The following is a 288,358-nucleotide window of genomic DNA, read 5'->3' as shown; positions in this document are numbered from 1 at the left end:
CTGGCTTTGGGAAAATACTGTGCAGTCAGTGTTCAGATTAGAGGGACAGCGTGACCTCTGATAAGTTCAACAAACAAGACTATTTTTCTTTAAAATATGAAGAATGCTGAGAACGTAAGGAAGACTCGTGAAACTAAAACAACCGTCCCTCATTACACTCTCTCATTTATGCTTTACTTCTATCTAACGTGAAATTTTACTGGCGATTTTCTTGCCTGCGGTCACCTGAGTCAACCCGCTCGGGTTAATCTCTCAATAAATATGATGATCTGAGACAATCACAGTGTCATCATCCACTTCCACTCCCAGTAGAGGACAAAGGCTGCTCTGTATCGCTGTGTAATGCGGCTTGTTTCACATTGAACCCTCTGTTTTTGAAGCCTGAGGCTTGTGACAGTCATATTAAAGAAACAGTTCATCCAAAAATGAAAACTCAGTCATTATCTACACAGCCCCATGCTGATGGAAAGTCAGGTGAAGTTTTTTAGTCCACAAAACATTTCTGGAGCTTGACAGCAGGTCAGTGCTGCAGCACTCTCCTAAACAACTGAAGTAGATGGGGACTTGTTCAGTGTGATCCAAGTCGATTTGAAAAGACGTTATTTACACCCTCGATGTGCGGTCGAGCTCGTGAACCGACCACAGATGAGGTCTGCGCTAACGCTTTTAGTTTAGCAGCTACAGTGAAGATTTCAGCTTAGAAAGGGGACGAGATGTATGGAGACATTTTATGTTTTTTATTCTGTTGTTTGTTTTTACCCCAGCTACTTCAGTTGTTTAGGAGAATGCTGCAACACCGTTTTACCGTGAAGCTCCAGAGATGTTGTTTGGACTTTGAAACTTCACCTGACTTTCCATTAGCATTGGGGTGGATAGATAATGACTGAATTTTCATTTTTGGATCCCTTTAACACAACTGAAGAGCAACCAGAACCAGAACCAGATACAATAAGACTTCTGAGAGACGAACGCTTTTCATTTGCAGGTTTACTACTTGAGCCATTAAAACTGTTGGCGCTGTTAATCTGTTAATACAAATCTTCCCTTCTGAATCTACTACGTCTTGAGCGATTAACCACAGTACATCTGTGTCAGCTTAAAATAACTGTAATTTGAGTTGCTTTGTCAGTTAATCTGCAAAATACCCAAAAAAGCACCAAATTTCAAACCATAAGATCAAACATTTGCACTAAAACTGTGGTTGCTGTGAATTTCCACCGTGTGTTGAGTCAGTCGTCACCACAAGCCTAAAATAAGCCGCATGAATTTAAGATTTCGTCAATCAATTGTAGCTTCTTCATTTCTTTGTGGCTTTGGTTTCACTTCAAAGGGAATTTCAAGTGGATTCAGTCTGCTACAGAAGACGGATCATAAAAACTAACGATAAAGAATTAATAGTTTGGCAAATACCCAAACTACAAACTGCACAACACGAGTCCAATTAATGTGAGATGTCTGTGGCATGTCTGACATCTCACATCGGGTGTTTGCATTTCTTCTAATAATGCGCTTGAGGCTCACCAGTAGAGTTTGGATCTCTCCACCAGAGCGTATGTGTCTCCATCCCCGATGAACGCCCTGCAGTTCAGACAGGTGAAGCATTCTGGGTGATATTTCTGTTCCCCTGCGACCTGTTAAGAGACAAAAAAAGGACACGGTCAAATGAAAATCTGCCTCCTGTGTGCTGTTAAAATCTGATGCACGTGGATGTCAAAGGGATTGTTCTCTGATCTCTCGCTCAGGGGCAGAAATTCTCGGCAGTGTTTTTGATGTGACCGGAGCAACAGGCAACACGAGGCTTTAATAACCGGTCCGAGAAGTAGGGCGAGGTCTGGTCACTGAGAGAGCTGGGGAGATTGGATTTGCTGCTGCCAGATCCCCCCATCCAGAGCTTAGGGCAGTTTTGCAAACAAGAGAGGGAATTGAGTTATGGCCAAAAAAACAGAGCAGGCAATGAGGCAGATTAATCACACTGGCAGATCTGAGGAGGATGCTGCCGCTGGAGGTTTCCACTCTGGGTGTTCGGGAGAAAACCAAACACTTCAAACGATCAAATGAATCACAGAAAAATGAAACCTCACAACCTTCCCCTTTATACTGCTGCTCATTAAACCTGTTTGCTTGTTGCCGCTCTGATCGACTGAGAAATCGATAAAAGTGGCCCACGCCTCTACATATCAACATCGACCCCTTTTAACTCCTTCAGGTAATTTAGCGCCTATCGACGCAAATGACCCTCCCACCCACACACCTAACGACTTTTATGATTAAACATGAGCCACCATGTTAAGCACTAAAGGTCGAGTCCACCGGAGCCGTTCGCTCCCCCGAGGCTCTGCCTGTGGTTGCATTTTGTGCTTTGAGTGGCATAAAAATTTGGAGGGAGTGGGCCCCCTGACAGCACTTTTCAACTGCAGTGATCTGCAATGCTAATTCAGTGTACGAGCAGCGAGGAGGGGCGATGCGTGGAGGTGAGCTGAACAAAGAGTAATCAATTACATGCAAAGGAAAACCAGGGAAATTGAAGAATTTTGTTAATTAAAGAGAAAGATATTTGCATAATGTTTCTTTGAAAAGACACATTTAGAAGATTAACAATACATAATTCAGAGATTTCTGGGTCATAAAAGTTCACAAAATGGTATTTGTAAAATCAGGTTTCATATATCAAACAAAGATCACCAGAGGGCGAATAAGGAGCTCGTGGATGCAGCCACGACGCTGAGATGCTGCTTCAAAATTAACCAGAAAACTACTTATCCCCCAGAGAGGAATGAAAGTGAAACTGAGACAAAAAGGAAGAAAATGTGAAGATCAAAGAATCAATAAAATCAATGCGTAGAGCCATATGTCTGCTGCCCCACCCTCCTCAGAGAGCAGCAGTGAACCACGAGCGCACACAAACAGATAAACACATGCTGACGGCCCTCGGGCTGCAGGGAGAAAGACACTGTACAAGTACATTAATTATCTGCTTTTTAACTAATTCATCCGAGAAGCTGCTTCCAGCTACATACGTGGAAAACATGCCACCACTTAGCTTTGATACATCCTGACTTTAACGTATTTTTCTGAAGAAGTGGGTTTCTATTCTGTTGTTTAGTGGTCACGTTGACGACAAAACATCAGTGGAGAGACAGAGAGAGAGCAAGAGGAGAAAACAGAGATATAATGGCTTTGTAATGGACAAGGGAAGGAGGCAGCCGTAGGGGCCTATTACACCAAGTTAATTTATTTAGTTGTCCTCCATGCACCCTCATAAAAAGGAGATATAGACAATTACTGTCTGACATCGATGGTGAGTGTAAACACAACGCAGCAAAAAACAAAAGTATGAAAGAGAGATGAGTACAGAGAACCTAAGAGATGTCATTTTACGGTTTAACGACACATTTATCATAATGATTAGCATCACATTTGTCTGCGGATAGCTGTGAATTTTCTCTCTTTATGTGTGAGTGTGTGTGTGTTTGTGTGTGTGTGCCACTTAGGTGCAGCCCACCAATGGGAAAGACAGGAACAAGAGGACAGCTGGACGGAGATGAAAAGGGTGTGTGGCTCTGCACAACCTGACACTGTGGCTGCCATTTGCTTGTCATGCAGGCATGACACACACACACAAACACACACACACACACACACACACACACACACACACAGAAACACACCCATATGCGCACGCCCTCTCTAAAACCACATCAGACTGGCGACAGCTGCTGCCCTCACATTTAGGACATGCTTCCTCTCCAAAGCGTGAATATAAAGACAGACAGGAAAAAGGGAATTTTTTAAGAAATGTGATGTCAAACCGTGTGACTGCTTGACGATCAGACGGATTAAAGAAACATCACATGTATTAACACATCACTGGTTCCACTTTTTATCTTCCCTTGACACACACGCTGTGTGTACGTGCGTCTTCAAGCCTCTCAGAGTGTTACAGTATGTATTATTTGTGCATTAGCTCATCGTTCCTGTGAGTGTGTGACTGTGCTGGTCATGAAGCCTCGCGGCCTCTTCTGGTGACCACAAACTAAACCGTGTGCAAATGTCTCCCTGGGGGAAGGGTGAGGGGTGGCTCGAGTTGCAGTAATGTTCAGTTACCATGTGTGACGGGGACCTCGGTCACATAGTTAACATGACTTCAGAAACAGTTCACTGTGTGTACGTTATGGGATAACTGATAACATTTTTGGTAGGCTAATTCAGTGTCACGTTATTGGCATAGCTTTTGTAATTTGTGGTATTTTGGGTTATTTTTCTGCAATCTGATTTAAAATCATCCCAGTTTACATCATTAATCATGTGTCAGATTAAATGTGTCAGTATTTCATAGCATGTCTTTCACGCTTCCCTCTAAAAAGGTCATATTAGCAAGCTAACGTTTGGGTTGTCAGTAAGCTTGCTAGCATGCTAAGTTCGGTCAGCTACGCAGCAGTTAACCTACGCCTGGCAGTGACAGGGTGTTGATATAATCTGAACTGTTTTCTTGTGTTTCAACTCATTTTTATTTAGCTAGTAAAGACTTGGTAATGTGAAAATCGGTCAACAATCAGCTATAAACAGTTAAACAGTTAACAAAAAAAGGTCCAAACAATATTGAACTTAACTGTCAATCCTTTGAAAATGCAAGCATATATTTTATTATTATTTATGAATACATGTTTCAAATATATCAGATTATGCTAACCAAACTCACATTTTTGGTAGGCTAATTCAATGTCATGTTACTGGCTTAGCATTTTGCAATGTGGGTTCACTGACTTAAAATCATCCCAGTTTACATCATTAAACACATGTTGGGCCAGACATTTCAACATTTGATGTAACGTCTTTTACTCTTCCCTCTAAATCAGTCACATTAGTGAGCTAACATTTGAATTGTCAGTTAGTTAGCTAGGTTAGCTACGTAGCAGTTACATCTGGCAGTTACTGGATGTTGATATTAAGAAAGGGTTCCCAACTAAAAGGTAAGTTAGCCTCGTCTTAGTCTTCTATTTGGAGATTGAGTGATAACACTGATGGCCGTCACTCCCCAAGCACAGGATGCATAATTACACTTTGGCCTGGTGCTGTCTCTGGCTGTTGCTTCTGGATAAGAAGGCAAGGGGAGAAAATGAGCTAAATTGAGTTAGAAGGCTCCTTCTGACAAATTGCCTGCGACACATTCATGCTAAATAATGCCTTGCTCAATGCAGACTTGGTCAAGCAAGGAGTTATCACTGCAGGGAAAAACTGCAGGCGACGGTCAGCCATAGAAACTGTCAGCTCGGTGTGTAAGCTTTATTTGCTTTTAATGATTTACATGTGTGACCTTAAGTCGGCTGAGGAATGTGAACACACCTTTTTTAGCCATTTGGAGGAATTTATGACGCTCTAATGCTCTCAGCGACACTAAACAGCTAAGGACCATGTTGACAGTCAGTCAGGGATATTTAACAACTCCTTCAGGCCGTCAGTCACCCGTGTTGACTTTTCCAGAGCTGAGGTCAGGGTTATCACTTCTCTGGAGCAGTTAGTTTGCTATCTACGTCACATTTAATGTGAAATGTTTAGATTTGAGAAGTCTACCAGATGACTCAAAAGAAAACTTGGAGGTCAACAATTTAAATAGAATAATTGATACAATATCTCACTTCTACTTTTTAGTTGCTATTTTTATTTTGTCATGTTTCAAAATCAGTTATTAGTTCCTTGTTACGCCCGCATGACAGTGTCTAGACATTTCAGATTTTCCCCTGAATTTCCTCACATCATTTCATCCTTGTTGATTGTATTTGGTCATGAAGTCAAACCTCTCAATCTCATCCATAAAAGTAACAAGGAATGTTCAAGATGTTAAGTTTTTAAGATTTCTAAAACCCATTTCACTTCTTTTATATTAAAATTATCCATGTTTAAGTCAAAGTGCAATGCTTCCAGCCTGTAAAATGTAAATCTTGCTTGGTTTTCTTAACCCTCCATTCTGTATCTCTGGGTTTTGGACTGTTTTCACAATTTTGTGACACTTTGTAGACAAATTTTCTATTCTAAAATCTAAAACTAGTACAGTTTAAGGTCTTGTTTAACACAGGGGATGGAGGTAGGCCTGCAACTAACTATTACTTTCATTATTGCTTATTCTCCTGATTACTTTCATGACTAATAGTCCAAAAACCCCAAAGAAAAGCAGCAAATCCCCACATTTAAGAAGCTGGAACCAGAAAATGTTTGACATTTCAGCTCGATTTTAGCATTTTTATGCGATTCATTTTCTTTCAATCGTCTAATCAATTGATCGTCTCATCATTGCCGCTGTAGTTAAAGGTGAAAGGGAACAATATTTATCAGGAATGACTTAAGATCTAAAAGTACATGTGTGTTAGTTAGCGCAAGTGTTTATCTGAAGGAGGACCTCATCATGAACCTCTACAAGTCCCACATAAACACCAGTTGGACCCTCTGACTTCACTCGGCTCCGGCTAAATGTAGATCGATGACCTCATCACAACACTAAGCTGAAGGTGCTCCTGACCGCCCTCACCAAATTATGGGGGATCTGGCTCTGCTTAACCTCATGTTTGATGTAATGAACTTTTACTCCAAACTCAACAGCACAGTCCATATGTGAGCGAGCTCCCAGAATGAACAAATGACAGAAGACGTGTTTATAAAGTGACCTCACGCGGATGTTTGGAGGAAATACTAGAAACGACACGTGCACGAGGGATCTGATACTCCCCACGGAGAGCGAGAGTAAGAAAGGGGGTCAGCTCACAGAAATGTGTCATCGAAGAAACACAAAATATGATCAAGATGTTTCACACGGCTGCTGGAGTGGAAACAAAGTCAAAGGAAGACATGATCCTGATTCCCCTTTAGACTCTCTACAGTTGACATCATTTAAGCAAACACAATTAGACTGAAAGCCTGAGAGAGAGGACAGAAGCCCACATTGATGCCCTCTGAATGGAAACCCCCCCTTCAGCTACAAACAGTACAGTACCACAGTAGACACACAGGCCTCGGCTTTAGAAACGCTCTTAATGTTTTCAGCTTCTTCCCTCTTCTATGTGAGTCTCACATCCACTGTGGTTCACACACAGTGTGGCCGGCATGTAGGTGGTAAATAAAAATAACCCGGTGCAGCGACACAGTTATTAGACAGGACAACTGTTGTCCAGCTCTGAATGCGAGCACACTTTTAAATCCCACTTTTATCAGAGGATGAACGCTCTCTAAAAATAGCTCACGTGCCATGGCTCATCAGTTTTTCATGACTTGTATAAAAAAAAAAAAAAAAAGCCTGAGCGCCGCACAGGAAAAATGGAGCAGATCTGTAATTACAAGGCAATAACACTGACCCAGTTTACAACAAACAGCAGCGTACAGTATCATGCTTCAGCTTCAGTTTTAAAATGAAAAAAGACGAAGATGGAAAGAGTATGTAGAAGCAACCGGCAAACCATCTCAACCAGCCACTTGAGACTGTCTGCCTCCCTGCCTCCTCGCCGGCTCCTGTCCAACTGCACATCACCCATCAGACCCAGTAACCCTGAGCAGCCGCCTCACCTTCTTATCTCTTTTCCACAGCCTGAGACAGCAGAAGCTCCAGAAAAACAGGTCTCCCACCATGTCAGCGAGAGCTGGCGTCTCTCCTCGCCGGTCTAGTTCATTCTACTACCCTGGCAGGCGATTCCCCCCACTGTCACAACACAACACTGGCAGCGGCCAAGCCGGCCGGAGAGAGACGGAGCTACAGGGGGAGGGAGGAGGGAGCAGCCCACGCCTCTGCAGCTGAGCTCATCTCTGAATCAATGTCACTCCTCCTGGCTCTCCCCCCCCTCCCACCCTTGCCTTCCTCTTTGCTATGACCTCATCGTTTCCTGTTTGGCTCCGCCCACCCCCTTGCACACGCGCCACCCGGCTGTTTCAGCCACACACACACCCCTCCATCCCCCACCCCCTGGTGTCTTCAGTAAATTCCTCTTCTTCTTCTTCTTCTCTGCTCTCACGCTGCCCCCATTCCTGCAATCACATTTCGAAAACCAGTGAAAACCAGCAGAGTGACAGTTACAGGCTCGGCTTCATGGGGGGGAATAATGTTCCTCATTCGCTCATTTGTTTATGTTACGTGTTGAATTTCATGTGCTGTTTTATGTTAAGTAAACAATTGTTTTGAGTATTTAGATGATAAAATAATATAGCTACACTGTAGCAAATGGCTATGTTTAGAGTCAAGTGTGTGTGCTCGTCATTACTCTGATTAGTCTAATTTGTTTGTCCCTTATTAGAGCTGCAAAATAATGATTTTCAGTATCGGTTAGTCTGTCAATTATTTTTGCAATTAACTGATTGTTAGGTCAATAAAAATGTCTGCGAGCCCATAGTGATGTCTGAACTTCTGTCTCATTACATCTTCTTTTAAAACACATTTAAAAAAGTGTGTCACAAAGGGGCAGTTCACCCCAAAATCAAAAATAGATATATAGACGATGCTGTTGAGATTTTTTGGGCGCTTTGAGCACCACAAGCCATCTAGCACCATTATATTTAAGAGAGGTCAGATGTCTATACGGCTGATACCTCCAAAACTATGTGTTTTTGATTTTGAAATGTGTCTATTTAAAACTGCTTGGCTGACCAACTTCCTCGTTTGAAATGTGGTTGACCGCCTGACTTCAACCAAGACACAGTCCTTTAGTCACATGTAGAATAAAGGTGATGTTATTGTCTTTCTTTAAATGAAGCGAACAGATCACATCACACAGCACTGAGCATAAATTAAGACATAATATATGCTTGTGTGATCTTTATTAAAAGCATTCAGCCGACCTATTCTCCCTGTCCTTCCTCTCCACCTTTTCTCCTTCTCGGCCTCGTATAATCTCTCTTCAGGGGTTTATCTTTGCTGCTGCGTCACTCATTCTCCCACCCTCCTCTTTCTGTGGCTCCATATCTCACTTTGTTCGTGTCCCTGACATGTCCTGCATGCCAAGTGTCGCTCCCTCCCCTCGCTACAAGCCAGCGCTAGAGGGACATCTGAGTGGGCAGATATTAATAGAGGGCCAGATGCCCTCTCCTCTGCCTGTTCTTATGTTAAAGCAGTAAAGAGAGGTGGCTGCTCCAGAGGAAAATACACCATCATGAACTTTATACCTCTAAACAACATCTGTCTGGTGTTCAGTGAGTTCCTGCATTACCCAAGATGTTTTACGTGCTGAAACACAGTTCATGTAAAGGGTAAGAGCAGAGCAATTCTTGCTTCACAAGAATGGGAATAAGCTTCAACTGTGCCTTTTGCTTGGAGCTAATATATGAACTCTCGCTGTATAATTGATGAAAACGGTGAAAAAAAGCAGTCCCAAAATAGTCTGAAAATACATGTCTTCATCTGTAATCCTGAGTCTGTCTCTAGGCAGCTGATCATTTGTACAGTAGGTGCCATTATAAATTGAAATCATCTACGTCTCTCTCAGTCGTCTATACAAGCTGGTGGAGTACTAATAATTCTTCATTCATTCCCACAAGTAAGACCTTTTATATATAAGTAATCATGATATATTCTCAATATAAACATACAGTATTTACCACAGCCGCTTTAACATTATCTCGTAATCGTTTCTTTAGGCCTTCGTATGTTATTCTGGTACCAGCGGTGACTTCATGTTCAGCGATATTAGTCAAACCTGCCCGCACTCAGCTGAAAGTGAAACCCAGCAGCACACAGTCGTGCCATGGGGGGGGGGAGTTTCCTGTCTGGAAGGGGAAATGCTAAACACATTTTAAAAAAGATCAACTTCTTTCAGCTACACCTTTCTGTATTTGACCTTCCTGAGGTGTTTTCATGGAAAGAAAACCGTCCTTCATAGTAAATATAATGCAAATCAAGTTTCTACAGAGCGACAGAGCTGCGCTCAGCGTCACTGGTGAGATCACCCTGTTGCTAAGATCACAATGTCCCAACCTGAACAGCAACAACATCTGAACAGATAATGTTTCCCAACACTTATTACACATGTGTCTGTCTTCACTTAGAGGCAAAATAATCATCAGGCATTTTACAGAAACAACTAGCAGATTCCTGCTCAACCACAGAGCTACCTCACAACAGTGGGAGTTGATAAAGTCACTGTAGATCTGGGACTTTCCACTGGACCGGTCGCCAACACAAAGTCTCTCCATTTCACAATACTAACCACATACGTAGTACGTAGGTGGTATACGTTGGAGACCCCTACAATGATTTCCATGATGGTGTTTGTCTCATTGCCCCTTTTGTTTTTCATGTATCAACTGTAAGAACATATTTTGTTTTGTGCTTGAAGAAAAGATCTAAGTGCATCTATCACACTGAAACAGAAAACAAGTTATCAAGATGGTGCGAGGGGAGAGACACAGCGCAAGATGTAACATGCAGAACATGTGATTTGAATTTCATAAGGGTCGATATGATGCCAATGAAAAACCCCCAAAAGACTCTGAAGCACTTGTGGTTTCAGGGAAACTTCTTGGATTTCACCTTCAAAAGTGTGAGTATATGTTGCAATCCCAGAAACAAAGAAAGAGAAAAGAAACAAAGAAAGCCCCTGAGATAAAGATTGCCTGTAAATACTAACATGATGAAAATAAACAGAACACTGAATTGATGAATAATAGGACCTGATGGAGTAACAGCCAGAGGTTTACACCACAAAATCACTGACATGTGGAACAAACAGAATAAGACTGATTCATCGTTTACAGTTCATGAGAAGAACTTGTTACTTTAATTTGTAATCGAAAGTGGAAACACTCATGTTCAACCAACACTAATGCTGCTTTAGTGCTTGTGCTTTCTTTCCTTTTCAGCAAGCTAACTTAATGCCAGGGCTCGCTGTACCAATAAAACTCAATACTCACGACTAAATTAAACACTCAGATTTTTCAAGTCCACTCCTAAACCATGTCTAAATTAAAGGTCTGACCCCCTGCCCTGGTAATCTTGTTGGTATATATCAAACTTGTGTCCACAGAGCGATGTGGCAAAGATAACGCAATGACGGCGAGAAACTGTGAAACCAGAAGCTTCTCCCAAGATCTAAGGGACCCAGGTCGATGCCTGGCCGCGCTCCCATCAGCTGGCTGTGAGCCCTGAGTTGTCTGCAGAAAGGCTGATTGACTCTAGACCGGACGAGGAGACGACTGAGATCACTGCACATTCATCTGTCAGAGGATGTCGGGTGGTTAGAGAGAAAGAGGGCTGGTGGGAGAGAAGATTGGTTATGTCAGATAACTCAGCATTCAGCACATACATCAGTCTCAGTGAGGGTAGTAAATAACTGAGTAACTTCCTCTGGCTGAATTACTGCTTGTTGAGTCAAGGCTGAGGGTGCTGACAGGAGCAGAAGCTGAAGCTGCAGATACACACCTGTTCGCACCTAAACACACACATACCCGGCACGCTCACACTGTACGAACACAGAAAGTACCCACAATATAATATCATAGTCTGGGTTAGATCCAATTCAATTAAGACAATGGCCCTTCCTCAACAAATCCATTCAAAAGACATTTTATAGATGTTCACTGAAAAGCAACCAAGTTGTCTTGAGTTTTGGGCTCAGAACCAGCAGTCGACTGAACAAACGCTTGTGCTGGAGAGTTCACCGGCTCAACAACTGAGCCAACATGGACGAGAACTTGTGCTCTATCAGACAAAACAATCAGCTGGTAATACACATAACCTCCGTGGTAAAAAGGCTATTGTCAAAGTGCAAACTTGAAGCATGTACGGTGGGCATCACTGTTCGGAGTGATGAAATCCAATGAAAGGCAAACACGGCTCGGTATTGTTTCTGTCTGGCTGACCATCAGTTTAATCTTCCGTCTGCAGACTCTGACTCATCGCTGCATCATGGAGCTCGATATGTTTTCACTGACTGTGACAGCAGCTTTTTTAAGGTGCGCTGGCATCAGTGAATTTTAAAAATAGGACTGTGTTTTCTGCTAATCTGCACAGAGTGACTGTGCATGACTGGAGTACAGTCTTCTCCAGCTTCCTGGGTGTGGCACAGATGTAGGGAGCCGACCTCGGTCTGCACGGTAATACAATTTCTCCGGCCATCTTGGCAACTAAAGCCTCTCAAATTTGCTAAAGTGTAACTCCAGAGACAGTCAATCAGAGGCTTTGCACTGTAAGAGGAGCAATAAACCAGAGAAGGAGAAAGAAGAGGAGAGACCTAATTCACTTTAGAGTCTCCTACATGCTTCATTACTGAGATTGCACTGCAAAGAGCAGGCTGTCTGGAGGCATGATAAAATACACACACACACACACACACACACACACACACACACTCAGGGATGCATAGAGCAGTCGAGCCATGAATGATTTCTGTTCACCGTGGCCGTGACACATGACCTGCCAGAAGCTGCTGGCTGCTGAATCTGACCTGGAGGCAAATGTGTCAGAGAGGATACTTTATGTGCAACGAATGAACTCAGCTTTTTATTCCAACCGGCCAACAACAGCCAATAATTAATGGTTTCGTCAATAATCTGGGTTTTTAGGTGGCTTTAGAGGCAGTTTATCGCCTCAAATGGAAACTAAATACAAACACGTTTTTCTTCATGGGAAATTTAAATACTATAATGATATTTAGTCTTTAAATCCCACTTCAAAAAGCAGCTGCTAATGACGCGTTTTGAAATGCAGGTGATTATTTAGTGTTTTGTCGTATAAGCCTCATGCTAAGTAGACAGGCGGTAGTTTTCCAGAATAAGAGCGTCACATATTTGCACACACATAGTTTTCATATCTCCTGCTGCCGGCGCTGATAATTCTAATTTTACCTCGCTGAGTGAACACAACGAGGATTACCACAAGCAACTCTGCAAAGTTTACCAGTGATGACTGAGCAGGGAGGACAATGTACCTCATGAATCCTGCTGTTGTTGAACACCGAACCTGTACACACTGTAGCTGTGTGGCACAATCTTATTTTTTATGTTTTTAATATCTATTTATCTATATTCTTTTGTTGGTTTTTCTTTGTATGTGTTTGTTTGTGTTGAAGTATTTCTGATGCGAGCTGCATGCCGGGAAGTGCAAAACGCTGACAGTGTTTGACGGGGATGTGATCCCCACTATCAAGTCTCAGACTTGTTTGTATATCAGATAATTCAACACCGACCACATTTCTAAATACACCCACCAGTTTATGCAAAAGTTTTCCTTTATCAGGTAGTGAAACTGTATGTAAAGTATGTATGTAGCTGTATGTCCAGCTCCTCTGTCGAACGTAAAAAGGGGCAGGACACCTGATAAATGCCTCAGAACGTCACAGTACACGTTGTGGGAGAAGGGCTGCAGCTAGTTAAGGGTTATTTTAATCATGAGTGAATCTGCTGATTATCCTCCCAGTTAACTGATCAATTCACGTCTTCAGTTGTCTAGTTTTGTTGATCTTATCACACAAGACAAAGAAAAGGCACATATCTTGTGAAGAATCTTGGAAAATGAGAAGCTGAAATGTGAGAAAAATGGCTTAAATATTCAACTGATTATCAAAACAGTTGCAGATTAACTAAATTTATTGAGTGTCCAGCTAATCATGTCAGCTGTATTGATAAAATGCAGCTGAATTGCATCAATACTTAACAAAACTATTTCATGTTGCATATTTAAGTGTTTCCTGTTTTATTTTGTAGGTTTTATCCTCATGTGACTTACACTTCCTGTCTTTCTCCTTTTTCCTATTCAACTGTGTTTCATTAGTTAATAAGTCCTTGTGTATTTAGTCCATGTGTTCCTTCACTGTTCTGGTCCTTGTGTTAGTCCTGCGTTCTCCTCGTCAGTTCCCTAGTCCTTTGTTTTTGCCGGTGTTTGTACTCACTCTTGCTTTGCACCTGCATTTGTGCTGCTGCTGGCTTTGCTACGGCAGGAAAATAAGACATATAAAAGCCACATATTTTATTACACCGACATACAGTATTAATCAGTTTCTTGAAGCTTTGAATGTGTGTGATCACATCACCAATCAACAAATAGACACTGCTCTCCTTTGATGCCGTTATCTTGTCTTTTCCATAATGCAGCAGCACTTATCTGCAGAGGTCCAGTCTATTTATCTGCTTTCCGGAGCTGTGACCACATCTATTCTGCACATGAACCTCTCTGCTCTCCTGTGTCACAACAACAGCTCCAACTTTCACTGGTGGTCTGTAAAACAATCTGACAGAGCGACCAGAGGCTTCAGGGTCAGTTACAGGTCTGGCACTGATCCTACGTGCATGTTCGTATGTTGGCTGTAAATGTATGGACTCAGGTGTGTGTGTTTTTATCCTCTTGTATGTATGTGCGTGTCACAGCTCCAAGCTGTAACTCTATCAGCAAACAAAGCACCAGGGGGTTGATGAGAGATGAGACTCAGTGGATGGATCCTCTTACCATGATGAGGCCGGTGGTGATGGGGTCGTTGCAGCCGTGGCAGAGCTCTCCGAACTTGGCCCAGTAGTCCTTCTTGCAGAAGAGCCGTCCATCTTTTTCATAATACCAGTGTGACAGCGAGGCGCTGCACTCACAACACCTGATAGAGGAAGAGACGGAAATAGATTCATGAGCAGTGGAGCAATTAATTAACACTTTTTAATGAAGCATTTGAAGATTAAATAATTTCCTTTGGATGGAAGTAAACATGAGCGACATACAAATCCAGACATGCCAGCAGAAACAAGAGAGAACGTCGGAAATATGCTAATTATGCATGATTTGTCATGATCTACACATGCCATCAATCACTGATTCTCTTGACTGTCAACACAGTGAACACCTATAAGGGATATTCAATTAGAAAATCAATGTAGAATAATACAATAATGAAAGCAACCCCCACCATCCTCAGCTGCAACCTGAAACCTGCCTTACAAACAATTTAAAACAATAATTGATAAAGAAAACGGGTCTTTCTTTCAACAATCCCTTTTAGATTCATATTAACTAATATTAACTATTATTTTCAGCACATATCAGCGAGCAGAAAAAGCAGAAAAATAGTGCCAAACGTCATCAGTACGTCACTGAATCAGCAGGCTAGACCTCCAGGTGAATGAAGTTGTTTTTGTGTTGACAGAACATTACGTTTTACTGCACTCTGTAAAAGTACTTTAACCCTCCTAATGACACCCTACAGGGCCCCAAATGATAGTTGTCATGGTGGTAATAAGTCCCTTTGTGGATCTATCACTCACCACCCCAACCTTAGGTGGAACAGACACATGAGATCACGCCAAAACACAAAACTATGACTGGGCCTGAGACAACACAGTATCATTGCAGTCAACTACAACAACATGCTTGTCAGTGCAGAGTGCACATGTTTACTAGGTCAACCTCATAGATACCATATAAACATTTCATGAGGAAATCTGTATCTGCTGCTATGAAGTCTCAAAATCTCCCTTAGAGGTTCAATATGTAAGATTTTAGCAGAAAAGATGCAACAATTAACTATCAACAGTGTGAAGAAAGCAGTTTTGATATTATGTCTGTGTATTGTGTTGCAGAGATATCTACTAAAGTTAGCATGCTTATATGCTAGCCCCTGCCTGTTCCGATCCAAAGCTCCTGTGCGAGTGTTGTAAACACACTCCCCTGGTTCTGCATGGCTAACTGAGCTAACTAGCTAGCGGCAGTTGCGTCTAGCAATAGTTAGCGGTTACACCAGCAACAGTACAGAGCTACAATCATCGTGGGAGGTGGTACTTAGTGACATTATATCTGAAACACTCTTCATCTAACAACATTGAGCAATATCAGGGGTCGAACTTAGACTAAAATAAATTTTGGCTAGGAAATCAGTAGATATGTTCTTGCTGTTTTTTTTTTTGTTTTACTTTGATTTGGCATTGCAAAGTGTACAGAAAAGTATTAAGTGCTGAGGCTACATGACTAGCATACCTCTTGTTGTGAGCTCGCTAGCAACCCATCTTTAAATAATGTGGGACAAACACAGCACTGTGTCTATGACTCAGCAGGTGTTGAAATGCCGTTAATAAAAAACAATGTCTAGCACTAGTGCGGTATCTGTGCTAATATTAGCAAGTTAGGCTAACTATCTTCCATTTTCCTAGTGAGAGCTCTAGCTTGCTAGCTTCACTTTCAGACTTGAATACAAACTTGCCATATATAAATATTCATTATCAATATGAAAGATACACAGCCACACATATTATATCAACTTCAGTAGGCTGTAATTGTAGGTTAAGCTTAAGTGTACATTAGTATTCAACTAATCTTTGTTAATACCACGCTTTAATTGCTGAATTGGCTGCACTACTCTTCGTAGGCCCACAGACAGACAGACTGCTATTGACATGTTGATCTCTACAGCTCTGGTCCCTCCATCTGTCACCAGAGTTCAATACCAAGCTGCTCTTAAAGTCCAGAGTGACTGATAGACATCGGATCGGATGCTGACAGAGTGACGGGCGGATGATGAAGAGTCGTAGACAGACGGAGGTGATAGTACGGTAACAACGAGCGTGTGTGGAGATTACAAGTTCAATGCAAATAACCACACAGACTACTGCACATGCTGGTTTGGTATTCAAAATAATGATAAAAAACAGGTGAGTACAGGTTATTTCCCGGTGAGCGATGACACACGATAAGACGGATTTCAGAAGAAAAGCGGATGTTAACAATCTGATGTGACTCAGGCTGAACCTGTTCAACTCACCAGGTACATCATTGATCTTCCTATTGATTAAACAAATGTATCATGTGTTGATGTTGGTAAGTGGGCACATTTGCTCTGGATGTGGCTATAAATCAAAATGTGTGCTAATCCCTTCTCTTATGGTAAAAGCGTTTCTGTATGTGCGTGCTTGCAGGCTTGCATGTGCATGTTTGTAATCTGTATAAATCTGTGTGTCTAACAGCCATGACTAAGTGAGCGTCTCCTCTCCTTCCCAGCGGAGCTTCCCTCCCATCAGCCAGCCGTCTGGCCTCGTCCCTGCTCAGGGCGGCAGCTTAAATCCAGGTCTGTTTGCTCTCAAAATATTAAACAGCCCGCACGGCTTCAAAGGCTGGAGCAGAACAATTCACTTTGTCCCTCGTCTCATTACAATTTCCTGCTATTGATGTCTACACAGAATTGGACATTTTCTTCATTTTAGTGACATTGGAGAGTTCTCAGCGTCAGGCCCTGATCTAATGTGACAACTATAAATGTGCTGGTTGCTGCTCATTCTGGCAAAAACCTGCTGTGATGTCTTGTAGATTTGGCTCATTTCAGGATTTCATGTTCTCAATCAATATTTTATGAACATCCCCCCAAACATATCTCATACATTCCTCATCCAAGTTCAAACTTAAAAACTTAAAACATTAAATTAGAGGCCGATGGATAGAGACAGGTCAATGCCAATACCGATTTTAGGGAGTAACAAAATCAGATATCAATATATCGGCAGATATACACATATTTTTGCAATGATTTGAAGAAATCAGTGCATTGAAACTGGGAATATAATCATAATCTACTCCAAGCATCTTTTACTGCATTATAACCTCGAAAAAAAGGTTTTTTTTTAGGGGGAAGCCACATATTCTCTAACATATATGCCGATTATACAGTATCTGTGATAGGCTAATATCAGCCGATGACATCGGTCAACCAATAAATGCTACGTTACTACTAAAAGTAATATTTTCACCATTACATGGACTCGCAATAATATATTGATCACAGTGCATACTGTCACTTCACTTTGTCCACATAGCTAGTGCCGAAACAACAGAAAATCAATCAGCAACTATTTTGATAATCAATTAATTGGACTTTTCAAGAAAAAAGAAAAATATTTCCTGCTTCTAGCTTCTCATTTGTAATGATTTGGTGCTTTGAAACATTCAAAGATGTCACCTTGAGAAAATGATCGGCAGAATAGTCACTTAATCTTAAACTGGAGTCTCACACTCACCACTCTGACGTAGATTTCTTTCTGTGGGGGCTTAAACCTGACTTGAATCTGTGCACTTCATTCTCTGGTCTTCATCACATGAAGACAAGACGACACTTTGCTGAACACGTTTGCAGCTTGTTGGTAAAGTAACAACTAGTGAAGGTCTCATTAATAAATTCAGCAGAATCAGCAACTCTCCATGACTTTGCCCGAGGTCTTGCACCTCCTGCAAGCCCGCACATACACACACAGATACACAACTTGCAGCACAGACACACACATACAATTTATTTATTAGACAGACAGACACACCCACTCTTCCCGGCATCTGCATGCAGAGCTCCACTGCAGCTCAGCAGATTGTAGCAGAGCTGCTTCAGTATGCAGCATGTTTGGGTGAGCAGGGGGGGGAAGGAGGAGACCTGGAAGTGGGTCAAGGCTTTCAGGAGACGGAGCTACTCAGCTGTCTTGGCTCTCCACCGCTCAATAACTGCGTGCACACACACATGCTGAAAACCCCCACTGTGGCAAAGTCATACCTGAGGAGGGTACACATGCTCTGAGGCGCAGTGCCTTCATAGTAAAACCTCTCTGAGCTGCAGAGCTGGGAGTGGCAGCAGAGTATTAAAGATATGAGTGAATACATTAGTGACTCCCAGATGGAAACGCCAAATTTCTGCCTCCAGGACAAGAATCTTATCTCAGAGGTGGAGGAGACAGGCAGTAACGCTTAGTTACAACTCAAGACTCACACGAATATAAAAAAATACTCATCATATTAAAAATATCAAATGCTTTTTTCAGCTAGTGTGTCAATGTGTGCTCACATTTGGGCTTTTTTTGTGCGACTGTATTTGCGTGTGCATCGGCACGGACGAGTAAGAGGATTATCAGTGTGAAAGACTTAGAGAGAGTCTTTGCCCACTCTGCCATGATGCCCCCAAAAATCCCCAAATCTAGCTGGATGAGAAGCTTAGCGTCCGCTCTCACCTTAAATGTGGAGAAAATACAAATTACAATTACATGCCCTTTAGCAGAGAGATCAGTAATGAAGCTCAAGGTCAGAGAAGAAAATGAGTGCGAAAATCCTTGAGAGAGTAAATGAAAAGACTAATATCAGACAAAATGACAATAATACCATGGATGTTTGATTGATTTGAGACACAGAGGACATAGAGAAGACAAAGAAAAGGTTGCGTAGGACACTCAGCCATAAATATCTCCTGTGAACAAGTGAGAGGGAAGAGAGCAGATTTCAGACACCATGAAACCCAGCTGGATACCCCGAGGGTCAGGAAACAGCCAATGACAGAGAAGATGAGAACGAGGGAGTCGGGTGAGTAAATCTGCAACTGTCCCCCCACCACGCTATAATCCCTGATGGCATTATACACATGTCTGGGAGAGCAGTAAATTCCTTTTCCAGGTCAAAAGGAGGCAGACTTTTCCTTGGCCTCTCACCTTCGCCTGTCTGTGTTTTTCAGAGTCTGTAATCTGCGAAGGCTAGTTATCAAACTCTGAGAGAAAACCTGTCGTCTTTTAGCTCAGTGGTTCTCAACCTGGGGGCTGGGATCCCCCTAAGGGTCCACAAGATACTGTCAGTCTGAGGAGACTGAGATCATTTACGGTCGGTTCAGTGCAATTAAGCAATTAAGCAACAACAGTGGAGCAGAGGTGCTGCTCAGCTGAGAGCTGGTGGCAGCCGGGGGCAGAGCTGTACCTTCTGGAGGAATCAACACCTGGAGGCAGATACTGCTCTGATCCAGAGATTAAGGAGAGCTCACAGTTTACTTTCCAAACTTTTGGGATTAATAAGTGGATTCCTCTTTACTCTTGCGTATCAACCAGTGTGCTGGCTAGCTTATGGCTAATGCACAGTAAAGTATTTTGATTGTTTGGGTGAATGAACATTTTTTCTCACAACTTGTTTTATCAGGTGACAAAGGGTCAAAAGACAATACATTAAAATCAGTATTACGGTTACATATTTAAAGTGGACATATAAATGGGAAATGAATGTGTAAGTGTGTTTGTGCATGTGTAGGATTAGATATTGTTATATAAATTACGGTACACCAGATGAATGATCCATGTGCTGCTCTGCTGTAATTCACATTTATTATTCCCAATGTGATTATCTCATTGGACAGTTTCATGATGTAATATGTTTTTGAATGACTGTGCTTCTATTTATCATGCTGGCAGTCTGACCTGGGTCAATACCTAACATGATTAATTTGTCCCCGGTTGATATGAATGAGCTGAAGGAGAATGAGAAAAACATCAGGCCTGAACGAATGAATGGAATAAGATTCCCAGAGGGACGAAGAGCTGAAGAGGATGAAAATGTAAATATGCTGAACGAGAAATGATGACTCACAGGTGCCTGAATGAAGTCTCATCTGCATTAACATACTGTATGTAGCCATTCAGCATATACAATAGATACATAAACACACAGAGAAACACTACAGTATATCATTACTTTTTATTTATATGGGTTTAAACTATTTTCATAATCGATTAGTGGTTTCCAGTCATATTTAAAGCATCTTCTTAACTTGCAAACTAAAGATTTGCTGCTTTTCTTTGTCTTATATGACATAAAAATTAAATATCTTTGATTTCAGACTGTTAGTCAGACAAAACAAAACATCTAAAGACGTCAACTTTAGGTTCAAGATTGACATAAAGCAGAAAAAAATCCAAAATAATCGATATGAGGGGATCTACAACAGTTGACTGCCTATCAAAATGAATTACAGGTTACACATAGGGAAATGGCAGCCATGCAAATAGACAATTAATTATTAATGAGGGCAAAATGTTTCCATTAGATCAGTTGTGTGTTGTGTTGAAGCTGAACTGACATGCAGAGCGCTGTGGTTTTACATGTCAGCTGTGTCTCAAATATGAATCTGCCCTGCAGCTGCTCGGCTAAAATGCTCCTGAGATGATGCACTGTCTGTATTTTCTGCCACATGTATCCATGCTATAGTGCACATCAGAAGTAGGGCTGCAACTCACAATCATTTTAAAGCAATATATTTTTGGGATTTAGACCAACGATTCATCGACTGAAAGAAAATTAGTTGCCATCTACTTCGATAAATAATTAATCTTTTCAGTCATTTTTCAAGCATTGATCTCATTTGGTGCTTTTCTTTGTTATCTATGATAGTAAAATAAGAGTCTTCGGGTTTTTTAATAATAATAATAATAATAATAATAATTATTATACAAATAATAATAACTGTATTTATATAGCACTTATCAAAGACAAAAACAGGAAAAACTACAGATAAATGATAAACAACAGTAAAATTCGATAACATAACAAGTGACGCAAGAATTACTCAAACATTAAAAACAAAATAAAAAAAGAAAGTGAGCAATTTAGGAGAAAGCCATTCTTAAAAAAATGTGTTTTTAAGAGTGATTTACAAGAAGAAACGGAGCGAGCCTGTCTGATCCCCTCCGGCAGCTTGTTCCAGAGTCGAGGGGCCCTGAGTCCAAAAGCTCGGTCTCCTTTTGTTTTTAGCCTCGACCCAGGAATCACTAGGTCCTCTGCCGGAGGATCTCATGCTGCATTCAGGCTCATGAGGGGTTATTAAACATTACAATCTGGGGCCAACCCCACAACATTTACATTGTTGGTTGGACAAAAGAAACAATTTAAAGACGTCACTCTGGGCTCTGGGAAACTATGATGAGCATTTTTCTGTGATATCATATGGATAAAAGATTCAGCAATTACAGTAATAAAGAAAATAATCAGCAAATGAATCAATAATTAAAATAATCATTGGTTGAATTAATCCACTGATTGAAATGTCCAAAAAAAAAAGAAGAAAGAAAAGCATCAAATCCTCACATTTGGGAAGCTGGAAAGAAAGAATATTAATTTATTAATTTATATTAACCTATCAATTAATCGACTTATCTAAATGAAGTAGTATGTGTGTCGCTGCAACAATCAATAACGTGCAGCTCTTGTATTTGTGTGACTCTCTTTAAGATGAGCCCTTGAACGCCTCGCAGTGAGAAAAACAAAGCCAAATGAGAATTTGCTCTGACTCCCACACAAACCCTGCAGACCATCCAGCTCTGGTCAGCATCTTGTGTGTGTGTGTGTGTGTGTGTGCGTGTGTGTGTGTGGGCGTGTGTGTGTGTACATGTAGCCACAGGTCATTAAATGACGCGTGGGCTGACACTGCTACAGGAAGCAGGAGCAGTCAAAAGGAAACAGCCTGTGTGTGTTCTGGTGGAGGTGTGAGCAGGTTTATTACTAACTGACAGATGCAAAGCTGAAAGATTTACGAGGAGCCACACCTCTGAAACACACACACACACAAGCATGCACACTCACATGCACGTGTGTGTCCTCATTAATTATTAACTCTTCCATCATTTGTGTCAAACTCAGACGGACATTCATCTCCTCTCTATCTGCAAAGACAGCAGAAACGCTTTCGAGTGCTTCCGATCAATAAACGGACAGACCGGTCTGCTCGGCCCTGAAGTAAAATCTGAAAAACTGGACAATAAACGCCGAGCGTATCGAGTCTGAAACAAATGTGTCTCCCGCAGGACAAAAAAAGTGCTCAGCTGTTGTTAGTGTACTTGCAGGCTAAGCTGAAATCCTCACAGACAAAGAAAAAATACTACCTCTGGGAAAGAGATGAGGGGGCACACACACACACACACACACACACACACACACACACACACACACACACACACACACACACACACACACACACACACACAGTGAAAGTCGAGCTGAGGAAATGGCAGACATGTCTGGGGGAGACCCCTCTCTTCCCCCCTCACAGGAGACATAAATAGAGGGAGATTCCTGGTCCAGTGCCAGGATTTCCACAGCTGAATTTTCCAGAAAACAGAAGGATTTCCCACACGGCTTCAGGGATTAGTGTACCTGTGTGACTAACAAACATCTAATTAATCCACCGATTGCTTCGATCGATTCGGCTGAATCAGTCTGGTTTGATTCATTAAACGCTCACACATTAACACTCACGTTCAAGGACACGTTCATCCCATTCCCACGCGCCCCCTTTTTGTTCCCCCCGTCCTACCATCTCCCCGTCCCCTCCCTCCTCCTTCACCATGGCAACACAGAATGCCACAGCGATGATGTCACCCTCTCTCATACAAACACAAGCATTACCTCATCACCTCATGCTAAGCCCCTCTTCAGTCCCTCTCTCTCTCTCTCTCTATCTGTCCCCGTCACCTTGACAAACACAGGCTCAGCACCCTCCACCACTTGTTTGTTGCTACAGTTAAAAGAGCTAAAACACGGCAGAGGGAAGCAGCTGGTGCATTTTAAACAGTTGCTATAATGGCGCCCTCTATAGCCTCGGCTCTGCACTGGCTGCTGAACAAATGTTTCAGACTGTGGGAGACAATCTCTTTATTTGAGGCCCGGTGGTCTATTCAGCTGGTAAACAGGAGCCCTGGCAGCCTGCGAGTGAACGATGTGCACGGCAGCAGTTTCCTTTGTGACCGTTAAGCCGCCCTGACCGACTGATAGTCAGTCTGGGGCCGTCTCACTTGTTCCACTGCGGGGAAGTGATAAAAGGTTTCGGCGAGCTCTGGGAACCGTAATGAGTTTTGTTCAGCAGGATTCAGGAGCGACAGCAGAGCTCATATTCATTATCAGGAGTCTTTAACTGAAGAAGTCTGTTTCTCCAACCGCTCAGACACAAACAGAGGAAACTGATACAGGAAGTGAACCTGGTGGTGGAAAAAGCTGCACCAGAGATTCAGTTCAGGTGGCAGGATACTTGTTTTAACATCCACGGAGGACACCGGTATTAACAAACCTATCTGTTATCATCAATCGGAGCATTCACAAATAACCAACCATAATCAACAGGGGAGGCGACGTCTGTTTACAGTTTTTAGGAAGGCAGGATCAGGCACAAATTAAGCCCATTCACACTGTTTTCTTTAATGATATATTCTAATTATTACATATATATATACTATATATATACTACTTAACATTAGTCAGGGATTTTGGGATGTGGGTGCATATATGCACGTGCATGGATATGCAATAAAAGTCAAATTAAATGTGTGTTTAGGGCCAAAAAATATTCACGAAACACAAAATAAAAATTCAGATATGTCACAGAATAAACAATCAAGAACCTATGTTTGTATGATGTCAGAGCAAGTCAGGACAAAAATCTGACTGCCCTCCATCGTGCACCAATCGTCGGTGATCGATGCAGGCCTGGCTAATATAAAACCATATATATATATATATATATATATATATATATATATGTATATATATATATACATCCAAAACACAGGATTTTATGGTTATCACAGCAGTAACTATTTTGTTCTTCATCACGATGATTTCAAGGTTAACAGTAGAAATACAGCGTTCACTTTTCAAAGTTATAATAATAATCATCTACCAGGAATTAACCCTGTGCTGTTAGACAGAAATCCTACAGGTGTCACATGATTTCTAGTTCTACCTCTAATCGGGTGAGTTTAATCTATTGTAACATATTGTAAAGAAAGTGATGTTATGTAATCAAACAGCCACCTAATAATGAAAAGTGTCAGGATCAGCATCCACACTTTAATTATGCACTAATACAATTAAACAACAGAATGCAGCATGTTTTTCGGTGATACAGTATTTTACTGTCTGAACGCTGACAATAAACGTTTATGAAATCATCAAGGTTAAATACAAAAGTGACAGGCCTCACAAAGTAGTGAGAGAAAACGAGGGTGTTAATCTTCCTCTCTTTAATCACATGTAGGGTTTAAGTCTGGAGGCTATCGGCTCCGAACGCGACAGAATTGAATTTTCAAAGTGTGATTAAAGTATTGTAGTGAGAGCCAAAGGTTGGAGCTCGGGAACAGGTGATTAATCAAAACCCACCAACACACAGGACGACTTTCCTTTCACCTCTCTGCAAATGTTATCAGCAGGTTTGAAGTCTGGGACGTTACAGTGAGGACGAGGAAGAGGAGTCCTTTGTGCAGATACAGAGCAAAGTGTCACAAGGAAAAAATAATATGCTTCAGTCAAAAGTCGAACAGGTTAAATAAAGATAACTTTAATGCAAATAATGACGGACAATGACAAAGGTTTTGTGACACATTATGTGTCATATCTCATTAAGTTTAGTATTTCTCATTAAATTCATGTATTTTGATTGTATACTTCTATGAAATATCATATTAATACCTGAAACCTAGCAGGACAGTTTCAAGTGTTTCAGGTGGATTTGGGAAAAAGAAGACGCCTTTTCCATCTTTTATAGAGACGAACAGACCACAAAAATCTGATTATAAACTATTTAACACAGGCGAAAACTGAAATGTAGCTGTTTGTGTTTATTGCACAGTTTTATAAGATGTGCATCAACTCTGTTTTTGATCAATGCTGAAAAAAGACTGAACACAATCTCATAATATTGAGCATGAATGCTGTCTTCTTAATAAATATGCACACATCCAAGTGTGTATGGCCAATTTCCTTTACATGTTAACATTTACACACATGTGCATGTTATTTCTGGCTTCTTTGGAATAAAAAAAAGCAAACTAGACATCCACTGAGATGAACAAATGAGTTTTCCCCTTTGACAGCCTGGTTGTGCTGGATAACATGCTTATCTGCTTTCACACACACACACTGCATCCTGAGATACAACATCAAAAAACTAAAATTACTCTCTCGCGGTTGTATGCCTCTGCGCACCAGTCAAGTTACTGTTCCTGAGCTGTGGTGTTGAATACTGATCATAATTCATGAACATAACATAACATAATATAACATAATCATGAAGTAGTGACGTTGACCTTTGACCTTGTGGATCTAAACTGTCGCAAATTGATGATTTTACCCTTCTAGCTTTCTGCATTATCATATGAATTGTTGAGTAATTGCCAAAAATGTGTTTTGTGAGGTCGGGGCAGTGGCTGACTCCGGATGTTTGAGGGGCAGGGGGGGAAAAAAAGCTAAAAAGGGCACCAGCTGTATGCTGTGGGGCAGCAGCACGTAGAAAGTTGTAACAAATCTCTGGTAAAGAGAGGGCACTCTGCTATATTTTGTCCACTGGAAGGGCATCCAAGAGGGCTTTCACCGTGGGATGCCCACCAGTGGGTCACAGTGACCTTGACCTTTGACCTTTTACCTCCAAGTGGATGTTTGTGCCAAAGAATTTCCCTCAAGGTTTTCTTGAGTTATTGTGTTCGCAAGAATGGTCAGGACAGACGAACAAACCAACGGACGGACGCCGCGGAGGCATAAAAAACCACTGCACACTCTTTTCTACAGCCGAGTCATCCTTCAGTAAACAGAAACATAAAGCTGATGATGTAAGCTGAATGATACTAACGGGACAGAAATGCTCAGTTATAATAATAATAATAATAAAGTGTGACACATGTAGGACAGCAGGGTTTGATTCATTGAAGAAGAGGGAAGTCACTAACAGACAAGAGTTTGTGGATCCACAAACACAGAAGCGAGCGGTGTCATTAGGGAAGTGAGAGACGACTAAACCAGACTTACAGTACTGTAAATCATCTAAACACACACAGTGGGTCACTACAGAGTCTGAATATTACCAGATATTGTAGATCTGAATGTAGACAGCCAGAGTAATTTCTGCATTTCAAACAATGAATGATGAAGTTACTTTACATTTCTGTCGGCTGAAGAGCTTCTGTGTGAAAACAAGGGAAGTGAAAGACACCTGATCCACCTGACTGACCACACAACAACAGAGCAGATCCTCTGGGTTCATATAAAGGGCTGAAACTATATCGGTGAACAAACATAACTGTGATCTAGTTTCTCAGCTGGGATGATTTGTTGCTTTTCTTTGTTTTATGTGATTACATAATCAATATTTTGGACCGTTGGTCAGAACAAATTGAAGAAATTTACAAATGAGAGTTTCCAATATGGGAGGCCGGGCTCCAAATAGCTTCAGGGGAGGCTCAGGAAAATATATTTCAGTAGTTGTTACATTAAATATTAAAAGGAAATCACACAGAATAGACCAAATGTGCGTGATCTGGTTAAAGACATACAGCAGTTTTAGGGAAATTTTAAGTTTGTCTCACTTTGTAAGAGTCAGGAACAAATAATTGTCTTAGGACAGACATATTTTATGTATGTGGTGTAGTCTATAGTTATGTCAAACAGCATTATTAGGCTGTCTTGGCTCAATTGTTGAACATAACATAACCGAGATCCTGTTGCCATTAAGAGATTAGGTTAAATTAAGCAGGGGTGAGGGGGGGAGTCTCAGACTTTGAAAACTCTTTTACTATGGTACAAACGAATTATTAACGCATCAAGAAAGTATTTGGCAAATGAATCAATAATGAAAATAATCGTCTGTTGCAACTTCTATATTGGGAAACAAGAAAATACCTAAAACTTGTATAAACTAAAAATGTATTCATATCGAAAGTGTATGAAAGAATTTTATGATCTTGTTTTTCTTTGTTCATTTGACACAACTGTGGCAAAATTTGCTATAATCTCACTTTAATCTGTATTCCCTGTTAACTGAACAGCAGAGCTTCAACTATTAGTCAGTTAATTGATTAGTTGAGCAAAATAAAAAAGTAATCTGCAACTATTCTGATAATCAATTAATCACTTAAGCAATTTCTTTAAGCAAAAAAAAACAAAAAACACCAAAGATCTGATGGTTCACGGATGTGAGACTTACAGTCACATACAGTAGCTCATCACATCATTTGGACTGCTAGGGTAAATTATCACCAATTTCTTGTGTTTTAAAGACCAAATAATTTCTGAGACGATCAAGAAAATAGTCGGGCACATTAATCAATAATAAACAGAATCATTACCCGTCGGCCTGTTCAACAAAATGCAAAATTGACAAAGTGAAATAAATTCAAACAACAGGGACAAAATGTCCTTGAAGCGCTCAGAATACTGGAATGTTTGAACATCTCTGACTCCATGAGGACAAAGCAAACTCCATCCAGTGAGTAAGACCATGTGATGTGGCCAAAAACCCCAGAACGAGCTACAGAGTTGAGTTTCCCTGGTACACTTACTTTCTGTGTGGCTTCTTGCTGCGTCGGCTCTTTGCTGACATGTCGCCCATGGGAGCGTCGGCCTTGTTTTGACAGACAGAAGACAGACTCATGTCAGCAGCTCCACCAGCCTCGCTGTCACGACCATCAGTGTCTCCGTCTCTCCCTTCCTCTACTTCCTCTCTCACTGCAGCTGCACACAGGGGTCACGCTTCTCCATCAACTATTTCCTGTCCTCTAACCCCACCTTCCTCATGGCTGCTCATTTCTTCTTTTTTGACCTTGTGAAGACTCTGCACAGACTCCACCCCTGTAATGCGAACTGCCCGTTTCCTGCACTCTTCAGTACAGTTAAAGATTCTGGTGGCTCAAATCAAATTGTCCAATTATCCGTCGTCTATTAAAGCTCGTCCACCTCCTCTAAACTCATCTGACTTCCTCACTGGAGCCCAGAGGTTTTCTGGGGACGAGAGCAGAAACAAGACAACCAGCCGAGCGAGATCGTCTACACTTCTATCAGCTTCATCGACCCGAGTCGTGCTTGGATTGATCCAAATCATCTCGAGCCGAGCACATACAGGAGCAGGCTTATTGCTAAGACATAAAGTAGCTCATCGATGTATATGTCGATAACAATACAGATAAAACAATGCAGTAAAATGTCAAATATATGTTGGAAGTAGTTTAGAAACAGTGTTCGTCACATAGTTTGTTTATGTGTTGTCTGAAAATAACTGGTAAGGTTGCTATGCTGAAAATGCTTTAGTAAAGATGAGTGAAGATAAAGATAGAAATAAAATGTGACCTTTCCACCAAAGGCACATCTCTAAATCTCAATAAAGGGTAAAATTATTGAATAATTCACAGAAGATACAACAAACGTTGGACCATTAATCATCCTGCAACCCCTCAGATTTATCTTGTGACTCTTTGTAGGGGCCCAACCTTTAGGTTGGTAACCACCAGAACAATGTAAATGTTATATTTACTTCATAATGATATGTTGAAGCGGGAAACTTGACTATTTGAGTATGAGTACATACACACTTATGTATCGGCGCTTACTGGTGATACTTGAGTTACAGTGAGTTTTAGAGTGTCGAGGGGAAAAAGTCTGGAAATGACGGGGGTGGACTCCCAAATAGATGTTTCAGCCACACGTCACCATAGCAACAATCTCTAAAGACTTACATATACATACACATGGCATCAGGCTGCACAAACACCTTCAAGTGTCAAGTTTTACTTCAACATGAAGACTGAAAATCACACAATCTGCTTTAAAATCTAAAACAATTATTCACATTTCTGTCTTCACTCAGGACCCTGACATGTGCTCAGTTAAAATGAGATCATTTACATTATATTATTATTTCCAAATACCTGTTTATTTTCTTTCTGCCAATCCGAGGTGGAAACAAAATGCTAATTTTAGTTCCTGCTAGCGTTGACATCACTTTACGCTCTGTGTTGTATTTGATACATCAGCAACTCAACACTAGTTCTGCAACTGAGAATCAATTCCTTGGACGGTTATGATTTTAATTAATCCATTAACTGCTTTATCTATAAAATATCGGAAAACAGTGAAAAAAATGCTTGATTTAAATAAATAAAAACAATATTTCAGTTTAATATCATATATGACAAAGAAAAGCATCAAATCTTCACATTCGAGAAGCTGGAACAGGCAAATATTTGGCATTATCGCTCAAAAAATGACCAGAATTATTAATAATAATCAATTATCATACTAGTCAATTAATCGTCTAATTGCTGCAGCTCTACTGAACATCACTCAAACTCAAAGCAGCTCAGGTCAACAAACAAAGCTTTGTGTATCAGCACTCCTCTGTTGTGATTATTTATAACACCTCTGTGCTCATTAGCATCTATAATAACTTCAGACGAGCTGTTTTCACGGTCTCACCTCATTAACGTCGCTAAACCATCAACACTGTGGGAGTTCAGCGTCGAGGCCACACGTTAAGATTTATCTTCTGACTCAGTAAACAATCCGACACGCCGTGAATCATCCATCCTCTCAGTCCTGCAGCCTCTGTTGCCAGGCAGACTTCATCTGCAGGTAGAAACAGCTGAGTCACTGCAGCCCTTCATGCTGTCTGTCTCTGAGAGACTGTACCACAGAGCTGGAAGATGAGATTTCGCTTCCACATCTGCTGGTGTTCAATCTTTTGTTTTGACTCTCTGTTTTATCAGAAGCATTTTTTCTCGATGGTGGTGATAGTGTTGTTCCTGCAGACGTGAGTCAGGGTGTAGAGGGACAGACGGAGACAAAATTGTGTCCTGCAGCAAAGGCTTTGTGACAGCTCGTCCTTGAGAAAGAGCAACCTTTCTCAAACTAAATATTTCATTACAGCTGTGTATTCGTTAGTGTGACTGCAGAATATCTGAGCACACGAGTGTGAATCCATCAGCGACATTAGATTCTTTGCTCCACACGTCATCAGTAGATGCACCGTGGATGTAAAAAAAGGAGGTGGTTAGCTAAAGTGCTAACAAAGCACAAGCCTCTGTCGTCCTTTGGGATGAGTGTCGAGCAGAAATAGTTTTATCTGGAGCAGGACGGTGCTGCGCTGAGCTGCAGAGACACTGCAGCATGACACGAGTTTTCACAGTGAAAAACAAACAAGATGATGCTTTTCTGAAGCTGTTTAATTGTTAATGGAAAAGAAAATGAGCAAATTCATTTGTAATAATGTGATCAAGATACATACAATTTAGATAATGACTAATGTAGAAAATAAAATGTAAAATCCAAACATGGATTAAAAGTGGGAAGCTGATAAGCGCAAAACTATGAATCCTCTGATTCTTCATTCCCAAGAGGCAACCTGAGGTTGGTCTGACTCCAGAGTGCTGTCATAACGATGCTACACACCTTCTTACTACATCTGCTGTCTTTTCTCAGATGTCAAGAGCTACTTTAACTTAATCCCCTCAAATCCACAGTGAAGGCACTAACACTTACTGAGAAGCATCAAGAGAGCCTCTAACCTGAGTCCTCACGGGCTTCTCAGGAACAATGAGCGGGTAAATAATTAACATAATGAAACACTGTGTGATGCAAAGGAGAAGCGAGGTTGCAGTCACACTGCAGAACAGTCAGGAAGATAAAAATAGGAAAACAAAATGACAACTGTTATTAATATAAACCTTTTCCACAGAAGACAGTTTGACGCGTCACAGTAGGAAAATCTCAGCTGTAAATCATAAAATTAATTCCATGAAGCTGCGTCAGTTTCATGTTCCTGGTGTTATATCACACTGTCATGACTTACTGGGAAACTGAATCATTAAATGATATTATTAGTAACACCTGTACTTGTCTGTTGTGTAAAAGGTCAAATCTAGTTTGATAAAGAGGATAATTGATAAAGGATAATTACAATTTATAATAATTTAACAATGTAACTATTCATTTCAGTTAAATCAGATTATCTTAATCCTGGGACTTCAATGGAGCATCCTGGGGATCTGGGATTTACTGTGGGGGGGCCGCAAAATTATTGTTTGATGATATGAAATGTGTCTAAATAGACACACATAAAAGCTAGACATCAATATAATACAAATCTTTTTATTACCAAAGATAAATTTGAAGAAAAATCATCACATTGATGATAGTCTACCCAGGATGCTCAACATCTGGTGGTGGAGCGTAAAACAGGACGACATTTGGGATGCTGTCTATTAAGGACGTTTTATTACTGGACACAGTGTTGGAGGTGGATGACAGATACTAAAGGGTGCAGTGTCTACTTTCTATTTGTTTCGTAGCAGTGGTAGCAGCGGGTAATTCTTGGTATTTGTCCCACATCCATCTTTGTTTTGATAATTTCCGATGTTATCTACTCGTTAGTCAACGTGATGATCTGGGATGAGAACGTGTGACGATACCTATTATTAAAACATATTGGTAAGTTAGCTACACATTACTGTTATTCAAGTTTATTATGACATATACTTTTAAACAATTTATGTTGCAGGGGGTCCCTGCTCTGTATCTCTGTATCTGAGAAACGTTGAAGACCCCTGATCTAAATCTGGAGGCAAAACCAAAAGTGTCGGTAAATTACCTCACTGCAAAGGAAAAGTATGAGTCAGTCTGGAAACTGTGTTTGTTTACGACTGATAGTCTGGGAAATCATTCTAACGTTCGGCTGTGTTGGGTTTGTTTACAGTAACGTCTGGCTGAATAATGTGGTGAGTACGTGGTGAAATGTTATCCTCGCAGGAACAAGGGCCACACAGAGTTCTGATAAAAGATAATTTTCCTTTCAGAGAATCTGGGGGCTTTTCCTTGATATTTACGTTATTTTGCCAGCATCTGTGGTGTCACTCCAATCTGTGTCATGTTTTTTCAAAACCACTGGGATATATTTGTTTGCTGTTCGGTTCTTCTTCTATTTATTATAAACAAACAACTGCTGCAGTCTGTTTTATTGTCCTAGAGAATTTTTTCCCAGGAACGCGCACATCAACACAGGCAACATGTTGTCAAAACTAAGATGTATTTACAGAAAAATGTCACTCTAAAACCAAGAAAAAACTGTGCGTCACTCATCAACTGTTAAACTACAAAGTCTAATCGTTACGTGATGCATCAGATCAACATAGACCAAGCTGGTTGTTTAGTGTTGCATGGCTTCATTTCCCATGAAGGCTGCAGCATGTACAGAGAGCTGCTGCTATTTTCTGAGATGTTGTTCTCTGCACCCCTGGGACTCCCTACAGTCTCCAAATAACACTCTGGGCACTTTAATTTTACATTCCCCTCCTCTCTTGTCTTATCATCCGCACTTCCTTTCTCACTGGAGTAACGCTGCGTCGGCTCTGCTCCATTTCCACGAGTCGGTTTTCCACAAAAGTCTTGACGGAGTAGAGAAGCCATCTTAAATCCTCCTTTTCTGTGACAATCCAGCTCTCCCTCAGGATTTGGATCTGGGTCAAAAATGTATTCCTTCTCATTTCTAGACATGGTGAAGTACGCAGAGGATGATTTCTAGAAGGGCGCAACACTTTTTCCAGCTTTAATTACTGACATGGCTTCGGTCCTGTTAATTCAACAGCTCTGCTGTGTGTTGTGTCACTATGTGGTGGGCAGAAGGGCTGATATCCGACACCTCTAAAGGAGCGAGAGGGAGCTGGCTCACGTCTGAATCAGCTACACAAGACTGATGTGATGGTGCGGTTACAAAGAGATGCAAAAGTAAAGTGCATAAATACATCGACAAACAAAGGTGTGAAACCGGTTCACACACTCAGAAGAGAGAAATGAAAATGCAAACGTTTCAAAATAAGACACCCCGCTGAGGCCGACTCTGAGGCAGCCAGATGTAACTCCCTATCTGTACTCTCTCATCACACACACACCACAAAACCATTGTGGACACACCAGATATCCTCCTCCTCAGATTTCCCATTCAGACATCCGGCTATCCGGGGGAAATCATTAATGACACAGCGAGCGGTGAGTTTTCCACACAGCCGATCTGTCCACCAGCTCACATTAACACAGAGAAAGGACGATTGACGTGCATCAAAGTCTGTTCACAGGTGTTCAAGAGTAACACTGCGCGTGTGGACGGAGTTTTATGAAGCCTTTTGTGGCTCCGGAGAGAGCTGCATGAAATCTGATCAACTGGGTCTGAAGACTAAGAGTTTCAGAATCGAGAAAATCTGTGGCTGTGGAGTAAAACAGAAGTGAGAGTACCAGACCTCTGCAGTCTGCTCCTCATCTCTGCTGTAGGCTAACATCCAAAGGCAACATAGCAGCTACTAGCATAAAACACATAAACTTGGAATTTCTCCTACTAGAAAAAGAAAAGGGAACGTCACTCAAAGTCGAAATTCCTCCTTGTAAACTCGTCGTCTTTCTGACTTCATGAGGGAACAGCTGTCCGACGGCACACAGTATTGGCAGCGACCGTGGAAAGGGAGTACAGCAGGAAGTATTTGTAGACGACAGTATTTTTATTAGGCTACAGGATGAAATATTTAGATATTCAGATATAAAAGTGCTGTAAAACAAATGTGTTATGGTTGTACTTGCCAACCTTGAGACCTTGATGATTTCAAGACCAGAGCTGATTCAGGGACTGTGTTTCCTGCATTCTGGTGACATTTAAAGCAGTAATTTAAAGCAAAATAACAGAATAAGTGAAATGCAACGGCATTTTTATGTCTAGCTCGAGCATTAACTTGCATAAATCTGTGGCAGTAAGTAATATTTATCACTTTTCATTCATTCATTAATCATTTTTTGGCCCTTAAGAGAGTCCGTACACGTCACTGCCCTGTTTGTCAGCCTCCTGATGAGGATTAGCTTGGCAGATTTTACAGCCCCTTTCCTTTAAAGCTCTACGTAAGAAATGGGAATACTTCTCTCTCTTCAAATATTCTTTCTCCTCTTCATTTCTCTGTCTGTCTCTCACTCACTGAGGAGGACGAGGCACAACAATACAGCAGACTACACACTGTACAGTGCCAGAAACAGGTTGTGAGAAATAAAAAGGGGAAAAAGTATGAAAATGTGTCATAAATTGGTGGAAATGTGGGAGTCTCCTGGGAAAAAGAGACGTCATTTTGTCACGGTCAGCCAAGGTTTTTGTTGACTCTTGTTGTTGACTGAACTGACGGGGGTGAAGTTGTGTTGTGGGTAATGTAGGCACCGGGTTTTGATAAGGAGGAAGAATGTGCAGATGATAAAAAAGCCGCCCTGTTAATGTATAACAGTCTACTTGTACAAGGAGACTAATATATAACAGACTGCACCTTTAAATTATAGCCGTTTCTTTTCAGAGGGTAAAGGTAAACAACGACTTCAGTTACAACTCCTCAATGAGAGGTTGTTTTTAATCTCCCGCTCATCAGATACAAGGTTAGCTCGGTGAAAGACGTGAGAGACGGAGAGAAAAGCGATATTACATAAGATCATCAGAAACAAAAGCTGCTGCGGCAACAACAACAACAACATCTGGGTCCTATTAATAGAACTGGCCTGTGAAACCTGCCCCACTTTCAAAGTAAATAACTTCTCCTCAAGTTAACGAGTCTATCAGCACTAATTACCTGTCATGGCGCTGACTAATATTTATGCTGCAGTGTCATGGCATCGATTAAAAGCAACACTGAGCGTGACAGTACATAGGGGTTGTTTATGTGGGAGAAATTAATCAAAAACACAAACAAACAAACACAACAGCGTTATGTCTTGTCATTTATGAGTTACGGAGGGCTATGTAAGATAATAATAAATATTTGCTTTCGTTTAATAAAGGGGAAATCCACTTTAAAAACTGTTCGCTTGAGTCCAAATGCTATCTAAGAATCTAACAGCTCGTAAAAGGACCCGACGCCGCCCTCGACTGGAGCTGCAGGCGGAAGTCTCAGATTCCAGTTTAGTAATCGATGGCTATTAGTGAGTCTCAACCATCTGTGAGTCTCTTTTTTATTCTTGTGCTCAGATGCCGCGTGTCATCCGACCTGAGCTGACGATATTGATCTGAAGGTTTAGTGATGCCTGAACTTTAATTCTAAACTAAATTGTAACCTGTGTGTTTAAATGCCTGGATCTTTTTTGCACAAATCCATCATTATGACTGATTTAAATGGACTATAACCTGCTCCACTCTCCATTACTCTTAATTTAAAGCCAACGTGGATGAAATATCCTTCACGTGTTTAAGTAAATGGAAATTTGATCATCTGCAATTCTGTAATAATTGTGCAAACTTCATCTCGTTTGGAAGACGGTGCCACTGAAAGCTCCAGAACAGCTACTCACTGGACTGAAAATTCATTCTTGAAGGGCAGCGGTTTTATAATAATAACGAATCAATCATAAATGTAATTCATGGTTTTGCATTCTCTTAAAATTGATCTGTTTTGTGCTCAGTGTTAAACCTCAAGATATGGGTTAAAATTTTAAAATGTGAATAGATTTCTTTCACACAGAGACACATGAGATCTCACTGCCCACACACACAACGTGCTGCAGTTTAATGCTTCAGTTTCGACGTGTCAGATCTGCAGACTTACGATCGCGGCACCTCGTGTGGAGAGAAACCTGCCGGAGACTGAAACACAAACCTGCCTATTCTTCTCCTCCAAACAAAACCCTTGGAAAGTAAAACCAAACACACCAGCCGCTGCTGTGGAAATGATCACCATGGAGGCAGCTGGAGCTCCACATAATAGAAACTACATTTCTTAATGATTTATTAGGAGAGAAAAATCAAAGTAAACGATCGATAATGCCTCTCGATCCGTGTGGTAAAGATGTGTGTGTGATGTTTATAGGTGAAGAAGGTGAGTCACAGAGTTTGGTAATAACACAGAGTGATGTCAGAGGTTTGATGTTCACATGTTCGAGCAGCACGTAGGCTGGAAACCACCTGAACTGAAACCTTTTGTTGGCTCAGACCTGACAAAAGACTGAATTTAACAAAAAAGCTCTCATGTTAGAAATCTGTTAACAGTTTCCGAATAATGTGATCAACTCAAACACAAGAAAACCCAGAAGAAAAATCACTAAAGCTCAAACAAAGCCTGGCGACAAACAGCAAAGACTCCTTCTTCTACTCATGTTACCACGAGAGATGTGAACTCATGACCCTTCTGTGTTAACATGTCGTTCGTGTTGATCATACCTGAAGCAGACGGTGTGCCAGTCAGTGTTGAGGGCCTGGAGGTACTGCTCATCGTAGATCCTCTGTTTGCATCCCGCACAGACGGGCAAACTTCCTCCAGCTGGAACAACAACAACACGAGGTCAAAGGATGCTCTGATATCCACCATTTTACAACTCAATGTGCATAAGATCAATAACAGCTCTTTGATGAGATGTAATAAGTGCTGATATGTTTGCATGTTCAATGCAAATCATCACCACTGGTCAAAAATAATCCTCACTGAAGCTCCAGATATCAAACACGCAACGCGCACTGATGTCGGCAGACAGGAGGTTTTAATGAGAGTATAACTCAGCAGGGTGCGACGACTGACTAATGAAAAGTCAGCAGTGTTTGGTATCACATCATAACATTAAGTGAAGCGATGGAAACGCGACTTTTTGCCTCCAATTATAGAATAACATTTAAACATTAATAAACTTTACTTCCTGTATTTAGCAGAGTTTTGGCTAATTGTTGAGATCAAGAATTAAACATTATTCCTATTAGTTACTCCAAGAAATTCTTGTCAAAATAAGATGTAATAGTAATTTTTAGTTTGCTATATCACAGAACCACATAATGTTTAGCTAAGTGTAATATTTTTTAACAGTTTTTAGGCCTTTAAAGACATTTTGATATCACTGCAACTAGAAAACTCAAGTCTGGGGGGAACTGGGAGATACACACACTCTGCTGTTGTTTAAACTATCAACACAAAATACATAATGTGTTACTTCTTGTGGAAAACACAGAAACACGTGTTTCCAACGGATACGTTTCTCCTTTGACTTGAACACGGTTTGATAAGAACTGCTTCCACGAGATGATCCCTCCTCTCTAATGAGGAAAAAGTTCATTATGATTAGAGTTTCAGGAAGAAGCAATTTCGCAGAGTCGGAACAAGTGATGCTGTAATGCATTAAAGTGAGAGCACCAGTGTGCGTCTGTGTGTGTGTGTTTAGTGCTGATATAAATCTGTCCATTGGAAAGGACGAGCTGACAGCAGCAGATAGCAGATGTTTCAGCAGATATTACTGGAACTCATTTGCCTGAGAACTGAGCAACTGCAGGAGGTGGTGAGGCATCGATACACTGAGAGGCAAAGTAACGAGAGTTATAAACATGGCCGCCGGTTAATGATCCTTTTTCTGTTTTCAAATGTGTGTCTGATGTGAGCAGGACTAAAATCTGTGAGAGGAAGAAGCCCAGGATGAACACTGTGACTTCCTCCTGTTATTCCTGCACTATTAGACTTGTATTAGCATCACATCACTCCTCACTCCTTTAAATGTCTACATTTCAAATACTGTCTGAGATCCTAACACCTGGAATGTCATTCAAAAGCCAAAAATGGATGTTGTCATCTTTTCAACATAAAAGCATGAACTATTTGTTTTTTTTAGGTTGAAACTATAAGTTTGAGACTTGATTTGAAACTAAAACGAACCCCAACAACAATCGATTCATACATCACACGCAACGTCTGGATATCTGGATGCATCAAAAGACGAGGCATCTTCGCAGACTTTCATCCGTCCATCTATTAAAAAGCTTTGCTGGCCGAGGTTTTGTGCAGTCAGCTCGTTACCAGCTCGGTGAGCGGCCCTGCTGTAGTAGTTTTATTGATCTGGCTCCGTAGGCAGGTCTGCTTTGTGCTGATGCCTCTCCTCTCCCCTCACCTCTTTATTCATTAATATTCTTCACCTCATCGCTTTATTATGGAGCATTTCTCTGCCTGATAATAGCGTCCTCTTGAACTGTCTGGTCTCAGAGAGGACCTCAGTAAAGACACACAAACACACACTGTATAACCTGTGCAGGTATGGGACAGGGCGCCTCCCCCCCTCCTTGCTTATCGCTCAGAGAAAACTTGCAGCAGTTCCTCTTTCAGATGAGCTAAACTCGCTGTAATGCAAAGTGAGTCATCACATAAAAGGTCTATTGTGAAGCTCAGTGAACCTGACTGACAGCTACAGCACACAGAGAGGGCAGTATCTCTAAATGTACACACAGTAACATCGATTATAATGCAGAAACTGAACAGGAATTCACAGGGAAAGAAAGTTTATTATCTGCATGTAGTGTTTCTGAGCTGATTGTTCATTACTTTAAAGGGGCTCTATGTGAAGAAGAAATAAGAAATTCAAACTCTAATATCAATAAATTAACAATGTTAATGAGGTAATGATCTCTCTTTCCATAACTGAATAAACAAGCTGTTTCTCAGAGGGAAATAAGGCCGCAAGAAAAATGTTTGACGCTAGAAAGGTGGCAGGGTCCGCCACATATAAACAAAGTAAAACAGTATGAAATTGTGTTGTCCTTTCAGGTCAGTCTGTTCATTCAGTTTATTCAGTCATGAAAACAAAGAGAGTTTGTTTATTTTGTTTGTTTAGGCATAACAAATTCAGTCAATGAAGATCTTTCTCTTCTGATTAAAATGTCTTCCCCAAAACTACACAGTGCTCCTTTAAAGACCCGATGAAGTAAAAATAATTCTAAAAACTACAATTATAAAGTGATTCATCTATAAAGAAACTCTCATTATCTGTCAATCCCCCCAAATTTTAATTTTCAATATGAATCCCAGGTCGGGAACAACTGTTCTGGAAAGACCTCTCCTCTTAAAGGTGCACTACGTAGTTTTGAAAAGGAAATTCAAACTCAGGACGGTGATATAACGAGGTACCAACACAAACTCAGACATATTTATTTGATATATTTTCATAAACTAATAAACAAGCTGTCCCCAGAGGAGAATAAGGTCCCCAGAGGACTGAAAGGTACCTACTTAGAAGGTAAACAAAGTGAAACTGTGTTGTCTTTTGAGGACAGTTTATTTTTTCAGTTTTCTCTACTGATTAAAGGTGCATTATGTAGTTTTGGGGAGGAAATTTAAACCAGAAGAGAAAGATCTTCATTGACTGTTTTCAAACACTTTTCATGACTGAATAAACAAACTGACCTTAAAGGACAACACAACCTCATACTGTTTTAGTTTGTTTATATGTGGCGGACCCTGCCACCTCTCTAGCTTCAAACAGTGTTCTGGGGACTTCATTTTCCTCTGAGAACAGCTTGTTTCTTAAGTTATGGAAAAAAAAATCAATATTTCTGAGTATTTTCTTCTCTTCTTCTGTTTAACAAAACTATGATGACATATAAAGCACCTCCTGGTGCCATTATTAAATCTATACCAGTCAGATTTTAATCTTTGACCTGTAAAATGTGCAGCTCCACATCAGTAAAATGCTCCTAATATGTTTTTAATGTAAATCAAACTTTACATGACCTTTAGATTGTGCCATAACTCCAAGCTGCAGCTTATAAAATGCTGTAATTCCGCACTATAGACTCCTTATATTATCCTAACAATGTAACAGCCAGTTTATAAGCAGAATATATGTGGCTGTTTTTTAAAGGATAGCTTACAAATGAGCCCTGTCCATGGCCGGAGGGTGAAGCACTGCATCCAAACATGACGGGTGCATCAACATGGCTTCAGCTGCAGCACAACACGCCTGGCGCTCCCTGCAGAAACACCACAGCTCAATGCGGAGTGAGTGTGACTGACAGGAAAAACGACACCCAAAGTAGAAAAACAGTAAGAAGCTTCATGTTTGCTGCCAGTTTCGGTGGAGCACCGCACCACACCGCACCGCACCGGTGTCCCCGCATCTCCCGCCCCGCCACGGCCGCCGCATGCACCCCCAGCGGCTCCCTCCACCCAGCGGCTCCTCACCTTCCTCCTCTCCCATGCGTTCGTCCTTCCAGGTGCAGCAGAGCAGCATCAACCTCATTCACTCTCCGACACCGAGCTCCGGGAGAGAGCCAGCCGCCTCTGGTCGACAGATAACCGGTGTCCGACCACCACCGCAGCCCGCCCGGCGGTCGTGTTGCTGTGCGTCGGTTCTCTCCCTGCGGCGCCCCCCTCCCCTCCTCACACACACACACACACACACACACACACACACACACACACACAAACACACTCTCTCTCTCTCTCTCACACACACACACACACACACACACACACACAGCTTCTTCCTCCAGCACGTTTCTGCAGCGCTTCATTCAAGAGAGCTGCTGACCAATGAAGCTGCAGAGCCGGGGAGAGGAAGACACGGGCCGGCCAACCAGGAACACTCCCCGGCTAATGAATGCATGTGTTCAGGGGCGGGAGGAGGGGTCAGCAGGGAGGCAGTGCAGCCATGGAGGAGTTAGTGGCTACAGAATAAATACTGACATGTCACAAGTTAACGCATTTATTTTGCCAATTTCAATAAGAAAGGCAACTTTGTCTGTCACTTAAAGGTGCAATATGTAAGAATTGGTCACCTGTTCTGTTCAATGCACGCTCAAATCAAAAAGGCGGGCAGCATCTTACCAGTGAGTGAATTGCTGCTAAATGTAGCTGCCGTTAGCCAGTTAGCTCGGTTAGCCATGCAGCTAGAAGTCCAGACAGAGAGCTTGGACTACCGGGGGGAGTGCTGGTGTTAGGTTAGCATGCTAACCTCAGTGGATTTCTCTTCGACGTCATACAAAAACTCCTTCACATCCTCCTGATCATTTTAGTTAAAGTTACGATGAAGTTGGTTCTAGTGGCCCCAAAAAAGATCTTTGCTTTGTTTTGGAAGTGAGTGACAGAGAGACCCAGGATGGATCGCGATGAGGTCATGTATTTATATGCGATATATGTGATCGGACATGAGCACAAGCAATAATAACTGTGTAAAAATACCCTCTTTCCGCTGATGGTCTTGTTTGCTGTTACAGGTCATTTATAATCATCAGAGGAATCACAAGACTGTTTCATAAACACTTCAAAGTTCCTCATAGTCACTTTAATTTTTGAATGTTTTTCAACTAAAATTCTTACATATTGCACCTTTAAAGGGTAAAATAAAGGCAGAATATGGGATGAAAGCAGTTGAAATGTCAGTAAGGGTGAGAGAAAATAAGTTGAAATGCTCGTTGAAGAGGAAGAGATATTAGCCGTTGAGATATTTAAAGAGTAAAAGGTAAAACCAGTTGAATTGTTAAAGACGAAAGGATTAAAAGGCAACTCCACCAATTTTCACTAGCATAAATCCTTGTGTGGCTCCAGAGGAAGCTGTACGTCATCTGATAAATTGCCTCCACTGATGTCATTCAGTGGCTCAGTTGCATTGTGGGTAAGATAGCTACCAGGTTTTGAAAACAGGCCCCGGAGGGTGCTGCTCAGCTTTGCTTCCACTCTAGCTACTCAGGGTATTGCAGTGAAAAATTCCCCTGTGGCCCAAAATAGCATTTTCCCAACAGACCTCGGTTATAAAAGAGACACAAAACTGTTGAAACTGAATCAAACTGAGCAGTTCTTTGAAGAAAATTACTCTTGAGATCAACAATCACATTAAAACTCAACACACAGTCACACGGCACGACACAACAGGATGAACATCTCCTTTGGTGTAAGCTGAAATACCTGGGATATTGGGAATTATAGTTTTATTATTAAAACCTTGTTATACTGCAGTTCTATAGTGACTCTGTGGTATTTGTGACGTGAGAGAACATTATATAAGTGATGGGACAACAGTGTAAGCTGTTTCTACAGGATCATGGGTCAGTGGTTCTCCCAGGAGACCTTCAGAGAACAGCAACAGGAGTTCATTATTTCCAGCTGGCACAACACGCACAGAGTTTAAAGTCACTGCTGTGGCAAAATATCTGTCCTTAATCTGGGTTTGTTTTCATTACAGTCAAGAGCTCGACCAAATCACACATATCAGATTTTAAAGTACACTCAATCTGATGCCTCCTGATTCGTTTTACCCCGTGGAGGAGACAGTAAAGATCTGAAGAGGTCCAGAGAGACGGGACTGAGCTCCAGATATTATTCCTGTCTGGAATGTGCTTTATAACAAACTGGTCTACCAGGACACCCTGGACCAGGTGGTTTTGATCAGCTCACAGGTCAAGCTGCTGCTGCCGCTGTGGTATGCACTTTACATAGACAAATCAAAACAAGGGAAGACACAAGATCTTTTAACGCATTTTATTTTGTTACTTAAGGAAGCAAATAAAATGCCGGGATATCCGGGAACAAGTCACATGTGTGTCGTGGAAATATAAAAAGTGCAAAACCACACTGTTCCTCCTTATAAAAACAGTTTTAAATAAAGATGAAGAGTATCCCACGGCACATAAGACAAGGTCTGACCCAGCGAGGCTCAAAGACAGTTCTTACACAGCACCGAGTGAAGGAACCAAAGCCAGCTAACATCAAATTAGTACAAAATACAGTACACAGTTACAGGAAGAGATGGGGTCACTCTGCGACAGCGCTCATTAACCTTTGGTCAGTAAGCAGCTCAAGTAAATGAAGAACAATGGGAGCTTATGCCTCACTTAATTATTCTGTATTACAGTTCTACACAGTGAATAAATGCCAAAGCAAAAGGATTGTTCTTGTTATTTGTTCACACATTCCTGATAACGATAAAGCTATGAGTCAAAGCATGGTGCAAAAAAATCTTGAATAATCACAAAGTACATGAATGTAAATAACTGCTGCATTGAGACTAAACATTCGGAGCAGAATAAGGCGCTCAATCTCAGACATTAGGGCACATAATCAAACACTCATACATACATAATGTACATGCCAGAGTAGTATCTCAATTTCAATCGGCTTGGAGCTAAAGTCAACACCGCTTTCTCATGGTTTTTAAACATCCTGTAATGAATGAATCTCTTTTTGATTGTCTTCCTCAGAGCAGAGAACGCTCTTCATACATCACAAGTTTTGGCGACACTAAAAACGCTGAGAAAACTGAACTGCATAGCAACTACAATCAGCAAAGTTACTGAGAGCAGATGGGTTGGACGGAGCCCCAGTTCCCGCTGCTTTATACCCAGCAGGTCTAAAAATAGCAGCGGAGAAGACGGGGAGCCAGAGACGATGCTGAGATTGGCCAGATTTCATCAGTCTTTGGACGAGCCACGACCAAACCCAACCTTTGTGTCGTGTCAGAGAGGTGACGAGCTCTGCACCGCCGCGTGGGCTCTGACACTGAGGACGGTTCACCTTGCTTTATCCGAAAGGGAAATCATTCGTAGGTCACATTGGCGGCCGATGGTTCAGACAGTCTTTCGCACAACAGTACAACAAAACACACACACACATTCATGCACAGGAACAACACACGGTGACACAAACACACTCTTTATATTGTAAGTATTCTGGTGCAGTACAGGGAGTTAAAGCTGATTGATTAAAGGCACGATCAATTACATACGTCACATCAGAACGTGTACAAAATTCTGGGTCGGTGGGTTTGTATAAAAACAGACGTTAAAGTCAAGTAAGTAAAATAATAAAAAATAAAAAAAAAACATCTTTACACGATATCTAATGGGGTTTTTTTTGCATATAAAATGTACATTCTAGATCATGCAGTAGCACCATGGTTTCTTGAGGTCACTCTGGGTCTCAAGAGATCCTCTACTTCCTCCTCCCACAGTATTTGCCCTGGCATCCTGCAACGCCACCTGCAGCAGAGACCAGCAGAGTCACAGTTTAGTCTTTTCACCAGAGAGAGTTCACACACACATACAGCCTATGTATTTGTTTTTGGTGTAGCAGGCGTCTGGGTGTTATACTGATGAGGTATAAGATCTGCTGTTCCCTGTTTTCCCAGCACATTTGTGATGACAAAAATCACACGCAAGAAAAAAAAGAAATAAAAGAGAAATGCCAATGTTTACATTTTTAGTAGTGCGTTTAAAAAACCTGCATATACACACTAATTTTGGTGTAAAGTGGTCTTGGTGTTTTACCTCTGTAGACACCTCCTCCTCCTGCACCACCGAGGAAACCCTGCAATGGACCGTACTTGGCTGCTTTGGCTGCGAAAACACAAGAATTGCCCATGAGAGCTGTTTACTTTCCCGAAAAAAGCTCCTCTGGTGTTCTGCTGGTATGACTTAGTGAAGTTAACGACTAGTGGACGTGTGGTGTTTCACCACAGCATCCATCCAGCTATATACCGCAATACCAGCAGCAGGTACAGAGCTACTCACATAGTGTAACTGGTTATTCAACACTGTTTGAAAGGTCAGTGATGTATGAAAGAGAGATGGCTTTTAGTATTCATTCATTCATTTGGCAGAGTGCTTTTGTTAGTTTCTATCTATGTAAGAGTTGACCATCTCTCTTTACATTTCAATGCCTCATGCTTACAGTCCATCAGTGACTCTGTGAGAGTTTAAACAAGTAAACATAGTTATCTAAGAAAGCAGACGTGCCTTCCTTGAAATAATCCAGCCTGCAGTAATCTCAGATGGTCAGGAAAATACAGATTATCGTGCGTTCATACTGCCTGTCCGTACCATCTGCACTGACAGGCACACACAGTACCATCACACACTGTTTTCCAATCTCATCCAAATAATCTGACATGTTGTAACCCTCTGCCAACGAGCAGAGAGAGAAACTGGAAAATGTGTTGAGTTGCAGCGGACACTTGCTCGACTGAAATGACTGATTGTAATCATAAGCTTGTGTGATTTTAGGTGCGTGGAGAGATGTGAGGAGGCGTTTGTTACCTTGCTGAGGAGTCAGTGGGGCTGGAACATATCCACCTAGACAAACATTAGAGACAAATGAGAAATGAGATGGAGGCATTAGCATTAATGCTAAGATGAAACCACTTTGGATCTGGTTGATAGGTGTATCCTGGCCAGGATGTGGTGAGGCCAAACTGTTGACATTACAGTAGATCACATGGGAGGCACTTAGATCTGGTGCTAAAGATATACTCAATGGATTCAAGTTACCAGACTTAAACACACAGTCATGTTATCCAGGCTGTATTTTGTAGAATGGTAATCTTACTTCAAGCCTGGTGGAAGGATATCGTTTGTAGCTCATTTAAGCTGTTACAATTTGATTAAAGTGACTTCTGACACAGACTGCACAGCCTCGTTTTTTTCCGATGATTGTCTGAAACATCAACATACATAATTTAATGCTCTAATGCGAAGTCAGCCTCCCATGTGTGTCAACAAGTTGAGTGTAAGAAATTAGAACGATAATTATTTCATGTTAAAATTGAAAAGCCCTCCACTTTGCAACCACTTTGCTAAAAGGAATCAAGTGAACATTACAACAACACAAAGTATTTTGTTTATGAACATGTGCCGTCAGAATTATCACAATGATTCAGGACTTTTCAAGTTTAATGTGAGAGATGTGAGTATTGAGGTTACAATCCCTCCCTACCAACTAGTAAAATGGTAAAAAATACAGATTTTTGCATGGGAGTTCACACAGAAACCCACGTAGTGTAAGTGTGACAAAGCTGGAGTTGCATTGAGTTTAGGTGAAAAGTGTTGGGCATGAAGGGAGAGAAGGGGCTTGTAATGAGCCTTAAATGAAAGATTTTCAACATGTGGTTTCCTTAATTGAACATAAATAATCTCAATAAATTGTGGATGGTAAATTTTCCTGTCATTCTGCAGCAGGCCTCCTCTCCCTTTTCGTTATGCCCTCAGCTCTAAAGGAGGAGGTGATGGGTCAGTTTTCCTGTCCTTTAATCAGTCCAGCTGTGTTACCTGGCGGCTGGCAGCTGTGCATTAATCCGCCCCCTGATCCGGAAACAAGGATGAAAAGTTAGAGAGTCGTCTGTTCTCTAAATCCTTGTGTTTGTGGGAGGAAGTTTGGATGCAAGCTAACTTATTTGGGTTCATGTTGGGTTCAAGGCTCCCAGCGGCAGAAACATCATCATGACAAACGATGAATGAATCAGTAACTGCAGTGATAAAAGCATGATAACAGGTACTTTAGATCATAAAACAAATCAAAACCTACATGAAAATGAATCAAAATTATGTCCTGTATGTTATGTTTAAATCACAGCTTGTGTTTCATATTTTCTCTTCCTAGAAAACTGCAGTCTAACTGCTCTACTTTACTGACCACCACACACACACCATCCTACTACTGTCTTCTTCTCTCGCCTCCACCTTTTTAAGATAAATGGCTCTATTCTGCCATCTGTCAGGTCCTTTCCACTGATTTATGACACGGTCGATGCTCTTTAAAGGTCACTACACAGAAACCTGTTTGCCACCAACACTGTCACAGACTCAGCAGAGAAAGACCTCATCAGGAAGTTCAAACATCTGCTGTGTGCAGTAGTAGTACTGTACCTGGGTAGTACTGTTGGGGGTAACCTCCTCCATAACCAGGTGCCACAGGAACCGCACCTGGTGAATTAAAAAGCAAATCCATTTACAGAAAAAGGTCATCAGTGTGTAAACTGACAATATTTATAAATAAAAATCAAGTGAAAACTTTATACAGTACAGTGAATATGAATATTTGACCTAATTTTGGAGAAGCCAATAATTATTCTCCATTTGGCAAACCTCTCTATTGGAAAAAAAAACTGTACTGGCAAATGAGGGAAGTTATTAAACCATCTGCGGAAGCGTTTCACACAGACACGTATCTGTGTGGCCATTGGGAGAAGGATTAGGGCCACGAGTTTTAACAACTAGCCTGCACAGAGTCTGTGGGGAGGTGAGAGGAGGCTGCACTGTCAGCTGTGGCTGTGTGATTACACTCATCCCTCACAGAGGAAGAGCGGGAGGAGGAGGAGGAGGACGAGGAGCAGAGGCAGGATCAGAAGCTACATGCACAAAGTGTAAAGCGTGTTGTGGACAGTTGAAAAGTGTGTGCCACATTATAACCCATGTTTTTAATCAACTAAAAAAAGAAGCTAATACAAAAAAATATTGAACAAACTCACCCGGCTGATATCCTCCAACACCTCCAAGACTGCCGTAACCTGGTCAAAGGTAAGGCAAATAGAGACGTCATGATAATGTGTGTATTCTCATGATTTTGTGAACATATTATTATTAGTATTTTCGTTTCTTTAGTTGTCATGACATGTAGCCAGCGGCTCAGCTGAGGTCAAAGTAACAACCTCATCCAGACTTCCTCTGGCAGAGTTTTGCTATTTCAGGGCAGGACTCTCCGGAGGTTTGTGTTATCTTCAAACAGTCACACTTTGATGTTGTACACAGAATTACGAACAGTAATCAGCCTCCGTTGGGAAATGTTGTGCTGTTCACTTGCTCCATTTACAAACTCCTAACGGTACCGTAACACCTCAGGGATTACTGCCTCTGGTGGAGCTGGGATTTGGAAAAAAGGCTATAAAACTGCCATTGTTAAATATACTACAAAGAACTTTTAACTTGTTATGAAACAGTGTCAGTTTTATACTAATGCGTCTATATTACCTACATAACCAAACAGGACCATCGGCGAGAAGATTGTCTATTTCTGTATAATTGTTATAGTTATTCTTAATGCTTGTCACCAGGTTGGATTACAACTTATCTGTTTCGGATAAAGAAAATCATGAAATTACAAATCGCGTGAAGAAAGAGGCTGTTCTGTAGTCTGGTGGTATTGCACCTAGCAAAGTTTACTTCCACAGAAGAATCAACAGAAAATGAAAGTTCATTGTTGTGGAGGGATGCAGGAAGTCAGCTGCAGTTGGGGGTGTTGGGAGGTCGGTCTATATAATGACGTCATTGCAAATGGTACGGGAAATTCATGTTTTTCGTATTAATTTGAATGGCGAGCACACTTATATCGAATACTTATTAACAACACTTTGAGAACATTTTGTGTTGCAAACTTAACACACACATATTACAGGTCAAAGCAGCCACATCTACTACAGTCAACAACAGCAGGAAGAGAGAGAAATTCCCCAGACTCTCTTATAAAGTCATTATTGTGAGTTGCTATGAGAAGTTGCTAATAATTTGGGCCATGATATTTTATAATGGTACTACTTTTACTTAAGTGGCTTGTCAACAGTGTGAGGCCTGTTACACTACCTGGTTTGGGTGGTTTAGCTCCAGCACCAGCACCACCTCCGAGTCCAACTGCAGAAGGATACGTCAACCCACCTGTCACAAGAGACAGAAGACAGGCTCAGATGTGGTGATGAAGACTCTGAGTCAGTTAAGCGACTGTAAAGCTGCTCAGGACCGTTGATACTGCCTCCAATAAAACACCAGTTGATTTCCTTCATCAAAGTATCCAGCTGGCTTCTCATTCCTGACACTTATCAGCATGTTGGCCAATTTCCTGTACAGGAAGTGCAATGCGATGGCATCTCCAGACCAACTGTCACTTTGAGCACTGGGCATAACATTTTCGTTTTTTTGTTTTTTTTTAAGTCAGGGGAACATTGTGTATCACTGCCTCCTCTCCTCTCATACATACCCTGACCATAACCTTGATGATATGGCCTGTATCCCCCTGAATTGTGATGACAGAAAAAAGCAGTATTATTGTCTATTGGGTCAACTTGTCCTACAGTTTGTGTAGGGGGCTGGCTCGTCCAAGAAATGGAAATGATTTGAATTATCAATAAAAGAAAAACATTTTTCATCTCGAATAAGGAAAATAAGCAGTATTTATGCTTTTCATGACTCATGTTTTTCTGACGCCTTTGTGTTCGGTGTTAGGGTTCACAAATAAACCATTATTAACGTGTTACATAAAATTTAGGCGTGCTCTGACCTTGATAACCTCCTGCTGCCAGTGGGATTCCTAGTCCACCTCCTACTCCTCCTGCTCCACCCACTGCAACACAAAACCACAACACAGCAGTGTACAGAGTATGCAAAAAGAAATCACCCTTCCGATATACTTTGGGTGGAGTGTTTTGTTCAAAGCAGAAATACATGTACACAAACACACACCTGGAGGTTTCAAAGGCTTTGCTCCAGGCAGAACTCCAGCCCCAGTTCCGGTTCCAACTCCAGGGCCGGTACCGACGCCGTAAGGAACTAAAGCACAGAAAGAATAAAAGTAACAGCCACTGCAATTTCACTTACACATGTTGAATAGAAGATACTGTTGAGACAACTTACGTCCATAGGTTCCACCGTAGGGATAGCCACCAGCACCTGGAACAAAACCTGCTCGAATGCATTCGGAGTAAAAGTGTTAGAAGATTTAACAGCAGATTCTCCATTACAAGGAGGAATAAAGTGTCTCTATGATCCATGCTGACTTCATCCTCTCCAATGACATCTAAATTATTAGATTGGCTTCTGTGAGAACTTAAAAGAAAACAAGAACACTAGTTTTCTAGTTCAACAGCCAGTCCAGTGAATTGGTTTTTAAGGTCCAGTGTGTAGGAAATCAGGGGCAAAAATCCATAATGACTGTATGTGTTCATCAGTGTATATTCACCTGAAACTAAGAATCATCTTTTCATTACCTTTGAATTAGCCTTTATATCTACAGAGGGAACAGGCCCTCCTCCACAGAGTCCACCGTGGAGGAGGACCCACTGTTGCACTGCCATGTTTCTACAGTAGCCCAGAACGACAAACCAAACACTGGCTCTTGAGAGCGCCTTTCGTGTTATTAGCGACCACCACAGGGGAGGAGGAGACGAGCAGTGTTCAGTTCAACACTAGATGCCACTTAACACACTGGTTCTTTAAGTCAAGATATCTTATTACTTGAAAATATTTAGTAAAATCAATAGATCTTTCTTCTGATGCTGCTTTGAAGAGGAAAGTAATAAAGATTTTACGATCTAGTATCATAATTACAGATTATTACATTGAGAATGTCACATTTAGTAAATCTTTCCAGCTCCGTTACACTTAACCTTGATTTACAGGTTTTAATTAAATCCATTATTAGATTACAATAATTCTTGTTACTTTAACTTAGTGTCTAACGTTTCACCATTTGTTTAATGTATGTGTTAAACACTGGAATTCAATGTGTCTCGGTCTGTTTTATTGTCTTGTAAGGATGCTCCCGCGAACAAACCAAACTTCTCTCTCTCTCTCAGGGACAATGAGATCGATCTTGATATTTGACTGATTGAGTGGGACAAAACGAAATGCAGGAGAAACACCTTGAATTTGGTCTCATGTCCATCACAGGTAAAATAGTGCACAACAGCAAAAACACCCTAAAACTGCAAAACCTGCAGGTGCACAAAACTGATGACTGTTCAGTCTGCTGAAGGAATAATTGGGCAGCGAAAGGCCTGATGCAGCTTTTCCATATATATTAACCGCTGCGTTTATCGATTCAAGTTGAATCATTACCCGTCTAAACAGAATGTGCACGGTAAGATAAACAGCCGTGTGTGAAAGCATGATATATATAACATATAATAGGATCATGCAAAGTGTATTGATGACATAAGTGGTTTGACTTTGAGATGATGAGGTTTGACAGAGCTGATTTGTGTGTTAATGTACTGTGATGTTTGAAAGAGCTTTCAAGGGCAGCAATAATCCGAAACTCTTACACTGTTTTAATATAAATAAAGGTACAAATGATATGAAAGATGTGGTTAGATGTTTGCAAACACTCTCTGTAAAGATCAGGACCTTTCTGAAAAGAGTATTTTTCATTATTTCACAGATAATCTTCAGATATACAACTGTGCTCTTTTTCTGCTACAGCTTCTAATAGATAATGGAGGTTTATTTTTATGGTAATACTGAATATTCAGTGCTGATATGGACAATTTAATAATTATTGTGTGGTAATGGAATGAGCAAGATCAACTTAATGAATAATAATAAAAGATAGGGAGGTATGTTGCACATTTTTACACATTATTACACAAATTAATCAAGATTTAACAAAATTAACATGATTTTGTTGCCTTTTGAAGGTAAATAAAAGCCACATTTACCTGGTTTAGGTGGTTTTCCGCCTGTTCCAACACCTGAAAGCAGCAGCAATGTTTTTACAATTCACAGAGTGCAGCAGAGACAAATAATAAAAGCTGCTGTGTTTGTCTTTATCTCCACCATGTGGCCAGATGGATGTATCGAATCCCATTAAGTTTCAATAACAAAATGTAGCTCGAGGGCTAATAACAACATTGACTTTTCAAATGATTAAAGAATTCATATTTGCCTACCTCCGGGTTGTTGGACTCCGGTTCCAGCTAAAAGAGAGAAGAGACCAATACATGAACCATCTTACACTCTATACTGTAAAATGTGATAACTAATTCATACAAATGAGCCAGAGGACAAAAACAGCAACACACACAACACAGGGAACCTGTTTCAAGCAGAGCTTGTCAAAAGAAAAAAAAATTATGCTGTATGCAGCCTGAAGGGAAAAAACTGCAACATAATAAACCAGTATACAAAGGCAAATACTGTTGTTTATTCAGGTTTTCTTTGAAGTATCAAAGTCACATGACCAGATAAACAATGAGGTCGTCGATGGGTGCGATATTACAGCGAAATCCTGCTGATACTCGTTACATGTAAGTGAGGGACCTCTTAGTAAGTGTACTATCTTTTCCTTTTCTTACTTTCAACAACTGAAGTGTACGGCCAGCACATATTACTGACCACATACACAAACACAGATTGTTTACATTACCTGGCTGACCTCGGCCTGTTGTACCAACTAAAACACACGTTAAACTAAAACCCGAGTTACCATCCAGCATAAAGTAATAGTAGGTTTAACAGTACAAAACACTACGTAAAGTCAGTGTAAACGTATTAGTCGCACACAATCGATACATGCACCAAAGAGAAGGAAAGCTGATCTTACCACCAGAGGGTGCTGGAACACCTGCTCCACCTGTGACACACACAAGGCACATAAAGATTTGTCATATCTCTAATGTCAAAATCTGTGCAAATTAAAAGCCTGATGAGTGTTTCATGGTATATCTCAATATCAGAGAAGTTTGACATATTTACCAACACTTGTGCCAGCTGTGAAATTAAAAACACATCATAAAGTTAAGCTATCTGCAATTTACATATTCAATATGATAGATTATAAAAACAATTTCATGCGTACAACTTACCACTAGGGTGAAGAATACCACCAGAAACTGTAAAAACAGTAAGAAATAAAAGTACATTAAAACTAGATGAGACATAAAGCAGAATTAAATCAAGTGAATGCACTTAGACTGAACCCACCGCCTGTTTCCACACATCCACCACGAGGGAACGAAGCGCAGAAAAGAAAAGAAAAAGCAAAATTAGTCAGACTGTCTTATATAATGTTGTGCTCAAGTTATTTTGTATGTTTAGTTTGGTTGAATTAATAATACTGCAATATACAGTTGCTGTAATAATGAAACTATAACACAGAACCAAATGTCATATGCTGGAGAAGGAAGGTATTTGAAAAACATACAGGGAACAAAAAGAACAAGACATAAAAGACCTTTCAAAATAATATATTTAACATGAGGAGAAAATCGTGCTAAAACAATCTACTGAAAGGTGAAATTCTATAGCAGGGGCTTCACAGTTCATATACATAGCTATATAAAAGATCAAATATCACATATCATTTGACCTGACCCTGGAAATATGACAAAAACCCTGCTGTAGAACTCAAAGTCACACACAGGAAGTGACAAGTGCAAGCATTCACACTGTCAAAAAAAATCTTTGTACACATCTGGGAACAATCAAATGTGTGAAGGAGGCATTCCAGTATCAGGACTTCTAAATGTCTTTTAAACGATTAAATAAGATCTGCTATTATCTAGAAATAAGAACTATCCAATGCATGAAAGCAATCCATCAAGCACAGCGAGCTGTTAGTAAAAAGGAAAGGAGTGCACAAGACAAGTACTGTTGAGAAAAAGGGACAATCTGTGGCCGTAACTAACACAACAACGGGGGAGCAGCAGGGACCAGACAGACTATATCAACTTCTCTGTCAACATTACATGCAGCCTGATATTTACGGATTGTGTCTGAAGCAGAGCTGTCATATGTTAATGTTCTTATATCTTACAAATTACACAATGCCTGCAGCAAAAAACACCCAAACTACTTATTAGAGATCATCAGTAATGCTGAAAGAAGTAATTGAATAGTGCCTGTCTTTACAGTCCCAAAGTGACAAAGAATACTACTGAGTTGAATCATCTTTGTGTGTTAAAGACATTTCTATCCAAACAGTATTTGAGAAGATGATGAACTTTAATTAAAGTGTAAATAAGAAAATTAATTAATTCTCATGCTGATTTCTGGCTGTATAAATTATGAGTACACCAACATATTTTATAGTAAAACATGCAGATGAAACAAAAGCAGCGGGAGCTTCAGGGAATCCAATAAAGAATTTATCCAAAACACTTCAAGAGGTTGTGGGCGACCCTTTTGTTTACATTTGGATGACAGATTTTGCTTTTAAGATCTAAATCTGTAACTATTAAGATGCTTTAAGACGTCACATGTCTGTTTTGGGAGGAGCAATCATATTCACAAATACTGTCTCATGCTACGTCAGAGTAGCATATACATTACACTTCAACTACAATTTGATATATACTAAAGACCACAGATTTCACTAGTGAAAGGTTTCATGCAAACAGCAGGTCTTACTGGGCTGTGGAACCTCTGGGGCCTGGCTAAGTTCGGCAATAGGCGTGGGCGCTGCCAAAAGACAACAGGTTCCAGTTTTCATCCATTGCACACAGGTACAGAGTGAGAGAGACTAGAAATGGTAGAAGCTGTGAAGTGAACCCTGATAGTGCCACAGCCGGGAGGCTGTAAGCTAGAGGGGGTCAATAGCTGGTAGCATTAGCAAAAAACACAACATGGACACAATGTGTGGGCAGGAAATATAGCGGAGATGAATGATGGCCTAGCATTTGCGCAGACACCTCAAGATAGAGCGCAATTGCCAAATATATAATTTGAAGCTAATCTAATATGTAATATAAGTGGAAATTGCGCTTATCTCTCATCCTCCCATATGCTGTGTATAGCTACCACAAAAGCGTGTGTGTGTGTGTGTAAATATGTATGAACAGTAAATGTCCTCAGAAATGCAGAGTATTGTCATTTCAGTGTACCTGGTTGAGGAGTTCCAGACGGACCTGCATCCTTTGCTGTTAAAGCATCAAAAAGATTATTCATGATGCAAAAGAGGTTCATCTAAGAAAATAAGAAACCATATTCAGAGCTTTACCTGGTTTTCCGGGAACACCTGTTCCACCTGGTACCAAAACAGCAGAACCATCTGGAACACCACCGACACCTGTACCTGGAGTAGCTCCTGGCAGGACAAGTCCCTCTCCAGTGACGCCTAGTGAGAGAGGCACGCATGAGGTCAGCAAACTGATGCTGCTGTTTTCAGCTACAACACAACACAGCAGCTGTAAAAGTTTGTCTCCCACTGACATGACAATGTCAACTAACAATTATGCCAATTTCGTGTGACCACTACGCTCAAAAAGCTACAGACCCACATCCTCAAGCTGACTCCAGAAAGTAGTATGAGCAGATCTGCTTTGCGTCCGTCGTGTCCACAGCTCTCAGCTATTCCAAAACCTTTATGAAACGGCAACCTCATGACACAGCTAGCTCTACCTGAAACGGGGAGACAGGACCCTCTCCTGGAGCCAGGCCAGGGAGAGGAGCCTGCTGGTGAGTGCCTGATTGCCAAGTCTATGCCCATGGGGCTCAGTCAGGCTCAGCCCAAGTTATGGACCCACCACCTCCTATGCTCCGATGTTCTGCAAGTGCAAGTTGGAGGATTGGTAGAGACAAGGAACGCCACTACTCTTGTAGAGAAGGAGCCAGAGTTGGTGTGGGAGGTGCAGCTGTACAAACTACATATACATACAGTACATATATATATATATTTATATATATATATATATATGGAAATGGCCTGGACTCTGTGTCAGGGGCTTTGAGAAATGCCCAAAAGAATAAAATCACAGATCCAGGCAGGCTACCTCACTTTAGGATGGATGGGAATGATCGGACTAAATGATTATAATAGTTACTATACTATAAAACTTCTCTTACCATATTTCGGTGGTTTCACACTGCTCGGAAATCCTGAAAAAAACATACTCTCGTCAAAATCTTCACCATGTCACTTCATCAGTTTGTATAACGTCACATAGATTCGGAAATAAATAATAGTGATGATGACAATGGTTAAATAATAGTGCTTCTACTGTCTTTAAGTACACATGCAGATGCAGTACCTCCAGCTCCAATCCCTCCTTGTGCAACTCCCGTTCCTCCTATCCCTGCTCCTCCTGGAACACCTAAATAATGGAAATATAGTAAGTTTGATAAATTGCACAATAATCTAAAACTGAGCCCTTCATGATAAAATCTTTTTACACACCAGAAAGTTGGTATGAATGGGTATCAAGTAGTACAAGATAACGTCAGTAAGAAATTAGATTTGTAATAATTGGTAATTGAGGAGATCCTATCTCAAGTTATACACTTTTGGATTTTTTAAAAATTGCCTTTTTTGTGCTTGTGTGCTTATTTATTTTACCGTATTTAGCAGCTTTTGCAGCAGCAGAGTATTGTCCACCTCCGAGCCCTTGGCCAGGAACACCTACTCCTCCTGTCCCTCCCAGTCCTCCTGCTCCTAACCCACCTCCAGCTCCTCCTAAAGCTCCTTTTCAAGGGAAAAAGAGCCAGTTGCATTATTAGACTACAGCTAATAGAATCTAACAATCAAGAGGACGTACAGTTCTTATCAGAATTAGTTCATATTATTATTGAATGTTTCTAAATGTGTTGTTTTTGTGTTTGTGCTTATTTATTTTACCGTATTTAGCAGCTTTTGCGGCAGCAGGGTATTGTCCAACTCCTAGTCCTGCACCAGGAACTCCTCCTACTCCTCCTACTCCTCCCAGTCCTCCTGCTCCTAACCCACCTCCAGCTCCTCCTAAAGCTCCTGATCAGAAAAGTTTTTAATAAATTCTTCCACTTAATAAAAACTAATAATAAACAGGATAAGATAAAGTACAGTAGAAAATAAATGTGTTATTATAGAAACAAGTCTATTTCCTATCAGAGTTGGTTTATTCACAAGAAAATGTCTTTGAATGTCTTGTACTCGTGTGCTTATTTCACCAACCATATTTAGCAGCTTTTGCGGCAGCAGGGTATTGTCCAACTCCTAGTCCTGCACCAGGAACTACTCCTGCTCCTCCTGTCCCCCCCAGCCCTCCTGGTCCTACCCCTGCTCCAGCTCCACCTGAAACACCTATTTCAGAGAAATTGAGCAAGTTACATGATGAGCTTAAAGTTAATCAAACCTAATAACAAGTAGGATGAGTTACAGTAATTATTTCAAACTGTACCCCACCAATCAGAATACAGTTATACATGATAAAATGTCTCTGAATGTGCAGTATTTATATCATTTTCATGCTTATTTCTGCTGCCCTGTCCTCCTTTACCTACACCAGGTCCTGCTACTCTTACCACACAGTCCTTGTCATACTGTAACACCTTTAACAAAATACTACATTTGCACATGCACCTAAACCACCGCTACTAAATTTAAAATTTTTCTTAACATAACAGTATCTAGCATATTCGTTTCATTTTCTCATTAGCATATGCTATACGGTCCAGAAAAGCATAAATATTACACAGAAAATTGTTAAAATTAGCTACATTTAAAAAAAAAAACAATATTGAAAACGACATCTTACCATATTTCGGTGGTTTGACTCCAGTACCGATTCCATAACCTGTCAGGAGGCAACATAACATTTATGGCTGAGAATTAATTAAATCATATTTAATTAAGGAAAATGACGAAAACAGCAGAAGCAACTCAATTGTCTTAAACCTTTTTGTTTACACCGATATATCAATTTTAACAACTTACCACCATAGCCGCCGCCAGGAAGTACCGCACCTACTCCCCCTGGAACTCCAGCTCCTCCTAGGCCTGCTCCTGGGACTCCTGTTGTGGAGTGGATGAAGAGCTCCGTTACGAATGAAAGATTACACTTTGAATTTGTAAACCCCTGTCATTAACATGTTAGCAAACCAGGCTGAATTTTCCATAGGTCGTGATTGTCTCATTGCATTTATAATAAAATGTTGTGCATAAAAAACAGTGTGTAGGCTACAGCACTACATAGGACAAAAAGGTTACACTTACTTACATTAATCATTACACTATTTCAAACGATAAGGATCACAGTCTCACCGTATTTAGGAGGTTTAGCACCGGCTGCCAAAGCTGCAACACAAAATGTCCAGGTTAGAATACAAACTGACACTAGAATTTAGTTTTTTTTTTTAATAGCTTACGTCGTGTTGGGCATGCTTACATCCATATCCTGGCAAAAATGGGACTCTTCCAGGGATTCCTCCTCCACCTACTCCACCACCTGGAACCAACCCTGTACCACCTGGACCTTTAATGCAAACATTAATCATGTAATCATGCACAGTCACTTAAAACACTGTGTAAAATGCAATGATTTTTTTTATTTTGATAGAATTTCAGTTACCATATTTAGCAGCTTTAGCAGCAGCAGAGTATCCTCCACCTCCCAGTCCTGTTCCTCCCAGTCCTGTTCCTCCCAGTCCCGTTCCTCCCAATCCTGCTGCTCCTGTGGAAGGCACATTTATACAGTTTGTACCATAAACAACCGAGGTGAGCCTTACCCTTCTCCTGTGCAAACTACATAAGCAGATGCATGAAACATCATTTATCGGAAAGCGTCATCAAGCAGGCTCTATCAAAATTGTAATGGTGGGTACCAGGGACCAGGTTTGAACAAGGTCAAGTCAGTAGAGTTTCTGGGTGTTGCAAGGCAGCAATTCTGATTCAATATCAGCAGGTCTGCATACGACTCAAGATCCACCCAAATGTACCACATAACTTGTCCGGTAATCTATAATTACCATATTTAGCAGCTTTAGCAGCAGCAGGGTAACCTCCTGCTCCTCCTAGCCCCCCTGCTCCTCCCAGTGTTCCTGCTCCTCCTAGTCCTCCTGCTCCTCCAAGTCCTCCTGCTCCTCCAAGTCCTCCCACTCCTGCGACATAGAAGTTTAATCGAGCAACTCAAATCACATTGTCATCCTTTTGCGGTCCAAAAAAAATGTCTGTAAAAACATTTTTTAGAAGAAGAATTTGATTTGACCTTAAATTGACAGAAAAAAGATTTCCACACCATATTTAGCAGCTTTAGCAGCAGCAGAGTATCCTCCTGTTCCACCCAGGCCTCCATATCCTCCTCCTAATTGTCCTCCTGCGCCTCCGAGTCCACCTGTCCCTAATTGTCCTCCTGCCCCTCCCAGTCCTTCAGTGCATATGGCCAGTCAAGGGGAAGACAAAACATAATTAAAACATCATCATCCAACATGGAGTAAGTATTGTCTCATTGTAAGGACAGTACAGGTACAAATATTAGAGCATAACATAATGTTAAGTTGAAAAAGTGCATATGATAATGCAATTATACACCATACCATATTTAGCAGCTTTGGCTGCTGGTGAATATCCTCCTCCTGGTACTCCAAGTGGTGCCCCTCCCGGTAGTCCGCCTGGTACTCCGCCTGGTACTCCTCCTGGTACCCCACCCGGTACCCCACCCGGTACCCCTCCTGGCACTCCTCCTGGTACTCCTCCTGGTACCCCACCTGTAGAACAAACAGTACAATATAAATGCGAAGTTCTTACTTACGACTTTTGAACTCACAGGATGAGTGAATAGGTAAAGTAAAAAATATGTGACAATATCATTTTAAATCTGCTTCGATGATCCAAAAAAAACAACAAGAAAAAAACATTAAAGTTCTCACCATATTTAGCAGCCTTGGACCAAGCTCCATATCCTGCTGAAAGTAAAAGTAAATGTGTTTTTTTTAAGACATGCTGGTGAGGCTCAAGGAACGGCAATGTCTTTTGGGTTTGAGTGACATATTTGCACTAATTTATTGAACAATGAAAAGTGACAATGTACAGCTGGGCCTCACACGCCATTTCAGCTATTGGTGAGGATCTAAGATTGGCAAATGTATCTTTTTATTTCCCACTATCACACAATTCTGCTTTCTGGTGTGGGATGAACTTTACAATCATGGCAATAGACTTTTAGTTTAGGTATTTTTTTCATATCCGTTGTGAGATATTATACCTCCTGGCACCTGCCCTGGGTACAGTCCACCAGTGCCGACTCCACCAACGCCAACGCCGCCTCCTGGAACCTGCCCTGGGTACAGTCCACCAGTGCCGACTCCACCAACGCCCCCGCCAACGCCGCCGACACCTCCGACACCGCCGAGACCACCGTAACCTGGAGCAGAGAGCACAGACTTCATGTTCTGTAGATGTTACACGACTTGAAACTTTTAACTTGTGAATAGGAAAGGATATTCTTGGTAATGACAGTGGTAGGATACCATATTTAGCAGCTTTAGCCTGAGCAGGTGAGATCCCCCCAGGCCCCACTCCTGCAGACATAAAAAAAAAAAAAATGTTTCCTACCTTTCCACTCTATATTCATTAACAGTACATTTGTAAAAACACGCACCAGTTCCAACAGGATAACCAGGCCTGGACCCGACGCCACCTCCGGGAAGTCCAGCACCACCATTACCAAAACCACCATAACCTGTAACATTGTAATGAAACACATCATTAAATCCTGGATTCCCACTTATGCCACAGTCAGTTACACCAAATGTTTGCAATAATGTAAACAAAAAGAAAAAGATTTGTACCATAAGGTAGTTTGCCACCTCCAGGTTTTGCTCCATAGCCGCCTGAAGAAAATAAATAAAAACAGCCCTTGAGAAGATGGCAAAGCAGACTGATTCTGCAGGTGCACGCATAATTATATGCTTGAGCACAAGTACTGAAATAACATTTCTCATTCATCTGGGTCACTGCGCAGACTTTCAAATGCAGTGTAACTGTTTTAAACACATGAAAACAGCTGTTCACAACTACATTTAATCATTAAAGAGGTAAGTGGGTCCCAGCGAGATTGAAGCCAAGTAGTTCATTGCTACAGCAAGAATTGAAATGTGCCTTTCAGTGTGTTTGTGAACCGCTGTATTTTTGGCATCATGTATTGTTTGATTTGTAGCACCTGGCGGATACAGAGAGTGATTTAATAATTTGTTCGCTTAATCATGGTTGGCCTGCACCACAGAAAAGACTATACAGTAGATAGCAGTGAAGCAGTACCATTTGCCTCCTGTCTGCAGCTTGTTTTCCTCTATCACAGAGCGCTTATCCAAAAACAACCAATTAACAAGCCATGTTTAGAGAGTAATTGTTTTATAGAAATCAACGGTAGACCAGATTCTTGAGATGTGTAGATGTACGAACGAACACATCTCATGTATTTGGAAACCCACTGGTTTAAAATGACTGAACACTGATCAGATGTCTGGTCACTCTCCCTCTCTCTCCATTTTTACCATCATTAACTTCTCTGAACCATCAAATATAATAATAAAAAAGACAGAAAATAATCTGCAACAGTATGTTTAAGGCAGAACCACCATTTCAGTGATTGTGCAGCTGTAATTTTGTGATAACGATGATAAAACTTAAAGAAAAGTAAGAAAAAAAATCACAATTCACTTGGAAATCTACATTCTACGAGGAAATACAAGTTGGCAAGCAAAGTTTAGTAGCGCAGGGAATCTCTACAAAGCAAGCAATGGAGGCAGTGTTATGCTTTTGGGGCCATCAGAAACAACAGAGTAAAAAAAGAGCCTTTCTGGGGCACCAAAGACAAACATCTCTCTTTAGGATCAACCAGTGATAAATCCGTCATAGGAAACCTTAGGGCGGTACCCACAGAAGTGCCCAATGGTTATCAGGCCATAAGGCAAGTAAGACTGTCTGTATGCTGGAGAAACAAGAACTGTAACAAGCTGTCACTGTCAACAAATGTCATGAAAATAAGAGTGTAACTTGTAAATTACACCGCAGCTGTACCTTGCAGTTTGGGTGATTTGAGGGGGTATCCGTGAAACACTCCTGGCTGCATTGGGCCACCATACCCGCGGCCTCCTGTGACGAAGGATATTAAATAAAATTCTGATCAGCAAATACCAACAATATGGACAAAATCACAAATATATCTGTTTGGAATACGACAATAATCATTAATAAAGTCACCTGGTACTTGACCCCCTTGTCCTCCAGCTCCAACTGTATAAGACAAAACACATATTTTTTAAAGACCATGTACCACTGCTGGTATGGCGTCGACACTGAAGTGTTGCCCATGTTTTATTTTTAAAATAAAGGCAGTGCACTGAAACTCACAAGAAACAAAGACTAAACCTTACTTGATTTAGGACTGAGGCCAGTGCCAGTGGCCACCCCGGGCAGAACTCCTCGTCCACCAAACCCTGCAGAAGCAACAAGCCGCATTAAATCCTTACACAGCGCTTGTTTGCAAAAGCACTGGCCTTTCACACGGTGCACTTGACAAACATTGACAAATAGTGCCTGAGATTAATTAGTGAAAGAGACAAACCATTTCCTGGCACCAGTCCACCTTGATAAAGTCCAGGCACACCCACACCTGCCACGGACAAAGAGAGGATATTACTGCACGTCTGCATCCACACTTATGTAAATGTGGGAGGGATCTGTGATGCATTAGGAGTCATAATGTTGACCTGGAAATTCATAGGCCTGTCAATCATCATGACAAAACACAACAACAAAAAGAGCGAGACAGGAAGCAGCCAAACCGGGCGTGTGCTGCTGGCACAAATTGACATTATCTGTCATCGTCTCTGATCACAAAAGAGATCATGTTCTGACACTTAAAGGAAATTGTACAAACAGAATACAGGTATTCTTGTTAGATGTCTAATTTCTTTTGTTTTATAACTATTTGCTCTTTATATCACATTGTATCAACTGTGCTGTGTTTAAAGTGCAACATGAATAAAGTTGAGTTTATTGTAGTTGCAGTACTGTTTGTAGGTGTTGTTTGGAAATCTGAGTGTTCAGATGTTGATGAAGCTTAATGAAAAGCTTCAAATCATTATTTTGCCAAAAATTAAAATACTTCCATCCACACCAAACATCTGCTACATGCAATGGAAAATGAGTTTGGTGTGGCCCCGTTGCCTCGTGAACTGCATCCTGTCTGCTTTCAGCCTCGTGAGTTTATTGTTGAGTCTACAAAACCTGGCACTTTGGCAGCTTTCTTTCCAGCACCGGCACCTGCACCAACCCCTCCTGGAAGGCCTGTCTGAGGAATAACAGGTCCTGAAAAAAAGTTTAAATGTTACTTGGCTCATCGGACAGAGCGTGAAAAAAGTATACAGTGCGAAAAACACAAGCACGTCTTTCTTATCCAAACAACTGTAACTGTGATTTTTGCCTACACAGGACTCACAACACGATTAACAGCTCTCTTTAAAAATCTTAATTTATAACATTTGGAAAATGTTTGGAGTCCAAATTGGCTCTTTATCAGAGACATCAATTCCTCAGCACCTGACAAAGAGCCATTCTGGGGTATGAAAAGTTCTACTTGTCCTAAAACATTACAGTAAAACATTTAAAGGGAATGGTTAACAGTGTTTCAAGTCCTTGGGAGGTAGAAATCACAGTGTGGCCACCATAAACAGAGCAAAATAATATAAAAAATGACAAAAATGGGCTTGAGTTTGTGTCTTGCCTCCAGCGGGCACTGACGCTCCAGTTCCAGCGCCTCCAGGACCTACACCTGATTTGAAAACAAAATATAAATATACAATTTCAAGCTTGAGGTTACACTTACATTCATTAACACATCTGCGAACATGAGAGTAAAGAAAACCCTGGAACATGAGTATTTAATTGTAGTACATCCCATAAACACTAGAGGGCCCTGTGATACTGGGAAGGACTATGAGCAGATGTGTGGTTTGTGCCAGACTTGACCTCCTCAGCAGGGAGCCAGATCCTTAGACTACCCACTGGTATTGAGAGCAGCTAATCTGACCCAACAAGTCTGTCATCGCCTTATGATCAAAAGCAGCATGGCCGACTTTTAATCTAATCAGGAGCGGCAGCCAGCATGCATGGCATTTGCCTTGCCTCATCAAATGCCTCATTTCTTTGGCTATCCCTCGTGCAGGAAATGAGCTGTCAGTTTCACTTGCATGGGAGCTTGGCAGCAGTATAAAACACATTGGTTTATTTGTTTAAAGTTTTTTTGCATTTCTTAATCTTAAATTCCCCATACAGGCCGTCCGTTGCCGGACAGACATTGCGCACTGCTTGTAAGTATGTGGCCTGGGAGATTTGGTGAGGAAAAGTCTGGCAAGGGAATGTTTTGTTTTATCTGTACTCTTTCAGAGGAATTAATGGTTATTTTGAGTGTCATGAAAAAAGCACAGACTGATTCTAGGGACTGAAGTTTTGTCATTGCCAACCAATACTTAAGAGTAGGCTCTTTGCCATAGTACAGCTCTGGTGATGATTGGGCCCCTCCTGAGTCCACGCTTAATCAGCCTTCCTAATTTAAAGCCAATCAAGTGCACATACGCAGCGCAGACTTTAAGGTCAGGCTGGGCTCTGCTGAAGTTCAAACTGGCCTACGTCTGCAGGTACGTGATAAAAATGTCCTTGTTTGCCAAACAGTGTTTTTCATGCTGAGTTACCATTAATATGAAACATTCATTTTGGCTTTCTCATAACATGCAAGCATGCAGACTTCTAAGAAGCCTTGTGTCAGTATTCAGCTCAGTTCGAGTTTGTACAATAGTCTGTCATCAGGCCAAGAATCAGCTCACCTCCATGTGGTAGCAGAGAGCCTCCTGCACCTACGATTAGGACAACCAGAAAAAGATGTTTAGCGAGGAACCCTCAAGGGATGATTGTGGTTTTTCGTGTTGTTGTCTCAGTGCCATTATAGTGACACAATAGCAACTGAATTTAATGTGGGATAATGTTCAATCCACGCATGAACCAAGCTGAATATTTGTCCAGTCTCTCATGATTGCTTCCTAAACCAGGCAGGAGACCAGATGACCACCTCAGTGTAATGATAGTGAAAGCAGTAGCATTACACTTAATACCATACCCATAACTCATGCTTCACATTTGAACTAGAGTTTGCATTAAATTTCAAAGGCTTTAACACAAGAAGAGATGATTTTCTCAATGGCACACCATCGCCATTTCACCTTCCTACAGTGATCGAGCCAAAAAGGAAACAGGAGAACCAAACTTGGCTACCTGGAATTGGAGGCATTTTTGCAAGATTGAAACTGAGAGCTGAAAGCCACATAAAATCACTGCAGCCATCAATACAAACAACTCAAAACAAGCAAGGGGAACATGATCAGTGTCTTATTCCAACAACCAATATTCCACCATCATGAGCCCCAGTTTCCATCACAGTCACTGAGCCAGTTTTTGACTCAGTGTTTAAAAGGAATGCTTGTTTAGAAAAATCGAGGAAAAAGTGCCCCGCTGCCTGTGATGCCTTCACTTGTCCTTGTGTACATTCGAAACATAAACAAAAGATGCCAGCATTAACACCTACAGTGAATAGCTGGTGCAAATGTTGTCTTCTTCAAAATTGTAGTTTTTGACATTTTACAAATAGTTTGTAACAGATATGTTTGGCAAAAGCAACTTTCCATTACACAAAGTAAGTAAGTAAGTCCAAGCAGCACAGTCTATTCAATCGGAGGGACAGTGGAAATCTGACAGACGCATCTTTGGAAGGAAAAACGATGCCATTATGCACTCTAATTTTTTAAAAGTTTACTTTACTTAAACAAAAAGTCAGGAAATTGATTACCTCAGAATTACCAAGTAAAGTAGATTATTAAATATAAGTTGTACGAGCTAAAAAGCTAATTTTGAGGTAAGTGTGGTCACTTTGTCAGATTTTACTGTGGGGGTTTAAATATAGTGTGTCAATCAATATCATTCAGTTCATGTCACCAATTAACTTGTGCCACCACTCCCTTCAGCTGTACCTCTTTTGGCCGCCTTCTGTCCACCTCCTGGGAAAAAGCCGCCAGCGCCTCCACCATATCCACCATAACCACCTAAATCAAACAAAGGAGCAAAGGTGAACGAGCGTACTTGCTTATAGAACAGGGTAAACTTTCAAGCACACTTTTCAAAGACATTTTAGACTTTTGGTGTGATGTTCAAACCTACTGTCAACTAAACGTTACACTCATGCTTGCACGCACCGCCAATTCTAGTTTCCATTCCAGGCTACAAGTACTCACCTCCTCCAAGGCCTCCACCTCCTAGATTGCCATAACCTTGACGGGACAGAAAATGAAAAGCAGGCAGTATAAAGAAAGAAAGAAAGAAAGAAAGAAAGAAAGAAAGAAAGAAAGAAACAGAGTGAGAATTATTGTACAAAAGGATGAAGTCAGTTTTCTTCACTGTGGGTATCATGAGTTACTGGTGATTTACTCACTCATCAAAACATTTCCCAGGACTTGCAAGTACTACATACTGTATATTTAAGAAAACATAAAGCACATGAAATATGACACAATATCATGTGTGCTTCATTAAGTTTGATTGAAAACACTCACATTTATGTTTCTAGAGCCAAGGACGGTACCTTGGGCTCGAGCTGACCCCCCACTGACGAAGAAACATAAAAAAAAAGTGATTGTCCATCTTGTTATTCTTTATCCTAAACACTGGAGGGAGCAGTCTCTTCTTTCTGAGACATAAGAAACTAATGTATGGCAAAATCAGATCCCAGCGTGGGTTTCCGCTTGCTGACAAGAACGAGTGAAAAGTAGATAAAGGAATGGAAAAGGTGAAGAAAAAGGGAAAAGGACATTAAATAAACTGCTCAACACCTGCTCATGGATTGAAAGCGACTGGAAGTAGGAGCCCAAATAGTAAAGTGGAGCCCACTGCATGGCCTAAAGTAAATACTGTTTTATGTTAGCCATAAACCTTTAAACGTGCACATCTACAGGTGCCATTAGAAGACTTAAAATTAGAAAATACTTATCAATGAAAGGCTTGCATTGCTTCAGTTTAATGGACTTGAAAAGCAAATAAGCAGTGAAAACCAACCCTGCCAATATCATGACTTAAAAGAGTTACTTTAATCCATCAGGAAAACTCCAGCTTTGAATTGTCAGACCTTTGCAAAACATTCAACCCACAATAACTCAAGTGTAATCATTTTCCATGTATGTAAAGTGTGTGGAAAAAGTGACAAGAGGCAGAATATCAAGATTCATTAAGTTGAACTTAAGTGTCTCCAGATAACTGCCACGGTGATATATTCCTATTTTCTAATGCTAACATATGAGGGTCCATGCTTTACAACATGTCAGGCACATCATTCTCCGAGTTGTATTAAAAGAAGCTGTGAGCTGAAGCAAGCTTCCCCAATCAGAGACAAACACGTTAGAGTAATGACTGTTTGAAACAAGAAGAAACTTGAATGCTGCCAGCAAGCTAGTCCACCGAGGAACTTGTTTTCATCAATACTTGAAAGCCAAAAAGTCTGGGGTGAGCAGCTAATCATGGGAAACAAGCTGAACAAGTGAGGGAGGGAACGAGAGAAACAGATCAGACTGGAGGGTGAGAGCATCGAGTCCAGCAGTCTGCAGGGTGCAGGTAATGATACCGAGGAGGAGGAGGAGGAATGTGCTGGAAAAGATAGATAGAAATGATGGAAGTGTGGAGTTTCATGACCTAGTCAAAACAAATGTGGGCACTGGCCTTGCCAAGCGTTTGGCAAACAGACTGAGCATGCGGTGCAAGCCCAGACGCTAAGCTAAGCGCCCTTGCAATAATCCATCTCCTACAAAGCTTTCAGCTTGATTCTCTCCGATTGCTCAACCATCCCAAGACACACCTCGAAGTAATAACAACAGTAATCAATTCTTGTATAAATCACACTGATCTAGGGCTTTCACTTCCCAGTGTTGTGTTGACACAAGAAATCTGTCTTATTGTGTCTCAACTTAATCAGTGAGCTCCACACGCCATAAAAATGTTAAGGAATTGACAGAACAAGATAGTTACGAGACAAATCGAACACTGCTGAAGCTTTACACCCTAAAAAATTAGTCTGGTATGAAATGTTCTTTTTAAACTGTCTGGTCTAGCCTCCAGATCACACAGGTGTATATGTATTTGTCTGTGAGTGTTGGAAATGAAGCGCACAGTCTGCACAACAGAGAGACTGTGTGTGTCACTGGAGGAGAAACATGAAGAGAGAGTGAAGACAGGCTTTTAGCCTATTCATGCATCATCTGGCCCACCTGTGCTCACATATGCATGACCCAACCTGGCTCTGACAGGCGTGCTCAGGGTCGACCAGCACCTGCCACGTTGAGCTCAATGATTTGAGGTCAGGAGACAAGATGCAGACACACAGAAGACAGAGGGTGGGTGTGTGTGGCCATGAGTGCAGGCCTTGGGCAGACATAAGGTTTAGACAAGGAAAAAAAAGGAGGCGAAACTTTATGCTCTGACATCACCAGACGCTGGGAAAATAAAACGCTCTCAAGTAAAAAATACTACCCTGGAGGTTGTGTATTTTCAGGGTGAAAGTGAGAGAACATGCTAACAAAATCTGGATCTTTGTCGGCTTGGCATCCATCTCCTGATTGTATATTTGGGAGAGGGAAGCTTTAGCACAAAAGCTCTCTGTTTAGCTGTATTTACGCCATCTTGTCAGCTCAAACAAACGTGTTTTTGTTGGACTACTATTATTACAGCACGTCAGCTCACACAAATAGTCCTGTCTTAGCTCACGCATTATTGGAAGTCTACACCAATGTTGTTTGTTGTCATGAACCACACACATGGAAAATCTGTACCACGACTCTGATACCAAATCATGGCTTTTCTTTGGTGCTGCTCCCAGCATTCACTTGATTGCTGACAAGCTGAAGGATTTCTGTGCGCTAATGTAGTGGCTAATTTTCTTAGTGACCCTCAAGGCATAATAGTTTTCCTGAGAGACCACTTGAAACCCCAGCTGCCATTGGGCCTTGGACAAAGAAACCCTACAAAAGGTCAATACTCCCAACAGAAGATGGAAGGCACCGAAACCCAATACTACACAGGAGGGATGACTGGAGGCCAAGGAAATTGGAAGGTAAGTGATGCAGGACTGCAATGCATCATAGTTTCCTCCGCTTAGATTTGAAAAAGAGAAAAGTGTGACAGAAACATGGTTTACTTGCCAGTTTCCATTCAGAAAAGACCACTGGCTTTCACAGCTGTGCAGTGACAAGTGCACCAGCAGGTTGTTGAGGTGAAACCTTGGATGGTGTGGCAGTGAATAATTGAGCATCGCCGAGCAGCGGTGATTCATCTGTGTCGGCTGGTTTCAGAATGATCTCAGTGAGGGTACACAAGTTAGTGTAAAAAGTCTAGACCTTCTCTGACAAAGAAGGAGTCTTGTTTTCAAGAGGAGTGAAAATGTGACGAAAGACAGGCTGCCATATTCATCGCCTCCTGCTGTACAATGTCATGTGCGCCGGTCTTTATTCTGAAGACTGATGCTGGAAGAAAACCAGCCAGACAGCATGGCAAGTTCTTTCAGTCACCAGTCATGTTTTCAAACGCTGGTCCAGCACAAGCGATGGATATCAGCCAGTGTGAAAAGAAATATCTGGTTTCAATCTCAAAACTCAGACGTCTTGCTCATGCTCCGTTGGGGTTAGGTAAGGTAATCCTCTGTTTCAGAACCAGAGGAATACAAGACACATTAATCAAAACATTGTCTTCGGGGCTTATACTCTTTCTCTCACCCTTGTTCTCCACGTTTCTCCATCTTTTTCCTCTTTTCTCTCCGAAAAGGTGTCGAAGAGGTTGCGCCGACCAGACGCGAGGTGTTAATAGCAGCCGGAGGAAGCCAAACGTGAGATGTGAAAGATGGATTTGCTCGCTCCTTTCAATCTTCTCCTTTTACCTCCTACTCTCCCCTTCTCTCCTCTACTTCGTGAACCAGCTGGGCCTGGTGAAGGGTTTAATTTAAGAGCGCAAAGAATTCCATGGCAAAGATCCACGGTAACTGTCGGCAGACGCGCAGAGAGCAGACTTCGGAGCTGGAGCTCTGGAATGTCCAGGAAATTTTTGGGACTTGTTTCTCACCGTATACTTTGTTTGGGCTCATATTTAATCAGGCAAGGGGTCTAGGAAGAAATATTTGTTTACTGAAAAGCCAGGGGACAAGATTACAACTCATATGCCTCTTTAATACTGTTGTCTGCAAGCCAGTTTCTGTGTGCAATAAATGATTAGAGGGTCACAGAAGAGTGATGAATTGAGTCTTGTGTTCAAGCTAAACACTGGATTTTGTGTACAAACCATCACAAACCACCAAACCACAAACATACAAAGAGGAAAGCATGGTTGATAGAGGCGTGCTATGGCAGTGCAAATGCTACAATTTTCTGTTATGTGATGGAAAATCTTCAAAATAATTTCTTCTTCAAAGGCTCTCCGGAGGTCCCCGAAGAATCCACATTTTCTCGTGATTGACAGGCAGATACTGTTCTTCGGCTGTGGTCCCATGTAAATTTTCACTTTTATAGCTAAGCCCATCATTATGTCCTTCATTGTCATGACACCAGATTTTTATCAGTATCAAATTATCACACTGTTCCACTTCCAAGTTGGTGGATAGATTGCATTCTTACGAGGTGACGCAGGACGAGCTGGATGAATGCAGGATGATGCGAAGTGCTGTAGTGATTCCAGATCGCGTGAGACAAGTGGACACACTGAAGCTCCCCTTTCTTCCTCTCCCCCTCCCTGTGTTGTGACCTCCCCCGCTCCTTGTCACTTCCAGGTTCTTTGTGCTGTCAGTCACGGGCACCGAGCTGCGAGAAGCCGGACTAGTCGCATGTTGGACTAATTAAGCATTCACACAGTCACACCACTACACACAAACTCTCTCCCTCTCTGGCTGGTGTGAGCCAGCCGACTTTGGCGGCAAGCCTTTTATTGTTTTCGCTTTCCTCTTTCCATTGAGTCATTGACACTATCAATAAGAGGTCCCAAAGCCTCAGCCTCGCTCTGTGCCAGATGACCCCAAGTGCACAACTGCCACGGCTCCTACAGACAAACAAGGAAAGGGTCTAAGGTTGCCTCATGCTCTGCCTTCTTTGCTTTCGGGGCCAGGTCAAAATCAGTGCAAGAAAACTGGACCTCCAAACTGCCACATGAGAAGTTAGTCATCATTGGTATGGGTGGTCATTTTTTAATTTTTATAGGGGCGCTTGCATCATACTGAAAAAGAGAATCTGCTCTGCTTCATTATGCGTCGATGAAGCAACTTTGGAGGGTCCCACCAACCCACGCACTTGGGCAACAGAACAAACACATCATGTCCGAGACGTTGAGCAAGTCCTTACAAATGGCTCCAAATTAACTGCAACTGTAAAAGTCACCATTACACGCCATGTCGATTACACACACTGCCACAACTAGGCTGCCTTCCCAGTGACGTCTGTGGTTGTCTGACCTCACCGGCCTCAGTCCTTGTGAGTCTCTCACCTCCACAAACACAAGCCTTAATTCAAATACTCATGTAAAAAAGACCATTACTGTTATCCCTTAATTCAAACTGTGCTCATTTGTACACTGACTTTGTGAAGTCATTGTTTGTGCTACAAGCCACACAGAGCAGAACACGCTATGGTAGAAGCTTTCAGTTCGACCAAACAGCTCTCCCCTTCGCCCTGTTCCTGTGAGATCGAGGAGCCTCTGCTTTTTCTACATTTTTATCCACCTCTACAGGAATGTCGCAGTTGCTCTGCCAACACTGAGCCCTCGAATATGTCCTAAGCATACCCCTAACCCAGTGCTCATACCATTGCCTATTTTAGCTTGGCACACACACTTCCAGCATGTACTGTACAGGCACGAGGACAAGGCAGAAAGACACTGCAAGCATTCGAGGATACAGTAGTAGGCAGAGTACATGTGCATGTTTTGAAGAACTGCTTATTTCTAATAAGTCCGCTCAAGGTCTTGAGTTCAACTGTGCAAATTATCAACGAGAGGTGAGAAAATCCGTTAACAAAAGAGCCTGTGGCCATGGTATGTAAAGTTGGCCAAGTGTGTTTCCTCTCCCAGATGGTCCACATATGCATCCAACTGCCATTCCTCCGAATACTTCTCTGACAACTCAGGGTTGAGAAAAGAGACTAGTGTTCGACAGGTCGTCTCCACTCAAAATATGCACATCGAAACACTGACGTTAGACTTATTGAGTCGACCTCAGATGCATTTTCCAAGTCCCTCTGTCATCATAAATGTTGGGATCATTGTGCAGCCATGTGAGGAATTTCACCATGACAAACATATGGGATGCTCTACAAAGGAAAACAAGTGAGACAGATAAATTGTGTCATTGACAGTGGAAAATCTGTCTGCCAAATTGTACATTACATGTGTGTGGAAGTATTCCTACATGGGCTGCGACACACCAGGATACCCGAAAGGCCTACAGGGCCGAAGCTGAAGTCATTTTACAACCATTCATCTTCACAAGTCATGTTCAGCACTGGGTCTAGACAAGTGTTGAGCAATCATCCAAACATTTCCCTGAAGTCAGATAATATCAGTGAATTAAAATTTTAAAATGACTCAAACTTTACTGGGAACTCAAAAACCAATACAAGAATAAATTACTCACTAAGGACACCTTCAGCTGTGACTGTTTAAAATGAAAAGTAAAGCAATTACGTTACATAAGTCACATTCTGCCTCTGTCCCCTTCTTCAGCCACATTCCCATTTCCTCATAACCAACCACCAGACTTCCTCATTCACCCGCTCACCTGTTCTCACCTTCCTCACCACTCACTCTCTACATACAGTACACCAGCCTAGATCCTTTGTTTGTTTTCCAGTTCATCTTAGTTTCTATGGCTGCGTTGAGACTGGCAGCCCAGATCCGCTTCTAGGCATATCCAGATTGTATCCAGACTGATTTTAGGATGTCTGGAAAGCAATAAACCACATGAAATGAATTGTTCACAAATTGGATCCAAACCACGTTTGGAGGCTGTTTGAAATGCGATTTGATTCGAATTTCTACAGATGCATCTCAGTCCGGACATTAGGAATAGATCAAATATCGGTCTGGCCAATTATCTGGGCTGATATTCAGCATTTTTCTGGTTGTCAGTATCAGTGAGTTTTATGTGAGATTGCAGATAAACAAACAAATTTATGCTACTTTGGCTCTGATGCAACATCCTCTCACACGATGTCCCGTCGACACAACTATCTGACCGGTGACACGTCATAATTAATAGCCTATAAAATAATATGAATCTACAAAGTAACTAGTAACTCATCTCATCTCAGTTTGAATGAAACTAAGTTTGATGAAGGTGAACATCAGTTCTAAATATCGGTTGTCCGTCTCTTTGATTTCTAATATTCAGCCTACTGGTTGCTTATATCAGACTTCAAGCCTCCTTTGTGTCACTTGCAGTGCAGCATACAATGGTGACATCAAATCCAGAGAGACAGAAGTGCATCGGAGCAGCTGGGTAGAAGTACGAGCAGAGCGGTATGGAAGACAACGCGGAGGAAAACAGTCTGCGGAGTCATGCTGAAAGAAACTGTCTGCTCCGCAGCTGAGCGAGATGATTGATAATGCTTCAGAGTTGGAAAGCTGCGTCACCAGCTTACGAAGTTACTGAAGCCTACGTCATTACCATAGCAACCCATGAAGATTTGTTGGTTATGTCTAGACCCGAAAATCTGATCTGATCACTTTCAAATAATCGCACGGACTCTGTGTCTTTCTGATCTGATTTGAGAAACAAATTGGATTTACTTGCTGTCTGAACATAGCCCAAGTGCCTTGTACTTTGGTTTTCGAGCAGCCTGAACTGACTCTGCTTCTTTACCTCGACTTGAACCTGAACCTGCGTGTCTGTGAACACCAGCCTGTAAGGTTACTTCTGTACGTCACCAGTCTGCCTGTTTCGTATGCATTTGGGTCCTTTTACTGCTGCCTGCTCTCCCAACTGTGCAAACATTACATTTCACGTTACTTAAGCTCAACCATAGGCTCTGTGAGAATCAAAACTGCCATGCCATGTATGTAAATACGTGACCTTCTACGCCTTGTGTTGCACATGTTGATCAGCTCCAGCTACCCAGTGTGCAACACACAATCAACTTGCATATCAAAATACCATCTGTGTAACCCTCAACTCCTCTACTAACTCAGTAAACATGGCAATACTCAGTCACAAATCCACAAAACAGACCCTCAGATCTAACAGACTAAATTACACTTCAACAAAGTCCTTCAACCGATGACCAGTCTTGATTGACTCCTAGGAAATAAGAGCAAGAAACTTCTCCATCACTACATAAACAACACTTAGGCTGTACTGCCAGATGGACAGGGATAGTGGTCCACGCTCCAGACCTGCTGGCAACCGGAGCAGGGGAGAGGCTGTGGGAGCAGGCCAAGGGATGGCTCATCACGGTGAACATGGAAGAAAAATTAGAGTGGTGGTAACATGTAGCTCACTACAGAGCAACATGACACAGAACGGGATGGTGAAAGGCTAGGGAGCTGTTACTGAGTCATAGTGAGTATCAGTATCAATTCAATTTGGGAGAAAACACAGTTAGAAACTGTAATGTGTGGTATGTGTGACTGATTAGCCACCAAGCGAAACTAATAAAGCCCTTATCTTATCTTGCTTTACGCCGATGTCATTTTGATGCTTGAGATTAATTTGTGAGATTACTGAAGATGTTAAAAACAACATCTGGTGACATGCAAGATAAATTGTTTGGGGAGCAATAGACGTTTCCAATTCGATCAAACAAGCTGTGCTGGCTGTGTGAATACTGGATGGAGGGGTATTGTGGCTCTGATGTATTTTTAAAAAAAGTCTCCCTGCAGACGGTTCATCTTCCAAGATATTAAAAACTTGACGCTGTGACTCAGTATAGAAGAAATCGAGGAAAGGAGGAAAGATGAGTGGGTAAGAATTGAGGAAAATGCCATCGTTCACACAGTTCTTGTGTCTGAATAAGCAGCACTTGATTTATGGCGTCTGCTTATGTTTGTCTCTGCGCTGGAGGAAACAGTGTCACGTCACCCCCCAACAAATGTCAGGACACGTATTCATTATTTATGTGTCTGCACATGTGCTCACACTTGTAAGTACACACATATGAGGACCATAAACATATAGACTTATGGTCATGTACATTCACATGCAGATGCTTCCAGTCTCTGACAGCTCAGAGGACAGGTCTGAGCTCCAGTAATGAAAAGCATGTGTGCTCCAGGAGACTAAACCTCCTCCAAGCTCATCTTCTTTTGGCTAAACACTTTCATCCTCACCTCAATTTATCAGTCTCCTTTCTTTCAGCGAGCTCTCTAAGCATGTGTGTTGCCCAAACGAATGTGTGTGTGTGTGTGAGCGTTGGTGTACGGGTATGACATATACAGTACACGATATGCTCCAAAGAGTTATCGGCCCTTTCCGTTCTCCTTGCTTCACCCTGTCTCTTCTCTGTCCTCCCTATATCCATTCTGTCTTTCCATGTCTCTGCCTATCCTCTCTCCTCCTGTTGTGAGGCAGACGAGTACACTTTGTGCTTCTTCAAACGGTGACCCTGATGTGAACCGTCTGAAGAAGATGGAGATGGAGCAAAAGAATCAGGTAATTTGATTACCTGTGCATTTTTAAATCACAGGAAAACGGACATAATAGTCAAACAATTATCTTGCTAACAGCACATGAGCATCATTTCTAGCAGCAGCCTTCAAGTGAGTCCCAGCTTTGAGTGTTTGTCACATGAAAACTCAAAAGCACCTACGTATTCACAAGCTGCATCTCTCTGTGGTACTGCAGGGTGGCCCGCCCTCACAGAAATCACAAGATTCATAAGATTTAAGAACTGAAAACAAAACAACTGGCAGAGACACGTTGCCGCATTGATCATTGTAATCCATCATTCTAAATTATATGGGTGTTGCCGTTTTTACAAGCAAGACTTTATCTTGAACCTAATTGTGAGGACTGTTCTCATAATTTTTCCATTAGCTCTAATTGTCATGTTTATTCAGTGGCAGTGACGAGCCAAAAGGAGTGTGATAGTGTAGGACAGATAGCAAGTGAGGACGTTACACAACAAGACTCCAGTTTGAAACTAACATCGTCTAATACAGCAGCACTGTAATAAACACTACCTTCATGGAGTCGGCTGTGGCTTGTGGTTCTGCTGAGTTGTACTGGATTATAGTGTTACAATTTCCTTTATTTTGGCTGGCTGCTGGCGGGCGGAGCTACCTCAGAGACAAGGTGTCACTTTTATTTTTATTTGTCACCTATTTCTATTGCTTTTGAACATTTTCATCACTGTTTTCTGATGAGTTTGTTACAAAGTTTGGGTATACTTGGAGCTTCTTCCCTCCGTCAAGCCCACACTGATCCATAAACTGGATCACAGGTACAAAACAGTAATAATAGTTTACAAAATGATAATATTCATAATAAAAATAAACATATTTCCACACATACCCATATGTATAAATGTGTACATACATACAGTTTAAGTAAAAATGGATACTATATAGTTAGATTATGAGGTCTTGAATCCAAAAATGCAAAAAATGAATCCTATATATTCTGAAATATATGGCTTATTTTGTTCGATTGTGTATGTAAACCTTCCAATCACTATGCAAGGTTTGTAACTTGGTCATGCATAGTAGCATTGAGGCTCAGCTCTGTTGAGCTACTGGTGGACTGACTGACTGACACCTGTTTGTCTACTTTTTTATATCTTAGAAATGTTAAAGGAACTAAAAAAAAAAATCATCTCCCATCTCTCACTCCCAATACATCAAAAACTGACGCTTTGGGATAGCGGCCGACCCGTCCTGCGACCTGAAAGAGTCAGTTTTTGACGAATTGGGAATGGGACTCAAAAATCAACTTCTCTTTCAAATAGGTCCTTTAAGCCGACCATCTTCATATTGCTTTCCTTTTGGATCAATTATGAACAACAAAACTAGTTCAGTGACTGGGCTGACTGCTCATGGGGCTTCTGCTTGAGCTAGCTGCTGGTGCCAACTCAAGGAAAGCCCCCACCGCCAGCCAACGTTCACCTTCTACTTCTGTCCTTTAGCCTTCCTGTTTTCTTTGACACGCAGCTCCCACACGCTTTATGTGCCTGGACGCTAATAGAGAGCTGACAGCTGGTCATGCTCATTCACATTGGCGACTATAATATTTCATCCACCTACTATATGAAATCTATAAGCCAGGCAGAGAAATGATAAATGACACTGCTGACATATTCTGACTGCTCATAGACTTTTTATAGCTCATGGACTGATGTAGTTTTGTGTGACCTTGCAATCGCTAACAGTTTTTAGACAGTGAGAGAAAGGTTGGACGAACAGCGTGTTGTCTGCTTTGAGTCGACTGGCGAGTAAGCAAGGACTGATGATGTAGCCATCCCCGCCCAGACACATCCTTTCTCACCCTAAAACAGACTATCCTAATGAGATAATAAAAAAACATGGCGGAAACAGTAACCTCTATGTTTCTTGTTAGCTGCATCTGCGCTGCCTGAAAGTGACAAGAAGCTAGCCTACGAAAGCCAAGTTTTGTCATTCACACCGCGAGGATTGAATCCACCTTCGCTTACGGGAACACAGGAGAGGAGACGGTGTCCAACAGCTGTTCATAAAGAGAGAGTTCCTCTTTCCAGGTTTCAGTGTATTGTCAAAGCTGGACGCTGACAGGCTTCACAATTAGTGTAACATTTACAAGGTCTTGCATGAGCTGTGCTGCAATTCACTGCAGTCACGCTACTCACATAGCCAGCTGCTGTTCTCCATTACTGGCCAGGCAAGGTGCATTTCTGCGGAATGCAATGTCACCGCTCGGCTCCAACTTACGAATGAACGGCGGCTCTCTCGATGTGTGTGCATCAAAAAATGAGTTTACTGCTCTTTGCATTTGTGTTTCTTGATTATATGAATCCTGTTTTGTACACGAAAGGTAAATATAAAGGGTCAACGATTTTTCATATGCTGGTAGCACATGATATCTTCTGGCATGTTTTCTGTGGCGCGAGCCAAACACTGACTAACTGAAGCAAATGGATTCAACCTGCCATTGAGAGAGAGGTAAAGTCATGGAAACTTCATACTCGTAAGTAGGACTCCAGGAATTGGTGAAAAAAAAAAAAAAAAAAATCATACTGCGATAATTTTGAGCTTCTTGCGATTTGGGTTACATTTCACTTAATTGTGGAGCCTTATTTTGAACCTGTCAAGGCTCCACGAAGCATTAACTGAAAACCTGATGTCTTTGGTTTCTTCAGTGAACTTACCCAAGAGAGCAATGTGCAAGTCTACCGTAAAGGCATGTAGAAAGTTGCCATATCCAGATCTGGACAGTTATTATTCTGATGGACTAATATGAAAAGTCGCCATTGATGGAGATTACTGAACACAATTACCAGCATGAGCCAGAACATATTACTGACCCTGAGCAGGTTTAAGTCTCTCCTTTCATTTAAAAGATGTGTAAAACCTTAGCTGACCCTGTTCTCTCTGTGTCAGATGTTTTCTGTTCCCATACAGAGATTAATATGAACTGTGGGTGGGAGCAACCAGACCCAAATTGCTCCAATTTTTTAGAAAAACAAGGAGCTGCGTTAACATCATTGCCTTCCGTTTTTCTCACTAATGTAATTTATGCCATGTAAGCCTGGTGAGGCGGAGGGGGAGCTTATGCATACAAAAACCAGGGCCATACTTCCCAAGTAATGCTCTGCTGATCCCAGCCAAAATCAACTTCCACTAAATACTTGATATTAGGTCATTTTGACAAAATGGCTCTCCCGCAACTCTTGTCGAAAGGGTGGGGTTGTGGCACTCCAGAGGGACCCCTCTGTAACCTGCTCCATGTGTTATCAGGACTATTAGACGATGGCTTGGTTCCTTATCTCTCTAAACACAGAGAGGTAGGTTGAGATTGTATCAGAAATTAAACGATGGCTTAACACTGCTGAAGCACAAATACGGCTCAGACTGTAACGCAGCAAAGGAAAATATTTACTGTACTGTATCAGTGAGAAGGGCCGAGGTAAATTTCAACACGGAGGTTTCCAGATATTGTAAGGGTCTAGCATTACAATAACAATAATCAGTGCTCTGGCACCATTGTTTGGCAGGCGATGATGGCTGTTTGCACTCTGCCAATCATCACCTCCAGATGCAGTAGAGGTGTAGAGGTGTAGGAGTAGTGGAAGGATCTCTGTAGGCTCCTACCCAGTCAGGACGCCCCGTACAGCTGCCAGGCCAGTGTAAACCAGCCCCGACGAAAACACAGGGTGATAAGAAAAACTTGGTGACAACCAATCAAAAGACTGTTTCTCTTTCGTTATTGCCCTGCGTCTGTGCAGGTCTCCCTTCTCTGCTGGTGTGTGAACATAATGTAGTCTATACATTAAGCTGTTTTATCCAGCCCGTAACAATACATTGTACTTCCTTCCTTTCAAGGCACTTCAACAGTTTATGTAATGCAGAGGGATTTTCCATGTTGTCAAGGAACAAAATCTGCCTCTAAGTACTGCTCTACAGATTTTACTCCACAGTGTAAACTAAAGAATAAGCTTGTGATTACTTCTTAAAAACAGCTTATGGCTGTTTGTATTCTACATAATAATTTAATTTACAGTGTAAACATACAAATTACATACATAAATGTTTCAACTTACCTGGTTTAGGGGCCTTTCCACCTTGTCCTGTTGGGTGGAAACAAGTCAAATAAATGTGTGCTTTTGCTGTATGATATCAAAACATTACATTTTTAATTCTAATTTAAATGTAGTTTTGCTTTGATTTTATAAAGTCTCAAAAGATCTATTCATGTGTTCAGTTCATCTGGTGTTCAGCTTTTCACTGTTCGTTATGTAAAATTGTTCTTTTTGTAAAGTTTTTTTACAGTCATGGTTACAAACGGTGTCTCCACCTCCCTTCACTCGTATTTTGAGTGTAATTAATTTCCAAAAAAAGAGAAAAATCAGACAGAAAACAAATTTAAGGATGAATTTGACTGATAGATTTTTAAAAATGTTCTATAGATATTGGAATATATCATCGTTATCGTGATTTGGTTTGCATATGATTATCGTATAATGAAGTTCTGACATTGTGACAGCCTGAATAAAAAAGCCTGAAAAATACAAAAAAGTGTCTGAAAGGTTGTTTTTGTTATCTTCATACCTGCTCCTGCTACTCCGATGCCATAGCCACCAGGTCCAACACCTCCTGGCACCAGACCACCTGGGCCCACACCACGCCCTACACCTCCATAACCTCCTATCGTCAGGGTTAAACAGACACAAGTGTGATTGTGTTCACTGCTGTTATTAGAGTTGTCAACATTTATCATTATCATCTGGTAATAATGTTCATGTCGTGTCATCATGTCTTTATGACCACAATTTAGGGTTTCCATTATTAATCACAATAATCATTTTTATTGACTACTGAGCTTGTATGAGAGAAGAAGGCCTTACATTTCCAAACCTCAGAATGTATTCCAGTAAACTGGCTTGACAAACACATTGTTTATTGCCATAGCATTTCCCAAGGATTTAATTAATCTTAGCCTGTGGTGGCGTGACAATAAAGTCTCACCATGTGCTTCCCCCAGATCTGACCACATTAAAGCTCTGTTAACAGGGAATTTATCTTTACAACAGCTTTATTTTTATTCTTGTGTTTGTGAACAAAGATTTTACACTGTTAGTTGTTTCAACTTGCACATGGCACTTTCAACTTTCAACTCGCAGTATAAGAATATCACATTTCAAAAGTCTCAGCTCTCTGCACTCTTGGCTTGAGTACACCCAGCTAAAAAAAAGTTGCACAGGGTCAAACTTGTCCAGCAAATGGGAGCTGAATCCATGCCAGGACACTGCCTACGGTTGGTGAACTGTTGCTAAAATGGACCATGTATGTAGAGCTGTGAGTATCTGTTATGGATGTGTAAAATGGCAAACACTAGATAGAATATCTGTGGTTGTGCATTAAGCCCAATGGCCACTTGGAAAAGAAGGTCAGAAGCCGGATAAAGCAACGCTGCTATCACGATAATTACCTCACATTTGTGTTTCATGTGGCGCGTTTACACAAACAAGCAAAGTGTATTTTACTCGTATTGACTGACATTATCTCCTGGATGTGATGTCAAGGCTCCACGTAACATCAACTTCCAGCAGCACAGTGTCTGTTCTTCAGCAGCCACATTATCAGTATAGTTTAGAGCTGATTTGCCCTTTTTCTGCATGTGTTGCACGCATAAATACAAAGCCCACTGTCAGCCCATTTAGATCAAGTCACAGATGCTTTGCGGCTGTACTTGAAAATGACAACCTTTTGTTGCTCCTAATCTTCTCTGTCATCACCTCTAAACATCAATATAGTTGATCTCACAGCACAGCTGTTGGCTGCTGCTCCACATATTATGAGCGGTGATCAAATTTCTTACTTATTTAGTTGTCCGACAACCGAAAACAGATGTTTAAAAAGTGCGTACATTCCTAAATCATGTCGATTCACACAGGACTGATATTATCACATGACCAATGAGTTTGACGAAATATGGTCGGTAATTTGCGGTGGAATTTTTACTTTACAAATTACAGACAAGGCAGATTCACACAGGAGTAAGATCACAGACGTCCTCCACAATTATTAAAAATTACTGGAAGTCCCCAGGTTATACTACTCCTGTGTGAATAGGGCTTGAGAGATTACTACATGGAAAACATTTCACGTGTGAACTTCAGCAGGTAGTTTTAGATCAGGTGATGATGAGGCGAAAAACATTTTTTCTTAAAAATGTATTGAAGTCACTACATAGAAACAAATAAGTTTGAGTTTCTTCTGCTCAGATCACTGAAAGAGTGGTGCATGCACTAGTTCATGATAACCCAGATACGATTCGTAAAAGCACATTTTATAAACGGGGGAAAAATCATAAATCAAATGTCTCTCCTACTTACCTGCAGCTTTAGCTGGTTTATAGCCTGCAGGGACTCCGCCAGCACCCCCTTGTAAAAGAATAATCATATTAAAGTACTGAATTGTGATATTCCTACGTGTAACAATGTATGAATTGGCCCAGAAATTTATCATCACGACAGCACACTTTCGCTTGACTTTCTTTTACAACACCAGGAGAGCATTTGTTACGTTCTACTATTTTTTAAATGTGACCATACAGTAAATAAAAGCAATAAGATATGTTGTTGACCATGCATGTGCATATGTATGTATGTACAGTTATATTTGTATTTGTGCTTGTTAACTTTTATAGGATACTGTCTCACCCTCCTATGTTGGTGGTTGTTGAGAAAATGCAACGTTAACAACAAGAGTGCAGCAGGATATAACTGCAAAGGGGATGAATTATGCTAATGATGCTTTCCATTCAAACATTTTGTTTCAGGAGTAGGTGTTTTTCAATATTTTCGTTCATGTTTCAGGGATCTTGATGAAAAAAGGTCTATTTAAGAGGTATCTATAAATGAGAAAATATTGGGCCTTGGCTTGTCTATGCACTCTACAAAGTGTTACTGTTTCTTCTCAATAATACTTCAGTCAAATAGTCAAGTTCACTGTTATAACTCCGCTACAGACAAACAGACTTTGTTTGTTGTGGCTACGTTCTGGATTATTTTGTTTAAACTATCCAGACAGCCATTGGAGGCTCTGTTACCTGGAAAGAATCCAGTTCCTGGTCCAGTGCCTCCTGGTCCAATCCCAGCACCAGCTGGTACGTACACACCTGGAACACACAACAGATAAAGCAAGGGGTCATCCTCTATCGCCAACACGTGTGACACTAGCTAAAACTGAGGCCAAACAGTTCTCAGCCATCAATGTTTTTTTATTTCTTTTATTACAAAGCCTGTAACAGCATTTCTAAACAATGACCCCATCAGAATAACATTCTCAAACACTTTCATCATCTGTGACCCAGACAGCAAAGCTTTAGTTTGTCCTTGGCATATACATCTGCCGTAGTTCATAGCAGTGATGGGGCGCACGATGAAACGTGAACACGGCAGCTCCAAACACAGCCAGAGTGAAAGCAAAAAAAACTTTAGAGGCTTGATTAGGAGAAAATTTCAATTGTTTTCACTCTGATGAGGTATTGCAGTTGGAGGCCTTCCTTCAGAATGCGGCTGCAGCACTGTGGACAACCTAAACCCCCACCTACATCCCCTAGCCTCGTTTCTCGCCTGATTTCTGGCTGCAGCCCAGAGTAACTCCTGAGATGGTCGTTCTGGCTCCCAGACATGGTGGCCTCATGTGTGCAAGCAACAGCTACAGAAATAAAAGGAAGGGGAGGATGAAAAAATCCTGCAGTTGTTCTGGGACGACTAACAGCTAAATCCAACGGGACCGGTGAGCTCAGGCCAAAATTACAAAGTTATATTTTTTGAGGGGAAAACCTGGTTTATATCACTGAAAACAAAACGCAATGGAGAGAATGGGCCTGCAGAGCCACAATGATTGTGTTTAATGGCTCTTACATGTGTTGGGAGGCCAATTAATTCAAACCACATGTCAAAGGCGTTCATGTGTTTATTAGCGAATACTGTGTGAACACTGTATTTGAGCTCCGTCCACTGTAGCCATTAGGGGAAGAACATTACAAGGTATTACTGTCTGATCCAGTTGAATGAAAATACATAACACATTCCACTGAAAAATGCCAAAAAGGAAATATCTATGCGGTTTATTAAGTATGATTGCAAATTGCTCCATTGCAGTGAAGGTGGCTTTGATCCTTTCACTTACAAGCTGAGACATTTAATTGGTTTTATGCCACAATCAGTTTTCTTTCTATTGTAGTGTTGAGGTTAAGAAATCGAGCAGTCAGCACCAATCTGTAAGAATCAACTGTAGATTGGTTGTGAATATGTTATAGTATATACAGGATATTAAGGATAAAGAAATGTGGAGAGACGAGCGAGAGGGTATGGCTTCATTTTGGGTAGAAAGCTACAAGAATCTGAAACTGCAGTATCTGAAAGTCTTGATATAACTGTGAGTTGTTTATGCTGAAGTGAGCTCGAGCAACGTTGTATTATTTTCTCCAAAACTGCACTTAAAATCTGAAGGGGTAAAAACATTTGTCTGTTTTAGTTTAAGAGGAAAATTCTTGTGCAGAAAGCAGAGTGCCAACAGGGGTTTACAGAGCACGGTCATGTGCAATGTAGGCGCACTTGCCATAACTTTTTAATTTTTTTTTCAGCTGCAGTACTAAACGGGAACAGTTATGGTGACAACTGTGGCTTTGGACGAAAAATGACCTCATTTATGAACAAAGAGAGATGAGAAGAACGTTGCCTTTAAACTCATCCTGACTGGGAAGATTTGGGAGCAGGATGACGGTAGAAATGATCAGATTTCTTGAGGTTTGGCCTTGTAATACTGAGAACTGACTAAAGAAAACACGAAATCCTGCAGGCTCAAATAAATAAATGTCCAGGATTCTGCATTTGATTATCAGACAGCGAAGTCGATGTGAGCAACGTGCGTGTGCATGTGTGTCTGTCAGTTTGCCCGTGCCATTGGCTACATGGCAAAGCTCTCAGGTGCAGGCACCACAAGACGGAGTGCTGTGATTGTTCTCGATTCTGCTCCTTCATTTCACAATCAAAGGGAGGATTTCCTGTCTCGGCACTGCAAGCGAGTCAAGTGGGAGTGTGTGTCTGCTCCAGTTTTCCTTTTGCTTAGAATCCCATCATGCTACTGTACTACTTTTACAGGGTGCATTCGGTTCACTGAGACCGTGCATCCAAATATGGCACACACTGACCTCTGCCAAGTGACCTGAGCTAGCTCAATAAGTTTGAAGATTTCCTCGTGATTGTATAATTATCATCATCATCATACCCGTAGATTCCTTGTGAACTCAGCCAGGTCATGGGAATGTGCTGGAACGTGTGTAAAGGACAAGATTGACTTGTGGAACACAAGGGATTAGACGAGGCAGAATTTATTTTAGAGTTGACTCCGGTCGAGTCTTTGTCCTGAGTGTTTGTGATATGATTCATGCTGGTTTATGAAAAATTCTGGGAAAGATGATTTTAAAAATGTATTACGATGTCATGACTCGGTCTTGCCAAAAATGTCTCATCTATTAAAAGTCAAGAAGGTAAGAATACCGCATTATTTACATTTAAAACATGTTAATCTGGAACAGGAAAGACAGGGTAGCATCAATAAATTACTGCCTGTTACGGGGCTCAGCAAGTAAGTAATAAAAACGTTCGCTGTCAGTTAAATACAATGATGGTTTTGACCCCAACAGCCACTTTTAATGTTGCAGTATGAGCTCAGAGTTGCTCTGAGAGCATTTAGAGGGTGATGATGTACATGCACTCACAGGAATCCTGACAGTGATTTGAATTTATCATCAGTCCTCTTGGGACTTGAATGTGGTCCAACGGCAAGCCTCACAGTTGACAGGGTGTCAGTGAGCGAGGAATGCAGCCAGTCGTCAGTAAAGTGGGAGTTAAGTCAAACTAATATGTACATGATCATGGTGAGTGAGACACTGACACTTAGGACCTATTGTAAAGGTTATTTCTCTGTGTCTGTCAAGTGCGCCATAAAGTGGGACCCATTTGGGCAGCAATCCAATATATCCAATTGATATATTGATATCTGTCTGTTAGCATGTTGGATAAACATGGGTCGCTTGAATAATCGATTCATTTTATTTAGTTTTTTCCAATGCCATCCCAACACACATATCCCAGACAACTGATTGAAGTGCTACTGCAGGGACATGATAATTCAACAGCCTCCCCTGAGCTGCTGTCACTGGGGCCAAAGTAAAGTCAGTAGGAAGATGAACAGACGCAGGATTAAAAAACTGACCTAAAAAGCTCAGCAAACCACAGACCCGTCGAAGGTTGGAATTTGCACCAAACGTGGCATATCACGATCACATTAAATACTTACAACACTCACACCAATCGATATTTTTAAAGACATCTGGGGAAATTTCCAGACGTTTGTGGAGACCAAAATCTGGTATTTTTCAAGAGAAGTCTAACCATCAGTGATCGTGGCAACTGAAATAGGACATTTTAAAGCAAAACATGCTGTTTTTTCTAACCCTAGCCAAGTTGCAACATAAAGAAACGTTCAGTTGTGGTTTTGCAGAAACAAGCAAGGCTATTAGTTTTCCTGGTGATTGGGTTGAAAAAACTAAAAAACAATAGCAGTCAACTTAGCACAAAGGTGAAGAAATAAAAGAAAAATCTACTTTTAATTTTTACTTTTGTCTGATGGTCTAAAGGGTTTTACATACTGTATGTAGGGATGGTGGACAAATGTTATGGTGCCCAGATCTCAGCCCAGAGTGACATGGTTCCTGGGTCAACACACATTTTGGACTGTTTGTTTGCACCTTTGTACCCCATTCAATGAAATCATCCATTACCTCAACAATGTTTGCATGTTAAATGCATTTCAAGATGCTTTTTTTTAGTTTAATTGTTACAATTGCCTTAAAATCGTGCAGTATTATGATGTTGTAGTAATCTTCAAAATTTCCTTCAGCAAACCCCAGAAAACATCTGAACTGCCATTAATCGTGGGGTTTTAGATGGACAGCGACAGTAATAGCCATTGCTTGATACGATTCAAGTCACACAACTTACTCATAATGTATCCTCCCGAATGTAATGCATCAAAGTCTGCGAAGCCGCGTGGAAAATCTAAACATCACAGCACATCATCCGTGGATTAAGGATAAGGAAAGTACTCCACCACAGTACTGAAGCTCTATGCACTACATCAGCAATATGTTTTGTTTTTTTACAACACAGAAGTGTTTTACGGTGAATTTTCTCAAAGCTCAAAGGCTTAAATAAAAATCAATTTCATAAACAACATATGTGCATGCAAGTGTTTTGTTTTCATAAATTCCCTTGTTTTGAATTCTGATCGAGTGACGTCGTCCACCAGACACGAGCTAACAGGTGGAATGAACCGTATCCAGCGCCTTGTATGTTTACTTTTGCATCATGTCATGTTTTGAGTGGCGGCCTGGAAAGTAGGAAGTGATTTGTTTATCGACTGTTAAGCTGGCAAGATCATTTATTTGATATTTTGACTGAACATCAAAACTGGCGATACCGCCTCGAGAAGAAAATCGTTATGATTCATGAATTTATCTCCAAATTACACTGGCTTAAAACACTTTGCTTTATGGGGGATATGGGTTATTGAGCTCACAAATAATGAGCGAATAGAAGTTAGGAAATTGTAAGTCAGACCTTGATTTGTTTAACCAATGACGAATTTTCCATAGTACCTCCCATGTTAATGACACTTTTTACAATTGCCCTTTGTGACTTGAAAGAGTTTAGTTTTACCTCATTTACAACAAGCTGGTGAGTCATGTGACATTGCCACGACCCTGTGCTGCGGTTGTATCATAATTGGCCTTTAACAAACTAATCAAATGCGTAAGAGAAAACAATTTGCATGGTAGTTAGTGTAGGCGTACAATAAACCCATGTGAGTACATACACAGCACTCACACACACAACCTCACTAAAGTTAATCGCCGCATTCCCCGTCCTTTACACAAGACTTACGGGCCCATTACCATTCATGATCACAGTGCTCCACTCCGCATAGTTGGGGAGGACTTAAAGAGACGTGTTTACACCACCTAAACCACCTGACATTTACACAATTCTGCCCCACTATTTCCATCACTTTCGATTAAATAAAAAATAAAAATGCTTTGGCAAACTAACAACTGTTTGCTGTGTTCAGATGTATCCAAAACCACAGTCCCAGTAGAGGAGGTTTGGTTCTCTCTTAATGGAAAGCGCTCATACTGCAGCCCAGAGCAACAGTGCAGTGAAGCAAACACTGTGGTTCCTGGCACCCTGACATCTCCCGTTATCAGACATGTGACAGCTGGCCTACTATCAGTCACCCCTTGCACTCGCTATTTTCCATAGCACGTTGGAGGGTGGAGGAGGAAAGTGTGAGGAGCATCAAAGACAGTAAGAAAATTAATGTTAAAATCCATCAAATTCTTGCGCTCCACATTCATTCCTTCCCCTTTCTTGGCTCAGAGAGCCTTCTCTCAGAGACACTTGAAGCAGAACATTAGTCTGAGGTGGCACAGATGCTAATATTTAATGACTAAGAAGACCCGATTCTAATGTTGTCATTGTTCATATGCTCGCCTCGGGCAAAGCCTTACCACTGGAAGCGGAGAGGAAATCATTACAAGATCAGGAAAGACATGCCTTTGAAACTAAAAAAGGGTTTGCGGCAGCTGTGAACTCTCCTGTAAAGGTTTTTCAGAGCCTACTATGACGAAAGAATAATCCATGGTTGAAGATAACCATCAGCAAGTGGAACAACAGTTCACATCATGACTTCATTCCAGAAAATGATTTATGTGCTTGTACCATAAAGTAGAAGCGACACAGTTATGGGTGCAATGTCAGAAGGACAATAAAGAGCTACATTCAGCCTGTATTGATTATTTATTTTCCACAATTTGATTCGCCATGTGTTTCTCGTACCTTTGTACGAATGATAAATGTCAGCAGAGGTGGCAAAAGTACACATATTCTTTACTCAGGTAGAAGTACAGAATACCTGTGTTAAAAAAAAAAGCTCTAGAAATACTGATTCAATTTCATTACTCAAGGAAAAGTAAGAAAGTACAGGATCTGAAAGTGTCCCTCTGAAGGACGTTTCTACTGGACATTTATGTGCAAAGCTAACTGAACCTCAAGTCACTAGTAGGAATCAGTAGGATTTGTCCGAGCTGTCCATAAATGCACCAGAAGGATAGTTGATTGCTGATTCTTACTCCCGGGATGTCAAATACCGACATTTTGGATTGTCAAAGTTTCATGGACACAGCAAAAAACTGAGGAAATAAGAAAATCCAGACAGAGGGCTGCAAAATCTCTGCAGATATGAAACACTAACGCATCTTTTCTCCCCAGTCGAGTCTTCCTCTCTGTGTCTCTTTCCATCTTGTTACATCTTTTACGTAAAAAAGGATCGATAATTCCCCTAAATTGCTTTAAAACTAAATTAATAAGCCTATTTTGAAAATGTAGGGAGTAGAAAGTACAGATACCTGAACATCTACCTCTGAATATCAGACCATATAAAATGTGCAATCTCTTTCTTTCTCCATATTTTACTATGACAAGTATTACTACACTATAGTACTAATACTAAGTTTAGGACATGAAGCAAGACTTTATGTTTTAAAACAGAAATTGTGCTTCAGAATGAACTCCCTGAAATACTCTAGGTCAACATCTGACTTGTGTGAAAGCACATGATTGAGAGCGGAACAATCAATCACATTTATGGACGAGATATTGACATTTGCTACTTTCCAAAGTTGAAAGCATGAAAGCATAAAACATATGATTTATGTGAAAGAGAACAAAATTTTAATGATCAGTCCGGTCCAGTATGCAGACATTTTATAGAGTGTATGTGGGAATTGGACATGTTCTCCAGTAGTCATGTTGTGAAAACGCTCACAGAAACGCTGTTTTGTCGGGTTTAGACCAACTTAATGATGCCAAAGACCAAAAGGTGCCGTGTGTATCTCCCGAGCAAAGTGCACTGAAAGTAATACGACACAGCACACAACAGAGGATTTCGATTACACTGACGTAAGTGTTTAATCTGATTTTCATTTTATTGCCATCTTTTTTTCATATGTTCATTATCAGTTATTGATTTTTTTATTAAAACAATATTTTTATACAGATGTCGTGCTCCTGTTGTCATGTTGTTTGTAAAGCTAGAGGAGTTTGGACATCGGTAGGCAGTGGTGGGTCGGGGTCAGGATGAAAACATTCCTGACAGGAGCCATTTCAGATTGCTGGCCCAGTGAGACTGCTCCCAGCAACTAACAGCCTGGTGAGGTCTGCTTTCAGAGTGGCTGGAATGAATCATCTGAGTTAATGTGCTTCTTTGTTGAAGACTTGGCAGAGGTTGAATGCAGACCAAACAGGGAGATTCTGGGGCTGACAGTTATCCACAGCCACAGAGAAAGAGCTAAATAAATTATTTACATTTATGTTTTTATAGCAATCACGAGGACTTGCTTACATGCTGTATTTACATATGCAAGAGTGATGCCTTTGTGAGAAACAGGCATGTTGGATCACAAATCAGTGAGTCATCCTCTTATGAAGGAACTGGACTGCATGAACAGTCCGTCAGGTTTACAAAGGTAAGACTACTGATAGTAAAAATATGCGCATGGTGCTAAGGAGTCGTACCCGAAACATTTGAATTATGTGTCTATTAAAATAACCAATCCATCCCAAACCTCTGGTCTGAACCCCGAATCACTCTCAACAGAAGTTACAGTGAAAACGGTGATAAGAAAACCTATTGGCCAAAATGTGATCACCTCTGGCAGGGAGCTGTAATGCAGAGAGTGACTTCCCAGCCAGGCAACATGCTTTGATGTAAAACTGCAATCCACTGTCGTCCAGTCTCTTCACACTTTCCCAGGACTGGTGCCAGAGTGAGACACAAGTACATGAATAACAGTTCTTTCACAATAGCAGACTGTGGTCGGTCAGTGCTTGTAACCAAAAGGCTCTTTCTCAAATGAGTACTGAATGAGGTCACCTCACTGTGAATTACAACAAACTCCTCAACATCAACAAATTGAAATGCCTTTGTGGGTCCCCGCATTAAAGAAGCTGAAAACACTGAACAAAAATGTCTCTGAAGAAAAGCCTGTGTATCTCGCTCAGACGGCACTTAAGATGGTCTATTTCTCTGATTGCAGTGTGGAGTTGTTAAGCACTGGGAAGCCTTTGTGTCACATTAATCCAGTATGGTGTGGTTGGCACTAAACCTTGCCAGAAGAGGGATTAGAGCCAGAGAGGTGTCCTCAACACACGCTCCCAATAAAGCTTGAAGCGCCACTTGTTTGGGGAGTTGAGGCAATCAGTTTGGTTATCTACCAGCAGCACTGCGATAATGCTGCAATTCATCACTGGTGCTTTGTGACAGCCAGGGCATGGCATCCAATCTGCACTGATTTCATTTAACTTCACCCAAAGCCAGGCGAGTGTCACTGATTAATGCATTAGGTTCCTCTGAAGCCTTACGGCTGAACCCGGTCAATGCCAAATGAGGCACACTGACTTCCAGCAGTGTTAAAGAAAACATCACACAACCTCTTTAATTCTGAGGAGATTGTGAAAGAGCAGAGCAGCTATTGTTCCCTCTTCATCTCCCACTGGCCTCTGCTCGAAAGAATCGTGCTATAAACTGTGTCCTTCATAAAAGCCAAGCTGATGACTTTGGCAAAAGTCCACCAGAGAGGTTGTCTGGAAGAATACAATAAGAGAAACAGAGATATGGGACACTTGATACACGGTGTAAAAGTTAATAATAAAAAACAAATTGGCACGATATGAGCTCTCCTTTTTACTAGGAAAGAGAAGAATAATCTTGATAAAATTCCTAAGTTGAGGAATCTGTTCAAAGAATTTAATCATCCGTCTCGGCCTGGGTTTGATTCAGTTATCAAACGTAGCAGCGAAAAACTGAGGCCACTGAGACCGAGCGGCGCGAGCGCAAATTTATTGTTGATAAGAATAACATCCAACTCACTGTATCCATGTGACAGATGTTGTTTGTTTGTCAAATGTAAAGTAAGTCTGCCTCTTCCATCATACAAGGGAGAACCAACAAATACATTATAGTACCTGCACAAGGTCACAGGATAACAGGACAGGGGGCATATTTATTAACAAACTCCTTCCCAGATGTTTCCTCCAGGACCATAACTCATTTACACTTGTCGATGGAAAACGTTCAGGCAGGCCTTGCGCTCCATCATGATTCAAGGGCTGAATTTTCGCAAGGATAGGAGGTATTTGCTGTGCAGAGGCGTTCGATGAGTGGTGTTAATGAGGTTCACGTTACTCACAGATAATCGACCTTTGGACCGTGCCGAGAGTGTTTTGTCTCGATGAAAATGCACACAGATGGAACTAGTTTGAGCGGCACAGAAAAGTTTGATATAGATGGATTCAACACTCGCTTGAGATCAAAGTTGCGCCGCGAAGCCAATGTGGATATTTGTTGGCTGCTTTACCTGTAATATATTTCGTCTGCATGACCCTCAAAATCTCAGCTGAAATGTGGCTGGCACAAAGAAAAAGTTATGAGACGGACAGGGGGAGGGCAGATACAGTTTTTGGATGATACAATCTATGAACTGACAGAAACAGACTAGACTTTGTCAACATGGTCGAATTGACGGAGGCAAACAAAAGATGAAGCTAGGACTTTATATGGACAAAATATTTCTTTCAGGAATCTAACAATCTGAACATAAGGCTTTTAAAGGGACACTTGGATGCTGGAAGATAAGGAACATAAACAGCCGTGACTTTTAAGCAAATAAATGCAACATAAAATTGACTGGACTCCAGCATACCCAGCCCCAGATGTTAAACATGTTTTGCAGTTGGGGACTGAATAACTCAGAGAATCTCAGCCAAAACACAGACCAAGATCCAAATCAAAGCAACGCAGAAACGGGAGAAAAAGCAACCCCACAGGTTGAATGAGAGTGGGAGGAAAGGTATGCTCAAAACTTCCCTCTCTGTCTCTCTCTGCCTGAATCAAATAAGCTGCAACTGCAAACTACAACTGAAGATTACCCTTCAAATCTGCTTGTTGCTCGGTCGTGGATTCTGGGCAGACCGGTCCTCTAACTTCAAGAGAAGACCCGGTCAAAGCTTTCAAGGTGACACTCACATATTGTACACTGTCCACCTGGGAGTCCGGCAGGGATGAATTCAAACTATGTGCTTTTGCTAAGAGGAAAGAGGGACCAGCTGGATCCTTCTCTTCCTGACATGTTAGGATAGAGTCTGCAGCCATGTAAACATCACTATGTATGCATGGATGTGTGTGTAGGATGCAATTTAACTGTGTGAAATACATTAAAAATACATATTCATGACTTGGTGATATACTGAGGCAGCATTATTATAAAGTAAAGATGAATCGGGTCGAGCACTGGACGGTACTGAGCCTCACTTCTAACTTCAATCGACATGTAATTATGAGACAACTTCCTTTCGATCTTTCCAGCAGTAGTGTGATGGGACTCAGCAAGCAGAGCCAGAATAAACTATCTTTAATTTTCATCCTATGTTATGGGGGGTTTATATTATCAATCGTATTAATTCGCCTAACCTGAAAAACACAGCAACGCAACTGCAGAGCTGGTTTGGGATTAAGCCAAAAGAAACAATCAAAGTTAGCACTGTTATTGCATGTTAATTTACAACGCAACAGATAAATAACACATGGTTTACATGATATATTATATGGAAGGATGCAATTAAAATAAGTGATAGTACTCCTTGACATTTTATAGCAGATAAGCATCAGTAGAAACATTTTAATACTAGATGTGAAATGCTGATGCATAGAGAAAAAAATGCACCTGTTCTTAGTCTGTGATTGATGCAGCAAAGATCATGGCTAAGCTCACCTGCAGCACACACTTACCTCCTTGAAGAGAGGGCTGAATCAGTGCTAAGAGGAAGAGTCCACAGAAGAGCAACAGAGTGTTTCTGTTAGCCATCTCGCTCCAAAATGCACCACCCCTCTCCCGATCAGATGGTTTTATTCTCTTCTAACTAATTACCACAAGCCAGAAGTCTATGGGAGTAGAGAAAAGGGTGAAAAAAGATATGAGACTCAAAGTCATTAAGAGAGGGCAAAGACTTCAAGTTCAATGGATCACTTTGCTTTTTTACTCCTCTGTCTGGTGTTGCTGTTTTTATTCTGGTCACTCCTGCCAACAGTACAGACGCTGCTGCCAGCGAGGAAAGAGAGAGAGAGGGAAAGAGACACACAGAGAGAAGAGAGAGAGAGAGGGGGGGAGAGAAAGAGAGAGAGAGAGAGACAACCCCCCCTCCTCCCCTCATCCAGAAGGAATTGAACTGTCTGCCAAGCATTTGCATGGACACTGAGCGTACTTATCTATAAGAGTCGAGAGAGAGAGACTGAGGAAGAGCAAACCACATACCCTGATAATTACCTGTTAGCTGTGGCTCGAATTTTCAGCTGGTTGGTTTTCAATAAAGGCAGTAACATTAGTTTTGCTGCTTCTCTTAAGGAAGTGAAACAGAAAACTTGAAAGCGAGGAGGGAAAAGAATGCAGCAACTATCAGCGTGTGTCCGCAAAATATCAGCACGTATTACAAAGTCAATGCCTGCCTGCATGAATAAGCTGGAAATAGCAGTGAACTGTGTGTGGAAGCCAGTCAAAGAGGTTCCAGCAAAGAAATGAGAAGACTGTCGGCGTCGCGCAGAGACGACAGAGCAAAGAGCAGAGAGCTTGAGAAACATCAGCCGACTAGTCTGTGCAGTCTCTCGGCCAATTCATCAGGATAATTGTCACTGTCAGTCTCGTAACAGGGATCAGAAGTCGAGTGGGGACCAACCTCGGTGCATTCTCAACTTAAGAGGGCTTTAATGACTGCTACAACTGTTACGTTTGCGAACAGGAGCAGATAGACTCGACCCCTGTCTACACAGTTTCTTCACAACCAGTCCAACCTACTGTATGTGCTTTTAACAGCAACTTCAAAGCAGAGATCATCAAATCCTGCATATGGCTTCAATATTTCTTGGTAAAGTTAGAGCTCAGCATTGTGGCGGGGGATCCTGCTCTTTCCTGAAATCACTTTGTACAGAAGCGGTCACCTACTGGATATCATCGGACCAACACAGTTGTTACACCTTTATTTCATTATGGCATATGCCTTTTAATGTACCAGTGGAAATAAAACAACTGCGAGAAAAAGCCTCACTGCAAACTTCTCATGTAGATCTGAAGACTCATCTTTATTCACCAAATATAATATCAACAAATCACTATGTTAATGCCTGATTCACTTTTTCGTATATCGTGTCGATGGGAGATTTTCCTATCGCTAACAGGACACATCCTCTCTAGACACCTGTGTCCAGATTAACCTTGGCTTAACACGTCAAGCCATTACTTAGGAGACACCTCATCGCTGACAACACTGTCACTGTCCATCTTTTCGTTCAGTACTGGGACACATTTTTGGGATTTCGAGTAGAAGAGACTGAGCAGAGGTACTTTTTACTGGCAAGTGCTGCAGCCAAAGTCATTACTCTCTCAGACACAAACCTGACAGACTGGGCTGTTGCACGCATGCTAATGGGTTCTGCTCTCCAAGAAACACAGTATCCTTCATATTAGTGACGTCCACCATTAGTGGTCGTATTCCCTCGTGCTGATTTCCTTTAAGTTAGGTCAGGCGTCCTTACAACATCAGCTGTTCGAGTTTTGATCAGACTGAAGGTAAAGCATATTTTCACTTGAATTATGAGTCGGCTTTGGATAAACTTTGCATTTTTCACTCAAGAAGAAATTTCTCTTCAAGCCCATTGTCCTTCTCTGCAGTTCATGTAACTTACATGCGTCACACTCACCTCATTTTATCCTGACATTTAGTGTTAACACGCCTATAGAGACCAATGTACATCAATAATAAATAATAATAGTAAATAATTTTCATGATGGCAGGAAATCACTTTCTACCACGTACTGAAGTACTGTAAAACTAGAATCACCACCTCACGCTTGCTTGCCTTCACCAACCACTCAAGTTGCAGTTTAAATCGATGCCTGTCTCGGCTCAATATCATCAAGAGCAACGAGCTTTTGGTCCACTGCAATGCCTCAAATGTGAATGCTGCTGCAAAGAAGCTACAAATCCTAACACATCGATCTTTACATCAGATCTCAAAGTGTGCACCCAAGGTTAGTGTCACCATTTCAGTAACCAACAAAATGTGAAATAAAGTCACGATCTCTCATTCTGTTCCTGAGTTATGGCGTTGACAAAGGTCAGAAAAGAGTTTAGCGTTATGATGTCACAGTGAAGTTGACCTTTGACCTTTCAAGTCACCTGCTTACCATTCGATTCATTTACACTTTTGTGTGAAATTCTGTCATAATCAGCAGATTAATTCTTGAGTTTGTGAAAAACGGTTTGAACAAAAGTTAAATCGGGAAGACTATCTTTAATGCTCAGTCATTCACAACTCTCTTTCTTTCTCACTCTCTTCCTCTCCACTTCTTAAATCAGCTGAATATGGGCGTTAACTCCTTTAGTTGAACCATGATTAATTCAACTGAGCATGTCTTTGCTGTCAAACTTGAAATCTGCTCTCTTCCCTGCTGTTGTCAGCTGGTCTTTAAGAGTCTACCTCATTACATCCAGATCTTCAGCGATTCTCTTTATCCCATCACCCCCACCAGTGTCAGTGTCCAAAGACTCAAGTTTCTCATCCGATGTGCACATTGCTATAAATATTTATTCATTCAAATACGAATTCTCTCCTGATTGAAATTAGTTCATCTCTGGTTCCAAGTGGACACATGTGCCTAATTTGAAGGAATTCTATCTTGGTAGTCCTGAGATAGTGCGTGACAAAATGGACGGACGTACGACCTGAAAACATAATGACTCCAGGCACGGCTGGCGCAGACGCATTAAAACAATGCCAAGCAATATTATCGAACTGACCCTTACACCTGTTGAATTCGTCCTCCAAACAAATGGGGGGCATGGGCTAACCGGTTTGCACGTTAACTCCATTACATATCACTGCAAAACAATACAAAGACTCCTTTGACATAACATCTGTTATTTCTTCACATTCTGTTGATAATTTTAGGTGATTTTTGGATGCTGGAAAGTCAATTTCTTACATTTTGCACCTTTAATCATTAATGCAAGGGTCTAATTGACTAGTGTATGTGACCTAAATGTCAGACACCATCTTAGTAAATTATTCTTGTTACTCTCAAAAAGATCAGCAACGTGTTCACATACATTACACAACTGCACATCAACAGTTGGGTCAACAAAACAAAGTGGGCCAGCAAGTAAATATCATAAGCTGCCCGAAAAGGTTTCTTTAAGCTCACTGAACATCTCATTGCACTGGTGTGCCCGACCACGACATTTATACCCAATGGCAACTCATACAGTAACTGTTTACAATGTTCCCATTACATTCATACAGAAATGAATTCAACCACTGAAACATCTGTTTTTCTCAGTAAACTCATCAGATTCATGACAAAATCCCAAACATCTGATGCTCTCAGCTCTTACGATTACGGTAAATCACGAGTTACACAATCCAAACATGAGGAGGACACTGAGCTAATGCTGTATCCTGTATGGTACTATTCTTTCCATGTTTGATTTAAGACCCAGAGCCCCAGCTGAGTAGTCTGTTTGGGAAGTGAGAGTATATTCTGGATGAGAGATGTGTTTTTCTCCATTAATTTGTGAGTCTAAATGTCTATTTTAGCTCACGTCTGGTACGCCTACTTTGGGCTGAGTTGAATGTTGTTTTTGCCAAAAAGACTGAGATTAAACATTGACTCTGGTGAAAGACGGTGGGAGGTCACACAGAGCTCGTTGTCATTACCTGTGCCATGAACTGTGGGTTTTCTATAACAGTTATGTTGCTGTGAAGGCTCAACAAACTGTAGCCAAGTGTGACGCTCGTCACCATTGGAAAATGTTTTAAATGATTTGTTTCACCTTAGTTTAATGTGATGTAATAAGTACACAGCAACATAATTTATGTCTGTGTTGGTGGTGGTATTTCATCTAAACCACAGTGTTTAGCATTAGACAAAGAAGTTAAAGTGTCTGGGCTTGCAGATCAATTAGTACAAATACAATCAAGGTTGGTCATTCACTGGTCCCAGCTCACTGGCATATCATAGCCACTGATTATGAGCCTGATAACACGGACATCAAAAGTATGATTCGCTTCATGCACCTTAACATCTATGATAGTTTAGAGCTTCTCTGTGTCTTTGTTACATGACATTGCCCAACATGCCGCAGCATGCAGCCATCCTTATTTCTCTCTTGGAGGCAACCAGGGATTACTAAAGACCCTTGCTTTAATGGCTCTGCATCTGCAGGCACAGTTGGCAGAGTATCACAATATAATCCATTTCAATCTTCCAAGTACATTTGGCTTTGGTAGAAGGGAAATTAAGTCTGTTAAGACAACTTTTGCGGTCATCGCCAGAAACGATATCATCTCACCGAGGTAGAAGTATATTAAATTCCAAGGCACTTGAGGCTTCAATTGCTAACAGACACACTAATTACTTCGCTGCCCTAAAACATAATTACTGAGTTTTAGCAGCTGAGGTTCAGCAACCAATTTATGGCAACTCAAGGCAGTTACAATATTCCAATCCAGCTATAAAACAAGGAATCTGTTTGTATGTCCTTGGCATATCTCGAGAACCCTTCATCTGATCTACTTCACACCTGGCCGGTTTGTTGCTGAGGACCCAAGGAAGTACAGTGTCAAATTTGGTGCAATTTGGATGCTCGCTATTAATAAAGTTTGAATAAACTGCGTACATTGCTCTGTGCATCAGCGGGGGGCATGGCTTTAACGTTCTGGCGTCATGGCTCTGCAGACTGAAGCTGGGCTCACACTACTGGAAAAATCCAAACTGATTTTGAAATTGGGTCGTGTCACACACTCACACAGGAGACACTCCACAGATGTACAAAGATTAAAAAAATCACGCATCACACGTTACAGACAAGGTTATCATACCAGAGGGACATGCACCGCCTCACGTGAGCCCTCTCATGTGCTCTCTTGGGGAAGCAGACTTAAACACAATAGAAATAAGTGTGGAACAACTTGCTGTAGTAATGCGATGCAGTGAGAAAAAACAAAAGCAGAAGGTTAAACGAGTCAGGATGTGGGTAGACACAGACGACAGAGGTTTTCTATTCTTTAGAGAGAATGGGAGGTGAGATTTTAAGTTTCTGTCAACAGCAGCATGCTAGCCAACATTAGCCACAAGGGCTAGAATGTTAACTGTTGCTCAGCATCAACGTCAGCTGCAGCAACATGCCTCTCACATTGGTTGCTGTGGTCCAGCTTGGAAAGTACCAATGTAATCAGCCAAATTTTTAATTCGTCATACGTTTGATATTATTGGGGTGGCCCCAATGAGTCAGTGAGTAGTTCGGGAGGCTTGAGACTCGATCTGTGACCCCGAACAATACCAGATAATCTGTGCCGAAGATCGATACCCAAATGATGTTCACACTCAATCACTGCTCGGGGATGCAACTATGTCATGGCAGGTGTATTACTCATTTCCCAAGGCAAAGTGTCATGTAATTTTGTTTGATTGAGCTTTTCTCGAAAGCTGAAAGTAGCAAAAACCACAGAACAACCGAGTGGCCCCTTTTAAGCAGCATGTTTTGAACGGGCACTGCTCTAGTAATCTAATCTCTATAACTTTTTTTGTAGGCTGATTTGGTGGTTCTGCTGAAATGAGACACAGGCGAGGGGAGTTGTGACTGAAAATAAAGTCAAAAAGAACATTCTTTCTGTGTCTGTGCTTCCTTTGTGACACCAGAAAGTAGCAGGATGTGTTGCAATATTAAGCACAGAAGGAGGTATTTCCTGTCAGTATTAGATGCCAAGCGACAATTACAAGTAAAACGGGTCTGTTTTGGTGAGGTAAATCAGATAGAGAGGGGGCGAGAGACATAGTAATGCTGAGTTGCTACAACCAATCCATTTGCATACAGGATTTAGCTGCAATGCAGCTTTATCATTATTCTATGCTTAACTAATGTGATGAAGTGCAGTGGTGATTTAACCATCTGTTGACAGGGTATAAAGACACAATGTGTATTTACATTGATTATACACTGGAATAATGGGAAAAATACTACTTTGAGCTGCCAGCACTTCTGCACAGAGAAGGCAATTTGAGTTTACAACATGTTAACACCATGCAACGCCCCTCATTTATGTGTAAATTGTGTAGATTATGGCTGCAACCCACTCACTCTGCTGGGACATGTGACAAATTCAACATCTTTTCCATGAGTAGAAACATATTCCTTCATTAGTGGCATGCAGGACGGACTGATTTGGTTGCCTGTAATGTTCTCAGGTTGGACTAGTTCGCTGATGCAGATGGGGTTGTTTTCTTGTGTATGTCGTGTAGCATGAGGGCCAATACTGTTTAACACTCCACACATGGGCTACTATCGGTACAATGAACCTTTGTTCACAGGGAAGTGTTTACATCTTGCTGTGGGGTGCTGTACTGGATCAGCTCTTAGATCGTTATCATGCAATGATCACAGAGTGACGCTGGCCAGCTGTGTTGGGTAGCTGTAGCATGCATTGCGGCATGCCAAAGAATCTTGGATCTTCTTTTGATTTAAAGCTGACACTGTACAGATTGGTTTGAGGCCCGTCTATGCTGAATTTGTTTTAAGCTACCAAAGAACATGCAAAAAGTCGACCGCAATGACCAAACCACAGATGAAGGCGTTCTTTCAGCCGATGTCTTCTGTTTTCACAGAGTGAGTGAAGAGTGCCCTGGTGCAGTGCAAACATCATTCATCGAACGGCCTGTGGTGTCACCAACGCACACGGACAAGTATACTGGCCTGCCTCCAAAGTGTGATACACATCCAGACCACACTCCAGATGTGGTTTCTCTGCAGTTAACATTGCTCCGTATACGAAGCAGGTTCCAGTGAAGATCAGATCCAAGCCCAGGCACCCGGGGAAAACTGATGAGTTCTGGTAAAGGCCAGACCAGAAAGCAGGGTGACTCACGTTTGGCATTAAAATCGTCAAGACTCCAACTTTAAGAGAGCTTTGCATGCACTCAAGTAAAACATCCAAGTCTCTACGTATCCTCCTCACTCCCTCAACCCTTGCAATGGTTTCAATGATGTGTATGTTAAATTAAGGCACAGATTAGGAATGTAGGAATGTAGGTTTTGTATATTTACTTTGAAAAAAGTAATAAGAACTGTTAAAACAAGGGAGTTAAACGACATGTTATTCTACATTTATCTGATCTATTTTCATGTGGTGTTGTGTTGAAGTTTCCCTTTGATACATGCGCCATCAATTGAACTTAACCTGCACCATTTGGTGGCATTGCAGGGAACACAAGTCCTACAGGAGGGTATTATTATTTGACTGGGGAACAGACTTCGACGCGAAGAGCGTTTGTTAGATTGCATCAGATGATCACAGATACTTCATGTTGGTCTCGTGTCATCAGAGTTGTGATTAAAAGTTAGGGTGTGCGCCAGAATATTGCGAATTGGGCTGCCAGCAAATTGATTGATCCATGTGTAGCTTCTCTGTTTCATGCAGGGCTTATGGGATAAATTAGTTAATCATCATAAAAATAAATATTAGGATTAAATCAATCTATTTATCAGACCTTCGTTAAAATGTGACTTGTGTACTTATTTTCATTATTTGGGTGGAGCACAACTATGAAAACTTTGTGTGTGTTTTTTGTTGGTTCATGTGCAATCAACCATCAACAATCTTTGTGGTGGTACAACTTCAAATATTCGGTCAACAACTCCAAAGTAGCTATAACAAATTAAAACAAGTTTATGCCATTAAAGGGTTAGGGTTTGGTAGTGACATGTGCTAATCAAGGCACTCACTTACAAAAATACCTTCACAATAGTGTATAAGAATCACAATTGAAAGACGCATGGCAAATATATCTGTTGCTAAAGGTGAGTGATGTACAGGTTTTGATGACAAAACAAATATAAGGGGCGCTCCGGTAGCTCACCTGACAGAGCGTGTACCATGTACAAGGCTGAGTCATGAGCAGCCTGTGCTCTTTGTTGCATGTCAACCCCTCTCCCTCTCTCTGTCCCCTGCCTTTCCTTTCTCTCTCCAGCAGTCACTATCTAAATAAAGTAGAAATGGAAAAAAAAACATTCTTGGAAAAAACAACTAAACCATCGTCATTATTGCATCAAATGCAATTTCTGAATCTGCAGAATGGTTTCCACCACCTCAGTCAATTACCAAAAACAGTGACTCATGTACCACCCGACAGTTCTCACTTTTGCCTCTATTCTATCTAAAAAAAAAAAAGCAGTGCTGGCAGGGTAAAGCAATGACACAATTCACAGTGACAAGTGATGCTTAAATATTTGTATAATGTTTCATTTTCAGCTTATCAGAGTGTTTCTCAGGCTTTCCTTGAGACTCGGGGGCAGGAAAGTCCAGCTATGTGCCACTAAAGAGTGAGAGAGAGAGCAGCCAACAGAATTCATGTGCAATATAAAATGCCGATGAAACAACTTTTCATCGTGTCCAGCAACAGACATGCTTAGGATATTGCAACCATTAAATGAGATGTTAACAATGTGCAGCTGTGGTTGTGCTTAAGACATGGGAAAACGACTAAGTGAAGCCAAAATTGTCGGCATTCCCATACATTTCACCAACTTTACACAACTTAAAAGGCCAACATCGAGATTATCACGGAACGACAAAACTGAAATTTCCTGCTTCTACGGATCAAATATACAAAATACCTCTAAGTGAAACTCAGTTGCAGTGAGTTTAACCCTGCTTCTCAGGACTCAATTAAGTGCAGTGACACTCATTTCCGACAGGCACACTAACACACTTCCTCGACATTGTTATAACTTCCTTATATCACCCATAACAGAGCTCCTGGGGCCAGCTTTGTGGCCAACAGAAGGGAGTTCACCTCGTGTGATAAGTACTAAGTACTTTAGTTTACTTAGTGTGTGCTCTTTGTGTGTGAACATCAATCAATGGTATTTTCATAAATACCCACGGAGGAAAGACTGTGACAAGTTGACCCAGTCCAAAGATAAGCCTGCAAGTTCTCACACCAAGTCAAAGTGGGTCACCCTCAAAGGAGACACAGTTTCACAAAAATGAACTCGTCTACCCCTAGTTCGGTTGCAATTGCTGACAAAAATTTAAGGTCTGTTTGTCTTGCTCCTGTAAATGTATCATCAAATGCTCACAACCATTTAATGCTGGTCAGATAAACTAGCTTGTGTGTCACATGAACTAATGGTCCGAGGGTAGCTGTCCATTGCATTGTTCAAGAGCCATCAAACCAAAAAAATGAGCTGAAAGCAGCTGAAAACTGCACAGAATTGCCCTCTACAATTCTTACGCTCAGTGGGATAGTAGGCTCCTTTTACATTGCAGTGAGTATTTAATGATAATATCTAAAATATTGCTTGAATAAGCTTAAACTGAATCGAAGAAAATTCAAGGATTTTAACTGCACTCACAATGCACATGAAAGGTGTTGCTCTGCACCATAATGTTTTGCTATAAATCATCAGAGTAAAAGACACACAGACAGTTCAGGCAGAAATAACTCGAACTTAATGACACTTAATGAGAGATAACAGCAGACTGAATCATGGACGCTAGATTCCAGTATCAACACAGCAAATGGTGGCCATCAACCCCAAAAAAGACATGGAGAATGGAAAAATAATATTTTGAAAAGGGAAAACAATTGACTAAAATACCACCTCCATCTATGGTATATGAAAAAATACAAAAGGGACGACCTGTCATCAAATCTGCATGTACACAAAAGGGAATTCAGCTATTTCTGAGGTCCTCCTTTTTTTTACTGTTATGTTAATGAAACATTGACAGCTGGGCAAGACAGCTGCCAAGCAAGAGACCACTGTATGAGATGCTGTAGCAACATTGAAATGTCCTTTTCCAGTCGTGTTGAGGCAACAAAAACAAATACTGTTGACCTCAGGACAATTTACAGCCGTGTTTGTGGCGACCACTGTTGTCAGAAATATTGTTATATTGATACATATTGATTCTGAACATTTGAAACTGTTCCAGTGCTCTTTTCCTGCAGAATCAATACACCAGCTGCAACTCCCCTCTCTCACTCCTCTTCGACAGCTAGTTGACACACACCACTGCAGTGCCCACATAGGCCCGCCTCTCTTCAATGCTTCTGATTATGGTCAGAAGTAAATTAACTTATGCTGTTTGACTTAACATACAGAACACAAGCCTTGCTATAGTTATCTTTTTTATATAAAAAAACATATCATTTTTATAAAACACTACAACACTAGAACCAGGTAAGCTAAAACATGATCATCTAATGATGAAAACATGATGATGTTTTTGTGCCTAAACCTAATGAGACATCAGGCACAGTGTTGTCACAACACAACATTGAAAATTGATAATTTAAATAATTGTACTCATACTGTGACATTTAGGAAAAATAATGCTGCAACAAAACCAGGAGTGTACTCTTGGAGGATGTCAAATAATTCCTGGTTAGCAGTCAGAAAATTAACATTGATAACAAACAGACAGTTCAGAGGGTTAGCCGTGCCTCGAGAAAACAAACAAACTGGCCATCACCGAAAGGCGATGGTGGAAGAGCATGTCTTTGTCTTGGCTCAAAACATCCATCCCACAATACAACATAAACACCAGCTCTGCTTAATGAGGGCTCTTTGAAACTGTCAGATGAAGCCCCACGAGACATAATATAACTGCTATAATAACTAGTGTTATTAGATAATTATGTAATTGATACATCTCTGTCTGACATGTTTTGTTCCAGCAATTGAATTCTATGACAAAGTCCCTAAACGTGGAGACTGAGTGAAAGAACGTCTGACAACATTTACAGTCCACGTAGATACAGTACAAACTTGTTTCTTAAGATAAGTTTTAAAAGTAGGTTTCTCATGAAAATATATCCTTTAAGATGTCCATATATTTGGTTATAGCCAGGTTATATATCATGGTTAAACGGTGTTGAGGAGTGCTCTTTAACAATTTACTTACATTTATAATCCACAAATTTTCCACGAGGCATACAACTGCCGGACAGTGAAAGTAGCTCAGGTGCTTAACAAAACCTTATAAAGCAAGTTTTGGTAAAACACAAATGTATAGCCACTTCAAAAGACAATGCTTTAAGGAAGGTAAAGCTCCTGAGAAGCTACAATATGGTACAAGGTTACTGCGACCTAACAATATGTTAGGTTGCAGTGACCTTTCACCTCAAAAATCTAATCAGTTCTTGGTGTAGGTTTGTGCTAAATTTTACAAAAATCCCTCAATGCATTCTTGAAATATTGTCCTCACAAGATTTGAGGTCACACGAAATTCCCCCACAGCGTTCCTGAGATATCACGTTCACCTGATGTAAGGTTCGAGTGACCTTTGACCTCCAAAATCTAATCAGTTCATCCTTGAACATTTGAAGAAAATTCCCCAAAGCGTTCTTGAGATATCGTGTTCACAAGAATGGCCCTGACAAACCTAAAACATAATGCCTCCGGCCCTGGCTATCACCGGCAAGGAGGCCTGTAAATAGTAAATAACGGTCGAGGAGAGCCTACTTTACCTTTGACCTTATGACAACAATTACGACACCTATGCTTTGATAGCAGGGACCATCTTTCATTGACAGGGTATTAAACCAATGTATTAAGGTGAAATGGAAAAATCATAAACTGTGGGGTCTTGCTACTGTACGACATCAGTGCTTGACCCTGTGCATGTTTTTGGTTAAACAAAACAAAAAGCCACTGTTTGTGCTCCATGAAGTGGGTCAGCTGTTATGAGATAGAAATCATATTGCACATATTGAGACCGACAAAACGGAAAGATGGAGTCATACAAAAGAGCACACAAGAGGTTTGGAGCAGACTGCTCGAACAAAAAAAAAAGAAACAAAATGAATAACAGGAGCAGCTGTTTTGCTTAACATACTCTGACCACACAGGTAGACAAACAATTCCAGTTCTTCAAGCACTCTTAGCAAAATGCATATCAAAGCTTTTAATCGTACTTATCAGTGCTCCATTTTTCAAAATTATGTCCTGCATGTGCTGTAATCCTGCTATAATGGAGATGATATACAAACACAACATGACCACAAATACACAGTAGAGTGGTTGCACAGTCAACAAATCAACTCTTTCAAAAACGACTTCAGGTTTTTGGTTTTTAGGTCTTCAGTACTTACATTAGGCTGGTTAATTCACACTTTTTAAAAACTTTTCCTCACCCCCTGACGCATTTTTGACAACACAAAACTGTCCATCTAAAACTGGTCATAACAGCGCATGGGCCTGCTCTGTAAGCTGTCTATGTTCTGTTGAAAAGTCATTACATTCCCTGTGCAGCTGCAAAAAGTTGCATGCCAGGTCGGATGTTTACCTAGAGTGAGATCACATCAGATAAAGTCCCAATGCTCAGTTTTGAGTATCGCTACAACAGCACAGGTGTTTAATGCACATGTGTGAGGGTATATAAATGCAGATTGTGACACAGAAGCCACCAATTGTTCACCTATGAACTTCTTGGCGATTCTGCCTTTCTTTGTCTTCTAAAGTTGGACATTTACACAACCATTCCTCAATAACTAAACATTGTGCAAAGGTCCATGTATGTTTCATCTGTATAGGCACTTTAGGTTGAGTACATACTTGTTCAAGCATTGGTGGAGCTTAAAAACAAGCTAAGATACAAACATTTCAAACGGATCCAATTTTGAGAGGATCTACTGCTTGAACAGAATTATTTTGTATCACATAAAAGTAATAGAGCGATAAAACATTTAATATTGAGTATCTGCTGACAGTAGATTGAGTCCCATTCTAATAAAATGCACAGTAGGCTTATAAATTGTTTTTCATTTTTGAAAATAACGTTTGGACTTTGAGTTACATGATTGATTTTGCATGAGGTACTGCTTAACATAAAACAGGTGCATTAGCTGAGACATTATAAAGCAACTACCAACCAGACCTCTCCTTATACAGTTGACCTATCTGAACGCCACTGTAGCGTTGTGTTACGCTATCACTTAACTGATGACTCCTCCAGATCACGTCATTGCAAGTAACCTCCCTGTGTAATGATCCCAACAGCAGACAGAGAACAGCGACTATAACAGGAAAGCCAGAAAATGACTTAAGTATGTTTTGCAATTCAAGTAATCCGTCATTTAGTTACATTTTCAAATAAGTAATCCATTCCTGAAGAATCCCTGATGCATGCATACTGTTCCTCTTTCTCTTACTTCTTGACAGGCAGTACGAAGCCACCTGTGGATGTTTAAGCGCAGTTCTGCTGTGTCAGTGCCCAGCTGCAACTCAGCTAGAGCGATGGCCAGAGCAGAGAAGACAGCCTTCACATCGTGAAACATGAGGTGCTGTCGGCTATACAAGCTCATGTTTTCTTATTTTCATAAGAGGCAGCGTCTTAAACTGAATCTCAGCTAAGTTTGTTGTTTGATCGTCAGCAGCCAAAAGGTTGCGCAGCTCCTACCTGTCAGGTATGCTCAGTTTCTGCTTATTTTTATTTACTTCAAATAATCCAACCTTTTTCACTGCAGTTGAATTGCAAAAAAATGACATGTTGTATGAACTTATTAAGATATGCAGCCCTGTACCCGCTCGATTTTATGTTTTGTAGTCAAACTTGAAAGACAAACAAAGAGCTGTAAAGGGGTATTATGCCTGTCAGTCCTGTTATTATAAGCCAGCAGAGTTACAGATCATACAGTATTCAGTGTTGGTAGAGTCAATACATTTAAAGGTAGACGTGCATCCTCTTCTCTTTCTCTTTGACTAATACCACAGCTGTTTTCAATATGATGATCACCCGTTTATCAATACACACCTAAATGACACATTGTAGGAAAATATTTTGATTTGTTTAAGTCTGTTTTAATACATTACTCACATGCCATACAGAGTATAGAGTTACTGGTCATGGTAACCTTTCACAAAGTGGGGACAAAATCCACAGTGGAAAAAAAATGCTTTCTTAAATTTGAGCCAAAACAAATACGAGGCTTCACCAGTCGGAGTTAGCCAACTCAAGTCATTCGCTCCGTTGTGGTATTTGCGTATGGGTTTATTGACATTTTTTGGCCTCCAATGTAACTTCCACAAAGTAAGGCTCAGCACTCAAATGGTGTCCAAGCAAGCAAAAACAAGTCTGTAACTTGTAACTTGGCTAACTCAGACTGCCGAGGCCTCATGCAGCAGCCCAGCCACTATAAAGAGAAGGGACGATTACAGCAACTAGTATGGGTGCATATGGCATGTGACTAAGAAAACTCTTATCCTTTCACACCCTGCAGCAGAGGAAATCAAACCTGTGGTATAAAAATTATGATCACATATTAAAACCAGTTTAATATCTAAGAATGCCACTGCTGTAATAATCATATTGTGTTGATTAATAGGCCCAAACAAAGCCAAAGCAAATGTAATATTACACCAATTACCAATAATACCTGCTCTTTAAAGTTGGAAAATTCATGGATAATGGTCAAGTCAGGAAGGAACTTATGTTTGATCATCTGCCATGATCCTCAAAGGCGCCACAAATTTCTTTCCATAGCCATCCAGTCCTGTAATAATTCCAATGTGCACAGCTTCGCATTGCGAAATATGTAGCTTAAAACTCATTCTGCAGCCCTGTTGTTAATTATGACCCCTATTCCTAAATTTCCCTGCGAGATGCTGTGCATAATTTACACCATGTCCAAGGAAAGTGTGGTGTGCATCATGTATCGTGCTTTGTGTCTGAATAGGACTCCAAAGACAACGAGCTGAGTTTTACAGTTCAGCCTCCAATAGAACATTTATTAGGCGGATTATCCGGAGCTTTCCACCAGGGCTTTGTTCTGGACTTGCAGCGGTATACAGTTTCATTGATTAAGTATTTATTTTACTTTCCCTCCAGTCTCTTTTCATAAGAGAGATGAGCTAAATGATTGTGGAGTAGATTGAACAAACCCCAATGCATAATACTTAAATACTACCAGAGCCACATTCAGAGTCCTGGGAGACCTGTTCTTCCCTGAACTCTATTCTTTAAGCGTTGATGACCCTGTTTCTTTCACTAAAGAAAGAGCTATATTGAGCTAACACGCTGCAGCTCCGACAACTAAATTACACCTATCGTTGAACCCTTTTTGGTTTATTGGTTTAAGCACAAACAAATGTGCCATATTCACTTCTATTTACTAGAATCTAACTGGACAATTTGGGGGGAGTTTACATCATTTTTTGGTCCATTACACAGCAGCCAAGTAAACTATCGACACAATTGTTTTCATGCCTAAAATGTAGCACTGTGCATGACTGAACTGGAGATAAAGCCAGGCAAGGCCTTGAGGTCCAGGTCTGGAGCCTCTGTAAGCCTCTGCTTTATGTATGCATAGTCTGATTAAGGTAAGCAAGCACTAGTATTCATATTCATGAAAACTAGAATGAAATTCAATGGCCAAGTTTATCTGTCAGTTTTAGTGGCGTCTGTGTAACTATGGGTATGTATGAATAGGAGTGAGTATAGAGTATGAGAGTTGGGTAGGGGGAAAATTACAGGTTTATAAGTGTATACAGTAGTATGTGTGAGCATGTGTTTGAGCATGTGTGTAGTATAGTTTCTTTCTCCTGTCAGTGCCCTTGGCCAAGGCACTGGCTTAGATCTGGAATTGGTCCCTGGGCGCCGTACATTGGCTGCCAACTGTCCCTCGGGGATGGGTTAAATGGCGGGAACCAGTTTCACTTCATTGTATGATTGCATGTGATAAAGACTCTTCTTCTTCCTCTTCTAAAAATGATCTCTTATGTTTTATTCACCTTTTCATTATAGTATTTAAGATGCTATGTATAATAATGTATGATGAAATCACTTTGGCTTGCCCCAGACCCATTAGCAGGCGTTGGCCAATCCTATGTTTGATCTTGCTGTCTTTACAGAACCACCCCAGACCCACAGGAGGGAGAGTATATTTATTAGGGGCTGGCAGACCGAGCAAGTTTTAAAGAGAAGTGTTTAGGGGACTCCACCAAATATATATTCCCCCTGTACCAGTCTGGTCCACCAGAGTTTCTGACAGCTGCCAGATCCAGACCTGATCATTACATGATGGAGTTGTCCAGGGGGTGTCTTTTAATATTTCCAATAACACAGCAAAACACAAAAGTTGAAGGTTACCGTTAGCTTTAGGTAGCTAAACCTAGTTGGGAAAGGCAACTACATCTATTTATTAAAGGTTAGGAAATACTTAATGGTTAAATGAGGACAACTAGCTTGAAATGAAAACGTTCCAAAGTGGTTTTCTAGTAGAAATCATCTTGATGTGTGATGGGAACAGAGCCCAGGTTATGAGACATGAAAACCACTGTTGCACCATTATAGTACAACTCTCACATTTCGCTGGACTATTTCAATGATTTACTGCTGTTTTTTATGGTGGCAAGTACTGTTTTTTCTCACCTTTTGTGCTCAAGTCACATTTTCCATTGATTTCACAAACTTTTAGGAGACTTTATTTTATTTCATTTTTAACACAGAAGCAAGCTTGTTGACTGAAACCGGACCTATGGCACCTCGTATTCAAAATGGCAGTGAAACTACAGCGCAAAAACAGTTGAGTCAGGTTTGCAATTTTTTCTAAATTAATTTCTCGTCCAAGCACACAGGTCAGCCAATACATACTGGCGATGGCTGTTTCGAGAGAGATTAGTTTTGATCGTTAGGGGTGGCAGGGAAAGAAACGGCTCAAGAGTGAACATTTCCTCATGAAACAGATGCACTATTCAACAGAACAGGCCTTTTCCTGACAATCCCTTTGGCATATTGTTGCAGTTGTCACACATTCATATAGCTATAAGCTCGCCTGTTAATTTCTGGATGTGGTTTTTGGCACGAAAATATGGATGCTTAATGGGGCAAATCCACTGCGTAATGTCTGTGATATGTCCACTGAACATGCTCAGGAAGGGTTTGGCATTATTGTTCTGTATGCAAGTTAATTAAGTAAGCACTGCCAGCTTGGTCAGAATCTAGGCTCTAGGGAAACAAAAACACCACCCCCCCATTTTCTGTGTCTCCAGTTCTCCTGAAGTGCCTCTTGTTCTCTTGTTTTGCAGCAGCTGTGCTCGCCTGGGAGGGAATGACGAAAGGAAAATGTGAACTAAGATGTGCCCAGGATGTGCCAGTTTTTTTTCTTTTTGTTTGTTGAAGTAGCTGTTGTCTGTTGTCGCCATCTTCCTCCATATTTTAAAAGGTTTACTGTATTGTTTTGTCAGTACCACCGAAGAGAGATGCAACAGGTGGCACACATTACATCGTTTCACACCTGTTTTATAGGTGCATTTGGGTGGCACTGTGGCCAAGTGATTAAAAACCTGCTCTAACCAACTTCAGTTACCAACAAACAATCTGTTTCTGATTTAAAACCAATCACTATAAACTGCCACACAAACGTTTTATGTATGTGGGACCAGTAAAATGACATAGTGACAATATTATGCAGTTGATCTTTAAAAAGACTACAAAATTCAAATAGGAGCTGCTGGTTTTAATGAGAAACAAGTTTTATACATCTCACATAAAGTCAAAATGAGATTTAATTTCAGGTTTTTAAACTAATTTGTCATTCTTAGGGCTATAATATGTTTAAACATTTAGAAATCTGTTTACATGTTTTGTATAAACTCCTAGCTTAACAGTTTTTCCAACTCTGTATACAGCGCCAAAATAGAAAGTATGATTTGCCCTCATTTAAGTGTAACTCAGTACACTGAGGTCAGATCCTCTCAGGAGCCTCAGTAAATACAGGAATGTCATCGAAAATGTTCTTTTAAAAGGCATCACAGAGATTTGTATCTTGTGGCCCCTTGCAGGTATTTTGTCAGGACTGTGTTTGCTTTTACAGCAAGTCATGTCAAAACAGCCCACAACTTCATTGCGCTCAAAGGGAATTTTTTTGTTATAAAATCTGAGCAAATGCACAATTTATTTTGGCTGAGGCTACATCAGGAACTCGTTTCTTGATCCTGGTTTGAGCCGTTTTCAACAAGAGATAAAACTTTATGCTACCCTGGACGGGCGTGATTCAGGATTTTGCGGTTCTGCAGATCCAGATTGCCACATCAGTTGAGAAAAGCTGTCTTGTTTGAAAAGTAAAATCATATTTGGATATTCTCATGCTTTACAGCTTACATCCACACGCTGACAGATAACTTATCTGAAAGCACATCACTGTCATGCAGAACAAAAGACAATGACTTCAAAATGGCAGTGCGGTAGATGAGGCACTTAACTCAGTCATTAAACAGGACCACTGCTAAATATGCTGAAGTAGCATCACGCTAACTTAAGTCATTTTCAAAATCATATCCAGGAATGCAGATGGAGGGTTTTTAGTAAAGATGTGATTATTCTTGTCATCGCAGTCTCTTTCCAGCTGGATGCTATTTCTGTCTGTGATTTTTGACGACTGGCAATAGTCCTGTTTGACATCACCCGAAGCCAATCAGGAGCAAGCTGAGAAGGCAGCAGGAATGCAATATTAATGGACACCAGCTTTTGAATGATCTATTATCAGTAGGTACACGGCTTGAACACAATTATCTGTACTTGTACAGCTTTAAACAGGCCAGAACAGCACCTCTGCAGTGGTTGCTGCTAATGCTCTCCTCATCTTATCTCATGAGCGCTGGTGGCCTGGAGCACTGTTGGGCCTGAGCTTGTGTCTGGCTATTCTCATAGGTTGTGAGCATGCAAAGAGTCAGAGTTAGGAAAAGTAGTGGCACCAACAAAAGAGTAGAATAATTATGACTTACGATTTCAATGTTTAAAAGTGACGCAGCAACTGGCTCGATTTAAGTTAATGCCCATTAGTTGTTTTTAGTAACTTCCTCACTAATTACTGCTTAAACAGAAGTCTTGGTAATTATAAAATAAAAACTAAACGTCTGTTGCTAAACTCGTAACTAAAGAGGTCTGTTAATTTTCATGTACACAAATCATTCAACATCTAGTGGAGCTTGTTTCTGGAATCTGAATTTAATTTTAGTGTGAAATATTACATATTGTTTTACTTTTTTGTTTTCCTCCCGTACTTTTCCACAAGATATTTACATTTTTTAGCATGGATTAAACAGGAAATGAGGATTGGACTTCAAATGACCCGGCACCAAGATGCTTTTTGAAGCCACACGGGGTCTAATAATTGATGTATAATCTAATAACAGAACTTTTTGCAGAGCCAAACCTGTAACAACTTCATAGGTATTACTAATTAGTAAAAGAGAACACTGCATGACTTACTGACCAAATTGAGCATGAGAAACTGCATGAGAACCCAGGAGCGCTCAGTACGCTACTCAACTACTCAGTACTTGGACCACACCCATCTTTAAACTCGGTGAACTATTGCATGTATGTGGTGCTATCACCACAAAATCTACCCACAGACAGAAACACCTGACAAAGTACTCGAAACTGCTTCTGTGGTAGTTACCAATACAATAGGTGTCTCCAGTACAAGTACCTGTTTCATGCAGCCACGACCAGTAAACATATGTACAGTTGCTGCTGATGTGAATGGACTACAGCAAGTTGAATCTGAAGGGATTCTGAAAACATCTTTGAAAATTAAAAACTAGCAGGTTTTGTTGAAATGATCTTCCGGACCTGTATTTTTCATGACGTTGCATGTCTGACAACCACAAGACATCCATGATAATGAAATCTGTTTGTAATCATTTTTGGGGGTCTGTGAATGTACTGTATGTAATTCCTGTAACATCTGTTTTGAAAGTTTTATAGATATTTTCTGGTCCGTTAGAGCGATTTTTTTCTTGATCAACACTGTCTCACATCGCCTCTACATGTTGCCTCTGGTCATAAGGAAACACTCACCTTTGTTAATAATGTGCATCCACAGGTGACAGTTCCCTGGGAACCTTATGTGATATTCACGTTGCCTGAACAGTGCCATATTTTCAAACAAGAACGTAAGTATTTTATGTCAACTTAATATTTACCAGAGGGCCAGTAAATCACTTAATAGCTTGTCTCAGAGTCACCGGTGGAACACAACTGACTCATTTTCTGGCAATGCCTGGCTCAACAAATACTGTCTGACAGGCATATTATGGATAAAATAAAATCTTCTCTGGCATGTTGTGAAATAAACCTGAAACAGAATTCACGAGACTCTCATTGCATGCAATAAAGGAATGCAACTGGAAAACTATTCAGGGAAACAATTAACTTCTAAGATACAACTATCCCAAACAAGAACAGAATGCAATTTTACAATGCGATGAGGTGACAGAACATGAGCTCATTCCCAGGGCTTCAAATACAGATGTTTTGTCACATCTCTTTGTATCTCTTAAAGACACAGAAGATTCCCTTTAGTGTCTGTATGAGATGTAGCAGGCTTCGAAACTCCAGCACAAACTGATCCGCCTCTTTATGAAACAATCAGAGCAACTCCACCTGTAGTAAACATAGCGACAAAGTCCCACGAGTGGTGGAGGTCAGGGTGACAAAATAGCATGGGATGAGAACGTGACAATAAATACACATTGGACACATTAAATTTAATATTTAATAAATCAACAGTGGGGAGAAGACGTGGGGATACCTTGAACCGGTCCACCACACTACTAACCAAAAAAGACACGTATAACAATACCTCTGGGTACTTATAAATTCCCAGTCCACCTGATATTTATGTCTTTGGACTATGGCAGGACACCAAAGAACCTGGAAATTCTCTTCACTAAATAAATTCAACTTTACAAGCATGCTGAGACTTTATTTCTCCATTTCAAGAAAAACCTAGCTAAGAAACCAAACACAAAATGGCTGATAACAAATACAAACCTATGACTTGCACTAAAACATGCAACAGTGAAATTAAACCTGAACAAATGAAAGTAATTATATTATCCCGCACAGGCTTTCAGAAGCTGTTGCGATCCACTGATATATCTTCAATGGTAGTATCCTTAATATAACGAAGCAAACAGGCACGAGTAAGTAGTTCAGCAGCATCTCAAGCACTCTAAACATGGGTCCTTCTCTATTGTTAAGGCCTACTTTGTCAGGCTCATTGACTTAATTTTTTTTGGCTTGCTCTGCTGCTCCTGCCATACTTTCTCCCATACTCACGATCTTATCACTGGGGCAGTTCGACTGCTTTTCATCTGTTCTAATCAGTGCCCTCAGCCTCTGCGGCTTGATATGTCAAGACTGCTCAGCTCTGAGAGGCCGTGGAAGCTCGAGACAGAATGAAGGATTGTTGGCTGACAGATGACTGCACATGGCGCAAACCCTTAAACAGCCTGTTGGCTCAACTGTATTTATAGCAAAAGAAAAATACAAGCTGTCGAACATAAACTGCTTGTTTGTTTCTTTTTGCTCATATGATCATAGGAAATCAATTAAAATGTCATAGACGTTAACAAAAATGAACAGGTCCTTGAGTGTCATGATATATGAGTATGTGTTGTAAAAAGCAATAACTGCTAATTAGTCATGTGGTCGGATACTAAACTAGCCTGAAAGTATAAAACATAAATGGAAAATCCAAGTCACTCTACATCATGTCTGCCACAGGGTGACAGGGTCCATTTTAAACTCATTAATCACAAGGTAAGGCACGCTAAGGCTTGCCATTCCAGCCTCGGACATGTGATAGCAAATAAATGCGTTACTAAAATAAAGCTCAATAACACATTCTGTCAAAATAGAGACAAAATCAAAACAAAAAAAAGATGAGAAGTAATTTGTCAGGTTTTATAAATCAGAGTTGAATGACTGTCTTTTTTTTTTTACAGGCAGGACAAACTGTGTTACTAGAAGAAAGCAGTAAGAGCACAGCACAGACATTTTCCACATGCCCTGCCAGGAAAATATCACAAAAATACTTTTGGTGCAATATGGTACATACCTAATGGACCCCGAGGTTAGATCAAACTGCTGGCATGCAGGTAAAAAGGTTTGATGAGACTTGACAGCCCTGAGAGCTCCTGATTCACTTTCAGGTGTCTGGTCACATTTGTAAGAATTCGACTGTATTTCTTTTCTGTGTGTGTGTGTGTGTGTGTGTGTGTGTGTGTGTGTGTGTTTGAGCGCTGGTGGATGCATTACTTTTTAACATATAAGAAGCGTTTTGGGGTTTTTGCACATAGTAGTTAAATAGAACAACAGTAGAGATAAACATGCATGACCTTTGGTTGACTGTCACAAAGCTAGCATCCCAACATTTGGTTTGGTTTAAAGAGTAAAAATAGTCAGAATGATGAAATCACAATAGCGAGAAAGAGGGTGTAAACACTGCAGCTTATTCAATCATTATTTATGACTTTGGTGATTCAGTGTAGGAACGGATGGAGAGAGGACCGAAAAGAAAACAACCTTTTTTAGTTAACAGTAGAGCAGAATTGTATGTTTTGGAGCACAAAAGCTGGTTGCTGGGGCAGTTTTTCTTCTTTCAGGTCAATTTTTGTACCACTGCTATTTGTATCTTAAAAGCAAAGTTATGTACCCCTAGTGACCAAAATGTACCTTGTACCCAAACATGTCTGAGATTTAGGAGAGAAGTTTTTTCACCTCTCACTGACTACCAACATATAAAAGTTAACAATATCCTCCAACGTCCCACTCAAAATTTATACAAAGCTATCAGTGTGATTGTGATGTTTCTAAAGAAAATATCAGAAAAACCTTGTCTGGTAATGGACATTTACAATGAAAACAGAGTTAAAAAGAAGATAAAGAACCTTCTCACTGACAAGCATGTGCAGAAAATAGGTCAGCATGTGGGATAATTTCTGTACTTTTACCAATGACAGATTAAAATAACATGGTATGATATGGTTTCAATGTGTTTAAATTGCTTTCAAACAGAAATCCTGGCAATTATAGAGAAAATCCTGAGGAAAACATGCCCCTCAGAATGCGTGTCCAAAGAACACGCCTAGATCAATGAAACATGCAGTCTCGCCCAATTTACAAATCTAACAAGCCTTGAGAAATAACCTTAAACATAAGTATTAAATACAATTTCACAAAAATGATGTAATAAACTTGCAATGTGACTAGGCAGACTGATTAAAAAGGATTGACTGGTCTGAATCTAATTGACCTGAAATCAATGAGAAAGAGGAAGATGAGGACTAAAGTGAACTCTGTTCAAATGTATCATCTAATCAAAGTACAGTACAAAGTGCTGCACTTTTTGTTTGGACAGCCTCCCAGCTGTACAGTGTTGACACACAATGGCCTGATAGCATCTGTCAAATAGGCAGGTGCTGAAATAAGGTGCCTGTACTTCCAACATGAGTGCTCCGTTAGCATTATAGCAACAGATTATAGTGCTCACCTCACTACCTTTTCTTTTCTATAAATCATAATATGTTCCTTGAAACAATCCTGCTATGCATAGAAAGTAGACGTGATGTGTGTCTATGACAGTAACATGCAGAGTAAAGTGGCAACACTGGCAGTAGTCAATGGCCCTACCTGGAAAGTACAAAGTTACTTTTTTGCAGCATTTGTGCAAATACAGCAGACTATCAGATCACCAGAGGCTGTTACACACCTGGATGAGCTGCAGGGAAAGAGCCATGAATACTCTCCAAAGATGCACCCTTCATTCTGCAATTCTTGGAGGATCTCACCAACTGCGAGCCACCTGAACTGGCTGCAGAAGCATAGATGCTGTCACAGTGCCTCAACTCCTATTTCATCCTTTGCCCTGACATCACAACACCTGTGATCATAAAAACTGCAGTTGCTTTGAATCCCCTCCAGCTGTAGGACTCGACTTGGGAGCTGCCAATACTGTTGTTTATGGTGCCCTGTTCAAAAATGAAGTCAAAAAGATAAACCACCATGGTAACGCTCAAGCAAAGACAGTGCACACTGTTGTTCCTGTAATTCCTGGGTAATTCTGAAAGTACCATATTAGCACCTCGTAGGCATTTAAATAATTTTACAGAGGAAGGCTGCATTTTACGTTTATCGATATAATGATTCAGGAACTGAATGTTTTCAAGAGATAATTGTAAGGAAGGTGGCGCGCAGGATAAAGCAATGGTGTCACTCAACTGACCTGGCAATGTGGAAGAAATGTAATGGTGCCCAACTTTTTGAGTTTCATTTATGAGATCCGAGGAGGACTAGCGACGGATCAAATTGAGTGTATATAAGTACAAAGAGTGGCAAAGTGGATTTGTCCCTCTGATTCCTTTAAAACCATTTTACATTTTCACCATTTCCTGACACTGAGCAGTCTGTTTTTCATGTTATTAGTACTTAACAGACACTAAGTCATGATTAATGCTACAAAAACACAATCTGGCTCAATACAAAATCCAGACCATCATATCAGTGTAGTCAAAAATTGTCTCGTTCACATGTTCTATCTTAATATATACTTGAGTCCAGAGCTCAAGAGAAAACATATGAAACAGCTTATTTTATATGAATAATGGGATGGCTGTCCAACTGGCAAATGTTTAGTGGTTGGCTACATTTAACTGTAAGTCAGGTATATGGCTCCAACATTAATTTAATATTTCACTGTATTGTACATTTTAATATCACACTGTGACATCAGCAGTTACGCACAGAACAAGGCCAAAGTGTAACTACAGCAATAAATGTATCGACTTGTGACCACTTCCAACTTCACATTAACTACCGATGGGCAATAAATAAAAATACTGTTAAAAAATTGTTAGATAAATGTACTAAAATAACTCAACATGGGATGCAGCCAGAAGGCATTGGGGTCCAGTAACAGTAGATGACCAAAATTTGCCAAAAGTTTGTCAAAGACAAACACAAGCAGACCGAGAACGTAATGCGGTGCTGACATACTGCTAACTCGCAGCATGAGATATTTTGTTTTTATTGTCATGCTTTCTTACCACTGACTAGACGTTTGGTTTCAAAGGGAAGCTAGTCTTGGCGAGTCATAGCATTTGGACTGCAATATGCTTTTTGTGAATAGAGATTAGTTATCTGCATGCAGATGTCTGTGTGTGTCTGTGCACGAAGAAGCTTTTGATCCACGATCCAAAATGATACTCCGGCAGCTAAGACAACTGCAACAAAACAAATCAAGGAGGCGATTGATTATTTTGACTCAAAGCAAAATCAATCAAATACCTCAAAGCAAATATTTCTGAGGTTGTGAGGTGAACAAGTGAAATCAAAGGGGAAATGAGATTTATAGAACTGCGACTGTCCCGAAAGGATTTCATGTGTCTGCTTGTAAAATCACGCCTATTGCATTTTTAGGCAGGTAAAGAAGGAATGATTTAAGGAAGTGAAAAAGTTGCCATACTTTTCTTAAAGTAGATTTTGAAAACGCAAAAAAGTAGATCTAGTACTTCGTGTAAAATATACAAGAAGTACGGTCCGTTGAACTAGATTCCTTGATGTTTACCATCGTGAGATACTCCAGGAGTGGTAGACATAATATACGTATATGTACGTTATCGTTGTCCGTTATCATTCAATGTTCATTGTTTATGATTATCATATAAAAAATATTTTTGCTTCACTATGAATGAGAAAGGACGCACAAGATGGCAGGTTGCAAATAATTTCACACGCCCTCTGGTTTAGAGGTTAATTAATCACTCTCAACAGAATTAAGCAATGCTGGGAAAGCTAATCACTGTAAAAACAAAGCGATAGGCGTTTAGCTGTGCTGCAGTGTATCCCGTCTGTCACCACGCTGGCAGAGTAGCTTACCCTTGGATTTTGTAAAATAGCACTCATGCAGACACATGGTGACTGGAGGCCTAAAGACATGTCTTCAATATAAAAGCATAAATTCAAACAAGAGGTGGGATACTTCATTGTTTGGTAAACATATTGAGGACATTATTTAGAAGAAGGGATACTGGAAACAGGATATTTGATTTGATTACAACCAGTCAAATAGAAGTGAATACGGAGGCTTAACAGCCCTGGAAAAGCATTTCCAGGACAGATACCAAGTGTTTACTGACATACATGAGTCTTATAAATTCGGATATTAAATATGACATGTTAATGTTACCCTCTGTCATTTTTACTGTCTCCTAAAATAGGGGGATTATGTATCAACAGGGTTACAGTCTCTACATGGATGATCTGATTCGGACGCATACACTCAAAGAGAGAGTGAGCGCCATATCTTCATAGTCACATTAATTTCAAGCCGTTTATGTTATTGAAAAACGACAAAAAAAGTGTCCTTTCTGTCAAACTTTCTGTGTGCACTGTAAGTGTATTGTTTCCAAGCATTCAAGGCATTGAGGCACTTTTCATTTGGGTATTAACAATGGCTTTACGACACTTGTTTGTTGCTTTCTCAATCGTCAGTGCAACGTTCAGAGGTGTTTAAATTTGCTGTTAGTATTTACAGTTACTGACAGAGATTAATAACTGTCTGTAAAAAACATTCTACCTTATTACAGATTCACCACTTGGGAGAAAATAAGTGGTCTGCTAACTTTTGTCAATCTAACGCTGCACTCTGGAAGCTAGGAAGATGATCTGTCGAAGCGCTGTCGGCATAGCGAACTAAGTGGGAACTAACAGCCCAAGTGGAAAGCCTGCGGTCTAATTTTTGCCACCTGTTTTCTGTCTTTACGTGATCAGATGGAAACCTCTCAGGTTCTGTTCATGCCTCGGCTCTTGAGTCACCATTAAACATCAGACACCAGGTCCTGGCAAGACGACAGGCACACAACACATAGTTGGAAATGTGTAAGAGGACGTCAGGGAATATTACTCAACATCAATACAATTATGGATAAAATGTGCTTTAAGGAAGAAGAATTTGTCATTTTCATTATGTCTCAATGGTAATCATGCGAATTAAACACTGCAAACTACGTGGCACGTATGTTATGTCCCGATGAAACTGTATCATGATTAGACCAGAATGGTACTCAGAGAGTGTATACCTCCACCAAAGCTCAACAGTCCTCTTAAATTCAAATGATCTTCAATATCAAACTCAATAGCCAAGGTTCATTTACTAAGAAAGTTGATTTTTGAGTCTCATTCCCGACTTGTCAAATACTGACGCTTTGGGATTGTAGGTCAGGTTGGCCGCCATCCGAAAGCATCAGTATTTGACGAGTTGGGAATGAGACTCAAAAATCAACTTTCTTACAAAGTTGACCTTTAAATGACCCATAACTGCTTAACCATAATTTAAGTTCATCAAATCTAGGATCTGCAACTAATGGAACTGACTCACAGATACCAGCCATCTAAATAAGCCTGATTTTTCATCGAGAGCCACGCTTTATGCCCTGAGAAGTTAATGAAAGTGTCAAAATCGCTATTCATTCCTTTATCCGGTTCAAATCCAAAAGTTAATGGGGTCTATTCTGGGCCGAGACCCATCCTCCATCCAAGTTTTGCGGAAATCTATTCAGTAGTTTTTCTGTAATCCTGCTAATAAACCAACCGACAAACCAACAAATGGACCCAGGTGAAAACAAAACCTCCTCGGCAGAGGAAAATAAATTCAGTTATTTATTCAAACTGAAGGCCACCTTCTACTTTCAGACAACGCATGAAAAGACAGTTGTCCAATCTTATCGTATTCAAACCGAATTTAAAATAGTGAAGGGAAACTTTTATATTTATGATAAATCTATTATAAAATAAATCACTTTAGGCGATCCCTCATTTTAAATAGATCGAACTTCACCATTCACTAAGTAGCTTAATACGTACAGATTCCACAATTTGCACTGTATATTAAAAATAACTCTTTTATACTATTATTTTACCCCCACACAGTCGCCACAGTGTTATGGTCAAAGTGATATGTTGAGTTAAGGTGAAAAGCTGTATTAACTCACCTGAGTATGTGTGGAGTGCTGAAGGTTGGGCGACCACACGTACAGTATATACTGCAGCAAGCAGCTTCATATAATGAAATAGAAAAGATTATTCCAACAGAAATGTTGGATAATTCAGCGAATGTATATTAATGAAATCCACTCTGTAATATTTCAGATGCTAACAATAACTAATGTTCACTTTTGACAAACAGAAAACCTAATGTATTTTCCTGGGACAACATTAAGGCAGCTGATGAACTAGAGAGCCAGAAATATGAGATCACATTCAAATAGACTTTCCGTGTTATATGTCACTGTCACAAATGCACAATGGGACTGTACAAAAAATGTGCTTGTTTCACTTTGTTTCTATGAATCACTATAGTTGTGTCACATTTTTATTAAAAGTTAATATCTCATTGTTTTTTTATTTTTCCCTGAATAACAGGCCTAAGAAAAATATGAGTCCACATAAAGTGTACAGGGGTCATGTAGTGCTTCAGCTACTAGTCTGCTTTGATACATGAGATGTAAAGTGCGTGTGCTTTTCTGCTTAATAAATTGATGATCCTCCCGACAGTCTGCTGAGGCCTCCAGTTGTTGGTTCAGCTGTGCTCGTGTTGTGGGAAGACTTTAAGTTTTTTGTAGCTCTTTTGTAAATGGCAAGTGTATGTTTCAATTACACAGATCATCAGCAGCTCGCCATTAATTTAAAACTCCCAGATGCATAACAAAGGTAAATGAACTCGGGTTATAGAGTCAAGAGGAATCAAGGAGGTTAGCCTATCAGAACAAGCCTAAATTGTGTTTACAGAGCGGAGATGATCACTTACTCAAAGTATTCGACAGACAAACCAAAATCCGAAGACAAAATGAAAACAAGGTGTCAGGTGAAGTGCCTGTTGATTGATGCTTCATGAGTTGGCAGAAACAAACTAACTGCATGCTATCTAGAAAATATGAAACAGTACTCATCTTTGGCTTGACATCTCAACCATGACATGGGGCTAATGTTGATTAACTACATGTATAACCATAAATAAAACAAAAGAAAAATCTAAATGTTTACAATAAATTCACGAGATGAGTTCAACTCAATGTGTTTGCTAGACAAAACAAGATGTGATGAAAATAAATGTTTATAACAACAACAACACTCGAGCTAACCTTAACAGCAGCCATCACACACACGCCCAAGAAAACATTAATCATGTTTATAGCACAACAGACAAACAAGCTCATGTCAAACTGGGTTTTCTGGTGAATACTATGGCATCGTTGACACTGCAGTGATTCACATCTGGGTAGCATCAAAATTCAAAAGACTGAATCAATGCTTAATTTCATGGTCATGTTGGCACAAAGTACACCAAATGATTACATCTGTGTTTGGCCTTTCAGATGTTGAAATTGCATTGGAGACATCAAAGCCGGGTTGGCAGAGCCTAATGCCCGATACACGGTCAAATAACATCCAGCAACAGTACTGCTAAAGAATGTTGTGTGTTGACAAACTGGACTGCAGCATTGTGCTCATGATTGCACTTATGGAAAGACTTAGATAGGATTACAGATAGATAGTATTACAGCCCAACATTAGTACACTGCCACACAACACATACCCTATTAGCAAGTGGGTCGACAAAGTATTCGGATACTTTAAGCAAAGGTACTAAAAAATACCCCAGTAAAAGTAAAAGTTCTCAGATCAAATGTGCAATACTTAAAAACTGGACACCTGTAAAATGCATATGCAAAACAAACAGGGTGCAACGTACCACCAGAGTAACTGCTGATAACTGTAGATGCCCTTAGCTAGTTAGCTCAGTTAGCTGAGCAGCTAGCGGTTTGGACAATGGAACTTGGAGACCAGATGAATTTTAGTGTTCACACTGCCATCACAGGAGCTTTTGGACCAGAGCTAGCTGACTAGCATGCTAACTTCAGTAGATATCTCTGTGGCAAAACAAGGAATAATGTCAAAACTGACATTTATTCGTTCAGTTGAGAACATGTAGTATTATATCTAAAGCAAAGATAAAGTGTATGGTAATTTTAACTATACTATTGTTGGATAGTAAAATCTGTATCGTGTCATGTTCAATAAGTCAGCATATATTTGAAGTGTTGCTGTTCTGTGAGAACAACCTATCTCTAAAACATCAACTTTTCACAAGCTCAGAAAAACCTGTTTCCAGCTCAGTGATGACGCATCTTTAAGCTAATCCAAGAGGGTTTTAAATGTATTATTTTAGGAAGTATGAAGGAACACTTAATCCTTCAGTCTATTACAACATTCACATTCAAAATCAGTACATTTGGAGACCTAAGTTTTCACTGGACAGGAAGGGCATGAAAAATTGCAATCAGAAAAGAAATAGCGACTAAAGCTCTGGACTAAAAAGCACAATGTTTTGCCCCTGAGATGTGTAGTGGAATTATAAACAAGCATAAAATTTTAAAAAGGTTAGCTCAAATTTGTACTACTGATGGGTTTGATGAGCGCTCAAGTGGCTCAGCATACATTCCCTGGCTGCTGTGAGTTGCTCACTTACATCTAATCCATTAGATTAAGGCTCAAATAGCTTTTATCTTACATAGAAGAAAGCTCTCACAGTATGTGATTCATGGACTTCTTTCAATGAAGAATGTAAGTACTTAGTCAAAATATTTTGGATCCAGGAATCAAGGTGTCAGTTAGATGAGTGTAACCGTGACTTCAGTAGATTACTATAAATGAAAACATAGCTTGGTTTTGGCCTCGTTGCATTAAGCCATGGGAATATGGACAATCCATGAAGACAAAACAGTGCTGCTAACCTTTCGGTCTAACCTTGTTTCCAACAAATTTCAATTTTGGAAACAAATATTACAAATTAAATGCAGCTTCCAGGACTAAGATCTGGAGAGATCATTTCTCTAACTTCGGCCATAAAAAAGCTTAAATCCCAGTTCGCTGATATTTTCCAAGTATTAGCTGTGTTGATTTATGGTGCAGGCCGAAAGGTGGAGTAATTTCACACATGCTGCATATCGTCATCGATGTTTGAGCTTTCACATGATGCACTAACATGGAATAACGGTTCGTAAATTGCAAAAAAATAAAGAAAAATACGGCCATAAACGTAACTCTTGAACGATAGCTTAATTCAAGATATGTTATATTAATAAAATCATCTGGAACAAATGTAAGAACAAAGATAGTGTTGTAGTATCGCTACAAGCCTACTGTGATCTTTGGCCATACAGTCTGTTCAGGACATACATAGGTTCCTGGACGTCATACACATCATATTTTATTGATTATTCTGTGGTAACAATGAGGTAAAATGTAAACACAGACTAGAGCAGTTCCAAACATCCAGTCATCCGACACTGTTTTCTGTTTCTCATGAGCTTAAGTCCAAATAAATCAGTGCAATTCATTAAGAAAGTGATGTCGTGTTATGAAGTTTGTGTACCTGCTTAAAATCAGAGGCCGTAATTTGACAGAAATCTTTCAATCTAGACTCCACCGAAAGAAAAAGAAACCATGCCTCATTTACTTTTTCGGACATTTTTTACTTTCTGGCGTTGTTGATGTTTAACATAAGCAGGAAAATCACTCTCATATGGAGGCGATGTTTGCCACGTTCTGTCAGAATATCTTTCCACGATATTGACAGCATCATCCCTTTTTGGAGGAACTTCTCATAATCTTACTGGAACACCCTGCCGGTTTGGAGATGCGTGTATCTGCATAATAAACACCAACCGCCATGAGAATATTATCGAACAAGCAAAAGCCACAGAAAAATAAACCCGACCGGATTTCCCCCTCAAGTAAAACCATCTGTTGTTATCTTCTGCGATAAATGGACCCTCTGAAAACATCCTTATATCAAATGCATTAGTGACATGTTTTGCACTCTTGCATCTGTGCACAGATACACTTGCTTAAATCAGATTGATCTCTGACATCTTTTGAAAACAACATTGTGTCAGTGTGACCTAAAGTTGAAATGACAAAACACATTTGTTAAATTCCTATTTTTTGTGTCGTCTGAATCAAATTTTGCTCTACCTCTGGTTGCGCATATATCTTGCTTCTCCTAAAAACTCAACTTAACATACGACTCCATGCCTATACATCTCAATTTCATTCATGGAAACAGCGTTTCATGATAATAAAATTCAGATGTGCAGTCTGGCTCGATGCTTTTGAACAGCCTACTGCATGTGACCTAATACTGCAAACATTTGGCAGAGTAAAAGGTAACATGGTGTCTTATAAAATGTTGATAAATGTCGATGGTACTTAAAATAAGGACCTAAGAACTTGCCATCAGGCATTTCAACATGTTTCCTGGCCCTCTACTATAAACTATCTGAAACATTCTGGGCTTATTATTGTTAAAAACAACAACACATAAACAATATGCATTACATGTGGTTCAACTGACACACTCATAAACCAGATGTCTATAGTTTTTTAAAGCTATAGCTCTAGGGTATACGTCTATCAGATCCCAACAAGCGCTAGTATAAAACACGTTTCACACGTTAAGGTGATGCACAGCTGCATATTCTGCCACACACGCCTAGTTTTACAAGGTTTTGTCCTGGGGTTCAGTCGCAGATGCAGGTTGGGTTTCTTCTTTAAATGCTAGACACTCTATGAGCTACCTGTTATTGTCATTCACAGCCACATATGGTACAAAAATGAGGACCTCTCAAGAGATGTTGATGCAATGCTATTACACGTGGAGTCCACTCAACTATTCTGCAGCTGGAATGTGACTCGAACATTAACCTCATTTTCAGTCCTTAGCTTTTTTTTTCCTCTTGGATTAAAAAACAGTCAGATGTGAATCATGAAAAAACGGCGTAAAAATAAGCAGGTCCGGTACGTCTGTTAAAAACAATAATCACATAATATAATTTTACATAGGCTGTAAGCAAAAGGTTATTGGACAGCCTCTTTCAAGCACCTGTAGCAGACATATTTGCTATATTGCCTCCTCTGGGAAGCTCAGACGGCGCCGAGTTTGAATGAGAGACTGAAGTTAAAGATATTAAAAAAGTAGCCGTTGTCAGTGGCCTCTGTGCGGTCTGAGCCAAATCAGCTGCCTGATTGATACTGTGCATGTGCAGCTCTCAACAGCATTGAGAAAGAAGTACGATGTATCACTCCTTAGCAACTTAGAAAAAGTTAGGGGTAAGAAAGCAACAGAAAGGCCTCCTGATAATATGAAAATCACCTACTTTAAGCGAGTTTACCCTCATTTAAGAAACCTGTGTATACACCCTAATTTCTGTGTGAAAGGGGTGTTAGAGACGTCAAACCTGGAAGACATCTTTCTGAAGCTGGTTTGATTCACAATGCACCACAGAAACATTATGAACTAAGTAATCTGTGGCAGACTTGCGGGTGAATCATTTCGATCCTTGGGGCCAAAATGACATATCAGTGCTCTCATCCATGTTTACCTCAATCTCCAACTCATTCCCTGACCCAAGCTCGTTCCTGGCATGAGGCTGCTTCTTGCTTTTGCAAAAACAAATAACACTGGTTTAATAACCAACAACATAATGATCTTCAAATATTTTCCAGTGCTCATAATGCCACGCACCTGGGTTTTATTGCAAAAATGAATAATTTCTAAGATTAACTCAAATTTTTAAGTGAATTGTTTTATTACAAATTACTAGTGTTCATACAGACTGTGTGCAAAAAGAGCAGTAACAATTAATTATCAACTAACATTACTAATAATAAAGTTACTTTAATTTACTATTTATGTCACACCCCTCCTTTAAAAAATTAAAGATAGCTTTTTTTTAAAAATAGCTGTCTAGACAGTTGTATGTTTTTAATAACATCCGAGAACAATACTGAAACTTACCTTTCATATCTTTATTTCTTCTTCACATAGTACTCTTCCATGAGCTTTGAGAGGTTCCTCACCTCTCGCAGTAATCCAATGCAATATCACATTAATGTGGTGCAGGATGTAGCATCTATATATGTGTGTAGGATCTCTTACCTCAACTGTAACTGCCACATTCATCCATGTGTTGAGCTCTATCTTCTATCTTCCTCCGGTTCTGCAGGTCTCAGTTGTAGTTCTGTGGTTTCTGGTGAGATGAAACGGATCATTATTGTATCGTGAAAGTTAAATGTTTGACCACTACCTTGATCTAACCTCATCTTTTAGCAGTGAGCACCAAAGCCTGTCAATTATAACCTAAAATGATCTTACAACTACACTGTAAACTGTTATTGTCTGCTGCTCGTGTTCAATGACATGATGCAACATCTATAATCTTTTTTAAAACACACACACACTGTCTCAATTGTCTGGGGCCCATATCCTTCAAAGGCTGCACTTTGCGCACTGGTGACGGTTGGATTTGTTTTTCCAAAAAGACAATTATGGTGGACACAAGGAGCGAAATAGCAGCTACATTTTTAAATGTAAGTATGGGTTGTATACGGGTATTGGTCACTTGAATGGCTAACAATACAGTTAATTTAAAAAGACAAGGGACGCCCAAACTGTCAAGGTTGCTAGTCCACATGAACAACTCAGTTCCACCTTTCTTCGAAGGATGCGGGCCCAAAATTGAGACACGGCTACAGACTCACAAGGTGAAAGTAACACTAATGCTGGTAATAAAAATTTAACAGTACATTTTTTCCAGTTTAATGCCAGTGAACTACAGGTGAGTGTAGTCATTAATGTTAGCTTGATTAGCATCTAAATTACAGTAAAACTGGGAAATATTCAGTTTCATTATCTTAGCTAACGTTAGTTTACAGAGTTAGTATAACTAACTTGCCGGGCTTTTTTCTGTTTAACTAACCGTTAGCGTTGAGTTCATTTTAACGTTAACGTTTTCAAACAGCTAGCTAGCTAACATTTCTCTACAGTTAGCAGTCAGTAAGTTAACGTAGCTATCACCATTGGAGTCACAGAACAAAGTGTTAATTTCAGAGACAAACCCACCACTGTGTTGAAGACATGTCCAACTCTCCAGACTCTTCTGTCCTGTTTATAACAATGAAATGTCTGCTGCACTATGAAAAATGTCTGAACCGGCTTCAACCCGTTAGCTCATGTTCGGACGCTGAGCCAAAAATGGCAACCAGAAGTTATCTGTCTCTCGCTCCGTCTCAGCTCATTCCCTTATATTTATTTTTTTATTTTTTTTAATTATCTGTGCGTCTACTGATATGCCACTTACATTCCTGTATTTTATATTTTCGTATTTTATGACAAATTCATATTTTTCCTGCATTGTACAAAACAAACAAGGGCATGTGTCATTTCCGGTCTTCCCCTCTTTGTTTGTTTTAATTAACAGAGTCTCAGCTTGGGAGATGAGTAAAGAATCCGTCTTATTGTCCAGTAGAAACAATATTTTTCATTCCAGCCGATTAAAAGAGTCTTCGGGGAGTCTGGGCACGTCTTCAACACAGCGGAGAATGTGGACAAAGTTACCAAAGTTTGGCTTGTATATATCTTTCAAAAAGAAAATGATGCTTAACTCTGGAAACGATTAAAGTGTTGAATTATTTTTTATATCAGGCGCAGATATTATGACAGTCCCTATTAAATGTTATTTATCTATGTATATATCTAAGATAGCTTTGGCCAAGTATAATCCCTGGGAAGAAAGGAAAATAAAAAAAATCACAATAAATATGACTGTATCCGTCACATTTAATGCTGGAAGTGGTAAGAAGAGGAATTAAATGACTGAAACCGCATTAATATCAAATGATGAGCCATCCATATGCATAACCAGCCTTTTTCCAGATAGTTATTTGTTCAGACAGATAGACCTGAACTCATCCACATGGGGATATTAGGTCATTGCAGTAATAAAGTAGTTGGCTTCAGCCCCCCTGTGACCCTGAAGTGGAGAAAAAAGATAATATGGAAAATGATTGAATGATTCTACAGATATGACAGCAGATCAATGCCACATATTTGTGAGAGGAAAGACTCCAGGATGTTCAGCTGTGAGGACTATTTTACATATCACTGTGCTCTTTTGTGATATAGTCCACCGATAATCGTTTTAGAAAGACAAACAAAGCCTTTGCATGCCTTTGTTTTGATGAGAAACATTAAAATATGCCTGAGCAGATACTAGTTCAGTTGTTCCAGTTGCAGTGGGCCAGATGATATAATGATTGATTTAATTATTGCAAACTGTCTCCCTCTACCAAGAAAATCATGAGAGAACATGTGGACCGAAATACCAGTGAATGTTTGATCAGGACGAAGGAGAGAAAATATTTCGGCCTACATCATCCATCAAATCTCAAAAGCATGCTCTCTCACACATGCCCAATGTTGAGTCGTGGGAAGGCAGCCCATGCTCTCTTCCAGGATTTTTATTAAAAAATAAAAATCAGTGAAGCGAGCTCGGTGCCTGTGATGTATGAGGAAAACACTGCTGTAATCTTCAGACACCTTTCTGCATGTTTTAAGACGTGATGTAAAGGCTAAATTGCTTCCAGACAAACATCTCCTAGGTGAAAGAAGACCTGGCTCCAGAAACCTGTTCCCGCCCTCCCTACATTTTCTTATTGTTGGCCTGGAGCACTGGCCACTTAATTTTTCATTCACACCCCTGACCTTCTGTCTAAGCATCACAGTATAGAGAAGGAGTGCAACGCTGTGGCAGCTGAGACAGAGAGGACAGAGTCCGACGTCATGAAATACCACAGTAAGTACACAGGATTCCTTCATTTCCCAACCTCATTCTGTCCATTCTCAAAGGCTGATCGAGGGAGCGTCAAAGATAAAAACACATCGCACAAGACTCAACTGTCAAACACAAAGGTTAAACCTCAGATGTTGCCTTTCATAATGGTTATGATGAATATACTGGCGATAAATCATTTAAGTGTGGTTCTCTTTTAAAAGCAGCACTGTGAGCGTTACAGGGCCGGAGACTTCTCACATCGTAAAAGGTAATTTGGCACAGATTGGTAGCTTTCAACAACTTCTTTTTTGTACAACATCACACTCTGTCACAGTAACTCATATTAGGCTGGCCCTTGTATGCCTAGCCTAAGTTTTCATTCATGTCTCCTACTCTGCCTTCATAAATAATGTCTCTGTTTAGGTTGTGTAAACAATACCATCAGTCTTTCAGTAAGTTGCATGGCAAGACAAAACATGTGTAATGTATGTATGGGAACTTATACAGTAGCTTGCCCACAGGGCAGTAGGATGGCAGCTGTAATATATTGTAGTTCATAACCAGTAGGGATGAAAAAGGGGTGAGACACAGAAGAGAGTGAAAAGATATCACTCCATCAACGGTCAGGTATTCCCTACGCCGAGGTTATGTCTTCACCCGCGTCCGTTTGTTGGTTGGTTGGTTTGTCAGCAGGATCGCACAAAAAGTACTGAACAGATTTCCACAAAACTCGGTTGGAGGATTGGTCTTGTCCCAGAGTAGACCCCATTAACTTTGGGGCGAATCTGGAAAAAGGGACAGATCCTGGAATTGTTCCTCACCTTCTTTAAAATTTTCGTTTATCCCTCAGGGAATCATTAATAGATGTTGATGAAAAAATTGTATTAAGGTGGCTGGTATCTACAATTTGACTTTTTTCACTGAATTGCGTTTACTTGACAGCTAGAGTTACCGCTTAATATTGTAGTTTAAGATATACACACGTGATTCTCTTATAAAATATGATACATATTTACAGAATAAAGTTACCAATGGTATGTTAGTATGTTAAAATGAGCTAATCCGATAATATGATACATCGTTTTTACCATAAACTCTCACTGGAAACAATTTTCCGCTGTGAGTGCTTTTACTTTTTATACTTATAATAATAATAATTATTATTATTTATAAGCGCTTTTACAAATGCTCAAAGAGACTTTACACTTTAAAAATCATAAAATATACAGTTAAAAACAGTAAAAGACAGTATAAAACACAGAAAACAGTATAAAACAAGCACATCAAGATTATATATTAAAACTTGATGCACATTTTGCCAAAGATAACAATATTCTTTCAGTTAAAGGGTAACTCCACCAATTTTACACATTAAAGTGTAATATAAGTTATATAAAGTAATATAAAGAATTTTCCAGGACTCAAGAGGAAGCTGCATGTCACTCTGAGACTATGTTGCATTGTGGGTAATGTAGGCACCAGGTTTTGAAAAGGAAGAAGAATGCATGGAATTAAAAAAAAGGTGATATCTCTTGTTCTGCTGAATTGATTTTGATCATTTGCTTTTAAACTGTCCATAATGAGTGCAATGCAGACCAGTGGACTGCTGTTCAAAACCCGGTGCCTACATTACCCACAATCCAACTACTCTCCAAGACTTGTAAACACACTTTAATGTGTAAAATTGGTGTACCCTTTAAATAACATTTTCAATGTCAGATTTGATGTATTGTTATTCTTTTCTTTAGTTAAGCATAGGATCTGAGTACTACCTGACCTACTGATACTGTTGCACAACCAGTTAGAGAGGACATTAAGAATAGGGAAAGGCACGAGAAGATTTCAGAGGAAGTGTTTTGCCAGATTTTATCATTTCAAAATGGTGAGTCACTCAATATTCATCTAAAGTGTGACTCACAATGGTTTGTCAACAATCAATGCATCACTCGAGAACACTTTAGATATACAGACTCTGGTAATTCTTGGAAACAGTAACTTTCTTATCTTTATTACAGTATTTAAATAGAAACACAGACATATCCCAAGATATTAATCAGCTCACATCAGATATTATAAATGTTTTAATGCCACTGTGTTTAATGGTGCTGCATTCACTCTCTGCAGTGCCCCAACCAGATAAGGAGTGAAAGCTATAAACAATATGTCCAACAAGTATTTTCTCACAAGTTCGACAGCATTTCTTGGAGAGCGTTTAACAGCAAGCATGTCCGTAATGAAGCCAAAGATAATAAGAGTAGGGAGAGGGAAACTGCGAAGACAGCCGGTTAGATAATTTGGTTTGGCGAGATTCAATTTGCTGAAGATCCACCCAGGACATACTGTATACGAGAGGCTGGAGTGGGGAATTCAGCTCTGTGGTTTCAAGAGAGTTAAGCAAAGAACATTTCTTTCTTTTTGTTTTTTTTACATTTCTAAACTCCCTGATAAATGGCATCCATGGTTTTCTGGTGCATTAGTGGAGGATTCATATCAGCTGTTTTTACAGCTGCTCTTCTGAAATCCTTGATTAAGATAAACTCATTGTCCTAGAAGGCAAAGTCTGAGTAGTGATTGTTGAACTTCAGGGAAGCACCAAACCAGTACAAGCAAAGACTTTTACAATTGAAATAAAGAAAGAGAGTCAAAAAATATATACTGAATGCTTTGTTAAAGGCAGAAGCCACACAGTCAAGAAATGCATGATTACAACATGTCATTTTGTACATAAAATGTACTTTAATTTAAAGATTATCAGACATTTATTATCCTATCTACTTTCCTCACTTCCAAGCAGGATGTTTCAAAGTCCGAGGGCTTGATGCCAAACTAACATTTATCTTTCCTATTTAGAGTCACTTGGACCCAAAATAAAGGGAGCACAGACAAACTGACAATTGCTTCACAAAAAAACTCAATTTCCACTTGCTGGCTGTCCTCTGAGCTTTTAGTTGTATATCATTCTGTCTGAAGTTTTCATCATGTTGTGTTAAAGTGAAATAAATAACTAATAAGTGGCCCTTGAGTAGGGATTGTTTCGTCCAAGTACAATATTCAAAGTCAGGAATGTACTGTCATGTTTCACTTTTAAGCCAACATTGACAAGAAGTCCTAAAAGTACTTTGAAATGATAATAGCTACTTAGCTTTCATGAAAACAAATTAATTTTCATGACAGCTGGGTTCATCTGCAGATGAATGTAAAACTAGTAAATGGGCGTTGAGTTAAAATTGAACTTTGCTTTCATTTAGCTCAATAAACAGTTTTATCCAACTGCATTCGTTTTAGTGACCGGTTTTTAGGTGTTCATACTGTTGGGAATAATATATTAATGATATTGTTAGGTGTTGATGGTGAGCAATGTTATTCAATGATGTTTTAACATACAAGACAAGAAAAAGATGGGCTCTTAAAACGTGCACTGTGGCATCTCATGCAGGTTGTCAAATCATGACTCTTTTGAACACCTACATCAGGATGCTGTTTCTGGATTTGACTAAGCGTTCAACACAAGCTGACACATGAAGCTGACTGGAAAACTTAACACTCTGGGCTTGAGTACAACACTCTGCAACTGTTCAAATGTTGAACTTCCTCATAAGCAGCCCCCAGACATTTTGGATTGGCAGTCACACCTCCTCTACTTTAGTGCTCAACACCGGAGCTCCCCAGGGCTGTGTGCTCAGCCCCCTCCTGTTCACACTGCACAAACATGACTGCACTCCCAGACATCAGGAGAAATCTATTGTTAAGTATGCAGACAGCACCACCATCATCGGCCGCATTATAAACAATGATGAGAGTTCATATCAGGAGGGAATTAACAATCTTGCAGAGTGGTGCACGGAGAACAATCTACTTCTCAACGTCAGCAAAACCAAGGAGCTGATTGTTGGTTTTAGACAAAAGGAGGCAAAGACACACACCCCTGTCTGCATCAGTGGAGCTGAGGTGGAGCAGGTAAACAGTTTCAAGAACATTTTCTGCAAACCACACATACCTCCAAGGTTGAAATGTGTAGCAAATGTGGCTTATTATGTTCATATTAAATGCTTGTAAGCCTCCTTCACATCAGGACGTGGAGGGGACGGCAGTGACCTTACTACAGCCAAAAATCTGTGGTTTTGCAGAGACAAACTTAGCTAACATTAGTACTGGTGATTGGGTTGGCACGGCCCAGGACAGGCATGAGTGATATTAGTGTCTGCACAGAGCCCGAGGCGTACTAAAAGACAACACCCACCCCAGCCACAGTCTGTTCACCCTGCTGCCATCTGGCAAAATATACACAAGTATCCACGGCTATACCACCAGACTACGAAGCAGCTTCTTTCCTCAGGCTGTGAGACTCCTGAACTCATACTCAACACTCAAAAAAATTGATTTAACAGTATAGCATAAAGAAACTACAACTTACATATCGTTGTACAACTCGTCGCTGTAAAATGACAATTGAATAAACCTTAAATGAAGATTTGAGCCAGTGAATTCTTTAAAATACAGGCTCTAGTTTCTACACGGGTAAGAACGGAGACATTTTCTCTGATGTAAAAAACAGGTACAAAGTGTATCAGAAGTTCACTCAACGGTGTGATAAGACCCCACAAAATACATTTTACTGTACCAGTAATGAGGTACAGTAAAGGTACAGCTGGAGCAGTGAAACTGGAGTTCTTTGTATAAAGCTGATCTCACTTCTTCCAATAATAAAATGAGCCCTTTGTGAAAGTATTCCACGTCCAACCACGTTCATTAAAAATACAGATCAGTCCATTCAGATTAATACTGACATTATAGGAACTGTACTGTGCTGATTTCCAGAGGGGAGAAGCACTGCGTGACCTTACATTTATATTGTTGTTCAAGGCTGCTGCTAAGGTGTCATTTTAATTAAATACACAGGGAAATGAAATAGGAAGTAAGTCCAACTTATCAAAATGTTGGACGCTGGTTAAGCTAGTGAAAGCATGAACTGATGTGAAAATTAAGCAAACGTTTCCTCCCCGAAATCAACCACCTTGATAAATTTTCTAACTGAAAGAGCAAAATTTCAGGGGATTTAATCATGCTTTGAATTCCCAGACATGTCTACATTTTGCCTTTTGTTACTCAAAAATGTTTCACAGAGAAAACACTCCCTTATGATTCATGTCTTTGAACTTAAAACAAATCCCTCCATAGTTTCTGAATTCCACTTGTGGTAAGCAGTCTTTCTTTTTTTACTTTCTAGAGCCAAGTAAGCTTTAGCAATATGGTCCCCGTTAGCTTCATAGTCACTCTGTCAAATAATAAATCAATCACAAATGGTTCTGAATTCCTCCATGGTTGCAACTCCATCACCCTCTCGATCATCCAGGAGCAACTGGATCGTACAGCTCTGACGTGCTCTTCCTGAAGGCCTTTCAAAAATTCAGTTCTATCATTATTTACAGCGTATCTGTATTTACGCACATCAGAACCTTATTTCCCCGCAAGAATCAGCATCTTGTCTTTTCTTTTTGTTTTTTTTGTATGAGCTTTATTTCAAAGATCACACAAATGCAACCTGCCAAACCCGATATGCGAGACTTTGGTGTTTCAGGAAGCAAGTTTGTGAAGTGAAGTAAAGTTCGGTGCCTTGCGAGACATGTAACTTTTCATAATGTGAAATATTTTGCAAAGGCATTTTAATCCACAATCTTTAATGCACAAGAGAAGGACAACTCTCACCAATCAGCATGCATGGTCCTAGATTTGAGCATGTCTAAGACTGGAGGGAGTGATGCATTGGTTTTTTGAGGATGCAATTTGAGGCCAAATACCTTTATTTTGTTTTCTGTTTGTTATAATCAGGTTTGTGAAAATCATACACATTGTTGAGTTTGATTGTCTCCATATTGTTTAAGTTAACTGGTCAGTGATCTTTGTGGTGCACTGAAATGACTGTTTATAGACTATAGATTGAATTGTAGCACCCCCACCTGTTCAACCAGCGTAGCATGTTTTGGGAAGAGTTTGACCACCATGCACACCAAGGTGCAAATCAGTGATGTTCTGCTATTGTTTTATATGTTGCCATTGTCTCTTATATTCCACTTTTTAATGTTGCAATGATTTCCACTGCTGAGATGCATCAAAGATAGTTCAGTATGTAGTCTATAAGAGCCCATCTTTATCTCCAGGGCCCCCATGTCTACCAAAGACCATCAATTTTTTTCAAGGGATGCAACCTGAGGATAATTTTACTGTTGGATATGATGCACTTCACACATTCACTGAGAGGCAACAGTGTGTGGGATCCACCACAGGAAACAATGAGCCTTTATCTCCACCACAGACACAACATCAATGTGTCATAGCAGGAAAGCCCAGGTGCGATTAATAACCTTAATGAAGGCTGGATTCGGTTAGCAGTTCTTGCTCCAGGTGCTGACTCATTAGCATCGCTTTATTTACCTAAATAAAACAGAGCCATCATTATTTTGATTGTATTTATTAATTGCACCTGTTTCTCTACTGAACACTTTTTCTTTTCTTCTCTTTTCTTTCCCCCACTCTTCCCAAATATTTAAAACATCTGTCGTCAAAAAAGTCCAGTAAAACTTTCTAGAAGTGTAATGAAGTGGACTCCAAGTACTGTCATGATGGCGACAGGCATATTTCCGAGACATGGACTGCCGTCACTATGACAATGACTGGAGTCAACTTGAGTCACTGTTCTGATGACTTGACAGAAAATAGACGAGACTTGATCTGAAACACGATGACTTGAATCACTGTTTTTAATTCATGTTTTCAGTTTAGTTTTATGCATTTTTGTTGTTGTTTTGTCATTTTAAGGATTAAAATGACCTTTTTATAAAGTTAATTGTTTGTTGTTTTATAACTTGACGTGCCCAAGAAAAAAATGACTTGCTTGAGACTTGGACCGAATGACTTGAGTCGAATGTCTGGGCCCTTTTTCACAGATGGGATTTTAACACGTTACAGAAGAAGCACAGGTGTAAATAATAAAGTAGATGATGACTGAATTCCTTTTAGCGGCCTCAGTTTCAGGGAGGTAGTGTTTTGCATGTTAAGCTCACTGAGTGAGTTTACACCCAGACAATATAAACACTCATAATTGTATCCAGGCTTCTGATCTTTTCTTGATTTCGCACCATCTCAGGCAGAAGGATCTGTGAGCGATCAGGAACCTGGATAACATCTTCACATGCCATTATCCTGGCTGTTATTTTTTTAATAACTTTAACTTTAACTTTATTTATTTTTTTGTGAATGTGAAACACCATAGTGACATATAAACCAAGGTAAACCACCAATCAAAGAAGAGGAAATAATAAAAAGGCCGAGCAACATCACTAAAGAAAAGGAAAGCCGGAGAAAATACCTAAAAACGAGGACTTTAGAGTATTTCCCAACTGTGATACTGCTACTTCCTTCTCCCTCTACTTGAAAAAACCCTGTGAGAAGTTCATACTTCACCTTTTTGGAAAGCCTTTTTTTCCTTCCTTTGATCCTTCTTTCTCTCTTTACTTAAACTAACTTGTTTATTGTATGAACTAATGATTTTCCTCCCTTCACTCACACATATCTACCTTTCTTCTCATCATACTTGCATGTTCTTCATCTCTGCTCCTTTGCTGACTGTGACCTGGTGTGCAGGAGTGAGCGCTGCCACCTGGTGGTCAGACGTGGTAACAGCGGTTGCCCTGTGTGCATTAGCACAGTCGAAGATGGCGACTGGAGTCCTTCACAGAGTCAGCGGTGGCCTGGGTCGGGCTAAAAGCACGGCCCAGTCCGCCGGACAGCTCGTCGTGTGGACCAGGTAGGGCAGTCAGCAGCGTGCACGTATAGCTGTCGTGTCTGTGGTGTTCGTGGTTTGCTGTGTTTCGTTTATATCCATTTCAGGAAGTGTCTGTAGGGGCGACGATGAGCTGTGGCAAGCTAGCCCGTTAAGTGCTAGCCAGTCCTCCTCAGTGGCCTTCAGCCTGAACTTACAGGAAAACTACACCTTTTAAAATGTTCATTCAGGGGTGTTTACGATTGAAGCTGCGTGTATTTGCAGGTGAATGGGGAAATAATGCAAGTTTCTGTCATCTTTTGTTGTTTAGCATCGCAAATGCTCAAGGTCAATATTGTAATATTTGATGCAAGTGCCTCTATCTGACAAATGTGACCTTCTGTATTGTAATGTATCAGATCACTTGACATGTGGACGTGCTAACATGTAAGGCCCAGCATGCAACAGCTGTAAACCTGAAATTAAATGTTATATCAGTGAAGCATGTGGCCTCATATCAAGATAATAAATCTGTGTGAGTGTAAATCTAAGCAGGCATCACATACAGGAGATGAGGAAGCCAAGTCTGTGTAGGTTTACGCTGGTCACTTGTTCATCATGACTCATCTGTGTTTGCAGGGGGTTTGCAACGTCAAGCAGCAGAAACAGAGAGGACAGCTGGTTTAAGTCGCTGTTTGTGAGGAAAGTCGATCCCAGGAAAGATGCACACTCCAACCTACTGACCAAAAATGAGGAAAGCAACCTGTACAAAATTCAGTGTGAGTTTACCGTAGACATAATCCATAATAAACTATTTATCCTGAAGTAAGGTGAGGTTGTTTGTAAGTGTGACTCTCTCTTTTCAGTCCATAACGTCAAGCCAGAATGCCTGGATTCATACAACAAACTCTGGTGAGTGTTTTTACACTTTATTATCAAACATGTAAAATGTTATAAACTTTTACTGAAGCAGAAGTAGTAGTGTGAGGCCTTGACACCCTACTACGCTGTTGTTCTGAGTAGTCTATTCCTGTGAGGTGATTGACGACCTGGCACGGGTTCAGACCGTCGCACACCAACTTTGCTCATACCTAAGATGACTGGAGGCCAGCTTGTAGTTAGGAGCTAATTTGGGACTTGTGACATTAGAAAGAGGACACGTGACTGGAAAACATGTGACTCTTATTTGGGCTTTTTTGGTTTAAAAGCTAATTTTGCGTTGAATGCTTTAAAAATCCACCAGTGATTTCAGTTTATTTGGTTGATTTTGGTGTTTCTCATTCATCACAGTGAGGATGTTTTGCCCTCCATCCATGCTGATAAGTACTACCCATGTGAGCTGGTGGGCACCTGGAATACCTGGTATGGAGAACAAGACCAGGCTGGTATGATTTCTAATATGAACATACAGACATCTGCAGTGTGACATATAGGCCTGTATGGTCTGCAGGCTTGTTATACAGCATGTCCACACTCATACAAGTATACCAGACCAAACCATTATTTTGAAAATAGTCAGTGATAGCCATCCAGTTTGTCTATGGCAGACTAAACATGCATGTATGTGTCCTGTCAATGTTTTTTTTCTCCTCATGCCACAGCTATAGATAGTTCATTTAATTGTTGTCCAGTAGTACAACATGAAACTGAACCAGTGGTTTGATAGTACTTGAACGAAGAGACATAAATATTAAGTCAGCTATCCAGGAGAGAATTGTGTGCTGTCAGGATGTAGTTGATTCACTTGTTAAATTTATTGGAAAAATACAACATTTTCACATTTCAGGTCCAACCCTCTCACAAAAAAATAATTATATCAAATGAGATGGGAGGAATGTATTTTTTTATGGTCCTGCTTTAAATTATTGATCTGTCTGTAGTTGTGATTTTACATCTATGATATATTTCTCTCCTTCTCAGTTCATCTGTGGCGTTACAGAGGTGGATACCCAGCTCTGACAGAAGTGATGAACAAGCTCAAGCAGAATCAGGTAAAGACCCTCTCAGACACATTTTGTTTGAATCATCCCACTTTAATGCTCTAATCACAGAGAACAGCTTTCAGTCGACGTAAGTGTATTGATTGATGTCCGTCCTCCATTGCCAGGACTTCACAGCGTACAGGAAGGAGCGGGGTAAGATGCTGATGTCTCGCAGAAACCAGCTCCTGCTGGAGTTCAGCTTCTGGAACGAGCCCGTTCCCCGAGAGGGCCCAAACATCTACGAGCTCAGGTCCTACCAGCTCAGGGTGAGCAGCACACCAGAGAGTTTGTCTCATCATTACAGATGTTTGTGATTGAGTGAGTTTAAAGTGTGAGCCGGGCCTGTAACATCTGACGTGGCCTGTACCTCTGCTGTCTGCCAAACATAATCACCACTATTACCAACAATCTAAATGTTTATTCAGCTCAAATGGGTTTTACAGCTTATGTTGAGTTAATTGCTCTTTATTTCTAAGTCAAGTTCTTCGTGTTTATATAACCCAAAATCACAAATGCCTAAAATGGCTTTACAGTCTGTACAGCACACTAGTGTTGTCATGATGCTGTTATTTCCAACTCTGATACAATACCTTGAAAAATGTTGATTTTTGATACCAGGTAAAGCGATAAAACGTAAAATTTCTGTTAACTTACTTTTATAATATGGGTAAGCGCAAGTTCTGGTTTTGATCTGGTTTGAGAACAACGCATGACTGCTGCACCTTATGCAAGAAAAACTCAAAATGGGGTGTAAAGTTGCGTGGAGAGTCAGAACAACGTAAAGCCGCATAAAAAAATAGGTCTTAAATTGCAGTCACGTTGGTCTTTTAGACATAAGAAACTTTACAACTTCATATGTTTGTACATGTTTACCACTAGGAGCTAAAAGTCAACCACATCTCACATACTCAGCAGTTGTTGCAGAAAGAAACAGCGTTTCTCTTTCCCTTTTCCTAGCTCACGTTTTCTCATTTAAACTGATGATCTGAGTCACATGCTTTCCGTCTCTGACCTCGAAATTACCTCCGCCCTCACAAAACTACTGTGAGGCATATAATGACCCTGTGTCCTCGGTATTCAAGGTGAGAGTGGTGCTTAAAAAAATCAGCATTTCCACATTTCTCCTTGTGGGCTCATAGATCAAATTGGCAGTCCAGTGGATCCTGGATTAATCAATGATTTACCAAAAGCAGTATTAGTCCTACATAATGCTCAACACACATCAGGCCAGCTCCTGCAGATTAAGTCGTTCTTTTTCTAATCTGACAGCAAAAACTGTTTCTGGATCAGAGCTTCCTGTGACACGTGATGAATGCAAGCCATTATCCCTCATCACAGACTGAGATTACATCGTAGAAACAGCGGGGCGTTTGTTGTATTAAGCCTTGGAGAATGATTGAAGAAGCTTTCGGGTGTAGTTGTTATTGGAGCTTATCTTCATCATGACAAATACCTGCGTTACGTCTTCACCATTTATTTCTGTTAATGTGTTTGGTCTGGACAGGAGACAAAGGTGTGATATCAATCTGTAGCTCTGAAAGTTTTATTGTAATAAAGAATATTGTGTTTTCTCTCTTCCAGCCAGGAACCATGATCGAGTGGGGTAATTACTGGTAAGGCGGCCTGAATTCATTTGATTCACTGAACTGTAGTTACAGGCTGGTTGCACTACATGAAACCTTCCTCATCACAGTGTCATTAATAAGAGCTATTCCACAGAGAGGCACTATCTTGAAGCGGTACTGAAAGGAAGACCTGTCATGCTCTCAGACCAAGATTCAAATTCAGAGTGGAATATTATGTTCGCTACAAATGAGCCTGGAAAGATCCCGTACTGAAGGTGACAGCTGACAGGTTTATCAGTTTGTGCAATACACTTGATTGCAATTGATTTAAAGGAAGACCTGAGCTTTTCTGCACACGCCTCAGTCTTGCATACTTTTCTGATTTCTGATTGTCCCCATAGGGAAATTTGTCCTGGACTCAAGTGCTGCTGTGTTGGTCTTTGTGCTTGTTGACCAGTTTTTTTTTGTTGTCTTTTGGGTTATATCACAACTTGTTTTGCAACTCTGTCAGTGATGGTTGGATGTAAAAGATGACTCCACTGTTGCTGAAATGTTGTTAATCTGTCAATTCTTCTGTGTCTTATTCCACTTAACGTATTTGTGGTAATTTTTGACCGTCATGTGCTTGATTTTATATGTAAATATAATGTTAAACATTTGAATATCATCCAGGATTTTCTGCTTCTTCTTATAAAGCAAACCTGGTTTAAATAACCACAGGGAAACAACACCTTTAATGAAAAGATCATGCGAGGACATTTTTCGCCTAAAGCTGCCTTTTCTTTTCTCATGTGTGCATTTATCCTAACTTTGGCCAGACTTTATTTGAATAAACCTGTGTAGTCCTTCATATTACGCCAGCAGAGCAATTGAAAGCAATTTCAATACAATTTGTGCAGTTGAAGCTGGAGGCTTAAACATCTTCTTCAAGTTAAAATAACATGAAGAACTGAAGCTCTATAGTTCTGAACCCAGACATTGATTATGATTTGAATGTTTGCTTTGGGGGAAACATGATGGATTTAAAACATTGCACTCCCAAGAATCTCACATTGACTTGGACAGTGTTAAGATCCATAAACATGTATACAGTAAGAAATGACGTCACATCTTATGGTTGGATGTGATGTTGCAGTGGATAATCGCAGCTATGGACGATGAGTGTCGTCCAGTTTACGTTAACAAAACAGACTTAATTGTGTAAACTAAAAACAGTCCAGGATAAATTCAAAGACGATGTTGAAGTCCTTGTTTGAAGACTGGTCAAATATCTTTTGTATCTTTTGTTGTTATGCCAGATGAGCTCTTGGTGTTTTTTGGCCTGCGTTGTGACTGAAGTTGTTCTTGTGTGCAGGGCCAGGGCCATCGGATACCGCCAGCACAACAGAGAAGCTGTGGGAGGGTTTTTCTCACAGATCGGCGACCTCTATATGGTTCATCACCTCTGGGGTATGGTCAGATACCAGCTTTATGCAAAATTACACACGGCCAGTGTCATTATGTAGCTCATGTTGCTGTAGTTGTCCAACAGTATATCAGAAGAAACCGTTTAAATAATTGATTAAGTAAACAAACCAAATATCCCAAAATATTTGCTGCTTTAGTTTCTAAAATGTGTTGCTGTTCTTTGTTCCGTATTGTTGTCAATAAGAGTTTTGGACAAGCCATTTGAAGGTGCCGCCTTGAGTTCTGGGAAATTTAAATGGTATTTTTCACAATCTTCTGAAATCGTACAGACTCAAAGCAGCACTTATTAATCAAATTACTATCAGGCTTTTCACACTATGTTTAACCCAGGGCTAAAAGTGTTCTCAGAACCTGCTCCAAAGTCTGCTAAACCTGACTTTGGCCTGGGGCTTGTTGGCTTAGGGTTGGCACCAAGTTTGCGAGGTTATCCCCTAAAAATCGACAGTTGCCGCATCATTGTAGTCCTTGTTCCAAAGGACATTTAAGACCGGGTTCATGGCGAGTAGACAAGCCGTGTGTATCATATAGCTCTGGACTTGGATTAACCCTGGGTTTTACACTGTGTGTGACATGGGGCTATGTTATCCACATATAAAGTATGCTGCGTTCCAGACAACATCAGATGTTAGAACAGGCCACAAGTGAATAAAAAAAAAATCTTCGACTTGTTTGACTTGTTGTTTGCAGCTTATAAAGACCTTCAGTCCAGAGAAGACACGAGGAATGGCGCCTGGCAGCAGGAGGGCTGGGACGAGGTGGTGTATTACACAGGTGAGCAAACAAAACGATCCTTTACTAAACACGAAGCTGTGTGACTGACTGTCTTGAGTAACAACATATTGAACATTTCAGTATGATCAATACCAAAAGGACTTTAAACTATAAGGACACACTATATCAGCACTAAATCTTTTCCATCTCCTCCCCAGTTCCTCTCATTCAGCATATGGATTCCAGGATTATGATCCCGACAAAGGCTTCCCCGTTGCAGTGAAATGAGATGTGAGCTGGAAGCCGAATTCAAGTGGCACCCCTTTTGAATGTTACATCCACCCGGAGCATCACTATCATGGATTCATCCCTGTCAGTGCTGCCAAATAACGTTCCTTCTCTGTTCTGGTCTTTGTTACTGAGATGTCACTAGGACAGAGAAGGAAACAATGTCTACTATGTATCTAAAATTAAAACAGTTGAAGCCACTTACAGCCCCTGACTTCCCTACACTCCTTTTTTTTTTTTTTTTATTGAGTACATTTGGCCAATTTAAACCTCCTGATGCTTGTTACGTCCGACGTCTGGTGCCACATTAAAACAGGTCCATAATGAGAGCTCACATCTAAGTTTAGGTCCATCCAAGAGTTACTTGAAAAGACGAGCAGCTGGGTTTCAGTGTGAGGACGGATGGGAAAAACTACTGCTGAAGCTCACTGTACAGTTCAGTAGCTTTTTATTTATTTAATGTAAATTTGGAATACTTATATTTGAAGCCATGCTATAGCTGAGTGAAGTGAGGAAGAGCCTCTGTATATTCATGCAAACGATACAGTGCGAGTATAAAATGTAAACCTCATCATTTTCTTTTATAAGTCAAGGTTTTTTTGTCGCAAATTCCTCCTTTCAGTTGCTTTTTGTGGGTGTTCCTTGGTTCCCTGTCATGGTAATGTTGATGTTTCATGGTGCTGTGTTTGTAACTCTGGCTTCTTATTTTTTCTTGTGACAACAGCATGCCTGGTTTTAAAAACGTTTTTTATCCAACATGTTTTAAAGGGGCATAATTATTACTTTGACGAAGTCTGAAGACAAGTTATCTGTCAGTGGCTGAGTGAATCTGGTTCTGAGTGGGCAGTCCTGCTGCTGCGTATTGTAATATCAGATTTTATTGTGAAAGGACGCATGTTTATCTAGAGGGAAGGAGGAGACACAGATTAAAGCGGTTCAAACAACATCTTTGACAACATGTTCTCATGTTTAATGCTGATGTTCTCTACACACACTGACATGTCTGGTTACAGCGCTAAGTGTCATAGTGTCATACGAAACAAAACATTTCTATCGTACAGGAGTTGTATTAGCTTACCTAAAGGTTTTGATGCAAACTGTGCAAAAAACATCTAAAATCCTCCACTTAGCCTCAATAAAGACAGTGTTTGATTATTAGTTTAGTACTTTCTAGTATAAAAATCAATAGGGCAACGTCCCCATGAAGGTAAGATTGGTTTCACTAGTGTAAACATTTTCATTCATTATAAAAATCTATAGAAGAAGAACTGTGCACTGGATAAAACCATTAAGAGGCACACCCTTAGGTGCAAATATAAAAGGTTAAAATTAGTAACTACTCTTTCAGCATCTTTAAATCTTCTCCAGTTCCTTTAGCAGCTCCCCGAAGCTCGTCACGTACCACGAAGACCGCTCCTTAACCTGCTGCCTGACGACGTTCCCTCCGAATCCAATGAAAGCACTCTGAGGGTGACAGAAAGAATAGTGTAGTCAAACTGTAGCTCCAATATATGTGACTGTTTTCAGGAATATATATTAAAGGAATAGCTCTACTGAAAATTAAAGTTGAGTCATTATCCACTCGCCCCCATCCCGATGGAAAGTCGGGTGAAGTTTAGTAGTCCGCAAAACATTTCTGGCACTTTAGAGTAAAACGATACAACATTCTCCTTAACAACAAGTAGATGGGGACTTGTCGAGGGTGTAAATAACATCTTTTCAAATCAATATCGGATCTCGGGGCTTTCAGAGACCTGGATTTTGCCAGCCGAGCTATATAGCGCCGTTTAATGTTTTCCATTAAAAGTCCCCGTGTACTTCAGTTGTTTAGGAGAATGCTGTGAAGCTCTTTTCACGGGCAAGAAGATGATTGGATTAACCACCTATCAAACGTGAAACAGAAAACTGGAAAGTTTTAAGACACAATGTGAACACTTACAGCAGGAGGGGATGCCTCAAGATCAGTAGCTCCGTCTCCGATCATCGCCACAGTCTTGAAGCCGTATTGTTCCTTCAGCATGCTGATGACCTTTCCTTTTCCACCGCTCTCAGCTGTGGGCTGACTCTCATCAAAACCAGCGTACTCTCCTGGAAAACACAAATATTGATTCATGAATTTTAGAATGATGCCCTACAAAAAGCTCACAGGAGTGTTGTGATACTTTAGATGAGGGAAGTCACCAACTCTCTGCCTCCCACTCTCACCATTGAAGTAGAACTTGAGCCGGTTGGCGTAGACGTGATGCAGAGGGATGTTTAGCTGCGTGGCCACATGTTCAACAATGCAGCGGAAGCCGCCTGAGATGAGGAACACCTTTATGTTGCGCTGGTGCAGACGGTCCACGAGCTCCCTGGAGAAAGACAAGTGGCCATTTATTAACACTTGGATGGATGCATTTTACTTACATTTTTATATAGTAGGAAGTAGTAAAATCTAACGTGAACCAATGGGCCTCATCTTTCACCCTTAGAGTTTTTTTACATTGCATACACACATTTACGCGTTGGTGTGAGTAAATAAGCACTTATGTATATGCATAACCAAGCAGGAAATGCTTGAAATGATAAATACATACATAAGATAAGATTTTCCTTTATTTGTTCCCCTTGGGAAAAATTCACAGGTAACACAGCAGTACAGAGGGAAATAAGTTGCAGCACAAGAGTAAGTCTCAAAAAATAGAGCCAATAATAAAGAGATATTGGAAAGAATAAAATAATTTTAATAAAAATATAATAACTATAGAATAAAGATAAACATACTATATACAGTAACTGTCCTTGTGCGTACATGACGTGTGCAATATAAAATAAATTTGCCTATGCAAAGGTGCAATGTGCAGGGTTCCTGAGATATTAAATAATGTGCAATGTGTCCGACTGTAAAAAATAAATCATATTGTGATTATTTTGACAGATTTAACGATTAGTCAGAATGATCCCTTTTGCATCAAAATGTTCATTTTTACTGAAAAATCTATTAAAATCACAATTATGTGATGTTTATGTGAAGTTTTGAAGGCCAGAGCATCTATGCAGCATTACAGTGCTTCATTAAAATCCTGTCTTCCCACACATTTTAACTTTATCAACAAACTGCAGCTTCTGTGATTTGGATTTTGCAATTTCGATTACATTTCCATTAACTGTGCCGCCCTAATATATAACATCAATGCTAGCTGTCTTGTATTTGGAAGACGACATCAGTCTCGTGCCTAATTAAGACATTGTATAATAAACTTACACTTTAACTGGCTGCCATGTCAAACCATTTATGGTCACTGAAATTGAATTTGGCACAATTACAGTGGATGATCATGCTGTGCTGGACGGCTTCAATTGCAAACCAATTGGTTTTTTCTTTCTTGTACAAATCACTACCAGAGATACAAATTACAATTATGTTTTAGAAATACTGCTAAGGTGTTTTCCTACAAAAAAAAATCATGTTTTATTTTCTTTCATCAAATAGCCCCAACAAGTAACATGTACTTAGTGTGGCCCTATAGAGAGGGTTATTTACCATAAATGGTCATTTTAGGTAAAATATTATCAATAATGGAATTGGTCTGTTTAAGAGGCAAGCCACTTCAGTCACAGCTATGTTTTTATTTACAGAGACATTCTTAGCAAACTTCCTATTTACATATCTTCTCTGTTAAATGTGAAAAAAAAGTCTTTGTTCTCTTGACATTTTGCAATATGTTGTTCCCAAAGTCCAAACTGAACCTGGCAAAGAAAGCGTTTGCATTTTCGGCGCACTACAAGGAAAAATCTACAGACTGAACTTAAACTTCAGGATATTGTACCACAGAACAATTTTAAAGCTAAAGTAAAATCCATCGAGTCCAGGTTGTCTGTGTGCAAATGTCTTATCTTATTATTTTAGCGTGATTCTCATTAATATACTGTTTTAACTCTGTACGGCTGCCATTCATGGTCTCCCTTGTAAAAAAAACAAACTGTTCCATCAGCTCAGTGGGACTAACCTGGTCAAATAAAGACTGAATACATGAATAAAAACAACAATTAATTTATGTTAAATCACACTGATTTTTCTCTTTTGAGTGGGGGACAAGGTCCAGTGAATGACTGACATGAAATCCTCACCTGATCCCTGGAGTCAGCTGAGGTGGGTGATCTGTAATCAGTTTGTTCACTTGTTCTCTTGAGCACCGGATGATGGAAAGACGCTCAGTCAGGGCTGTTTTAAAAGTCATGGAGCCGCCCATTGCTTTGCGAGTCCTGAAATGTCACAAGAGCATAAGGTGGTGTGAAAATTGCATAACAAGTCGAGGGATAATAAAATAAAAGTGTGCTTTTTAGTGCATGTTTTCCTGCGATGCTGACACATACATTTCAGTGACTGCATCCCCCACGCCACAAAACTTGGCAAGTTCATCTATGCCCTCTTCTTTGATGACTGTGCTGTCCACATCGAAACACACAGCGTCTGCTCTCCTGAAGAGCTCCTTTGTCTGTGAAAGTGATGCCATCGTGCTGGAAAATAGAGAAATATACAATATAGAAAAAGAGACACACAGCATTTCCAAAGGGACTAACAACTGTGGCTGCACAGATCTGAGGTCTGAGGGTCTGTGACTCTGCACAGCAGCTGCCTGTCTTCATTGTGTAACTAAGCCCTGTATGCAGTGGATGTCTTCAATCCAGTGAAGCAGCAAATACATCCATTGACTGAAATACCTATGTGCAGACGTTTCTGCATCGACGGATCTCATCTCAAATAAACACGTCCCCCCCCCCCGGCTGGTCGTGTGAGACAAAAAAAAAAAAAAAAAAAAGCGTTACATAAAGTCTGCCTAAGCAAACCATATGATGATAGGCCATCATGGACATCCTCTAGCAGGATTGCGTCACCCCCGTGCACATTACAGAGTACCGGTGGATGGCGAGCAGCACCACAAACAAACGTAAAGACGATGAAACTCGGTAAAAACGAGGTTTTGGTGTAACAATAGCTCAACGCTGCGAGTTGGCACTGAAATCTCAGATTTTCACATCACAAATGACTGTTAAGCGTCGGGGCCAGAGGATGTTACCTGTCCGTTACGGTCACTTTCGCGCCTCACACGACCTCTGTTCAACCGTTAAACATGGCGAAATAGTCACACTGCGAAGATATATTAAAAACGTACATGTTGTGCTCTGGTACTCACTCGTATAAGCAGCGTTGGTAAGGCACTAACAGCTTCAGCATTAGCCGACCCCTGAATGGACTCACCGATGAGGAAGGGAAGCGCTGAACGCTCGACCAATCAGAGCGAAGCCGGTGAGGGACCGCCCACTACCCGCTGGCTCGGTTCCATGACGTAATCAACGGGTGACCGACTACTAATTTATGCTGTGAGATGCTTTAGCACGGGAGCGTTTCACGAGTTATCTTCACGAAAACTGCATTAAAGAGGGTTTAATGTTATTAAAGCAAATGCTTAAGCTCCAGCCAATGGGCTCCAACTTATACAATCGATTCAGGTTTGTTTTGTAAAGGCTTTTACTTAAACTCTTGAGCTTTTTTCTATATTTCTTTTTATTCTTTATAGCTTTATATTTCTCTATTTTTATTTTATTTTTTAATATTTTTTTCACATATTTTTATTTTTTAAACTAGCTGACTTTTCTTTGTTGTGTTGTATATATGTTAAGTGTTGTGTAACTGCTTCACGTGCCTTGCCTTGAATTGCGCCCCGGGGACAAATAAAGTTTTTTGAATTGAATTGAATTTTAAACTCACGAGTTCCCAGCCAAGGAGCTCGTTAGCTAACAGAGTCTTGGTAGCAGTGTTGACCCTAGTCAAAAAGTCCCACTGGATTTCCAACTTTTCCTGTACATTTCTAAAAATCCTTTAGGAATCCTATAAGAAAAATGTTTGGTTCATTTAGGATTTCCTCAAATCTATTTTTATTCAACTGGTTCCAGTAAAATCCCTTAGGATTCCTATATTTTTCTTTTTTTTAAAAATCTATAAGAGTTAATATCCTCTACATCTGAAAAAATGTTTGGATCTTTAGGTTTTTCACAGTTTTTATATAGCATATATTTTACATTTCTCAACTTATTCTAAATCACACTTGTATATGATGTATTGTAGGGAAATCATGTCAACGCAGTGCACTAAAAACAGCTTGTTGAAAATGCTCTATAAAACGTTGCATGGTTCAGTGTCCTGTTCTGTGTGCCATCTAATTTCTGTTTCTGTTAATCAGAAATCCTCACCTTATGAGGGAGGAATCATCCTTTCATACGCAACTTTTTTCTTTAAAAAAATATAAACTACAACCGCAGACAGATCCTTCAACCAGTCTTCACAAAATAAACAGGAGGTCAAGTCTGTCTCACTTGTAAAGGTACAAGGCACCACTCTTCTAATAAATGTCACAACCAGGTTGCAATGAAGTATTCAAATATTAGGACAAATGAACTATCAAGGAGATACATTTTAATTTACAATAATAATACTAAAATATAGATGCATCCAAAATAGAAGGCTAGCACTTGCCATCTTGTGGTTCTTACTTTTTTGTTTGCCATTGCCTTTTGAAGCAAGGCTTTGATCAATACCTTGAACTGCACTGAAAATATTATTGTTTTGTCTTTATTAAAAAAAAACCCCGTAAAATTTTAGATTATTTTTGTATTCTTAACTCTTTTTTAAATGTTTTGTTTTTGATGTCTTTCTACTTGTTTTTAATGTCTTTTAAAAGCAATGTTATGTCCATGTAAAGCACTTTGAGTTGCCTTATGTCTGAATTGTGCTATTCAAATAAACTTGCCTTGTATCCCGCCGTCGCACAATGTCAGCTGGGATCAGCCAATCATCCCATTGAGATATTGTGTTTAAGATGCATAGATTGCAACCTCACTTGAATAATGAAAAAACTCAATGATTTTATGAGCACTGACAGGAAAGTAGGGATCCTATGAATGCTGGTGGGATTGAAAGAGGAGGAGAAGTGATTTTGGTACACAGGTTTAAATAATGATGTGGTTTTATGGCAGCTTTATCTCAGCAGGAAGCTATTTTTCGATGTAATGTCAAATTTTGTTGAGAAACACACGTTTTAAAAGCCAACCTAAAGGCAAGGGGAATCCATCAAAGACATACTGTAGTGCTCAGATTTATTGTATATGTCCTGCAGTCTACTCCCAGTCCAGAAGGTGGCGGTAGTGCACGCAGAGCTGTTTTCAAGCTGCACAAAATGGACGAAGAAGAAGAAGAAGCCGGAAACGAAGGAAATAGCTGTGCCGCCATGCTAACAGTCAAGTCTGAAGCCCATGGAGAGCAGTTCATTCAGTCTTTTCTGTGCAAAATGTCGCTGTCACTCGTCCAGGTGTGCTGTAAAACAGAGGCCGTGTTCAGATTGAAGAATTTAAACACGAAGCTCATCACAGGTAATATTCGCCAGCTAGATTCAGACTGTTTGTGGTTTTAAGTACGGACAGAGGGGAAAGCATGTGGCGCACATGGTGCACATGGTGCTGAACCGCAGCTGGAAGTCTGTTGGAAGTAGCTGTTTAATTGACCTTGAATAAGAAATTAAGAGAATGTACTTTATATCGATGTTTACATGTCTGTGTCCCTCTTCATCTGACCATTGCACAGGAAGCTTTGGAGGAGAAGACCTGACCTGACTCATCATGGAGGAGCTACCATCCTGACACACACCGACCTCCATGTGGAGGACTGGTTCACATGGAGAGTCCTCGTCTAAAGATGGGATTGTTGATCCAGAAACATGAACAGGTAACCCATGCCTCATTATAGCATGTATTTGAATGCATGGCAGAATTCTGTTTTACTCTCGAAATGGTAAAAACAGTCAGACACCATGCTAAATTATTGTTTTCACACACTGACTCAAGAACAAGGACAGAGTGCTAATTATGTGCCTCATTCTTATGTCAGAGTGAATACAGAAACATGTTAGGCTGCAACTTTTTATATTTCTTTTTTGTGTGGTCATATTATCTTTAATTTGGGTATTTCAATCAATTTACAAGGCCCACTAATTAAATGTAAAATAATCTTTATATGTGAAGCTGTGATCACCATGTGTGTGAGTTTTTACATCATAAATCACCAAAGTCTTACTCCTTTTGAAGCTGACTGATCTGTGCTATTGAGTGAGAATACACCAGCTCTAAAACATGCATTCATCTCATAGCCTATATTGTCTTTTTTTTTATTGGTTCCAGCTCTTGTTTCAATATGCATTCACGGAGATGTGCAGTAAAGCGGGCTTATGCTGCTGGTCTTCACACACAGGCCGGATGAAGCAACGTTGCAGTGACTGACCTGCAGACTGTGAAGAAAACCCTAATGACGGTATGTTTGTTCGCACTGTTACGTAATATTGTGCATCACAATAATTATCATTCTTTCCACTGAGGCATGGCCGAATTCTGTTCCAGCTTGTCTGTGGTGGATACAGTCAGACACCATGCAAAAGTCTTGTCTCATTTCTGTTTAATGACTGGATGAGTGCTTCTCTCGGCCTCATGCGACTGCACAGAGATGAGTACAATAATACACCTTGAAAGTGATCTGCTGCTCCGTCAGCATTCATGTTGGTTTCTGTATTGATTTTTTTTCTGTTTGCTTGATTTATGCAGGCTGACCGGTGTGTGTTTCTGAAGCGGGAACATGAGAAAAATAGTCTGCTCCTTCACTCGTGGTAAGAATTTGAAAATAAAAAGTCAAAATAACTATTTTAGCTCTCTGTGATCTGTTGATTAAATGCTGTTTTTGTTTTTTTCACCCACAGCACCACCAGTGAAAGCCGTGTCTTGTGCAAAGAACTAGAACCACCTTATCCGCCCGCGGATAAATGTTTATACGTCAAATGTGTCGTAGATATGAATGTACTCCACTCTTCTGTCATAATAAACTGTAACTGTCCTCAAAATGGGTGTTGTGTATTCGTTTTCTGCATTCAGCTTAAGGTTGTTGGACTAAGACAGAAAAATACAGTCAAGATAGAATTGAACGCACATTTTAATAAATAAATCCATAGCATACATTTTGAAAGTGCTACCATCTTCCCTTGAAGCTGATGATAACACAGTAAGTAGTTCAGTACAGTACATCCTGCATAAAGATCAAATATCCGAGCAGTACACAGATGGGTAAGGTCATGCCATTTCAAGTACGCAGGTTCACTGTTTTATATTCCAGTCAGCCGAATCATGTTGATCTTTCCCAGCACAAAGTTTTGCTTTGGCTGCTCAGCCAAGGCTTCACAGGTTTACAAAACAGATGTCTGTGAGGAAGGTTAATATTGTGCTTCAGGGCAGCACTTATATAACCAGAAATTCTTCAAATAAATTGACAAACATTGTACATTATACTTTGAAAATATATCCGAACTTGAACATGACATCAAAATGTGTGTTTCATACAGAAAAACATAAATGGGGATTGTTGCATGGTGTTAAACAATCTGTTTCTTTTGACATGCTGCTGGCTCCATTTCACTTAAAACAAATGTAAAAGAAAGAATAACTTAATTTGGAAACACTTTGGATTAGGGAACACATATTATATAAATCTAGTAGTTTGACACCTAACTTACACTAGTTACACTAGATTTTAAAATGTGCAACATATTTCAAAATATTTTATTTTATTCATTAAATTATCCGGTATAACTGCAAAGTTTTAGGGGTTTTATGTAACTGAATGTTATTTTTACATTACCTTACTTTTTATCAAATTACCCAACAGTTGTTTTTGTTGTTCTGACTCGATGTCATTGTAAATAAGGGTTACCCCTCAATGATCTCGCGAGTATAAATAAAGGTTGATTGACTGAACTCAGAATTTAGTCACAAATAACAGTTAACTTGTTAGTTTTGGGTTTTGTGACATAAGAATAGACCATATTTATAAATTGCTATTTACTGAGAATGACTATTCTTGTGCCACCACCTTACAAGGCCCAACCTGAGCAAAGCATTAGATGGTTATTCATGTACAACAACTTCCTTACTATCAGTAAGCAGTTCATGGGAGGTTATAGAGGGAGAACTTGATGTGGTAGTAGTTGTAGAATATGGTCATGCAGATTAAGGACTTTATAATGACAAATAAGGAGCTAATATGCATCCTTGTAAGCAAGTAGTTAATGGTTAATATGTGTTCCTTAATATAAAGTGTTACTCTAGATTTTCAGAGGATATACAGGAAGAAATTTTTACCAAATTGTCATCGTACCAGTAGATCTGTTATGCTTTCAGGCTACATTTAGGACAGAAAACCAAGTGTGGATCAGTGGCTCATGAGGTAAATGAATCTCACTGTAATAACCAATGCTGCATTTCAAAATTCCTGAGCAAAACATGCTCTCCACATTAAAGACAAAGATTTAAATGAACCTTCTCCTCTGGTACTGGGTTGTGTTTTACCAGTTCCTTTATACAAAGTGTAAAGGTAGACAAAGCCACACAGAGTAGAGGTACATCCTCGCTCCTGAAGTGCTCATCATTACCAGATGTGTTGGACCGGGTCGTCGGCCTCAGCTGTGATTGACAGCAGGATGGTTTTGGGAGTGTTCTCGAAAAGTGCTGCTCTGTTCTGAGTCTGGCCCTTCTTGACCCAGTGGCCGTAGATCTTGAAGGCACATGCGTCGATGAGCTTGCGGATGGGCTTGACTGCGTACGGGTCACTCTGGATCACCTCCTTGGTGACGGGCTTGGCTCGGCGGTAGTTGCAGTAGATTCTCATTGTAGCGAGAACAGTCATGCAAATGACCTGAAGGAGAAGGTCAGGGAGAAATTCTTACTTTCTTTCAAAGTTGAATCAAAGTCTCAAATCATTGTGTGGTATTGTAGTATTGGTATTATTTAATCTTGAGTGTTCAAGGACACTCCAGCATGTGACATTGGGGTGCCATCTCTCAAAGAGAGACTGGTATGCAGCCAAGCAAGACAATCTGAGTGAAGTCCATGTTTGCCTTGGTACGCTGTGTGTATGTGAATGTAATTGAGACTTTGAATTTCTCACCTTGAACCGTCTGTATGGAGTGAACTGTCGCACTTCATCCACCACATACTGTGAAAAGAAGGAGTGGTTGAGAACATCGGTGGCTGTGAATCTCTTACTCGGGTCCACCACCAGCATCCGAGAGATCTGAGGAAACCACAGGGAGAGTTTGATTCAGTCTTTACCGCAGCTTCAACTTTTGACGACATTAATTGGGTCACTGAATTGATTTTTACCAAATCTTTGACAGTGTCTGAGCGGTCCTCCCACTCTGGAGACGAGAAGTCGTACTGTCCAGCCAAGATCATGCGCAGCATCATCATCTGTTTCCTGTGCCAGAAGGGCGGAGAGCCTGCGAGCAACGTGTACATGATGACCCCTGAACTCCATCTGCAGGCATGAACCACAGGGACAGATTACAGATTAAATTTAGCTTATGTATCCGACATTTAAATAACTCTCCTACTGTGTTGTGTGATTTTTGTCTCTGCACACTCACATGTCCACAGCAGTGCTGTATCCTGCATGTCCTGCGTCCATGGAGCACTCGATGATCTCAGGAGCGAGGTAACCAGGGGTCCCACACACCTCTGTGTCACACACAAGCCAAACTCATGAACCTTTAATTTACTTTAAAGCAACATTAATAAAGCTCAAAAAGAATCACATAGGAGAGGATCTGTTGTCAGCATCTTCTGTATGTTAAATGTTCAAAGTTTCATACATATCATATCAACATTTCTACAATACAAGTCATGTTACCTTAAGATTACATGTATGAGCTGACATATCAGGAGGGGATGGTGATGGCCCGACACAAAACTGGATATTTTTAAGGACTTTTTCCAGCCATGTTCGTGGCGAATAAACTGGATGTTTTAGGCCAAAGCGTGATCATGTGTGTGAATGTGAAGTTTCAACACATCAGGTGTTTGCAGAAAGGTACAATACCAACATGTATTCAGGCGACTGGGTTGAAATAAACTCCTTAACCCACTCAAACACAGTAACTTGAGTACTTACAGTTACTTTCCAAATCTTCAAGTGAGCAATAACACCAATAACATCTGAGAAAATGTATTGAAATAATTCACCTCACTTTGCATTTAGACCGTAATCATGACGGCGACTTTCAGATTATGTGTTGCATGGTTACCTTGAATATATGTACACATTGTTCAGCAATAGATTTACTAATGCACTTCACATGAGCCTCATTTGACATTTGACTTGCCAGTTCCCACTGCTAGTGACCTTATGCTTTCTGATAGGTCTGTTTGAAAGGTCAGCGTCTGTGACTACAGCAAATAGATCTGTGATCCGAGTGTCCCGTTGCATGTTGTGCAACCAGAACCAGATTCTCTCTGCTGACCGCCTGCAGCTGCTGTAACTGCACTGTAGGTTGTAAACAGTAACTTTATTAGACGGGGACACTGAGAAATCCTCAGATGAATCTGTTCAGGTAGAGATTTCTTCTGTGTTTGTGTTATTAGTTAACTGTTTGGGTCACGTTTGGACCATCTAGACCTTAAATCTACCCTGAATAATAATGTGACACTGCCTTTCGCTGACCTTTAAGCGTCTGTCCCGGGTCAACCTGCACAGCAAAGCCAAAGTCGGTGAGTTTGATGTTCATCTCGTCGTCTAACAGGATGTTCTCAGGCTTCAGGTCCCGGTGGACGATGTTCTGGCTGTGGAGAAACTTAACGACCTCCAGCAGAGCGCGCATGATGTTCCTAACACCGAGACAAACCAAACTCCACTCAAGATCTTAAAAATTGAACAATTGCCAAATAGTGGATTAACACTCTCACTGACCTGGTTTCCTTCTCACTCAGAGTGACTTTCTCTGTGAGGTAGTCAAAAAGTTCTCCCCTCTCCATCCTGGGGGAAAGAAAACACAACTTTTTGAACAGCTGCTGCTCACAATCAGGTGTGAAATTGCAAGTTAAAACTCTAATAACGATACTTACAGGTCAAAAATCAGAAAGTAGAAGGCGTTGGACTCATAGCAGTCTTTGAGCTGTACTGGAGAGGAGACACATATGATGACTTTTGAGTAAAGGCCAAAACTCCCCTCAGCTGACCTCTTGAGCAGATTAGTCAGACAAGAATCTGATTGATGAATGAATGACTGTGCTTACTGATGTTGTCCTTTCCACAGACTTTCTTGAGGATGTCGATCTCCTTCACCGTCGCCTCCCTGATCTCCTCGGTCTCCTCCGATGTCATCTTGTCCGAGGGGGTGATGTCGATGATCTTCACCGCATACGCCTGAGACGTCCGCTTGTCGACGCAGCGACGCACCACACTGCTCACTCCCCTGAGGAAGAGAAAACACGATGGCCTTGTTATCTACAGATCTGATCAGGTCACTCATGTCTTCAGAGGTTTGTGTTTGCACAGCTGGACATAAAGATAACATGTTTGTGTGCTTCAGTCAGGAATCATTCTGTGATATGATGGATGTTATGTTTCTTTCATCACACGTTTTGTCGATGATTATCCTGTGAATACTCCTCTTATCTTCAAGTCAAAGATTGTGAAATGAAAATCCATTTCAGGGGACAACTAAGAGGAAACTAAATGGACTCGTCTGTGAGGCCAACCGAGCCATGTGAAGAATACTGGAGCAGCTGAGCACATTGTCCACATCCGGTGACCTTGTGACCTGTATGTGAGTGAAATTACATAATCTCAGCAGCGTGCCGTCCGATCCCTGGCAGCTCTCAACACTAAACCTTTGTCCAAAACACGCTGAAGTTAATGAATGCAGCCCCCCTCCAACACTGTGTGCTTACGTAACAGCACCACCGTCTGACAGATGGTGGGGAATGAATGAGAAAGAGAGCCGTTCTCAGGGACTTCTGGGAAACTTCAGGGAAAACATTCGGCCTGTTTTGGTACTGTCCACAACAACAGTGATAGTTGTCCAGTCTCAATGAACATTACGTACTTGTTGAGCTGTTTCATGTTGTATTGTCTTGCTGCTGGAAAAAGTTGTGAATTTCTAGACTGCAAATTGTTTTTAAAAAATGGGGGTTTTATTCACTTAACAAAGATAACTTATTGTAGGCCAGTTGTTCACAACATTTTTGGCTATAGTTCCACAATTGAGGGAAATATAATCATTCAATCATTTCTTGCCAAGAGTTGGATGAGAACACTGATTGACTTTATGTCCTTGAGCTAAATATGAAGCTCCAGCCAGCAGCCAATTAGCATAGCTTAGCGCAACGATTGGAAAAAGCTCCAAAAGAAACAACAATCCCACTTTCCTATGCCTGGAAAACTTCAGCCTTCGTACATATTAAAGTAACAAGATATAAATGTTAATTATCGGGCTTTGGAGGGCCTGGTCGGTGGATTTTGTTACCTTTCGATGGAGCTAGGCTAGCTGTTTCTAGTCTGTATGCTAAAATAAGCTAACCATGTCCTAGATATAGAGTCAAAATCAAAGGAAATGTGTAAGAGTGGTGTCAATCTTCTATGGGGACTAATTTCTGCTAGTTAAAGAGAAAAATGAAAGAAAAGAAGCTTGATGAAAAACTATTCCCCATGTAAATCATAATTAGGAAAAGTCAAAATGTTCAGATAAGGAGGTCATAAATAAGATAAAAAGTGAAAATTATGATCATATCTTTGCTTTAACAAATGTTCTCATCAAACTACTTCATGCCATTGTATAAGCACACTTCCAAAAATGTCAAACTATTCATTTGAAAAGAGTAATGTCATATTTTTGCATCTTCTGTTCAAAGGAAAAGGTCCACTGATAGTGAACGGTGATTTTTCTTGTTTTGTTTGAGTCCAAAAGAAATGAACTGTCCGATAATTCACAAGAAAAACACTAGAGCAAAGATTAGAGGGAACTCATAACTTGCAACCCGTTGTTGGGTCCTGACCCCCAGGTTGGGAACCCCCACTGCGGGCTAATTTTAAGACTTTATAAACATACCTCCCCAGAATCTCCTTGGACTCATACTTGTCGTAGAACTCCTGGGCTCCCACCGAGTCCGGGATCTCCTCCTCTTTGGTCATGATGGCTGTGGTGCCGCTACCAACTGCTCTCCTCTTACAGTTCACAACAGGTTTCCTGTCAGAGTTCAGATGTTAATGAATCATCACTGTTGAGGCATTTATTTGTGAGCAGCACTTAAATGTTGCAGTAGGTCATAGTGAAGCTGATTTTACAGCTGATCAGTTATATGATTGAATTCAATCAGTAACTATGTTGATAAGCTATTAATTGTTTGTCATATTTTAAGTAAGTATTTGCTGGTTGCAGCTTCTCACGTGAGGATTTGTTGCTCTTTGCTGTTTTATAGCGTTGCAAACTGAATTAAAGGATAAGTTCACCCAAAAATTAATATTCAGTCGTTATGTTCTCACTCCAATGCTGATGGAAAGTCAGGTGAAATGTTGTAGTCCTCAAAACATTTCTGGAGCTTCACAGCAAAACAGTTTTGCAGCATTCTCCTTAACAACTGTAGTAGACGTTAAAACGTTTCTGGAAGTTTTGTTTGTTTTTAAACAAGTTCCCACAACTTTTCACCGGCATGAGGCTGTAGATAATGACTGAATTTTCATTTGTGGGTGAACTTATCCTTTAATTGTTTATGCGCAGCTTTTCAAATGTGAGAACTGCTCCTTAGAGGGATATTTTCAGGTTTGGGGGGTGGAAAAGCAATCTGTCACTTTAGGCTCTGAGAAATTAGGATGAGCTTAATTTTGTATTATTGTTCTTTAATATTACACAGAATATAGTTATATAAAGGACAACAAATGGTAGACTAGCTGATAATGAAAACAGCTACTGACTGCATTTATTTGATATATTTCTGATTGGATTAATCTGTAACAATACATCAAGTGGAGTTAAAGAGTACAATAGTTTACTCTATGATGTAGAGGAGTAGAAGTTTAAAAGAGCATTCATTGAAAATAGGTTACTCAAGTAAAGTACAAGTATCTCATAATTGTACTCGAGTAAATGTACATAGCCTGTATCTCAACATTGTTGAGCTTTCCTGTGGTCTATGGATTATGACAGAGACTAATTTCAGACTTATTTTACTTTATTGTCAAAAAGGTTTAACATGGTTTCTAGATGTATAATAATTAATTAGACACCTTACCAGAATAGATGGCCCTAATACTTCCACAGCTTTGTGCAAAATTTTAATTATTGGCTTTGCTCCATTCATGCTGCTTGTAACAGGATCTAATAATCAGTCAGATTAGAGTCACTGTCCCAAACTTACTGTCATACCCACCATATCACTGAGTGTAGAGTAATAAAGCTGCATGCCACAGCGTGTGAACTAGCTCTCCCTCTTATCCTGTCACTATTTGACCTTTTGCAGGCTCCAATAATCTAATACATTAAAGAGAAACAGTCACTCACCGTGTCCCGTGCTGCTCAGTCCCTGTTATCCATGATTATTACTCAGTAGAGGACAAAGAGGTCCAGTCAGACCCCGGTGCTGTGCTGTGGCAGCTTCATGGGGCCAATGCCATGGCAAAGGGTGAGCTTTAATGTCAGATGCCAAAAATAAATTGTTGCTTCCACAGCAGCAGCAGCACACTGTGAACGCGTGTCCACACAAAAACCAGATCCATGAAATAACACCCCGCAGCTCCTGTCCTCCCCATGAGACATTTACAGAGACAGGGCTGCTCTACATTACCTTCATTACCAACATTACGACACATGAAACATTAACTTCTTCACTGAGAGGCTGGAGTGACATGACAGGTGCTGGACCTCAGTGAAAGAAACTGAGTGTAAAAATAGAAATGTTTCTTGAAGAGTACAATAATCTGGCAGGCGGAGGTATAAATCATCACACAAACACTCTTTTAATGATTCAAGTGCTTTATTTTTGTTGCTGAACCTTAACTTCTCGAAAACACACTATAATTTTGAAATCATTATGATCTACAAATGCAACTCATCTGGTGATATATATATATATATATATATATATATATATATATACACACACACACACACATACACATACGTATATGTATGTGTATATATATATATATACATGAGAGGAAGTTTAAATTAAAAGCATTGAAGCTAATGAAAAAAAAACTGAAATCAACTCAAAGCATGCAACACCAAAATATATAAACATTATTTATAAGACTATTATTACAAACTCTGCAGCTCTGTCCTGAGAAATGAACACAAGGATGCTGTCTGATGATGATGAGTTGTCAAAATTAAAGCATGTTTATTGATCTCTTGAGAATTACACCATCTTGGTATCCAGTAGGGTTGCTTATTTCAGTTTTTGTGCGCTTCTCACTCTCCAGGTTTTTCTCTCAGTCTCATGACATACCTGTGGAAAAAAATCAAAGTTTAATTAGATCATTTTTTCCAATCATTTGGATTGATCGTCAAGTGATTTGGCATATTTAAAAATCTACGGTGCATGAAGCACTCAGAAAGCCTTTGAAACTACTCCTCCCTGTGGTCACACTAGGTACTGCAACACATTACATCAGCACCATGGTGTGTACTGAATTAAATATTTTAAAAAAAGGTACAGCAAACAACAAGACTGCAGGGACAATGGTCTGAATGATCTGATGTAAATAATAGAGGTGATAAAACCTACATTGTCTCTTTTGCAAAACAAAAAAATTACTTTAATCTACTTTAATCTAATATTGCACAGTCTGGGTGCCAGACACGCCAATCAACAAGCTCTAAATCCTTATGTAATCTATTATTATACAAATGGATGGACTTTTCACTCACCGTTAGCAAACTTGCACTGTTTGAGCACCTCACTGAAGCCCTCACAAAGCTTGTAGTCGCTCTGGTTTTGGGCACACTCGATGAACTGTTTGAGCTCATATGAGCAGGCCTGCTGCTGCTGAGGGGCCTCCTGCTGGTACATTGATGGTGGCTGCTGCTGGTACATGGGCTGAGACTGGTACGGCTGGGCCTGGTGCGGCTCCTGAAAGACACAAGGTGGATGATGGGATCTTTCACACATCTACAATACATGTGACAGGTCATAGTAACTGTTTTTTTTTTCTGTGTAAACATCACCCGTTTGTATTAATTTTTATTATTATTATCATTATTTATTAATCTTTACATATTAGATTAAAGGTCTCTGTCACACTGCTTGCAATTTAAATTTAGTTTTAACAGAAAACCTTTATCGATGTCTTTAATGAATCTATTTCTTCTGTTTTGCCAAACAAACATCCTTTCATCCAGTTTACTTTGTTCGTATAATCGCACACACTGACCTGTGGATTACAGCGAATGTGACATTTGTTTCATCACTGCTTTGCCTCCTCCCCCAACTTCCAAAAACACACACACCTATTTTTGTTAGAGATGTCCTACCTACCAAATGCCAGACACATTAATCCGCCCTAAAGCTATTCCAGTCCCATGACCGGCTAAACCAAAGTTTATTTACCTGGTAAGTGACATCAGGCTTGGCAGGCTCCGAGTGTCCTCCACCGAAGCCACCAGTCATGGCGTGGCCGATGGTGTGCCCTACTGCAGAGCCCACCGCCACTCCAGCGGCGGTAGTCGCCATCTGGGCAAACATACCGGGCTGTCTGGGTGCTGCAGCCGGGGCACCCACGGCAGAGGGAGGAGCCTGCATTGGGGCCGGGGCATACGAGGGTGGAGGTGCAGCCCTGGCCATAGGTGGTGGTGATGGTGGTGCCCGGCTGTAAATCGACACAATCAATTACTGACAGTATGTGCATGTGCAAGTGTCTGTCTTTTGAAAATAGCTTGTATTATTTTTCCTTGTGTAAAGAGGGATAATGTATGTATTAATCAGAACGCTCAGTGTTCTCTCTTTAGACCTTCATCTGGGAAAATACTTGACATTAGGAAAACTGTGAGCTTAAAGGATAAGTTCACTCAAAAATTAAAATTCTGACATTGTCTATTCATCCACATATCGATGGAAAGTAAGATGTTTTGTAGTCCACAAAGGATTTCTGGAGCTTCACAGCAAAACAGTGTTGCAGAATTCTCCTAAACAACTGAAGTAGATGGGGACTTGTTTTAAAATGGTAAAAAAAACAACAACTAGATACTGACTGCATTTTAATTTGTCTATGAACTTATCCTTTAAACTGATGGCACTGTCGCTTAGAGTCACTTGAGGTCATGGATATGAGGTTTCCTCTGGACAGCTTGGCAGTAGAGTTGGTGATACTGACAAACTCATAGTACAAACAACTACAACTACAGTCCAAAAATTTCATTTAATATGTACAATACTCTAAATTATATGTGGCTAACATGGTCCAACATCAGACCAATACTTACTTAATAACAGGAAAATGTTTACTAATAAGTTAGAAGCATTTGCTGTTCATGAAAGGCAGAAACACTTCAGATGTTGTCCACTAAATATAGCCAAAGGTTAAAGAGAAACTGAGCCTAGCTGTCTGTAGTTTAATGTAATCCTACAGGGTTTAAAATGTTTAATTTGGCTGTTGTGCTGCCGTTACATGAACACGCACTTTGACCTTCACTTCTTAAATCATTGACTTTTCAACAAAAACCCGTTTCCTGGCACGAAGGGAAGGCTTTAGGATGTACAAATATAATCATTTTAAGTTAGTTGTAGATGCTAATTATTGGTAATATCCCTGAGAAACACTGGCTAACACATGCTACATGCGTCAACTGTACCGCTACCTAAACTAGCTAGCAGCTACATTAGCCTACACACCATCCTCACAACTTCTAACAAATGGCTTCAAACATCAAGATAAATGTCATCGTTACCTGGCCGGAGGGGCCATCCTGGATGTCCGGCTTCTGCTTCCTCTTGGCATTTTTAAGTTATTAGAGTTACAGTGAGTTTGCTGGCTGATAAAAGCAGACGCGTTACCAAGTAGTTAGATATCACACTCGTTCGCAGGTCGACCTTCGGCTAATCCGGAACTTTCCATGTGTTACATCATTTGTCTCCCGGGTATCTTCCGGTATTACAGACACACCAAGGATGCTTACATCAGTTACAGGTAAAAATATGTAATACAATTTATTGTTTATACTCCCTTAATTTACAGTAACATAAACTACATTTTGATTACTTTATCAATATGTGTATTTTATGCATTTATGTATTTTTAACTAAGTTTTCCTGCGCATTCATTGTTCCTCAAATTAAAGTAAATAATTTAAAAAGTCATGGTATTTTTTAGTGCCAAATATTAAATAATAATTTCATTGCTAGCCTGTTTTAAGCATAAAAACATCCCAAACATTGCACAAAATAACAACACATTTCTGTGTTTAATAGGTTTAATCTTGAGTAAACAAACCTATACATAAATGTGCAAAGCCAAAATTTACTTTTCTCCTCTGTTCTCTCATCAACAAAAATATCCGGTCATATACCAGTACATTATACCAATGATAAGCTTTTTTAGAAATGTACAGTCAGGTTTGTTTATGTACCATAACTGAAAATTATACACACATTACTATAAAATTATAACATATGTTGGATCCCACAGACATATTTTACTTCACAAAATTGATTTGAATAAAAAAAAAAATCAAATTATGCAGCACAGCTGAAGAGCAAGACATCACTCTCTTTTCCCTTTCTTCTTTTTATCTGAAAATCTTTGTCGTTGATGGTGTCCACCACCTCCTCGTCCTGATCGGTTTCCTTTCGCTCTTCGACCTTCCCACGCTGGCATAGGTGGCTCAATTTCCCCTGGTCGTCCTCCTCTGTCTGGCACGCTGCCCATCAACACCTAGTGAGACCAAAGACAAATTAAAAAACCATCAGCTACAAGTGTCTTCATTCAGAATCAAAGGCACGTTTTATAACTGTTTACAGTTGTACCTTGTAGACGGGGGTGCTTGTTCCAGCCTTGATTGGCTCAATGAAGGACTGATCCTCTCTGGCAGCAATCAGAAGAGACAGAGAGACTCGAGAGGAGCTGGCGAGGGATGAAAGAGGAGGCACTGAGGCCAGCACTTCACTGCGCTCCTGTAAAAAAAAAAAAAGGCTGATTAAACTGAGATGTTTGTAGTTATCATGACGCACAGTGATGCTTCAGAACTGAAAGAACTAAAATAAAGACTTAAATTAATCAGTACCTTTGGTGTGACCCTTGTTTATTATATTTAATCTTTTTATGAATCAAAAAAGATGACACTGAAGACACTGAATAATCTCAACAACCAAGTCATCTACTTTGGTACAACGCTCTTTAAATTGAGTAAGTTCTGACAGATGATTTAACATCACACCCACCTTTTGCTTTTCTCCCCACGCAAATGACTCAAGTGTGACCTGAAAGCGCTTGATCATCATCTGTCTCCGACATCGATAGTCCTCTGTCAGAAGCTGATTGATATTTTTAACTTGCGTCTGAGAAACACAAAAGGACAGGAGGTTGAAACGCTCATGTTAGAGTTAAATATGATGTAGTATGAACTGGTAACAGGCCTGGCTACGCACCCACTGCTCTGTGCTGAGGCTGGTGTTAAGAAGCGGGTTCGTCATGTCTCCACTTGGTAGACGAGAGAGTCTCGTCTCCACCTGCATAAAATACCATATTTAAAATCTTCTCAGTTTGTAGTCATGATTTACACTTCAGTTCAGTCTTTCTTGTATAAGACCTACCTCGCTTAGAACATCTGTAGATTCAGAGGAGGCGTCCATGTCGAGGGCGTGCAGCAGTAATATCCATTCTGCCTGCATCTCCGCCTTCCTTCGTTCTTTGGCAGGATCATCATCTTCATCTTCTTCAGTGAGTTCATGGCTGTGATCTTCAACCCGCTGCTCTTTCTCAGACTCCTCCTCTGTCGTCTTCTCCTCTGGATGCAATTCTTTGTTCTTGATCATGCGAGCTGCTTGTAACTCTGCTACAAGGAACTCTACAGGATTGAACACGACTTCTTAGATGATACACTCTTTGTTTGCAGGAAATGTACAAATCCATGAGGACTACAATCATCTGTTATTACCTGAAACACAACTCTACAACAGAGCCCAGTGGACTCATTTCTCACCAGTGACTTTGTTGAGGATCGACGGCCCCAGAACCTCTGAGGTCAGCGCAGTGAGGGGAGAGCGCAGGTCTGACAGTAAATTTCTCAGCTCACCCACCAGCAAGACGTTACCTGTCCTGCTTGAGTCTAAAAAAAAAAAACAAGACAAAACAATTTCATTTATATAACACACTCATCAATGTGCTTTATATTAAAACACAGAAAAGGAACAGAAAAATACCAGAAATAAAATACAACAGCCTTACTGTACAGTCCCCCCAGTGCATTGTACCAGCATTTATAATTGAAATCTCATTTTGCGCTACATGTCAATACTTGATTTATATATCTGCCAGTATTAGCTTATTGCAGATATATTGGTATTCATGTACAATACATGCTGGACAATGAAAAAAATAAATTACAGTACAGAAACAAGTTTCAAAACAGGGTCCTTCACATACCTCATCTATGAGAATACACTGGCACATTTTGTCGACTATATTTCGTCTATATTTGACACAATTTAGGGATACTTCTCCAAAACTTTTGTTTATGTTAAGTGTTGCTGTAAACAACCAGAAAAATGAATATCAGCCAATATATCATTACCAGATTCTTTTAATTTGCAAATATTGGAATTGACCTAAAAAGCTTTTTTTTTTTTTTTTTACAATGAATGTATAGATTGTATTTTAGTATTTATACTGAACACCTTGGCACGAACAGTTCTGTAAGGATGAATACAGGTCCACCTTTTTAATCTTAATAATGGAAGAAAAAACACAATAAAGAGGAGAACCACAAAAACACCCCTAGAGATAACTTCATATCATAACTTCCTTACAGTCAGAACTTTTAATCATATACTCACAAACTTCAGACTCATCCTCAACACTCCACACCATAAAACATATATTGTTTTTTCTTGTGTAGCATAAAGTAACGACAACGTTCTTTTCCATGTACAACCCTTGTCGAATGACAATTAAATTAACCTTGATATAATTTCACCCTCATTCTTCTGTCTGTCCTTTACTGCTTTTAATTTGTTAATATTTAATCTATTTATTATCCTTTATTCTTTTTATCTGCTCGACTCCTCTGATGTGATGTCGACTTATCTTATCGTCCTTTATTGACTGTAATTTTTTTTATTCATCTCTAGTTATGCATTACATTTCCTCTCTCTTTCTTTTTCTGTGATCTCGCCTGTTGTATGGCTTTGACTTGTAATGACTCATAATGTCTTTTTGTGTTTTTTACTTTTTCTGTTCCTCGTTCTTGTTCTAACTCACTTCCTCGTGTTTGGATCGACTGTTGAGTGTTTATTCTGTCATATTGTCTTCCTGAGTTTCCTGCTTTTGCTTGTTTGTCAAAGCACTTTGTAAACTGTATTTTTAAAGGTGATATATAAATAAAGTTGATCATTATTAGTAGTAAAAAAAAGAACTGACTCCACTGTAGTTTAGGAGAAACACTCTGCACGACAGAGACAGACAGAGGACTGTAATAAAAACCTTGCAGCTCTGGACAGACTGTCCTCAGCTCTGCAGACAGCCAGGTGAGCAGCGGACAGGGGAGCTCATCACATCTACACCGTGTGAGGCAGGAGCCGCCCGGGTACCTGAGCAGGAAGTGAAGACGACAGGTGAGTTTACCTGCCGCAGCAAGTATCCTGACATGCTGGAAAGGCCAGAATATTGTCACTAAATCATAAAGTAGCTGGATGCTGATAATAAAGTGCTTATAAATCACAGCTTCACTGAGTTGAACCCAATATTAGCTTTAATAGTAGCTAGGTGGCTACGCAGTAAGCAACAACGTTAGGTCAGTTAAACGTCACTTACCCTAAAGCTTTAATGGCAGAAACTGTCCCTGCGCTCCTCTCCATTGTCATTTTAGTTGTGAACAGCTCACACACACATGCATCTGTTACAGTAAGTTAGCTCTCCACGGATGAAAGTTCAGGTTCAAGCTTGTTTTCAAACTGTGCTTCCTCTTTCTACACTGTGTGACTGTGTGGTGGTCACATGCCGCCCCCTGCTGGGCGGAGGTGGTACTGACAGTGCAGTGCAGAAGTCATACATTCAAACTTTTACTTCTTATTATTATTAAAGTACATAAATGTTTCGATAAATAAATACTTTGAAATATCAAAAGTAAAATGTCACATTACAGCAAGTTCACAGCTTTGCCTCCAAACCTAAACCCCCAAGTAAATAATCTGCATATAAGATATTAAATGAATCCATGTGACAGGGGCCTAAACTCCAGCACATATGATATTATCCTAAATATCAACCCACCTACAAGTACTAAAACACAGGAAGTCTGGGAATGTGACTTGGGAGGGGTCATTTCTGGGCACTGCTTCAAAGATTGTATCTCTGCTGCACGGTTGAATTCAATTCAAGCTGTTCCCCAGAATTACTCCAACACAGATTAACTAAAATATATCCTTCTGTTAACTCTGTCCGCCCCAGGTGCTGTAACACAGTCTCCCTGTGACACATGTTCTCGTCCTGTCCCTCCCTAGTCAATTTCTGGACTCCCATATTTGAATGTCTTTCAGTTTTATGCAACACACCTAACCCACTCACCGCAGTGTAATGTCAGTGGAAACATGTGCCACAAACCTTCAGAGGAAGGCAACAGCATTCAGTGGCCTCATAGCATGCAGACTGATTCTTATGAATTGGAAATCTGACAAACAACTCTCCTCAAGAGATGGATACAGGAGGTGCTGTCATTGCTCCAATTTGAGAAAATAAGATAGACTCTGAATGGATCTTATGACAAATTCACTAAACTATGGTCTTCATTTATCAACCATGTAAGAGGATTGACTCTCTGATATCTCACTGATGATTTTCTCCTGTCTAGCCCATTCCTACTACAAGTAATACAATATGTATTGGGCCTTTTTTGTTTGTTTGTTAGGGGTGGGCACATATGGGCTTGTTTCAATGTGTACATATCTGTGTACCTTCCACTGTCTGTTTATGTATGTATGTGGTTATATAAGCAGAACAACTCTTTAAATAAAGTTGTTTAAAAATGGCAGAATAATAAAGGCTATATTATGTCACTGGATTATTATTATTGATACAATAATGTGTGCTTTTGTTTATTTTCTGAGTGGCTTTTGAATTTCCCCCTGAGGATCAATAAAATGTTATATTAACCTATAATATTACATCATGATTTATTGGTTGATTATGTTTTTCATCATGAATCTGAATCTGCAATAAATTAGTAACTAAAGGCTGTTGTTTTTTTTTTACAGGGGAAGTATCTCAAATTCAGAATTAAATACAATAACTAGGTAAATGTACTTAGTGTCCACTGAACAGAAGTGTACAGGAAATAATTCAAACAACAGCGAGCTATAAGATAAATACAAGACGAAAAATAAAACTACTTTTAATAAAGGTAAAACAAATAATTTCCACAAAATAATGCAGCATATACAAAAACAAACATGCAACAACAAAAGAAAATAGGATAGCTGTTTACATAATCTAAATCCATTTCTATATTTTGATAAGAAAACTTTAAAAATATGTGTTTCTGAAACAACATGTCTCACAGCTTCTTTACTGTCGCTTCACTCACTCAAAATCCATCCATAGTTTAGAGAAACAAATCAGTCTTGAAGAAGATAGATTTTAAATTTCTGTCCACCAGGAGCCGCTAGAGGTTTGTGATGGACTGGTACTTATTGACTCAGGTGCTGCATTTAAGTAGTATTTTGAGGTGCTTGTAATACTTGAGTATGTCCACTTCATTTGTGGCACTGCACTTGAGACGGAAAACTACACTTGAGATTTTTTTAGTGATGAGTTGGAGATTCTCTACACAAAACATATAACCAACCTGTAAGATATGATGTGTATGGTCTGTATACAATTGTGCATTGAAATGATTCAGAAATAACAATCCAAAATGCCAGATAAGAATGTAACACTTGTAATGAGCCCTTCTGCATAATGAGATCTCTAACTGTACATTGTATTGAATTAAAATCCCACCACTGCTCGTTTTAAAAGTATCTTTTAAACAGAAACTTCATGTGTTACTCTCACTCTACAGCAGCTTCCATCAGCAGGTGCGGGTGATTTGGGGTGATCTTTCCTCACTAATAAAATCATGATATATAGTGTCAGTGTCACTCACCACTTTTTGGCTCTGCTACTTTATTCTCCTCATCCTCATTACGATCAGTACCCGTAATATTTATGTGCTCTTTACTCTGAGCATCATTTCACACACTCAGCACTCTCAGTCAGCACCATCACAGGCCTTGCTGATGCAGCCAGTGCAGCTTAAGTTTGCTGTCGAGCTGCGTGCACAGAGACAGTGTTATATATACACACAGAATTATAGTTGTCAGCACTCGATTCTGTGATTTAAAGCGTCATATAGGCGTTTATGGTGGTCGGGTTTCTTCACACCTCCTGTAGAAGCTCATCCAGCACAAAACCTTGGTCTTAAGTGGTGCCATCACTCTGGCAGGTGTCATTTTTTATTGTGCTAAGTGCTGGAAGAGTCTTGCCTAACATCTTTTAACGCTGTCCCTTCCTCTGACACATGACTGTAAACGCACACATGCTCAGGCAGACAAACATGCTTCATTAGCTCTGTCTGAATGAGTTGTGGCTGACTCCTCTTGTCACAACAGGCGGTATCTTCGTCACACTTATGGCACAAGCCCCTCCGACAGCCGCCTGTAAACTGAGCAGGAACAATGAAGACAGCGGCCGTGTACATCAAGACTTTTGCTTGGTCCCTGCTGCCATATGTACAGAAGCTGAGCCCCCCCTCCTCCACCCCACCAACAACAAAAGCCTCGCCATGCGTCAGGATGCTGCGTCTTTTATTCCCCTGACACTGTCCCCCCCATCATGAAACCTGCAGGGGGGCTGAACTTTGACCTCTGGCAAGCAGCCAGACAAAGCAGGCAGGCACTCCCCTCTGCTCAGCGGTTCTGATCATGCACGGTGGACTTGTTGAGCACTTGTTGAGTGGACAGATGACTAGCAATAGAGACCCATTCAGTCATTTTCACTGCCAAACGTCCAAGACATTGTATGGTATATGTGCAGGGCAGATCATGCAAACAGTCCAAAATTTATAAAAAATATATTTTTCATGTCAGACAGTCAGTGTTATTTAGTGTATTGGAGGAATAATGGTAAAGTAGGAGTATATATCACATTATACAATATGCTATGCGGGAAATTGGGAACCTGTTGATATAATTAATTGAAATAACCAGACTGGAGTGTCTTTTTTTGATTATTCAAGCAAATTAAATAGTGACAGATTATGGCATTAATGCAAAAATCATATAAAAATCCAATATTGTCATCAAAAAGTGATACTTACTCTGACGGTAGACACATTTGTATAATCTTATTGTACATATCGTCATGTGTACGACCCCTAATGTCAAGTGGTAACAAAACCGCTGCACACCTTTAACAAGCCCATGAAGAAAAAATAGTGGAGGGCAGCAATATAATACAGCTTTTAAACTATGTCGGGAGTTCATGAGATATTGAAATATAGAGTAAAATAAAAATGCTGTGTTTTGTGGGTGAAAACGTAAAATAAGCTGCATCATAATGAGACAAGATGCTGGAAAAAGGCGAGATACATGCATGTGATAGTCATACGTGTGCATTACAAAGACACTGATATTAATGATACTATAGAAATAAGCATGAGGAATTTTCTCCATTTCCAGTGAGAATACAACTTGTTTTGCTAAATATGAATTTAAGCATGCCGTCTATGCCGTATGTAGACATGTATACATGCACATACCGTACATTCTCGCTATATATATTTTTCTCCTGTTTCTTTCACCTTTACATTATAGGTCAGGGTTTATGTTTACCCATCTTTCTTCAGTTTGTTGTCCTTGGTTCAGCTGTACGTCTATTTCTAGCAGTCCGACTGAAGAGTGTTCTTGTAACAGTGTGCAACATTGAGAGAAACAGTAAACCAGACTCAAATCCCTTGTATGCGTACACATATTTATCCAATAAAGCTGATTCTGATTTTGTTTTGCACAAATAGACGGTTATAAAGGTAATACTTAAAGCAACATGATGTAAGTTTTTTACCTTAAAATAACAGCTTCAAAATCATTTCTAAGCTTCAGTGTCTTGTAATAGGCTGAATGGTGTCTCTGTCACTTGTTTCTGCGCCATGTAACTTCAGTGAGAGGGTAGGATCACAGCGTTACCTACATGTTTACTTCAAAAAACACGTTTTAAACAGGTAACATTGAGCATGTTTACATGACCACAATAATCCGATAACAGGGATTAATCAGGTTACTTTAATAATCTGATTTGACGTGTTTACATGCACTTTAGTAACGCGCTAATGGAAAAAACGGGTTTTTGTGATTCATTCAATTAGTCGGATTTCCTTCCCAGTGTATATATATGAGTGTACATGAGAGTCCACAAACACTAACACAGGAAATTCCTGCGCTTCCCCTTTAAGGGAGCTCAGTTTCAGTACAGCTGTTTGGCTTTCTGTTTTTCTCTGACGAAAAAGCTTTCCTCTCTCCTCTCTCCCTCCAAGCACATGTTTTTACACATGCGCAGATGTAAAGGAACTAAATAAACAGTTCATAAAACAAATCACATTAAATGCCAATTTCTACATAATGTTTCTTTAAGGTTCAGACATGTAGAGATTTAAGAAGTTGTTGTAGATTTTCAGGCTCATTTACTCTAAAGATCATTCGAAACCAACGTGCAATATTAAACAGATCATGAATCCTCACTTCAAACACTTAATATAAATCACATAATCTATTCTATATATATTATATTATATTATATTATATTATATTTATCTATTCACTTTTCACCTACACTGTTTGTTTGTCTCCTCATATTATTAACTCTGATTCTGATAATCAGAGAAATGTTGAATATCAGATCTGATAACCATACTATAATATATACAATTGATTTATTTGATCAGATACTTTAAGGCTTTTACTCAAGTGCTGCTCATATGGGTGACTTTCACTTTTTCTAAGGTAATACTTGACACCATATCTTTACTTTTACTCAAGTATGACTCTTGGGTACACCACTGATGCGTATACATAATATAATATTTTATCTTCAGATGTTATCTTATTACTATTTGTCTTTTAATCTTACTGTGAGGACATTTCACTGCGCACTGAACTGTATAATCTGTGAATGTGACAAATGAAGAGCCTTAAACCTTGAATTGTATATTTTTGGATACCAGACAGGTGTGGACTCAATGCTGTGGTCGTTTCTGACGCAGTAGTTTGCGATGGAGGAGGCGACAAAGCAGAATTTATTACATTTGATCAACATCATGCATCATTTTCCACAATAAAACACAGTCATAGAGAGCGAGGCTGGGCGAGGACAGGTAGCAGTGTGGTTGTTGACAGTGGGGTGGTGACAGCGGCTCAGGTGACTGAAGGAAACTCCCCCTGGAGACAGACAGACAGACATCTGCTGCTGACAGACGGACGGAGCAGCCTGTCCTCGCTGTGGAGCTCCAACCTGCAGCTTCACCCACAGACAGCAGCAACACTCAGCCATGGATGGACAACTTCTTCACACGTGTGTCTCTGTGTCTTTGCTTTAAAAAACACACTATTTATTATATAGATCATCATTCGGGAGGCTTGAGTTAACTCGGATATGAGTATGGATCGACTGGATGAATGGGGCTTCAAGTCCAAGACTATGGACCTGGAGGAGGATTTCTACTTTGACTACGGAGCCGAGGAAATAACAGATTATCAAGACCCCAGTGAACTTGTGGCTGCTTTGAAACAAAAGGAGGAAGAGGTTATTTTGGCAGCTCAGCTGGGAAACGCGTTGCTCCTGGAAAACCGACAGCTGAAAGACCAGAGCGACAAACTTCATGAACAATACGCGGACAAGCTGGAGGTAAGACGGGTCTATAAGCTCCTTTTTAGCGGTGATATACGGTGTGAAATGAAGCTTTTACATGATGTATGTGTTGTTGAGGACGCGGTTTCTGCCAATAATTGAAGGGGGCGGTGAAAATGAGGCTAAATGAAGTTTCCTGTCGAGTAAATTCAATTAATACGCATTAAAATATCGACTTTAAAGCCACTTTGTGAACCGGAATAGATAATTTTGTAATATTTCTTCAACAACGTGTTCATTAAGATCATTGTTATTCAGAAATGTATGGTAACTATATGACTAATACACCCATTTGGCAGCTTCATTGTTGTTATACGTCCAGATGACAACTTTAGATATAATAGAGAGCAAATATTTGACTTCCTGACCATAAAGATGGAGAAAGTACACATGAATGTTGTGACAGACAATAGGTCAGCAGCCTAATGATTATTATCTTGTTTGATTAATTTAATTTTCTAACTCCCCGGAGCCCAAAGTGATGTCTTCAGATAGCTTGTCTCTGTCCAGTTACAGTCCAAAACCTAAAGGCTCTGTATTTACTATCATAAATGACGAAGAAAAGCCTCACTTTTAAAGGAGCACTACGTAGTTTTAGGGAAGACGATTTAATCAGAAGAGAAAGATCTTCACTGGCTGATTTTTACTTTTTTTTTTATGCCTGAACAAACTAAATAAACAAAGTCACTTTGTTTTCGTGACTGAATAAACAAACTGACCTTAAAGGACAACACAGTGTCATACTGTTTTACTTTGTTTATATGTGGCGGACCCTGCCACCTTTCTAGCTTCAAACAGTGTTTTGGGGACCTTATTTTCCTCTGAGAACAGCTTGTTTATTCAGTTATGGAAAAAATAAATATTTTTGAGTTGGTATTACGACCTCATTAATGTAAGAGTCTAAAATTGCCCCTTTAATCAAATGTTGGACATTTTTGTTGAAGAACTGGAGGCCGCTATGATAAATGACCGGCTTCCAGGACGACACACAAGTTCCTCAGAGCCAGTCCCTTTAACTAAAACTATCAATGAATGTGTAGGAACAACAGTTTTGACTTTCTGATGTATTTTGTGTCAAAGCATATTTAGCATGCTAACCAGCTAGCACGATCCAGGTCCAAAATACCGGTGTTAGCAGTGTAAACAACATGTTTACACTGCTGGCAGCAGTTAGCGATTACTTTGATGATATGCTGCTCCCTTTTTATTCAACAGGTAGCCAACTCTTACATATTAATTACATTGAAAATCTAATGTAAGTATATCAGATATTTATTGAAAATCTACTGTAAAGGTATATACACAAGTGCATTTCTCAACACAGGAGAAAAGGTGGGAAAACAGTGTTTTTCTTCATTTAAAGGTGCTGTTTGTAAGAAATCATCCTAAAGCGTCAGTATTTGACGAGTTGGGAGTGAGACTCAAAAATCAACTTTTCTTACAAAAAGGACCTTTAGATCACATGCAATAAGATATTGCGATAATCTCAATTGTTTAAAAAATAAACCTCTAAATCTCAGGAGCACCGATGTGATCAATGAAAATGTTTATTTGCGCTTGACAGTCACAAATAGTCGCACCCTGGAGCCCCGATTCACATTTATTAGCGAAAACAGGCAGAAGAGTTTGTTCCACATGATTTTATTGCTGCTAAAGTTTCCTCAGTGGGATCAGGGTCACTGTACTCTCTTTCTTTTGTGTTATTTGTTTGACGACAAAAGCTTTTCTAGCTTACGTCTAATGAAATGTGTCTCAGACGAGTTATCTTCACAGGTTGTGTAACAACTTGGCGACCTGCTGCTGTAGAAGCAAACCTATATGGCTCCAACTCTTTTTGAGGCATCAGCAAATTTCGTTATGTAACACAGGGTGAGAACTGCAGTTAATGTGTCTGCGTGTGACTTAGTGACGGGCCTCCAAATTTAATAAATACCTACAAAACGGCAACCTTGCAGCAGTGAAGCAAGAGGCAGCAGGTGAAATGAGGTCGTCTGCAGACTTTTACATGTTTGTCTTGGTTGTGAAGCCTCCTGCACACCTGAGCGGTTACGACAGACTAAATGATGGCCCCATTGCTGTTCTCAAGGTGAAGGCTGCTGACGTCTCCTTCAGATGTTCGGTCTTTAATCTTATCAGGTGCGACTAAATCACGGAGTCAGGACAAACTGTAGACACAGTGGTTCACTTTTCAAAGTACAATAAACATGTGGCAAAGACTTATCTGCCCAGAGACAGATCCACACGTTGATAAATATTTATACTTGTAAGGAATGTCAAGATGCAACTAACGACTGTTGTACTCATGAATAATCTGCTGATTACTTTCTCAATTAATCGATTAATCATTTAGTGAAAAAAAGTGATAGATTCCCAATTTTGATGACAGATAGTTTCGACTCTATAAAAACAGATTAGATGACATAAATACTTCAATTTTCTATGAGCCTTTTCAACTCTGAATCAGACTTTCTGGCACATGTTGTCACTCGGATTCCTTTTCAAAATAAAACATCATCACTCTAACATCCTGTTGCCAGTAAGGATCATTTCCTTGCATCATAATTTCCTTATAAGCAGCTCGTGTTGAATTACTGTAACGGATCAACATCAATCTTTCCTCCCCTGTGTAGGAGCTGGAGCAGGGCAGGCATGAGCTGCGGCAGAAGCTGGAGGGCTGCCAGTCCCAGTGGGAGAGCCAGGTGGGCGACCTGGAGAGGGATGTGAGGGAGCTGAGCGCCCAGGTGGAGCGGCTCACCCAGGCCCTCAGCGAGGCCGAGCGGGACAAGAGTCGAGCCCAGCTGGAGCACGGCGAGCACACGCAGAGGCTCCGGGAGCAGCTCAACACTGTGAGTCCCACACATTGAGATGTCGGTTGTTTGAGTTTAATGTCTGCATCACATTAACTGAAGGGTTTTTTAAGGCTATATAAAGGTCCAGTGTGTAGAATTTACATCTAGCAGTGAGGTTGCAGATTGCAGCAACAAGGCGGCGGACTCCATGGAAGAGGACCCACTCCCTCTGTAGAGTTAAACAACTTATTCTTCTTCTGCTTTTGAAGCACCTTTCAAAAAGAGAGTCTATCTATGGGTTGTGGACAAAACTAGAAAAAAAAATTCTTTTATGTGGACATGAAAAACAACAAAAACAAAACAACTAGCTAACAAAAAAACAAAAGTTGCCACGGTATCAGCCAAGGATTTCCCAATCAAACATAATAACTATAGAGCTTGGTTCAAAGAAGGCCTCTTGGCTGCGACAGGTAACTGAGCCTCTGTGAAACAAACACCTGAGCCGTGGATCCAAAGCTGCAGCTCTGAGTCAAAGCAGATAAGACGAGCTGTCACCCAATCCTGAAACTCGATGTTCTTTGCAGGTATCAGTCTGACTCAGTCTAATCTGCAGAAGGCCAAACTCTCAGGCTGTTTATAGACTCACACTTTACGGAGGAAGGCTGCGACAAAACACTTACTGGTAAAAAGTTTTTCGTCTGAGCAGGAGAGGCGTGAGTGGAGTTTGAAAAGGTCGTAGTTATGAAACAAAATCTGAGTTGTTGGTTTCAGGCAAATGATCCGTGCCACTGTGGAGCAGAATGGAAATGATATGTAAACAAGAGAGGGAGGGAAAGTAGTGCCATGATTTACATTTACATTGATGGCATTTAGCAGACGCTTTGGTCCAAAGCGACTTACAGTTCAGTATCTTGCCCAAGGACACTGACATGCAGACCAGAGGAATCAAACCAGCGACCTTCCGATAACAAGACGCTGGCTCTGCCCCTGAGGCACAGCTGCCCATGATTTGATTTTGGATGTAGGAAAGAAGGAGTTGAACGTAGAAAAGACCTGGAAGATGCATGTTTGTTGATTAAGCGGAAAAGAATTCAACACATGAGATTAGAGAGAAGATAGAAAATTAATCCGCGTCTATTTTTGTAATCATTAAGTCAGTTTTTACCAAAATTCCAAATATGTGTGACTCCAGCTTCTTCCAATGTGAGGATTTTCTGCTTTTATCTGTTTCGTATCATTGTGAACTGAATGACTTTGAGTCTTGGTCGAACAAGACAAAATATGTGAAGTCTTCACCTTGGACTTGAGAAAACTGTGACTGGCATTTTTCACTTTTTTCTACATTTTACTTTTCTCGAGACAAAAATGTGCAGATGAATCGAATATGACATACGAGCTCATTTTAATCTGTGCAACCAGATCCAGTTTACTCATTAACATGACGTTAACTTTTAACTGAGTGCGTAGATACTCGTGTGACGTAATGGACAAAAAAAAAAAAAGCTGGCAACAAAAGCTGACTCAAGTCATTATCAGACTTTTTGAATCGCATATTTATGATCTTCATAGTTGCATCTGAAGGAAACACTGGGAGGGAAATCAAACTGGTGACATAACGTATAACCTTTTATCTGTTATAACAAGGAGGAGCTGATTGAATCACACTGCTGGACAACCTTGAGTGTTTTTCCAGCCTGAGAAAGTGGGGCATGTTTCGCTGAACATGACAGTCGTGAGGTCGTTACGTTACACATGACAGATTTCTGAGCAAATTGAACAGTGAAACTGAGCTCACGAAGTTAAAAATGAATCCAGATAGCAGTGTGCTCCCTCCCATGAGTCAAGGTCCGCAGAATAAGGAACTATGTGCGTCTTTTCTCTCAGTGTCGTCAGGCTGAAGGACTTTCTGAGGCAAACAGACTCCCTAGAAGTTCAGGAAAAAGTCAATTTAGATAAAAGGTGCTATCTCTGCCTCTTACGGCTGCTGAGGGAGGAGGAAGTGGAGAAAATGTTTAATTTGGCTGCCTGGCATTAGGACATGGGCGACTCTGGACTCTGCGTGGTTGTAAAAGCCGGAGAAGAGAGCGAATGTGTGTGAAGAAGCTTCATGTCTGACGCGGTGACGGTTGCTGTCGCTTCTGTTGTGGTGAGTTGTGTGTTTGTGATCATGTGTGTTTGTACAGGCACTCCCACAGATATGAACGGAACAGAAGGCTGTGCTCTGTGTGTCCTGATCGGGCTTTGGTAGGCCGGTAATTACAGTACGTTTACTCTGTAAAATGGCTGAAATTAGTGAAAAATGCCTTTGGGTCTTTAAGTGCCTTGATTTATCTAAAAAACAGCACAAAACCCAAAGATATACATAAGAAAATCAGCAAATATCCACATATTTTGCTCGTAAACAATGTTTGAACCAGGAAAAATTGGCACTTTTGCTTCATTCAGACATTTAACTGATTTACAAAACATTTCTGGATGATCAACTAATCATTTCAGCTCTTTTCAGATTTTTGTATAGTTAATTTATGCCCTAATGTAGTCTTTTTCTGCCTCTTGTGGATTGTTAGTCTACTCATAATGAAGAGGCTGAAACTCTATATCCTAACTGTGAGAGTGTAACCAGAGCATGACAGGAATCTGGAGGAGGGTGTCGGTATCGAACCGCAGAAACCTGAACGAGAGAAAAAAATTAATCGTGTTTACCAGCAACAGAAACAGAAAAGCAAAGCAAAGCTCTGATGTGAGTGGAAAGATTTCGCTGTGACTCTCCATCCTGGTGCCTTTAAGGGAAGCGGCTACATGAAAACAATGTTGACGTGTGCCAGACGGTCACATGGTTCAGAGCTGAATGTTTGGACAGTTGCGGGAAAGGAGGTGTTAAAATATCAGGGAGTGGTGAGTGATGTCAGGATGTTTTTATTTCGATTGCATTACACGTGGTGTCGTTCCTGGAACTGAAACATAACATGAGAACTTTTAATGAGCCTGTGTTGTGTCCGATGGATTCACTGACTCAATGATCGTTTATTACTTGACTCAGTTTCTGAAGAAATACTGAAAGAAAAAGAAAAATTACATTGAGACATTTTGCTGGTTTAGTTTGACTCTTGTGCAAGAAAAGTTTCAACACATCAACATTATCAGTGTTTTAGAAATCGGCAGATAAACACTTCTGCTGGACAAGAAATGCCTAACTGGAAAAGGGAGTCTGATTATTTTAGAAGATAAGCAGGAAATGTTGATAATATTAAGTTTGTTTCTTATAAAATATGCCGAAAGGTGAGTTCAGGACATCGGTTTGGACCTGCGTCAAGTAAAAGGGAAAAAAAAGAAAAATTACATTACATTACTATGAAATTAAAGTTCACTTCAAAGTGTTTACAGGTCTTGTGCCTAAGTTGCATTGTGGGTAATGCAGGCACCACCTTTTGAAAAACACCAGTTATAATTTCCACAACTTCACAGTGACATCTTCAAATATCTTGTTTTTCGATCATCAATTTTCTACTGATTGATTAATTGACTAAATGTTGTATCTGTACTTGTTTGTTTTTTTTGACATTTCATAATAAATGTCTAAATGCAGCCCAGATTTTTGGTCCACCTCATAAACTACTTTTCTTCTCTGTTACCTCTCAACCTCCTGCTCTCCACCTTGTGTCACATGATCACCCTCCCTGGCTGTGGATCACTCTGTGTCATTGGGACGACTGTGACGAATCTCTCACTGTAGATTTCTGTTATTGTAAAAGGAAGAGGCCTGAGTTGAGGCGAGCCCCCGTGACCTCTGCTCCCTCTGCCAGCATCAGGCAGCTCACAGACAAAAACACAAAGACAATATACATCAGGCAGAGATATAAATCTTTCATTTGCTCCTTTTGATGTTGCCCCTCATACCCAAACATCCCATCATCCCAGGGGAGAGCCGTCTTTTCTGTGCGCTCCCTGAGGGGCTCGGCTGTAGCTTGGGTAGTCAGCTGTTAGATACCTCGGTGTTTGGACTGAGGCTTGTGGGGGCCGTGTGAGGGGATATCATCTTTGTGTCTCTTCCAAATGGAGCGTCCTCCATCCACTCCTGTTTTGGTGATTCTCAGTGGGTCGCTGCCTCTTTTGTGGAAGGGGGCCCGTGTTGACAAGATAATTCAGCAATAATGACGACCCCCCCCCTCCCTCATCATAGTGTGTCTGCATGCTATGTTTTGTCTTTGCCCATCAGTGCCGGCTTTACTATTGTCACACACACACACTTCCCACTAATTTTAGCCATCACCCCTGCCTCACTTCCTCTCCACGCTCCTGCAGACACGTACACACAAGCTGTCTCCTCTGCGCGACCCTCATGACGTCCAAGTTTACCCTCCGCAGCATTGTTGTCTAATGTGGCATGATGATGTCACAGACAAGACCAAGATGCCCTCCGCTCCATCTGCCGCGGCGGCCGGCCTTTCATCTTGTATTATGTGGTTGTGATGGGACCTGACAGGGGCCCGCCGAACTGCTGAGTAAGGGGAACTGAGGCTCCCAGACCAGGATGAGGGGGTGGGGTGGAGTGGATTGGGAGGCGGATTGGTCGGTGCGATCACTTGGGCTTCGAAGTGGCACCACAGCTCACCAAATAACCATGAGTTTTAGTTTTGTAAAGTTTAAAACTCATCTTGTGTTTTGAGAAACTAGCTGTATTTCTGAAGAAGTAGAACGCTGAGAGCATAAATGAGAAATCATTATTTTACACGTAATGTGACATGTGGTCTGTTTATTATTGGCTGATTTCTTCTGTGCTTTTGATGGATCGGTGATCAGGAGACATGTTGCTTCCTGTTCACTTAAAGAAGTGGTTTCCAGTGGTTTTAGTGTGTGACCTGTTAAAAATCTGTTTTTATTACTCCTTTAATCATCTTGTGGCTCCTCAGTTTTGATCTTCAGACCCTGGTGGGAGCTTGAGAAAATGTTTTAACCTTGAGCAGTTCTTCCAGCAAACCATCTCTCATCCTCCTTGTGCTGCATGGCCCGCAGCACACTGAGCACATGTTTAATTTCAGTCACCTAATCCCCACCTTTCAGGCAGGTATCACATAATGCTTCATCTCATCTGGGTCTAGATTACAGGATTTTACCGGATATATATTTTGGTTATTTTTAGATTCAAGATTGTGGTCTCAATTCTCTTAAAGCTCAGGCCCGAGGCGAGCTTTGTGCTGGAGTTGACTGATATGATTCCACTTTTCTTGGTTGGAGTTTGATTTCTGGCTGGGTGAACTTTTGTAACCCCCTCCTCATGTCTAAACCTGAACGAAATGCACCTGCAAATTCAAAAGCCACATCCCTCTTTTCTTTCACTCCACTTTTGAATCTCATGCGTTTGTGTTTTCTCTCTGATTTGTGTGTGTAGGCGATGGAGGTGGAGAGAGCCATGTCCAGTGAGCTGCAGGCTCTCAAGCAGGAGCTCCAACAGAAAGGAAGCGCCAACAGGCCGCAGGATGAGGAGCTGATCAGTGCCATGAGGGAGCAGGTAACTAACTGAACTGTGTACGCAACCAAAGCTAATCCCAAGTGTAACTGCTAAAAGGATGGTCAAGTTGACTTTTTCCAGTCTTGAGATCATCATGTACTCACACGTACAGAATGACCCGAACACACTGCACCAGCATGTTTTCTTATTATATTTCCTGTCAACAGTGTCAAGACAAAAAATCTTACGGTGAAAAGTTGAAAAGTGGTAACAGAAGAAACAATGTGGACATATAAAGGAAGCCAATCAAAATAAAATAAGACAAATCATTAAGAAAAAGTAAAAAATGCAAAGATGGGTCAGTGCATTTTCACAATAAAATACTAAAGTTTACTTCCTTCTCTGTATCTTTCTTTCTTTATGTTTAAATAATTAGACCAAACGTCACAGAATCTCCCTCAATAATTATTGTCGATTATACTGTAGATTTGGAAGATGCTATAGTCTCATTAATTTAAAGATTCATATTTTCAAAAGTGAAGTGTCCTTTTTTTTTCCATAAAGCATGTTTAGGTGTTATATAAATACTGTGAAAGTACTAAAACACTCAATCCACAGAGAAATACACACAGCCCGTAATCAGAAACTCTGCTTTTAAACAAGCCGTCAGGACTAAAGTGATACAGCCTCGCCCCTAGCATGATCGTGGTTGCAAATACATTGGCAGTGCTGATGCGGATGCATGATGGGCAGTGCCTGCTCAGGCCTGTGAGAGCTGACCAATCAGAGCAGATTGGCCCCTTAAAGAGACAGGCACTAAAACAGAGCAGTCAGACAGAGGGTGAATAGAGGTGCTGCAGCCCTGGACAGGATGAGAACAGTAATGTTTTTTTTAACATTTAAGCTTGTAAACACCAAAAATGAGCATAAAATGGGACTTTAAACCATTCAGCAAAAATCTACAACAGTTGATAAAGCCTCCCAGTGCAAGTCCAAGTTCTTGTTTGGATATACGTATACTAAACAAAGTAATATTCCCACATTGAATGACAGGAAGTACCTGCTTGATTTTTACACTTCCGACAGTTTTATTTATTTTTAGGGAAAACTTTCTGAAATATTTGCTGCACCTCTCCAAACATTGGTGGATTGATAGGCTGTGATCCAAGACAAAAGTGGGAGTAAGTCAGAGAAGACATAACTTTATTGTCATAATTAAAATGTGTGTGTGTGTGTGTGTGTGTGTTTTCAGGTGCTGCGTCTCACCCAGAAGGAGCAGGTGCTTGAGGAGCGTTTGGAGAGTGTGTGTCAAGAAAACACAGAGCTGAGGGCGAATTTGGCCTCTTTACACACACGCCTGGCTCTGCATGACCAACTCAACCAGCAGCAAAGCCAGCAGGTACATACACAAGCTCATGAAACACACACACAGACAAGGCAGCACCACACAGCTCAGTGCGGTTTGATGAATGAATGAATGAAAGAACAACAAAGGGATTTTCTGCTCCGGGTCTGACAGCCTGGGTTTCGGCGGGATTGTGGAAAGCATTGCTAAACAATCAGCTCATCCCCTTCATTGTAACCTTGACCCGCAAATCTGGATTCCACTCATGTTCGTTTGGTTTCTGGTTGGGCTGCAGGAATCTGGCACGTCAGGATTTCTCTCGCACTGAATGCAGAGTAAATAATTACACAAGTGTCTCATGACAGCTTGCACACATGGCCTTGGGTAAAATCGCTGCTATGTATTCATATTAATGTCTTGTTAAAAAAATCTTTATAATGGTGTCTAATCTTTCTCTGTGTCATATGTTGTACTTTTTTGTACCTGCAGGTTTTGTCTTTATGTTCATGTATGCCCCTCCTTGTGTTTTCAGCTCGCTGAGGCGTTGCAGGAGGTTGAGGTGGTGCGGGGACGCTCACAGCAGCTGCAGGCCCAGGTGGAGGAGCTTCAGGAGGAGGTGTCGCTGCAGGAAGCCAGGAGCCACGGAGATGCCTCCCTGCTGTCCGAGCTTGAGAGCAGCCTGGAGACGGCAGAGCTGGGAGTCAGCAGGGAAGAGGTACTAAAGCAGATGTTGAAACCTGTAGCCAAAGTCTGATAAAGCTTCTCAAAATGAGCCACATTGTTGCACTGGGTGACCTTTCCAGAAGTACTCAGTAGAGCACTAAATGTGTATGTATCCGCAACTGAAAATAGCTCCCACCAATACAAGATATGTATGCAAAACTGCCAGAAATACATTGGTCTACTTGCTTAGTGCCTTTATAATGTTCATGACTTGCTTTTAGACAATTTACACTAATTCCATTGGGTGAATGTTTTTGTTTCCAACATAGAATTAAATATATGATGAGAGAGGATTTTATCCATAACCAACCATCTTAAATGCTCTGATAGATGCCTCATGATGCAAAGTCATTATACAACACAACAGACACAACCAGCCTCAACCACAAGGCAGAGAGGCTGTGAATCAAACTCGGTACTGTAACTGACAGGAACAGCAGAACAGTTTAGTTTGGGAGCGGCTGCACTGACTTTATCTCCACGCTGTGGTTGGCAAGTGTTCGTTTTATGGTTTGTTCTATTGTTGTTCTGCCTACAGTGATTCATGTCTGTTTTGAGGGGAAATTGTTTTCCTGCGATGACTGGAAACGAGAATATTGTACAGTAGCGACACCAGAGAAACATCATCTATAGGCAACATGTATAAATGTGGTTGTAGTGAGAGGAACATGCTGACAGAACATTTTGTGCAAGTTCTCTTTGACAGTGTGACTTGTGTGTGATGTGAGGACGTACACTGCGAGGAGAAGGTGTGAACTTTCAAAGTGAAAACGCCACAAAGAAATATTAGATGAGACTTGTTGCAGGAGTTTGAATTATGTCTGAGAGGAAAAGGAAAACTGTCTTCTAATTCTCACTCTCTGCTGTTATTGTTTTGTTCCAGCAGGAAAGTGTGATGTTTGACTGCACTCATGAGTCACTCACTACATTTCCTGTTTGTCAAAGCCACATTATAGAAGAGTTTCCTTGTGTTACAGCTTTCAACACAATTACACCTGTGTCTGTGAACTTATCTCATCTGATATCACGCCTACTGTATGAAAACTAACCTTTCAGATATCTTGAGTTATCATGAGATCAGCCTCATCATGTGATTTATTTGACTCAAGGATGTTAGATAAAGTGAGGTAATGCTTATGTAAATACCTGACGAAAAAGAGACCATGTGGCTGAAATTAAATACTTTGTTTTGACCCAGCCATTTGTCATGTTTTTATCAAAACATCTGAAACATTAGCTTTTTAAATGTAGCACAGATATACAATAGCAGCCCCTAAGCTATACCAATTGTTTTGTGAGAGTAACTCAACGCTCTATGTCTCCTCTCTTGTTAGATGAAGCAAGAAATGGGCTCCATCCTTCAGTTACTGCACCCGCTGACCCAGGAACTGAGCAGCCCGGGGAGGTCGGGGGTCGTAGATCAACAGGAGGACCTGCAGGCCATGCTGCACCAGCTGAAGGGAGTGGCCCAAACTCTGGCTCAGGCATCCAGCCCTCAGGTGAGCGCTAGTCATGCAGAATGAGAAAGTGGGACAGGAGAGGAAATGCAAAACAAAGGACCGACCTTGTTCGGTGGAATCAAAGGCGCAGAGTCAACTTTAAGGTTGGGCATTCACAAGAAAACAGAGGCTTTGTTTACATGAAAATGAATAATCCAGATACCAACAGGTGCAGGGTCGTCCACCAAAACACTGGTTGTCATCTGCTTTAAAGATATTTGAAATAGTAGGAAGGACTTTATTAGTTATAATCTAGGCCACAGAGCAGGTAAAATAATGCAGAGTCATGATGAGGATGGGAAACGATCACTGACATCTGGACTGACAAGACCAGACGGGGTGCAGCTTCCGCACTGTTGCTGCTTGCAAACAGAAACAGCGTAAATTATTATTATTATTTAATCAGGTGAAAAATTATTCTTTCAAGGCAGTTTTTAAAATCATTAGATTTGTGTCATTATACGAAACATATAGATAATATTTATATCCCTACGTGCATTTTTGGATACAGCCACTAGGGATCTCAGTGAGCCGTGTGAACGAACACAAACTGCGCCATTGGTTGGGACAAAAGGAGGACAGGAAGAGTAACACTTTAGCTTCTATATCTTATCACATACGTTTAGCTATAGGGCTCTTTATCCATCTAGATTGTTTTGATGTGAGTTGAGTTTTGGAGATTTCAGCTGTGGAGATGTCATGACCTGGTTACTCAAGATATCACGGTATCATTGCACAGAGGACAGCGTGCATCTACTCATAGATGAGAGGCTAGCAACCTAACAAACACTGTCACAAGCACTTTTTTTGTCGCTTTGTGCTCCACAAGTGTCATCTTACACCAAAACAGTCTAGATGAATAAATAAATAGCACCACAGGTAAGAACTAGGATGTTGTGGTGGACTGTCCCTGTGAGAAAAGAAGACATTTTATTAGCATATGTGTTTTTTTTACTATTATCTTCACTACTGCACAAAAAGCTCACATCATGGATCCAGAGAGAAGCCTTTCATATACCACATTCATTAATTTATTCACAGTTAGTCTATCTACCCCCTAGTGGCATTTCGAGGCACATTGAACCATGCTGAAGAAGTGTGTGTCCTTGTTGAATTGTTGTAACTGAGAGCTTACATGCTTTACTAAGCCTCTATTTGCCACAAGCGAACATATATAACTGTTCAGTTGTGTCTCGTGGCGTTTGTGTTCCACTCAGATCAGTAACAGGCGTTTATCACTGTAACTTAATATTCCCGCTCGCCCCTTCCTCTCCTCGGAGCGCCATGCAAATAGGCCAACGCCACAGAAACTCCTTTTGGTGTAAACCTCTGTGAAACGCACGGACGACACCTAATCTCTCTGTTAACGTCTCTGTCCCAGGAGCTGAATCGAGCCTTTGTCGACAGGACGGTTGATCAGTGTGGGAATCCGAGTGTGGCGCAGGAGCTGAGAGATCAGGTAACGCAGTGATGAACGGACGCATCTGTCAGGAAGGAGCAGCGCCCATAGAGGCCCATTATTTGTCAGTACTGAACTTGCTGCTGTCACTGCAATCCATGTTAGTGTTACAGACAGATTCAGTGACCTTTGAGAACATTTTTACTGGAGCTACTGTATATTTTCAAGTTTGATCCTTATCGCCTCAAAATGACTGTTTGCTACCAATACAGTGCGTGACTTGGAAAGGTTTTTCAATTCATTTTAAATTCAGTACATACATACATACATTTTTTTTTTTATTGAATTAAAAATTGAGTTTCCATCTGATAAAGCTCAGGATAGACAGACACAGCCAACACAAGCTTCTCCTCCATTTTCTGGATTACCAGGGTGACGGGAGACAAGTCTGACCGATCTAATATATGATTGGTTGCCAGTGACGCCACTAGTGCCTTTCGGAAAAGTTGGGAGATTTTCACCTCAAAGCGCTCGGAGGGGATGCACAAAAAACACATTTACATCTTTGTGTCCAAAAAACCTTGAAAGACTAACAACACTGTTAAATGCCAACCAAAGATATGTTGAAACTTTACATTTCTTTAGGTTCAGTTTCATTTGATGTTGTGACAATGCTGTGCTTATGCTCTGTTTATGTTAAGGCACAAAAACCCCTTGGTTAGGGCTAGGAAAGGGTCTTGTTTTGGCTTAAAATACCTCTTTTTGTAGACTGGCAATGTCCTGACATCTTGTTAAAAGCTCCCGGTTTTGTGGCCACAAATATGGCTGGAAATTGTCTCAAGGTCACCTTAAAAATATTCAGTGGGTGTTGGGCTTAGAAATGGTGAAACACAGTCCTTACCGTTGCAAACTCCTCCACCTCCCAACATGAAAGTCAACTCAGATGGATTGTGAATGTAATAGGAAACTAATGGTAGAAATGTCAGTATGGTACACATGACACATACAAATGTCAACGTGTTGTATGGTTCGCAGAAACATTAGTTACCAACATTTTAATTTTGCGCTTGGACTGATTTTATTACGTTTCAATCTCAAGCTGTCTCTGTCAAGGAATCCAAAGACTAAAAGTAATAATATAGAATATTTCAAAGGGATAGGAATTATTGTTATTTGTCATTCGAAGGCAGAAACCAATGTCTTGTGTCTTAAAGATATATACTGTTGGTTTCACACGGTGGTTAAAGGAGTTCATTCCTTCCTCCTGCAGAACGTCCAGCTGCAGCAGGAAAACGCTGAGCTGAGGCAGAAGCTGCAGCGCGTACAGGAGCAGGCTGACGTCGCCCAACAGGCCATCAGAGACCGAGATGAAGCCATAGCCAAGTGAGAAGCAATTTTTTTTTTCAATATTCTCAGTATAAATAATAATGATATCCAATGTATTAAGATTCATCTACATGTTTGTTGTACAAGAGCAGCTATTATTGATTTTTATCTATGACAATTCTGTATATGTTTGGTTAAAAATCAAATATTTACTGTCATTTCTAACAAAGAGCCATAATTCATTGTTTTCTCGAAGAAAGCTACTTGGAGTTTGACTTTCTGGTATTTTTACTGTCATGTGACTGAAGAGATTTCATCTTTTCTTGGTAGGAAAAACCTGATGGAGGCAGAGTTGGTGAGAAGTAAAAATGACATGATGTCTCTGAACAACCAGTTATTAGAAGCCATCCAACGTAAACTGGAGCTGTCGCAGGAGCTGGAGGCCTGGCAGGTAGGATCCCACCCAGTCTACTGTGTCCTAAACCACCTTAAATCGTATCTTGTGCTGTCTCTTTCCTACAAACTGCTTTGGATCTGAAACCCCTAATCAATACATTTGATTTACACCTTTAAAATCTGCATCACAACTGATGAAAAATCACTTTTTGAGGCGTGCTGTCTGCAGTTTTAGTGATAATTTGACAAGCTGGGAAAAGGGAAGTATCTCAGTTTGGCGTCCTCAGCGGGGGGTCAGGGACAGACACAGCCGTATCTCTCTCAGCGTTGTCATTTTGGAGGGGAATGAGCACCAGGTGTCTCTTTCTCTGAGTCCTTCTGCTGCTGAGTCGCTATGCCAAGCTGAGCCATCTGCCGGAGGGTCTGATCGCTCCTGTATTAGATAATATAATGCAGACAATACTTGAACGAAAAGGATGATTAATTTTGTGGAGAAGTCACATTTGTCAGCTGATATATGGATGAAACCATAATCAGTTGTCCTGTTGTAGTTGGATTTCTAATACAGTTTCATTTTATCACAAACATTCATTTCACTGGACAAGAAGGGCATGAGCTAATGTAATCTGAAAACTGAGTAACTAAAGCTGTTTGATAAATGTAATGGAGTTGAAGTATAAAGTTACTACTTTTACTAGTTACTTTGAAATGAAAATACTAAAGTAAAATCCAAGTATGCCAAATTTGTGCCTCTTCAAATATGTACTATTTCTACCGAATTTCTGCAGTACTTATACAGTAAATGTACTTGGTTGCATTGCACCACTGTGTCATGTTGATGTGTTCTTTAATAGTTTTTGGACAAAGTTACAGTATATCAGTGATTGACTACACAGACAATACTTGTCAGTAGGAACAATTTATCGTTGGTTTGATCTTTTCGTGGGATTTGTTGTTGTTTGTTTAATGATATAAGGGCAGTGTTTATGCCTGGTCTTGCCCAACATGAGACACCAGCCTGAGTCCCTGCATCTCAGACTTCCTGCTCATTTCCTCTTCCTCCCCACCTTTCCTCAGGACGACATCCAGATCATCATCAACCAGCAGCTCAGGTCGCAGCAACAGTCGGAGCTTCCTCAGAAGAAGTCCACCTCAAACGGCATTTCCTTCTTCCGCAGACCTAGCAAGACGTCCTCCACCTGGACGCGTCAGCCCTCCACCTCGTCGTCCTCCTCCATCTGGAGTTCAGACGCTAATCAAGACAAAAACCAATCCCCCTGGAGGGACTGGTTAAGACGGGGGAAAGGAGCACAGTATGACAAATAATGGACAATGAGCACTGAGGAGAGGTTAGAGTGCAGCTTCCTGAACATCATGTAAGTTGAAAAGAAGCCATAAAGACACTTTTAACTCAGTGATGAACAACAGAGCCACGTCAGACAAAGACTTTTGAAATAGACACTTACCTGCACACATTTCACTGAGAGGCTGAGCCTTCCTAAAATTTAAACTGTGGCTACCTGGAACACTAACATTTTCACAGAATTGCATTCAAAGGTTTGCTTGAGCCTGTAAATATTGTGCCTTATTTTGTAATATTGTGAATGTCTCTGACTTAATATGGTGTATATGATAGGTGCAAAACAGTGGAGAGTATTTGTTCAGATTATTTAAAGTCACAGATCAAAGAGAAGTAAACGCTCAAACTGTTGTTTTGTAATCGTACTGAAATCAAGTTGGATGTGAGTTTCACTTTTTTACAGTCGGTTTTTCTCACAAGCTAAATATGTAAAAAAAAAAGAAAAAAACTTTGTCAAGTTGATTGTAAAAGAAACACTGAATGTTCAATTAGTAAGCTGTTATTTTGTGTAATTTCATTTGCATTTGTTTTGTTTTTTTAGTAAAAAAACAAATTTGTTCTCTGAATGAGGACTTGGTGTGCTTCATGTCACGTGCATGTGTTCTGTGACTCAGTGTTTATTATTAAAGCTGCTTAGTAAGAAAATTGTGTACGAAATACTATATTGATCCGTGAAGGGGAAATTGGGTACATTACATTTGCTCCTACTAGAACAGAAATATCCCACTATAGAGAGATTATAAGAAATTATAAATAGAAAGATCGAATAAGAGATAAGAGTAAGTAAAAACAGAATAATAAAAAAGTACTAACATGAAAAAAATAACAAAAACAAATGTGCATTTAAACTATAATATGTGAGAACTGTATTTATATACATATAGAAATAGAAATACTACTAGAAATAGAGATATAATGATATGTACCTCGTACTACACTATAACTATAACTGACTCAGCCAAACTCACTGACCACAACTGGAATGATTGCTGGTTAATTAAATAAAAACATCTGTTTGTGTTATTTTACTCGATGTAACCTAGTTATAGAAAACAAATACTGTATCACTCTTGTAACTTCTTTTCTACTCATGTCCCACTTTGTACAATTAAGATAATTTAATCATTGAAACAATACAAAGAGATCTGGAAATTGTCTTCAGCTTAGAGAGAAATGAGGGATTTTCTCATGTACAACATCAAAACACAGCTCTGGCCCCTGAGTTGTCCAAAGTCATGAGTACAAATACTGCAGATATACTTAATGTACAGAGCCTTAAGAAAGTAATCAACCTCCTTGACATTTCAGATATTTTGTGCTGTTGTATATTACAGATTTTAATTATGTTATTGAAAATAAATTGCAGAGATCTATTTTACGGGGTTTAGAGTTACATTTTAATTGCCATGAAGCGACCATCTCATATCTATAGTGGCAGACTGAAAAGGTTAAAGATCAACAGTGGTGGTACAATGATTACTTCAAATGCTTTGCAAAACCCACATACTAACCTTTAAATGAATTTTGTCACAAATTATTTTCAAGACACTTCTCAGATATCTGCTTTAGTGTATTTAACTACTTTATTCATTTCTTATAAAATTGTGACTTAAGGGGAAATGTAGGTGCCCTCTGAGTCCCAAGTACTCACTAAACAGGTGATAAAGGATAGAAGCTGTGCCTAAACATGCTTGTTTACAGAATCAGAATCTTTTTATATCAATTTGTTGTTTGTCAAGTAAGTTTTCTTTCACATAAACGAAGCAGACCAATCCCATGTGTCTTTTTTACAAGAACAACATTCCAGGGAATATTATATTTTTGTTGTAAACAAATATGGATTTTGTACTACAGGGATTACTCACAACTATTTATTATCAAGTAGTTCCTGATTAATTCTTCACCTGTTCCTCTGTTAATACTCATTTTTTGTGCATACATTATTATTAAGTGATACCAGTTTAATTGCTTGTAGTATAACTATTGTTAATGTCATTATTTTATACAATATTAATTCAGAAATGTTGTTGATTTCAATTAATATTTATTTATTTGTTTGTCATAATTCTTTCTTGCCGGCACCAGATGCATTCATCCGGCCCACATACTGCGTGAAACGATGAAGATCTAATCTGATCCCAGATCAGGCAAATGGGAGCGGACCGCCCAAGTGCCCTTATTCCACACAGTATGTGAGCCAAATTAGGGTTTCTGGTAGAGTTTTGCTATCTGGGTTCCTTATGAGGACCACTTTACCCAGATAGCAAAGTTGTTGTGTCCCACATCGGGCCCACACTAGACACATTTATCCAGTCCACATGTGGGTCGGATAAATGTGTCTACTACAATTTTGCTATCTGTGTTTGGTCCATACACAGAGAAGGTGCTGCCTATGCTGGTGGACATCGTATGAGGACCTTTTGATGTGTCTCTCTACTAAATCCTGAGTGCACGTCCATTATTGGAGCTAGTCTGCTTCAAATGTGGAGAGACTGTCAGGGGAGAGCTTTGTTTAAGGTCAGTGCCAGCACTGATGACCTGGGTATGATGCAGTCATGGCTTGGCATCTGTTTTTTTTTTAAATCGTTACGAATTGTGGGCGAACCGGGGCACCCGGAGTAAACCCTACAGGAACCCTTCCATATTTGGACATCATTTGGTTCACATTTATCCAGTCCACATGTGGGTCGGATAAATGTGTCTACTACAATTTTGCTATCTGTGTTTGGTCCATACACAGAGAAGGTGCTGCCTATGCTGGTGGACATCGTATAAGGACCTTTTGATGTGTCTCTCTACTAAATCCTGAGTGCACGTCCATAATTGGAGTGCCAGCACTGATGACCTGGGTATGATGCAGTCATGGATTGGCATCTGTTTTTTTTTTAAATCGTTACGAATTGTGGGCGAACCGGGGCACCCGGAGTAAACCCTACAGGATCCCTTTCCATATTTGGACATCATTTGCCAATGCCAATGCCAGTGACTGGAACTGATGGTCGTGGTTGTTGGACGTGGTGAGAGGGCCGCAACTTTTAATGCCTTCCCTGCCTGAAACTTGCTGAAGTCTTTGTTGTGTGGCCTGTGGTGGGCGGGGTCTCAGGTGGATGTGGCTTCAACTGGGTCTGCTGCCCTATGAGCTGAACCCCTTTCAGTGATGGGTGGTAAGCGTACATGCTTCGATGTGTGATCAGACCTGTGCTGCATGTCAGGTGATCTCTTCGCAGCATGATTGTGGTCTGTGGTAAGCCAGGTTTGAGGTGGATGTGGCTTTAAGTAGGTCGAATGTTGTGTGTATGGCTTGTATAAATGCGGTGGTATTCGGTCAGACCCTTGTCTGTCTGGCAGGCTTTCTGGTGGACATGGTATGAGGACATTGTCTTCTAATATGTTTGTCTCGAGTACACGTTCATATTTAGTACTGTCTGGAGATACTGCCAGAGCAGAGCTTTGTCCCAGATGAGTCACACGTCTCCTGCGGGACGTCTTTTGTGGAGGTTGCACATATTTACTCTTGGCCGCTTCTATGTCTTTGTCAAGTTCTGACCTAATCATTTTTGCTTCATTACATTTGGCAAATAACACACCAGTACTATATTTCTGAGGCCAAATTCTGTTAAATTCATCATAGTCTGGTATTGGTGAAATGCGTGTCTTTTGGAAATCAAATTCGCTTTCTTCCTGCTCCTCCTCGTCCGAATCCTCCTCAGGGCAGAGTTGCATATCATCTTTCCCAAAGACACCCATGCACATGCCTTTATTTGTCCATTGACGTACATTGCAGTCCAACCCTGCAGTAATTATGTTGTTACCAGCAGGGTCACATTCAACACTCACCACTGCTGTGGGGTGAGATTGCCAGGACTCTAACAGGGGAGGGGGACACAATGACACACGCCATCCACTTGTGTCCTCAAAAGGTCCATTGCCTGCCTGTCTTTCAAACCCAAATCTCTGAATGTCCCACAGACAGATCCTTCCGGTACTATCCCCAGTCAATAGTATCTGTTCGTTGACATCACTTGACATGGTTGTAATGACTGCTGCATCATCCTTCACTGCCCTGAACTTTCCTAACAAACCACCCGTGCAAACAACAGACCAGGCATGGATGTAGCCATCAGCAGAGGTCAGCAGTGTGGCTGTGTCAGCCTTGGCCTCCCTGGTCTTGAGACATATAATAAGAGGGCCGATAGTCACATCATTCCCAGTCCGAGCTGTAGATTTTATTGACTTTGTCCTAGTGCCCTTACATGTACTTTGACTGTTCTGCACAGGCAGAATCCCTCTAAGGCCTTGATCGTTTTCATCTGCCATTCGTGTTCGAGGGCTCATACTGGCATCAATCCAGCAGAGAACATTGCCATTGTCGTGATCCCAGATAATGATATTTCCACTGCTAGAGGTGGTAATGAGCCTATCTCCGTGCACATCCATTGAGGAAATGTCATTTAGGTAAGGATGTTTCAAAAATCTGTTTTCAAATCCTTCAATATCCAGGTCAAAAATGACCTCAGAGTCCCTTCCAGACACAAACACCCTATCTTTTATGCAGACAATAGCTGTTACGTACTTTTGCACGGTAACAGGGTGAACCGACAGCTCTTTTCCATTACTGAAGTTCCACCGTCTCACTTTCCCATCCTTGAAAACCGTGATGAGGCTTTGCTGCTGTCCATCAAATGACATTAATGTGCGCCCGTTAGTGTTGTCTGGAATGACTTTGAACTGCATGACAGCATTTCCAGTTAAGATATCCCACACTGTCACCACACCGTTTTGGCAACAAGAGATGACCCGTTTGAAAAAGCTGTGATAGAGAGTACAGCACAGGGGCTTTTCATGGGATGTTAACGATTCATGAAAAACATCTGTTCCTTTTCCCAGGCATTTTGTTATATCTGAGTTAGCTAGGACTAACTCATTGTTGTGTATGTTATAACACATACTAGTGATTGGGGACTGTCCAATGTTCTCAACCTGGATGCTTTGCCTGCACAGCCAGCCAATCTCAGACCAGACACGTACATTTTTGTCCTCGGACAAACTGATGACTATTTGGTCTTTAATATTGTACATAAGGTTGGTAATGGGTTTGTCATGTCCTTTTAACGTCTCTATGCATATCGTATGGTTGGGAAACCACACCCGCAATGAGCCATCTGTACCACCAGTCACCAGTTGTTTAGCTGCAGGGGCGTATTCAGCACAGGTGAAAAAATCATAAATACCCTCGCTCATGAAGATTTCTGTAAAAACTTCGGTTCCAGTTGGCTGGGGTAGAGCAATGACGACCATTCTCTTGAATGTTTTACCGCAGACGGCAACTGAGTGAAGTGACGGAAAGTATCGGATCTGATTGCAAGCATCATTAAAGATGGAGACTTTTATGCACTGGTAGTCGCTTGAGTTTTGGTTTAGCAGGGCTGAAACATAAACTGTTGGATATTTCTGCAGAGAGACTTTCTCGAATGCCTCCTTGCAGAAGAGGTCATTTTTCTTTACCTTGTGGGAGATAAACACGGTCAGAAATCCTGCTATATCACCAATGGAAAACACTGCTTTAGTGCCATTGGACCAGTAGTTCATAGCACTCACTTTGCCGTCCTCTACTACCAAAGAGTGTATCATTTCAATATGTGAAGGGAGAAAACGGCAGTTATAGAAAAACAGCTCCCTAGTGAAATTGGAGATGACCAGCTGTCGTAGTTCTCTGATGTACACCATATCAACAACATAAATTTTCTTGATGTGTGAGAAAGGAAGTGTATTTTCCCTTTCCCATAATGATATTTTGCGTGAGATCTCAAACATGTCTGTCCAGATGTTGAGGGTGCCGTTTGAGGTCAGGGAGAGGTATTGACCTTGCTTGTAGGGCCTGATGACATCTCGAAAGTCAGCACTGTAGTGTTTTTCCGTATCTTCCTTCAAGGGCAAAAATACCATACCAATGGTTGGTACCTGACAATCCTCAGGTACCCTTTGGAAAGATTTTGGAAAGGAGTGATGTATATAGTCCATAGCCTCATATGCCTCGATCTTTCTCAGCCGGAAGGATATCAGCTCGTCCAGGTTCACAGTTCCATTACAGCCTGAGTCAATCTGTGTGTGAAGCGCAGTGAGTTCGTCTTCACTCGCTGAACTGTACAGTTTCTTCATTACTTCACAAAATTCCTGCTTGTCCAAACCTTTGCCACCGTCAGCACCTGCCTCTTTAAATAATCTCACAATCTCTGGGAAATCCTTTGCAGAGAACATTTTTTCTGTCTTCTTAGGGCTGTCGTCTGCCTCCATATCTGCGTGTCTTTCCAATTTTTACCTTGCTATCACCAATTAACGTATTTACCCTTCGAGGATTAATAACGTTATCTGTCTGTCTGTCTATCGATCGATTGATCTAAGAGTAAAAATCGATTGTCTTAGGACGGAGGATGTTAGTTAACTAGTGTTGTTGTTGAAATGAGAACTCAAAACAAATTTACAGTAAAAGAACACTTTATATCAAAGAAAGCTTTGATCTTTTGACAAAGAACAAAGCTTTGACAAAGATCAAAGCAAAACCGAATGTGGACGGTCACGGCGCACTGCGCATGCGCGATTCTATCTTGCCAGTTCCTTCAGTTGTAGTCCAACAGTCTGCTTATTAGCCAGGAGCTAAACCGGAAGTTAGCCGGCTCGGACGGTGGAAGTCTCTCGTGCGCACGCTGTATGGGCCACAATACGTCTGATTCTGGTATTATTATTTTTTTAAATCAAATTTTTGTCGCCATTTTGACTTAAAACCCGTGTCCAGGTTTTAATGCAATGTCCCTGTCCCTTACCATTGCTATGGCAACCGCTTGGGATGTTTGCCGTCGCTGCTCAAAGCTCAAAGCTTCATACAGTTAAACTGTCTGTTGCATGTTTAATACTTTCACATTTCATTAATAACACTTTCAATGTAAGTTCAGACTAATGTCAAGAGGTAAACAAAATTAAAGGCATTTTTTGTGAAGAAAACGTTAAATTAAGGCACTTCCTGTCAAAGTAGTGGCACTTATGTGGACAAAATCCTCAATTAATGCTAAACCAAACGGATTATTTCCATTAAATAAAACCACAGTGGTGAAACACCCTACACTGTGCTCTTCTCTGTTTATTAGAAATGTATGAAAGGTGGTGCAGCATAAAGACACTTGCTTTGAAAAACTCAATGAATACTGAATGGAGTCCTGAACTGTCTGCACATCAGCATATCATCATTATCTCCTGACACCAGCTACAGCTATGAATCTGGATTACATGTGGAGGACTATTTTATTTGCATTGAATCTTAAATGTATTGTCATTCATTTGTCCCTTTGTGGATCTTAAAGCCTAGTTTCCACATTTCTAAGGGTGTGCTCAAGAGTAAAGATTGAGATTGATTGATTTATAGATCATAGTAATGCTGTTGTCTCTCAGGTTAACCTTAAACCTCCTTGTTAATTAATCCCTGGGACATTTTCCAGAAAGAAAAGATGCACACTTCAGTGTTTGGAGAGTATAACTGGATCAGATATTCACAATGTTCTCTTATTGTAATGGTTACATTAGCCCTTTTTTTTTAACTGCACATATAAATAAGCAAATCTAAACTCTTACTTAACTAAATGTTTGTATTTCTTTTGCTGGCATAGCTTTCTTTCTCATTTGTATGCAGTGAAAATGTAAAAATAATTAATCTAATGTGTACTTATACACTTACCAACTTAAAGGCCTTGACTGGACACAGGTGATCTCCATTTAACTACAGTATATTATATGGCTGCACCAGTGATTATTTGGGTATTAAAGGAGGTGAATATTTATGCAAACATGTTTTTTTTTTAATGTTATATTTGTAATTGGCTTTAATCATTTTTTTAAGAGATCCTTCACTTCAGCATTAAAGGGTATTTTGTGTTAATCAGTGTATAAAAGCCAGATTAAAGGGGCACTGTGTAGTTTTGGAAAATAAATTCAGAAACTCAGAAGTAATACTTACAATATTGGTAAGGTAATAATAATATAAATTCAGAAAATTATTTTTTCTTAATTGAATAAACGAGCTTTTCTCGGAGGAAAATAAGGTCCCCAGAACACCGTTTGAAGCTAGAGAGGGGCAGGGTCCGCCAAATATAAACAAAGTAAAACAGTACGAAATTGTGTTGTCCTTTAAGGTAAGTTTGTTTATTCAGTCATGAAAACAAAGAGAGTTTGTTTGTAATTATAATAAGGAAGATGTACTTAAAGGTAAATGTCCCTTATAACGGTTGAACTGTTATCTATCATGCACAGGCATGACCATGCCTTGAAAGATCATAGCTCCTTTGTTGGATGCACATGGGGAACCTGCACAATATTAACTAGGTGGTGTAAACGTGTGGCTGATCGGTGAAATTGATTGACAGAATACTAATTGGCCACTACTTTAATAACAAAGCAATCATATAAGTATATTTGTAAGGTATGTGTGTGAAGCGAGAGAGGTGTGAGGTCAGGTCTCAGTCAGTGTCCACCTCTGGAGTTATATGTTTTATTAATGTACTAAATATTGATATTGATATATGTTGACATATACTCGTTTCTTTTCACATAACCCATATCTCTAAACATTCATTAAATTTATTGAAGTCTCTGTCCAAATGCAAACTTTCTATTCCAAACTAGAACTTCATTAAGACACAGAGGAGAGGGCCACACTTCAAAACTCATGCAGATTCAGTTTCTCAGGAGAGAGCAGTCATAGATGCAGTCTGCTGCTGCCCTCTGCTGACGGTCAGCAAACATCAGAGAAAAATCACAGACCAGACAGATGTAGCTGAAATGACAACTGACTTCACACAGCTGGTTCCCACATTTAAAATACAAAAGAAAGAAATAAGACAGTAGGAAATAAACAAATAAACAAAGAAAATATGTTTCCTACATATAACACATATCGTACACACATGCTTGCAAGTCAAAGTGTTATCATCAGCTATTATTTTGTTGAAATAATTTTCACTAAATTTAGTAGTTTTTATTTTTTAACAGGCCCAGAAGATGATTCATCTGTGATAAACTACTCGACCCACTGTGCACGATGCATTTTATTTAACAAACTAAATTAAGTTTGAATCTCTCAAAATATAATTCAGATATTCTATAAAATGTACCTTCTTCCCCTGATTTACTCCATAAAATGTAAAAATATGATCAAATATTATTATTTACTTATTCTTTTTTACTCATGGCTTATACATTTTTCAGTATACAAGTATTTATTTATTTATTGTAAATCTAGTTTAAACGTAGACAATAATAATCTTTAGTTGCACAAGTTCACTATCAAAAATACTGTTATATGGTGTTTTCACGTTTTGCATAAAGTTACTCAGCAAAGAGAGACCCTCCGTCTCATTTTGATGACGTTTACAATTTCTATTTACTGAGGAACTGCCACTGGTTTCGGAGAAGCATTTTTCTTTGTCAATAACCCACATTTCCTACCGTCAAACAGGTACGACAGCCTTCTTTATCGTTTGTATACGGTATTTAGGTTGATTGTACATTAAACCCATGTAACAGTTTATAAACGCAATGCTGAAATACAGTCCAGGTGACCCCATGACAGCTTAGCTTGCTGCTCAACAAGCTAGCTAACTAGCTAGCTAACTAGCCCTGATGCAGGACGGTCACTGCTACTAGCTAACCCTGCTAGCTAGCTAGTCAGCTAACTAGCGTCACGTAGCTGTACCGCTACTAAATTGCTTAACGGGTGGCATGACACTTTCAAAATTGAATAATAGTGGTTACTGGGGAAGCTAGCTCCATAAAGTGACACAAGTTATGACTGGTGGGTGCTGAACTAAACTGATGGATAACCGTGATAACACAGTAACGTGTAACCGCCGAGCAGGTGAGCACTGAACGAGCCGATAATGACAGTCAGCCCATATGTTCACTGTCAAACTGTGAGCAGGACAACTTGTTCGTAATATATAATATAATCATTCCCATTTTCTTCACGTCATGCAAAAAAAGTTTCTAACCTCGTCAGATGGAAATAGACTGAAAACTGCCGGAACAGGCGAGAAAGTAATTTACATGTAGATTTACATCATTTAGATTCAATTTCAATTGGTATGATTAGAAATAGAGGATTGGAAAGCATCTAGCAGTTTGTTTTGACCAGTGTCAGTGGGCAGAAAGAGCAGATCATGTCCTCATAACATGCAGAAAATATGGAGATACAGAGACAGGTAATTAGTGCAGAATTGCATAGATTACGACATGTGTGGAGGTAGAGGAGAGGGCAGGAGGCGGCTGTTCAGGTTTTTTAAGACACAGCAATGCAATGTGAAGGGTGACAGATGACTTAAAAGACACCCTACTGAACCTCAAGCACCTTTTCGATACACTGTTTGCTTTAGATGACTCCCTACAGAAAAATAAGGATAGGTGCATGCATTACAGCACCTTTTGATGTAAGTTAGGAGCCTTATTTGGCAAAGAAAGTCAGACAAAGTGATATGGTGGCCTGGAGATACAATATCAAGTTAGTTTGAATGAAGTGATCATAAGAAATTATTTAGTTTAGAAGAAGAAATCCAAACACTTGTAATATTTAAAATATTAATGAGGTAACAATACAAACTCAGAAATATAAATTTATCCATAACTGATTAAAGAAGTTCTTTAAATAAGGTCCCCAGAACACAGTTTGAAGCTAGAAAGGTGTCCGCCAAATATAAACAAAGTAAAACAGTATGAAATTGTGTTGTTCTTTAAGGTAATTTGTTTATTCAGTTCATTCAGTCATGAAAACAAAGCAAGTTTGTTTATTTAGTTTGTTGAGACTAAAAAAAAACAGTCAGTGAAGGTCTTTCTCTTCTCATTCAAATTTCTTCCCCAAAATTACATAGTGCACCTTTAAATAATTGTGCGGCTCTGCATTTTACTGTTGGGGTGTGGTGATAGTAAGTGGTGATATAATAGTTGGACAATGATAAAAAAATGTCATGATATTGAAATAAGTGTTGTTAGATACTGGAATTTGTCATTTTAGTACAATACTTTGAAAAATATCAGTGTTCGATACCATATCCAACACCACGGGGGAAAGTTGCCACAACATTTAGGGCATAAAATTTCAGATTTTTATGAAAGATAAATATAACAAGGCTGGAGTACTGTCTGTTATGCAAAAAAGCATCTTAATTAATTTACTTATGGAGGATTTGGGACAATGCTTGTGTCAAAGAGAAGAGAGTAAAAAAACGCATTAACAGTAGTTGTAGTTGTACTGGAGTGTAGATACTGTGAAAGATGAGTATTGAAACCATTTGAGATATTCAGTATTGACAACAGTAGTGGAAATATACTGTACATACTCTCTAATCTCTTACTGAGACATTGTAATTTGTTAATTATGAGGTTCAGACTAAGTTGACCATCATCATGGGTATTGATCGGAATGCAGGAAATGCAGGAAACTTGGTTTATTTCCTCCAAATAACTTGGAGCACAGAAAAAAACACACACATGGGCTGTTGCATCTGTAAGAAAACAAAATAAATGATTAGAGCTTAAAGTAACGAGTCAAATAAGTCTCATGTCACTTAAATAAGAGTAAATAAAGTTATCCGTTCACCAAAAATGGATGTAGAAAAAGAGCTAAGAGTCAGAAACTTCTCTTACTAATAGTGCTGCACCATGTGAAGGTGAAAAGAGTGAATGAAAGGATGTGCAGTCTTTAAATAAGGAGTGCACAGAGTGAGGACAAGAACCAATTAGTTCTGATAAAGGAAGTGAGATAAGGGAAGAGAGGTACAGTAGATGAGGAAAGAAAGTGAAACAAATGAAAGGAAATGGAGGTATTTACCACGGAAGTCTTGTTACATTGCCACTTTGCTGTTTTGTCTGCATTGCTCCTGAAGACTGGGATCTTGGATGGAGTAAGTGTTGAGCCCCAGTGAGATGACTGACCAGGGCAACAACAACCAGAACATCTCCTGCAACCCCTTCGCTGCCCTCTTCAGCTCACTGGCTGATGCCAAGCAGTTCGCATCAGGCCAGAAACCACAACAACTGTCTGCTGAACCACCATGTGAGTAGAGTTGTCTGAGCTGCTCCTCTAATAAGATATATAGTCAGTGCCTATGTGGATTGGTCCAGGGATGTCAAGTCAAAGTGCGGTTCATAACAAAATTTGTATACATAAATACATTATGTAACATGATTTCAGTGTTAGAACACCATCAGCTTTTTTCTTGTATGTATAGGTCATACTGTATCTTGTATCACAGTGGAGGACTCAGGAGAGAGCCAGTCGGAGTCAGAAAACTCTGTGTCAGACAGCGTTGATGAAAATGACGACTCTGTGGCAGAGATCAGCCGCTCCTTCCGATCCCGGCAGGAGCTGTGTGAACAGCTCAATGTCAATCACATGATCCAGCGAATATTTCTCATCACTCTGGACAACAGTAAGTAGAAGGAAAAGTATAACCAGACTTCAATCTGTAACGTAGATCCCTTTCAGTTTCTGAATTGTTCTTTATTGTTCTCCATAGAGGAAACTTGCTTTCACCATCTGTGTACACAGACAAGACATACAGAAGCATTACAAACAACACAAGTCTACACAGTGTGCCCAGGCTATTTAAAGCCCTACAGCCGAGGGCACAAAACTCCTCCCAAAGTCTGTTTTTTTTGCAGGTTGGTTGTCTGAATCTACAGACTGAGGGAAGAAAGGTGAAGCATGGGTTGAGGGGTTGGCAGGGGTCATGTGTTATGGTCAGTATTAATGAGGGCTGACAGGTTGGCAGTATGCTTGTGATTTTCAGGAGCTTGTTTCTATTGGTCAGGGTGATCATTGTGGTGCAGTACAGGAGGATTGGTTCAGTAATACTTCTGTGTAGAAGAAACTGGAGGTGGGGTTTGAATGATAGAGCCCTGAGTTTATGGATTGGCAGAGGGTCTTTGTTGACATCGTTTATGGATGTCTGTGGTGATCAAAGCTCAATTTATTGTCCAGGATAATGCTGAGCTGCTTAAATCTCTCCACCATCTCCACTGGTGTTATAGAGTTATGGAGAGTTTATTGCAGGTGTCAAAGATGAGCTCCTTCATGTTGGAGACGTGGAGGAAGAGGTGATCTGTGCACCACTGGGTGAAGTGGGTAAAGGATTCTTGGTAGGGTGTGAATGAGTCCATGTCTGTGAGAGGGTGAGGTTGACTGTGTCATCAAATTAGCATACAGCATATGTGAGTACGGTTCAGGTTTTTGGATCATTGTAGGACCTGTTAATATGAGACAGCTGTCACAGCTTAAACACTCGTTGTTACTGTTAGCGGAGATACAGTCTAGAGTTGCAATGGTATGTGATTGTGATAGGACGATAACCATCTCAGAAAATATCACAGTTTCACAGTGTCAAAGTGTCTGTATTACACAGTTGTTGTTGTTATTATTATTATCATCAGTTACATGAGCCTTAAATGATTGAAAACAGAATGTTTTTTTGGGGGGGATGAACAAATGCTTGTTTATAATTTCATAAAATATTGTGTTTATACATAAAACCTAAAATAAGTATATATTTTATAACAGTAATACGGTAGAGTTCAGTACCGTAGATAAGCAAATGTACATTGTATGATAACTGTACATTTTTAATACCACAGTATACCTTGAAACCGGTATATCGCTCTAATCCTACTCCAGTCTGTATTGAAGCTCCAATAAACTTTACTGATAAAGCAGAGAGTTACAGTGAATTACATATATCGCATACCGCACTTATAAGACATTTTACCTGCATGGCCAAAATATTAAAAGTATATTGTAAACAGGTCCACAGCTGTACTTCCATGAGCATTGGTAAAACACTTTTGTGTTTGGACATCAGTAAAAGAAGTCACTGTGTCCTTTATTTAACACTAAAAAGTCAACGTGGTAGATGGTCAACAATGGTAAACACTAGTACTATCTAGTTAACTCATTGTAGTTATAGATAGGTGTATAGGTATAGTAGGGCTGAACGATGTACAGAAAATCATATTGCTATTATTTCGATGAATATTGCGATTTGGAAGAGTCCTGATTTTAGTGAGAATGGTAATTTCTGCATTTTCACTAATGAATTATAAATACGCGGATATGTAGCACAAAAATACATACAGTGATAAGTTGTAACACATTTTACCTTCATCAGAAAAGCAGCTACTGTAATTTGGATGTTGCACTTGGCCATATTGCGATTTTGATAAAGTTAACCAGCAGCAGTCCTGTAGTGACTCTAGGCATGAGATTGTGTTGCACAGTCAGGTCAGATAATACGTGTTGACACTTCTTACATTACCAGCAATCCATTTTTCCTTTTCTTCAAAATTACACAGACAGACAGACAGACAGACAGACAGGTGTCTGATCATGTAACTGGGTTGCACTTACATAGTAGCGTAGTCTGTTCTGTTCATCTGTGTGGTATTGTTGGCTGGTGATTGGAAATTTTAAGTTTCCAGTAAGTACTGCAACAAATGACTCACCAGCCTTTAAGACAATACAAAGACCGTACACACTGGGAAGTCTGGCTGTGAAGTCTCACTGTGAGATGGCTGGGTCTCTCCGCCACTGAGACCGCTTCATGGTGAGTCATGGTGTTCAGGAAATGCAAGCTAAAAGCCCCCCTGTTTTCACACAGAGCATCTTTAATGAATTCCTCTGCTACCTCCGTCTGAAATAAACCAGAGTAAATACATGCTGTGCATTAAATCCTCCCGGGTCTTCTTTGTTCTAACGATGTTAATGCTGTTGATTTATTTCCCAAATACAATTCATCAGGTATTCATTATTGGAGTGGTTTCAGCTTCGTGGGATATCATGTGTAAGATGATTTGAGCACACCCTATTTTTTCTTCCCACCCTCAGGTGACCCCAGTCTGAGAGGAGGTAATGGGATCCCTCCTCGCTGTGTTTACTTGGAGGAGATGGCTGCAGATCTGGATGGACAGGACTGGCTGGACATGGACAACATAGAACAGGTCGGATGTCAACAACATGTTGTGATGTCACCACTCTACTCTTCCTGTGTGTTGTTTCTCTCCTCTCATTAAACCACACAATGTTTGGTGCTGTTGGTGAAGAAATGGCAACATTAAGCAATTCAAAGAGCACTGCTCATCAGATGCAAAGAAAGTGAGACATGTAGAATTGATGTAGCATTATGTATAAGAAAGATGCAGAAAATAAAGAAGCTGCATGACACTTGGAAGATTTTATTATTTTCGGTGCTGAAGAAATGTTTGTAAGCAAATGTCTAAAATACTTTGCACAGACTGATTTATGTTTATGTTGATTTACTCTGTCCTCCAGGCTCTGTTCAACCGTCTGCTGCTGCTAGAGCCAGGAAACCACCTCATTTACATGACGTCATGCAGCGCTGTTAACCTGTCTGCTGATCGTGATGCTGGAGAGAAGAGTGCCATCCCTTACCTTTTTGCTTGCTACCAGAGGGCCAAAGAAGAGGTGCGAGTTTTCCCTGCAGGAATGTAATTGTAGCACTTTAATGCAACTGTTTTCTAGGGATTTTACTATAACTGATAAGTCCCTGCTTCTTATGGCCAGACAGATAAAATAATACGTTCATAACCTGTACTACATGTACACCTAAGGGTAAGAAAGGCTAGGAAGTAGGAAATAGTGGTAGATGGATAATTTAATATTTAAACGCTCTAATAAGATCTTTTGTATTAAAACTCATAGACTTTCTCTCTCCTCCCTAAACCCTTGTGGAAGATTTATTTCAATTTGTCATTGCATTTTCGTGTAGTGTGTATCTCTCTAGTCTACACTGAGTAGCTCTACACAGGAGCAACAGTTTGACATCAACAGTGTGCTGCGCTTGTTCTTGTGTTCTCCTCCTCCTCCTCCTGTCAGAGGTTGCCAGCTGTTCGTATTTGTAAGTGAAGTTGATTTTTGAGTCTTACTTCCAACTTCAAAAACGTCAAAAACTGATGCTTTGGGCTGGTGACCGACCCGACCTACAATCCCAAAGCGTCAGTATTTGAAGTCCAGAATGTGACAAAAACAACGTCACTTACAAATGTGACCTTTAAGAGACTATTATTAGTAATTGTAACATAAAGATATCCCTTGCTCTTCCATATTTCAGTGACTTGACTATCTGTTTACCAGGTGACAAAGGTACCAGAGAAGTTACTGTCGTTTGCTGTTCGCTGTAAGAACCTGACTGTGTCTAACACACGGACGGTCCTGCTCACCCCAGAGATCTACATCAGCCAGAATGTCTACGAACAGCTTGTGGACCTACTGCTGGAAGCCTTCAGAGGAGCACGTAGGTTCAGGATCGAGTCTGTTTTGACCTCACTGTTTCTCTTTCTTGTGTATTTGTTTTTTTCCCCACCTCTCACTTTTTTGTCTTGCTGCCTTGAGTTTTTCTCTTCTCGGTTTCTTACAAAGTCACTGTATTTCAGAGCCAGAGGAGGTGGTTGAGTTTGTGGAGGAGGTCATTGCTGGCATACTGTCTGACCAGGAGGTGCGTACCTTCGAGGAGGTGATAGTACCAGTGTTTGACATCTTCCAGGGGCGCATCAAAGACTTGGACCTGTGCCAGCCTCTCCTCTACTCCTACCTAGATGTTCTGCTCTATTTCAGCCACCATAAAGATATTGCCAAGGTCAGGAGACACACAGGGATGTTTGCAAACGTAATCCTAAATTTACCTTCATACAGCAACTGTTAATTTCACTGCTCACTACTAATCAAGTGATATACATTAATAACATAGTCACAATCAGATACATAGTAAGCATAACAATTCACAGTGTTACCTAAAACTTTCATGGTTCTTAGCATTTAATAATGTTCTTCTTTTTTTGGTATTTCCAGGTATTAGTGGAGCACATTCAGCCCAAAGATCCAGCTAATGGTTTACAGTACCAGAAGAGCCTACTGGGAGCAGTGTTCAGTATCTCCTGCTTATTAAAAACCCCAGGTGTAGTAGAGGGACATGGCTACTTCCTGAACCCCTCCCGCTCCAGTGCCCAGGAGACAAAGGTCCAGGAGGCCAACATCCACCAGGTGAACAGAGTCTCTTTAGTTTGGTCTTGCTGTTTTGTTGCATTTTTAAAAATGACCAACTGTCAAACTGCACATGTCTCAGAGCTAATGACCTTTACTCCACCTGTGTTGCAGTTTATGGGCCAGTTTCATGACAAGCTGCACCAGGTCCTGAAAAACTTGCTCCAGCGATCCGGTGAGACTCGCCACTTGTTGCTCTCTTGGTTGGGCAGCTGTCTGCATGCAAACGCCGGCCGGGCCAAGATATGGGCGAATCAGATGCCAGAGATCTTCTTCCAGATGTATGCCTCAGACGCGTTCTTCTTAAACTTGGGTGCGGCTCTGCTGAAGCTGTGCCAGCCATTCTGCAAGCCGCGCTCGCCCAAACTGCTGACCTTCAACCCTACTTACTGTGCCCTGAAAGAGCTGAGTGAAGAAGAGAGGCGTAATCGCAATGTGCACGCAACAGGTTAATATTTGTGAAAATAAAAGTCAATAACCCTTCCATTTCACCATTTTAAATACATTATTTAATATTTTTTATGTATTAATGCAGAAGCTCTGGTGTTTTTATGCTTTTGCTGGTGGGTTTATACTATATTTTTTTTTCAGCCTTTTTTTATTATCAGTAGGATTTTTACTAAGAGATCCCTCACTTCTAATTCCAGGACTTGACAAGGAAACCTGTTTGATCCCTGTGCCCCCTCAGCAGCCGGTGGAGTCCGCTCAGTCCTACAGCCTGCTAACTGAAAACCTCATCCTCACACAACTCACCCTGCATCTTGGCTTCCACAGGTAGAAACCTTCAAACAAGCACCAATATAACCTCCACAAAGAAATGAAAGAGAGTATCTGTTTCTCAGATCTCACAGAAATTTAGTGCATTGTGTATCTCATGTTAGCACCATATGTCTGCATTAACCCGTGTTGTCTTGCCTTGTTTTCGCATGCATAATGTGCATGTGCAGACTCCACGAGCAGATGGTGAAGATGAACCAGTCTCTCCACCGGCTCCAGGTGACGTGGCAGGAGGCCCAGCGAACAGGCAACCCGATGTCAGAGCAGCTCCTGGAGCAGTTTGAGCGTCTGATGATTGTTTATCTGTCAACCAAAGCTGCCACCACGCAGCCTGCCATGCTGCAATGCTGCCTTAACCTCCAAGCTTCCACCGGTGCCCTGCTGGTCCAGCTTGGTATGGGGAACCAGGGGCCTGAACATGTAGCACTCAGTTTTCCCCTGCCCTCCCTACAGAATACTATGCTGTGCTATGTACCAGGTAGGTCAAATCTTCCACTACACTACAAATACATTGGAGAGAAAAGCCCAACTGACTTTGATTGTCTTTTTACCCTCTAAATTGGTGCATGTAGAACAGAGTGTTGTGTTAATAAATGCTTCCTGCCTCCCTTGATGTTACAACACCCTGCCAGCATGTAATCAATAATATTTCAGACTATGTTATTGTCAATTGTTATTGTTATTGTAAATGTTATTATTTGCTTTTTAATTAGGTTTTAAGTGTATAAAACTCTGAACACTTAATGTATGCCACTGTTATAGACGTGGTGTGTATGTGACACGGAGATGTGCTCTACAAGCATACATTTAAATGTATTTATATTTCTTATGCAAGGTGTGCGCGGCTGGTTTTCACAAAAATGGGTCATAAAGTGTCAATATTTTCTTAAGTTTAACTACCTGTATGCAGGAAATGACTAGCTGGCTTCAACTTTGGGGTCTCAATTACCCTGTCAGCATTCAATTAGCAGCTAGTGGTTTCTTATACCCCCTTCACACTACCCAAAAAACCCAACCGCTAACATCTGGCTTTTGTGTGCAATGTAAATGTGTACATTTACCCATGTTACACAAACCCAGTGGAAAATTTTAGTGACACAAGTCCAAGGAATGAAGACAATATCCCAATAACGAAAGCTAACATCTTGTTTTGCCTGTGACTCTTGAAACAAGTGCAACTGTGCATGTAAACAAGTACTGCTTAGCCCCTATAGTACAATTATTCCTTCATGCTCAAAATTCCTTCATATGATAGTCATTACTTCTTGTAAGTGTGTCCTTTGTTTGTCAGAGTTTTTTGCAGAAAACTTAGGAGATTTTTTCATCTTCCTGCGTCGATTTGCTGACGATGTTTTGGAGACTTCTGCAGAAAGTCTGGAGCAGATTCTTAACTTCATCACTGTCTTCATGGGAAACGTAGAGAGGTAAATGAGTCAATCTGTCAAGTCAGCAGTTGTGGTCAGATCTAAGGAAGAACAGTAGAGCATGAATGATGCTGGCCATATTGGAATATTTCACATACTGCTTCAATCCCTCCTGTTCTGTATGCACATCAGGATGAAGAACCCTCATTTAAGAGCAAAGCTCGCAGAGGTCTTAGAGGCGGTGATGCCCCACATGGAGCCGGTGGCACCTGGTGCTGTTCAGCCAATCGTGTTCCAGAGAGAGAGAGTCTTCTGCTCCTACAGACACGCACCTCAGCTAGCAGAGGCCCTCATCACTGTGTTCGTAGACATTGAATTCACAGGTGAAGCAGCCATTTTCCTCACAAGTTTTGACTTGCCAAATGGAAACCGCACTGAACTGCTCAACTGTATTGAATAAACACATATTTACATCTATTGGTTGCTGAACAGGTGCTGTCACAAGTATGCACTATTGAAAAGAACCTAATTAACGACCATATTTGCTTAAAAGCATAATGTAACACTCACAATAAGAAATAAATCATTTGGGGACTTTTTCTAGTCAGGTGAAACTTGTGAGAGGTTGGACTGTGTGCACACCTGTGTGTGTTCTGCAGACCAAGATAAGGAGAGAACTTGGAAACGGAAGGTAGCAATATTTACTTTTTTCTTTTTCTTTTTAGGTGATCCGCATCAGTTTGAACAGAAGTTTAACTACAGAAGACCCATGTATCCCATCCTCAAGTACATGTGGGGCAAAGAGAACTATAGAGAGAGTATCAAGGTAACAAGAAACAAGCTTCTTTGAGATTCTTCATCCAAGTAAATCATCGTTTCAAAATTTAAGATTGTGGTATAATGGGTTTTTGTCTCATCACAGGTTTAATTATTTTACTGTGTGGGTTTGGTGTGTTTTTCATTGGATTAATGTGAGTGGGTTTGGTTGTATCTGAATCCTTTCCTAATACCTAGAAACAAACTCCTTAAATCTTTTTCTTTAAGAATATTGTCAAATAAAGATTCACTCATCACTAAGGGTTTAATAATAAGTCCATAAATGTGTCCATACCACATGCTCTTGACTACTATATAACAATGTTGGTATTCAATGGACATTGGCAGGATGGCAGTACAAGGAAAATATAAATATGGTGTTTTGTGGTGGATGTACATAAAAACCTTAATTGTTCTATGAGGTGCATTATGGAGTTCATGATCGGGAAACTACATCAATAGCAGGCATTGATTTTTGGTGACAAGAGCAGCAAATAAACTCCTCCAGAAGGCCTTCATTTTTCCTCACTCTCTCACCACAACTCAATAACAATACACTGTGGCGGCTCTGATAGCCTTGCGATGTACCAGCAAACTGTCTAGGATGTTTCATTAAACTTTAATCTAGAACTCAGGCTGGGGAAGACTTTGACCCTCAATAGCAAGAAGTGTAAAGGTAGTGAATGAATGCTTTACAACCAGGTGATTACAGATTGGGAAACTAGTTTATTGAACAGATTGATCTCAATGCATTCTTGATTTGGTTTGACATGTCTTGTTTCAGCATCTGGCGCACTATGCATCTGAGAACCTGGAGGCCATGAACCCCCCTCTGTTCCTCAGGTTCCTCAACTTACTGATGAACGATGCCATCTTCCTACTGGATGAGGCTATTCAGGTAAGTGCGGGTTCATCATCCATATATGCAAAACAAAAAACACCAGTTTTGGCAAATAAGCTTTTCCATCACATTATTATTATGTAGTTTATAGAGTAAACTACCAACATGTTTGTCTGAAGTTCAGTTCACCTTTAACGGTTGTAACTGTAACTGTAAGCACAAATCACAACATACTGGCCTCAAGGAAGGAAGTACTCTGACTCAGATTTTGTCAACAGTGGAGTTATTAACTTGCTTATGAAAAATGTTGATTAAATATATCAGACAGCTTAACAAACGAGTCAGACTGATAGTCTTATGTTCTTGTCTTTTAGTACCTGAGTAAAATCAAGGTTCTGCAACTGGAGCGGGATCGAGGAGAGTGGGAAGGCCTGGCCCCCGATGCCCGAAGAGAGAAGGAGTCCAGCCTGCAGATGTTAGGACAGCTGGGACGCTTCCACAACATCATGTCTAATGAGACCATCGGCACACTGGCCTTCCTCACATCAGGTGACTCTTCATAATGATTAGTCCAGTCAAGGCTCCAGACTAACTGTTTTTCACCAATGTCCCAGAAGTGTCCCATAAAGCGGTTTTAACCATCCCAGAAATGAACGTAAACCATCTCAACAGGTGCTGCTTCTTTCCTTTGGTATTATCATCTGTAGCTGTTAGTTAAAGAAAAAAGCATTCATAGTACTTTTACCTCCAGACTGTTCTCAACTGAATTACTTTATTAAAGTGAAGTGCTGTTCATTTTTTACGCTTCATGTTCCTCTGAAGAGACACTCTCAGTCCTGCTGTATGTTTATCTGTTACTCTATTAGCTCCTTAGCTGTTAGCTTCCTGAAGCAGGACTCTGCTTCCCACTGGCTGCTAACAGCTAACTAGCTCTCCTCTTGTCAACTTCGACAGGGATTTGTTGTTCACATATAAATGCAGCATTATTAGTAAAGTTTATTGCGTCCTTAATAATAGTAACACGTCAGATTTTTCATAGGTTTCCCGCTGAGTAACCAGCCAGTGAGTTTGTCTTCATCTGTTTCTTTGATCATATTCCTCATTTCCAGAGATCAAGGGGATCTTTGTGCACCCCTTCTTGGCTGAGAGGATCATCAACATGCTGAACTACTTCCTGCAGCACCTGGTCGGTCCTAAGATGGGTGCCCTTAAAGTCAAGGACTTCAGTGAGTTTGACTTCAAGCCCCAGCAGCTTGTTTCTGACATCTGCACCATCTACCTGAATCTGGGGTATGTTGTGAACACTCCTCTTTGTGAAGAAACTGTTTTTTTCCTTGTATAATTTGTCCAATCTTTATTTTTTTTGGTGTCATTACTCTGGAGAAGGATACAATGACACATGTCCAGTATAATCACTTTGTGGTATCCACTTTATTTAAACAAATGTTTATTTCTGTCTTTGGCAGTGACGAGGAGAATTTCTGTGCTACAGTCCCAAAGGATGAACGATCGTACTCTCCTACCCTCTTCTCCCAAACAGTTAGGGTACTGAAGAAGATAAACAAGCCAGGGGACATGATTGTGGCTTTTGGACTCCTCGCTGACAAAATAAAGGTATCATTTCACTTGAAAACTGCCAGAGACAACACAAGAAAACATCTTTGTTTAATGAATCTATGCATCTATTCTGTGGTGAAAACGGGTGGAACATCTCAAAATCTTTGTTGTCTTTGCGCTTCTGTTTAAGTCCAATGCAGACAGACAGCAGCAGGAAGAGGAGACGTATGCAGATGCCCCAGATGAGTTCCTGGATCCCATCATGTCCACTCTGATGCTGGATCCCGTTCTTCTGCCTTCCTCCAATGTCACAGTCAACCGCTCAACTATAGCAAGGCATCTCCTCAGGTTGGTTACTTCTTTCAAAATCTCTCGAGATAATATCCAGTGGGCAACATCGATATCCATTTGACTTGTCCTGTTTTTGGTGTGTCCTTGCAGTGACCAGACAGACCCTTTCAACCGCAGTCCTCTTACCATGGACCAGATCAGGCCAAATGAGGAGCTCAGACAGCAGATCTTACAGTGGCTGGAAAAGCATAAGCAGGAGAGGCTGCAGCTGGGACCCAGTGGCTAACCGTGATCCCTCACTGCGATTTAAAAAAAAAAAAAAGACTGCATCCTAGTTTTTCTTTCCTGGCTCACATCTCACGTGCTCCTCTGCTTCTTGGCTAATCCATGGTGTGCTTGCCTCTGTGGATTTGCTCCGACTCCTCTGGTCCAACTAACATTGCATTAGCCTTTTCACGCAGCCTTCACGCTCAGTGGATTCTCTTTGTGACAACAGTCCAGGCAAACTGTAGCCCACCGGCTGGTGACAACTTCAAGAACCATGCACAGTAGCTGTTTGACTCCCATGATGCCCTGTGGTAACAACAGTAGGATGATTCAACCTCTGGTTCCTCTCTCCCTGAATACTGTGTATTAATTAGTTATTATAACTATCAGAACTGTGGCCAGAAGAAGCATCAGTTTCAACAGAACTTGTTGAATGTACTGAATGAACTCCTGACTGGCAGCTGGCTGTAACCAGATTTTATACTGCAAAGTAAGGACATTTTTGGGAACTTTTAAGGCTGAACATGGATGGGATTGTTTTTGATTTGAGATTGAGTTCACCTTCATGAAGAATACATTACACACTGCCTTCTAAAGATCATGAACACCCTATATTTTAGCCTTTTTGGTTAAATGTCACGCAGCTTTGTAAATAAAACATAACAATTACAAGTAAGGCATAGGTAATACTGAATTTTAAATGTGAGACTTTGTTTTAGTGGAAATAATCTACATTTACCTGGAGAATAAGACATGTGTAACACAAAACCATTCTGTGAAATCTGTGCTTTAACATGTATAGATAAGGCTCTTCAAATCTGCACACCTTCCTCTAATCAAGCTTTAAAGAGCTCGTTAGGATCTGAGAGCTTGCTTATTGACAGGTTGTTTCAGTTACTCTACAATTATTACACTGGTTTAAAGCACCTTTTGGGGTGTAATAAATAAACAATACAACAATACATAAACAGCTACACACAAAAATTACATGAAGTCTACCTAAAAATGCCAAAATGCATAATAAAATTGCTTGATTGTTGAGTGTGGCCTTGATAGACACGGTTGGTCTGTCTGGAAATGCAGCTGCTCTCAATGCTTAAAAAATGAATACCGTTAGTCAACGGTGTGACTGCTCCAGGGGTAAAAAAGTATAGCTTGAGTGAAATCCTTGAAAAAGCATTTTTGCTCGCAGTTTGTCTTGTTTGTAAATTTAAAATTGTCTCAGATTTGGAAAGTTTCCCTCAGAGCAACGGAAGATATTGTACAACTGTTTTCACCGGCTGAGTTGTACTCCTTTTAGTACTCCTTAAGTGAGTTGATCCTTGTGTAAAGTCTGTGAAGTGTTCCTTTAGGACACTAAGCAGTGATCATGAGCACGAGCAACAAAGAGGCAAGAAGATACTATAAAAACACTGCTTGGCTGTTTTGGAAATGTTACCAAAATTCATCTTAACTATTCAACAAAGTCAGACTGAATATATCTGAAGGAAAGAATAAGCCATGCAGTTGCAGGTCCATGCTTCATAATCTATTTTAAATGGCCAGTTTTAGACAGTGATTTAGTTATCCAAACATTTTCTGATTTGTCTGATAAATCTTTGGCTGAATAGCTTCTCAGGTGGATAACTTTTAGGTCTTTACAATAACCCTTATTTCTTGAGATTGAACCAAAGAAAGCCAAAATATAAGGTGTTCATTCATGTTTGACTGGCAGTGTGTATAATAGTCATTGTCATCAAATTAACAGTCACCAGATTAGCTGATGTATCCTGATCTAGCATTTTATGTTGTGTGAATTAACATGTGGGCAAACAGTTGATCAATAGAATCGGTGCCTAACAACCAAGAGCCTTGCAGTACATGTCAGCGAGTGAAGATCTGACTAGTTTCATACTCTTAAGAGACACAATTATGAGTTTGTTTCTTTAGGGTGTGTAGGGAGCTGTGGGTAGAGTATAAAAGAAATAAGATCAGATAAAGATGAACTGTTTCTTCAGTAGCTTTTTGAATTAAAGTGTTTTAATTCAGAATCAAGTGTGGTTGTACAAAAATGTGAGGACAAACTGTGAGGAAGATTATGAATTAGTTGGCATGCCCTCATACTGTATGTTTAATATCTACCACCTGAATGATTATATGGGTTAAATTATAATTCAATATTTTGTTTTAACTGTGATTATAAAATGTTTATTTTGGATGTACAGTATGATTAAGAAATAAAAAATAATGTGCATTATATAAGATGTGTTGCCTTTCAGACAGATTTCAATCCATTGCACTATACTTAAAAAAAAATAGTGTTTTTGTCATCAGACCAGTACATAATCAGCCATGCCTACTTGCAAAGTTGCATACCCATCATGTTACTTACGCGTAGAGAGGAGGAAAAACCAGCTCCGAGTCAAGTTGGAGCCATTAAGCAGCTTGTAGCACATTACTCACAAAACACACATTGGAAGTTTGACTTTATTCTCTAGTCAGGATGCTATTAGTCCACTATATCGTTATAAAGCAAAAAGTTGTTAGGTGCTATATTAAGGGGAACTATGTAGTTTTGGAGAGGAAATCCAAACTCAGAATTTTAATATTTACAATATTAATGAGGTAATACAAACTAAGACATATTATTTTTTCCATAACTGATGAAACAAGCTGTTCTCAGGAGAAAATAAGGTCCCCTGATCACTGAAGCTAGAAAGGTGGCAGGGTCCGCCACATATAAACAAACTGTATGAAACTGTGTTGTCCTTTAAGGTCAGTTTGTTTATTCAGTTTATTCAGTCATGAAAATGACAAGCTTTTTTATTTTAGTTCGTTCAGGCATAAACAAATCAGTCCATGAAGATCTTTCTCTTCTGATCAAAATTTCTTCCCCAAAACTACATAGCAAACCTTTAAAATTCACAATCTCACATATATATATAACCTTTAGAGATATAATATGTTTTTTTAGAAATTGTTCTATATTTTGTTGAGTTGATTACTTATCTTAATTATCCCAAATGTTTCCAACAATGCTCAGAGAAATCTGTCTTTTTATTCAAGGTAACGTTGATTGCCTGTTGCTATAACTACCAAGAGGGTCAGGAAAGTGCGTGAGGGACTCGATGAACGTTTCTAAAGATAATGTGACTAAAACTTATCTCATCTGAACAATGAAGAGAACAACTCACACCACTTACTGTATATCTTGTTTTGTTTCGATTGAGAGACCTCTAGAGGCAGATATTACATACTGTGTTTAATTGAGTTGTCCTGAATATGAGTATGACTTTCAGTACTGTACATATGTATATTTTACAAAAATGTCACAGGTTCATAAAGGCAACTGTCATTAAACACACTGAATTGTTTTATTGTCAAAATCAAACTTAAAATATCCCCAAAAATAATGCGACACATTAGACTTTTATGCATATAAATAATGACGGTTACGTGGGAAAATAATGAAAACAAATTAGGTTAAAATCTAATGAAAAGTCAACGACACAAAGAGCGTCCACTGTGAGTTCCTATCCCTCAGAGAGAACTGTACTTTCTGATGGCCTTTATTTTTTTGTGTATTTTCATAGCGGTTTTAAAGGTGCACTGTGTAGTTTTGTTGCAGACATTTTAATCAGCAGAGAAAGATCTTCATTGATTTTTTACGCCTAAACAAACTAAAGGTCGTGTGGCTCGGGCACCACTTGGCGATGCCTCGGCCTGCTCAGTCGTCTCCTGGATCCACAAACTTTACATATATTATAATTTGGATCAGATATTCTGTCAATGCAATTTTTAAATTGTGATTTTGTTGTTCTGTCTGTTCTGGGAGAGGGATCCCTCCTCTGTGGCTCTTGTTTAGGTTTCTTCCATCTCTTTTTTCCCTTGTTTTCTCTCAACATGGCAAGTTTTTCCTCACTCGAATCGAGGGTCTAAAGACAGAGGATGTCGTTTCACGTTTTGTAAAGCCCACTGAGGCAACGTGATTGTGATTTTGGGCTATATAAATAAAGTTGATTTGATTTGATTTAAATAAACAAACCCTCTTTGCTTTGCTACCTGAATAAACAAACTAACCTTAAAGGACGACACAATTTCATACTGTCTTACTTTGCTTATATTTGGCGGACCCTGCCACCTTTGAGAAGAGCTCCTTTAATCAGTTACGGAAGAAGGGGAAAAAAGTCTGAGTTTGTATTATTGCCTCATTAGTATAGTAAATATTAAAATTGTGAGTTTAAATTTCTTCTCCAAAACTACAAAAGACAATTTTTGTTGTGAAAAGTTAGTGAGGGTGGTGGTGTGTTGCTGATAGTACACCTCTGCTTTACTACATCATTACAGGTGACTATAACAACACACAACCTTGCTTTTACAGACTAATTATGTCTGAATTTGGCTGCTTATTAAAAAAAAAAAAAAACCTTTTACTTTCCTTGTTTAATAAAGCACTCTGCGAGCTAACGGTCTTGTCCTTCCTTGCGATTCAAGTGCGAGCCTCCTTTCCCGGGCAAAGCCCCTGAACCTGATTTGGATTCAGCCATGCAGAGCCTGAATAGGGCCGCTGAGAAAATGCATTGTCGGGGTTTCTTCGGTTCCGCCCCGCAACATGCATAACGATGTGTCGGCCAGTGAGAGCGCAGCGCTGCGATAGAGGTTGTTTATGTGGAGTGCTGGGTTAGGGTTCCGCCCACCGAGGTATCTCCGATCGCAGGGCAGTCACAGACAGGCAGAGAGTGTAAAATGGCGCACAGCTGTCGGTGGCGGTTCCCCGCTCGGCCCGGAGGGAGCAGCAACTCCGGTACCGGGAGGAGAGCGGGCCGAATCAGGGTTACTGCCTCTCTGCGGAGTGTCTCGGGAGCCCACCCCAACGCAGCTGGGCTCGGACCCGGGTTTGATGCTGCACTACAGGTCTCTTCGGTTATCGGGAGCAACCTGCAGAAATTTCGGGATGTTTTGGGGGAATCGAGTGACTCGAGCAGCGGGGAGGTAAGCACCGGACAGGACAGGAGCAGCCCGGTCGGTCGGTTGTAGAGGCGCAAGGGGGGGGGGGTGACGGTGGACCCGAGGAGCATTTCTCGTCACATTTTGAGACGAGGAGCTAACTGGGTCTCCTCTCTGCCCAAACGCTGACCATCTTTTCCTCCTCCTTTAACGTGAAGTGTGGCTGTGAGCAAACTTGTCATTTCCAGGATGCTCAGTTAACTTTGAGTTGGCTCGTGTGGCCTTAAACTCCCCAGAAACGCGTTACAGCAGCCAGCCTGAGTTAGAAAACAACGCGGACGCCAAGCGATGATCGAGATTTATGGTTTTCCACAGTCCTGCTTGGGGGGAGAAAGTTTTCTTTTAGCTCAGTGGAGTGTGAGGACTAGGCTACATCCACTCAGTTAGGATGGACCAATGCTAACGCTAGCTAACGATCAAAACACTGAAGAAATCCCGGTGCTGACTCGTTAGTTGCGACACTACAGTACAGCCAACACATGGCACATGTACTGGCACATTTGGTGACAAAGATGGACTGTGTTATTAAGCAGTTACAGCTGGGTTACTAGTTAGCTGCTTGACATTAGCTTTGAGTGTAGCCTTCAAGGCTGGACATGATGCCTTCATATTCATGTACATCAACACACAGTAAAAGTTATCGTCCCGTATTAGCATTAATACACGTTTCCGACAGCGGAATAGTATTTAAGCATCCGTGTGTATCACAACGACCTTTCTTAGCGGTGTAATAGCGTGGGACCTTGAAGGTAGCGTGTGATGTGTTTGAAAACAAGACATGTCAACTTGAAGGAGGCGAGAGTACACAATTGTGGTTTGTGATTAGCTAACGTGAACTTAGCGTCCGTCTGCACCGTCTCCGAGAAATGGCTGCTCGCCGTCCACTTTCCTCGCCTCCACATTTTCTTACACGATAATCTGTGTCGGCTAATTAGCTTTCGTATTTACAACCCGCGGGCTGGCTGTTTGCAGTGAGGTGCCAACCATCCAAGCACAGGCTTGGCTAACGTAGCTGATTGGTTAGCTCGCAAGGCTAGCTGTCTACATCTCACAGCTAAAACTACACCATTACTCTCCCGGCGTAAGCGATGCAAAGTTGCAGGTTTACTCCGGAGGTTGCTGTGTTTACCTCCGGCCAGCACACTGCTACGTAGCGGGTGAAAGCATCGTAGCTAAAGTTGGCGTAACTCAGCCACAAAACTAAATCATTTCCATTGCTGGTTTAGGTGTTAGGCTAGGGCAGCTACCATGCTACGCACTACGCCACGCTAGCCATCGGGGCTATTGCTGATGCATAGGAAAATGGGAGGTGGACATGTTTTCCCCTTCTCTACACAGCCAGTACGTAGCTAGTACCAAAATAATATCGGGTTTATAAGGCTCGGAGGTGACGTCTGATACACAGACACGCACTCAAAAGCACTCCCGTCAGTGTTGGAGCGGTAATAACAGTATATCGACAGGGTTTTGGTGTCTGAATTGGCCTCGTTTTTTTTTTTTTTTTATATATCCCAGAAGCGAGACTTGCTAGTGACAGTGCGCATGCAGGGCTGGCTACAATAACAACGAGCCCCTTCTTGACGGACCGTGTGATGTGGGGGTGTGTTCGCCTTAGCGAACTACCATCTTCCTTCTTCATGATGAGCAGCATGCGTTCATTGCAGTGGGAGTACACTGTGTGGGGATGTTTACCACCAGCGCCAGTGCTCCCAGTCCGAGCACAGAGGGGACGGCTTATTTGGTTGAAGCACAGCTGCATTTGCATGTTTTGTAGTTGCACATTTAGCCATGTTTTTTTTTTTTCTTTCTTTTTTTTTTTTTTTAATGTCTGAACTTGAAATACACTTGGCTTTGCAGTCATGTTTTGTAGATTATAAAATCTCATGTTATGGTGTAGCATTATGACTTTGTAATATATTGCATATATATATAAACATATGGAGTCCCTCTGACCCTTCACTCCTGAAGACTGACAATAATTGAGAGTACATATTGAGAGTGTATTTTGGATGTGTGTAAATTCAACCATAAATCCCTATGGAATTTGAATTATATAGAAAGTGCACACACAGCATGGTTGTTTTATTGATTTTTAAGTACATTTGTACTCTCAATCAATGCTTTATGTTATTCTGGAGAACCATACATTTTATTTGAAAGATCAGTTTTGTGTCCAAATGGATTTTTAAGCTTTGGATCCCCCCCACCCCTGCTTTGAAAGACCGAAAAAATGGATGAGAGTATTACAATATTTGGGACAAACTGGACCATAAACTCCCAGTGCAACTTGAATCATGCAAAGATTGTGGACGCAGAGTCTTTTACATACTTTTGTGCTTTACATCACAGTTTTCTGATATTTTAGACAAACATTAACCTAAAATATCAGTTTTGTGTGCAAATGGATTTTTGAGCTTTTTGAATCCCTCCCACCTCTCCCTTGAAAGACCAAACAATGGATGAGAGTATTACAGTTTTGTAGCACAATTTCTGTTTTATGTGTGGAGACAGACACTCATATGAAGATTGTGGACACAGCATCTTTTACATACTTTCTGTGCTTTACATCACAGCTTTATGATATTCTGGAGAAACATGAACTTTATATGAAACATCATCCTTAGCAGCGAATAGCTTTTTAAGTAGTCCCGCCTTTCCCTTACTCCAGTAAATGAGTGTATGCCAGTATCTGGGATGTGTGGAGACAGATTGGACCATTTAATCCCCATGGAACCTGAATCCTATGGATGCTGCGGACACAGCATGGTGATTTCATTGAGAAGCAGCGTAGTGCCTGTCTGGCCAGCCCAGGGCAGGATTGTTCAGGCTCAGTGCAGCCTGCTGAGCTCACAGGGCGACCCTGAACAGAGCGCCAGCCGGACACTTGGCCACCCCTCCTTCCTCCATCCAGGCAGAAAGACCCAAATCCACTTCAGACACACACAACCGCGTCTGAGAGGCAGAGCAACTTTTCTTCTGACAGCTGCCACTTTGGAATGGATTACTAAGCCTATTGGGGTGGCTCAAAAGGGTGCTTGTTGGCTGTTGCTGTCCAAATGAAGGCATTTGTTAGCTTTTGTGCGTGTGCGGGGAATTCATTTTCCTGATCCTGCCCAATTGCCGTTGCTTGTTTTTGTGCCGTGTCCAGTCCATGTTGACTTCTTATTTTGTTTCATCTTATCACCCCCGCTGCCACATCCTCAACCCCAACCTGACTGCCCACCTAATCAGACTTTGCATAATTTCCCCTTTTTGTTCTTAGCCCATTATATCTGGCCTTCTGCTGCATCCATTCCGCTCACATATTATTAGCAATGTTTAATCATTCATACAAAAGTGCAGCTGAATAGATGTATCAACCCAAATGTCTCTTTGCCTCACTGGTTTGAGAGAAATAGTGTGTTTGAGCGTAAGGGCTTCAGTCCAGCAGGTGTTTGGCCTATTTAAATGGAAGACCCCCCCATCCTCTCCCCCTCTACCCGCTTACCCATCCCCGAGACAGCGTGTGGATTGGAGCAGGAAGCTTTGTGTCTGCTTTTATTCTAGCTCTCACAAAGTGGGGGCGGCTGAAAGAGCACATGCAGGGATATCAAAGGGTGCAGGGCGACCCCCCTCCTCCCAACGGGACAACGCTGGGAGGAGAATTAGTCACAGACCCTCCCATCCATGGCTTTATTCTGCTACAGCAGAATGCTTTCGGAGTTGCCTGACTGGGAGAAAGGCGGCAATTGTGTCGTCTTTCGTACTCTTTGTGTGTGTGTGTGTGTGTGTGTGTGTGTGTGTGTACGATGGTAGGGGTAGGGGTGTCCCTCAGACTTTATGTCCCTTATTGCACTCAGGAGTGGGCGTGTCTTCTTTGTCTTTATTTTGATTAGAACTTCAATTCACGCTGCCTGCTTGGGTGGGTAGGAGGGGGTGTGTGCGTGTCTGTGGTTGCCTTCCAGCCTCTGTGTGTGTGTGTGTGTGTGTGTGTGTGTGTGAGAGCAGGAGAGACTCCAGGCGCACGTGCCAATCAGTCTGTTTGTCTTTGTCCACTGACTGTCTTCGTCTCCTTACGTGCGAGGTGTAGGAAGAGGAGGCATCTTGCTCTAGAGAGTGTTTGTTTTGGTTTGTGTGCTGTCGAGCAAATGTGAAACAGTTGCACTCCGAGTTGGGACACTTGAAAAAACAAATGTCCACCTTTTGCTTGGGGCTGACAGAGGTCACAAAGCAGTACCGCTGTGTAATTCACTTTTGTGGAGGAAACAACATGTGTTAAGCGGTGACTAAGACAGGACCTTTAACTTAAACGTCCTTTTGGTATGACTCATGTTCGCTGTTTTGTACACTTAATAGTATTTCTTGGAGCGATTCTTAGGATTCCTCTAGGGCTATTAATGGGATGTGTCATCAGAGGGGACATATAGGAGCATGATCTCATCACCAATTTACATTCCAGGAAGGGATGAGGCATTGTGTCTGTACAGTAAATCCAAGAGGAAAGCTTCCTGGAATGTGTCAAGAATGTGCTGTTTTTTAGGCTAGAAGGGAGGAACGACTTCTTAAGAGGTGTTCTCGAGCATCAAACTGACTGTCGGGGTCCTAACCTGAAAACTTCCACATCTATTTGACATCCCTCCCCCCAGCCTGAGTCACATTCCTGTCCTCCTCGTTACTTGTACTGATGTTTTCCTGTCTTAAAGTGGGTAACATTTGTAAACTTTCTTTTTGTACACTATGACGTCAGATGGGATCACATGTGTTGCATCTATTACTATGTCTCCCTGACTCTAATACTTGTATTGGTGCTGAGTTAAAGGTGCTGTGTGTAAGATATAGCCATAAACCTAACGTTCTCAACAGAACATGAAGAAATAACAGTTTTGACGTTATCCCAAAGATGTTTATGTATCGTGTTGCAGAGATATCTGTTAAAGCTAACATGCTAACCAGATCTTCCTGTCTCGTAATACCACTTTGTACCTCAAAGTCTGATCGTGTGGTATACAGGGAGATGTATGCAAGAGGCGTGTTCGCTACATTTCACAAGCTCTGTTAGCTTTTTTTAGTCTAACTAAACAAGATAAACTCAAGAAACCACCAAGAAAGGAAATAGTCTCTCACCTATTTTCCTTATTAAACAGAAAAATGCAATCAAACACTCTCATGTTTCTCTCTTTTACCACATTCAGAAAAGCTTAATTGCCTTGTTATTTCATTGTAAATACACTTCATTAAAATTCCACAGAAAAACAATATAAAACTCACTTAAACTGTCTTGGTTTGCCTTTCCATTGTTCCAACAATCACTAACTCTGGTTCGGTTGAAATAGATCCTTAATCACAGAGTAAGATGTGCAAATATTCCAGCTGCTTTTCCACGCTGGTGATTTGCTTCCTCTCGTAAATCGCCTCCATACCGAATCCCCTGTCTTCAAACTGAGGATTCAGTCTGTGTTCGGCCACTGGGATGCTGCCGAGCCTGGTTCTACTGCCGGCAGTGAAAACACCAGTACTCCCCCATTGCTCCAACCCAGTCAGCTGATAGGGCAATTAGCTGCACGGCTAACTGAGCTAACTAGCTAATGGCAGTTGCAGCCAAAGATAGCTACAGCTAAGAGTGTAGGGAGCAGCAGTGGTGGTTACTCTGGGAGATATGCTGAGTATCCAATACAGCTCAAAACATTTGTCACATTACCTCATGTCTTTTATGTCTGCCCTAAGAAAGACTTAATAAGTATTGTTTGTGTTTTCTATGACATTTTTAAAAAAAATCTATTAAAAGAAGTATAGTTAGTATATAGTAGTTATAGTTATCAAATCAATGACAGAAATATTATTGGACAATTAAATGGTATGAGTCGATGTAGTTCACTGTATTATAATTTATTAATGTGATACCACTTGCTGCACACAGTTGGTGATATGTTAGCGACTTACATAATAAACATACAACATAATAAATACATTAGTAACATAAGTAAAAAAACAAGCAACAGTGACTGCTGAGTTTGCTGTTAATGATTGCGTAAGTTGTTGTGGTTAATCTTTTCGATAAGATCTTGTTGGCAGTGGTCGTTTTGCTTGCTGCAAAATATGGAAACCGTTTTTTTCACTTGATAAGATCATACAGTGTTTGTGCATTTAAACCCTTTACTTATTTATTTATTTACCCCTTTTATTATTTGAAAAGGTTACTGTGTGTTTCAAATGGAAAATAATGTGAAACCAGTGTTTAACTACAACAAGCGTTGAAAATGCCATGTCGAGAAACCATGATGTAATAGATCCAAGCATTAAAAACTAGGCATTTCTTACTCGCAATTCAAGCATACTTACGTTTAGGGCAGTATTAGGGTTGGGTGATGAATCAAATAGTATTTTCAGTTAAAATTTTCGCTTCAAACAATTATGATGACAAGATGATTGAGATGAAAACGATTTTTGTGCTCCTTTCATTTTGTAATGAAGCTGTTGTTTTGTCTTCTGATATAAATCCAGCATACCCCATTCCTGAATAGGGCTGCGCTTTCACTCCTTCCTGAAAGCCAATACTTACTTTAGTTGAACATGCTGCAGTCAAGTGAGCTGTCGTTTCTGAAAACCTGATCAAGGCAGCTACCAAATGGATTTGGTTGCACCTCTGTCATTGCTGTGACTGTATTGGTGCTTGGAGTGGCCAAAAAAGTCAAAAGAGTTATCTTTTATCATATTTTGTATACCATATAAAACAGGCATTATAATACACAACATATATAACATAAGTCTTAAGATTTATTATATATTATATTATTCTTATTTTTTGTTATTACAATAAATGGATTTTTTAATTGTTTTTCTGTTAAGTTATACACAAAGCTGAAAGAAATTCACTGTCAGAAAGACAAGTTTATTCACTGTTAAAAACAAGTTTTACTTGAAAAAGTTCAGTAACTGCATGATGTTTCAGAAGTCAATAAATAATCATGTTAAATAATCATGTTCTCAATCAAGATATAAAATAATCATGAATATGATTTTTGCTGTAATTGAGCAGCCCTTGGCAATAGTAAGCCCTTGCTTGTTAATCAAGGTTAAACTCTATAAAATATCAGCTGCAGTATCTTCAACTTTGAGGCCTGTTGTGAACCAAGATCAGGCCTTTGTAAGCCCGTCCACTTCCAAGCCGACTTACCATTACGTTTCACTGTGCAGTGTGAGCAGCCTGCTACTTCCGTAGTGTTGCCAGAGAATGTAAATAGATATTGCAAATTAGTTAAGATCATTTTTAGGGGACATGGTCGACTGATCTCTGTGTGTTTGTGAACTTCTCTCTTTTCTGCTTCTGTTAATCAGTCTACTTTACTCCTCTGATTCCGCCAAGTTATGGGCCTTTTGTGATGCATTACAGCTCTTATGAGCACCTGCGGGCTAGAGCTGTGTGCTCGAGTCTCACTAATGAAGACCAACATAGGTAGTTAGAATGAATCTTAATCAATCTTAGTCTGGGATCCCATGATTGAGTAATTAATTCAAGATGAAAATACGTTTCAGAAAGCCACTTGTTAATCAATGGGTTACTTTTATAGATTAAAGCCTGCTTCATGCCCTGCCTTGGTCCCTTACCAGCAGGCCATTGTCGATAACCAGTTTGATTTCTCTTAAATGTTGTTTAAAGGCAGTAAAAGTCCCAGTTGCTTTCTCAGTGTGCAAAAGTGCTGTCAAAATGATACAGATACGTACACCTCAAACCAAATTCACATCCGTCTCATAACTTTCAGGGACGGTCCCTTCACCTCTTGAAAATGACAATGTCGCTTCCACGATGAATCAGATTGGTTTCCTCTTCTCTGTCTTTTAGTGTTTTATATCAACTCATTTATGTATTGATCAGTGAGATGAGATGTGACGGACCAGTGGGAAGTAAACTTGCTCAGGTTTTACACTACAAGAGTGACAGAGAAATCCAGCAAAGATGAAGAAGGCTGTTCACAAACATTCAGCTGAAGAGATGAAGTAGAAAGGAGAAAAAAAAACTGGGGTCTTAGGTCAGGCACGGTAGTACATGAACCTCACCGTGCTAGTTTACCACAGTGTTTGTTTACTTCTTGAAGTTAACCTCCCTGTGCCTGCCCTGCTACTGAGCTCATGGCAAGCCTTGTGTTTCACACGCTAGTGCTCTGTGCTCGGCAGCAAGTGGGCGGGAAGCGAGTGAGCGCGCAGTGAGTGAGTGACTGAATATGTGTTCGGGAGCATGGCAGAGAACATGCATAAGGGGGAGGAAAGGGGGAGCCTTGTTGTGTGTGGGAGGCCTGTTTAGATTGGGATTTGGCAAGCTTCTGCATGAGCATGTTGAAACCCCAAACCCCTTTCATCCTCACTGCTCCCAAGAGACGACTGCGCTCCCTCTGTTGTTGACGGTGCATGTGGTCAAGATGCTGCTTCCTCGTCTCTGTTTCCTCTCCTCTTCACCCTCCTCCCACAGCCCTCCTCCTTTCCCTACTCTTGTTTTCTTGCTTGCCTCGCCTGTGCTCCCCTCCCCCGTATATTCCATCCTACGTTCTGCTTGTTTACATCGCGCTGTGCGGTTCATGCGAAGGGTGTGTTTTTTTTCCCCCCTTTAAACCTGCGTGTATGTGTGGCTGAGAGAATCAGTGGTACATGATGTGCGCATGTATGAGGGTGCGTGCCCGTGTGCATGAACCTGTGCAGGCGACTCTCTCTGCACTTGCTTCTAGAAAAGCGTGCCGTGATGTCATTGACTGCTACTCGCACTCTCACAGCGAGTCAGAGCTGCCCGTTGGTACTCCGCCCCCCTCGGCTCTGCAGCAACACCAATCAAGAGCAGCAGCTTGCTCAGAGAGGAGAGGATGCTGGTTTAACTGTGAGGAGAGAGAAGTGTGAGGAGTGTGAGGAGGAGAGGAGAGGAGGATGCTCAGACCAGCATTGCCTGCCAGGATAAATGGCAGTACTGACTGTCTGTTATTGTTGTTTGTTTATATGTAGAACAGATGAAAGAGACAGTTTTGTTGCACACATTAGTGGTTATTATATTTTTTAATCAGATTCCTCCACAGTGTGTGCTACAGTAGCTATCACTCATTCACATTGTGATGTGTGTGAGTGTTAGCTGGTGCAAATCAGTTTGCATTTAGTCTTCTTACGCACACACTTGGATCGCAGCTGCTCTACAAACTGGGCCAACGAGGCCTCAACTGCATCCCCACACGCTGCTATAAATAAACATGATGAAATGACATACTCACCTCCACTCTTAAACACACACACTGATTGGAAGAAGTAGTGGCACACAGAGAATACTGAAGATGTTAATCATCCTCTAGTGATTTCTCTGTTGTGCATCTCAGGGCTTAACTGAGGCATGAGAGGAAGGATTGTACAGTCTGTACATTTACATCATTTCTTCAGCCACCACTATTAGAATTGGTTTGGTCAGTCAATAAGTGATATATTGAGTGCAACTTATGATATATTCACTTATTTGTATTTATGAAAGACAGCATGTAGTTTTTAATCTGCCAAGTTAAATTCTCAAATGTTGTTTCACACATCATAAGAGCCAGTGCCTGACCAGTGTGTGATGCATATTTTTTGCACATGTGACAGGAGGAAAACTTTGAAGAGTGGGACTCAGACTGTCAAAATGTGAGGGTCACTTTTGTCAAAATTGGAGTATCCCCAAGTTCCCCGGGGAAGTCACTGGGGAGGTTACTGGGGAAACAATTTTGGGGGTGATTTTTCCTGTGCACGGCGTTACTAGCATACCAAATATCATGTTTACTGACACACTGGCATAACTTGCTTTAGAAGCCTTGGCTAAGTTGACTAACCCATAACGATAGGGTCGTGTAGTAAACCCGGAAATCAGTTAGTATTTTTGCACTTCCGGTTCCCTTGTCTCACTAGTCAGTGAGTTTTTTGAATGGGTTTTCAGTTAAATGCCTGACTTACGGTCTGTGGTTAACACAGGCTTAAGAAAATACAAAATTAGATGTCCCATAGTTGAATTATAAAGTGCTAACCTGTCTTAAATACGGCGGTTGCTAACAAGTGGCTAAATGACAAGTTGTCAGGGGCATTAAACGTCATCATGCCGAACACAGAGACTCATCTACTCACTAGTCGGTCTTGACAGGCGGACCTCAGTTGCGATCTATTCCAACTCTAACTTTAACACTGTCGATTGATCAATTTATAGAAAACGTGTATAGTAAGTATGTAGTAAGATGCTTGGTGATACTGACGTTTAAGTCGTGCAACCACAATTATTAGCTAAGTGTGTTAACCTATAATAATAGTTTGAGTAGCATTCACTAGATAAACTTGCTAACCCAGATCTTCATGAATGAATGATATGCTGTACCAAACACTTAAAGAAAGAGGACAAGCTGTAACAATGGAAAATGCTATTTCTGGTTAATTGACGAGACACGTTGAAAGCCGTGCCCATAATTTGCGCAAAGCATCATGGGGGCTCGGACCAAGGTGCATAAAATCTTACCAACTATGTTATGAATGAATTGGATGAAGTTTGGTATAGACTTTCACACTCTCTAGAGGATGACTCATAATTAAGAGCTAACAGGCCAAACATTTCTTTGATTTAAGAAACAATCTGAAACTAATGAGCAACATCAGCCTTCGCTTTCCAGGAAAGAAAACACAACATTAGCATGCCGACATGGAACGCATTAGCATTTAATTCTAACACTGTAAATGTCACCACATTTTCATGCTGACAAGTTAATATGCAAATGCTAGATGTTCTACTTAAATAGATAATGTTAGCAAACATGTTAAATGCAGAACATCAGTGTGTTGACATCCAATAGAGGATGTGTTAACATGTTAGCATGCTAGATCAGAATTCAGCTTAAAGCACAGCAGAGTATGAGTACTTCTGAGGCTGTCAAAGTAAATGAGACTGATGAACGTTCATCTAAGATATTCTGAAATGAACACTCTACATAAGATGAACCCTTTCATTTAGTAAACTTAACAGTTTATACCTCACTAGTTGATAGGACGATAGCTGGTCAGGGGTGCTCAAATGTTTACAGAATTGCAGCCCTCTTCATCTTTTGTGTCTGTTTGCTCTTCCTGTCTTTGTAGCTGCCCATGTATGACCAACCACCTTAGCATGTATCCTCAGGGAGCAGGAAGGCTGCGCAATGTGTTAGTCACCCAGGAAGATTTGGTTGTTTGCAATTCAAACTGACTGTTGTGGTTTGACCCATCTCCAACTGCAGCCATGTCATCCCAAAAACCTGAGAAATATGAGCGCACCAGAGTAAGCCAGCAGGCGAAAGTGAGATTGAGGACATCATTATAATGTCCAAGCCTTCGTCTTCATCTGAGTCTGACTTCAGAAATGACTCAAGCATTACACATCTAGGCCAACTGACAATTACGTACCACGATGGATGCTGTATATTTTAGCTGTTAACCAGCCATTGCTTCTTCCCTGTATTTTAGCATTACAGTTGTAATGTAATGTTCAACTGCATGGTCACAAAAAATGTATCCGTTTTCGTTTTCGTTTTGTAGGAAGAAGCGTTTGGAGGATTTGGAACGGTTGCTGAGCAGAAAAGAATACAGAGCCCTTCAGCAGCGTCTTCAGGTAAACTGTTGTCTTGAGATGCCTATACCTGTAAAGGTCTGTATGTAATGCTAACATGTTAACTGAATGTCTTCTCTTTTGTGCTCTCTTTTTGTCAGCAGGCCCACCCATACAGGAGAAGAAACCCAGAGGCCGTCCCCCACGAGCCCTGACTGCCCAGAAAGCTGCTGCAAGTCTACCTTCCCCCTCCTCCCATCCCTCCCCCACACAGGCGAAACCTGAGGGCCCTGATAGGCCGGCTGAGAAGGTGAAAAGGCTGCCAGGGAGGCCACCTGGCACCGGGGAAAAGAGAAGAGGTCGACCCCCATCTTCAAGTAGCAAGAAAGCTTGGAGTACAGGAAGCCATGCAGCAGGGGAGGACAGCAGGCAGGCCGAGTCTGAGCTGGGCATGGACACAGAGGAGGACAAGGACAGAAAGGGCGCCAAGAGGACGCCACTGGGCTCTGCTCAGCCACTTGACAATGAGGCAAAGCTTCCCAAAGGTGGGCGGGGTGAATCCAAAGTTACCAACCTGAAGAGGCTGCGAGCGACGAAACTCGCCCCTCTCAAGTCAAGGCTCAAGACTTTGCCTGGTGTACCCCGACGCAGACGTGGGCGACCGCCCTCAGCTGAGCGTCTCAAAGCTGAGGCGGCCGCTGCTGCTGCTGCTGCCGCTGCCGCTGCTGCTGCTGCACAGCTGTCTACCTCCATTGAATGTGGGGAAGGGAAACACAAGGCCTTTCGAGCCAGAGGTGGGGATAGAGGCACAGAACCACACACTCCTCAGCAGCCAATGCTGAGGAATGTGGATGGTGCTGAGGACCAAGACTCTTCCAATCCACCTGCCTCCCCATCTCCCTCCAAGTCAGGCAAGACAGTAGGCCTCAGAAAAAGCCCTCGCCATAGAAAGCCTGTCAGGATTGTCCCCTCATGTAAACGCACTGATGCAACTATCGCCAAACAGCTGCTGCAGCGTGCTAAGAAAGGAGCGCAGAAGCGACTGGAGAAAGAAGCTGTAGCCATCGGGGGTACTGGGACAGGAGCCATTGAAGCTGGGATCAGGAAGACCCAACTGAAAAACATCAGGCAGTTCATCATGCCAGTGGTCAGCACCGTCTCCCTTCGCATTATCAAAACCCCCAAGCGCTTCATTGAAGATGAGGGCAGCTTTGTAACCCCGCCACCCCATATGAAGATGGCACGGTTAGAAACCACCCCCTCTTCAGTCTCCACATCTGCCCAGCCCACCTCCACAACCTCCTCCTCCCCCTCTCCTGCAATGGTCTCCTCTACTCTTTCTGTTTCTAGCACTGGCACCACCACTGCTCCCATTGACACCCTCCCACCTCCTCCCCCTCCTGCCCCTACCCCCAGTGTCCCATCAACAGCCGCCAGTCTGCTCAACAACAACAGCAACAATGCCGCCAACGGGCGGTTTAGCAGCAGCGCGGCATCTTGTGGCTCAAGTGCTCTGTCGCAGCACTCCTCCCAGCTCTCCTCTGCAGAGTCTTCCAGGTCCAGCAGCCCTAGCTTGGATGACTCATCATGCGACTCCCAGGCTTCTGAGGCCACGCAGGCTTTGTCAGAGCCTGAGGATCACTCTCCGTCCTCGCAGGGAGAGAGGGAGGCCAACCTGTTACACAGTTCACGGCCTCCGTCTCCTCCCTCGGAGCCAGAGCCAGAGCAGGTGTTGACAGAGAGGAGTCGACGAGGCCGGAGAGGACAGGGGGTCGGCAGGGGAAGTCAGAGCCAGAGGGTGAGAGAGACTCTAACCACTGGGGCTAAAAAGCCTATCATCAGCCCCCCAACAGGAGTGCTGATGTCCTCCTCTGCACTTGTAAATTCCCAGCAAGCTTCATCCACAGCCTCCTCCTCTTCTTCACCTCCTCCTCCCCCTCTCCTCACCCCTCCACAGCCTCAGTCAGCCTCCTCCAATACAGCTGCTATCAGTGAACACCACCCACAGTCACCCTGGATGTCTCACCCCATCCCTCCTTTCCTGCCTGGACCGTCAGTGCTGTCCAGCTTGTCAGACAAACGAAGCCGCTCAATTCTGAGAGAGCCCACCTTCCGCTGGACGTCCCTGTCCCACCCTGAACATCAGTACTTTTCCTCAGCTAAATATGCCAAGGAGGGCCTCATCCGCAAGCCTATATTTGACAACTTCCGTCCTCCCCCTCTCACAGCTGAAGACGTGGGGCTGTTGCCCCAAGGTGGAGCAGGGGGAGCCGCTCCAGTTGCGTTCCCTGCACAGGGCAGTGGAGCGGGAACAGGGACTCGTCTTTTTGCCCCCCTTCACCCACACAGCCACCATCAACATCCATCTTCATCCCGCTTTGATGCACCACACCAGAAGCGCAGCCCGTTGCTTCGTGCTCCGCGCTTTACACCCAGTGAGGCCCACTCTCGGATATTTGAGTCTGTTACCCTGCAGTCATCTTCTGGAAGCAGCCCCGGCTCTCTTTCGCCGCACCAGACGTCGTCTAGCTCCAGCAGAAGCTCTCGACGCAGGAGACGACTGGTCTCAGGACCACCACGTGGCCATCCAAGGTCTCCTTCCCACTCAATGACCAGACGCAGCAGCCAAATAGGAGGCCAAATGTCCGTTGGGAAAGGCTCCTCTGACATGTCTGTGCTGGCAGGCTCTGTCTCCAGCAGTAACCCCAGCTCTTTGCCAGGGGTTTCTGCAAATCCACTAGCCACTAGTGCCTTAACTCCTGCTTCTTTCAGCACCTTCTCTACCGTATCCCTGGGTCTGGCCTCACAAGGGGCACCTGATAGCAGGAGAGGAGCTGCTGGAAACCCACCTCCTTTGTCAACTACATCATCCTCTTCTTCCCCTCTTTTCCCTCTCTTTCCTTCCAGTGCCCAGGACACAGGGCGAGGAGCTGGAAAGGGAGGTAAAGAAAAAAGCTTGTCAGCTACCCTGGAGCCATCTCCAAAGGAAAAAGAAAGGGATTCTGAGAAAAACCGAGAGAAAGAGAAGGAGAATAAGAGGGAAGGGAGGAAGGATTTGGAGAAAAGAAGTAAGGTTTCTACACCAGATGGCTCCCCCAATGCACCTTCCAGTCTGTTTACTGTGGATGGGAGGGACTCAGAAGAAGCTATTTTATCTCTTGCTCCAAAAAAGGCTCCAGGGAGAAAAAAATCTACGTCAGTTGACATAGTTTCTGACACTGCTTCCTCAGAGGTGCGTGGGCCCCATTCCACTGTTCCCATGTCCATTGCTAAAGGGCGTCTATCTAAGAAAGGCAGACCCTCTGAGAAAGGAGCAGAGATTGAGGATGGGGAAAAGGAGAAAGAGAAACAAAGTGCTCCCAGCCAGCAGACAGCAAGCCTTCCAGGGCAGCCAGGCAGACAACAGCTACCTGTCTCCTCTGTTGAATTACGGTTGGCACAAGCAGAGAAACAGCCTGTGACCGACAAGCGGGTTGTTGGACTACTGAAGAAGGCCAAAGCCCAGCTCTTCGAGATCAAGAAGAGTAAGCTGAAGCCCGTGGACCAGACCAAGGTCCAGGTCAGTGTTTCCTTTCATGTTATTGTGATTCCGCAATAAAAAAACCTTCTGTTATTCTCATCATATAGCCACAAGCTAGTGACTTTAACATTATGCGATGAATATTTGCTATAAATAGAAATCTGTGTTTGTACTCAACATGAAACTTGATAATAGGAAAGTCCCACAGAGGGTGTTGCTCAAGGGGAATTCTGTTAGCTTCATACATTATGCAGAACGCAGCAGTGACTGCGCTTTTGAAAGTATTGTAACAGAATATATTCCCCTGTTCCTCTACTTTTAATTTAAAGATGTGATTATTACAGTCATTGCACATTTTCAAGAAAAACTCCCTGTCCCAGTTGAGCTCATCAAGCCTCGAGGATTGACAGTACCCCTCCTTCCTCCTCTGTCACCTAATCATCCTCGTCATTATCAACAGATAGAAGAGTTTTATTTTGTTTTGTAAAACATTCAACAAATTAAATTAACCCTGTACAGACATTAGAATGTGCTAGTGTATGTCTGTCTGTGTGTTTGTTATGATTATGAAACGTGCTCTTTAAATATCGACTTCACTTTTTGTGGTGATTTGTGCTTTTGAGCAGGGTCAAGAGAGCGACTCGTCAGAGACCTCAGTCCGTGGTCCTCGCATCAAGCATGTGTGTCGTCGTGCAGCTGTGGCTCTTGGCCGTAATCGGGCAGTGTTCCCTGACGACATGCCCACACTTAGTGCCTTGCCCTGGGAGGAGAGAGAGAAGATCCTATCTTCCATGGGGAACGATGGTGAGGCACACTCCCAACCAACAACAACAACCCACCTCTCAGTTGACCTGCAAGTGGACTACAACCTGGCTGTTAACATTTATTGACTAGCCTATGTGGAGATGTTAATATCATGAATAATAGTCCACAGCCCGAGCATTAAACTCCACATTATCAGGATTATCAGGCCACTTGACTCGCATAACTTAAGACTTCCCTATTCATAATAGCACCACTGCTCAGCATAAGTCTGACAGTACGCATGTGTGTGTTTAGAGTTTCTCTATAAATCACTCTGATTGACTTCCAGAGCTTTCCTTGAGTGTTTTTTATTTATGACACAACATCTGTTTGAGGCCCAAAAAAGTTCTGCAGCATGCAGCGATGACAGACTAATCACAAGAGCAGAGAAATCCAGTCATCAATGAGAGCACAAGTACACAGTGAAGTGGTGATGGAAGGAGCAGAGTTTGGCTGCCCTGTTCCTGTTATTTTGGCTGCTTTCATGCCATTTTGTAACATGTGAATTCTTGTGAATCTGGAGGACCTGATGTTAGTGACATATCAATAGCTCTGTTATATGATTCCCACATTTGTCTGTTTGTTAAATCTAAGAAAATCTGTCTTTTAGACACACTCCTGATCTTGCATAACATAATGTGTGATAGCGATACAATGAGGGATGCACGTTACTGGATTTTTCTTGATATCTGATGCTGTTTTGCAATATATGTGTTTTTTTTTTCCCTTTTTTATTTAATTACAGAGAGCTTCGTGTCTCTCCTGTAGTGAAATAACATATTATTATGCTTACTCTTATTGTGGCAGATGCAGAAATACAATGGTTTTAAAAATGCACAGAACTGTACTGTGTCATAAAGCATCTTGTCATAACAGCAGAAAGTATGCTGATACTTATTTTAAAGCCTTTAGCGGCCAATATGACATACTAATATAACGGTGCATCCCTTATTAAAATGCAAAATACATATTTTGTGTGTTCTGGATGAGATTATTGAAAATCAAAGATAGAGCCAATGTCACTGTTTTAAAAAATACAAAACAACCTTTATCTAATGTTAACATTTGTAAGATGATTGACCAAATCTGTTTTTTCTTACCAATATTGTAAATTTGAAATGCACAAGTTTGTTTTGCAACAATATGAAAAGCACTTACTTACCCTACTTTGTTGTGCTTTTCCCCGTTGAGTAGCGTAAATTCTGTCCTACTATGCGTCAGCAACGATAACATCTGTCTATGTCCTCTTACAGATAAGTCATCGGTAGCAGGCTCAGAGGAGGCAGAGCCTCAGTCCCCCCCCATAAAGCCACGGGAGACGCGGCAAAAAGCCGTTCAAGAAGCTCCTCCCAAGAAGGGCCGTCGGTCTCGACGCTGTGGCCAATGCTCAGGCTGCCAAGTTCCAGAAGATTGTGGCGTGTGTACCAACTGTCTCGACAAGCCAAAATTTGGAGGACGGAACATTAAAAAGCAATGCTGCAAGTAAGTCTTAGCCGATTAGCTGTTTCATAATACATTATTGTTATTCTTAAGTAAGCCTTGAATAACACTTCATTTTTAACATTCATTTTGATTGGAAGTATGAAGAAACTACATTTTGTGTTGTGTCCACAGGATGAGGAAGTGTCAGAATTTGCAGTGGATGCCCTCAAAGATGTTTCTTCAGAAGCAAGGCAAAGGCAAGAAAGACAAGAAAAAGAACAGGTTGTCTGAGAAGAAGGAGGGTCTCAATCCGGTAAAAGGGCCGATTTTAGAGTCGGGCCCGAAACCCTCTCCTGCACCACTGAAGGAGGAGCCTCCTCGCAAAAAGAGTGAAACTCCTCCGCTCAAGTTGGGAGAGGAGAAATTGAGACAGCAGCCATCGTCAAAGCAATCATCTCCAGCCCTCGCATCTTCCCCCGCCCCAGTCGAACCCCCTCAGGCCCCCGGCACAGTCACAGCCCAGACTCAGTCTCCAGCACTGACACCAGACACCAAACAGCTCTCCGTCACGAGCAGTGTCACCAGTAAGAAGGGACACAAGCCACAGCAGTCTGTACCAACATCCTCCTCCTCCTCATCCTCCTCTTCATCCTCTTCGTCTTCTTCTTCATCCTCGTCATCTTCCTCCCCGTCATCTTCAGCCCAGAATTCCCCCTCCCAGTCCACGCAATCTCATCAACCTTCACAGCAGCAGCAGCAACGGCCTCCAGCTAGTCAGGCGCCGTCAAAAAAAGATGCTTCACCCAAGATTCCTCTGAGCGAGACCAAGAAGAAGACCCAGCAGCACTCATCACAGCAACAGCAGAATTCAACAACCATTTCAGATACAGGTAAGAAAAAGCTGGTCGCACTTTTGTGTATAAATGTCATCATGATATGTAGTTTATACTTAACGCCACGTCCTGTCTCTTTTTTGACAGTTGAATCAAAACAGTTGAAGAAGCCACAATCTCGCGCTGTTCCTCCTTCTCCTAAACAGAGACCAAAAGACAAGGTAAGACGTTGTCACTGAAACTTGTGATGCTTACTATATAAACAAGTTATAATTTCTGATATTCACCCTCCTCTGTCACTCTCCTCTTATCTGATGAACACGAGAAGCCGCTCACCGCTAAACCCCCCAGCAGCAGTACTTTAAACTGGCTAAGCACTCCCTCGACTAGGGGTCCGATGAAGCCCAGAGCCCCCTGCGACGGAGTGCATCGTATCAGAGTGGATTTCAAGAGGGACCATGATGTCGAGAAGGTGTGGGAGGCTGGCGGCCTCAGCCTGCTCACCTCCGTGCCTGTCACACCCAGGGTGCTCTGCTTCTTATGTGCAAGCAGTGGAAATGTCGAGGTAAAGAAACGGTCGTTGTCTTGAAAACGTTCCTTGTGCTTTTCTCTCTTATTCAAACGGTCTCACCTTGTTTTCGTGTTCGGTCTCTCTCTGTCTACAGTTTGTCTTCTGCCAGGTATGCTGTGAACCATTCCATCTCTTTTGCCTGGGGGAATCAGAGCGCCCTCTCCAGGAGCAGTTTGAGAACTGGTGTTGTCGAAGATGCAGATTCTGCCAAGCCTGTGGCCGCCAGCATCAGAAAACTAAAGTAAGCCATTCAGTACAGTTCTGTTCATTTTAAAGCTGCGCACAAAAGAAGCTTAGTGCAGAGTGACAGTGTGTAAAGGCTGGAGAATCCTCCCTAGAAAGAAGCTTGCTACCCTTGCCAGCAGACAGAACTTAATCAGCTTCTTGGAGTCCTGCCATGATTTTAATATTTAAATCAAGGCCTGTGTGAAATGTGCATGGTGTGAGCCTTGTATGGTTGTCACTGTAGAATTATGTATAAACATTTTTGATCCGCGCTAGTTGGATTGTTTGGTCCTGGTCGTATATGTTAATGAGTTTTATAGATCTGGTGGTTATCGGTGATTAAAAACAGGCCACAGATTATGTGAATTTAAAAAAAAAAGGAAAAAAAAAGAGGATTTCTTGCAACTAGAAAGAAATTGCTTTTATTCTTGACCAAAGAACCGCCTCAAGCAGCAGCAGGTTTCTGGCACTGTCTTCTTCCACAGCAGAGCATGGCCTTGAGAGCCTGAAATCTCAGCTCCTACTGAGGCAACTGGAATTTCAAACCGCAGCTGATACATCATATCTAACACAATCTGAACTCCTACGAAAAGGAACCCTGTGAAGTGTATATGTCAACGAACAAAGTTTATTATTTAGTCAGTATTGCTCATCAAACATTTTCATACATGTAACTGCATCTTTGAGGTCAAGCGAAAATGTATGCAAAGACCATTTCTTTCCCCTCAAACATTTGCAAGCCATCCTCTCCTTTTTCTGTTTTCCTTTACACATTACCGCCATCTGTAGTTCAGTGGAATAGTGTGAAACAGAAACGTGTGTCACATCCCGTGCATGCAGATGAGTAAACAACAAACAAAAAAGGAGACCAGTGTTTAAAAAATACTGCTCCATAGTGCTACTAATAAGACTCCACAGTTAACCTTTAATGCACCTTCAACATGAACAGTGACTGTGGTTACGTGCACAAAATATTCAGTTTTTCCACTGAATACTTGTTTTATGACCTGAACTTACACTTCAGGTCAAAACAAGGTGACATACAGTATTTGTATCTAATTTGCTTTGAACAAAACCGTGTTGTTTGTTGGGCATTAAAAACGTAATGTACCCTCATTTGATTTTTAAATGATCTAACCTCACTTTTGGCCTCTGTCTCTGTAGCAGCAGCTGCTAGAGTGCGATAAGTGCCGTAACAGCTATCACCCGGAGTGCCTGGGTCCCAACCACCCCAACAGACCCACCAAGAAGAAGAGAGTCTGGGTACGGATGCACACTACTCTTCCTTTAGACTCCTCTCCATCGTCTCACCTTTATATAACTGTAACCGTTCCACCAGTTCCCGACCAAACTTTTAACATTACGCTCACACATTTTTTTTCCTCCTCCCTCTCCTTCTGTTCACACATTTGTCCTGCTTCTCACGATTGTGCTACTTACATTCATGCGACCTCTCGCAGGCAGCGTCTATGAAAGCATTTTACTCACTTTCACACCATTCCTACTTTTTACACAACTGCTCGCAAGTTTCTGTCATGTGGTCACCAACTTGTTTTGTGTGTTCTGTCTTTTCAGATTTGCACCAAGTGTGTGCGCTGTAAGAGTTGTGGAGCCACTAAACCTGGGAAGTCCTGGGATGCCCAGTGGTCACATGACTTCTCCATGTGTCATGACTGTGCCAAACTATTTGCTAAAGGTAAGTGTCAAGTATATGTACAGTTTTACATTGTGCAAGGCTGTGTTGTAAAATGAAAAATGAACAACCTCAGTGGTTCCTAAAAGACTTGAGTAACTTGAGCAAGGACAACATTTTATTCCTAGCGATATTTATTTGAGTGCTCTCAGCTCACTGAACCTGTTACCATCTCTTCTCTCTCAGGAAACTTCTGCCCACTTTGTGATAAGTGCTATGATGATGACGACTATGACAGCAAGATGATGGAGTGTGGCCGTTGCAACCACTGGGTTCACGCTAAGTGTGAGAATCTGACAGGTCAGTAGGCCCCCAAATAAGCCAGGTAGAGGATCATATTAAAACGGTTTAAGTATTTGCAGTAACTCCACAAGATAAACCTCTTTGTTGCCAGGTGAAAAATATGACCGCTTTTCCAAATCTTTTAGTGAGGTGACTCAAACGGGAAGAAAACAATTCCCACTACGGCTGGGCAATATATATATATGATATATATCATCATCATTATATGAGACTATATATATTGCATATATGGATATGACATAAGTGTTATCCTTTCTGGGTTTTAAAGGCTGCATTACAGTAAAGATTAATCTTCTGAGCTTATCAGACTGTGCTGCTTGTTCTGATACTTGCTTTTACCCACTTAGCTATTATATCCACATAACTGATTATTATATATATACCAATAGTCAATATTGTCACAATATCAACATTGAGGTATTTTGTCAAACTTATCCTGATATTTGACTTTGATTCCCAGTTCTAACATTCATTCAGAATATCAAGATATTTAAATATATGTTGTGTGTTGCGATATAGCCTAAAAGTATCCCCAAATTATCTTAAGACCACATTGTCCAGCCCCAGTTTGATTCCTGAGTGGTACAACTGGGATGGGGTTCTCCTGGAGCAGAAACAGTGGGAGTGGATATACAGTTTTTTTAATCCAACAGCATCTCAGATTTTTTGATATTGTATGACCTCAAATATCATTTAAAATACAGAGCAGAACAAAACAAACACAATATTACTGCATGTTCTTCACAAGTAGAACACTACAGTATTTAGTCTTCAGCAGCACTTGTTGTGTGCCCCTCGTCAGTTGTCAGTGTCTGTGCGGCTGACTGACAGGCTCGTCCTATGAGTGCTGTCATGTTGATGAGAGGCTGAAAGACGATAAACTTTAATAATGGGAGCAATAATGACCTGTCATCTCTCGCCTGTCATCCAGATGAAATGTACGAGCTGCTATCAAAGCTGCCGGAGAGCGTCGCCTACACGTGTACTAAATGTACCGAACGCCATCCGGCTGAGTGGAGGACGGCGCTGGAGAGGGAGCTTCAGGGCTGCGTTCGTCACGTCCTCACTGCACTGCTCAACTCACGCACATCCTCGCACCTGTTACGCTACAGACAGGTTGGTTACACATACCACTGCCTCTTCTTCTGTGTGATTATTTGCCATATTGTAGAAATATAGGTGAAACATCATTATCTTCAAAGTTTGAAATTATGAGATTATTTGGTGTACCTTACTTTATCATGGTGCTGCACGCATGAATACAAACCACAACTGAACTCTGGTTTTGGCGCAGGCGGTGAAGCCTCCAGAGCTGAATCCTGAGACAGAGGAGAGTCTTCCATCCCGTCGCTCCCCGGAGGGCCCAGATCCTCCAGTCCTGACGGAAGTCACCCCCACAACTCCCAGTGACTCCCCTCCAGACCTGGAGTCTGTTGAGAAAAAGATGGATCAAGGGCGCTACAATTCAGTGGTAAATATGATGTCTTTTGAACTTTCAAGAGACCACATGAGAAGTGTGTTGTTCGCTATACTGTATTCAGAAGCAGTTGATGTGTGTTTATATTTACTGTACAAGGTGGGAGGGATCGATGAAAGCTCATTCAAATCGATTTTCATTTGAATGATTTAATATCGATCTATAAAATACAGAGATTGATCTTTTAATATATGCCTTGGGTCCGAAATTAACAACCGCCATGCACCAAATGATTTTCTGTTTGGCGAGTTAGTCTCTGAAGGCCGTCTGCCACACTGGCAGCTAGATGTGTGTATCAAAACAGTCAGATGACTAAAAACTATGCTGAACGCTTCTACCACATTTTGGTGTCATTTACAGACGCACTGCTGTCCTCTGATGTCTGTCTGTGTCAGAGTTTCCCACACGGCACCTTATGGTGCATTCAAGTGCACCTTGTAAACTCAGAAATCTATAATTGAATGCCAACAAGGTTGTTTAAAATGGCAAAGTTTCTATGTTTTCTCATTTTCCTTTGTTGAAATACATACATCTGTCATTGCTTTCTTTTTCTTTCACTACCGCATTTTTAATTATTACATACTGAACAGAAAATAGTTGGCACATCTATTTCATGACCAAGAGTTGCAAGCAAACTCTTGCAAACTCTCCAACTACTTGCAAAAATACATTTGTATCCTATTAACATAACAATAATGATATCCTATTAATTCCTCAGATTTAACCACAAATCTCTGAAACATTTAATTTAGTTCTTAATGTAAACATTAATATTTTTAATAATTAACAGGGTTAGAAGTTTCCTTGTACAGTTTACAGCATTAGTTTGACCCAGAATCATTTTCATATCCAAGCAAAATTAGTATTATAACTGAAATATCCCTACCCAAATCAGTTGGATGGAACCAGCTCAGATGGGGGACTTGACTGTGGATCAGAATCCAGTGATTCGGGAAGTTAGTGGCCATAACCAGCTCTGCTAACCACTAGTGAACATTTTCTAAACACGACAAACTGTGTTTGCCAAATGATTTGATGCAAAGTCTGAATAGTGTGGGTTGATTCAGACGCCATCACACTATCATAGCTTGAAAGCATTTATTATCGATTTCAATATTGTGTGTTTCCTCGTCTTGACTGTGGTCAAGCCTGAGCTGCACAATTTATAAATCAGCATCGACAGCTTCTGTAATGACCTTTCCACCGATATTCATCAACACTTCACTGTTGTGACAATTACTCTCTGCATGTGTGCGTCTCTTCATCATTTCTCTGCCAGCTGGAGTTCAGCGATGACATTGTGCGAATCATTCAGACGGCCATCAACGGTGACGGTGGCCAGCCCGAGAGCAGGAAAGCCAACAGCATGGTCAAGTCTTTTTTCATTCGGGTAAGATACTCAGATCGGCAACAAAATTACAGTACATATTATTTTCTGACACAGATTTTTCCACATGCCCATAAACATATTTATTTAATCTTCCAATTGGGATTCCCCTGTGGCGGGCATAGGTTAAGTGTCTTGATCAAGGTAACATCAAGCTAGAGCCCCTCGTTCTTGCCCCAAATGCAGGTCTGTGCAAGTGCTCTTACAGGCTGATGTGCAAACTTCATTGAATGCTTTCTCTTTCAGCAAATGGATCGAATCTTCCCGTGGTTCAAAGTGAAAGAGTCCAGGTTCTGGGAAAGGCAAAACGTCTCTGCCAAGTGAGTGTCTATCGCACCGTAATCAATACAAGCAGTTGTACCTATTACATAGTGTTGAGTGTCCAAAATCCAAATGTTCTGAGTTACTCATTACGGTTACGTAAGACATAATTCATCTTCACCAGCTGGTTCTAGATCACTTTAACAGCGTTATGATGTAATTATTTGAAAATGTTCTTTGAAAATTAGCTAGATTTATGTGCTTACTGTGGCAATCGTGTTGTTATTTAAAGATTTGAAAGAACATCTGGCGAAAGTACTGGACAAGAAGTTAAAATGAAAACTCACACTGATGTGAATAAAGTCTGAAAGTCAATACTTATTCATGGCCCCCCGAGCAGGCAGAGCTCTCAGACTTAATAATTGTGAAGTGTGTGATGTGCAGATATCTTCTAAACTTGTAGTGTAAGTTTGTAATTACAGAGAAGAAAATTCGATATGTAATACTCCTGTAATGTGAGCTCAGAGAAGAAACTGCAGTTTTCAAGAAGTTCGGGTCTGTAATTATTGAAATGAGGAGTAAGTTGTGGTCACTCTGGGACAGGCTGTGCCATCATCTGAGGGAACCAGAAAGCAGTGAACTAATATTTATAAAATGTCTGGGCTGACTGTACTAACAACCTCTGAGTGAAATTGGTGCAAATAACAGGCAAAGGGAAACATCAGGGTTTCATATTACTGCCACTTTATTGTTTGGGAATCACAACTTAAACATTTTCTTAACACTGAAAGAAGCCCTTTTAACAGCTTAAGACATTTGTGACTGAGCGGAGTAGATCAATGAAGTGGTTTTCTTTCACCAGGGACAATGACTGTGATTAAATGTCCCAGTCAAGATTTAAAGCTGCAGTAATGACATTGATTCCACAGTTTGTCTGATTTAATGAGCCCGCTGGACAGTTTAGTGGTGGATGTACTGCAAGTGGATAATAGATGATAGGAAGCCCATGCACTCTATATAATATCAGTGATTGATGTGATTATTAAGATTAACTTTACTGTATGTGTGTTATCTTTACTGACTAGAGAATGCAATGAAATCAACTCCTCTTAGCTTTTCTTTGCGTGTGAGCAGCTACCTGAAACTTATGGAGAACAGCGGTTGTTGATTAGAACACATGCCTTTACATCAGTGATTAATAATGAAATGATTATGTTGAATTATTGATGCTGTTTACGAAGAAGGAACAGCTCAAACCTCATACACATTTTTCTGAATGTTTCACTTCACATAAATGAATGGCTTGGTTTTACTGCTTATTCACACTCTCACTGATTCTCTCACTCCGCTCTCCCTCTTATATTTAGCTCTCAGCTTTCCCAGACCATTTATTCAGCCTCTCCTCCAGACGTTGTGGGAGGCAAACCGTAACAGTGTCACATTTCACTTAAAGGCTCTTTCATGCATATTTGTGGTCTAATTGTGGTTTACTTGTCAGTTTCGCCTATTGCGCTATGTATCAGTGCTCCAGTCCAGGAAACCAATGATCCATCCAGTGGATCCTGTGGATCCATCATTTCTTTGATGCCTGTTTAATGCCTGTGCTGGAATATTAAGTATGACGCTTCACATCACACCAGTTCCACAGCCTGGCTTGACTTGGCAAAACTTAACTTGGCAAAGCTCCTTGGATGTGATTATTTATTACTGGTGTCATTTCTCATTTACGACCCGGAGGAATTTTTCTTCGGAAAAAAACCTGAGAAGCTCATAGTAGAGAATGTAATCTGTGTGATCGTGTTGAGAGATTAAAGGTGCAGTGTGCAGGATTTAGAGGCAGAAATGGAATATAATACTCTCAGTTATGTTTTTCATTTGCGTATAGTCACCTGATAGTAGGAATCGTTGTGTTTTTGCTACCTCAGAATGAGCCTTTTGTATCTACAGAGGGAGCGGGTCCTCTTCTGCAGAGTCCACCTTGTTTCTACAGTGGCCTGAAAAGGACAAACCAAACACTGGCTCTAGAGAGTGCCTTTCGCGTTTTTCACGTTTTCAGCAGCCACCGTAGGGAGAGTCCCACCGATGTATCGGTTGGCTGATATTTGCCTATCACGGATATATCAGTATCTGTATATTTTTTTTCAGATATGAAACTTTATTTTTTTATAGATGATAATGCAGAAAAAGATGCTTGGGGTGATTTATAATTATAAATTCCAGTGAAGTTTACTGTTTCTGAAGTGTTCCATAACTAGATTTTAAGTAAGATAAGATCATTTTAAAAAATGTGTGTGTACTGGCGGATGTCAGAATTTTTTATTCTTCCCTATAACCGTTTTGGCATTGGCCCCTCAAAAAATCAAGTATTGGCTGGCCTCCAATTTAGGGGGGGGGGGGGGTTGAGACGAGGGGTGCTCAGTTGGTTTCATTCTGCTACCTGGCAACTACAGTCTGCAGCAGTCAGCGGTTAATCCTGGTGATATGCTGGCCAATGTTTGTTTTGAGGATGCATTTGACAGGTGGCCACTTCTTACATATCGCACTTTTTAAAAGGTAAAATTTCTTTCAACATTGTTTCTTCACCTCGTGGAGATCGATAATCACAGTTTTATTTGGGGAAATCTCAGCTCTGTGGCACTGAAGCTGTCTTGGAGGAGCATAACACCATGACAGGTGTTCTGATGTAAAAACAATCTCCACCACACACATGAAAACCTGAATAGAGTCTTTTTCACGTCCTTGTAAAACCACATAATGACTTTTTAGCTTTTTAGTTTTGCTCCATTGTTCACACTGAGGCTTTTACAATCAAAGAATCAGAGCTTCTCATTTTACCCAATCATTGTTACTACTAATAGGATGTTAGTTAAAAGTGCCGTCTCTGTATGTCGTTGTTCTCCAGCAGTGGGCTCCTCCCGAATGCCGTGCTGCCTCCATCCCTGGACCACAACTACGCCCAGTGGCAGGAGAGACAGGAGCTTTCCCGCGCTGAGCACCCCCACCTCATGAAGAAGATCATCCCAGCTCCCCGGCCCAAGACCCCCGGTGAACCAGATACTCCAGCCTCCCCTCCTCCTCTCCCTCCATCTCTGCCCCCACCACCACCACTGCTACCTGGTGAGGGAACTGCAAATATATCCACAAGTACTTCATATTTTTGCACATCTTGCCACTTTATTTGATGATGTCTTCGTTTCAGATCGTGAAGACAGCCCAGAGCTCCCTCCTCCGCCAGGCGTTAGTGATAACAGGCAATGTGTTCTGTGTCTGAAGTATGGAGACGAGAACACTAATGTGAGTCAGAAATCTGCTTGGACTGTCTCTAACGCACATTAAAATGTCTTTGTTTCACATCTAACATGCATGTTTGTTTCAGGAGGGGGGCAGGCTGTTGTACATCGGTCAGAACGAGTGGACCCACGTGAACTGCGCCCTGTGGTCCGCCGAGGTGTTCGAGGACGATGACGGCTCTCTGAAGAATGTTCACATGGCTGTGCTCAGGGGAAAACAGCTGGTAAGACACTTGTCCATCACAAGTTCCCACTCTAGTTTCAGTGTACATTTGTTGGACAGACATTTACAAGCTGTCGTGTCGCCTTTTATTCAGCGCTGTGAGAAGTGTCAAAAGCCTGGGGCCACCGTCGGCTGCTGCCTCACCTCTTGCACCAGCAACTACCACTTCATGTGCGCCCGCCAGTGCCACTGTGTCTTCCTGGAGGACAAGAAGGTCTATTGTCCAAAGCACAGGGACCTCATCAAGGGAGAAGTATGAAAATCTTCCTATTTATGAAACCATACCAGGCTTGGACTATGACGTTTTAATTTTCTCTTCACTTTTCCTATTTTTGTTTTTTCTGTAGGTGGTGTCTGGGTTTGAGGTGACCCGCAGGATTCTGGTGGACCTGGAGGGAATCAGTCTCAGGAGAAAGTGGCTGGCAGGACTGGAGCCTGAAAATGTCCACATGATGATAGGTAGGTTGACTTCTGGTATGTGTTGGTAGATATACATACAGTTCCTTGACTTACTGCAAGTGTCTCTTGAATGCTGATTTTAACCCCATCATTGCAGGCTCCATGACCATCGATTGTTTGGGGATACTGACTGAACTCTCAGACTGCAAACGCAAACTCTTCCCTGTGGGATACCAGTAAGTTTTGTCTTTCTTTTTTTAACCTCATTTATCTGAGTCTTCTCGTGGTATTTCAAATTCCACCATTGCTGTTGTTTCTTCAATGAAACTACAGCTAACTGCTTGAGGTAAGTTCATTGTGCCAAACTAAATAAAATCTCTTCCCTCCAGGTGTTCAAGGGTTTACTGGAGTACTCTAGATGCTCGAAAGCGCTGTGTGTATACCTGTAGGATCCTAGTTTGTCACCCTCCAGTGGTCGAGTCTGACCTGAAAAACATGATGGCTCCTGAGGAGAATCGCACGATAGCACACAGCCCACCTCCCATAACAGGTAACCTATAGTGACCGTCTATAGTTTAGCTTTCAATGTGACATTTGTGTTAAACTAAACCATGATTTGTGTCAATTTCTCCTTTTTTTTTAATATCTAGAGTTTCCTGATCCATTCGAATCCCCAAGGCGCTCTGACACCCTTTCCCCTGCCAACACCCCAAAGCTCAGGGTTTACACCAGGAACCGACACCCCAGTTACCCCCCCTGCCAGCGCTCGCTCGGCCCCAGACCCATGCCCTCCCCAGGTACAAATATGCATTCCAACTTGGCTGTAGAATTATGAATTATTTTGATATTTATGTATAGAAATACTTTTCAATTGTCAGCATTTCATTTTCTGTGTCTTTTTTTTATAGGAGGTACCTCTCAGCCCCAAAGCCATGAGATTGTGACAGTAGGAGACTCCCTGGTGAACCCGGGCATGCGGAATATTGACTCCCGTCGTCACAGCTCCCCTTCCCTCTCCCCTCCTTCCCACCAGCTGAACAGACAGAGAGGTGTGACTTCCCCACCTCAGATTTTGTCACGCCCCATTACCTCACCCCCTCCCCTCATCCCTTCCCCTGCCAGAGACCCAGAGAAGTCTAAACACCCCAGCAAAGACTCAAAGAGTCCAGTCCAGAGAGATGATGAAAGAGGTCGACTGTTCTCCACAGACAGAAATAGACAGCAGCCATCCAGAGACCAAGGGTTGAGAGATGGGGACAAGGGGAGAGTCTCAATTCAAGACCAAGCCTCAAAGGACTCTGATAAGAATAGATCATCCAGAGAACTCGGGCAAAAAGACTCAGACAAGGGTGAAATACCAGCCAAAGAGCCAGAAAAGAGGAGACCGCTGAGTAAAGACTCAGGTCTGAAAGAATTTGAGAGGGGAAGGCCCATGAGTAGAGATCCGTTAAGAGATTCAGAAAAGGGGAGACAAGTGAACAGAGACTCTGAGAAGGGGAGGCAGACAAGCAGAGAGTCAAGTAACAGAGAGACGGATAAGAGCAAATCATCCTCTAGAGATCCCAGCTATAAGAATATTGACAAAGCTCGGTCACTCAGTCGAGATGCAGGGCTAAAGGACTCTGAGAAGCATCGACAATATAGCAGGGAAACAGGAAAAGACTCAGGCCAAGGTAAAGACAGACTGTCTAGCAGAGACTCCGACAAGGGTAGACCTCCCTCGAGAGACTCCAGTTATAGAAGCACAGAGAAAAACAAAGACTCTGGCTCAGGGAAAGATAGCAACCCTAGCAGTCAGTCCAAACAGGCTGGAGGGGACAGTAAGAGCCCCAGACTGGCACCTGCAGGCTCAGGCCAATCCTCCCCTCCTGTGGGCACTGCTGTTCTCACAGGTCAGCAGAGAGGCGGCAGCACCAAGCAGACAGACAAGCAGGGGAAACACGGAGGCAAAGACCAGGATGTCTCTGCGAGTCTGTTGCCCCGTCATCGGTCCACCCCAACTTCTAACAGCACCCAGTCTAAGGACAAGGCCAGCTCAGGGAAGGAGAGTAGTAGTGGCACTGGAAATGTAATGCCAGCTTCACTCCATAAGGACTCTGTTGTTGGGAAATCTGGCTCCCCGCAGTCTTCATTTCAGAAGTCCAATGTACGGAAATCAAATGATTACTCATCAGGTCCAGCCACGGCAGCAGCAATGAAGCCTCTGTGGCCGTCAAGGACACCAGCAGAAGATGAGGCTGTGAAGAGAGGCTCCATGCACCTGGCCTCCCCAGCTGCAGCCTCAGCTGCCAAAGACAAACACCCCAAAGTTAAGACGGGAGGCAGCAGAGAGGTGTCCAAAGACCGTGAACGAGAGAAAAGCCTCCAAAACAGCAACAGCAGCAACAAAATCCCCCTTCTAAACAATAATACGAAAGCTACAGGCAGCTCCAACACACACTCTACAAACCCCACCTCTCACAACAGCAGCAATAGCAAAGCTCCAGTGCTCGGAAACAGCACCAAATCTCACGGGAAGGCTCAGGGGGAGAAGCTTGAGATCCAAGGAGGGGACAGGTCTTCCTCAAAGAGCAGAGAAAATTACTCTTGTCCTGATAGGAAGAACAGCTCCAGCCTGGACAACTTGCAGCAGCTGCAGCAGGGTGGTTTAGCTCAAGAGAAAGGAGTGAAGACCTCTTCCCAGTCTCACACCAAACCAGCAACTAACCAGCTGCCATTGTCCTCCAGAGAGAAAAAGAGATCAGCTAAACCCCCGACTGTAGCTCCGCTAAAGACTGATATCAAGACTGATCCTAATGGGACCAGCACTGTCGTTGGCATTTCTTCCTCCTGTCCCACGACCACTACCTCCACCATCTCTCCTGCCGGCCAGGGGACCCGACGCTCTGCACGCTCCGCTCTCTTCTCCTCACCCTCTGCCAGCAGCAGCGACAGCTCTGAATCTGACACACAGACGCAGACAGAGGAAGACGATTTGCGCAAGGAGCACTCACGCAGCGAGCTCCGAGACCACCGCAGCCTCCTCACCCAAGGCACTGAGGATGAGGGCGATGGCCCAGAAGACGACCACGACAGAGGCTTGGATGATAAACATCACGAGGATGACAGCGACGGATCGGGGTCAGCCAAGCGGCGTTACCCTCGACGCAGTGCCCGCGCACGCTCCAACATGTTTTTTGGCCTCACACCTTTCTATGGGGTTCGCTCGTACGGTGAAGAGGACCTCCCCTTTTACGGCAGCGGGGATGGAGCTGGCGCCGTGGTTAAGAGGAGGACTGGTGGCCGCAAGAAATCAGCTGAGGGGCAGGTGGATGGAGCAGATGATATGAGCACCACCTCTTCGTCAGGGGACAGTGGAGAGGATGAAGACAGTGGAATGAAACAGAGGGGTAAAGACCCTTACTACTACAACTTCACCCGAACAATAATTAACCCTGGTGATGGCCTACCGTCAATAGAAGGGATAGACCAGTGTCTGGGGAGAGGATCCCAGCTCCAACGCTTTCTAAAAGATGAGGAGCAGCAACAGCAGAGGGCTCAGGGAAAAGCTGAAGAGGACATGCTGAGTGCTTTGTAAGTACACACAATTATAAAGGGTTTCATCACAATACAACATGTTATTGATTCTTTGGACAGTGATACAATATCAACCGATATCACAAAGACTGCCACAATTTGTTTCACTTCAGGAGCCTGTGATCGATACGAGATGAAATCATATGCCCATTTAACACAGTAACAGAAGCAGCTGCCATTTCTTTATGACACAAAACAACACATAAATAATTGTAACCGGTTAACTCCCCAAACACACATAAAACATGGCAAAAGTATGAAATTTGGCTCAGTTTTGCTAGTCACTATTAGAAGCTTAAAGGAGCCGTATGTAACAATTGGCCACCTGTCAAATTCATACTCAAAACAAATGGGGGGCAGCATATCACCAGAGTAACCACTAAATGTAGCTGCGCTTAGTTAGTTAGCTTAGTTAGCTGTGCAGCTAATGGTTCATACTGGGACCTCGGGGACCAGGGGAGTGTTAGTGTTACACTGCTTGTACAGGAGCCTTGGTCCAGGATGGGCCGAGGTCAGCTTCAGTAGATATCTATGCAACAGAATACATAGACATCGTAATGTCAAAACTGCTATTCAATCACATTCTGTTGATAATTTCAGTTAACGTAATGCCCCTTTTAAAGGAGCAGTATGTAAGAATTGTACTTAAAATTAAAAAACTTTTTTTACTTAACTTATTAAACAGAATGTGAAGAAGAAACAATTGTGACATGATGTCAAAGACATCTGTGTATTGTGTTGCAGAGATACAGCGTCTATGGAAGTTAGCATGATAACAAGCTAACCCCCTCCCGTCCTTTCTCATCACACCACTCTGAGCTTCCAGCCCAGACTGCTAGCTGCACGGCTAACTGAGCTAACTATCAGCAGTTACTCTGGTGATATGCTGCCCCCCTATTTGTTTGGCATATGAATTCAAGAGGTTGCCAAATATTACATATTGCACCTTTAAGCCTATGACATTTCACATTGCATAAATTATTTTAGCAGGTAACACTTCCTTTACTCATCGCTCAACAACTTACAGGTATTATTCATACATTTTGTTGCTCACTGCTGTTTTAAGGCACCGCATCTCTAAACACTGTGGTTGAATTTCAGCCTGTATGCACATTTTTTCAGCCAAAAATTGTGAAAAAGCTTACCTAAGTGAAAGCTTAGTTAGCAGACTGCTGAGTGAGATAGTCTGTTTGTCTCTCGACTCGTCGACTAGTGTTCTTGGCTGCTTGCCATTACCTGTCTGTTGCTAGCTCTGTTTGAATATTTTGGAGGAGCTGTGCTTGAACAGACAAAGTGGCACAAATGTTCCAGGCCGATTTAAAAATAAAGGCATATTGTAAAGATGATGCCATGTCAACAATTATTTGATCTAATAAAATAATGGACTAAAACGTATTTTGTAATCTGACACATTGTCTTTTTATGTACAACAGGACTTTAGGCAAGCAGCGAATCGGCCAGCTTGATGGCGTTGATGACGGCTCAGAGAGTGACACCAGCATCTGCACCACCAGCACCACAACCACTACAGCCACCTCCTCTTCCACCCCGCATAAGAGCAATCCCAAGAGAAGGGGCAGAGAAAGGCACACGGAGAAACCCGATTCCCACGACTCCAGCAAGGAGGCTGACAGCAGTGGTGGAGCAGTGAGCGGCAACACGCGCGAAGGAAGAAAGAACCAGAAAGAAAACTGTCTTCCTTTAGGAGGCGGGGTCAAGTCCCAGCCACAGAGTCAGGGTCAGGATCCTCTCGAGGCCCAGCTGTCGCTCAGCACGGACCTGCTTAAATCAGACTCGGACAACAACAACAGTGATGACTGTGGGAACATTTTGCCATCAGACATCATGGAGTTTGTCCTCAACACACCTTCCATGTCAATGCAGGCTCTGGGTCAGCAGTCGGAGCCGTCCTCCTCGGAGCTACTCCTCGATGAGGGCTATGTGGATGTCAACCGCCGTAAAGACATTCTGTTTGATGACTTTTCCCAGCCGCTGCCAAGTGCTGAGAGTGGAGGAGTAGTGGAGAGCAGTGTGAATAGCTCCATATCTGTAGAGGAGCCATATCTTCCTTTGGAGCTGCCGTCTGACCTCTCTGTCCTGACCACACGCAGCCCGACTGTCAGCACCAGTCAGAACCACACTGCTGGGAGTCTTATCTCCGATACCTCAGACCGCACCATGCTGGGCTTGACCTCGGACCCAGAGACGATCACTGGAGAGAAGAGCGGGGACAAGAAAAGAGCGGGGCCAGGCGTGTCGCCATCAGAGAATCAGCATGATGCTACAGCTTTGGGAAACAGGGACACGCAGGTCACAGAAGGTCACATGACTCCTGAGCAGTTCATTCCCAGCCCTGCTATCGGCCAAGTGGTTGAACCTCCAGGTAACCAGGATGTTCCCAGGAGTTCTGGTACCCCTGGTATGCCAAGTTCTCCCTCCCTGCCTCAGAAGTACCTCCCAGCATCTGCTGCAGCTGCAGGCAGCCCCAGTCCAGTTCCTGGCCCAGGACCATCCCAGGCTCAGGTTTCGAGCCCAGCAGTCATCAAACCAGGCCCTGACAAGCTCATCGTGGTCAACCAGCAGTTCCAGCCTCTCTATGTCCTACAGACAGTCCCTAACGGTGTCACCCAAAAAATTAGTGCCACAGGAGTGATGGATACTAGCTCTCAAGCTGTGCTGAGCTCTATGACTCTTACCACTGGGTTAAGTACTGGGTTATCCACAGCCCAGCCAATATTTCCTGCTGGCGGCAAAGTCCTGGGCACCATGCCTCACCCTTCCCAGATTCACACGTTCACAGGAACCACACAGACCGGCTTCCAGACAGGAATCCCCAGCACCACCTCAGGGCTTCTCATCGGGTTGCCCTCTCAGCCCCACGACCAGCCCCAAATTCTGGTCTCAGAGGCTGGTCGACCTCACGAGCTGGGTCACAGTGTCGCCATTGTGTCCAGTCCCTCCTCCCTCACTTCTTCCCCGACTATACTCGCCTCGGCTCACGGCAAAAAGAGGCCCATCTCTCGTCTTCAGCCAAGAAAAGGCAAAAAGTTGGCCCGCTCCCGCAGCCAGCCCACCCTGGCCCCGTCTGAAGTGGGCCCTCCCAACATGACCCTCATCAACCTATCTTCCCCTCAGATTACTGCGAGCATCCCTGGCCAACCTGGAGGCCTTGTTGAGTTAAGCACTCTCTCCTCTTCTCAGCGCAAGGTCCCAAACATTATCAAGAGACCAAAACCAGGAGGTGTTATGTACTTGGATCCTACTACTCTCCTTCAGCAGAGGATTTCTGGTACTGCCCAGCCTGGTATCCTGAGTCATGACTCGTCTGCGCACCTTCTTCCTTGCACAGTCTCTGGTCTCAACCCCAGCCAGTCAGTGTTGAATGTTGTGTCCGTGCCAACTTGTACTGCTACTGGCCTTCTTGCACCAGGATCAGTCTCCCTCTCCACGCCTGTCCTCAGCTCTACTGAGATCACAGGGTCGATTAGCAACCTCCTGTTTAAAGCCAGTCCACATGGTTTAGGCCTGTCAGATCAGCCAATGGTCCTTCAGTCAGCAGGAGGAGCCCCTCTGATGTCACAGCTCGGCTCCTCTGTGCAGACATCTATAGCTAGCAGCATCTGCGTCCTGCCCTCCCAACAGACTATCAGCATGGCTGTCAGCCAGCAAGGAGACACAGAAGGCAGTAATGTCCACTTACAGCATCAGTCTCAGGCCATTAACAGAGCCCATACTGTGGACTCCGCTCCAAACACCACTGTTACTTTAACTGCCGCCGCAGCCAACCCTCTAAACCCCGCCAAGGGACGTGTTGTTGGGGTGTTCACCCATACCGCCGCACACTCCCAGAGCAGTCGAACGACTCCCGTTTCCAGATCATCAGAACAGCGGCCGTCCAACGCCACCACAGCAGCTGCAGAAAAAGGCAAACAGAAAACGAAGAGGAGCAGGCAGAGTACGGACTTGAGCAGCGGGAAGAAGCTCAAGGCGTCTCAGGCAGAGGAGCATCACGGCAACCCAGCAGGACGACCAAACCCAAGGTAAGACGATGAGACACTTAATTTGCTTGAGGTTTATTGATATTGTGTTTTCTGTTGATTATTTTTAACATGAATACATGCAAATAATTAGCAATAGGCCTCTCAAATGCATTGAGGATTGTGAGTGTATACTGTATTATTTATTCTAGATGTTTCTCTATAATAAATTGAAGTACAAAAGTATGTTTTTAGTTGCTGTGCAGTATAGTAAAATCTGGTTCAGATGCAGAGACATAAATGATCTCACACAATCTTTTTTATTTTATTTTAAATGCCTTCTACATTATAGCCAGCATTGAAATAGCCTGTGATTTCTCCATTTGCACCATTTAAACAAAAATGTAATTATTATTGTTGCAAAGATATTTACTGACTCTGGTGATATGCTGCCCCCTGTTGGCTTGGAGTATGGATTCAACAGGTGGACAATTCTTACATATTGCCCCTTTAAAGTAGGAGGACATTAAATACTGTAATTTCCATGCCTGAAACGTAGATTTTGGAAGCGATCTAAAATCGTCCGACTCCAAAAGCGTTCGCAAAGTACTTTGCATAAATATATTTTGAACCTCTCTCATCTTCTTTCCTCGCAGTTTCAGAGAGCTGAGCTCCCCTGAACCCATGGACACTGGCAAGCCCACCGACAAGGCAACCAACAAGAGGTGAGGAGTCCTCCATGCTAGGTGCCCATTTTCATATTGACCTTATGATGGAGTTCTAATGCTTGCCTCAAATCTTTTCCAGCATCCTTGGGAAGAAGAAAACATCTGAAGGTCCTGTTTTATCGGGGAAAATAGTGGGGAAAGACAAAGCATCTGCAGCTGGGGGAGTGGGCTCTCTTCCTGTGACGTCACCACCCGACCAGGATGGCAACAGCAGAGACACCGGCTTGGATAGCAAACCCAGGAAGGGCATCATCTTTGAAATCTGCAGCGAGGACGGCTTTCACATCCGCTGTGAGAGTATTGAAGGTGAGAGAAAACGACCTCCTTTGTTTTATTTATGTGCCTGTGCCAATTAGCCTTATGCAGAAGGTCATACAACACGTGTTCTTAAGGTTTATATAGGTGTAATTTGTGACTGAAATCATTGCCGTTTGAACAAAATGCACCAGATTTACTGACTGCATTCAATAATTCTTGACAGAGCTAATAAATCAGTGTAATTAGAACATATGTCTGTGAAAACATTTAAGATCCAGTCTTCATAATTACTGAACTGTCTGTCTGTTCTTCTACAGAGGCTTGGAAATCTCTGACTGACAAGGTGCAGGAAGCTCGCTCCAATGCACGACTCAAAGAGCTCTCTTTTGAAGGTGAGCCCTCATTCTGACCACATCAAGGAAACAAAGAAGAATAGATATGTTGTTGTATTTTTAGAATTTGTTTAATATTGTTTATCTTGATCTTTTGAATGGACAATACAGATGATTCACAGTGTTTCTTTGCTCCACCCAGGTGTGAACGGATTGAGGATGCTGGGAATCGTCCACGAGGCGGTGGTCTTCCTGCTGGAGCAGCTTTACGGCTCCAGACACTGTCGGAGCTACCGTTTCCGCTTCCACAAACCAGAGGAAACCGATGAACCTCCCATCAACCCCCACGGAACAGCCCGGGCAGAGATCAGCCACAGGTTAGGAAGGGACCCACACACACACACACACACACACACACACACACACACACACACACACACACACACACACACACCTCCATAGGGTGTTGGGTTGGTTATAATTGAACTTGTAACTGTACCTGTTGAGGATCTTGTGTGTTTCTCACTGCTGTCTTTTCCATCTGTTTGCCCTCCAGGAGGTCTGTTTTTGACATGTTCAATTTCCTGGCCTCGAAACACCGCCAGCCTCCTGAGTACAGGCCGCAAGAAGACGATGATGATGAAGGGCAGCTCAGGACTGCCAGGTCAGTTACAGCTCACACAAAATCCCTTTTATTTATTCACAGTAAATATATTTTTTGTGCTGCTTCACTGACTAGCTTGTCATGCCTAGAACTGGCTGATTCCGGTCCCTGGCCGGTCGATCTGTGCATCTCTTACCTTATCTTCTTCTTTTGTTATAAAGAAACCATAACATTTCTTCTTTTTTTTTCATGCCGATGTTGCAGGCGTGCCTCCATGGAGCTTCCACTGACTGTGAGATTCAGACAGCTCAAGGCCACCTCGAAGGAAACTGTCGGAGTCTACAGGTTAGATCACTGTCATTTACAAATCATTTAGGATAATGAAAAGTTGGCCATTGAATTTCTTTCTTCGCAATTACCTTGGTTGTTTTTAATGATGAGATCTGTCGACTGCTGTGGTTGCCCATGTAGGAGATACACTGTATTAAAGGCAAGGTATTAATCACTGAAGATTAATAAAACACTCGTTAATGGGGCACCACCTCCGATGTTTTGTCTATTTGAATAATCCGGAGGTAATTAATCAAATCCGACTAAACAAGGTTAACTTGTATCAATTTAAATCAATTTAGTTAGTCTCATAGCTGAATTAGTGACTTCTTTATACAGTTTCCTCGATTCTCCACATCAAAGCAAGTAAGCACAGACAACGACGTACGGTTAAATATGTTTATTTACTAAATAAATCAAGGTGAATAAATGAAATGATGATTCAGACAACAATAAAACAAACAGAAATGTGAAGACTATATGGTTAAAGTGACAGGATTATTTAAGGTGGATGAGCGATGGTAAAGTCGTGAGTCTGGCAGCATTCAAATGTTACGAGAGTAATTTTGATACTAACGAGACCCTAACCGGACTTGTCTTGTGAAAAGATTATTATGAATTAGGAATTAAAAGAACACCAACTCATGAACGTTTAGTGAAACGTGTGCAAGATGCTTAGCCTACTTCGTCTGAAGAGTGGAGAAGCCTTTCGCTTCGATCTTTCTGCCGGATTTCGTCTGAGGGATTGCTGGCTCGCGGTAGCTGCGGGTCCCGAAGAAGGAGGGAAGATGCGGTCGATCCGACTTCACAGCAGGCGGCTCTCTCTCGTCCAGGTGTCGGAGAGAGATCGGCTGATCCAGCGCTCAGCAGAGGATGGTCCGGTTCGACCTCACCGCAGGCGACTCTCTCTCGTCCAGGTGTCGGAGAGAGATCAGCTGGTCCAGCGCTCAGCAGAGGATGGTCCGGTTCGCTGCCCAGCGGGATGGTACCGCTCGTGAGCGTAGAGGGCAGAGTAACTTCAGCTTGGCACAAAGTCCTTGAAACAGGCAGTGACACTGCGCGTTTTGCTTGGCGTTTTAGTCTTAAAAAAGACTGTTGTTTATCTTCACACTCTGAGTGGTGACTTTTAACTCTAATTCAACTGATATTTAACTTTCCTGACGAGGATAACGAAAGGATGACGCTGGCCTGGCGTTTCCTCAGTTGTTTCTCAATACAAGAATAATTAAACTGAATTCTGTTCCACTGAATAAAATAGTGATACTTAACAAAAATAATAAGGACGGAACTTACTTCTATTAACGTCTAACAAAAATAAAAGCTCTTAAAGATTATCGCACGTGGTCGATTGTACGGAGATTTTTATACCTAGGAGCTTGTTACAAAAAGAAGCAAAGTAAAGTGTTGAAAAATTTAGCAAAGAAGAGAAAGAGAACGAAGAGGAGAGGAGAGAGCGAGGGAGTTCTGTCCCTTGGCTTTAATAATCCTGGCTTGCAGGCGGAGCCAAGGGGCGTACTAACCACACTCCTAGTGTGGATGTTTTAATTCCACACCTTTAAACTTGATTAATTCCAACTATCAAGTTAACGCTTCGAAATCGCGCTTAGCCTTTCTCAGAACTTTACCATGGCAAAAGCAGATGGACTTTTGTGAAACAATAAGACAATATGATCTGATTAAAATCATTGAACACTTAAATGAAATCAACACTGGATCAGAACATAAGAATACACTTGAAAACAACGTAGGACTGATGAAACTGGTCGCTTATACATGTTCCTTCTAGTGTTAGCTTAAGGCTTGTGAAGAAAAACAATTTACAGACTTTTAAATTGTAGTTTATAAACACGTTAGAAAACTAAAAAGATCTCCGACAGTCTAATCCAGTTAACCATAACTTACCACTAGATGGCACTGTGACTCCACCAAACACCAGACACCAGTGAGCATTAAGCAGGATCTCAGTCCATGTTCATCACAGAAACTTAGGAATTGGTTCAGTTTGATGAGCTTATTTTACTGGATTTCAAATTGTAAGAATTAAACAGGTGAGACTCTGATTTAATGGTTAATTAGAAATGCTTCTGAAGTCTAGAGGAAACTCTGACCATTTGTTTGGAATGTACCAAAGATAAGACTGAGCCAGATGTGTCGTTAATCTCTTCAAAGAGAGGAGGTAGAGAAAGGGGGTTTTCCACCGTCCTTTTCTCTAGTGTGTGTATTGGAAAGTAGGGAGAAGAAGAACACGTTTGAGGGACAGATAGCACGATCGGTCCATCAGACGTGTTACCTAATTACAATTAGAAAGACATTATATCACAAACAATTTTATCACAAACAATCCCGGTTCCTTTGGTTGAGGTTTTAAAGGAGAAGTAGCTTCATATGTTTCCTTCGTTTGACCTGTGTGAAAGGAATGTTCCGGTTTGTTAGGTCAAAGAGAGTTCGTACAGGGGTTTACCATCGTAAATTAATTCAAACTGATTCCCTCTGGTGGTTTTATGAGAGAGAGTGTTGTTCTCCCTCCTAAGAGATGACACGGGGAGACATCCCGGCGTCTCCATCCTGATAACGTCCTCACACAGATGGAAAGTGTTAATAATGAAAAAAAACAACAGGGCCTCAGCAGATCAAAGGTCCACATGAGAGCATTAGGCATGTTTCCCTACACCCATGATTAAGTTTATTCACTTTCATTCTCTTTCTTTTTCAATTTATTGTTTGTCAGAATAAACTGAACACTTCCAGCTCAAGAAATTAAAGAAAAGTTTTGATTAAAATTAAGAAAAAGAGTTTAAAAACTGTATCCGTCTGCAGGTCTCCCATTCATGGTCGAGGTCTGTTCTGCAAGAAAACCATTGATGCTGGAGAGATGGTCATTGAATACTCTGGAAACGTCATTCGGTCTGTGCTCACTGACAAGAGGGAGAAGTATTATGATGGAAAGGTGAGATTCTGGGAATGAACTGAACATTCGTTATCGCTGCTACATATTGTTGTTCAATTACAGGTAGAAACTCCAGCAAAGGAAAGACAAACACAAAACAAAACGTTAATGTCACACAGTTATGAAACAGTTTGCTACGTATTAGCACAAATGACCATTATCCAAATCTGCCCCTCCCAACGGCAGACTGAGGTTTGGGCAACTGTAAAAGAAAAACCACAGGAATTTTAGAGTATGTGATCGTGCTTCCTGTGTGTCACCAAGCAACCTTGTGTATCCATGTATGACTGTGTATCATAAAACACTTCCTGCCCTCCATTTTCAGTTTGCACCCTAGCGATGGAACAGGTGACATCATATGCAAGAAAGCATTAGATCAACTTGACTCATCAATCTGTCTTTTCTTTCCTCAAAGGGGATCGGTTGTTACATGTTTCGCATCGATGACTACGAGGTGGTAGATGCCACGATGCACGGCAACGCTGCCCGCTTCATCAACCACTCCTGCGAGCCCAACTGCTACTCTCGGGTCATCACTGTGGACAGCCAGAAGCACATCGTCATCTTTGCCACTCGGCGCATCTACTGCGGCGAGGAGCTCACCTACGATTACAAGTTCCCTATTGAGGACGCCAGCAACAAGCTGCCCTGCAACTGCGGCGCAAAGAAGTGCCGCAAGTTCCTCAACTGATATGTAAACATTTTAAAGAGGACCGCAGGTCTGTTGAGCAGCGGTGTCACAATGCTCTGAGGACACTGGCTTTATTTTCTGGGTCCGGTCCACGTAGGATCACAGCTGCCAACAGGGCGCAAGCTCTGTCAGTGTTTCTGCTGCTGGTGTTGGCAGAACACAGCGGAGACGCCGGTCGTGGGTCGTTCTGTGTATACAGGAAGACCATTTTGGAGGAGGGGCCATTTGTAGAAATTCCAACATATTGTGCCTCCTTTTGTCTCATTTACATTTGGCACGGGGAGTTTCACCTTCAGAGGTGACTTATGGAACAGTTTGAGCCTTCACAACATTGCAACGTTAACTTTAATTTACATTTGGATGATAAAGTTTCCCCGTCATACTTTTTTTTACATTGGCCCATCCTCCTTAATTTTCTAGAAATATGTAATGGTCCACTAATGCTGAGATGTGAACATAGAAGAAAAAAAAAAAATCAAAGAACTTGGTTCCATTTTACACCAAAGTGCAATTTGTTGAAGGGACTTGGAAGAGTAATTTTACTGGAAAGGAAAATTAAAACCTTGTTAGAATTTCTTTTTTTTTTTTTCCTTTTTATCTCAGTGTCAGCTGTTATCGATGCACATCTCCCTGTCTGAATGTGCCCTGATGCCTTCAGAGTCGTCGTGATTTAGTGGACCCTTCCCCTATAAACAGGCTTTTTTTTTAAAACAAAAAAAAGCTTGTATCACTGTAAATATGGGGCTGCTTGTGTATAGCAGCCTGATAAGAGCTGTACAGGTGGAAACACTAGGGGGAGCCAGAGGGAGAGAAAAGAGACGAGGGGAGTAGAAATGTAGATTTGTTTAAAAATAAAAAAAGGGTTATTTTTGGCCGTTCAGGGTGATATCTGAGGTTGATACCATCCGTTGTACTTAAACTGACTTGTAGTCTAACAGCTTGGTAGCTATGTAGACGTGTTTATTGATGGGATGAAGCCTCTGGCCTGAGAGAGCGAGGCAGCTAGAGATTCTGGTGGACTGACAGCCAAGGGACTGGAGAACCTTACTGATGTGCTTTAGTAGACATATTTATAATTGATTTTTGGAGCTGTGGTCCAGAAACAGCCATGGATCTTACAGAAACAGACAGACAGACAGACAGACAGACAGGCATGTTGCATGCTGTTGTCATTATCAAACCTTAATAAGCTCAGACTTTTGAATCACTTTCCAAACTGCAGCAGCAAAGAGAACCAAACCTCCCGCCCTTGAATTGAATTTTCACACAGCTTGTTTTCTTCTTGGCCTGTTGTGATAACCATGGAAAATGTCTTTTTTTATTTGTCTTTTAAAGTCTTGTCTGTTATCTGTCTTTTTATTATGGACAGGGAAATATCATGCTTGCTTTTAAAAAAACAAATGTAAATAATGTATATTTTTCTACAAAAAAGACTTGCTAAAAAAGCACTCACTAGTGAATAGCACTTGATGGTATTTATATTTTTAAAAAATCGTATTTATTTTATTGCCATTTTTGTAGGAAATAGAGGTTTACAAACACTAATGCTTGGTCTCTATGTTTTGTATTCCGCTGCCTTTTCAAAGTTGTTTTTTGTCGTAATTTTTTTTTTCTTTTCTTTTTCTTTTTTTTTTAATTTGTAGCCTGAATGTTTTCTTTGATTCCAAAGACTGACACTGGTCTGTGGCTTGGTCCCCTTTTCGTTCAGTCCACCAGTAGCTCTTTTATCTATCCCAGGCCATTTGGTCAGAGCTGATGGTTTTTTCATTGTTCCAGTTCTAGCTGGCAGTATGGCTGTCATGTGAACTATTATTATGCACTTGAGAGAGTTTAGATTGTTGATCCATAGCAGATATCTCCTCTCTCCAGCCTTATTGTCTCCACACCACATCACACCGAGGATCAAGTCCACTCGCAGGTCGTATCGCAGTGATTCGGTTTGTCTCGTCGTGAGTCGACAGGAGCTTTTGGCCAACAACAATCCCATCAGTTTGAACTGTTTGTCCCTCTGCAGACTTGGTTTATAATAAAGAGGTGCCTTTATTTTAATGCTCCCAACAGCGTTCATCATAAGTTTATTTGGAAAATCCCTTTTATTCTTTTATTCAGTCTCCTCGTGGTTTGCCTTAGTTGTGAATGAGTATGCCTCCTCTCTCTTACAAGCCTTTATGTCCTGGACCGAATATTCAATCAGACTGTTTATCGACTGACTGGTTCCACAGCGTGACTCAAGTCAATTACGTTGTTTCTGTCCCTTTTGATTAATTTATTGTCGTCCGCCGTTCATGCTGACTTCGTCGTCACCTAAAGGCCGTTAGCAGTTTCTCCTACGAACATGACCCACACACGGTTTGCACTTTAGCTGCGACACAGGCACTGAATAGACATAGGAAATCTCCACTCCTTCTCCAGACAGACAATGTAACTCCACTGCTGAAAGCACACACATTCACCGAGAACACTTCTGTGAGTTTGTGCGTTGGGCCCCGTTATCAAAAACTGCTCATCTCGGATTGGTCTTGATGACTCCTGGAAGTGGCGTTTGAGGCTCTAGCAAAGTGCACTTGACTCTTTTTCTGCAACTAAGTGAAGGCAGGGACCACTCCGGCGGCCCTTTCCTTCCTGAAGGTGCAGCGTGTACGAACCTGGGCCGTGCTTCTCAGGCCAGCCCCGCGGTCGTACAGTTGCGCCTACGTCGGGCTCGCTGGGTTCTGCTGCTAAGGTCAACAATGAATGTATATTCCTCCTCCGCATCATCAGACTCGCGATGATGTCGATACTCTGTCAGCTACGTTTTGTTTTCAGTTTTTGTGTCAACAACCCTGGTAGATTTGGAAGACATGTAGATAGGACCTCAAACTGGGCAGCGGCAGTTTCAGCACTGGGAATACTTATACTGAAGTGTGAACAGCAGGTGGCATTTCTGTCTGTAGGACAACTAGCTCAACACTTCACGCTAGCATCGGTGATAACACGTGTACTGATGCCAAGGGCTCTGTCTACGACTCGATACACTTCTACAAGTTTTCAGGGTCACAGGGTTCAGTGAACAATAACTCGTTTATTTCACAGTAGATATACAATAAGGAAATGGTCTCTGTTGTTTCTTTGGACTTCATTTTACCACGCCACACCAGTGGCCCTTCTCCGTCATTATCTGTAATTATAGTATAAATACATAACAATATTATACGGAAACATGCATAGTAATTTCTTGTACTTTAGTATCTATACAATATATGGAATGGACAGACAAACTTAGTTACAGTAGCAAAACAGCAGATTTATAATGGTTAATAGCAATGTTTCAATGTACTCTATAATGGTTTTGTGTTACAGTACTATCAGATGAAACTAACGTGCATCATTCTTTTGTATATTGATATCCAGTACCAATTTTGCTGTGCCTGTGAGTGTACCTTCACCAGCAAGGAGCACTGCAGTTTTTCTTTTTATTTTCTTTCTGGAAAGGAAAACGGTTTTTATGTGATGAGAAATGTAACTGTATTAATGTGGTTGTGAACTTCTTGAGGTCAGCCATTTTGTTGTTTTACCCCTCCCCCTCCCCTCCCCCCACCCTGGTTGTTGTAGTGAATGTTTTTCCGTTTCTTCTTTGTACGTTTTTTAAGAGGGACTTTTTAGACGGCTTACTTGATGTGGTATAAATTAAGAGTTTGGTTTGTGGGAGACTGACCAGGAGTTTTAAAGATCCCACCAAAATGGCGTTTTGTTTTGTTTTGTTTTTTTGTTTTTTCGTTTCATTTTGGAAACCTCTCATGTCTCCCCGACCATCTCTCTCTCCTCCGAAGCTTTGGTTGTACTTATCATGTACTGTTTTTATAGAAAGTCATAATGCTGATGTTGAAAACATTTTATTTATTTATTTTGTGCAACATCCACCCTGAATTGTTCTTTTACAAGTCAAGGTTTGGGAGAGGTCGGACGAGTACGTAACATGTATTTGTAATATTCTAATTGTTTCTTGTGTATAGAAGTTATCAGCCTATGATGGGATGTGGTGTCACAGAGGGAGCGGACGGTGGGACGTGCAAAAAGAGGGATAATGGATCGTGAACAGGCTTGTTTCTTATGCCTTGAATATACCTTTGTCTTATCAATATTCCTCCCGCTCTGTGTAATAACGGTATCCGTGAGTTCAACAGTCACATTTTCTCCCGTTTTAACAGTGTTCTTTCAATACACATCAACGAAATGAAGGAAAACCACCACAGTGAAAATGAACCACAAACTACTTGGTTGAATGTATAATTAGGAAACAAAGTTGTAAATAAGTGTAAAAAGAAAAGTTTCTAATCATGTTTATTTTCTATGCACTTTTTTATTTAAGTGATAGTTTAAATAATAAACATGTCTCCTTTACTCTGTCTCGTCTCTTGCCTTGTTCACTGGTTACACAGCTACAGTTTGTTTTCTAACCTACTGGTAAGTTTTTATAAACAATCTCACTACAAGGTATATTCAGTAGGTCTTGTGGAAGTTTTGATCATTGCAGCGACTCTCAGTTCGCTTTCACCGAATGTGACGTTACTTAAAGCGACAATTTGTGAGATTTGATCAGAATTTTAGTTTAAAACATTAAAAAGAGATTACAGAGATATCTACTAAAGTTAGCATGCTAACCAGCTAGCCCTGAGACGTAAAAGCGGCGAGTTTGCTTTCTGAAAAGAAACATACAACCGCACACCGTCTGAATTTAAGTTTTGTTCTTTTACTGATCTAAGACGAGCTTAACTGCTTCGTTAACTCGTATAAAACAGCCTTCATTCACACTCGACAAATAAGCCAAGGAGTGACCTTGTTCGGACACGAGTTCTGGGCTAAAAACAAACCAATGACCAGTGCACTGTATATCTTTGGATACGGTAATCCATTTCTAATTTATATTGCGCTTTTCAGACACACAACATATTACATTTAAAAAAGCAAATACATTAAGAACATATTTAGACAGAGTTCAGCATACATATGTCTATTGTCTGTATTCACAAACACAATAGATGTTTCCATTCGTCAAATTCAACTTGAAGCACGCTGCGACACTGACGTAATCAGAAGACTGTTTGCTTCCCGTTCACACACCTGATTCTCATCACTTGGAGCTTAGCTGTACACATTCCTGAATCACTGCTCCACCCTGTCTTCAGTCAGACAACAACAACAACAGAAAGCTGTATTATGGCTCCAACTATCATAAAACATGATCTTCATCAAAGCCAACAGGGAAGAGAAATCCTTGAATCAACATTATGTCACTTTTTTACCCTAAGATAAAAATCATGTTGATGGCACAGTGTCTTGTAATAGAGGGAATGGTGTCTCTGTCTCAGCCACTCCGCCATCACTTGTTTCTGCACTATGTAACTTCAGTGAGAGGCTAGGATCACAGCGTTACACACGTTTACTTCAACATACAAGTTTTTCTTAATGGAGCTCGTGGTGACGATGAATGAACCCTGAATAAAACAATGAAACAGAACAAAGCATAGGTGTCATTTCCACTTGAGCTGCTGAGGACATGACTAATATTTTTTTAAACATTTTTAGATGAATATGCGCTACACAAATTGCTTGCACCAAGAAATGTTAACTAACAAATGAGATTACAGAATTAGGTTTGTTTCCTGCCGTAATTATCTACACCTCACTACATTTCCTGAAATAGCATATGTTGAAGACCGTTTAAAACGTGTTTTTTAACCTGGGCCTGTATGTCCCCACCACTGTTCAACACAAAAAGCGACGCCCTTGGAAAGAAAGTGCATAAAAGAAACACTATAGGAAAAACAATTTACAAGATTTACACCTTCTGTGGCGTTAAATACTTAATATCTTTGTGAACACGTTGAGTGAATGTTGCATGTAGAAATTTACAGCACAGTCAGTTATCTCTGAGCACGAGTTTGAGTTGTTTGAACCTGTTAAGCTATGTGGTTGACCTGCTAGTTCGCCAAACAATAAAATCACAGTTTAGGAATAGGCTAACGCCTCAATTTAACCATATAGTAGTGCATCAACCTCCAACAAAAACTGACCAGATTTCCACTTGATCCATTTCAGTAACATGTTTGGCAGACACCATTATCCCTCTACACCAGCTAGAACCTTGGATGGCAGCTGTTTGATTGACAGCTCATTGAGGAGATAGGAGTCTCTATGTCCTCCCTAGACCCCACAACAGCCAATGGTGTAGACCAGTGACCCACTCTCTCTTCTTTCTCCTCTCTCCTGAGCTACTTACAGACCAGCCTCCAGTTTACTGATGCATCATATGTCCAATGAGATTTCAAATCCAGCAGGAGTTTGGAGTTTATGCAAGTTTATGTCGTTTCATGCAGTTTGCTCTTTGAATAGGCTGTTTTTCCAGTTAAGCATATGTTTTTGACTATTTTATATACATAACGTTTGTGTAAATAAGGAAATAAAGAACTGTAATGAGTTTTTGCTCCTGATACTCTCAGCCAACCCAGTCACACTTTTTCTCAATGTTCAGCGCCACCACCCACCAGAAATCAATTCAAATTGTTAGTTTGCCAAGTGGCTTAAATTAACAGTAAACCCTCCGAGCAGCAGTTTATGGATTCTTACAGGAAATTAGTGTAGCAGACACAGAATGTGCTGATCCTGGTGCTGCTAATTAAAAACACGTCTTAACTCTGCAGTTATAGCTCGCTGCCTCTACAGGAGCCTGCTCAAAGCCCTCCTCCTCACACCAGCCTGATGACTCAAATTCAAAGGAAAGTCATTCCCGTAAAAACAGCGTTTCACTGTTAAAACACTAAGCGGAGCCATGTGTTCAGTCAGGAGCGTTTCACTCTTTGTTCTCAGTGTGACAGGACATGTAACAACAAAAATACTTGATACATATACAGACCGTGGCTGTGTGCCTGTTTTCATTATGGGATTTGAATTGCAGCATTTAAACCATTACTGCAGTGGTTAGCAAATAGCAGCCTGCGAGCCAAATCCAGTTTTTATAGTTTGCACACTTTTTCACAAAGCAGCTGTAGATGTAAATAAAATGTTCATGTACAACGCTGTAACATCTTAAACTGCCCACACTTGAAGAGTCATGCAAACTGTGACCAGTAGAAGTATCAGATCAATAAAACAGATACATATTATAATTAGGAAGGTTCCCAACAACTATCCCGGATGTTTAAATGGAAGTTTAAACACTCAGAAAACAGTTAATTTATTAGGTTGTACATATTCATGCCACAAAACCAGGTGTTTATAAGGAGACCTCGTGACATTTTCCCTCTGTGTTTGTGGCGACCAAAACAGGTATAACCACGTAAAGTTGCAACATAAAGACACTGAAAGTTTTACCTTATATGTGGTTTTGCAGAAATGTACCTAGCAAATGTTTCTGCCATATCTTCACCGATTAAGTGTAAAAAATAATTTGATGATCAATTTCATTTTGAATGAAACTGGCAATAGTTATATCATTATGAAGTAAATGTTGATTGCACAATGTAACAGGCATGAAATCTCCAGGGACATGAAGGCTGACTGGAGATCCAGTCTGGCTGGCAGCCTGGCACCATTTCTGTCTGCTTTCACATCGCCATTAGAGACTAGTTGACTGAATAAATATAGTCTCTGAGGGGAGGAAGTTATTTGTTTGCACTTTAAAACCAAACAAACATATCATAGGCCTGTGTTTCCATTGCTCAAAAACATGTTTTTTGCTGAATGTTTGAATGCAATCGCTGACCCCTGTATTACACAAAAACAAAGTCCCGCTCCAAGTCTTCATCCTGTTTATGTTCTCCTTTCTCCTCTCCCACAGAGAGTACACTCGACAGACCGAGATCTCACACTGCTTAACCATCACGTCTAGTTTTGGCACGGTTCTGGTCCTTTTGGGGTCGCTGCTGCACGATAACAGCACTAACATGTTTCCACTGGCTTGAATTCAAAGGAGCTGTGAAATGTTACCAGATCAAGTCGAGCTTCCTTGCCAAAAAGATATTAAGACCTCTTGCTTTATCAACTTAACGCTGCGACTGAAAGATTACAGGGAAAAGAGGATTACTGTCAGAGAGTCTTTCCTGATATTATCAAAGAAATAGAGCCAATCACCTCATCCTGGAGACAGAAAATAAAACTCACGGAGTAGAGGGAAGGATATGTGAATGTGAGCTGAAATCTGCAGTTGTCTTCTTTTTGCCTTTCTTTTCTTTAAAGCGAGGAGGACAGCTCATTTTCAGCTGCAGTTTGTTGTGGTGCCTTTCTCTGACCACAGCCCTCTGAACTCTCTCTGGTAATGTGTTGGAAAGTTTCACCGACACTGTTATGCAATCTCCCAAACATTCCTCCATTTATCATCCTCCCCATTACTTTTCTCATCCCTCCTTTCGTATTGATTTTATGCTACAGTTGAATATTCCTCTTTTATTTGTGCTGGATAAACATCAAATATTTTCCCTCTGTATCCTCCCTGTTCTCTCTCTCCTCCACCCTCTCCCACCCACCCCACTTTCTAATTGGATTTCATTACCATTTCCTTTCAGTTTTTCCCAGCCAGACTCGCTGGTCGGGGGAAACAGTTTATACTGGATTCTCGTCGAACACTCTGCAGCAGAAGCAGCAGCAGCTCTCAAAGACTTTGCGACATCATCTGGTAAGTTTTACCAAGTTTTTTTTTTTTTTCCTTTTCCTGAATTGTGATAAAAGCTGCTCTTCAGTTGTTGAATTTCCGGTCACACAGGTGAAATCCACGCATGACAGTGTGCAGGGCTGAAAAGACAGAGGAACAGGCATTGTTTTTTCCTTTAGACCACCAAAGTGCATCACTGTGTATGACTGTACAGAGCTTTCAGGCAGTGATATTCAGATCCTTTACTTCAGTAAAAAGTGGGAATACCACAGTGAAAGGACTTACTTACTTAGCAAAATGTACTTAAAGTATCAAAAGTGTCAACTCTGTCAGTGTTGAATTGTTACATAATAAATTAACAGATTATTGTTACTGATGTATTCAAGTTAAAGCAGTATTTTAATGTTGTTGCTGGTTAAAGTGGAATTACTAATAATCCTAAAAACCCTGATGGCAATATTTCTAAGCTCTGTGGAAAATACTCATTTGTTGAGTAAGTAGTGACTGTCAGATAAATGTAGCAACGTGAAAATATGAAGTAGCAGAAAGTATATAAGTCATACTTGGGTAACTATAAAGATATTGTGTTAAAATATTACTTTGGCAAAAGTGAAAGTCACCAAAAGAACTTGAGTAAAAGTCTTAAAGTGTCTTATATCAAATGTACGCAAGAATCCAAATATTTTTTTTAGCAATAAATGTACTTAAGTATCTTAAATTATTTACATGAATCTGTTATTTAGAATTTTTTCAGTATTCGAATCATTGTTTTTTCTGTTATGTAACTAAGTTAGCACTTTACAAGAGAGGGACTCAAAAAATTCAGTAATTCCTGGTTAACTGTGATTTGAGGACTATACGATCGATAGTGATGAGTTATTGGACAACAGACTGGGAGATACTATACTAATGAATCATTAGGTAATTAATAGTTCATAAATATCTGAATCGACATACTGATCACTGTCTTCATGAGTTGTTCCTGATTAGCTATGAGTTTCTTGCTGATTAGCACAATGATGACTCATTAAATACAAGTTACTGAATCATTAGTTACTCTTTATGTGTACCTTCAAGTTAACTGACATATCATACTGGGTAGATATCAAATAGGCTCATTAAATACTAATTACTTAATCATTAGTTACTAACTTCCTGGGAGTTCACAATTAGTTATTTGATGACAAACCAGAGACAGCAGGATACTTGAAGGTACAAAAAAAGGATAACTGATGATTCAGTATTTAATAATTAATGAGTCATCACTAGTTTGTGCCAATTAGCAGGTGGTTGGAAGTTAATCAGGAACAACTCATGAAGAAAGTGATCAGTATGTTGATTCACAGATATCATGAACTAATCATTACCTAATGATTCATTATCTCTCACTCCGTTCTCCGCTAACTCATCATTATCTACTAAATATTCCTTGAATCACACTTATTAAGGAATAACTAATTCAGGATTCATTAACTATGAAGTCATTCCTGATTCATTCCTTACTCGCTCCTCAGTAACTTTTTTGTGTATCTTCATGTAAAGTGTTACGGTAACTAGAGTAAAACAATACAATATTTCCTGCGGAAATGTAGTTTAGTGGAGCTTTAAAGTAGCAGAAAATGGAAATACTCAAGTAAAATACAATTTCCTCAAAGTACAGTACTTTAGTTACATTGCATCAATGAGTATATCAAAGTTACTTGAGTTATAGTGCTTTCCACCACCAGGTAAGGGCCTCATTCAGCGACACAGGGTTAAAATAAATGGGCAGCTGTAACAGCCTGATATTGTGTTACAGTAAATGTGGATTATGTCACTGAACTCCATCTGGTCTAAAGAAAACATGCCAAACTTTTACTCATGTCTGATTTCAGAGAACTCAGATCTTTGAACTGCCTTTAGAAGTTCATCTTGATCATCCAGGTGGAACAAAGTCCAGAAGTTCACTGAACTTACTGAAATCAAGACTCAAATGATCAGGTTCGGTTTTGTGCAGCAAAACATGTTTCTAATCATCAAAGGGCTACTGAGGAGTGGTTGCAGACAGCTGTTCAGACTCAGTGTTTGTCCTCTTGTCTGCTCTTCTCTTCTGCCAGGAATGCTGACATGCATTTTTTTCCCTCCCTCCTCCTTTTTCCCCTCACTGTTTCTCTCTCTCTTTTTAATCCTCCACTGTCTGTCTCTTTTTTTTGTGTGGATGCAAACTGTCACTTTCAATTAGAAGCAGAAAGGCGACAAAAACTGTTAACTTTTATCATCATTGTCACACACCACAAACAGTAAGTTTTCATTAGTAAACCATAAAGTTGGAGTCCCGCTACAAGCCAGTAGTGTCAGACAGTTGTGAGACGTCCTGCTCAGCTCATCAGCTCAGTTTATGGTCCTGTGACGCCTGTCCTGACCACCAAACAGGGCGACAGTGGAGACGAGCTTGTGTCTGCTGACCAAAGCAAGGAAAACATTGTGAGTTAGGGTGCTTGATACATACAACTGTGAGTAGTTTATGAGTCGGTCATCTGGTATTCAGCATCTCATCAAGCTTTTATTGGATACGCCTGTTCAGAAACCGAGAGTGCCATGTTTTGTCTCGTCAAGACGTGATTCATCATTACTTCAGGAAGTTGTGCTTTTTCCATCCTCTTCAATTGAAAAGGCAGATTTTTCTAATGGCCAACTCTACATTTCCCCTCACAGAGACTTAACACTTGGTCAGTTATGTCACTTTTAATGTAAACATGACATTGTTGGAGATGTCTTTGTTATGAAAACTTGACATTAAAGATATAGTATGTAAGATTTCTACATTCACATGTTTGAAAAAAACGAGACATGTGTCATGCTTTTTGTTGAGTTGTGTATACGTCATTCTGAATGTTTCCAACAATGTTCAAACCCAGAGAAATCCACAAGTTTACTCAAAGTTACGGTGTGTTTCATTGGCGGACATGACTAAAGCCTGCGGGCTGTCCGACTAGTTCGCCAAACAATACAAACACAGTGAAGGAAATAGACAAACGTCTCAATTTAAGTATATCGTCATGCCAACAATTGAACTGTCATGTGTGGTTGGTTTTGACATTGGCTCTCATGGCCATCATAACAGTGTCACAGCTAAAGCGGTACAATTTGGACTTGTCATTAAAATGTCATTAAAGTGTCATTAAGTGTTATTACGCTGTGAAATGCCTTTGTAAGAATGTAACAATTAATTTTCTTGACCTCAGCTTCAGCGGTGCAATTTGTACTTTTCATTAAGATGTCATTAAGTATTATAAGGCTGGTTTGGCAACAGGGAATATCAATGTGATTGTTGCTAAAGTAGGTTGTCATAACAAAAGTGCATTGACAGTGACATAATTGACTGAATGACACTTAAAGACGGCTGTCATAAACATTCATACAGATTTCTGCATGTTCAGGTGTCATGTCAGTCTTATGAAAAATCCTGTATTTCAATTCAGGGTGACTGAAATAAGCCTGCATATAAATTGTGTGTTAGAAGTACATTTTTACTAACATGCAATTGTGATCTTTGCATTCTGTATATTTAAACCAGTGTGTAATGAAAAATGACTGAATGTTATTTCAGAGTTCAGGTGTTGAGATTTAACTTCTGCAGCTGTAAAAATCAGTCCTTCCTGCTAATCCTGCCACATGCCTTCCCTGAAACAGAGCATGCTGTTCTGAGCATTATAACTCTCAACCCATTATTTGAGGAAGCTGAATCACCGGTTGGTGCCAACAACTGCACCTGTGTTAATAAACACAAGTTCCCTGTGGGTGTTTACATTGCAGTCAAATGTCAGTAAGAGGACTCCACTTTTTGTTACAGCTATTAAATTGTCCTCCTTTTTCAGTTGAGGCCCTGTGTACAGCCTTAACAAAACACAAAAACAGCAGGACTCACTAATAGGCAGTTCCAATGTTTTTAATAAGGCAGAGAGAAGTCCAGTCCAGAAGGCTGCACCATGTCCAAGACTGGTTGCCATATTTCAGCAAATCCCTCATAATTAGGTAGGTAGGTTAGCTTCTCCAGGTGGACTATTCTCAGTAGCTCATCGACTAATGGACCAGTGCAAGGCTGCCCTTAGAAACCCAGAACTTGAGAATAGTAATAGTAATGAAATAGAAGATTTGCACTTAGTAGAGTGCATACCTCTGCCAAAGCCCATCAGTCTCCTTAATCCACATCAAACTGTATATCAGCCACCTAAATATGATACTATACCAACCAACCAACCACCCAACCAACCAACCAACCAACCAAATCCATCCAACCAACCAACCATCCATCCATCCAACCAACCAACCAACCGACCAACCAACCAACCATCCATCCATCCAACCAACCAACCAACCCACCAACCAACCAAATCCATCCAACCAACCAACCAACCAACCAACCAACCAACCAAATCCATCCAACCAACCAACCAACCAACCAACCAACCAAATCCATCGATCCAACCAACCAACCAAATCCAACCAACCAACCAACCAAATCCATCCAACCAACCAACCAACCAACCAACCAACCATTTGTACTGAAAGTTTTTGGACAAAATGTCACTGTGCTTGAATCCATACTCTAACCAGAGTCTTGTTTTGTGACAGGTCTGTCTGAGAGTCCTTAGATTTGTTTGTTAGACTCACTTTAACTTAAACTAAACTGAAACCTGTGTAACCCTGTGCTGTAGTATGTTTGACAAGAAGGTAAACTGAATATTATACTGTAAGTGCTTTAATCATACTGTAAAACACTCCTTTCAGTGTGTTTACACATGCTGCTCCCTGCTTCTGTAATCTGATAATGTGTGATCTGGAGTGGTGTTTACAGTGGCATTTGTGGTGCACTTTTGTTTAATCTGATCACTATTATCCTGTTGTATGCCGTCAAGGTCATAGTTTGGTGTCACTCCCACACAGACTTGTTTGTAAACTACAATTTTTCCATATTCCTCTTTTCTCTTTCAGCCCTGACACTGCAATGACATCACTCAGGCTGTTGCCCCTGCTGAACTCCCTCCTCATCCTCCAAGTTCATCTTTCCAACCAGTTAGAAGACAACAAGATCCCTCCCAGTCTGTGCACTGGTCATCCTGGCATCCCAGGCTCTCCTGGAGTACATGGCAATTCTGGTCAGCCGGGGAGAGACGGGAGGGACGGGAGAGATGCTGCCCCGGGGGAGAAGGGAGAGAAAGGGGACAGGGGAGACCAAGGTGCTTTATTTGATTGATTTACTGTATATGTGGGTACATGATACATGTCTGCTCATATCCGTGCTGCTCTTCCTCCAGGTGAGTCAGGAGCGCGAGGCCTGACCGGGGACAGAGGTGACCCAGGAGATAAAGGGGACAGGGGTCAGGATGGGGAGTGTGCAGTGGCGCCCAAATCAGCCTTCAGTGCCAAATTATCTGAAGGCCGCACTTTACCCCTCACTGCAGGCGAAGCAGTCCGCTTTGACAAGATCATTCTCAACGAACAAGGTGACTACAGCACAGAGACAGGACGCTTCACCTGCAAAGTTCCTGGAGTTTACTACTTCTCCGTCCACGCAACAGTCTACCGCTCCAGCCTCCAGTTTGACCTGATGAAGAACTCACACGCGGTGGCATCTTATTTCCAGTTCTATGGCAACTGGCCCAAACCAGTGTCTCTGTCAGGCGGCTCCCTGCTCCACCTCATCCCTGGTGACCAGGTGTGGGTCCAGATGGCTCTGTCTGAGTACAATGGATTTTACTCCAGTACAAAGACAGACAGCACATTCACCGGCTTCCTGGTGTACTCAGACTGGAAAAACTCTGCTGTGTTTGCATGACATGTGCTCATGAACATAACAAAGTCATATCCCACTTTGGGAAATGAACCACAACCTCTTTTCCCTATTTTCTTAATTGAGAAGTTCTGGAGAGACACAAGTGAATAAGAAGTGACATGGTACATCTGTATTTGTGTAAGAAGTAAAAAAAAAAAACACACCAGACAATGTTACGTGAATGGCACATACTGTACTGGTGAAGTGTGAGGTACCGCAGTAATGTTTATTCACTGTTGCAGCCTTTTTAAACTGCTATGACACTTAATTCTTGTAACAGATGTTGTGACAACAGCCAACTCCACACCACACATTCAAACAGCTTCTATGCTATTATCACACTTTTATTTCACATCAATGCACAGTGAACATGAAAAAATGAATAAATCATCACAGTTTTCAAAACACGCGACTGACATCTGACTCACTTTGCGGGGGGACAACAGTGCACAGAAACTTATGATGTATTTATAGTGGAGAGAGGGCACTTCACCACGATTTGTCCGCTGGAAGGGCATCCAAAAGGGCACTTGGGCAGCAATTTATTAAACATGAGGGCACCAGGGACTCTTTACTCTAGTCCTTTTATCAGATAATTTAACCTCATTGAACCTCAGATTGTTTAACTATCTAAGAAGCTGGAGCTACTAACAGCTCATCAACATCTGAAACATGACAATGGCCTCCACAGAGACACTACTTTTTGTAAGGACTCTTTTTTTGTAGGAACCACTGGTTTCATCTTTAACAGTGCATCATATTTTATAAATTTGTCACATGTTTTATAAATGTACAATCATAATCTGAACACTAACTTGCAGCCATAACTGTGAAGTAAAACTACTTTAGTAAAACTGCAATATTTCCACTTTCCACCAGCCTGCCTGCTTAATCAACTTCACTGTGACACTTTTTTTATCAATAAAATTCGACACCTAACTCTCTGTTTTTTTATCCCCAAAGGCAAAGCACTACCAAAGTAAATACCATAATGAAGAAGGCTGGAAAATATTCATTTTCCACTGGATTTACTGTGTTTATTTCTCTCCTAATGATTTCACCAAATGCTGTAAGAACCTCGACAGACTCTCCAGCTGCACTTCAATACACTGAGCTTGTTGGGGTGAGTCATCTCCTTCTTCCCGTCACTGTAGTTTAAAACAATAACATGAATTATTTTATTTAGCTTAGTCTCTTTCAGACTCAGCCCCTCTGTGCTTGTCGAATTGGCTAAACTGCCTCACACATGAGAAAAAGTTATTTTCCCTTCACTCCTTGGGACTCCTACACATAATTAAGCTTTAAATATATCCTCATAACTTTTCCCTCTTGGGCAGAATGAGAGAAGCAGGGAGTTAATCAATCTTCCCCTGGCATCAATAAGCTATTTCCATTAGTTCACGGCCTGTGAATCGCTCTCTAACTGCTTGAAGGCGATGGCCAAGCAGACAGTGACATCACTCCCTGAAATACAGAGCGCTCATTGGTGGAAGGGTGTCTGTTTGGGTGAAGGAGAGTGATGATGAACAACTGACGCTTTGGGATTGTAGGTCGGGTCAGCCACCGTCCAGAGCGTTAGTGTTTGACATTTGAGATGTCACCGTTGGGTAGATATTAAAGTAACGGCTGAAAATGGCAGCAGACATGATCGAGTTCGCCAATTTCACATTTCTCTGCAATGAAAATCAGCTGCCAGTTGTCTAACCAGAAGTGAATGTTGTTGTCCAGCAAGGGGCAGTGTTGTATCACAGTTCAGCAGCTCATACACTGTCTGAAGGAGCATCTGCATAGGAGAATGTCATCATGACTTTGTGGTTCAGACTTTGTGGACAGGACTCATCATTTCAACCAGCTCTGTCAGCAGTGTCTGAGTCCTGACGTGCCTTTATGATGCGTGCAACAGTGGCTGTGCACACACACACACATGTAAAGTACATCAGGGTCTTATTATTCAACCCAGGGAGTCCAGTATATAGTCATAATATTCTTCCTTTAGCAAAAATATACAATTTACCATTTGAAACACAACACCGGCTCTTTTTTCCCCTTACTTGAATCAAGGGTCTAATCACAGAGGATGTCATTCACTGTGCAGATTGTAAAGCCCACTGAGGCAATGTGATTGTGATTTTGGGCTATATAAAAACCTTTTTTTAGAGAAAAACACAAAATTAAAGGCAATCAGGCATTTTTATGGGGAAAAAATGACAAATTAAAGGCACTTACTTCCAAAGTAGTGGCACTTATGTGGACAAAATCCTCAATAAATGCTAAACCAGATGGATTATTTCCATTAAATAAAACCACATTGGTGAAACACCTCAGTGACATAGTATATTTTCCTCTTCTCTGTTCATTAGAAATGTATGAAAGCTGGTGCAACATAAAGCCACTTGCTTTGAAAAACCTGTGAATAGTATTTAAATCAGTGAGTAGTTTTTAAGTACTCTTTCAGCCCGGGCCATCCTCCTTTTTTTGTAGGAACAGAGACACGTTTCAGTCAGAAGGTGAAAGTTCAAGTACCACTATAATGAGCCCTCTGACCTGATGGCTATCGTCCAGCTACCGACTTGCAGGAGCCCACGGATTTAATCTCTGCATGGCCCATACATCACACGCTGCATTTACTCAAGGTTATCAGGATTATCTGGATTAATTACAACAAACCTCTTCATTGTAGTAGAGTCAGGGTTGGACGGAGGCCAGGGGTCATGAGCTGCCTGTCTCTTCTTCTTCATCGCTTCACTTTACTGTCCAACATTTTGATTCAATCACATGATTTTCTCTTGGGTTTGTCTTATCCAGTGGCGGAGGAAATATTCAGATCATTTACTGAAGTAACAATACTAACACTGACAACACTGACAAAATACTTGTAATGTACTTAAAAGTAAATGTCCCTTATGACTGTTAAACTATTATCTATTACATCATTAGATTATTATTACAAACAAGTAAAAGCTGGATTTTAGTGCTGATATTAATTTATTATTAACTATTTTCTATATGCTCATGATTATTTCATAACGGACTAGTGGTTATTTTCTCCATTGATGCTGCTGTAAATGTTATTTCTTATTAAAATATGTGTTAGGTGTATATCCCAACAGTAATCACTGTTAAAGAGTGTTTGGTCAGCGCCACATGTCTCTCATGCAGTAAAAGAGAAACTACATTTTCTACTATCCCTGCCCACTTTATCCAATCAAGACAGAGACCTCCATAACAAGGCGGTCCTGTCTGTTCGTGAATGCACTAACTGCAAAAACGGACAGGAAGTTAGCTAAAATTAAATACAACACTTACAGCAGCTTTAATCAGTTGATTGTGAAAATTGTGAACACATTATTCACAGTATTCACAATACTTGTTGTGTCCAAACGATAATATAAACCTTGAAATTATTACAAATAGTTGATAGTTTATTTTGTCTGTAAGCATCTGATCATTTCAGCCTTACTTGTATAAATTGTTAGCTGTTTTAATTTATATTTAAAACTTTTGTTTGCGAATAGTGGAGTAGAATAAGTGGCATGAAAATAAAAGACTCAAGTTAAAGCAACAACGCCAAATCACCCCACACAGTTTGTGAGTGCAAAACCACTGCGGTAAATACAAATCCCAGGTCTGTAACAGTTCGTCAGACGTAATGTAGGTGATAACTACAAACAAAACTCAATACATCATAACAATGTTATGTGTTGAAAACAGATATGTTGAAGTAAACATGTATGTAACGCTGTGATCCTGCCCTCTCACTGAAGTTACATAGTGCAGAAACAAGTGATGGGGGCGGAGTGGCTGAGACAGAGACACCATTCACTCTATTACAAGACACTGTACCATCAACATGACTTTGAAGCTCTTATTTTAAGGTCAAAAAGTTACATAATGTGGATTTAAGTATCTCAAATTTGTACATGCACTTATTATTATTATTATTATTTACATCTCACCACTGGCCTTATCTTACCTTTCGTAAATCTCCAGATTTTATCTTCGATCTATGAAATTTTGGTGACTTTTGTATGTTATATTTGTCTTTGCATCATGATGGATGCCATTGGCATTACATGTCAGGTTGGCTGATGTTAGAAATAGAAACATTACTCTAGATCCTTCCTGTAGCTCAACTATGCAGGGAAAATCTCTTATCGTTCATGAGCCCCCATAGAGAGGTCAGCGGTCAGGGTCGACTCCAGATCAGTTTGTTTTTGACATTTTAGCTGAGTAGATGCTCACTGTGATGATGAGCTTATGGCTTTTGAAGAGGTTTTCCCACTTACTGAGACACCAAGATTAAAGCACACAATTTATAGATGACAGAGAAATGAAGAGTCAGTAAGAGATGGAGACAGTGATCATAAACAGAGAGTCTGAGTGAGGCAGGGAAGAGTGCACTAGAGTCTGACATTTTCCCACACTGCTCCCCGGCCAGGACCACCGGGGTCAAAAGGAAGAGGTCAAATCCCGAGAGTATAAAGCTCTCCTTTGGTTTACCCTTCCCAGCTCTTCCGCTGACATTAAACTTCCTCTCCTCTGTTAACGCCAGCCTCGTTTACAACTAACATACAAACACTTCTGTGGCTGGACCCGCAGGTCAGGACAGTCAACCACCCTTGGATTTGTTTTCTGACCTCTAACAGACTGTTTAGTTTGGTGTCATCCACTAGAAACCTGCTGACACCTCTGAGTAATAAAGAGATGCCATGTTTCCTGATGTTGGATGAAATGATCGATCATAAAACTTAAATATGTAAAAAAGAATACATGCAGTATATAAATGTCACTGAATACCTAGTTTTAATAATAATAATCACATAATCAGGATACAAAAATAAGGTAACTGTATTCTGGAAAAAGATGCGATACATTTTTTAACAGGTAAGTAGTAACTGTATCTGAATACATTTTTAAAGTAACTCTCCCAGCCCTGGCTTCTATCTGAGCAGATGTCTGGTATGAAGCTAGGGATATTTTTAGAGAGAGCAGTGAGAACGGGAATGAATTTATACACCACAAAGCTCTGGTGAATTGTCATATGGTGCTGGAAGTGTTCCCATATGACCGTTAGGGGCCCACTCGAGCCCCCACTCTGCAGCCCCCCAAACACTCCCTTCATCTTCACAGATGCAAGTCATGAAAGATGAACTATCTCTGGAGTTTTGCATTATCTCCAGTTTTAAATAGAGCGTCGACAAATGAAATTAAACTGTGGATATTCCTCCCACTGTTTTCCATTTGTGAAAATCTGCATCACCCACTACATATGAAAGCCCAGGGGGCATACTGCTGGCAGCGTGAATGCCATGAACAGATGGTGGACACATTAAAACCAAATTTGGTAAAAGATACAGAAGCCAAAGCTGAAAGTATGCGAGTTGGTAGGAATGTAAAATTGAAATGTGACTCTGTATTCTGCTTATGAGTGTAGTAGAAAAAGCACAGGTGTTATCTGTTCAAGTGTCCCTGTAGTCCATTACGGTCTGACATTTAATCAGCATGCACAAACTGAAGCAGCTTAATGGAATATTATTAGTTTTTTTTAATTAGCTGCTCCATCTTCCTACAGCATGTGCTTCTGTGGTTTACATACCCCTGGTTAGGAAGTACTGCCCTACATGACTGATATTTATTTACCTATTTGTTTGTATTATTTTCTACTACTTTAGTGTGATTATACTTTACAGTCAAAGCAATTACTCTATTGTGCGAGTGACAGGATACTAATTGGCAACTACAAATTAATAATTTAAGTGATTTTGAGGTGTGTCCAGCTTCCATGTAAGAATTGTCAAAATGGTACTCCGAACGATAACAGGCAGCAAATCACCAAAGTAAGCGCCAACTACTGCTACTTGTAGCTACCATTCGCTGGTTAGCACAGTTAGCCGTGCAGCTAGCAGACCTATTATTAATATAAACCCTACTTTAAAAGAATTTAAAAGCCTGCAACCATGCTAACCAGCTAGCCCCAGCCGCCCTGGTCCAAAGCTTGTGTGCTAGTGGTGTAAACACTCCCCTGGTCCCTGAGCACCCAGTCTAAACTGCTAGCTGTATGGCTAATTGAGCTAACTAGCTAAAGCAGCTACAGTTGGCAGCAATTAGGGGGTACCTTTGGTGCTGCCCCCCCGTATTGTTTTAAGCAGAATTTGACAGGTGACAAGTTCTTATATATTGCACCTTTAAGTCATCCATCAATAAAAATATGTGTAGATATCTATTTATATACCCACGTGTGTCCGTGTCACAGCCTGTGACAACATTTACAAGGATTATGTGTTGGACTGATGAGGTAGATCAGATGAGACCGCTTCATTGATTGTTTTTATTATGAAAAGAAGACTTGCCAGTTAACAGGCATTCGTAGCATTTTTAAAAAGTTACATTCACGTCTTCAAATCCCATTGTCTCACACTGTGTCATACAAACTGCAGGTAGTAGCAGATGATGGTCATATGAGCTGTTTTCACTCAACCGCAACCCTAGAGGAGTAGTCTACAAATGACTACAGTCTGGTCTATGGAAATCATTTACAACCTTAATGTTAGCAACATATCTTCAGGCTGCAAAACAATGCACAAATCAAATCATACAAATGACTTTGAGGAAAAGAAATGAACATTAATAAAGAAACAAATGAGGGCGTGTGACAGATCTGACTCTTCACCATCGACAACAATACATGCTGCGGTGTCACAACAGTGCCCTGTAAACTTAAAACACTGATCAATATCAACACTTTGAGAAACAAAAGCAAATTAAATTCCAAAATGTTATTAGTTTATGGTCATTTTATACAACAAAAAATCAATATCTTATTACGATGACAAAGGAAACGGAAAACCTTTTATGGATTATGTGTTGGTGGTGACTGTAATATGCCTCTGATGGAAGACTGGAAGAAGCCCTATCAATAGAACAAACAAATGGAATAAAGCTGTATTTTATCAGGCCTGACTGGAAAAGTACAAACCACTTTCCTTAAATACAGAACACCCTTTTTTTTACTCCACATAGCTCTGTTTGGAGTGGTCATCACTTACAGAAATATATTTAAATAGCAAAGCTGTTACGACAGAACAAAAGGTGAAGGTGTTACTGTTAGACACGCAGCGTTCACACTTCAGCGTGTGTGGGATCATTTGTAGACTCATGCGTTAAAGCACAGTGTAAGTTGTAATTCGTCACAGCTTGGCCCACTGAAAGCACGACATTTTAAGACAGGAGCGGCGGTAAACATTTCAGCATCAGGGAGGGCACTGACGGGTTACCATGGCTACCAGACCTGAGACTCAACGTGGCAATACTGGAATATTTAAACAGGTGCATCTTGCATGTATGCACCTGGGTCCCAAATCCATACTACAGAATGATTATGGACAAAATAATGCAGCCGGCGTGCATACGTAAACAAAAACACTGACTTGAGGAGGCTGCACCAATATAACCGATTGGTGGTGAAATGTTATGTTTTAGGAAAAACGTTTTGCGTTCTGCCTGTTTTGTAGTGGCACTTTAACAATGTTGTTTAATCCAACAGCATTTAGTTCTTGTATACCTACCTCAAAAACAGTGTACTACAAAGAATAGAAGTACACGCTCTGTACAATTAGTATATAGTATGAAACTGGGAAATTGCATGTGTTTCCCTTGCAAACTGTTCTCCAAAAGTTCACTAGATAGGTCTGGTGATATTCTCCATTTCTTACTGTCATTAAATCCCATAGATTGTCTGTGTAGTCAAAGCCTGTCTACACCTACTTGCACTGTTTTCTCCTGTTTGAGTCACATTTGTTAAAAACTACAGAGCCCAGTTGTTTCTCTTATAAAAAAATAAAACTACATAATCGTGACCTGTTTTTAAAGATGTACTACTTCAGAGAAAATGAATAGGTTTGCGGTGGGGTAGATAATCAGGAAATCATCAACAGACAGAAAAAATGTGTTTTTTCTGACAGCAAGAAAAATGTGGAATATTACCAGACTTATCCTTTAACACAACCTCGTTAAAACATAACTCATTCAACATTGCAGTGGTGGTAAAACCTAAAATGTAGATGCTGTTCCATGTGGTCAGACGCACACAGATCCACGTCCATCGGTCCCTTCAAAGATACACGTCCATAGTGTTGAGGATCATGTGCCGACAGAGCGGGCAGTTCTGTTGGTAGATGGGCTGCCTCAACAGGATGTTCGTACAGTCTCTACACAAGCAGAGGTGCCTGCACGGCAGCAGCACCACCGTCTTGGTGCAGTCCTGACAGATCACACACTTCTTCCTCTCCTCCTGCTCCTTCAGCAGAGTCAGCAGATTCTCCGCAGGCAGAGGTTTACCATCTTTACCTGAAGATGACTGCTTCTTCAGCGGTCTGTCTGTGCTTGATGAGGGGAAAACTAAATCCAGCATCTCCTGGTGGGCTCCATCTCCCGCTCTTCCATCCGGTGGGTCCCGCCTCTCCTCTCCGGGGTCGCCATCGCCTCTTACTCTGTTGTTGTTGTCCCTGTGGAGCTGCGTCCTCAGACTCAGACGTAGCTGGCTGCTGAGCCGAGACAGCTGCTGCCAAAGTCCTCTCTCTAACAGGTAGAGGTGATGGAGTACCCTGGGAAGGCGCTGCATGGCGCCACGTATAAAGCGCGGCATGCTCTGCAGGGCTGAAACAAGGTGGCGGAGAGCCTGATAAAGTCGACGCACTGCAGGAAAGGAGTTCATATAATCCAAAATTCGCGCAGCAGCCTGTCGGGTCAGCCCGGGGTTCAGGTAGGCAGTGGTGGTTAAAGCAATAGTGAGAGTGAGTAGGAGGCCATAGATGTTCAATATGAAGATGCTGACAAACATATGGACCAGTGAGACCAGAAAGTCCAACACTAGTTTACAGGGTGACCACAAGAAAGCAGAAGTCCCAACCAGGCTGCTGTACAGAAAGGTGAAGGAGGTCAGCGTGAGCTCCAGCACCTTCTGCAGCGGGCTGGAGACCGTCTGCCACACACTGACCACTGCCAGGTAGATATTCTGGGTGGCAATGAGCGCATAGTTGACCACGGTGTTTGCAAAATACACCACCAGGCTCACAGCGATGCCACAGCCCTCCAGCACTGACAGCAGCCCTCGACACAGCTGCTCCTTCCCACGAAGCAGGACGTGCATGGACAGGTAGCCCACCATCTTCAGGCTCTCCAGCAGCCCCTCCAGAGCCAGCAGCAAGCTCCCCAGCATGGTGACGGACCCGTGGGCTATGTACGACGTCGCTTCCGCCACGGACATCAAGCCAAACACGAGCAGGTTTCCCAGCTCCAGCACCGAGTGGAGGAGGAGGGTGGGCAGGCTGTGTATGAAGTGGACAACCGCCAGGATGGTCTGCACCACGGTGTGGACGACGAGGAAATTCAGGTCCAGCAGCAGGCAGACGGCGTCCAGGCATTTTCCCACGCTCGATAATACAAAGTTCACCAGACCCATGGTCGTGTATCGTGTAGCTGTCTGTGTTTACCTCTCAGGTTGCCTCCAAGGCAAAGTCCATGTCGTCTTTATTTATTCAGACGTTAGCTACATTTTGTCCACAGCGTTAGCTTCTCCTGTGTCACAGGAAGCAGTAAGTTACACCACTACTCGTTCAGTTTTCATGTTTTCCTCAGATTTGTTCGGCTGAATCGACGAGCTGACATAGTAAACACATGCGTTACAGAGGCGGATGTTTAAGTTCAAACGAGAGGCAGACACTTCCGCTTAGTTCCCCCGGTTTCGTTTTGTCTCTCCGTTCAGAACAGAGTCCGGAAACATTTCACGAATTGAACCGGCACTCTTCAAACTATCTGATTTGTGAAACAGTCCGGCGAAATTAGCAGAGACTAAGAGAAGCGCAGCGAAATATTCGACACGTTTATCGTCCTGACTGTAGCCGCCATGTTTGTTTTGGTCGTGTCAGGTGACCTCTTACGTACTTCCGGTGAGTTTGCGCAACGTCACAGAGCCACCAAATTATTTTTTTTTAATTTTTTTTATTCAGTGTAGTGTTAAAAAAATCAGTCACACCAGTAATATAATGTATTAAGTGGAGAGAAAAAAATACAAATGTAACTACTAATAATACTTATTAGTAAATACTTCAGAGTCAATATTTCTTGTTATATATTATATTATACTGTAAATATTTCTTATTGGTTATCAGTTTAGGAGACTCAAAGTAACAAGTATCAATTTCAATTTAAAATAATTTAAAACATGGGGTTGAATGAAAGCATGTTGCTTTCTGAATATGGCATTTCCTTAATAAAATTAAAAAAATGTTTTTATCATTACATTCAATATAAGTCAGAACATCTCCCCCCTCAATAGAGATGACATGTGTTGTTTCGCATAGTATGCAATTCTCAAAGTATTTACAGATAATAATGCAGTATGAGCAACCACAAAACAGATGAGTTATACTTTACTGTTCAAGTGCATTATTTCTTTTTTACAAACATCGAGATATACGTGTTTGCTTGATATTTTCTATGTAGTGTTTTCAAATGTTATTCTCTTACTTTGTTTGTGATGCAAAATCCAAAAGGAACAAGCCATGCTTCAGGCCAGTTAATGAGAATTGTTTTCCTTATTGTGAAGCCATTAATGATTCATTTAATGTAATGTAAATCTGTGATGTAAATATGTAATACAATTATATACATTCAAGATGATATATATGCATATAGATATAGTGTAATATATATTCAATACATATTTACAGTACTGTATAAATGTGCAGAAAATGATGGAATTACTAAAATACTAAAAATATTATAGAACTCTTCTTTGTCTTTGTTGTAATAGTGACGTCAGTTGCATTTAGTTTGGTCGTAGTGAGGGAATATTAAATCATCTACCTTTGCTTGCTACATCTCCGCTTTCTTAGCCTCAGGTCTGCATAAACTACAACTAGTTATCAAGTTTTTACATTTACGGAAGCCCTAAAGGGCCATACATTTTATTTCCTCCGTTTTCCCGTGATAACGAGTTAATTTCATTTGTTTTCTCGAGATCTCGAGTTATTATCTCGAGATAACGAAACTTTGTTTTCCCGAGATAACGATATAATTAATGTGAGATCTTGAGAAAACAAAACGATAGTGTAGTATTTTAAATCATTGCAGGAAACATCATTCAGTGTAGCAATGTCAGAGGAGCAGGAGCATATTGATCAAGGCCTGACATCGGTCAGCATGCCATGCCACTTGTGTGTGATGGAAATCTCAGGCCTACCATATCACAGTCATTATCTCGAGATCTCAAATTATTTATATCGTTATCTCGGGAAAACAAAGTTTTGTTATTTTGAGATCTCGAGAAAATTATCCCGTTATCTCCGGAAAACGGCAGTTGTTATTTCAAGATAATAATTAGAGATGTCGAAAAAACAAATGAAATTAACTCGTTATCACGGGAAAACGGAGGGGAAAAAAAAGTATGAATGCATTGCCCCTTGGGGCTTCCATATATATTCGTAACAGCCTTAACTCTTACATTTATGAATAAAATTGGGGGGTTAGGGAAGAAAAAGTCTATCCTTCTGTTCAGTTTAGTCACTGTATAGTTCATTTCAATGGGCTCACTCTTTTTCCCCTCCCTCTTTTTTTAAAATTTGAATTTTTTTCTCAAGAACTGTTTATAAAATAGGATATAAAGGAAACTCTCCTTAGAAACTCTCTGTGACTGTGTGTGGGTGTGTGTGTGAGAGAGAGGGATGTGAAAACGATTGCAGTCAATTTTCATCATTGTGACCTTTCATGCATCACCAGGCTTTTCCAATTTCCCGAACCCATTCCAGTTACGTGAACACAATCCCACTTGTTGAGCCTCCCATTACCTCAGCCACTTTAGTGACAATGACACACAAAAGCTTTGCAATCCTGAACAACATCAACAGTATTTCCTTCCTTGCCTTGTGCCTCATCCTCCCCATCTGAGCTGAACTTTTTTTCTATCTTGCTAAGGGAAACTCTGATCTGATAAGATCATGGGAAATCCTGTTCTGAACCTTTGGACACTTGAAAAAAAGCATTTGTTTGAGCATTTAATGACACAACAGGGATACGCAGGAGCAGTGCAAGAAGCTATAAAAGGTCTCGTGCATTACTTTGTCTCTGGCAGAGAACGTCTGGACCTGCTCCTTTTATGGAAGCTAACCTTCCATCTGGCCCTTTAGCGGGCCAGTAGTCAGTTTCCTTTGTTTGTTTTCTGGTCAACTGAATCCTTCCTCTCTAAATGTTGAGAGGTTACTGAAGGCTTTCTTTCATCTAAAACCTTGTGCAGCTCTTTAATACGACAGCTCATCATCTTGGCCTTGGCAAACATGATGGAGGCTATGAACCAAGATAATTTTTATCTCTCTGCTGGCACTCGACATCCACAGCTGCCTCAAAGTAAAAGTGTGCAGCTTCCAGATTCATCAGCAGTCTTAATGTTTCTTGCGTCACATTCACTCAACAGCCAGCAGAAGGACCCAACCCAGAAGCCCTGTTCCAGCCGAGACAGAGATTGGTTCTGACATCGGCCATTTGTCAATGATTACGAGCCATCTTAAACTCAGACCTGGGAGTCGTCTTTTTAGTTAAGATAATCAAACAAACTAAAAAAAATAACATGCAGGGGAAACAAGAAAACAGGATGAAATGGAGACAGCAGGACAAACAGCCTCTTGACGTGCTTCCTACGAGGAGCCGAGGGGGCCCCACAGATGACCAGTTTGCAGCTATTGGGCTTCTCACCCGCTGGGTCATTTCCACCCTTAAAAGAAATGTGAACATGTGACCCACCCTTCCACCTCTTTGTGTGCTCTTCCACTCCTCAGGAGCAACTCTTTACTGCTCTGTGTCAACCCTACAGGGAGCTTAAAGTAATTTACTACACTCACAGCCACTTGTGTTGTTGAATATCTCTAACTTAGAGCTAAATGTTATAAAGTCTGAGCGTTAACATCACCTGCACATACACAACTGGCTTCTGGTGAGAAATATCAGATATCAGACTTTTGAAAAATGGACTTTTGCAAAAAATCAAGCCCTATTACCAGAGCAGAGCGCTGATTACCTGCAAAACCCTGCAGAATGTGGAGAAGACAATTAAAAAGAAATTGGAGTAGTTATCAGAGGAGACTCCAGAAAGTTAGCGGTCCAGCCGAGAAAGGCCAGTGCTATCCGTAGATTTGGGAAACTTTCACAAGACTTGTACGGGTTGTTTCTGTGGTTAAGATCCGGTCAATAAGAAGACGACATCACATTAGAGACAGATAGATAGATTATGAACAGTAAAAGGAATAAAAGGATAGAAAGACCAAAAATCAGTCTACAAAGGGTGAGTTCATATAAAAGCAAGTCTATAGAAGTGGGTTTTAAGAAGTGATTTAAAAGAAGTCTTCAGATGGTTTGAGGCAAACTCCAAACACATGACAAGATCTTTTTCTGACTGTCCACAGTGACCATCTCTGAGTCACCAGCTCAGTCACAAGAATAAAGTGTTGGCATTTCACATTTCTGCTAAATGTGTACGTTTTATGTGTCATATCAACATTTCTACAATAAGTGTCACGTTCAGATTACATATCTATGTGCTGATAGTCACGTCTGGAGGAAGAGGGGAAGATGACGGCTAGAGACCGCTGCTCAAGAATGCCTTTCAGCATTTGTCGTTCGGACAATTTGCTGCAGAAAACTGTATTTTTAATGAGATGTCAGGACACTTTCCAGTCTTTTTGGACGAACAGGTAAGCCAAAACATGAACGAACCATAACCAACTAGTATTTGTGCCTAAACCTAACAAGATCGTAAGCAGTGAAAATGGAACATAAAAAAATGTAAACGTTAGCAGAAACAATATTTTTTATGTTTCAGTAATTGGGTTGTCTCACCGCAATCTTGAAATCTGTCATTCTACCGTGACTTGAAGTTGTGTGTTGTGTTCCCAGGTCTTGTGGTTTATTCTGGGACTTAAGAGTTCAGATCCTCTGATTCAATGCTGACTTTGGCTGCCAGCCAGTACACTGGACTCACATCAATTTACATTCAGAATACATCTCTGTGTGTTTATGTGTGCATGTGTGTGTTTTAAAAAAGACGACAGGGGGGTAGGCGGCAGACCAGAAGCTTCTCTGGGAAAACACAAACTCCAAACAGTAGAAATCACTGGAGTGCAGACTGGTCGAGACCCGGAGCAGGACCCCGAATTCCACAGAAACCCTCCGCCTCAAGACTGCAGCCTCCTCTACATGCAGAGCACTTTTGGAAAAGTGAGAACAAGAAGTAGCAAAATGAGGAGTGGGATAAAAGACTCATTGAAGTCACAGTGATAACTTTACTGATGTGACTCAGAGAGATAAGAATGGGATGGCTCAGATCGTGAAGGTTCCCTCAGCGTGACATTCCTGCTCCCTGAGTTGTCTTCTCAGGACCTCGTCTGAGCATCTGCAGGATGTTCATGAATATAGAGGCTGTAGTAACTGCTTCCTGCATCATGACTCATTATTCTGCATTTGTGGGGGGAAAAAAAAGAAAAGCTCAGTGGGATCCTTT

At 41.0% G+C, this 288,358-nt stretch overlaps 13 protein-coding genes and 3 long non-coding RNA genes across 26 annotated transcripts in view; 7 read left to right on the top strand and 9 right to left on the bottom strand.

Moving 5' to 3' along the window:
• Positions 1-40,687, bottom strand: part of limk1a (LIM domain kinase 1a) — a 51,542-nt gene extending 10,855 nt beyond the window's left edge. Inside the window, exons 1-4 of one of the 2 annotated variants that reach the window (XM_084351973.1) lie at positions 40,456-40,687; positions 36,690-36,789; positions 14,411-14,549; positions 1,522-1,631 (exon numbers count right to left, since the gene is read on the bottom strand). In XM_084351973.1, coding sequence (XP_084208099.1) covers positions 1,522-1,631; positions 14,411-14,549; positions 36,690-36,789; positions 40,456-40,513 — 407 coding nt within the window. In that variant the 5' untranslated portion in view covers positions 40,514-40,687. Of the gene's footprint in view, positions 1-1,521; positions 1,632-7,551; positions 7,728-14,410; positions 14,550-36,689; positions 36,790-40,455 lie in introns of those variants that run through there. The other variant, XM_084351974.1, reaches the window with a different exon arrangement.
• A 2,048-nt stretch (positions 40,688-42,735) lies between these two features.
• Positions 42,736-93,422, bottom strand: elna (elastin a). The gene is made up of 51 exons (XM_084351039.1): positions 93,160-93,422; positions 82,292-82,360; positions 81,576-81,623; positions 79,789-79,884; positions 79,281-79,307; positions 65,778-65,813; positions 65,517-65,588; positions 64,320-64,349; positions 63,221-63,268; positions 62,725-62,805; positions 62,060-62,107; positions 61,869-61,931; positions 61,696-61,728; positions 61,513-61,587; positions 60,282-60,323; positions 60,092-60,172; positions 59,961-60,011; positions 59,696-59,854; positions 59,361-59,393; positions 59,028-59,198; positions 58,730-58,858; positions 58,461-58,592; positions 58,064-58,165; positions 57,881-57,967; positions 57,757-57,789; positions 57,430-57,507; positions 57,251-57,289; positions 56,668-56,796; positions 56,356-56,484; positions 56,077-56,202; positions 55,772-55,834; positions 55,587-55,619; positions 54,742-54,858; positions 54,626-54,661; positions 54,153-54,203; positions 52,728-52,802; positions 52,610-52,636; positions 52,500-52,514; positions 52,348-52,377; positions 51,695-51,721; positions 51,464-51,496; positions 49,662-49,709; positions 49,491-49,577; positions 49,309-49,371; positions 49,009-49,044; positions 48,618-48,689; positions 47,510-47,548; positions 46,908-46,964; positions 45,303-45,338; positions 44,535-44,603; positions 42,736-44,246 (listed from the first exon to the last, which is right to left on the bottom strand). Exons 1-51 carry the CDS (start codon positions 93,233-93,235, stop codon positions 44,200-44,202), a joined length of 3,384 nt encoding a protein of 1,127 aa, XP_084207165.1. The 5' UTR covers positions 93,236-93,422; the 3' UTR covers positions 42,736-44,199.
• A 13,009-nt stretch (positions 93,423-106,431) lies between these two features.
• LOC311255575 lies at positions 106,432-110,772 on the top strand. Of its 2 annotated transcripts, none has more exons than XR_014622389.1 (3): positions 106,432-106,531; positions 106,647-106,891; positions 110,511-110,772. It is a non-coding gene; the product is annotated as an uncharacterized lncRNA (long non-coding RNA). The 2 variants fall into 2 exon arrangements; XR_014622390.1 differs by lacking the exon at positions 110,511-110,772 and adding an exon at positions 109,932-110,000.
• A 26,833-nt stretch (positions 110,773-137,605) lies between these two features.
• nipsnap2 (nipsnap homolog 2) lies at positions 137,606-143,925 on the top strand. Its single transcript, XM_084350566.1, has 10 exons — positions 137,606-137,751; positions 138,346-138,485; positions 138,573-138,618; positions 138,997-139,091; positions 139,627-139,697; positions 139,814-139,954; positions 141,270-141,301; positions 142,608-142,702; positions 143,408-143,491; positions 143,650-143,925. Exons 1-10 carry the CDS (start codon positions 137,660-137,662, stop codon positions 143,712-143,714), a joined length of 861 nt encoding a protein of 286 aa, XP_084206692.1. The 5' UTR covers positions 137,606-137,659; the 3' UTR covers positions 143,715-143,925.
• Positions 143,926-144,665: 740 nt separating this feature from the next.
• psph (phosphoserine phosphatase) lies at positions 144,666-149,007 on the bottom strand. 3 transcript variants are annotated; one of them, XM_084350567.1, is made up of 6 exons: positions 148,897-149,007; positions 148,076-148,219; positions 147,830-147,964; positions 145,925-146,070; positions 145,659-145,807; positions 144,666-145,183 (listed from the first exon to the last, which is right to left on the bottom strand). In XM_084350567.1, the coding sequence occupies exons 1-6, from the start codon at positions 148,935-148,937 to the stop codon at positions 145,073-145,075; spliced, it is 726 nt and encodes a 241-aa protein (XP_084206693.1). In that variant the 5' UTR covers positions 148,938-149,007; the 3' UTR covers positions 144,666-145,072. The 3 variants fall into 3 exon arrangements, with proteins under 3 accessions (XP_084206693.1, XP_084206695.1, XP_084206694.1); XM_084350569.1 differs by lacking the exon at positions 148,897-149,007 and adding an exon at positions 148,876-148,893; XM_084350568.1 differs by lacking the exon at positions 148,897-149,007 and adding an exon at positions 148,780-148,892.
• A 1,962-nt stretch (positions 149,008-150,969) lies between these two features.
• LOC311255967 lies at positions 150,970-152,637 on the top strand. The gene is made up of 5 exons (XR_014622420.1): positions 150,970-151,129; positions 151,341-151,481; positions 151,934-152,063; positions 152,351-152,412; positions 152,503-152,637. It is a non-coding gene; the product is annotated as an uncharacterized lncRNA (long non-coding RNA).
• A 77-nt stretch (positions 152,638-152,714) lies between these two features.
• On the bottom strand, positions 152,715-160,316 carry phkg1a (phosphorylase kinase, gamma 1a (muscle)). The gene is made up of 10 exons (XM_084351811.1): positions 160,126-160,316; positions 158,677-158,814; positions 156,863-157,041; positions 156,692-156,746; positions 156,537-156,602; positions 156,291-156,454; positions 155,218-155,308; positions 154,955-155,108; positions 154,740-154,865; positions 152,715-154,487 (listed from the first exon to the last, which is right to left on the bottom strand). The coding sequence occupies exons 2-10, from the start codon at positions 158,757-158,759 to the stop codon at positions 154,221-154,223; spliced, it is 1,185 nt and encodes a 394-aa protein (XP_084207937.1). The 5' UTR covers positions 158,760-158,814; positions 160,126-160,316; the 3' UTR covers positions 152,715-154,220.
• A 623-nt stretch (positions 160,317-160,939) lies between these two features.
• chchd2 (coiled-coil-helix-coiled-coil-helix domain containing 2) lies at positions 160,940-163,680 on the bottom strand. The gene is made up of 4 exons (XM_084350126.1): positions 163,510-163,680; positions 162,173-162,431; positions 161,494-161,695; positions 160,940-161,071 (listed from the first exon to the last, which is right to left on the bottom strand). The coding sequence occupies exons 1-4, from the start codon at positions 163,557-163,559 to the stop codon at positions 161,061-161,063; spliced, it is 522 nt and encodes a 173-aa protein (XP_084206252.1). The 5' UTR covers positions 163,560-163,680; the 3' UTR covers positions 160,940-161,060.
• A 157-nt stretch (positions 163,681-163,837) lies between these two features.
• On the bottom strand, positions 163,838-167,733 carry LOC311255552 (protein FAM98C). The gene is made up of 8 exons (XM_084350125.1): positions 167,589-167,733; positions 167,259-167,365; positions 165,760-165,885; positions 165,371-165,624; positions 165,206-165,286; positions 164,999-165,115; positions 164,585-164,731; positions 163,838-164,492 (listed from the first exon to the last, which is right to left on the bottom strand). The coding sequence occupies exons 1-8, from the start codon at positions 167,636-167,638 to the stop codon at positions 164,322-164,324; spliced, it is 1,053 nt and encodes a 350-aa protein (XP_084206251.1). The 5' UTR covers positions 167,639-167,733; the 3' UTR covers positions 163,838-164,321.
• Positions 167,734-173,247: 5,514 nt separating this feature from the next.
• LOC311256692 (BICD family-like cargo adapter 2) lies at positions 173,248-190,882 on the top strand. Its single transcript, XM_084351955.1, has 10 exons — positions 173,248-173,708; positions 176,342-176,557; positions 181,890-182,009; positions 183,202-183,348; positions 183,827-184,009; positions 185,352-185,516; positions 186,898-186,975; positions 188,186-188,298; positions 188,572-188,692; positions 189,715-190,882. Exons 1-10 carry the CDS (start codon positions 173,457-173,459, stop codon positions 189,961-189,963), a joined length of 1,644 nt encoding a protein of 547 aa, XP_084208081.1. The 5' UTR covers positions 173,248-173,456; the 3' UTR covers positions 189,964-190,882.
• On the bottom strand, positions 188,855-189,795 carry LOC311256693. The gene is made up of 2 exons (XR_014622519.1): positions 189,705-189,795; positions 188,855-189,070 (listed from the first exon to the last, which is right to left on the bottom strand). It is a non-coding gene; the product is annotated as an uncharacterized lncRNA (long non-coding RNA).
• A 944-nt stretch (positions 190,883-191,826) lies between the features above and the next one.
• Positions 191,827-196,395, bottom strand: LOC311256691 (WD repeat-containing protein on Y chromosome-like). The gene has a single exon (XM_084351954.1). It carries the CDS (start codon positions 196,289-196,291, stop codon positions 193,097-193,099), a length of 3,195 nt encoding a protein of 1,064 aa, XP_084208080.1. The 5' UTR covers positions 196,292-196,395; the 3' UTR covers positions 191,827-193,096.
• A 248-nt stretch (positions 196,396-196,643) lies between these two features.
• ube4a (ubiquitination factor E4A) lies at positions 196,644-216,941 on the top strand. Of its 4 annotated transcripts, none has more exons than XM_084351951.1 (20): positions 196,644-196,730; positions 201,919-202,088; positions 202,264-202,464; positions 204,912-205,024; positions 205,356-205,508; positions 206,178-206,337; positions 206,477-206,679; positions 206,892-207,083; positions 207,198-207,531; positions 207,731-207,857; positions 208,031-208,338; positions 209,152-209,284; positions 209,417-209,607; positions 209,950-210,050; positions 210,825-210,938; positions 211,256-211,430; positions 211,991-212,171; positions 212,348-212,495; positions 212,629-212,786; positions 212,880-216,941. In XM_084351951.1, the coding sequence occupies exons 2-20, from the start codon at positions 201,959-201,961 to the stop codon at positions 213,013-213,015; spliced, it is 3,258 nt and encodes a 1,085-aa protein (XP_084208077.1). In that variant the 5' UTR covers positions 196,644-196,730; positions 201,919-201,958; the 3' UTR covers positions 213,016-216,941. The 4 variants fall into 4 exon arrangements, with proteins under 4 accessions (XP_084208077.1, XP_084208076.1, XP_084208079.1 ...); XM_084351950.1 differs by lacking the exon at positions 196,644-196,730 and adding an exon at positions 199,400-199,499; XM_084351953.1 differs by lacking the exon at positions 196,644-196,730 and adding an exon at positions 199,400-199,499 and having other exon boundaries at positions 202,288-202,464; positions 212,880-216,940.
• A 744-nt stretch (positions 216,942-217,685) lies between these two features.
• Positions 217,686-263,749, top strand: kmt2a (lysine (K)-specific methyltransferase 2A). Of its 3 annotated transcripts, none has more exons than XM_084350704.1 (34): positions 217,686-217,967; positions 229,509-229,581; positions 229,683-233,077; positions 233,665-233,842; positions 235,096-235,324; positions 235,457-236,154; positions 236,245-236,318; positions 236,426-236,662; positions 236,763-236,909; positions 238,061-238,156; positions 238,469-238,589; positions 238,773-238,886; positions 239,821-240,005; positions 240,184-240,360; positions 241,646-241,756; positions 242,000-242,073; positions 244,917-245,131; positions 245,214-245,308; positions 245,391-245,528; positions 245,622-245,780; positions 245,875-245,986; positions 246,084-246,162; positions 246,316-246,476; positions 246,577-246,723; positions 246,835-249,499; positions 250,936-253,542; positions 254,136-254,204; positions 254,287-254,513; positions 254,783-254,857; positions 255,000-255,174; positions 255,354-255,461; positions 255,666-255,746; positions 258,549-258,678; positions 259,094-263,749. In XM_084350704.1, exons 1-34 carry the CDS (start codon positions 217,722-217,724, stop codon positions 259,367-259,369), a joined length of 13,674 nt encoding a protein of 4,557 aa, XP_084206830.1. In that variant the 5' UTR covers positions 217,686-217,721; the 3' UTR covers positions 259,370-263,749. The 3 variants fall into 3 exon arrangements, with proteins under 3 accessions (XP_084206830.1, XP_084206829.1, XP_084206828.1); XM_084350703.1 differs by having other exon boundaries at positions 238,058-238,156; XM_084350702.1 differs by having other exon boundaries at positions 229,680-233,077; positions 238,058-238,156.
• A 3,865-nt stretch (positions 263,750-267,614) lies between these two features.
• c1qtnf5 (C1q and TNF related 5) lies at positions 267,615-274,742 on the top strand. 2 transcript variants are annotated; one of them, XM_084350820.1, is made up of 4 exons: positions 267,615-267,659; positions 267,910-268,019; positions 272,970-273,214; positions 273,293-274,742. In XM_084350820.1, the coding sequence occupies exons 3-4, from the start codon at positions 272,983-272,985 to the stop codon at positions 273,811-273,813; spliced, it is 753 nt and encodes a 250-aa protein (XP_084206946.1). In that variant the 5' UTR covers positions 267,615-267,659; positions 267,910-268,019; positions 272,970-272,982; the 3' UTR covers positions 273,814-274,742. The 2 variants fall into 2 exon arrangements, with proteins under 2 accessions (XP_084206946.1, XP_084206945.1); XM_084350819.1 differs by lacking the exon at positions 267,615-267,659 and having other exon boundaries at positions 267,774-268,019.
• Positions 274,743-280,123: 5,381 nt separating this feature from the next.
• Positions 280,124-283,730, bottom strand: rnf26 (ring finger protein 26). Its single transcript, XM_084351514.1, has one exon. It carries the CDS (start codon positions 283,268-283,270, stop codon positions 281,921-281,923), a length of 1,350 nt encoding a protein of 449 aa, XP_084207640.1. The 5' UTR covers positions 283,271-283,730; the 3' UTR covers positions 280,124-281,920.
• Positions 283,731-288,358: the final 4,628 nt, after the last annotated feature.

The sequence above is a fragment of the Pagrus pagrus genome, assembly GCF_965226575.1.
Source record: "Pagrus pagrus genome assembly, chromosome: 4".
NCBI classification, from domain to species: Eukaryota; Metazoa; Chordata; class Actinopteri; order Spariformes; family Sparidae; genus Pagrus; species Pagrus pagrus.
The sequence above is the reverse complement of the archived record's forward strand: the minus strand, read 5'-3'. Positions and strand labels throughout refer to the sequence as shown.

What these genes read in the sequence shown, in the direction of transcription:
- phkg1a (XM_084351811.1), bottom strand. Translation starts at nt 158,759, where the DNA reads ATGACCAAAGAGGAGGAGATCCCGGACTCGGTGGGAGCCCAGGAGTTC. An exon ending in TCCAAGGAGATTCTGGGGAG is followed by an intron (nt 157,042 to 158,676) that starts GTATGTTTATAA and finishes TCTCTTCCTCAG; the next exon opens with GGGAGTGAGCAGTGTGGTGC. An exon ending in CCCGGGACAGACGCTTAAAG is followed by an intron (nt 155,309 to 156,290) that starts GTCAGCGAAAGG and finishes TGTGTGACACAG; the next exon opens with AGGTGTGTGGGACCCCTGGT.
- kmt2a (XM_084350702.1), top strand. Translation starts at nt 217,722, where the DNA reads ATGGCGCACAGCTGTCGGTGGCGGTTCCCCGCTCGGCCCGGAGGGAGC. An exon ending in GTGACTCGAGCAGCGGGGAG is followed by an intron (nt 217,968 to 229,508) that starts GTAAGCACCGGA and finishes TTCGTTTTGTAG; the next exon opens with GAAGAAGCGTTTGGAGGATT. An exon ending in GAGGACATGCTGAGTGCTTT is followed by an intron (nt 249,500 to 250,935) that starts GTAAGTACACAC and finishes TATGTACAACAG; the next exon opens with GACTTTAGGCAAGCAGCGAA.
- elna (XM_084351039.1), bottom strand. Translation starts at nt 93,235, where the DNA reads ATGGCTAACAGAAACACTCTGTTGCTCTTCTGTGGACTCTTCCTCTTA. An exon ending in TGCTAAACCTCCTAAATACG is followed by an intron (nt 57,508 to 57,756) that starts GTGAGACTGTGA and finishes ACTCCACAACAG; the next exon opens with GAGTCCCAGGAGCAGGCCTA. An exon ending in CGGAAAACCACCTAAACCAG is followed by an intron (nt 49,710 to 51,463) that starts GTAAATGTGGCT and finishes GCATTCGAGCAG; the next exon opens with GTTTTGTTCCAGGTGCTGGT.
- LOC311256691 (XM_084351954.1), bottom strand. Translation starts at nt 196,291, where the DNA reads ATGGAGGCAGACGACAGCCCTAAGAAGACAGAAAAAATGTTCTCTGCA.
- rnf26 (XM_084351514.1), bottom strand. Translation starts at nt 283,270, where the DNA reads ATGGGTCTGGTGAACTTTGTATTATCGAGCGTGGGAAAATGCCTGGAC.
- LOC311255552 (XM_084350125.1), bottom strand. Translation starts at nt 167,638, where the DNA reads ATGACAATGGAGAGGAGCGCAGGGACAGTTTCTGCCATTAAAGCTTTA. An exon ending in CTACAGATGTTCTAAGCGAG is followed by an intron (nt 165,287 to 165,370) that starts GTAGGTCTTATA and finishes TATTTTATGCAG; the next exon opens with GTGGAGACGAGACTCTCTCG. An exon ending in GCCTCAGCACAGAGCAGTGG is followed by an intron (nt 165,116 to 165,205) that starts GTGCGTAGCCAG and finishes TGTGTTTCTCAG; the next exon opens with ACGCAAGTTAAAAATATCAA.
- nipsnap2 (XM_084350566.1), top strand. Translation starts at nt 137,660, where the DNA reads ATGGCGACTGGAGTCCTTCACAGAGTCAGCGGTGGCCTGGGTCGGGCT. An exon ending in CAGCTCGTCGTGTGGACCAG is followed by an intron (nt 137,752 to 138,345) that starts GTAGGGCAGTCA and finishes CTGTGTTTGCAG; the next exon opens with GGGGTTTGCAACGTCAAGCA. An exon ending in TCAGGTCCTACCAGCTCAGG is followed by an intron (nt 139,955 to 141,269) that starts GTGAGCAGCACA and finishes TCTCTCTTCCAG; the next exon opens with CCAGGAACCATGATCGAGTG.
- chchd2 (XM_084350126.1), bottom strand. Translation starts at nt 163,559, where the DNA reads ATGCCAAGAGGAAGCAGAAGCCGGACATCCAGGATGGCCCCTCCGGCC. An exon ending in AGGATGGCCCCTCCGGCCAG is followed by an intron (nt 162,432 to 163,509) that starts GTAACGATGACA and finishes GTCGATTTACAG; the next exon opens with CCGGGCACCACCATCACCAC. An exon ending in AGCCTGATGTCACTTACCAG is followed by an intron (nt 161,696 to 162,172) that starts GTAAATAAACTT and finishes TGTGTCTTTCAG; the next exon opens with GAGCCGCACCAGGCCCAGCC.
- c1qtnf5 (XM_084350820.1), top strand. Translation starts at nt 272,983, where the DNA reads ATGACATCACTCAGGCTGTTGCCCCTGCTGAACTCCCTCCTCATCCTC. An exon ending in AGGGGACAGGGGAGACCAAG is followed by an intron (nt 273,215 to 273,292) that starts GTGCTTTATTTG and finishes CTCTTCCTCCAG; the next exon opens with GTGAGTCAGGAGCGCGAGGC.
- LOC311256692 (XM_084351955.1), top strand. Translation starts at nt 173,457, where the DNA reads ATGAGTATGGATCGACTGGATGAATGGGGCTTCAAGTCCAAGACTATG. An exon ending in AATACGCGGACAAGCTGGAG is followed by an intron (nt 173,709 to 176,341) that starts GTAAGACGGGTC and finishes TCCCCTGTGTAG; the next exon opens with GAGCTGGAGCAGGGCAGGCA. An exon ending in CGAGATGAAGCCATAGCCAA is followed by an intron (nt 188,299 to 188,571) that starts GTGAGAAGCAAT and finishes TTTTCTTGGTAG; the next exon opens with GAAAAACCTGATGGAGGCAG.
- psph (XM_084350567.1), bottom strand. Translation starts at nt 148,937, where the DNA reads ATGCTGAAGCTGTTAGTGCCTTACCAACGCTGCTTATACGA. An exon ending in GCTCAAGTTCTACTTCAATG is followed by an intron (nt 145,808 to 145,924) that starts GTGAGAGTGGGA and finishes TGTGTTTTCCAG; the next exon opens with GAGAGTACGCTGGTTTTGAT. An exon ending in TTGAGGCATCCCCTCCTGCT is followed by an intron (nt 145,184 to 145,658) that starts GTAAGTGTTCAC and finishes TGTCACCCTCAG; the next exon opens with AGTGCTTTCATTGGATTCGG.
- ube4a (XM_084351951.1), top strand. Translation starts at nt 201,959, where the DNA reads ATGACTGACCAGGGCAACAACAACCAGAACATCTCCTGCAACCCCTTC. An exon ending in ACCATAAAGATATTGCCAAG is followed by an intron (nt 206,680 to 206,891) that starts GTCAGGAGACAC and finishes TGGTATTTCCAG; the next exon opens with GTATTAGTGGAGCACATTCA. An exon ending in TCCTCGCTGACAAAATAAAG is followed by an intron (nt 212,496 to 212,628) that starts GTATCATTTCAC and finishes CTTCTGTTTAAG; the next exon opens with TCCAATGCAGACAGACAGCA.